The sequence below is a fragment of the Trachinotus anak genome, unplaced genomic scaffold (assembly GCF_046630095.1).
Source record: "Trachinotus anak isolate AG129_WGS33_773 ecotype Australia unplaced genomic scaffold, CSIRO_AGI_Tana_v1 ptg000010l, whole genome shotgun sequence".
Classification (NCBI taxonomy): domain Eukaryota; kingdom Metazoa; phylum Chordata; class Actinopteri; order Carangiformes; family Carangidae; genus Trachinotus; species Trachinotus anak.
The window spans coordinates 10,754,807-10,998,599 of NW_027273861.1; the positions used below are offsets into that span (position 1 = coordinate 10,754,807).

The window sequence follows — 243,793 nt, forward strand, 5'->3', positions numbered from 1 at the left end:
GGAGCTAAGCTACAATGATTAATGGATGACTGGTGCCCTGGGCTGTTGGTATATTGGTACAATGTAGCTTGTACCTTTGTTTGAGTGCGTGTCTTTGTATGTCTCTGTGTATCTGTTTATCTGTGTCTCTGTGTGCTTATGTGTGTGTGTGTGTGTGTGCAAGTCTAATCAGATGATCTGAGTTGGTTTTGTGTGGCCAGATGGTAACTCCTTAGTTACACCCAGGTGGCAACCCACCGTGACGTCACCCATTGGTTTGCGAACTGCCGTTTTGAAGCCTCGAGTTTGCAATTTGGCCGCCGCCATCTTGATTTTTTGAAACCAGAAGAAACCATATTTGGAGAAGAGGGTGGAGCTGAGTAGCAGCGAGGGGTGGAGCTGACCTGAGAGCCGAGGTCACTGTGCCCGCCCACCTAAACTGTCGACCTGACAACAGCATCAATCTTTCGGCTACGCAGCGCTGCTGAATCCGAAGTCATTTTCCATAAGTCGAGGTAAACTTTATTACGAAGTGTTAAAGTACTTTTAATAGTTAATAGTTAGAAGGGACTGCTCTTGATTGACAAGTGACATGTGTCAGTCATACGTTAGCCACGCCCCAATGCATACCCTACTTTATCGTCTATTTTAAATTAAATGGGACTATAATTTTAAACATGAACATCATGTTGTATTGAAGAAGACTTGAAACTAGCGATTGAGACCATAAACTCGTTATGAAAACGTTTCCTGGGGTCATAAACCAGGTGAGAAGTAGGGTCATTTTCTCATAGACTTCCATACAATCGGGCCTCTTTTCGCAACCAGTGGTGTCGCCCCCTGATGGTTAGAATGCAGGTTTAAGGCACTTCCGCATTGGCTTCATTTTCCGGCGCCGGCATCGACGTCCATTTTTATATACAGTCTATGGTTACACCTGGTTAAAAGAGGTATTATGGTGAGACACGCCTCTAAACTCTGGCTTGTCAGTCAAAGAACATTAACTCCTATCACCTAAACTTTATACTGTCTGAGAGAGGAGACTCTGTTGAACGCAGTGATATAAAGTATTTGTTTGTGGTGTCAAAAATGTTGGAGGTGCAGCGATTTTAAAAATGCCCCTCTGTTGATTTTCTGGTCTCTGTTAACATAGGAGCCAATGGAACAGTTGGATGGTACGCCTGTCACTCAGAGGCTCATAGTTTGAATTCTGTACGCCACTGTGCTTTGGAAGTCACATTGTGTGAAAGAAGGTAAATTTGTCTATTTTCTTACAAGAAATTATGAGTGAAGAGTGAAATTTGTGGCCGTGAGGACGAGTGAAACTGCAGTTTTTCAGACCGGTTGAACAGCTTCACCCCACTCTGTGTGTGATGTCACTCTGTGAACGTTCTGCCACATACACACTCATGTAAAAATCTGGAAAGGTCCCGAAATGTTCACGAAACCTCAAATGTCACTGTGCAAAAAGTATTAATGAAATTTAGATGTTAAAAACAACCGAAATGAAGAAAGGTTTCTAAACATTTTGACTTTTGAATTGAGTTTCTACCTGAAAGTATTAATGAGTAGACAGGGTTAGAAAATGCATGAAAAGGTGTGGAACATTCATCTTCATGGAAAAAAAAGTCTCTATGAAATATGTCAATAAACTGAATACACTGAGATGAACATTATAAAGTTTAAATGGAGTTTCTATGTTGAAGTGTCTAGAAGGAGATACAAATAAAAAAAATAGTGGCTTAATAAAGAATTTTTGAACCTAAGAAGAACATTGTGGGATTGTGTTTGCAGCCCCCCACCTAATTTAGTTGAAGATGATGGAAAACTCCATATCTTGGCTTGATTTTAACTGAGAATACTCTGCCAAAACAAATGTGTATTTTATCATAGTCAAAGTCTGATGACAGCAGGGTCATGAAAGTCTTTTTACAAGTCTTCATGAATGCACAAGCATGAGGCATCAAAAGAGGAGATGAACACGTTTATTCCAGCCCACCGGGGAAGAGCAGAGAGATCCGGAGCGGCACACAGACACAGCTTAATGGCAGTCCCTCTTTGTGCCAGGGGAGACCCTCAGTCACGACCGCGTTGCTGTCTTGCTCTGGTTGCAAAGTGAGAGGGGGAAGAGAGGGCTCGAGTGAGTGGAAAAGGTGACATGGGGGCAGAAGGGGAGGGCTGGCAGAGAGGGCGGGGGAAGGGTGAGGAAGGGGGGAGTGCTGTTTGTATGAGCAGCGCGTGCACTAACATTAACCTTCCCCATTAATGAACCGCTGGAGGGACTTCACTTTGGCAACGCTAAACACAGGAAGGAAACAGGGAAAGAGAGGGCGAGCGTGAGGTGGAAGAGGAGGAGGAAAGTTGTGTGCAGAGGGAGTGATTCTATCCGGTCTTGTCACTTTCCCTGCCCTCGTTGCCGGTTCAATCAGTAACACACATTAGGAGTAAATTGAGTGGATAGATGATGCAGCTGCTTTCAGGCAGTCTGGGGCAGACAGAGCAATTACCACTACCGAGCCCTGTTTAGCTGTGTGACGTACAAACCAACACTATGACTTAAGATAGGGCAGTGGGTGGACAGAAATGGGGGGGTTAAAAGTGCTTTCTTTCATGCTTCAAGGGAAATATGGACTCCCTATTCTCAATCAGCCTAGAGTGCAATTTCCCACAATGGATATAGAATAATGTTATTGATGGGGGACATAGCTGAGTATCTTCCAAGAAATGGAGAAAAAACATTTGTGTGACTTGGCAACCAAAAGAAAAAACATGTGGTTTATCCTCAAGGTCTAACTGTCCTGTTGTGACCGGTTCAGCTCTGAATGTTCACTGACGCTGCAATGTCAGCTGTCATTGCTCGGGGCAGACACTGTGGCAGAAATCCCTCATGTATCTAGAGGATGACATATGTGTGTGGAGATAACAAGAACGACTTACATTCGGGGAAGCTTTGATGTCAAAAATGAAAGGCTAATGAATTTTTTATTAACTAAGCACGTCTGGTGACTCAAAGAGGCTGCAGACATCTAATACTGGGTACAGAAAGGAAAAGATGGAGGATTTAAAGATGGGTGAGGGACGCCCTCGTCTGGTATTCTCTGTTAATTGCAGCTACACAGCATGGACTCCCAGACGGTGATTGCAGTGTGGAGTAGGCCAGTTTCAACGGCTGACAGCTGTTGTGAACTACTTATTCAGGAAATGTGTCAGTGCTAAATAGCTTAAGCTAACTTTATAGGGTAGGGGTTTTAAACTAGCTTTTCCACACAGCAAATTTAGTTAATGTTAGTTAATGTTGAAACTGCTTCCGACCGAATGCAGCTAAATAAAAATGACCAAACTGCAGTTAACTAGGGCAGAAAATGTTAACTTAACTACTAACTGTTAGCTTACCTTTGCTGACTATGACTACTGTTAATGCTGTACATTCAATTTAGCTAGTCAACTAAAACTACTCGAATGCTAATGTTTACTGTAAAAGATATAAGGTTATATGACCTAGCCAAGAGCAAGGACAGTGTGTGTAGGTTAATAGGTTACAAATCATTTGCCTTGTTTTCAATTGAATTGATCTTTTTTGACATCATTTGTGTTTTCAGTCTTCTGTCTTTGGTTCCTTGTTGTAGTGCTATTGTTTTTAAATTTAACAGCAAGTAGGCCATGCACATATTTCTCAGGCTCACTTATAACTTAAAGGCCACTTACATTCAGTAGGTTCCATGGTCAGGGGCTTAATCAAACCCATCATCAATTAAAGAATTGTATTATCATTTATTATTATTTAGTTATGGGCCAACTTTCTCCACTAGATGGCAGTGGTGTTTTTGTCTTTTCTCTTCGTTACAGCCACATGTACAGTAAGACAGAGCTTGCCACCTGCCCTGTCAGAGATACACTCACTCTATTTCACATTAGACAGTTCAGCATGGGCTTCCTCAATTTCATGCTACCCCTCAGACCCCAGCCACTTGAAAGAGACCAATATTTCAATAAGATGGGTCAGAGTAAGTTGCACCCTAATAAAAATCATACATTAGAGCGCGCTCCAAAGTCCCCACCATGCTGCATTCATTTGTAAGGCTCGGCAGTGATGATCCAAACCATATGAGGGGCTGAATGGATCTGCAGAGACCCAGTGAAGAGGCAGGCCACCCACAGCCATCGCTCACTGCTCTCCTTTTTGTCTTTCCTCCCCTCCTAGGTCAGGCAGCATTCCTGCGGTGCCCTGGGGACCTCCGCTGAAGAAGGCAACATCATTAATAAAGTTTCAGATACTACAGCATATGATACCTCCAACCCCTCAACCTCTAATGATCAAAAGGGAACATAAAAAAAACTGTGACAGACAGATGGTGAGACTCACATTACTTTGGCATTAGTGCATACCTCTCAGTGTCAGGGGGTGAATGAGTGCAGGGAAGGAGACGAGCAGTGCAGATGTTCTGATCAAACAGGGTGATAATACAGATTAGCTTCTAGTCACCTATTTTTTAAGACTGGATGGTGTTAAGCAAACATGCCTGCCCCTAACAGTCGACAGATACTGTATACATATCCACAGCCATTTCAGTGTTTTCAGTCTCGCTTGTTGTTACTGTCTGTGTTTGAACATAGACTAAAAAATGAGTGGGCAGACATGAATGTTCTTGATAAGCTCTGACACTGTGTTGTTTATTGAACTTGATATATTGCTCAAGGGCGGACAACCTTCACTACTTCTCCTGCCCTCATCTCTCAGTATTATTCTAACCGCAGTGGTAAAACTTTTCATTGATGAGCCCAGACAGTCAACAAACTGAGGTATGACAGTGTTGGAGAGCCAAATGACTTCATTTATTCAAAGCGTTGTATTCCCAGATATTTTTAGGCACTTGATATTAATCTGATTCAGAGTATTATGGCCAGAAAACCTCTGTGGAAAATCTTTAAAAGTTAACCATTTTATTGCAGTTGTTCTTTCCTTCATCTGCATTTCAAAGAAGCACAATTCAGGGTCAGTGCTGGATCACATCACTTCAAAAGATTATTGTTTACAATGACAAGATAAGACATAAGTATATCATTTCTATAGGCCACTTTCCCCCCTAAAAAAACTCAAAACAAACCTCATAGATCAGCCTATAGACAGAAAAGTACCATGATCAAACAGTATATGAATAGTGAGGAGAATAAATACCTTAGAGCTATGCCACATTAAAGAAGAAGATGAGACAATACAGAGCAAAATGTCCAAGAAACACCAGAAAAATAAACAAATGACTTGAACACTGAAAGATTATTATGCAATAAAGTATTTTCCCAAATACCTGAACAGCAAAGCTTAACTTAAACTTAATTTAATTAAATTTGAATTGAGTCAGTCAATTCAATGAGCTGCATGAAGAGACACTTCTGACTGAGAAAAAAAACACCTTCTTTTGGATTTTAATAATAATCATTTTTAAGAAAGCTCATCAAAATCTTCACGTTAACTCTTTTCCAGGACTTAATTAGCCTTTAATTAGCCTAATATGGTGTGAAAATGTTTTACGAGGTCATATAAGTGCCCAGCGTCTGATGCTGGAGGGCATGGATCATTTCCCGACTGAAAATTGAGTCAGAGTCAAACTGTGTCCTGCCCTGGCTTATTACTGGCTGAGAGGATCGCCCATCCCAGCAGCATAATTCCATCTGGGCTAAATATTTATACAGAGGGGGAACGACATCACATTCAACAACACATTCATTCACATAAGGGAGGGCTACTTTCAGAGCAGAGTTAGAGTGATCCACTCTGTTTGCCAGAGGAACATTACTTCTTCTTGCTGATATTTGTGTAGACAAGTTTTCAGAAAAAGGTTTTGTACTAACCAGAGTTCACAATGAGATTTTTGATTTTTGTTTTTGGGGTGATTCTCAGTTTGTATCAGATTGGAAGGAATCCGGCCGGTGGTGAGTGGACCTCTTTTTTGATATTTTGAAAAAGTTTACCCATGATGTGTCTTGCTTTTAAAAATAATGACATGACTCTTCTTCTGGTTGTCATAGTGAGGTACTTTTTTTTCTTCAGAATTCATATTCATGTACTGCCTTAACCTCAGCCTTTTGAACAAAATAATGTATCACTCTGTTTTAAACAGTTATCTACTTTTAAAAGTTATCTACTCTTTGTGTATATACTGTAGCTATTAAAATATGTACACACAATTTTACCACCTGTGAAAACATTATAGCAGTCAAGTGCAACACATTAGCATTCTATCACAGAGAAAAGCGATACCACGAATTTAGCATTTGCTTTTTTTGGTCAGCCTGACTAAGGTTATAATGAGTATTGACTAGAAGTTCTACACTACACAAGTTACAATTTTTTATTTTTCAAAAAATATAATACACTTTTTAAAAATTAGTTTTTATGTGTATTTATTCCACTTTTTCCAGCTGGGATGTGCTGGCTGCAGCAGAGTCAAGATCTAAGGTGCGACATGGTGCTGATGAGAGGGGTGACCAGAGAGGAGTGCTGTGCTGGGGACCGCCTGGACACAGCGTGGTCCAACACCAGCCTGCCCATGAATGAGGTCAGCCTGCTGGGTTTCCTGGGAATCGTCTCCTGTAAACCATGCAAAGGTAAACAAACAAACCTTTAAAAAAAACAAATTAGTTAAATCTGCAAAGTACGTCAAGTTGAACAAATTAGTTACTTGTGTATTGCTGTGAGTCATCTCTGTGGGGCATTAGGTCTTAGTCATTGCATCTGACCCAAAAGATAAATGCCGCATTAAAATGCTTTAAACCTGCATTTAAACAGTCACATTCCAAATAAACTTGATGTTATCTGACTGGACACAGGTTGCTACTGTCAGATGGTATTTCTTTGGGTAAGTACTGGGAGTTTTAAGGACTGCTTAGATACCGTTTGCAGACTTAAAAGCAGAAGATTTCAGGGTCATAACTGATAAATTGGCTATTCCATTACACAAAATAACTCCTGTCGCTCCTGGAGAGTCAGCGAAAGTTAATTTGAACCATGTCATTTGTGAATCAAGATATTTACACAATGAGTTCCTGATGCCGCTTTCGAACAAAATGCAGACGTGGATTGAGGATAAGCCTTCCACATAACTCCACCCAGCTGCCCTGAGACACTTCCTCCCCTGGAATCCCTGCAAGGTTCATTCAGGTTCACTTGTAGATAAATTCTGCTTTCATAAGGAGCACTTGCACTATGTAATCATAAGCCAAAAATGTGAATTTTTCCATGCTGATAAGTTCCAGTAAAAACCAAACTACTGGCATTTTTAGGAAACACACCCAACCACAACCCTGGGTTTTTCTGGCCTTGTCACGTGGGTAAGAGATGCTGAGATGTGGATTATATTTAGATAAACTCAAAATAAGATGAGAGACCACAGTCAAAGGTAGTCTACAGGTTTATAAAGCTGACTCTCACATAGAAGTAAACAGATATATCACATGGAAAATGGTTTAAGTTGGTAGAATCAGAACCTCCATCCTTGTTCCATTGCCTTCACTTCTTTCATTATGTGTTAACTTTTTCCAAAGCTAGTTAAAAAGGAGCCCTGTTTGCTTCCATTAACGAAATAAGAAAATACATTCCTGCAGGCTGAAATAAATGCCTGCCACATGCCCAGATGTCTGGGACTCGTAATGTGCAACACTATCTTGATCATTTGGAATTCTGTGGTTAGGAAAATGTCGGTATCATGAATATCACGTAAATAAAGGCTTGTCAATTCAAAGGAAAGACACCAGCATCATCATAAGGCTGCGATTTGTCTTCAGATGTCCCCTTATTGCCAGAGATAAAGAAAGAACATGTGTACACACAAGGACAGAGCCTCTGATGGAAAGCAGCAGATAGATCGGGAGAGTCCAAGAAAAAAACACAGCAATGCAATAAAACAGGATATTGAAGTGCTGGTAGAGGCAGGAAATAAGTCTCTGATTGTTTACAGAATCCTCTGGACTCAGAGCTGATCAGGCATCATCTCTGAAGACTCATAAAGGTCCTGGCTAGAGAGGTATATGCATTGTCTAATGCTGACCCTACACTGTGTAGGATTACAGTTCCTCCTGAGCTCTGACATTAGGGGGTGTTAGAAGTGCCTGGGGCTTCCTCTTTTCTCAGGCTGTAAACTTCTCTGACAGCTATTTGATCTCTGTCTACCTCAGAGCTCTTCTATCCCTCTGCAGGAGCTTAGCCCATTCTGTGTGCAGCCATACACATAGATCTGTTATGAAAACATGCTGGCCTCGCATTCCACCAGGCGAGGCACCCCTGTGTGGAATGGTCAATAAACAGATGTGATTATTGTAAATATTGTGCAAGGTGAAAATTGTGTTATGGTCTGGGAAAACCCCAGATTTCAAACTTGTTTTGTATGAAAATGCCTGTGGATCACCTGATGTCTGCTGACTTGTTAATACAGTAACATTACACTGATACTGTGCAGTGCTCACACACATATGAAACCACTCTCTGTGCTTTTGTAGAGACTTGTGAGGGAGTCAAATGCAGCCCCGGGAAGGTTTGCAAGATGAAGATGGGAAGGCCTCAGTGTGTGTGCTCTCCAGACTGCTCTCACATTTCCCGGAAGCATGCTGTGTGCGGCAGCGATGGAAAGACATATAAGGATGAGTGTGCTATGCTGATGGCCCGCTGCATGGGACACCCAGACCTGGAGGTCATGTACCAGGGAGAGTGCAAAAGTAAGCACTTTATCTAGATTTTCCACGCTACGCTGTTCTGCACAGAAGCAAAATAATGACAAATCTTTTTCACTATTGATCTTATTTTTCTTCACGCCTTGCACAGAGTCATGCTCCAATGTGGTGTGTCCAGGAACTCACACCTGCGTGACTGACCAGACCAACAGTGCTCACTGTGTCATGTGCCGCACAACACCTTGCCCAATACACACGCCGTCTGAGCAGCCAATCTGTGGCAATGACAACATCACCTACCCCAGCGCCTGCCACCTCCGCCGGGCCACCTGCTTCCTCGGCCGCTCCATAGGAGTCCGCCACTATGGCCACTGCAACAGTAAGACTAAAAAACACCTCCTTTTTTTCACCTGATTTATCTGTAATAATGCAAATGACAATGATGATTTTTGAAGCAGGTACATTTTGGCTCTCCATCTGTCTTTCATGCAGATCCCCCTCGGAAAGCTCAGGATTTGGACGGCAGTGAGGAAAACGCAGTCTAGATGGACCACTCCTTAAACACAACCCTTATCGAGAGATGAGTTGGTTTCCAAGTGCCACACCACTAGCTTCCCGTGATGACCTCTTTTTTTAGACAATCACTCCCCCTTCCCCTTGTACACAGAAAGACGATACATTTGATATGGAAGACCTCTGTTGGAAGACACACAGCAAAAACCTGTGAGCAATTTGAATTGATCTTGTGTTAGTTTGGAAGGTAGAGGCAGAGGAAAGCATGTGCCTTGAGATAGAAATATCTCATGAGCTCTTTGGGAGATGTGTGCATATTGTAAATAGAATACCACTACTATTTATTGGAGAAGGTATCAAGCTCTATTTATGTTTTTATCTCAGTAACAACTCCATATATCCTTGGGAAAGCTGATGCAAAAAAAAAAAAAAAAAGTATTTATTGTGTTTTGTTTTTTGTGTATGTATAATAGCGGTCACTGGCATCAGCATTTTACAACTTTTTACAGTCTCCATTCTCCACAAACAAACAGTTTTCCCTCTTAAGCTGATGGAAAGCAATGCTAATTTGTTTGGAAAGTTGATACCACTTCATAGCCTGCCAGTGTGGTTTCAATCCACCACAAACAAGAACAGGACAACTACAGCTGTACTGTATCTACTTCAGCTTTTGTCTTAGAGATGAGGAAGGGGTTCAGCCTAAACAAACCTGTATAGTCTCTCTCCCTTTCTCCCCCCCACACATGTTTACTCTGGATCCTGATCCAAACTCTCGGCCACCCGCTGATCACTAAAATTAACAGTTTGGTTGTGTTTGTAGTAGTTTCAGAAGACTGTTGGTACAACCCCAAGCCCTCTACAATACCTCCTCTGTTGAACGCTTGGCTTTGTTTTGTAAATGCATCTTTGTAGGTCATGCTAGTTCATTCTGATGCTGTTTTGCTGCTTTGACTTGATTGGACTTTTTTTTTAAAGAACTTACTGGACAGACAAATGTAATTAGCATCGTCTGATTGAAAGGAAAATTGAATTTGTCTAGGAATGGACTGTGATTTAGGCCAACTGAATACACCTGGTTATACTGCCATCACAGATGAGTCAATCTGTCCAGTGTTGACACTGGTAGACTTGGTAGATATCAATACAAATGGTCAAGTGATCCATTTTAATCTTTAAACTCAAAGCAGATGTCTGGATACTTTGAATAATCTTTACAGTGTATTATGGAACATTTTAATGATTCTCCTGTACATAACAATCTTGTGTGTACCTACCTGTGTACCTACTGTGAAATCTGAATGATAAATGCATCAACATATTTTTGTATTTTTGTACTGCCACTTCAAAACAACATAAAGTTTAATATTTGTCACAATGTGTCCTCCTTTCTTTTACAGCTTTCAGAGGAGTAACACTCTTGGCCACAGAGTATTATTTGCAATCTGCTTTTCCTATTATGGGCCTATCCCAGTTCACCGCATGTTGGTTGTTTCAGTTGAAATATAATACAGTACATTTAATGACAAGACGCACAATAAGCAATGGTGAAACTGTGTCTGACGTGCATGTTTTAATATTTGGATTTTTCTAAACTGTGTCACCGTCTTAATCATAGCCACTTCCAGCCAAATGAGATCATATTTGCACCCTTAAGGGAACTGGACAGTGTTCCTTTCATGCTGGGGTTTAGGATGGTGGGTCAGGCTCCAGCAGACAGCCAGGAACTCAGTTTATGTGGGCAGTGGTTAGAGCCCCTCTCCTGTGCGTTCAGTGGCTGAGTCTCTTATCCAGCAGGCCTCTTAAGAGCCCGTGTCAGAGGAGGCAAAGACTCAAATCCAGGCTGGGGCAGCTTTTCTCCCCTGTCTCCTCAGGGATGTCCACCTACTCTGGATAAGGCAGGAGGGGTCATGGGGATGGAGGGTGAAGGAGCTGAGGAATGATTGTTTCAAAGTGCTCAGGCCTGGGTACTGACTCACTTTCCTGTGTAAAGTACCTCCCTTGTTTTTCTGTCTTTCTCTCTCCCGTCTCTGAAATCTACGCTAGGCCATACAGCAGCATCTGGTTCAACTTTAGGGAGATGTTTATATTCCTGTCCAAGTACCCTTTTATTACACTGGGAATGGAATTAGATGTTTTGTTAGTTCGAACAAGGCAAATAACAATGCCACTGAAGGGCTGTTTCTATGCTCATACACAAAACAGAAATGTATTTTTTAATGTTTCCCGTATATTGTGTATAAAATACAATGGCCCAACGACATTTGTTAATAAACTTTGAAGCCAGCACTGCCACACAAATGTATTGGTCAGATTTTGTCATCAGACATGCAGACATGAGCTCAGTGTGGTCTACTGGACCTGTCTGGGCAATGGAAGCCTCCCTTCCAATGAGGCCTTCGCAGCAGTTTAGCTTAGTTTTCATATTTGGGATTTACAACGAGAAAATGTCAAAACCTTAATATACACCTCATTACATAAGAGGTATGTTAAGCCAATTATTCCCATACCTTTACGAGTACGAACCATCTGTAAATTCTTCTGTGACCCACACAGTAAACCCAGCAAACCTCTCGCCCTCGCTGAAAAAGTGGCAACCCCACAGGAATTTGCACCGAACACCCACTAAAATAAAGCATTTGCCACACTTTTGAGTACATATGTTTAAATGGCTGTGGTCTTCCAGGAAAAAACACAAGTGAAAAGTAAGATGAGACAGCAGTTTTGGTACATGTATCCTGGACAAACCGTCCCAATAGATACATGTTGTTCAAGAAAAATAAAATCCCATTTGCTCTTGTCATTATGACTGTGTAATACCTTAACCAGAAACAACCTGTATATCATTACCACACAGCCCTCTGACTGATGTCGGACATGATGTGCCTCTGTCACACCAGCGGTGGTCATGACATGACCACAGAGTAAACCTATGAGGCATTTCAGAGCTATTCTAATTACACTCAACATAAGACCTCTGGAATCCTCTGCCCACTTTACTCCATGTTTCATCCTTTCTCCTATATGCTATGGTTTGTGGTGTGACCAGTGAGCCTCACTTCCACCGGAACATGACTTTATATGTGTGTTTGTCTGTATGTTTGAGTGTGTGGGTGTGAGCGTGGGTGCATCTCTCCTGCTATAGAGCTCACCTGTAATAAGCATGGGATCAGTCATACACATTACATCACAACCTCTGGCTGAGTTGTTTATATCCTTACAAACACATGGGGCTATGATGTGACGCCCACACTGACATTTCAGGGATGCGTAATCATCGGGCTCTAATATGTCAGGCTTCTCCCTCAACGACATCCACATGGTATCATTTCCACCAGCTAGCCGTACTACTTCCAGTAAGTTAACAGCCAGCATTTACATCTGAAATGATGCTGTGATGAAACCAGGCGCTGTGGAGTGTTTTCAGAGACCACCCACTCTCTGGATCGCGCCACTGAATTGTAAACAGCGTCGTCCCACAGCTGAAAGTAATAGATATCAGATCCATCACTCCATCACAATATGTCTGCCTCAGACATTATATCCCAGACTTGCTTTGTTACATGGCAAGTCTTTTAATTTTCCACATGTGCGTGATATTTAACTCCTGACAATTGATCATTATACTGACACAAGAGCCCACACTCCAGTCTTGTTTTTACTGCTACAGATGACGTTTTATGGATTTCTCGGAAATGCTTTTTTACATTTTATGATGAGGGGATGTTTTGCATGCTTTATTGAGGCATAACAAACAAACACTGTTACCACTGTTATCATAGATAAATGGTCTTTTCATCAATTTTTAGACCTGATGAAGATGAAGATGTCTTATTGAGGAAAGGAAAACTCTTCTAATGTTTGAGAGTTTAATTTTTCACCATAGATCTGTTATTACTGTGCTAATTTGAAACAAAAACCATTAGTTCGTGCTTTCAAAGCCACAGGGTGGATGTCAGGCGAAGGAAAGTGATTTTTAAAAAGAACCATCAGCTGTACCTGGTAACAAAACAAACAATTCATTGGCTCAAAGACACTTTGCAGTAGGAATTCGAGCTCATAATAAGTAAACTTGCGCCATCGTTGCTTTAAGCAACAACTGAAAATCCAAGCAGGTTTACTGTACAAGAGCAGTGTTTGTCAATGTTCTGGTTAGGATCAGATCATCACCAGAAAATTAGTTAGGAAGTTGTGCAAATGCTAATTGTCCCAAATTATTCTTGGTGAATTGTTTCACTTCCTCATCGTGACCTCTGGGACAGCTTCTCTGCAAGCTCTGTGTGTGGTCTAGGCCACATGTTCTAAGTCCAACAAGAGTAAAATGCACTGGGAATACAACTATATTGTAAGGCTTTGTAAAATACTATTTTTTTTTTTTTAAATATAAGAAATATTGTTTGCATTCTGTGAAGATTTCATTTTGTTATGGTATTCAGTAAACATTTAGGCACAATCTGAGACTCCTTGAGGATTTTCAAGTGTTTGGGAACATGTGTGCCTGAGAATAATAAATGAGATCATTGCCTTCTGGACTTGGCACTGACAGTGTCATTGAATTAACTTTGGTTTGAGCTCATGTTGAAATATCAAGCCGCATAACTGAAAAAGTCAATGAAGTGTGATAATTGTGCTGCACTTGGTCCCTAAACTTGACTCAAATTAAGACCAATTGTGTAGTTTGAGGCTTGGAACACTACCAGGCCATGACTATAATTTCACATCAACTCTTCAGGTGGTTCTCGCACAGAAATGGGAGAGAAATACCTGTTGTTGTTTTTTTTTATAAGCCTTGGCCCAAATACCTGCTTGTTTATTATGGAAAGTTGGTTGGTTATCATGGAAAGTTGGTTGAGCATTTAATTTGCTGTCATGCGTGAAGGTATGCCTTGCAAATTCAGCATAGATGAGAGTGGGGAAAGTTTCCTTGGTTCAGATTTCATTCGGTTTTGCCTACAGCTACAATAGCCACAAGGACACACTTAATTAAATCATCTGTTAGGAGATCCTCTGCTTGTTGAAGTAGGACAGCGTACCACAAATAAACTCAAGAGGTCCATATGGTATCTATTCCCCAGACTACAGAGCTGCACATCTTGTAAACACGCTGATGGTCAGTTTTAGATTAGAGGAGTAACTGCACCCATGCACAATGGTAGAAGCTCCAGTGCTGTTTGATGTGGACTGTGGATGCTATGAGACACACTGTACAACTGCATGAGAAAATACAAAGACATGTAAACACTCACTCATACTGTACTATATATGCACAAAATCCTCTAACAACACAGCCGGGACATCCGCATGGAGGGATTACAGACATGTCTAAGCCCACACTCTTGTACACACAAGCAGACACCCATTAACACATTAACACAAATATATAATGTATACCAAAAACAATACTCCAGATACTCCAGTAGGGAATTTTATACACAGTCTTCTTCTCACACTCACAAACACTCACTTTATAGTTGTCTCTTTGTCCTTATTTCACACTCAGCCACCTGCTAGGGAATTTCTTGTTGAAATGCTATAGGCTTTGTTCTTTTTATTAGGAGTTCTTCCTGTCCCCTGTGTAGGTTTGTGGGTGTTGTTTCTATGTGCGATCTGCTGAGTACAGCAGATAACACTGTGTCTTTCCAACACGCTGTATTATGTGTCTTGTGCTTTGTATACTTGTTTTTTCTTAATACTGTATTGTATCATTCGGTTTCGTGACTGTTTGATGATAAATTGTACTCTATTGATATCATATTCATATGCAAATCTCAGGCTATTCAAAAATGACGTTTAAATAATCAGTGAGTGTTTGTCACTTAACAAAACTAAAAGTCAACAGCCATGCTAGGGCCCCTGTGAGGCCAGGTGCACCATGCTTTGCTAATGTTAGCATGATAGCAGTCTGACAATGACGATGCTAACCATGTTCATCGTCTTAGTTAATGATGTTAGCATGAGGTGATTATGATTAGTTTTGAAGGTATTTGATCATAAACCAAAGTACTAGAGAAATTGAAAAGCTGAAAAATGAAGGGGTCACAAGTCCAGTTCAGTAATGGTCAAGATATTTCTGTCTAGACCAAAGCAGTGGAATTTGCAATTCCTAAAGCAACACCATTAGCATGGTTAAAAAGCATTTAGGATGAAAATCACCATGTAACTGAAGTAAACACAAAGAGGCACTTGTTGAGTGAAAAGTACAAAAAACGGCACTGCGTTTAATGCAGACTTATTACCGCAATGGACTGAAACAATGGGTCAATAAAAACAGATAAAGGCAATTGGATCTGCTGAAACATCTGCAGTGAGAGACCACAAACTCTCCACTACAACAGACAGTTTAAACTAGGCGGCTAATTGTGGACATATGTTCCTCTAGCAACATCTATATTTTGTTAGCTGCTTAGTGATGTAATCCCAAACACTTATGTACCAATGTAGTGCCGAGGGATTTTGATCTGGAACACAAGCAGAGCAGAAAAACACTGCACAGAACACAGCGGATACCTGCTGTGATTCAGATATTAGTATATACATGTTCACGGATGTGTTGGGTTTATTTTTTTAAAGACAGCTTTGTCCATCACTGATGTTGATTCTCACAGCCTTCTTGCTGTTTCTTTGGAAACCTTATAGTGTGTGTGCATATGTGTGTCCGATACACAGGTCTTGTGACACATGGCGTTAGACAGAGTGTGTCTGGAGGAGACAGAGTCTTCGATGGGTGGGACTGAAAACAAGTGACGCATGACTAAGAGGCCCAGGAAGTTCCAGCAGGCCGCTGTTATTGCTGAGTGTGTGTCTATGTGTGTGTTTATGTGTGTATGTGAGTGTGATTCTGGGGCCCAGAGGGACTGTGTGGGGCAATCCCGGCTGGAGTGTCTGGAAAAACTCTATGGTGTGACAAAAGACACAGTGTCCCTTGCAGAATATCTGTCTGCTGCCTTGGCTGCAACACTTTATTGCCTCTTAGAGCATAATAGAAATTAAGCTGTAAAAAGCAGGCAGAGAAAACAACAATTATTCTACTGTATAAGTCGGTGTACATGGATGTATACGTGCATGTGCACAAAAATCCATGTGCAGTTTAAAAGCTGCTTAATTACAGTGGCTGTAAGAAATGCATTTAGTGACTTCCACCACTTGCAGTGTTTGACACATCACAGCAAGAAAATGTCTAATTTATTCACATGCCCTTACAGGTAGTGCAGTTCACTAACAGAATATGTTTTTTTTGGTCAACATAGCCCAAATCCAGATTAGTAGTGACCTAAAACTACATGATGTGGAAGGTCACTCAGTCTGGGCAGAATTGTTTTCTGCTGCTCACATGACCTGTCTCTGACCCATAGTCACTCACTCCCCAGATTGCATTGCTACAATGAGCATTCGACTGCTATGGTGGTGACGCACTGGGCGCGGAGAGACAATAGCTTACCTCAGCCAGGCAGACATAGCAAACCTCAGTGCTATCAGACCCTCTCTAATCTCAGCCCATGGGACAACTGTGTCTTTCCTGCTCCCACATGGCTACATCAGACACAACACTGGCCTAGACAGGACATTAGGACCTAACTAGGTTACATTGTGTGCTTTGCTGCACGGAAACATCCAGTCTTATTGTAACTAATCATGTCATGCATTGCAGGTTGAGCAATTACACCATTGTTTCTCTGAGATTTTGCAGTTGTTTTACCACTTATCTAACAGAAAAGATTGTTGTGCATAACACTGATACAGAGCAGTGTGTTGGTCGTATAGCTACTATTGAATGCAGTGTGGATGTATGGCTATAACCATATGTTTTTCATTCAAAACAGTGCACCAATAAAACACCACAGGAGCTAGTTGCATTCAGGGCCACTCTCCTCAAGAGCATGAAACTGGACATTCGTGCATAAAAATCAGGCCAGATGGCTTGAGAGATGTGATTGGCTGGCGGGCAGTCGGCTGGGAACTCCTACTTACTCTCCACATGTTGTGCCAAGCACTAGAGGTACTCCAGTCTTGTGTGACATGTTTATAGCTGTCAATCTGCAGTTATGGTAATCACATTAAGAGTACCTGTTGAGGAAATTGTAATTTATAACTTCGAAAATAAAAACAGACCTGAAAACAAAATAAAATCAATCATTATTCCCACCAGATCTTATGTAACTAAGTGATCTCTGAGACCTTTGCTGCTATCTCAGGGCCGCCAGATAGCTGCCAACAGCAACTTGGTTGTGTTCGCATAAAACAAGACAATGTCTTTCCCATGTGAGAGGCTACTTATTTACTGTTTTATGTCTCAGATTTGACACTTGATTAAATTGTTCCGATAACTGCTGTCAAATAATCAAGGACAAAATACAAATCCACCTTTGACGAGATGTGGTGCTCAAAAACAGATGGTATACGACCCCGAAACACTTAAAGTATGTCTGTTGGGCTCAAGAGGTGGTTGACAGGAATCCAATGGAAAAGTAACGTGTCAAAATAAATCTAGTGCGATGCCAGATTGCAAAAACACATCTCTGGTTTTCATGTGAGCAGAGAGAACGAGGGGTGTGTGGGGGGAGGCTAAACCTGCAGGGATAAGACATGTGGACACAATGGAGACACAGTGTGGTGATACAAGATACAGATTTGTTGGGGGTATTAACTTTATTCAGGTCTTGAGTTCTTCATTTCCCCAAGGCTTATGCATTGGCCTGATAGTATGACTTAGGGACACCTTAACCCGGTTTTCCCAACATATGATAACCTGACTAAAGAGCTAATAAATTCCATGGGAAACTTACCAAGGGTATATTGTATCTTCAGCCACTGGCTACAATGTAAAATACAGTGACATTCTTTAACACTTGATACACAAAAGCACCACCATGTGGCAATATTTTAGAAGACACATCATTGTTAGTGGCTGACAAATGAAGGGAAGTTAATATTCAATTCTTTACACTGAAATAAGCTGTTTTTTGTTTGTTTTGTATCTATACTATTTGTAAATTACTTAATTAAATACAAATTATTTAATTACATTTAATTAAGTATTTTCACATTAATCTTCAGTCAGTAATTGTATAGCCTAAGTATCACTCATTCGGTAATGTTAATTTTTTTTAAATTTTTTTAAGTAAGGCAGACATTACTTCTACCCATATACTACATGTAAATGTATCCATGATACAACGCAGCCATTTAAATCACATGGTCGTCGTATTTTCTAGGAGGTTAACATTGTCCTTTTCGGTGCGCCGTAGTTCTTCCCCCTCTCTACCTGTTTAGTGGCTAAAGATGGCTGAAGCTCCTCCATGGCCCAGTCGGTTCTTCTGTCACAGATGCTCCGCAGAGATTAGTCCTCGGCTTCCCGTAAGTACCACAGACAGAGAGTAAATGTAGAGATATTTGGACAAATTAAGAGCAAGGCAGTGTTGTTGTTACTTTCGTAGAAATCATTCTAGCAGCATCGTCAACTGTTAGTAAGCTAACAGCATTAGCTGGCTATTGCGACCTCCCGTTTATCTCGCTAACGCTACTCAGTGTTAGTTAGCCTGTTATCTAAGTAGTAGATCAGTCTGTATGTAAACACAACTGCAAAGTCATTACACGCACATACCGATACGTTTCTTGCCTAATTTGTAACAAGCCTTAGCGGTTTTTTTCTTTATTTCTGCGGGTTTACGGAGCTTATGAGAATAACCGTTTGCTACATTCACTAGCAGTAGCGTTAACTGTAACACTGTGGTCTCATTTAACGCTAAATGTCCAGCTATTTGTTTTGTTAATGACACACTGTTAACACTAGACTCCCTTAAGATTTTGTGTGCCAGACATTGTGTACTAGACTTCACTTATGTGAACGATACAGCGGCAACAATGCCACTGCGTCCTTTTATTTTTTGCCATTCAGTAAGGTACACAAGTGGCCTGCCTGTCACAGGCTAGAACGATCTGTCATATTAGTTTACAATGTGAAAGATCAGCCATAGGTTTCTGTAGGGTGCTGGTAATGACCTGTGGTCGTGTTAACACCTCACACAGCACTGCAACCACAGTTGCTATTGAGAAGAGTAACCATTGTGTTACAGTAGTTTAACTTCATTTTGTCATATGAACTCCAAAAATACAGCTGAATGACAAAGTTTCCTTCAGGATTGGGGTATTACAAAAATATATTTTATAACCTCGTATAAGGTGGAAAAATCATGTGAGGTCTTAAGATTAATGTCTTGTGTGTTTTCCAATTAACTAAGGAGTGAGATGAATCCTCTCAGCTGACCTCAGTGTTTGCTTAAGGGCCTTAGAGGCATACAGACTACAGTTATCCTACCAGGTAGCGACACAGCTGGTCAGGACACTTTCAGCAGTTCCAATAACTGGTCGTTAGGTTGGGAAGACAGTCTTTTCTGGCAGTACATCCTCTCCTAAGCCCTCTTGTGCTTATTGGCTATGTTTAAGGACCATGAGAGGTCATCAGTGATGTGCACACACTTACCACCATAAGTAGGACATTTGAGCATTGCCTCTTTTCTCAGAGCTTCCTAACTTTGCCATCTGTCAGTAAGCCATATGGACTTCTGTCAGACCTAAGGACTGAAAATAACATGCAGTTAGTCAAACTGGTTCCATATGTAACAGTTTTAATTACCAAAATTCAATGCCAAATTCTCATTGCTTTCGCTGTGCTTTTTTCCTACGTGATAGCAAGGTGTACTTGTATAGAAAAAGCATATCCCACTGTCCAGCTAACCTGCTGCTTGTTTTTGTGTTTGTTTGTTTACAGGAGTATACATGTCCAAGATGTGAGTCAGGTTTCATCGAGGAGCTGCTGGAGGAGAGAAGGTGTGTATATTGGCCACAGTTTACCTCATTTGTTTATTTATTTCTTTGTTTTTAACAATTTATGAATGTTACACTTCATGTTTTAGAGAATTATTAAAAAAGACTGCCATCATTTATTAAGGCTGAAGAAATTCCACATATAGTTCTTTATTTTGTTAACCTGGGTCTTATCTTTATACATTTTGCCATCATTCCTAACAGTTTTATCACTCACTAGCCACATTTAGGATATATTCACTCTATACCAGCACTGATAAGGGCTGCCATCAATACGTGCAATACATGTAATTGAATTGATGCTTTCTTGGCTTCCATTCATCATCATTCATAACATGAAAGTGACAACTTAAAACTATTGATTTCAGTGTCAAATAAGTGGTTTAGATTATGTGTGTTTTTTTGGTTAAATTATGTCGCTTGTACAAATAAATGCCCTTTGTAAAGCTGCGTATAGCGGAATCCCTGTCTTTCATTTGGAGTGGCCCTCGAAAAGGAAAATTAAGTTACAACTTGCACTACTCAACAAAGATGTCATCAAGGGCTATCTTTTTTTTTGTTTTTTTAGATTAACATTGCATTACTGTCCATTATCCCTTTTTTATACTGTTGTCACAGGAAATTGGGAACACAACTGCTACATCTTGCATGTGAAATCAAAAGTTTAACATAAATAAATCTACACATAACATGTCAACAATCTATTCTCTGTTTAGTGCTGACAATGGCTCCATGTCTACCATCTCCAGTGGGCCCCAGAACCAGCAACCATTTGAGGTTTTTAACACATTCTTTACACAGACTCTCTATCACATATCCTTTCTGCTCTCCCACACTGTTGCATAATCGAGTCAGCATTACTTAAAATTGTCACCATTGACATTTTTGCTAATCTGGTACTGGATATTATGGAAGTCATCTTAGGCTTTCCACTTCTGCTTGTCAACCACAGTCTAGTTCTTTTACAGTAATAATCTATTAGGTGATTTGCCTGTTTTCAACTTTGCCCATTCAAAGATGCCATTCTTGGCTTAATGTGTTGTTTATATAAGTGAAGAGACATTTTACTGCAAAACACAATATAATTTCCTTATTTAATAATATCTCATTAAATAGGGAAGTACTGAGTGTCAGCAGGCATTGTATGATCTTTCCATTGGGCTGAAATTTGACCAACAAAACTCTTAAGGTGTGTTGTATTGACCATAAATTGCTGCTGTTAGCTTGATGATGTACTGTGGGAAAAATCACTGAGCTCTACTGATTTCTACCATCAAGATTACAATACCAAGGTTAGTCAATGTGTCTTTTTTCCATTTTAATCTGTGTGTCTCCTAGAATACGGACCAGCACTTGTTTACGTTCCCTTCGGGCTATGGTCAGTTTGCCCTGGGTGTCTTTGATGACAGTTTTGACTTTGGAGCTGGACTGGGAACAGAGGACAACCGCGATGCTGAAAACAGGAGGGAAAGGGAAACAGCATCACGGCAACGATATGGTGCCAGGCAACCGAGGAGTCGTCATGGTTCAAGGCGACAAGCAGGGAGGCATGAGGGAGTTCCCACTTTAGAAGGGTAAGAAATATACACTGACTTGTGCTTGTGCTTCACTGTTTTTCTGAGCTTCATTTGTGACTTCCTTGATAACTAAACATCTTAATATGGAGAAACTAGTATAATTCCTCCTTCACAATATCAGTATTATACCTGTGTGTTCTGTTTTGTAGAATCATTCAGCAGCTAGTGAATGGAATAATTGCACCTACCGCAATGCCAAATATCGGTGTTGGACCCTGGTGAGTCTCTGGAACAGAGCTATATAAGCTATATATTTAAAAAAAAAAAAAAAATAAAGAAAAACATAAAATTTGTTTTCTTCTAGTTGGTTTAAGGTTTCATGTTTTTGTTTTTTTTAAAGGGGTGTTCTTCATTCAAATCCCATGGATTATGCCTGGGGTGCTAATGGACTAGATGCAATTATAACACAGGTACTTTGACTTAAACTTGAATGTTTTTGTTTTTGTTTTTTTTGTTTTTTTTTTAATTGAAAAGAAAATATATTTTAGATATTACGAATAAGTGGTACATGTAATGCGAAATATATATCAGTTTCTTTTCTAATTTTTTATTCTTCTTCTTTTTAGTTATTAAACCAGTTTGAGAACACGGGACCTCCGCCTGCTGATAGAGATAGAATAAAAAGTCTTCCTACAGTACAAATTACAGATGAACATGTTGGTAAGTTAGAATAAATAATACGGCTATATGCCCATGCTGTTATGTCCCGATGTGGCCAGGGGATGTGGGGAGTAACACACAACAATTTAAACCCAGGGAATAAGAGAGGAAGAAAGTGGAGGTATACAAAAAAAATAGATAATTTATTTACAATCATTAACACAAAACCAACGGAAAACAGACTTCTTCGGAAGGAATAGGCCGATCTGCCTGCAACAGAGATAAAACAAAGTGTTAAATTAGAACCAAGACCAATGTTAAGCTCAGGTCACAATCTCTACCGAATCTGGTACACAATAGCTGCTGACTGAACACACAGCACTCAAGGCTGCCGAATGGCCCACTGGCACCAACTGGGTTCCTCCTCCAGCTTTTAATTCCAAGCCACCCAATTACTAGATGGAACTCTGGTGTGTTCACAGCCGTACCGCCCCCTCCCATAAGAGTAAACGTTCCGTTTGCTTCACAAACGACAGATGAATCATTATCAAATTGGCACCCCACAAATACATAGTTAAAACATATCATGTTGCTACCCACCACCAGATTTCACGAAGGGCAAAGTAACGCGGTCCCCTTACCCCCGGGACAGCCCATCAGCCACCAGTATAATTTAATGCAAGTACCATTCACCATTTTGCATTCATCAACAGCACACATATTTAATAATCAAGCACAGGATACTGTCAATCTTGAGTCTTAAAATCATTACCTGGCAACTTTTTCATATTCAGACATGTTTTGCATCTTAATTGTTCCATTTGTATGTGCTTTTAATAGTATAGCAGCAAGCACCTTTGTGAAAAAATAAAACTACAAAATCTTGCATGTTTGCTGCAGTAAGTGTGCAGAAAACAACAAACCAAAGTCAGCTACAATGCTAAGGCAAATGCAGTTAAATCAAGTAAGAGACAAACGGTTTTCCTTAGATTGAAATATATTAATTTCAGTAACTTGATCTTGGTAATTTAGTTTGATGTCCAGTACAAAGATGGCAGCAGCTAAATCCAGCCATGGAGAATAAGTAGTATAGTATAGTATTTGGTCTAGCTTTGACTAACAGTAACTACCATACTACTCAGCTTCATTCACAATTTGATGTGGTTAAGCTAATTTTAAATCACTTATTTAAACAGATCTAGGTGTAAGTTAATTACTTAATAGATACTTAATTTCAAAGTGATTATTGAAAAGGTGCCAATGGAAAGCTGATAAAGCGCATGTTTTGCTTGTTGATACTGTTTTCCTATCATACTCCCTGAAGTTTTTCCAAAGGTCTGATGATTGTCCAAGGTAGTCTAAATAGAAGTCATTTTTCTCAACCTCAGCATCCCTGCAGTTACTGTTCTCTTCCTCTGTATGGTAGCACAGGGCTATGTTACCCACGTTAACCATGTAGACACACTGCTTCTGCTGTGGAAAAAGACCTGCTACATTGATTCTGAATTATACATTGATTTGTAGTTCTAACAATCATGATTCCCTAATTCATTTGGAATTTTGTAGACCAGGATGTAGGCCATTGAAGAAATTATCAGATGATCAGACTATGCTTTGCTAAATGCTATTGATAGTCCATAATGTAATGTCACTATTTTAAATATTCACTTGTCGGATCATATTGAAAATGGTACATTTATATGATTTTCTATCGTTTCAGCTTCAGGGCTGGAATGTCCAGTGTGTAAAGAAGATTACAGTGTTGGAGAAAATGTGAGGCAGCTCCCATGCAATCACATGTTTCACAATGATTGCATAGTCCCCTGGCTGGAACAGGTATTAGTCATTTCCTATTTCATGCTGTTTCCACTTAAATATTGAGCAGTGTTTATCTGAAACTATGGGGCAATGGGGAAAAATCAGCAAAAAGACTAAAACAGCCTCATAATTCTGCCCATCTTTTTTTTCCAGCATGACACTTGTCCAGTGTGCAGGAAAAGCTTAAGTGGACAGAACACAGCAACAAACCCTCCAGAACTATCAGGGATGAACTTTACTTCCTCCTCTTCCTCCTCTTCATCCTCCTCTACCCCTCAATCCTCAACTTCGACCAGCAATGAGAACTCCACTGACAACTCTTAGAGAAACATTGGTCCTTATTGCCCTACGAGCTGTTTATAGCTCCTAGGCTGCTTTACTTCAGAGCAGTGACCTCCAGTCTCTCCCTGTCCTAGGGTAGAGACCTGAGTGCATCTCGCCAGGAGCACTCAAGCCTGACTCAGGGGTAAGTGATACTTGAGGTCCATCCTGTTGCTCCCACCCTCATCAGGAATCTGAACACAGGAAGGACAGAGACCCTGGAGTGCAGCTCCTGTCAGGCAGGATGTGGAGAAGCATGGAAACTTCAAGAGGCTTGATCTGCCTGAATCACCTCATATAGGGAAGAGAAAACAAAGGAATCCAATGGTCAAAGACTTGGGATGACAAGACAGTTGCTGTTCTTTTTTTTTTTTTTTTTTTTTTTTTAATCACCAGACTTGTATGAGTATGACCCACTTTTGCCAATGAAGCAAAAATAAATGTACAGTTATTCTTTTTATAATTAGTATTCATATCTCACAGATAAAATGACCCAAAGTGCACTGTTGTGCACTGTTTTAGTGTGCTCTTAAGCTTCTTCATGGTTTGGAAAGATATTACATTTGATTCCTTTAGTTCTTAAAAAAAGACAATAATTTATAGAATTATTTTATAGTCAAGATCCTCCTTCAGTTTTAAGATCTGACATCACACAGATATCGTTGTGTGCACTTGGGACAATGTGTCAAATTGCAGTAATTGTGTGCTGTTTGGATAATGAAGTGGATAATCATTACTAAATTACACATGCAGGGATTTTTCTTTTTTTTTTTTTCTTTTTTTTTTTTTTTCTGCAAGCCCGAAATGTGGATCAGATTTTCACATTTCACACCCAGAGACATTTCAGTGCATTTTAACTTAAATGTAAATTTAATATTTTCTAAAATTGCCAGTTGAAAAACAATTGATTTGCAGTATGATCGTGTAAAAAATTACAAAAAAAACTGATATGGAAATAAAGATGTTTGAGTACGACCACTCAAAATTCATGTAGAGCATCCTTAGTGTGTGTATATATGATATTCTTTAAAGGTCTAATCTTGAGCAACTGCAGCCTTAAAATTGACTTTTAGAGAGACACTTTGGTAAAAATTAAGCTCTTGTTTCAAAGACTGACTTAACTACAAACAAATTTGTTTTAATTTTGTGTAAACAGCCACTGAGGCAAAGTCTGTTTTCTTTGCTGCACTGATTGTGTGGTGTTGTGGTTAGGCACTAGATGGTAGCGCAGTAATCAAATCGAGCTTTAAATTTTCCACATGTTCATTGGTACAGCAGATGTGGTAAAACTGAACAAAAAACAGTGACATGTTTGTCCTAATACTAAATAAACCAAATGGTAAACAGTATTTTGCATACAGGTGAGTTATGAGCTGTGCTGATCTGTGTTTCCCAGTATAAGTCATTTGTTCCTATAATGGCGTCTTGTAGGCTCTTAGAACAAACAAGCAGGGAACAATAACATCATTAGCCAACACTGCTGGAAGTCATTTCAATGCATAATAAAGCTTTGAGATTTTTTTTCTTTCAAAGTAAGGCCTTGTCCAAAGGCATGCAGTAAACATAGTAAACTGAGTCTCTGTTAAATCCTTTAATGGGGCACTTGGCTGCTGAATGTTATCAATAAGCCAATAAATTCAGCTTCCTTTTATTGTTCAGCCATATGGGTGTATTTCCTCCACATTGTGTATCTACTCCTCTGGGGTTTAAGTTCAAAGGCCTTTAATCTGGGGGGAATTGTTGTCATGGACATTCTGTCCAATGGTTTAGCTGAAAGACGAATGGATACACTGGAAATTTGCCCATGAATTTGACTTTACAATGTGAAATTGCAGCCTCATATTCATAGTTTATTATTAACTTTGTGCACTTTTACCCCTTTAGCTATGATCATTGAAAAATGATGAGCTGTTTTATTATTTAGTTATAACATATCAGTATCTAGAGTTGCTATTTTATCTCTTAAAAATTGTGGACATGCATGGGTTGATTTTTGAATGTTGCAACTTGAATTTAAAATGGATTCAGGCTTTTTTAACCTACACCTACTAAATTGTGACAACAACAACATGGAATATACAAGAGCAAATTTTTAACAGGTTAGCAACACTTCAACTTTTCATAAACCTCTTGTATCTGTATTTGGGGATTTTCTAACATACTTTCAAACATACAAATTTACTCAGCCTTATTCGAGTTGATAGTGAATATCTGGATTGTAACCTTGATTTAACTCTACAGAACAGGACTTTCATGCTGTTCTTGGGGTTAAATAGGTTGCCAGGAATTTGTCTTGCATGTTTTATTTTTCACCGTTCCTTCACCAAGTCTCCATATCTTAATATAACTTTTTATTTTTTATTTTATTTTATTTTTTTTTATAAATTTCAGTTTAGATCCACCTGGTTATTTATCACTCTGCAACACAGCAGTTTATGATATGGTGTGTTGAGTTAGTGTAGTGAAACCTATACACTTGTGAGCACTCACCACTTTTAAAGTTACTTATAGACACTTGAAAGTAAGTCCAAACTTTTGACTGGTACGGTATTAGTTGGGATTTTCTTACACCATACTGCTCTTTGCACTCTGACATTTGGATGATCTTACTCGAGACACGATGTTGAGATGGCTGACAGGCATGTTAGGCTTGTGGATGTGCCATATAAATGTATTTCTTTTTCGATAATCTCAATGGTGACGATTTATTTATTTATTTCTTCTAATTTGATTAAAAAAACAACAACAACAAAATCATTCAAAACATTGCAATCTAAGGTGCGCGTTTGACTTGACTTAAATGACAATGCCATGAATTATATGAAACAGAGTCTTACGTTTTGCCACATTACCCCACTCATGGATGTATTATAAGAACTTATACTACAAAATACAATACATTATAATATCTTATAATACATCCACTCAATAAGTTTAAATTGATTTAAATGAAGACGTAATTCCTTTGACGTGACCACGCCCCCAAAGAGTGCGTCATGCGTACGTGCTGATCAGGGCGTGTACGTGAGGAGCAGGGAGCAAGTAGAGGACGACGTCGGCTCCTGTGGTCGGACATACAACCCAGTACATCCGTGCTGGAAGTTCTCAAGGAGACCCGCAGGAAGGAGCTTCAGCACATTGTGACAGACATTAGGTTTATTCGACGAGTTAGTAAATTCTAAGTCATCAGCCATGAAGTTGCTGTGGGCTGTCAGTGCCCTGTTGTTGAGCTGTTGGCGAGCCGATGCGTCCACAGGTAAGAATTTTGTGTCAGCCATGTTGTTTGAAGATGTAGACTTTGCCCTTAGTGCGAATATTATTCATGTCTTTATTCGTACCCCTGCTTTGTTAAGGTTGTGAAAGTTATGTTTTTCGATGTCGAATATCTTTTAACAGCTGCTTCCAATATAAAACAAACAAAAAAACAACAGTGTATCCAGCGTTAACGAGAAACTGCCGTATGCAAGCCGTCGCTGTGTAGCTTAAATGCTAGCGACACATTTTGCTCATTTGCAGTCGTAAAAGCTTTTCGGGCCGTTTCATGATTGTAGTTTAACATCATCAACGCTGAACGTGTTGTTTTGCGATGTCTTTCGTGTGTCCATGTTTTACAGTTTTCGATGTTTGTCAGTTGTTCGCGGGTGTGATCGATCATGTGAGCCCTAATCGAGAATGTGTGGTGGTTCAGTAACGATTGTTTGTTGTAACATTAGGACTAATAGAAGTCGCAGTTACGTAACATTTCAAAGGGTTTCACTCCCTTATTAAATGCAAATTGTCGTGTTCACTGACCCTGGGCCATGTTTCCGAAACCATTTTATGAGTAACACGATCTTTTCGGCTCGTATCGTGAGATTTACCGGCTCCGCCTGCCCGCCGGTAGTTGGTGGCTGGTGCTGATGAAGCGGCCATCGGCTGCCTCTGATTCAGCGAGCAGCAGGCCCCGTCAGCGTCATGTGTGCTAGCTGTCACAACACAGTATTATGATCTTTCTGCATTATTCTTACGTAAGTACCTTATTAATGACCTGCCACTGGCCTCTCTGCTTCTTATTGGTTTGTCGACCTGGGTCGCCACTGACTAACGTTATTCGATACAGTATTTTATTATTATTATTATTATTATTCCATATATAGCCCTTTGCCTGGTTACAGTCATCATAATCAGTTATCTGTTGGCTGTGTCCCCGGACATCAGCAGAGACAGCTGTTATGGCTAATAACTGATTTACGGACACGCACAAGCACTACGTGGGAGCTGCCTTTGGAAGCACACTTTAATTACTTATTTTGTTAGCAGTACAAGTGGCGGCAGTTTTTAGGTTTTAACTGTAGAGCTGCCTATAGAGCTGTTATGTCTTGACTGTCTGAGATTGAGGGCTTGGGTAAATCCGGGTTGTTCACCCATACGAAATTTACATGTGGGTTGCTGTATTCAGTCATATCAAGATTTTAATGTCTTGTGTGTGTCTATTTGACGTGGGATACTGCTGAAACTACTGAAGTTACTCGGATTCTTAAGTACACTTAGAAATACCCCAGCTGCATCATTTCCCTGAAGTATTTCATAACCCCAAAGGATTGGTCAAGTAGGTTAAATTTAAGTTCACAGAGGGTTGGTACCAGCAACCAGACTGTTTATGAATGTTGCATGCATGTCCTCATTAGTCAAATACCTACAAGGAGCCTTCATGCCACTAGACCTTTCCTGCTTTGGTAAAGGCAGTTCTGGAGTAGATCAGGACTAAAATTAGATTGCCCCAGAGTTTCAGCTTCTTCTTTAGCTTAACTTTGGTAAAAGAAGTAGGTTATGAGGCAGACAGGTAGGTAAGGCTACTCTGTGTGAGAAAAGCAGGAAAAGCCAGCTTTTTCACATATGTTAAATACTTTTTTTTTTTTCTTGCAATTTAGTAAATGGTGTTGAATACAGACTCATTTTGTTATTGACCATGAGCTGCTTAACCCGCTCTCACTGAAATTATCCTTTTACGATAAAAGCATGCAGTCAAAGCAGAAGCGCAGGGATAGTGAAGTTCTTGTTTTTTGAGAGTGGATGTTGACATAATTCTAATAGCATTGGCAAATCTGTGGTGGCCCATTACGGCTGAATAATTGCATTGGAAGAAGTGGGCCTCTTGATTAGTTCACTCCACATAATACATGCCAAAAGACGAGCTAGGTATATGCCCCCTCATCAGAAGTTATTTATTTCCAACCATTGACCTTGACTGAATAATGCAGGGCTGAATTGAAAGCTTGAAACAATACTTTAAACAATATGTCTCTTTTCCATTGTCTCACTTCTTTGATCATGTTGGAACCACTGACATCCATCTTCCATTAGAAAGAATATTATTGTACTAGCTTTTCCTGTTCAGCATGAAAATGTCTATGTGCTTTGTTACATGCGTGTTGAAATTGGTTTTAGAATTATATGTATTATTCTTTGCATATCCTTTCTCCTTTCAAAAGGCTGAGTAAATGCCTATTGGAGTTGTTAATTTTCAACCAGCCAGTTGAATGAAAAATGCAAACAAACCCTCTATGAAGAAGATAAAGCATGTATACCCACAGTTTGGGTTTATTTGCACCTCTCTACTTTTTGTGCTTAATAAAGATCATGCTATCTCTGAATTGCACAAAAATATTTAATTTTATTTCAGTGTATGGTAAAATTACTGATTTCCTGGCCTTTGTGTGCATTGTTCTGGCTATTTAGCCCGTTGTTTACCATGAGTGCAGAATACTGACAATGATGTTTGTCTTAAAGGGCTCTGGACACATGGAGGTGATTCTCATGTTAAAGAGCAGATGGTTTGTTGGCAGTAAATTGCACCTTCAAGATACATGTTGCTTACATCTGATTACAGTAGGGACTCAGGTTTAGACTATATTTAATTTTGAACTTTCATGCAGCATGTGCTATGAAAGTGACCTTTGGTAATAGTGGCGAAACGGTATTTGACATACATGTGGAAACTGAGGCTCTTGTTGACAAGTTCACAATGCTGCCTGTTTTGTTTCGTCCGTAATTTATATGTGCTGACAGTTTTGATTGGAAGTGTTTTGAAAATTTTTCATCCTCAGCACAAAATGAAGTGTATCTTCATGAAGGGAATTTGGAAAAAGGGTGTTCATGTTTTTTTTGAGATTTAAGAAAATGTTTCTGAGACGACGGGAACATGATCGCTGTGCTTTGGCATGTGGTGTGAGAATGTTGTTCTTCCCTGGACCCACCCAAGTGAATAACACCCCCAACCACCACTGAGTGGCCAGTCAGATCCACCCTGCTTGCTATGCAATGCTGGGAAGACAACAAATATCTAAAGAAGTAAATTGTGAGTAGATTTTTGAGCATCAAATTGTTGCAAGAAAATAAGTTTCCTGCTACAGCCACCCGTACACACTCAAGCCAGTTTTGGCAGCCTAATCAGCCTAATCCATAAGTTTTAAAAATGTTTTAAGGTAATCATATTTCATTTAAAAAACATGTGTAGCTTTTGTGCGACTGACTATAACATATAATTAATTTCATGTGCATGGCCTCCATTAAATCAGTATAACACACTAACCACTGTTGGGTGGCACTAGGCACAGAGATTTGGTACAAACATTCATGCGAACTGATTTTGGTGGTCAAAGTTCAAGGTCACGGTGATCTCAAGTTCTTGGTTTTGCAATATATCGAGAATGCCGTAAGGGAATTTCATTAAATCTGGCCCAAACATTCAGTTGGGCTCAAGGATGAACTAATTACAATTTGGTGGTCAAAGGTCAAGGTCACAGTGACTGTGACATTTTTGGCCATAACTCACAAATTCATACACTAATAATGACACAGTTTAACTTGAATGTCTATAAGTGTAAAATAAAGTTATGACATTTTATATTAAAATGGTCAAAGATCAACTGTGATAGAATAATATTCTGCAAAAACACCTGGCTATTATTTGATGCTGTAACTCGGGAAGGGGAGATTGTGACCACATTTCCTGCTTGGAGGCTGTCATTCTAGTTATTTTTATTTTCATTATGTGAAATATTTTTCATTTCAACCACATCTGCTTTTCGTGATCTGCTTCATTCATTGCATATTATTTTTATTTCATGGGAATGCAGTTGGATGCTTTTGTGTTTTGATATTGTTGTTTTTATTCATTTTGTTTTTTGCTATAGCTGCCTTTTTAGGGATTTCTCAAGAACAGGCCAAAACCCTAAGCCTTTAGACAGAGCAATACACATATAAACGCACTATATAAATGGGGTGGACAGAATATTAGACACCCCTCCAAGTGTAATACATGCAATTCAACAGCAAAACAAACAACAGTCTCCAAGATGATCATAACATTGAATCAATACCTTTCTTCAAGAAAAACTAAATATTATAACACCCATGAAGGAAGGACATATTCAGAGGCTGTTGTATTAGAGTAAAATTGTTTTGGCTTGATGCTCATAGTAAATTGGAAACTGAGTGTATGACTTGATGGTGCACTCTGAAATGCACTTGGGTCATCCCTAATAACCTTTCATGTTGCTTTTCTTATTTTTGTCTTAATGGGTCAGAGTACCAGAAATGGTCAGAACATTTCCCAAACAGGGTAAAAATGTTGCTCTGATCTGTACCTTTTTCTATGTGCTTGCTTTCATATTTTCATTTCATTTGTGTTTTATTAACTTTGTTTCTTTTTCTTTCTTTTTTCCTGTTTGCTTGTCTTTCTTCCATCACTGCCTTTTATCACCAATCCATGAAATCACCTGGCTTGCTTTATATCCACCAAATTCAAAATTTCTTAAAACCTCTACCTGCTGGGCTGCCTGTAAATGGGGCTCAGCTGGGTTTATCAAGTCTCCCCTGTCTCAGATGAAGCTGATCAATGACAGTGCAGAGCTACATTGCGAGGTGATAGGGAACCCCATCCCCGAGGTTCAGTGGTGGTTTGTACAGGGTGAAGAGCCCAATGAGACCTTCACCCAACTCTTTGATGGGGCACGGAGTGACCGTGTGCAAATAAATGCCACATATATAGCACATGCCACGAGCACCATTCACCTCACTAGCCTCACCTTCGACGACTCAGGCACATACGAGTGCCGCGCTTCCAACGACCCTGACCGCAATGAACTGAAGAAGACGCCAAAAATCAAGTGGATCCGCTCGCAGGCAAACATTATTGTGATTGAACGTGAGTGGCAGAGGAAGCATGAGGAGATGCTGGTCAAAGTAGCGTGGCTGTTATCTCCTCATTAGTGAAGTCCTGGACGTTCAGCTCCTGTTACACTCAGCTCTCATGCTTCCCAGCCCAGTACCCTCTCCATCCTGCTTCATCCAGTATACACCCTCCCTCTCCTCTCCTCAGAAGCGCCAGAGTTGTCCTGTAGTAGAGTTTGAACCCAGTCACAAAGCGTGACTGGGCCACCCCCTATTCCTGTGTTCCCTGACACGGAGCATGTATTCAATCTGATGCCTTTTTTCCCCTCATATCATGGCATAGGTACCCTTATGATAAGTTAAGGTGCATATAATACTGGTCATAAGGTTGGAAATTTGCAGATGGCCCCTGCAGGAAAAGTATTTAATCATTTAAAGAAACACAAAAAGGGGGTGTCAGATTATGTGATTAGTATTGCTTCTTGGTAGATGCTCATTTTGCTTGCATTTCCCTTAATTGATACTAACACTGGCAATACCCCTTTTGTTTATGCTTGTAGACCATTCCTGTGGCTTATAACCTACTGAACTGTAGGCACAGAAGATGGCAACATAATATTGAATATAGATTCTCGGCCATGGGGCATCTTTCTGCCTTGTGGTCCAGTATTATTTTTCAAACTTGGGAAGAATTGGTCAGTTTATTTCCCTTTCTTTACAAAAATACTTAATTATTACATTTTATGATTTTGATTAGCAGTGAAACTGCCAGCAATTTTTCATCCCCCTCTTGTTGCTTCTTCTGCATGTATTTTATAAAAAGATCTTTTCCCTATGACCTTTTGTAGATTACTGTATCTATTAGCTTTCAGTACAACTCCTATACCTCCCCCCATTCTACTGTTGGTGGGACAGATCTCTCCATTTTGGGGAGCTCTTTCCACCTTTTCTGGAAAGTTTTGTGCAATAGTACAGAACTTGCACTTGTGCTACGGTGTTTCCTTTATTTGATTTGTAAAAAAAAAAAACAGATTTGTTTTCCTCCTCAACCTTTGAAGGAAAACATTTGGGTGATGATAATTATTTCCTCTTGACCATTCAACACTCAACAATTGCCTCGACAAAAAAGTATTTGTTGTATCTCATATTTACTACCTGGTGAGAGTAAGAATAACTGAAACAATTTAGCACATGATTTCATAGTTGACCTTTTCCACCTTCCCTACATTTCATTTCTTTGCTCACCAATGAGTGTGAGCATAGGGCTATCATGTATATGGTATGTCCTTGAACATTAAATTAAATTATTTAATTGAAGACAACTGTTGAGTGTGGTGAAAATGGAAATTAACCTATAGCTAAAAAAAATTATTCCCCCAGTGATACCTCGTGATCAGTAATTAAGTATAAGGCTGGTAAAACAGGTGTTGATGTCTAAACCTTCAAAATATTGCTTAATGGCAATAAGGTGAAAATTTTTGTTTAAAAACAGGATGATAAATAATTAATTTTTCCCTTTTTTTTATCTAAAGCTGCAAACATCGTTGCCAACCCTCCTGAGGTCAGCAACCAGACCTATGCAGTCCTCACCTGCAACTTGACAGACAACCTTGCCATCAAAGGATCCTACTGGGTGCACAATGGCAAAATCATTGAGGACTCCAAGTCCACTGATACCTCTCCATATATAACCCACACGTAAGTAACTGCGTCTACCCAAGTGTGCCATATGGGCGTGTCTGCTTTGCAGTTACTTGGGTACAACAAAGGCACTCATCTGCTGATAGTAAGATAAATGTCCTTTGTCTTGAATCTGGCAGTTTTTTTATGTGCAGTTTCCCACTGGCTGGTAAAGCAGAAGAACTCCCTGTTATGTTTTGGATGTTGCAATTCAGTGATTAGTTTTAATGCTTTAAGATGATGGAAATATGGACTGAGCATCATTGATATAGGAGACATTTAACTATTCCTCAGCCTAGAAGAGAGCTATTCCGGATTTACATGTCTTGCTCTAACCTTTATTATGAATTCTTATGCTGTCTCTGTTACTAAAGTGTATTGCCATCTTTATTCTCTGATGTCTCTCCCTCGCACTTTCTCTCTTGCTTGTCTCTCCTACCTCCCCCTCTCACTGTCCTCCCCTCCTCCCTGGCTGCCTCCATTAGCAGCAGAGCTAGGGGCACCATTCATGCATTCACCGCTCTTGATTAGCAGAGAGATGGACCGTGCAGACGTGCAGCTTTGCCAGTAGTCTTTGCAGCAGGGATAAGCGCCCCTAGCAGTGTGCTCACTTGCCCTGACCTTAATTCCCCATTAGAGAGAGCAAGCAGGGCTGTACAGGACAGCAGCAGCAAACAAAAGTGTGATTGTGATTACAAGGGGAAATTTGAAATATTTGTTGCATGGACAAGCAGCTTTATCTTTACCCCTAACTCTTGAGGATAAACAGGGTTCCACTGTGGATTTTATACTTAGTTAAGTGGAAAACTAATCACTGTGATTAGTGTCTTCAGAAGAATAGGTTAACATTCAGTACCTAGGTTGCTAGGTCTGCTAGAAAAATGTACCTGATGTCTCTTTATGAGTGTTGGATAGGATTCTCAAATCCAAATCTCAAATCAGTTCTTTCCTTTGCATAGTTTGGAGAAGATCACCCACACTTCTGGTGGGAAGTATGAATGTGTGTTCCTGACCGAACCACAGGTGAACCAGACAATTGAAGTCAAAAGTAAGTAAGATTTTTACAACATGGTAGCAAAGTTAAAGTTAAAGATTAGGCCACCTAGATGTGAAGTACTTACTTTAGATTGTATCTCAATGCAAGAAGTGTCAGTTTAGGCAGCCATGTGATGTTCTATGTTTTTATTCACAGCAGGTCCTGATTATATTTAAGATGATGCTTTGGCTCTACTAATGGGCTGGTACGTGATATGGGTGTGGCCATTTGTTCTCATCAAGGATTATGTATCCATAAACTATTGATAGTGCCCTCCTGATTGACTTGGAATACATCTTGTTTGTGTATTTGGTGCTAGATGAAGCAACCTGTAGAGAGCTACCAGTATGCATAAAAACTTTTTTTTAATTAGTGAAGAGACATACCAGAATTTCTGTAAGTTGCTTAATGGATATGAGCTCTTACCTAATGTTCTTTTATTTCTCACCCTGAATCTGATTCTTTGCCAAAAGCAGCTGAAAACTGGATATCACTAGCTCAAGTAATAGATAAATGAATCATCAAGGGTGTAACAGTTTGATAATGATTTTAAATTAAAATTTAGTATATATAAGTTTAAGTATAAGTTTAAGTATAAGTTTAAACAGTAAAATACTGGGAATTGATCAAGGAAATTATTTTAATTAACAACAACAATTACACATGTCTTTCTGGAAACATTGCAATTAGTCCCTAGTTTTGAATTCGTATGTGAAGGTGCCTCTTGCTCCAGCATAAAAGAGCATGGGCAGTTTATTTAATTCTCAAGCTCTCATACTTAAATTAGAATATGTGTTTCTCTCCTTGCTCTAGCGCTGCCCCATGTTTATGCCTACAAGCACTCTGAGCATGGCAATGAGAAGGACAAAGGTGTGCTGGTCTGTATGAGCCATGGCTATCCACTGCCCACTAACTGGAATTGGTACAAAGGAGATGATGAAGACCAAGAGGTAAGTGTCTCTCAAGCTTGCCATTTTGACCATTTTAGAATTATTCATGTTTTGTCTAAGCCAGAGAACACAAATCTAAACATTTCAATTCTTTATAATATTTTAATGGCTTGTCAGTTGCAAATTATGCAAGTCCAGTACTCCAATTGTAAAATTAAATACTGCAAAAAATCTGTCTTTTCATTTGTCTAACTAATTTGTTGCTTAAACGCAATCCTCAGCCTATCATCAACGGCACTAGTGACAAATATGAGATCAGGAGCACTCCAAACAAGACCACTCTGACCATTAACGACCTGAGCATCGAAAACGACATTGGAGATTACATCTGCTCTGGAACCAATGAGCTTGGCACCAACAAAGACAAGATCCACCTGCGTGTCCGCAGTCGCTTGGCTGCTCTTTGGCCCTTCCTTGGCATTGTGGCCGAGGTCATCATCCTGGTGACCATCATCTTCATTTATGAGAAGAGGAGAAAGCCTGATGAGGTCAACGACGGTATGTACACCATGTTTCTCACACCACCACATATTAGATAAACTCTCAGGATGTGTTCAGACAGATATCAGCACTGCGTGATAAAATGCCTTCTCATTCATTTCAATAAGGTCACTGCATTAGTACAGTGAGGTTAGCAGACGTTTCAGGCAAAAAACAATAATAGTAATATATAACGGTAATACTACAAACTCCTGGGTCATTGGCACATATGTTAATGTCATCTGACATAGCACTGCATCTGCCAGTCAAGCACATGCAAAGTCATATTCCTTTTACATTGCTTTGTACCCTGAATAGGTTAGTTCCTCTGTTTTTACCTTGGAATCATCAAGACATAATTTGAAGGTATTACTAATGTGATAACTTCTAAACTTCTAAAGTCTTGTTTCATAGTACAATGAAGTGCTGTTGATTATATTAATTTTTTTTTATCACAGTGTTGTTTTTTGGGCTCAACTCCTGCCTAGAGCTGAAAACTATATTCACCAACTGGCTACAATTGTTGGTAAATTCCAAAACTTAGTTGCCATTTTGCATTTTTACTAATTAAACAGGTTTTAGTAGGTAAAAATACCCTCACACCATGAATAGCTAATTACCAAAGTGGCTTAGAAAATACCCACCAGAAAGTAGATACGTATACATTTTTAAAGGTCCTATATCGTATAAAGTGAGATTTCCTCTTTTTGGACTATAAAGCAGGTTTAGGTGCTTTATTAATACAGTGAAAATATCAAACCGCTCAGTCCACATGCGTGTATTCAGAAACTGTGCCTTAAAACGAGCTGTCAGGACTTCCATAAATTTGTGAAGTCAAAGCGGGCACTTTTCAGCCCCAAGCCTCATGCCCCAAGCCCACCCCACGTGGACCCACCATCCAACCTTGCAGGATTTAGTTTCTCTGAGTATTAACCTGAAATCTGCTATATATGTATTTTGGTTTCTGATTGGTTCACTGACCTGCTGTTGCTAGAGCTCCAGGTGAAAAACTACCTTGAGATTGTTTTTGGTACTTAAAGCCACAAATGTATCTTTTTATGGATATTAAAACTTAAAATAAAACACCAGAAAGTATAAAAATATGGGACCTTTAAAGTGGAAAGGCCTTTTCCCAACCTACAGTCAAATTTTTTGTGAACAAACCTTGTCCTCTGGTGTAATGTGTGGCTAAAAGAATGTAAAGAAGCCTATTTTAAGTCATTTCATTTCTAATAGGATAAACGCACATCCAACTGTAGACCTAATTTACTGAACTGTGAGTTTAGGGCCCTAGAGTAGGCAACTCGAGACTATTAAGGCCAAGCATTGCTCTTTAGGTGGAGATGTATGGAATGTAGTTGCATGCATCCAATATGAACCGTTATTGTCTTTGGTTTTGTCATTATTTACATTTTTAAAATAAAAATCAGGAAACAATCTGTTTTAGAAATTATTATTTTTATTATTTACATTTTTACTTCTCTGTTCGCTGCTGATTTTGCATTTTGGTAAGTGAACAAAACTGCATGTCAGACTGAAGTGGTTGGGCTGAGATGACCGCGTGGAAAAAGCTATGGGAGCCGGAATGAACTGCTTTCATAGTCACCACTTCTAAGAGGAATGTGCTCAAAAGATTTGGTCACTCTTTCACTGGCCTTGCAATCTGAATACAGAGCAAGCTTCAACTATTTTCTTCCCCCTTCATTTTTTGGTCCTTTTTTTTTTTTTTTTTAAAAACCATGTTTGAGCCAATGAAAGAGTCAAGTGAGACACTCAAACTAGTGTAATGGTTTGATATGATAGGACGAAAAGTGAGAGGTTTCAGCGTTCTGTGTGCATGCCTTCTGCATCTTGTACTTATGCATGATAAATGATAGGTAACCTTCTCCTCGAGACCAGTATACCATATATCATTTGTCTCATTCACCATTTGGCCACAGAGAGAGGCCTCACCTTATAAATGCGTCCTCTTGCTCTGGTATTAATACTGCCACTATACATGCCAGGATGTGTGTTAGCTCTGCCGGTTTTAAGATGTTTTCTGTTTGGATCTTAATATGGCCACTGCAGTGTTACTTTGGTGTCCTTTGCTTGTTTGCATGAGCCTCTGTGATGCCAAGGGGTGACTCTGGACAATGTACAAAAATGTTGGAATGGCAATTTTCAAATGTTATTGCAGATTTACTAAAGAAGCATACATACAGTAATGTGTCAAATGACACTGAGTAATGTGTCATTTATAAAACACAAACAATGATTGTGTGCTTGACCAATGATCTGCCAAGGATTTTGTTGTATCATTCATTGTCAGAAACATAACAGGTGGGCATGCTTCAGTTCATGTTTAGTTGGATTTGATCATAACCTCATTGGACTCACGTTGACGAGGATGTTATGTTATAACATTTGCTTCCATCATCTGTGGGGAGGGGGCATGCATTACTCACCGTAATCAGACATGTAACTTGCTATCAACTGACTCTTGTTTTTGTTTGTCTTCTTTCACTGATCATTTCTAGATGACGATTCAGGATCAGCTCCTCTGTAAGTACTGTCAGCAACTTAGTGCCTTCTTTTTCACTTTGAAAATTGTCTCTTGTTACAGAACTCATGTTTGGTCTATAATGTTTTTTTTTTTTTTTAAATATTTTTCAGGAAGAGCAATTCTACTGCAAATCACAAAGACAAGAATGTGAGGCAAAGGAATTCTAACTAGAAGCTGAAAGAGGTGCGTATGTAAGAGGGAGCAAGCATCCATTTGTGAGTGTTTTTTTTATGTTAATTAAAAAGACAAAACTGCTCCTGAACAATAGAAAAAACATTTTTTTAAAAAAAGGTAAAATTCCATATTTTTGAATCCTATGTGTGTGAAAATAAGACTTTATTAAGATTTTTTTTTTTTTTTTTTTTTTTTTCTAAGGTTAAAAACATTGTACTTCACTCATGCTCCTTTTTTCCTTCCTAGATGGATGGGCAGATGGCAGTCCAGGATTCAGCTGTTGTGTGGCACATTATACTGTGCGCCCTGCAATTTTAAGTACCATTTTGTGCTTGGGTGTTGATGTTTTAAGAAACTGAATGATTTCCTCTTGTTTTTTTTTTTTGTTTTTTTTCTTCTATATTCTTCACATTGTGCAGCCAGAGAAAATAGTGTGAAATAAATAATGTCTGCTTGAGGCCCTGGGGCAAATATTGCATGAGTTTAAATACTGTTCTAGCAAATCGTGTGTTCGTTGTAAAATCATTAGAATGCTCACGTGAGGAATGCTTAGTTTGTGGTTAATTTCTGTTCATGCTGATGCTTCTCACACTGACCTCAAAGTCGTCAGTCTTTCCTTTCACATTCTCCATTTTGGAATGGTGACTTGTCAAGCAGCGCAAGTTCTATCACTGCCATTCTTACAGCAACGACTGGAGTGTGTTTGAATTCATGTGTTTGATCTGTCCCTACACCACAAACCCCCCTTAGCAGAGTTTTAAACTTTGCCTTAACGAGCACGATTTCTCTTGTCTTTTCGCATTTTGTTACCCGTTACAAGGTTTAGATGTGACAGTTAAAATTAAATGCAGAAATGACTAAGACTCGATGTTTGCTAGGTTTTGTTGCCATAAGAAATTACTGTTTTAAGTTGGTAATGCTTTTGTCCTTAAATTCATGCTTTATTTTATTTTAATATTCACATTTTTTAAATTGAAGTTCTAGTCACAAATTCTTTGTTGTAGATGTCACATCCACAGTAAAAATCTATTGAGGACCAAGTGCAAGAGATGTAACTATTGTTGAACACAGCGAAATTACCACACACTGATGTTTAAAACTCCAGATTAACATTTATTAAGATATTTTTCCTTTTTCACTTAATGTGAGGGGGAGAAAAAAAATTCTGTGTGATTGTTGGACTGTTGTCTCGGTTCCCTTCACTGTGTAGACAATTCAGAAGCCATACGGCCCATTTAACCTGAGTAGTGTTGTGATTGGATGTTACCATTTCAGAGTTACACAAATAAAAAGATCTAGCCAGATTTGTGTAAATTGTTGTACCTTCCAAGTGCTTGGGACACCATCTGTTGTACAACTTGCACAAACTGAATAAAGGTATTGGATTTTACACGTCTGTTTATTTGCTCAACTTTTACTCAAATGAAAGGGTAACTTATCAAGGAATAAACTGGTCAAAAACGTAGGCACTGCAAGGAAGACCGAAGAAACCCTTTGTAAAAATGATTTGAGAGGAAATTTAAAGAATCATTGACTGACTGGTGTCAAAGTGCAAAAGTTACTGTAAGTGTGTAGTTGATAGTGACTGAGGATCTAAGGCCTGGAAAATTAACAATGGTTCTATTTCTATAGACTACTGCATGCCTAAAACAAAGTCATTTACAAAAGAAAGTAGTTAAGGGTGTGTTCACCATTTCCCGTTTTTCAAGTCTGTCTGAAAACAGGTGACCATATAAAGACTGAAACAGGTTTTCCTCACTGTAATCATTGCTTCTGTTCTGCCCATGCTTACATTAAACGTTTCCTTTACTAGTGTGAAGATAATATGGGGATCAGCTGTCTGTGTCAGATGAAATCAAGTGGTTATCCCTCTATGGGTTTTTTTTCCCATACAGTGTTTCCTTGTTGCTCTCTGGTGGAGGAACAGTAACACAAAGTGGGAATTTCATACAGAAAGACAAACTTTGGAAGATATCCACTTGATTTAGTTAACTGGAACAGCTGAAGCCTCATATTAGCCTCAGATAAACTTGGGAATTGGAGGAAGAGCTGTGGACTTTGTGCCCATCATTTCCATTGGACGGGCATTAGGGAGGGACCTCTCACTGGACAGATTTAACTGAAGCCATGTTTACAGCAAGTAAAAACTTATTACTGTTTCAATACAGACTTGGAAAAAATGTGAATTTATCCTTTAAACGTGCAAAACCAATCTCTCACCAGAAACTAGGAACTCCTCTGCAGCTACCATCTGGGCTTAAACACACACCAGCCCTACACAGAAAACCATGCTCTATCTCCTTTTAGTAAAATTCATAGTTAAGTCAGACAAGACTTATAATGCTTTACCACAACTGTCCTAAGCCATGCTTTCCATCAGGATTTATTTATTGAGCAGAAAGCACAGTCTGTGTCTCCCTTTTTATCAGTATAACAGTGAATGTATCTGATCTTAGTGTGGTTTTTATCCAGGTTTTTAGAAGCCTAAATGATTGCCCCATTTGAAAGTTATGTTTAAAGGTTCTGTACCGTCCTGTGTCTTTCTGATCATAAAGCAGGGCTAGGTGCTACATTAACACTGTGAAAGTATCAAAGCACTCACAATCCAACCTTGCAGGATTTAGTTTCCCGAGTGTTTACCTGAAATCTGCCATATTTTTATATGATCACTCAAAAAAAAAAAAAACAGTTTTGCCTGTTGTCGGAGTAAAACCAATAAAAAATCACAACCATATCCTCAAAACTTAAAGAAAAACCACTGGAAAAGTGTAAAATATGGGACCATGAGCCAAATGAGAAGCTGCCACAGAATGATGAGAAACAAATGTTGGGCAATGCATGATTATAAACCATGGTAAACATTTGGTCAGGTGTGTAGAAAAAAAAAAAAAAAAAAAAAAGACTGAATGCATCCTCCAGAATTGTTGGTGCCACAGCAGCAACAGGCTGTGTGCTGCGTTGGTGCAGCCTCGGCCCTGAGCCCGTGTGGTCACAGAGAAGGCCTGAGAGTGCAATGGGAGGGTTTTTTCACTAGATGGAGCCGTTTAACCAAGAGAGGGACCCCCGACCGTTTCAGCAAACTACACCCAGCGCAAAGCAACAGGCAGACGCTGTTGACACAGGCTCCCAGTCTAGTTAAGAAAGCCCTGTTGAGTAGTTCACCTATGATCAATCACGCCTCCATGACAGCACGGGCCGCCGGCTGTTTGAGCCCTTTTGATCTGGTTGCTTGAGAGCAGCCTTGTGGATAGTAAAGGATGGGGAACTTGGTGGTTTCTTGTGACCTTCATTTTTTCGCCTTTGTCCTGATGTTCCCCGCTCCTATCAGGTGAGTTTGTTGCAGCTATTTAATAATATATGTATGTGTTTATGTGTGAGCTAATTCCAATTTTCTTTCTAATTACACTGTAAATGTGTGAGAAGATATCTCCCTTTTGTTTATATATCGTCTTCAGTACAGGCTACCTGTATATGGTTGTAGCCTAAGGGTAATGCTGTCGTCTCTCTCTCTCTCTCTCTCTCTCTCTCACACACACACACACACACACACACACAATAACAGAGGCCAGATTGCAGCCATAGCAACGCCGCCGGTGCGCTGTCATCCCTGAGTGTTGTGAATGGAAAGCAGACTGCCATAGCTGTGGCTGCTTTGAACTCCTCAGTCCTTCCACAGGCCGCCGCCCAGTCTCGCCGGGTTCAAGGTGCAGGAGTGTCTGTCTGTCTCTGTCTGTCTGTCGGTGATGGACGAGGCAGAGGACGGCGAGGAGGAGCCCAAATTCCAGCAGTCTCGACCACCTCAAGTAGCCAACTTGACCGGATGCAAGGATCACGGGAGCAGTATGAAAAAATGTACGCCAGGAGGCGGAGCCGCGTCCATTGCGCTTAAAAACTCCAGCAACAATGAGCTCTGGCTCTTCCAAGAGGAGGACCCCGCGCGTCTGAGTGCCAGCGGCAGCACAGCCTGCGCTCTGTTACGCCAGAGGGATGCTGCTGGCGGTCGAGGCGGCTCAGAGTCAGACCACAGGAGTGGAGGGGACACAGTGTCAGACGTAGGCGTGAGAGGAGAGGGGGCCATCGGTATGATATGCAACAAAAACGGAGACTGTAGAAGGGACCCGACCAGTTCAGGGAGCCTTTCCTCTCTCATTTCAAGGCAGGCAGATGGAGTAGTGGCAGGGGCGGAAGACGACAAGGGGCAGGCTGCGAGCATGGACGGCTCTATAACTTCACCGGGGTCCCTGACACAGGGGCCGGGGGCCGAGGTCAAGACAGCGGCGGGGATGGACAAAAAGGACTCGAGAGTTTCTTTCTCCAATGCGCCAACTAGTAAAGGACAGACCCCGAGTCAACAATCGAGAAATTCAGTCACATTCAGTAAAGCTGAGGATGGCTCTCAGATAGTGCCGGACGATGGAGAGTCCAGGGGAAACCAGACTTACATGCAGCGGCAGTTTAGTTCCATGCTTCAGCCCGGAGTGAACAAGTTCTCCCTGCGCATGTTTGGCAGCCAGAAGGCAGTGGAAAAAGAGCAAGAGCGCGTTAAGTCAGCGGGTAATTGGATTATCCACCCATACAGCGACTTCAGGTATGGGTCCAATTGAGTTAGGTTCATAAACAGTGTATCCTCTTAGACTGGGTAGCTCTGCATGGACGATAAAGAGCTTATGGTGTCTGATTGATGTTGATATGGTAGCCTAGTAACATATTGATAGCCCGTCTCCACATCAAACAACTTTATATGAGGAAATATAAAAAGAATAGAATGAGAGATTCAACGTTTTCCATTGAATGCACCTTAGAAATAGACAGCCGGACTATAACTTAAAAAAAGGTAAAGAAATAAAAAAATAAAAAAAAGCGCTTTTATTGTGCTTAAATAGTTGATGCAAAATAAGTTAAACGTGTCCAAATTTGAGCAGATACTCTTGATCTCAACAAGATCAGCAAAATAGAGTGTAATACTCCACATGTTTAAGGTGCTGATAAAAAACACGTTTTTTTCTCACAGAAATACTGTTTCAGCATCGAGGCTGCGTTGCGCATAATCTAATTAAATAGGTCCACTTGGACCAAATCTTATCCACAGTGGCAAAAAGCGGCGGTAACTGCAGTGTGACTTAAATGTTTGTGACCCAAAGTCACAAAGAGGCCATGTTTAACGACTTGCGTCTGTCAAGATGAACCTGGCGTGAAGTTGGAAAAGTTGCGTTTCCCGAGCCGGAATGCGTCTGAATGTCAGTTTCAGCACCGAGGACAGCTCCTCCTGTGTCACACAGGTCTGGTCTGACGATGAACCCAAACGACTAAAGCGCTGGGCTCCAATTAAATAGTATAAAATATAATATTGATTAGTGATTTTTTTAAATTCACCGTTACTGTTAAAGTTTGACAATAGGACATTCGTGACTCAGCAACGCATATCATCAGTTCCTCCCTTTGCTTTGCAGTCTCCACCTCACTTCCAGCTGATCAGACAGCAGTGTAAGATTGGCCTCCTGAACAAGAAGGACAGAAACATACAAGGTTGCAACTACTGATTGTTGACATAACAATAGGAGGAGGTCTGTAAAAAGTCAGTAAATAGCAAAACATCCACAGTTTCCTAAAGTCAAATGTGATGTGTTTACGTGCCCTGTTTTGTCTGGCCAACAGTTTAAAACTTAAAGATATTCAGTTTACCTTCACGTAAGATAAAGATCAGCGAATCCAAACATCAGTGTGTTTGGCATTTTTACTTGACAAACTGATTAACAACGGCTCAGTTATCAAACTAGTTGCTGGTTAACTTTGTTGAATCGACTAGTCTGTCAGTCTGATAAATCACTGCTTAAAATTCTGAATCACAGGTCAGTTGTGTGGCATGATTGGCTGTTGAGCAATGCCTGTTTGAGACAAATAAATCTCACAGTAATCACCCACTGGTTATGGGTGAATACTGCTCAAAAGTGCTCGGGTATCTGTTGTTCTTTGATTTGAAATGAAGTTGACACCCAGCTTGACCTTCCTGTAATGTACTTTTCTCTCTGCTTGTCCTTGCTTTGACCTTGTCCTTAGTCAGATGATACAGGTCATCTCACCAGGAGTAGATACAGTGCAGTTGGTAAAAGAAAAGCAGGCATTTTATAAGAGATAAGCCATTTCTCACTGTTGTTATGGGTGGTGCTGTTTTCTAAGTGTGTGTGTGTGTGTGTGTGTGTGTGTGTGTGTGTGTGGCCCTGGACACTGCATTGCTTCATGATACAGAGGGAGCTTGAAATATCATTTGTCATAAATCAAGCACAGTCTGCATTTTTGCCGGCTTTTGATATGCACAGCAAATAGCAACACTGTAAGTTGTCTACACATCAGTATTTCAGTTTTAGACTTGGTTCACACACAGTGAAACTGTAGATTGTGCACTCTACTGTGTAACTATCATGTGTTATTTCCTCCTGTATTTCAGAGTGTGGCTGGCATCTGACGTCTTATAGTTGTCCTTTGTCTCTAACCACCTTCTTCCCACTGCTCCACCCTGTCAGGTTCTATTGGGACGTCACCATGCTGATGTTCATGGTAGGCAACCTGATCATCATCCCCGTGGGCATCACCTTTTTTAAGGACGAGACCACCACGCCCTGGATCATCTTCAACGTGGTCTCCGACACCTTCTTCCTCATGGACCTGGTGCTCAACTTCAGGACGGGTATCGTGTTTGAGGACAACACCGAGATCATCCTCGACCCCAAGAAGATTAAGAAGAAGTACCTGAAGAGCTGGTTTGTGGTGGACTTTGTCTCTTCCATACCTGTGGATTATATCTTCCTCATCGTGGAGAAAGGGATTGACTCGGAGGTGTACAAGACGGCTCGGGCACTCCGCATTGTCCGGTTCACTAAGATCCTCAGTCTGCTGCGCCTGCTGAGGTTGTCCAGACTCATCCGTTACATCCACCAGTGGGAGGAGGTAGGATGAGTTTAAACATTTATTATACAATCACATGGCAAAAAGGAGGGTTTGGGGTTTACTGTGTTTTGACTACTAAAGGAAGCATTATGTTAATGACAGCAGGTAAATTAGGTATAATTCGGGCCTAGAACACATATAAATGAATCTGTGAAAATCCTAGTAGTGATATATCATACTGCATCAAATTTAATTTGATTTAAAGGTTATATATGTTTCACTGTTCAATGATAATTTCCTAAATATAAAAGTCAATATATTGTGAAACCATAACCATAATAACCACCAATTAAAACAGAAATATACAGAAACTATTACAATTTTGAAAATGAGGGCCAATTGTACAAAAAATATAACTTTTTATTGTGATATTTATATCTATCTGAAAAGCCAGAAGCAATGTCAGCCTGCCTTTATATTGATCCGTTTTCATAATTTCTACCTCCAATCACATCTTTCTCCATTCTGTTAGTCAAAGTGCAGTTAAATGGATTTTAGTCTCTCAACTGGAATCTCACAAAATAACTCATCAGCATCACCTCTGCCATCAGAGCTGTACTGATAATCACAGGTGTTTTAGTGTAGAAGTAAGGTGCGGTTTGGATATTATGACAAATATTGCCCCACCACTTTGAATTGGGTTTGCTTATATTAAAAAAAATAGTCTCACTGTGCTCTCATTAATAATACAATATTGGATATAAATTGTGGTTTATATCAGAATACAAGTAATCCTGTTTGTGTAACTAAACTCCTCCTCTGTATAATTACTTCCTGACACACAAAAATAAGTTTTCGCCATGTTGTAAAGCAATAAGCATGATGGCTGGATAATAGCTCATCATAAGCCAGTGTACTGGTGCAGTTAACAATTCAAGAAAATTAATTTGTGCTTATCAGTGGGCAACTGAAAAGGGATTTCCCGAGGAACGAACACAACCATCAGGAAAGCTAATTGTCTTTTTTTTTCTCACAATGAGAGCTACTGTCTCCACATTTTAATAATTGATTTAATGTGGCATTTCAACCAATCAAGGCATCAAACAGTTTTGAATGGATACTGATATAGTGGCCAATGCAAGAGCACAAGCCTTAATGATTACATTATATATCAGCAAATAAGATTTATCTTCAGTTAGATACCTTATCTTCTACCATGTACCACATATGCTGCTACATAAACACAATTAACTCTGGTCTCTTCTGTTTGTGTTTGCTTTTTTTGCTGTTATAAACTAAGGATCCCTATCTGGCCTAACCAAACATCTATGAATCAAATGTGTGTGTTCCTTCACTCTGAAAATAACCACTGCTCTTCTGATTAGAGAGCGGTAATTTGAGCTCGATGAGAGTCTTAATTACTGACTCAAAGACACACAACCGAATGCTCCTTTGCTTCGACTGAGCCCTGGCCCTGATCAGCTTAGATGAGCTGAGCTCTGCTCTGCTCAGCTCGATCCAAACGTGGCTGGTTGTGTTTCCCCGCTGCCCAGCTCAGCTCGGCTCAGCTTAGCTCAGCTCACTGCAGCCTAAAAGATTGTCTTAGAGTTGTGATGATTTCATTTTCTAACCTGGCTATAGAGCAACCGAAAGGAGAACACTGGACAACAACCTGGTTCAAAGTGCTGCTGGTTAACATTATGTATTTTTGACATGATTTTAGAATAGACTGGTGTGTGTGTTTGGTGTGCGGCAGAGATAAGCATTGTCACGAATAACCAGAGCAATTTCCTGAGGCAGGAAACATGGATCAAGCCTCTCCACTTCCTGGCATGCCTTTCTCAGGAGGTGAATGGATTGGGCGTGTATGTATGAGTGTGGGGGTAAAATTTCATCAAGTTTGCTTGTTTTCTCTAGATGTTGTCATCTGAATCATCAGGTGTGTCAATCTCATGTGCAGCAGACAGGAGTATTTTATCTGTGTTTTTCAGGCTGCAAGTTGTGGTCACAGTAATGTGCCTTGACCCAGATTGTGGTCTGACAGTGACACATGGCCAGGTGCTGTTCTGGTGTCGGGGGGAACATTAGTCCTGGAGCCTCATTAATCATGATGGGAATGCTTCTTAATCACAGGGCAGGGCTTCACAGTGTGTTTCCCCTTCTCCTTCTCCAAATTAGCAAAGGCCATAAGCCATTACAGGAGGTACAGCACTCAAAAAAAGTAAAGAAAGTCATTTCTTTGGAGTTTGATCTATAGCTAAATTACATTTTTTAACCCTAAACTAGAAATAGGGAAAAGTAGGGATGGAACTCAAGGTATATTTGACAGACAATCAAAAAGGTTGTCAGTCTAATAGATTGCTAATCAAGATTGTTGCTCATGTATGAGTATTGGCCAGGTGCGATGGGGTAAGATCTTAATACGGGTTGGCCTTCTTGTGTTGGCACTGTAACTAACAAGGGATATTTGCACCCTGGGGATTAGTAGGAGAGCAGGTTTTGACATTCAAGTGAGCTGCAACTTGAGCACAAGGCCTCTGAGGTGACGGCATGAGTCACCGAATGTCCTAGCCTGGCTGCTCCCAAACTGTAAAATCACAACAGAGGCAGCCCTTGCATGTCTCCAGACACACACACACACACACAATCTGGCCTACTTCACATGTAGGACGATTCAATTGTATCAAGTGAGAAATAAATGAGCTGTTGTTTTCTATATAGGAAACCATTAAATTGGCCCATAAAGCAGGGCCTTTCAATATGCATAAATATACAGTAGGCTATATACTATATACAGACATACAGACAGTGTTTGCTCTACTTCCCTTGTAGGACAATTCTCTTGTTCCTACTGGGAATGTATGGTTTTTGCTTATGATTTAGTGAAGCATCCACTGGATCAGGTAAGCAAGGATTTCACACCAGCACACACACGCATGTAAACCTACCCACACACACACAAACACACACACACGCACGCACGGTGGTTACAAGCCTGGCCAATAGCCAGCAAAGCCACAGTGAGTGGTGTTTACAAGGCTGTGACCACAATACCAGGTCCACACAAATGAGCCTTCTTACCTGAGGCGAGTAATGCTAAGAAACAGCAGAGAGAGGCCAGCATGATCAAAGCTTCGTCAGTGCCTGATGAGGTTTTATCGTGACTGAGAACAGACCACAGACTCTGTGCTTGTTCATATTCCCCACCTGGTTACAATTTAGAATCTCAGCCTGGCACATTATTCGACTTCTCACTGAGGGGGAACGACATGCATCACATCTCAGAAAAAGCTTGGGAGACACAACTAGTTTTTCACCACTCCTGAAAAACTGTTTGATTGGGTTTTTAAAGATATCCATCCCTGCAGCTCGATCATCCTCCCAGGCTGCTGATTTACCATAACAATGAGCTTTCATTCATTTTTTCTGGCTAACAAATTTAGCGAGTAGCTAACGACAAATACTAAGCTAAAAGTGGGTCAATATTGGACTTATACTGGCCAGGTGGCCAAAAATGCAGCTCCAAATGAATGTTGCTCTGTATCTGCCAGATTACTCATCTGGCATTTTTCCTTATCAACTTTATAAGGAGATAATATGTCAATATTGTGTTTACAGCTTTCTCCACTGATCCCAAGTGGCAAAAAAATCTGTTAATATTGATTTAAAAGTTAGATGCTAGCTGTTTGAGGTAACAGTGAATAATAATAAGAATAAAATATCATCACCCTTTAAGTGGATTTTTGCTAATTTACACTTCTAGCAGTTATAGAGCAACATTAACATTAATTTAGAGTCAGGTTTTTGGTTCCCTGATGAATGTAAGTCCAATATTCACTCACTTTTACCTGTTTACTTGTTTTTGGTCTCCACCAACTACTGAGGAAAATCTCTGGCAGGTGAAGAGTTTTTATTCCTTGGTTACTAGCTAACAAATACAAGAACATTTCATAATTATTCTTCACCTGGCTAGTATAAGTCCAATATTGACTCTCTTTGAGCTCAGTTTTTGTTGCTATCTAGTCGCTAAATTTGTTAGGTAGTAGTTTTTCTGATTTTGTCTGAAAACAACACTATGAGCAGTTAAACCAGAAAAACACAGTTGTGGACCCTGAAACCATAACAGCTTTAGCTGCTAAATGCTTCATTATGCTCATTAGCTATCTACAAACAGGTAGCATAAAATGGGTTTGTAGTGCTTTTTGCCATCAGCTTCCAGCTATAGTTGTAAGTTGTGCAATGGGAGTAGTGAACCTGACAGGTAAACAATGTCCTGAAACTCAGAATAAAGCTCCATAAAGTGTCTATCACTGCGACACCTTTCACTTTGTCATTTGATGCATTATTTTTGTGAAAATATTGGATATAGTGACTTAAAAAGCTATATGAACTGAAAATACCCTTAAAGACATACAGGAAAAGACAAGACGTTTAAAATTCTGCCCTGAGTATAACAATATGCTGGATGTACTATTTGTGAAAACAGATTCAGTACTTATTGTCAGATTCAGTCTGAATCCACTGATTTGTCATTCTGCTCACACATCTGTCCCTGCTTTTCCCTCCTCTCCATGTCTGTAACCCTCTGTCTGCCCATCTCTTCTCCTCCTGACAGATCTTCCACATGACCTATGACCTGGCCAGCGCTGTGATGCGAATATTCAACCTGATTGGTATGATGCTCCTGTTGTGTCACTGGGACGGCTGTCTCCAGTTCCTCGTTCCCATGCTGCAGGAGTTTCCATCTGACTGCTGGGTCTCCCTCAACAAGATGGTGGTAAGCAAAATGCTCATTGCGTTTTTTTGATTCTCAAAAATGTGTGTTTGTTGACGTTAAAGGTTTCTGGTAAGTCACACAATCACATGAACATATGTATGCAAAGGTGTTCGACAGAAACAAACAGAGCAAAACCAGAGCATAAAACATATCCCCCATGGAGCCCAAAGGTGTGTTGCATGTAGGCAGAGAGTGAAATTAGATTTTTTTTTTTTAAAGTTGAGTCTGCACACATGTAGCACAGACACACACATACACACAAGACCAGCCTCAATTAAACCCTCTCTAGTTAAACCCAGGAGACATGCCAGTGTATACAAAGCAGAGGGATGAAAAAAGAGCCTGTTTTCTCTCGGTTCATACAGCACGTCATGTGGTTTGTTCTGTCTCTTCTTTATCTCTCTCTCTTGTTTACTTCTCTGCTCAGATGGCCTTCCTTCCTTCTAGCTGGCAGGTAGCTTCTGGCCATCTGCTGATAGACGGACCATTAGGAGAGGTTTTCTCCCAAATTATTGCTGGCATGAAAAGAAAACTCTTTGGAGAGCAAGTGGTATAATTAATGAAATAATGAATAATCAGTATTAAAAGCATGTCCCCTTTGGACTTGCGACCTTTGTCAACCAACAAAGATTTTGCAAAATAAGAACATTGCTTGCTCAGTTAAGCTCTTGAACCCTTGAACCCTCACATTATACAATAATATCACATTTACACTAAGTTTCCAGTTTGTTAGGTACACCTAGCTTATTAATAATCGAAGACCAAAAGTTGACTGAATACCTCTCACACATAATAACCTTCATGAAGGGCTGTGGTATTAGACGGAATAAGTTTTAGCCTGTTGTACCTAATAAACCAACAACTGGGTGCCCATTCTTTATCGGCTTGTTCCAACACTATGTTGAAGCTACTTGATGCTCATATTAAAGGAAAAATTCAAACTGAAGATACATGTTATAGATGCCCCGTCAGATGGGAAATACGTAGATGCTTTGCATTTTAGACGATTTTCCACAAAACTGCGTAGAATATAAATTTAAGTTCTGTGGGACTAACTCCCGCTGTGATGCAGAGGGCTGTACCTCTTCAACTCTGCTGTGTTCTGCATTTGAATTATGACCTTTCCCTTAAATGTTACAAGGACCAGCACCGGCAGTATGCTAACACCATTTCATATAAATGGAATAATCTGAAATTGCTGGCTGTTTTGTAAACCATTGACTATCTCAGGGACATTAATCACAAATAAGGAACACTTGTGAAATATTGAGGCAGAACACAAAAATACAAAGGAACATCAGGTAACATTGTTCCCTGTTTGGGTATTTATTGTTTTGGACTTAAACCCATCCTGTCTGACTCATCACTCCGTATTGGAGATACCAGATTGGGAGTTGGTGACTGACACAGAGAAGTCGGGGGACGTGAGCAGTGTAACACATATGCTTGCTTAACCTGTAATTCAAATGTGCCTTTTTTTTAACTTGTATATTGTATTTTACTCATATATTTATACACATGCAGAATGTTTTTACATGCAGAGAAAAAACTCTCTGACGCTGACAGTGTGGTAGGCCTCTTATTCAACCAAGAGAGACCAACATTGCAAACTATTTATGATGGTTCTATACAGATACAGAACAATTAGGCTTAAACTCCAGAACCTGCTGCAACATTTTATATCTTATGATTGAGTGATAGTGCTGGTGAGGTCATGTAAGTGAGAAGAGCTCCTGAGAACTGTGACCCATACAGGATGTATAAGGTTTTAACATTATACATTAGAAAGAGGGGTTATGATTAGTTTGGGCGTAGCTTTGGGAAGAGAGCGGAACAAACACGATGATGAAATGATCTGGGTATTAATAGAATAAATGGTTTGGGACTTGGAGAGCACGGGTTGTGTTGACAGGAGAGGGAATAACTGCATGAAGAATTGGGAAAACTGATTGTTTAAAGCTTTGGAGAAATAGATCATCTGCCCTATAAACCAGCGCACTACTGTGACAGAGCCAAAAGATATTATTGGTTGACTGGTCCTTACTGCTGTAGGATCAGAGGGTGCAAATAATTTTAACTGGCATTTTTGTTGCGTCTCTGGAAGTTCAGCAGACTGGATAATTCCTTCTTCATGCTTTTGTGGGGTGCGAGCTGTTTCCTGAGCTGTCTAACACTGCTGTCGCTAAGAAATGTTTCATATGCTGTGAATGAACTTTCTCATTCTGGCACACAGATTGGTGACAGTCAGGCCTTGAAAATAGTCCTGTGATAACACTGTGTACCATGACACACTGTTGATGAATGTGTGTGTGTGTGTGTGTATGTGTGTGTGTGCGTGTGTATGTGTGTGTGTGTGTTTGGGTATGTGTGATCTCTAGGAACAGATGGATCTCACACCCTTTGACCCTAGGGGATATCACTGTCGCTTCTCTGTTGTTCTATTTCTTGTTTCTCGTTTCATCTCTGGCCATCAGTGTCTTTTCTCACCCCTCCCGTTCTCCGCGTAGGCTTTGTCTTCCCTATGTCTGTTGAGGACAGCAAGAAGCCCACTGCTATGCCAAACTCAATATGTCACTTCTGACTTAGATTCAGGAAACATCAGATATTTCATGAATTGAGAAATTTAACAGATTAAATGTTTTTGACCTCCACATTCCTCTGCTCAAACATGCCGACTTTCTTGGCATCTGGAGTTGTTTTCTTCACAGTTACAAATATAAATGTGTTGATAGTCTCTTATTAGCATTAAACTCCAATTCAAAGACACATTTTGTGTTGATGTTTTTAATCTCAGACAACAAGCTTTTCTGTACAGCACAGTGACATTATTTTCTGTAATGTTAATTATCGCCAAAGGTTACGGATGCAGAGAAAAAATATGTTTCTCTATGATATGCTCAGCCATGAATCCCTCCTGTCTCCCCACCTCCCTTTTTACTTTCTCCTCGCTGTGTTTACATTCACTCTTCTCTTTCATGCCTCAGACTAATGCGTGTTGTTTATGCCTGTGTATCATTTTCTGACCTCGATGCCACATTTGCCAGTGAGCACCCGTGTGGGCATCGCTGCTTGGCGTGTTGTGCTGCTGCCATCTTGGGGATAATCAAGGTCAGGGGTCCTTTTTTAGAGTGGCTTTGAGTAAGAGATGCAGCGTTAAGTGATCCTCATCCTCATGCTGACTGGCTGTCTGCCTGCACTGGACATTAACTGGGCCCCACCCTACTTTCCTTTTTCATCATCCATGCACTACAGCCAGATTGCCTTTGTATAGAAACAACACATGATCCATTCACTTCCTCAGAGGCACTGCCACATGCACTTTTATACCTGCTTTCATATGTGTACTTGTGTCTGTTTTTGTTTGCCTGAGCCTTGTGGGTATGTAAAAATATGTGACGGCTAAATAAGAGATAACCAAAGCCCTTATAACAATGTATTCATCTCTGCATCTACACACTCAAAAACAATATCTCTGACTTGGAAAAGATGTGCATGCTGCACAGTTATTATAAGCCTGATAATCAGGCTCCTGCAGCATAGTGATCACAAAAAACCAGATCATCATGGCCTGTTATATAAGTGACTCTCGGTTACGTGAATGACAGGTGGTTTTGTCCCATCTACCTCAGCCTGATTGGCTGTTAGATCAATAGCATTAGAATAAAGCCTCTTTCTTCCTCTCAACTACTCTCTGCCTCAGTCTGAACTCTTGCTGAGTTTAATATTTAGGCTGCTAGGAGAGAGGGTAGAAGAGTTGCTGTAACTGCAATAGTACACAAATTTATGTGGCTTTATTATCTATGTATGTGCACTGTATACACACACACACACACACACACACACACACATGCGCTTCAAGAAACCCTCCTGCTTTGAAAGTTAATAAGAGTATCCTCCATTCGTTCAATTACTGAAGTGATCTAACTGGCAGGCAGGCCTGTCTGCTCACATAAGAATAATGGACAGTTACCGTGTGTGGAGGTGTCGGTGTGTTTGTGTGTGAGTGACAGCTGCCTCTTATGATCCAACAGCTTCTTCCAATACTAATCTTGTTCACATAGTACAAAGTGATCTTGGTAACATGTTTCATATTCCAATTTCTTAAATACATTTTTCAGAGAAGAAATATTAAAGTGGGTGGTAGAGTACTGTGTGTGATTTGGAGCTGGCATGTGGAAAATGATTGAATCCTTGATTTATTCTGGTAGTCTCAGTATATTTGTGCCTCTTTTATGAGAGACTGCTCATGTGCATTTAGGCTGGTTGAGTACAGGGAACGAATGTTTCACGCTGCCTCACATGGTCTGTTTATTTCAGACGTGAAACTTTGAGGTAGATAATTTTATGTGGTCATCATGATTGAAAATGCATTTTAGTAATTGATGAACTAAGTTAGGGGATTATTAATATGTTATAATATGTATTTTTGTTAAAGAGGATTATTAGCTCAAATCTGAACTTATGTTTGATTTGCCGGGTCAAACCATGTCGTAGCTAGTTAAAGAAAATAGCTTTACAGCCTGGTTGGAGCTGCCGTCTTTGTGGGTCAAGTTGCCCCTTTGAAACCAGCCCCATTTTAAAAAGTTGTCTTGTCACATTTAGCTATACAGTGATATGCAGTGAATGCAGTTCTCTGTAAACACATTTTGCTTTATGGAAACATTAGTAGAATTAAAAGCAATTCAAACTCTGTTAAACATAAGAGAGATAATACTGTTTCCAGGCAGACGTAGAAAGCCTCAGGCAAACAATATTTGTAAATTCTAAACCACTGATATATTTCCTTCACGATGGAAAAATGTATGGAAACTTATTTCGCTTTTTAACAAGACTAATAGTCCACAGCCATGCTAGTGATGCTTTGAGCTAAATGCTAACTTTGACATAATCAATGTTACCATGCTAACAGGCTGATGTTTCGCAGGTATGATGTTTTCTCTGTTCATCATCTTAGTTTAGGATGTGTTTGCATGCTAACATTTGTAGTCCTACTGCTAACATAAATAGCACTAAATACAAAATGGGAATTTTAGTTTTGCAGATATTTGGTCTTGACCAGATGATGTTGTGAGAAGAAGAGTCACAGGATTATCAAAGTTATTACAAGTCATCTATGTAAGATATCATGGCAATCCAGTAGATAGAGCAACCGACTGATTCACATTACCATCCATTGTTTCAAGATTTTGTTCACAAAGGTACAAGAAATATCAATTAGCAGGGTATAGTTTGTGTAAAATTTTAAATGCACTTCCTTAGCCTAGTTTGAAATACAGTAGGTCTGCTTTAAGGTAAAAGCCAAGCCCTTCATTTTTCTTTGAAAAATTCGAGGAATATGCTTATTATTACACTTTGTATCTGTTATATCAGTTCTGTCCAACGTCAGTAATGCCTGTGTTATGTTATTTTCACCATGACTTCAGTGACTTTTCCACAAGTTTAATTAATCAATCTGGATTAGCACAAGTTAAACAATTTAATTCTCTGAAAAGAATTAGATTAACTGTGTGTACACAACCATTCATATGGCACCATATTACCATATTCATCAGAAAGACTGAAAATATGATTTATATCTCTTTGGAACCAATTAGGAAAGAATAAGGATTTGTTTCCAATAAGGAGGTTGCAGTTGTTCCAGAGAAGAGTGTTGTGGGGTGAGAAAAGATGGCTTCCAAGCCAGAAGGACTTCTGATAGAATTTGGTTATTTGATTGTCTGAACAGATGCTTTGGACTACAGTCATATGGCCGCAGCTTGCATCATCTATGTAAGGCATTTTCCAGATGCACATGTTTTGCACATCAACAACACTCTGAAAACTACAGCTGTGTCTCAGTTCAGAGGCTGGGTCCTCTGAAGGACATAGCCCTTACTGGTGTAGCCCTCAGAGATCCTGAACCTGCTCCTCCTCTGCAAAGGAGTCACTCCTCATAAACTGAAACAACTCCCAGTTACAGTGGTGCACCTGTAATTTTTAGGAAGGATGTGACAGCGATTTACAAGGCATTCATTGGAATTCATGTTGGCAGGAGGGAAAAGTTAAGTTCCCCTCCAGACATGTTTTTTCAAACGTAAAAAGCAAAGAAAAGGGGAAGCACATCAACTCTTACTTCCTCATTGAGAAAATCTGGATCAGGTCTCATGCCCCACCCACCAACGCTGCTTTTGTTAGGTTGACCGGTGAGGGAGCAGAGGTGCAGAGGCAGGGTTAGCAGAGGAGACATCACTGACTCAACCACACGTTTCAGTCTCGGTCAGACCCAGACTCAAATGATAAGTTTGTTGTGAACCAAAATCGCTGACTGGTTCCTTAGATTTGAGACATGTGAAACCTTGGCTCTCTGAATCTGTTTTTTGTCCATCGGTTCATGACAGCAAGGTGGAAATGCTCAGTCATGGTGTTGAGTATGTGATTTGTTCTCATTAATGTATGAATAATGTGATTGTTGGGGTTCCACTTCTAACTAATAGGAGGAATGAAAAGTTGTCAGTAAAGCCTCTCGTGAACAGAGAGGTTCCAGTTCAATTTAAACTTCTGATACGCAGTTATTTTTGCAAACAGAGCCACCATGATGCCCAGATAATTTGCTCTTTACTCCATTATTCTTCTTTAACACACACTCTCTGAGCGAAACGTTTTTTGCTGTCAGAGTCTGAATTCTTCATTAACATTGTTAAGTAATTCCAGCGGACACCAAACCATCTTGCAACTTTCTGTGCTCATTTGGTTTTAAATAATGCATACAAACACGAACACACTGGCTCTAAATAATGAATCTTAACATTGCTAACAAGCTCTTTTATGGTAGTTTTATATTAAAATTCTAGATGTCAGTGTCATCTAATTGTCAGTTCTTTCAAATGAAGCAAACTCCCGATGTCAGTTTTAGACTGTCAGAGAGGGACTGCACCCTGTCACAGAGATCCTGAGAAGCGTGACTGGCACAAATCAAAGACACACACACTAAAAAAACAAGCTGAGAGTCAAACAGCATGTATCCCCAGACGGGTGTGCCAGCATGCATGTACATTCACTATTCTATAATTATGCCATCATGCATCATAGATGTCCCATACTCCCTTTGTGTTCCTCCCTAAATGTATTATGTACAATTAGCTATCATCCACGCTGCTCAGTGAAGACCGATAGCAGATAAAATGAAGACAAGACCTAATTCCATTTGTTTCATCTTTCTCTCCCCCTCACTCAGGGTGGTATCTCTGTAGAATTAGTTTATTGTGTTACTATGAAGGTTGTAATTTCCAATAGTAAGAGACAGCTGTACACTGTGTCAGTTTTAATCAGCTGTTATCTCAAACAGACTGGTTACAGCTGGTCAGTGTGGGTTTTTCTGTTCATACAGAGACGTGCAAAAGAATAATTCAACATTTTGGAGGATGCACTTATTTTGATAAGAAGATCAATACCTCTTGCATATCTGCCCGGTAAATGTAAGGCCAGTTAGCATAGCTTAGCATAAAGACTGGGAACAATTATAGTTAACAGTTATATAAATGTACATATACACACTCACAAACACACACACATACATTCAGAGAAATACATATAAACACACACACACACACACACACACAGTGTATGAAACAAATGCATCCACCTGTAACGAAGGACCTGATGAAGACAGACTTCAGACTCTGGGAGTACAGGGGTGATTTTTACCTATGGTCTTTTTCACTAACACTCACACAGTCATACAGACAGACCAAGAATAATAAATCTTTGACCCATAGATGAGTTACACTCCTCTCATCCTGTATTTGTCCCAAGATAGTCACTCGTGGGTCACCACAGATTGACAGTAATGATGTCTTCTAAATGCCACAATAGCATGTGACAGTAGTAGATTCCCTGTTTTATCATCAGGATCACAGTCAGACACGCTAAGAGTTTATCAAGGGTGTGGTCATGACCTGATCAAGTGCAGGAGTAAGAATCGATCAGTGTTTTAGTACTCAGTTTTTAAGGCATGAGTATTTTCTGTTCTGTTTTTCTTTGTTTAATGTGTTGTATAGTGTATAAAAGATAGTCATTGCTGTTCTTCTATCTACTGACTGAATGTATGTACTGTATATTTATCTGGGTGTGGTGTATGTGAGAGTAAGCCACAGTCAGAGTCAACAGGTGTTTATTTCTGTTCTTTGGCTCTGGGTTAGAGCTGCTTACTCCTGCTGTTTATCCATCAGCAATGTAGCCAGCATGCTGATGGCTGACTGGAGGGATTCAGCTCCAGGTCTGTTCACCACCTGGGGCGGTGAGGATGAGGCTCAGACTGAGGCTGGAGTGTTTAAATGTTCTGCCGGGTTTTGCAGCAAACATTTCTTATTATATTGGGCTTAAGGGCCGTGGATGACAGTGAGACAAGGACTGCAAGTGTACATCATATAGAAATAACAACAAAGCCAAAAATATGGGGAGGTTGCTTAAAATCTTAAAGGCTTCAAACTGTTGTTGTTGGTTTCTCTGTCTTTTATCTAAGATTAGAAGGCTCAGTTTATCTCCTCCAACAAATGCAAACAACTGATCCAGATGAGAGCTCAAACAGACACGAAACTTTGAGCAAATTTGAATCTCAAATGACATGTAAATGACTTGGGAAATATACAAATCAGCTAAGAATCCAACCAGTCAATCAGTGACTGAGGACACCACTCGTCCCAGATGAAACACTCAGACACACATACTGGGGTAAACTCTGGACGGTGTGTGAGGAACAGCTGTCTGAGGAGAGGATGTGCGGTTCAGCAGCGCCCATGGAGGGCTTTCTAATGACTCTAATATGTGAGAATTAGAGTTGACTGAGTGCGTGAGCACCAATCAAAGGCAGACTGGAGCAGGCAGATGTACGGGCTCCTCATTAACACTCGCTTTTTTTCTTCATCTCCCTCTGCTTGTCCAAGACAGGGTGAGGCTGCTCAGTAATCACGATTAGCCTCTCCACCAAACATGCAGCAGTCACCACACAGAGCCATATACTTTTCAGGAATCACTCTTTAGCTCTATCATTATTTAAGTCACTCTGTCACCACTTTTGTCACACTAACTTTTTACTGCAGTGTGCCTCAACAGTATATCTCAGGCTCAGGTCATCAGGTCAAAACTACTGTGGCATGAGAGTAACCACACGATATAAAAGTAAGGAGCTATTCTAGGAAAACAGAATAACCCAGGTTTTTCTCCTTTCTCTCCCATCTCTTCCTCCTTCTGTATAATTCGTTTTCCCAAACTTTTGCCTTCCCTCCATCTCTCTTCCTACAGAATGACTCATGGAGCGAGCTCTACTCCTTCGCCCTCTTTAAAGCCATGAGCCACATGCTGTGCATTGGATATGGAAGACAAGCTCCAGAGAGTATGTCGGACATCTGGCTGACGATGCTCAGTATGATCGTAGGAGCCACCTGCTACGCCATGTTCATCGGCCACGCAACTGCCCTCATCCAGTCTCTGGACTCATCTAGACGGCAATACCAGGAAAAGGTCAAGATTTGTCTTGTTTTTGGTGTATTGCCTTCTTTCACTGGGTGTTTACCACCTGAAATAACGCTGTTATGTTTGAGACAAAGTTAGCAAATCACTAGAAGATTAATGTTAGGTTCAACTAAATTACAAAGGGAAAAAAAAGAACATTTCTCACTTATCCTTGCAGTGTCTAGACAAGCAGACAGCTGGACCTTTTGTGGAATATGCTTATTTGCTTTCATGCCGAGAGTTAGATGTGAAGATCAATACCACTCTTGTATGTGAGTATGTGATAAGTACGAAGCTAGAGCCAGGAGACAGTTAGCTTGTCTTAGCATCAGGACTGGAAACAGGTTAACAGCTAGCCTGGCACTTTACCAAGTTTAGAAAAACATGCCAGCACCTCTAAAGCTCACTCATTAACATGTTATACCTTGTTTGTTTAGTCTGTATTCAGGCAAAAATGTAGCAATGACACATTGTATTTTTACAGGGAGTTACTTGCTCTAACATTTTCTTCCAGTCTGGATAGTTTCCCCCTGCTTCCAGTGTTTGCACTAAACTAAACCAATCTGCTCCTGGCTCCAGCTTCATACTTGATGGAGAGATATGAAAGTGCTACCAATCTTCTTATCTTATTCTTGGCAATTGTGCAACTAAGGGTATTTTTCAATATCAAACCATTCTTTTGATAAATCCAACACCAACATATCTTTTGAGAAGTAATGTCCTGGTTACTCTGAATATACCTACAGACCGTGCTGTAAACAGTTTTCATTGGAACTACTTTCTTCTGAAGAAAAAAAACCCTATAAAAACTGAGTCACAGGGACACTATTTTCTGAAAAGAGATGTTGCCTTTTGATATTTCTTAATTAGACTTTTGAATGGTGTCAGCACCACAAATAAAACTTAATTCACCTGCATTTTGTTAGGGTGGCAGCAAAAATCTCAGAGGCAGATATCTCAAAAATAAATAAACATATGAATCTTAACTTATCTGCATGACTAGATTCTTCTAAAGGTAAGTTTTCTGACATCTGGGGGACCCAACCCTTTAAATACAAATTGTCTGAGTAAATAGCACAGCTTATTAGCTAGTATCTCTTTGTGGAGAAAGAAAAACAGGAAAACAGGAGGGATGGTTTATTACTGTCTGTCTTTGGATCATTGGTGATATAAATCAGGGTGTTAGCCCCAGGATTACCTTAACTGTACCCAGATGACCCCACTGCCGGGAGCATAGCAAGCCGCCACAAGGAGACTCCATAGGATATTTTATCTACAGCTAAATCCTTTACAACAATGTGTATAAGGTTATCACATTTGATATGAACACAAGGGGTTTTTCTCATTAGATTCCAACACACTTTGATAGGAACAGCATCTGTTCTATTCCTGTAGTTCGATATTCATGGCTGCAGCTCGCTGGGCCTCGGCCCATCTGTCATCTTCGTAGAACAGCAGATCAAAGCTTTGGGCGTCAGCAAGCCTGGGAGGGGAGCACACTCCGGCTTTATAAGGCCACGGTGTCACTGGTGCTCTGTGTCTTGTTAACTTCCTTAGAACCTGGATGATGTGGGGATGTCTTAAGCTATCTATCACTCATACACATGCATGCAGACACACTTACACATCAGAGTGATTGGTCAGGCTCTGTTGTCTAGCTGAAGCCTCTGGCTAATGTTTAGAACAAAGGATGATCAGGTTTCCCTCTCTCTTTCTGAGTCATGATCAACATGGTAGTTTTCCTCTGTTTATTTTCTGACTCCTGTGGCTTGGTTGTGCATCATGTTGGAGAGATAATCATCTTGCCTTATTTTCTAGGTCATGATACCAGTGAGCATCCATGATGGTGTTGAGTTTATGGCAGACTGGATCTCCTGGGGGAAGGGTTGTGATTTTATTTAAACTCTAATGAAGCTCCTGTATTAATTAGATTGGATTAATTATCAGTGGATCTGGGGTAACCCATTCACAACCAGTGAGCATACTGAATTCCACTTATGACTGTGTTTGGTGGATACGCACAGAAGGGTTGTTGTTGTGTGACTGCTGTTTCAGATCAGGGATATCGGTCAATGACAATGGATAATTTAAAGGAGCTATTTGTAAGTTTTGCTGTTGCTACATAGCCAGCGTTAGAATCAACAGCTGTTGAACAAACGTTATGACTTAAGTATTAAACATCATTCCTTTACTCACCAAGAGCTGTCTCCAGTGGTGGAAAGCAACCCTCTTGTTTTACCACCACTTCTCTTCTTTTCTTCTTTTCTTCCTCTGAAGTTAGCACACTGGACCGTCTCATCACTTTATGACTTCATCACAATACAAAGCAGCATTAGGTGCTCACATCAATAATAGATTACATTTTAAAGATTCAACAGAAATATCTCTGTCCAGAGACAATGACCCTGCTACTCTGGATGATCCATAGACTGGAGCGACTTTCTGCTGAAGCAATAGTCCCTTTTAAAGCTGCTGACAGTTTGCTCTGTCATATTCATGTTGACTTTTAAATGTCATGTTTCACTCCTTGGAGCACCACAAACAAACTTTATTTGTAATTTGGATGAAGAAAAAAACCTATCAATGAAAAGGTATTTTTTTGTCAGGAACGAATGAATGATTTGTTAAATGTTTTTTTTAACTGACATCCACATGAGTGTCCTCCTGTCCTTCAGTCCAGGTACAGGGGTTTTTCGTTCTGCGACCTCAGATCTGTAGACTGCCCCGCCCAAAGAACTCAGACGCATTAATTCAGTACTATCTTTTAAATCCAAGTCTCAAAACACAGTCTTCTAGACTTCCTTTTTATGTAATTGCTTTTTGAGCCTGCCAACTTTTAACCGTGTGTTGTTTTCACTTGCATTTTTTCAAAATGAATGTCATTTTCTGAAGTTACTCTTTCTTTTTATCATATTTTCTATTTTTGTGTCTTAATTATCTTTTGGTCTTTATTAATTTGTCTTTTATTATTTCATTTTCAATTTCTTAAACCTGCCTATAATGAACTTTGTTTTGATTGTGAGTGCTATTTTCAATCTTTGTCATTATTATGGTCATGGCTCATTATTTACCTCTGCTAAAAAGGTTATATAGCCAGGTTATATTAGTTTGTTTGTCAGTCAGCAGATGTATCATAGAGACTTAGTAGATTAAAGTAGAATTTAGTGGAAAGTAAAATCAAGGTCCAAGAAGATGTGGTTAGTGTTGATAAAGTCAGTTACTAAAATCAATCAGGGCCCCGCCCATTTCTGCCTCGACAAATGTTCCACCATTTTGAATTTCTTTTTAACCACTCCTCTCACAAATGTCATCCAGTCCTCACCAAATTTGGTTCGTGGCATTGATGCCAGAAGTCTAAAAGACAGAGCCCTGAGCTCTGCTTCAAACAGGCTTAAGAGAAAAAATTAAGAGAAAGGGCAAATTAGCTGCAGACTCAATGCTGGAGTCTCTGTTTTGTGTCAGTTACATGTAGCTGTACTTTGTCAGTGATGTGACGTCTGGAGAAATCAGTTCCTGCTGCTGCTTTCATTCTCCTCCTCTTCCATGATGCACAGCAGTGAAATAACCAACAGAGTGGCAACAGCCTGCTAGTCTTGACTACGGCAACAGATCCAACATCCCGTCCCTCTCCAGTACACCATGACTGTTTGTTCAGCATTAACCAGTGAACTGAACAGTGCACTGCAGTCTGCAATAGGTCCATCAGATAACAGACTGGAGACAGAGTTATGGGTTGGAACTTCACCTCACTGACAAAACAGATTCTTTGTATGAGATAGAATAAATGCAAGCGACAGCATGAACTTATATTGACATAGCACAGAGTAAACAGTTAGCATCACACTCAGTGTTGAGACAGAAATGTCATAATAGCTCTGGAGCTAAGCTTCTTCCACAGGGAGTGTAAGCAAAGACCCCACTGACCAAAGAGAGATCTGGATTCAAACTGTTTACCGGAGGTTCAAAAGTTAGACAAAGCACACTGGTGTTTTTCCTGCTTTATCAGAGCTGACACATGTTGTTTGGTTTGCGGTGTGTTGAGTAGGTCTATGGACAAGAATATAAATAGAGACACACACAGTAAATGTGAGATAAGAGAGGGACACTGCATGTTAATGAGAAACAGTGTAGACCAGTGATGTACCCCAACATCCCAGTCAGATTAACTCAGGTGCCCCTTCATCGACATCACCTGTTCCAGATGTGTTCATTTCAACTGAATTGTAAGTGGATGTTAAGAAACACTTGAAAAAGTGGATATTGTTGCAATTTTTTTTTTCTATCAATTGAATTGTCAGAGTTTAGGTTGAGTTCACATTCCTACCACTAGAGGGGTCAGGTGTTTTAACCATTGTTTTTTTGGCCATTCTATGGCTTTATTATCTGACAATGTAGAGAGACAGGACATGGGACAGAGAATAGGGAAATGACATGCAGGGAAGAGTCCGCCCCATGGTATGCGCCCTAACCACTTGGCTATCAGGTCGCCCCTTTTCAACCATTAATTGATTAGCTTTAGCTAAAAGGCCTATTTCACCCGTTTATCCATTACTTTTAGCTTTTTCAATCATTTATTTACTTTAAGCCATTTAACTGTTTCAACAATCACAATAATTACAATTACTTCTAACTCTTTCATCTGCTACATATGATTATTTCACCTGTTTGTGCAATTTGTCTAATTCAACCATTTATCCATTAGTATGTTTAGCTAATTATTTCAACTGTGTAGCCATTCATTTTAATTATTTTGTATGGTTATCCATATTTTCAAAAATAAAATCATGATCATTTCTAGGTTATTCTTTAAAATTACTGAATCCACTCCACAATCTTTCCACATACCCTCAAGCAATATACAGTATATACCCCCTGGGATGGGGAATCACCCATGGATTGGTCTTATGAAACATAGCCATGTGGGAATTTCACACGGCCACAGTGTGAGACGGGCCTCAGCGGTTGACATGTGAAGCTGCAGATGGTGTTATATTACTGTTTGTGTGTCTGTGGGCGTTCACACAATCTCCACAAACAGTGCTACAATAAAAGTGATGAGGCAGTGGCAGCACCTTACTATTCCTTTATTATATCACCCTTCATGTAGAGATGACTGCATGGTGCCCTCGTCCTGTGTTTCTCCACAACACTCTTCCCATCTCCATCCCTGCCCCCCACCCCCACCCCTCATCCGTCCATTCTCCATTGACTGTTGGGCAATACACCATCTGCCAGCGGACACATGGACAGAGGGCATTAGCTATTATGTAACTGCACTTCAGTCTTCTCATTCCCCCATCACTTCCTCCCCCTCAAGAGCAATAGAGCTGCATGCCCGAATAGAGAGGAGGGAGATGTGACCCCTGGGTCCTTCAGTGATGAGAACTGATCCACTGGGCCTTGACACATTAAACAGCGACATGAGGAACCGCTCGCTTCATAACCTGGACAATACCTAAGGCCTGACCTGCACTACCTGACTCTCCGAAGCATTTGATAGATTAAATTCATCACCTAGAATTTGACAAAAAATGGAATTTAACTCATGGTCTGTAGCTTTCAACCACAATTCATAGTTGGGTGAGAAACAGCTCAATTTGTTGTTTTTTTAGTCAGCCATTATTTCCAGGGTCATGAGTGTAGTTTGACGCTCAAATTCACCTGAGTCATTATTATTATTTGAATTGCTGGTTCTCTTATCTTTTAAAGAGCGAGAGTTCAATACATATGCAACACATTTTCAACCTTACAGCCACTTTATATAGATTTCTTATTAGATTAGATTGCTATTATGAGCAGCTCAGTCATTCTGTGTTGCTGTCTTTTTCCATACTACCACTGCTATATTACCCACCTGTTTTCACAGGTTGAGTGGCACCTTCTGCCAGGAGTGAACTGAACTTGAAGTGTAAAATCAATGGGGTGCCACTTAAACTGCAGTGACAGTAAAGATATTATGGACATCCTCCTGATGTTTCCTTCTAGTAGCCTTCTTCATAATCCACACTCAACACTTCTCTCTCTCCAACCATATTTTCCCCTTTAGGTTTATATGTAAATGAGAAATCACTATGTGATTATGATGATATTTTTTAATTTCCCCAAAGGATCAATAAAGTATCTATCTATCTATCTATCTATCTATCTATCTATCTATCTATCTATCTATCTATCTATCTATCGATCTATCTATCTATCTATCTATCTATCTATCTATCTATCTATCTATCTATCTATCTATCTATCTATCTATCAGGGCTTTTACCTGGATTCATGTCATTAGTGCACTTTATGAAAAGCAGAGTTTTTCTAATATTAGAAATATATTGGTGAATCATAATGACGTCAGGATCCAGGTTTAAAAAATGAATTTACTTTGCGCACATGGACAATGTGAACATTCTTCGTCTCTGCTGTTGTAGTCATTTATTATTTAATATAGGATATAAATGACTGTGTTTGCTGGTCTAAACCATTCTGGCTTTCCTCCATTCACCAATGAACACATCGTGCAGTATGTCATAAGTGTATTAGTGTGTGTTTGTTTGTGTGTTTATTTCTCTACATCTGTCTCCGCTCTTCAGTCCATGAGCTGAAGGATACTATCGAAGTCAACTCGGGAGAGAGAGAGAGAGAGAGAGAGAGAGAGAGAGATAGAGAGAGATACAGTATAAGACTTGTCACATCCTGACATGGCCCATTAATAGGAGGGCCAATTCAATTTCTCCCTTCCCTGTGTGGCAGCTTACAGTGACAGCCATGCATCATGCGCACAAGCCACCAACTAGGGGCTTTATGTCCCATGAAAAAACCTCTGTGCTGTTTTGCCCCCTGTTAACTAAGTCCACTGGCTGACAGGAACAGATTGGATTTCATAAATGTAATGCGTTTATTAGTTTTACAAATACAGCAGGAGGATTTATGTCCAGTCTTATCTGCAAGTTTATAAGATGGACACACATTATTAATACAATTTAGCTGTATGTCTGTACCAGACTTTAAAACCATATAAGTGGAGTTAGGAAGTTAAGTATCTGAATATTTATGGCCTTGGATGGTAAATATGAACATCATAGAAACATATAAGTATGTATGTGGGTTATACACATTAATTTGTTCATATACAATTACATTTACTCATTTGGCAGACACTTTTATCCAAAGTGACTTACAAGTGAGGGACACCACTAAAGCATCAGTCCAGTTCCGTGTCTTTAAGTGTGTTTGTGTGTGTTTAGGGTGGCAGGCACCCGTCATCTGCCCCCTGTGTTTTCTTCCTAAGGAGCAACAAACATGACCATGTGGTAAAACAGAGTGCATTATAGTTTCCAAAACACAGTGGCAACAGTGTATAACTCCAAATTTTGTAGCCCAGAAGTGAACAGATTTTGGCAATTTTGGGTCTCACTCCCATTCCACTGACTTTGAGTGACATGGCCACTAATCTAAGTCTAATGCAGAGAAAATCAGAAAGTCAATAAAACTCTGCTCCTTCAACAACCGCTTTTAAAGGAGTGCGAGAACAAGGGAGAGAGGGAGAGAGAGAGAGAGAGATGTCATTTCAGTTTAATTGAGACTGTCACACACTGAATCCTGAGGCAGGAAACACTTAATCGGAGTCTCCCAGTTTATCCCCATGCTTGATTGAATGAGCTGGATACGCTGGAAGTCATATGCATCACACATAGCAAATGTGTGTGTGTGAGAGAGAGAGAGAGAGAGAGCGAGAGCGAGAGCGAGAGCCATCCTTTTATCGTTTTTATTTGTTTTTTTAGGTGTTGCATTTTTGGGATATAACTCCATATGCCCTAAACAAATATATCTTTATAATTTGAAAAGAAAATTCTGATTGTTGTCTGGATTGTGTGTTTACTCTCAAGATGAGTTAGACACCTGAAAATGTGGCTGAGGAAGATGAGGAAGACATCCTGTGGGCTTTTCATTTAGTGCTACGATGGCTTTTCACACTGAATGAACCATGACCAGTCTGTATGAGATTGTGATTAAAACTGGTTCACGTAAGAAAGAAAAGGATGCAGTGAATTGTTTTTGCAGATGTAATTTAATTATGTGGTTCATTAAAGTAAGTGATCCAGTCTGATTGTCATTTTGTCATGCATACGGCCATGCTGTACTGTATGTATGTGTACGTAGGATCTATTTTTGCAGGATGTAGGTCAACTGGAGGACAACTGCTACCAGGAAATAATTGGGGAAAAGTGTCTGAAAGAGACAGGGAAGGGGAAAAAAAGAGTGTGAGGAAAGAGGAGGAGGTTATAGGAGAATGAAAAGTGGATTTATTAAAAAATAACATTGCTTTTATTTAGTGTTCCTGAAAACAGAGATAAATGCAACTCTCCCTGTCCAGTGTTACATAAACCCAAGTTTTTCCCTTTCATAAGAACCACTCACCACTTTATATAAGGAGAGAACATCCTCCTGTAGAGAAACAAAATGAATGATGTCCTACCATGGCAGCCAGTATGTCCTGTATTAAGGATATTGTGATGTTCTGTCACCCAGGCCATAAGGGTCAAGCCTCCATTTTTTTCTCTAACCCATATGTCGCCTTACAGTGTGACAAAATGTAATTTCCTGTACAGTGTGATCCCATCCCATGCGTGTCATCGACTGCTACGAGCAAGGTCATTGTCAGCACCCTCACTCTTCCTCCATACATGGCCTGTCCTCATAAATTGTGATGCTCACCAGCAGGAAGATATCGGCACTCTAGATGATTAAAGCCTTGTATTCCCTTGGATATACTGTATTTACACACACAACCAGCTGGAGATCATCCTCTATCTACTACACTGTTTCCACATATCAGTCGATAATTTTCCAGTATTTCTCTTTGCCATCCAGTTTCTTAATAAGTGAATTTATATATATATATATATATATATATATATATATAATATCTTAGTAGGGATTAAGTTACCACAGAGCTACCTCCAGAACAGCTTCAAATTCTCCAAAGTTTAGGAACTTCACTGGAGAGATGACCATTATTCTTGTAACATATATTCTCTTATTGGTATTTTGATGGTGGCAGAGAGCACTTTCTAATCTGTCCTGCAAAATCTCCTCTATTTGTTCCAGTGGTGTTGAGATCTAGTGACTGTTATCCATCCTGAGCTGATTAAACCAGCCCAACTTTCTCCACAGGCCTGATCACTCTATTGTGATTGAACCAAAATCATCATGTGACACACACAGTTGGAACACAATAAAATAAGGGTTATGTGTAATATTTGTAAAACATACAGCTGGACCTAACAGTAAATCTTCCAGTATCGAGACACGGGATCATGGCCGTTTGGACTGCGGTTTCAGAATTGTTACATCCCTATTATTTTGTTATGCACAGCCTTGATTTGTCAGGTATTTAATTTACTGGATTAGTCAGAAACAGACTCTTAGCCTGACTGAGTAACCAAATAACTGTCTTAATTAGACCTAAGTGACTGGAGAGGACGGAGCTTTGTGTTGGCGTCTCTAAGACTCAGCTTCCCAGAGAACACCCAGGACAGCCACAGTTAGCATCCTCAACATATACAAATATTACTTTCTGTATATATATATATATATATATATTAATATTGCCCTAACCCTAACCCGCTGATTACAGTAATATAGATGTTGCAAAACCCACAGGTAGGCTGTAAACAATGATGGCTTTGCTTGGCAGGGGGTAATCAATTTCTTTTGCACTGCCGCTAACTGGTGCAATAAACTTTTTATTACCCAAGGCTCTTCAACAATTAGCAATATTTACCTAACCACCATATTTGAAATCTATATGGAAGATTTGAGAAGCGTCATGTTGTATTTTTCAAGTGTGGTTTTGGACAGGGGGGGTTCTCCCTTGACCTTCAGCTTGAAATCTACTACTCATCCAATTGACAGTTTATTCCACAGAGGGATGACTCACACTGCTTAACACACACACACAAACACACACACTTGGGAGAAAGAGAGGCCTTATGTAACATTTTAAAGCAGCTCCAACATGGATTTGTTACGCGTCTTGCACAGTATTGATCACTCTGTTTCTGTCTGTGTACAAGAAAAGCTGATTCATTTATATGAATGATTTTTTTTAACATATCGAGATCTATTTTATTACAACAAGGGATTTTTTTTGTGTGTGTGTGTACATGTCGCTTGTTTCTACATCTTTCTGGTGTGAACAGTTCTCCTAAACTAGTTCAGGGGTTATCTAGTTGGCCCATTGAACTAAAACACGTTGCCGCTCTCTCGCCCTCAGGGTGTTGTGTGCAGTGTAAGAGCATCTTTTGTTGTTTACAGGAAGGTGGTGACACGTGAAACCACACAGAATGCCCCATCTTCCTAGTATAAATAAAGCAAACCAACTGCCATTTGTGTACAGCGAATAGGAAATAGCAAGATTTATTTTGTATTCCCCAGCTGACAGAGTGCCGTGCTATTCCATCTTGTGGGAGATGCTATACAGCAGAGCCAGCGACTTGTATTTCCACAGGGAGTCCAGGCATGAAATGTGTTATGGAGCATCATAATGAGTTGAGAGAAGTGGACATTCAGGCTGCATTTGATGTAGAGAAACATAACAGAGGTGAATACGTGATGGTGCGACTCACTTGAGTTACGTTTGACCCTCCAGTGATCAAATGTGATGCTGCAGCCAACCTGTACTTTCAGCTCTTTTTTACTAGCCACATAGTTATATATTCATCAATTCAAACATAAATAACAAACGTCCTTCTTTCTCAGAATAGTAAGTCAAGTACACAAATGTCCACAAATGCCCATTTAATTATTTACATGTGTCTTTTTTTTCTTTTTTTTTTTCTGTATGACGGTCTTCACAGATTTTCTCTCATAAAAAATAATAATAGACATGTTTTCCCTGTGGAAAGCCTGGCAATATTTTCTGTGTAGACAGAGACTGTGGTTAAGATGTACAACAGCAGCAGCTTTCTTCTCTGAAGACAGCAGAGCATGATGAATCCTCACGGGCTTTACAGAGCTCTCATGTTTCCTTAACAGCTTCATCACAGTTTTCCTCCCATGGCTACAAGGTAGAAATGGGTCAGAGGATCTTCATGTTTGCAGAGCTGTACATCTTAATAACTGCACACATGGACACTCTCTGTAGCTGACTAAAAGCTAGTGACAGGACAATCTGAGAAAAAGTCAGCTTGAGTGGGAAATGAGAACTGCGTGGTGTCTCCACAGTTGCAGTAGCCTAGTAAAATCACTGTTCAGTGAGACCATGATGCTGTGAAACTGTTGCCACTGATACATCAATATCATAAAGCTGGACACACTTCTCAATTGTGATAAGAGGAGGCTCTTATAACAGTTCAGCTTCTGAATCCTGTTTCCATTGAACCTCTGTTCCTCCTCACCACTATCTCTCACTCTTTTCTCCATCTTTAGTACAAACAAGTGGAGCAGTACATGTCCTTCCACAAACTACCAGCTGACTTCCGACAGAAAATCCACGACTACTACGAGCACAGATACCAGGGCAAGATGTTTGATGAAGAGAGCATCCTGGAGGAGCTTAATGAGCCTCTTCGCGAGGTATGGAAACACCCGAATGTCCACTATGATGTGTTCAGATACTCACAAGTGCAGCCACTTCTCAACTCACTGCTGAGTAAGTGCACTGGAATAAATGAATTATAAAGCTCAGCTTTCGATTTACATATGAACTGTTTCTAGGTATTCCGTAAAATCGCTTGAAGTATTTTGCCAGGCTTTACTGGAAAATAATTGTATTTTAAAAGAAAGCAACAGATGGTTTTAAAGTCATTTTTACATGGACTTTACACTCCCACTCATCCAAAAGTTGTTTTTCCTGCTGCCTACTTGAGTTCAAAGTAAACAATGTCTTTTTGCTTCAAGGACAGCTCAAAGTATGTTTCAGGTAGCACAAAGTAAAGAGAAAACTAGGGAGAACACCCAAATGAGCTGTGCCAGGGTCCCTCAAGGTAATTAAAAAAAAAAAAAAAAAAAAAAAAGAAGTCTAACCTGCAGAGTGCTTGCTCTGAAAATGGTGCTTTTATTACTGCATCTCCCTCACCCCTATCATCAATGGTTGTATCATTGGCCGTCCATCCTCAAATGCAAAGCAAAACAAACAAAAAAAAATCTAATCAAATCCTGTCTGCTGTTACCGTTTAGGAAATCATCAACTTCAACTGTCGCAAGTTGGTGGCATCCATGCCGCTGTTTGCCAATGCTGATCCCAACTTTGTGACCGCCATGCTGACAAAACTGAGATTTGAAGTCTTTCAGCCCGGAGACTACATCGTCAGAGAAGGCACCGTTGGCAAGAAGATGTACTTCATCCAGCATGGGGTGGTCAGCGTCCTGACCAAAGGAAGCATTGGCATGAAGCTAATGGACGGCTCCTACTTTGGAGGTTTGTCAGTATCTCTGTCATTGTGGGATCATCAGTTACTTTACTCTCTTCTTCTACTCTCTATTCTGCTTTGTTTATTTTAATTCCAACATTAGTTTTTTCTCTATTCTGCTCTTTTCTATTCTGTTTTGCTCTATCCTATTACTCTATTCTATTACATTCTATTCTATGCTTCCAGGCAAGTGTTATTTACTCTATAAATCCCAACTGAATCCACTGCAGTAATATAGCAGATTGTGTTTACTCATTAAATAAGAATAGTCTCAACAAACACGTAAAGGAAAAAAAAAACAGCATCCTGACATTTTACTTGGACTTCTTGTACAGTCATGCCTTGCAGCCACTTCTGTCCCACTTTCCCAGGCTGTTGCTCCTCTGTGACTGTTTAGAAACATGCGGTGCCTCTGCCGCCATGGCCACCCATGAACCCACACGGGCGTGCACAAACATGCATCCTCACACCTCACACACTTATTTAAGTCTCATGGGTTGATGGTTTGGGCTGCATTTTTAACATGCGGTGCCCTCTGCAGCAGAACAGAGTTCACTGACATTAACGCTGATGTGCCAGCAGCCCAGGGCGCTGTTGAAGTAGCACGGCTGCACGACACACACCCATGCTCACACTTGCACACACACACACATCACATGTACACACATCCAATTAATAACAGCTAATTAGCACAGCAGAATGGTGATGACAGGGCCATTCGTAACGTCAAGCATAGACTGTTCAAAGCCATCCCTGCCACCAGGGAGGAAATCACAGGTCTCTCTACAAACACAGACCTGGCAGTAGGCTTGGATTGGAGGGACAGCGTGGTTTAACCACTGCAGGAGCATCTATTTGTGGTAAAATCTTTGAATTAGTAAGTAGCAGTAAGTACATTCTGATGTCAGGCCAAACACTTTATTTTTACAGGATTTTGCTGGTTTTAGATTAGTGTTTAGAGACATAGGGTCACAGGTTTGATACATGCTACACGTTGGCTTCAGTATTTCCCATCAGACAGACTGAGTTCATTTACTATTCAAAAAGCATTGTCTCCTGTCATTTACATTTCTTGGCCCACACTATTGTCTAGTCATTCCACATTTTTGTACACACTTCTCGTTGGCAAACCTTGACTGGATTGGCTCCATTACTGTGTTTATTCATTTAGAAAAAGACAGAGCTTTGTCTTTTTTTTTCTATTGCTATAAATGCAGCTGAGTCTGCAGCTTAGCCTTTGGCCATTTTTTCAAAATCTCTGTCTGGCAGAACAATACACCCCTTTTCGTGCTATAGCCATCACATACCGTAGCATTTCTCATAGAATGACTGTGTAATCCTAACTTGCCTGAAGTGCCAAAGCTTTCACAGTATGTTGCCTCAAAGTCATTTTATTTCCTCGTTATTTAAGCTATTTATGGTAGATGCAAGTACAGATGGAAGGCTTTAGGAAGTGAAAGGAGCACTCCAACAATTTACTATTATATAAAGTTGAGGGGCTTGTAAGAGACAGTTTAAGAAAAGAGTGATCCATTATACAGCTGTTTTAACAGTCTGAGTTGTACTCCCCATGATGAGAAAACTCCTCCCATTGTCTAAAATTAGTAGAGTTCCCCATTAACTGATAATCTGTCGATTGGTATAATTCTTCAGAATCTAGAGGACAAGGATAAAGGAAAGATTGTGTCTATATGGGAACTAAAACACAAGTAGTTTCCCCCATACAGAAATGTTGTACATGACATATACTGTATGTCACTATATCAATAGTAATGTTGCCATATGTGTCACCTATATTATTATCACACATATACATCCCCTTGATATATGAAGATATAAGTTTATAACATATACAAAAAAAGTAAAATTTAGTAAAAGTAAAATTTGTCTATGTATTTATATTAGAAATATTATATAATTACTTTTTACATGGTAAAACATGCTCCAACCATATATGTGAACAATTTAATTTATATATGCAAGTTCACTAAAACAACATACATTTTTCTATAAGTTTTACTTATTAATTCATTAATTTTAAACAGGTCTATCTTCCCATTCTGGGTCAGTGGTCTCAGACTTTTGGAACCTACTGTATATAATATTAACATATATTGGCATGCTTTAGGGTGGATATATATTTATTTAACATAACATATGTCAATAACATATGTCTACAAGCATTTATACATAAACATGCATATTTGTATTGGCTAGACATACAGTATATGTCAATATATGAAATTATTCCAATTTGTAATAGGTTGTATATATAATTTTTACATATGTGCTTTCATTTTATAGGTTCATCTATGTCATATATGGAAATTCAATATATGTACATATGTTACATTTGCATATGGGCCCAATGTGCATATTAGGCAATAAACCTGTAGAAGAGAATTTTGGACATTATATATTTAACTGATGGGAACAGGAAACAGTGCAGCCCAGGCTAAAGATTAAAGCAGTCATGATCCCAAGCAGTACCAAATAACTGCTAAAAGTCACTTAACCCATCTAGGATCTTTCTGTTTTTCATTATATTTGAGGATGATAATTGCCCTATCCAGTACAACTGGTTACCCAGTGGTTTTGAATATCTTTTTAATGCAGCCACAGTGGCTTCATTAGGATAATTATCCTCTCCGAGCACTTACCACTGTACTGCAGTGATGCCAGAAATATGCAAATGCTTGTGTTATGTATAACCAGGAAAACCCCAAGACATTTAATGAAAGGATGTCTGGGGCATTTTATAAAGATTTTTTTCACAAACCTTGAGCATCTAAAATGTTAACCTTAATTTTTCATGCATGACTGGGCAAAACTCAACTTCAGGAAAGATGTTTTTAGTAAAGATGTCTCTCCACCCACATTTTAGCTATTGTGACCAGATTATATGTAATAAATAACCAAATCGTTCATGAGTACACAGACTTTTATTTCCATTACAGCGACTGACCGTGAGGAGCCTAACCACTAACCTAGAGTAAGCAGAGTGATGTCTATATGTGTCGGCTATTAATTATTAAGCTACTGGGAAAAAATAAATCCTTTATCAGCTAGGTGGAAAACAAAGTCACACTCAAGGTCACACTTAAATAACCTCTGAATAAAACACTAGTGTCCTGACTCACAGTCAGTGACTGCATGTGGGTTTATGTGTGTGCATGTATGCATCTATTCTCTAGAGACAGTACATGTGTTTATATGCATGGGAAGACACTGACAATTTCTAGCAGCTATGGCCTGGGTCAGTATGGCTAATTGTACTATTTTTTAAAATAAAAAGAACAATTTGATATTTTGGGAAAGACAGTTACTCACTTTCTTGCTGAGAGTTAGACGAGAAGTTTGATTTTATTCATGTGTGTGCAATAAATGCGAGGCTACAGCTAGCAGCCAGTTAGCCTAGCTTAGCATAAAGACCGGAAAAGGCTAACCTGGCTCTTTCCAAATGTAACAAAATTTGCCCATAGTACCTCCAAAGCTCATTAGATAACATGCTGTTTTCTTGCATGTGTAATTTGTTCAAAAACTAAAGTGCAAAAAATCTTATGTTGAGTCTTGTCATCACTGTGAGTTGGAGAGGCGACCAGCAGAGTGCCCCTGAAGAGACTGCACCTGGCAAAGTAATAATCTGGCACACTTCCACCCTTTACAAACCTTGCTTTTTTTGTTTCACATTTTGGTTTTTGTGAGCTTTAGAGATACTGGTGGGCTTTCCTTTTTTTTTTTTTTTTTTATTTGGGCACGGCCAGGCTAGCTATTCCCTTCTGTTTCCAGTCTGTCTGCCAAGCTAAGCCAAGCTAACCATCATTGGAGTGGTATCAATCTCCCCTCACCTAACTCTCGACAAAAAAGTGTTAAACTTTTCCTCTAATGCTTGTAATTTTGGAGCTTTTTTGTTTTTACATTTAAGTTCTAGTATTTGTCATTTTACATGAACAAACAGATTCCAGTGTAGTGCCCCTACACATGCTCTTAATGGAGTCTCCTCACATTTTGTTATTTTTCTCCACACACAGAGAGTCAGAGGAGGTCAATCTTTCAGGCAGGGGGAAAGGAGGGCATATGGTTGTCAAGACAACAGTCAGCCCCAGCCCTTAGAAGAAGAAAGCTAGAGAGAAGATACTAAGGGAAGGGAAAGAGAGCAACTGAATGTAATGAAGCTTAGCTGCACATCTCCAAATATAGAGTGTGTTTCCTTCACATAGCTGTCATTGCTGTGCCAGTGCTGGAGGAAATACTCAGTGTTCGTGTCAGTGGGTCATCCCGACTGCACATAGCAACTGAATGCATGAACCACTTTTGCTCTGATCACACATTTGCTCAAGGCGTTTTTGTAGAACCCAGACACATTTCAACATTTAAGTTTTATTTTGTAATGGTGTTGTGGCTGGGCATTAATTTAAAGGGGCTCAACAAATCTCTAAATTATTCACAGGAACTGTTCTTTTCTGTCACTGTCTGACAACCTGAAGTGTGTCCCTCTGCCATGTTTTTGATCTGACCATTGGTGGCTTGTCTGGGTTCTCTTTCGCCCCACCAGAGATCTGTCTGCTGACCCGCGGCAGACGGACGGCCAGTGTGCGAGCAGACACCTACTGTCGCCTGTACTCTCTCTCTGTGGACAATTTCAACGAGGTGCTGGAGGAGTATCCCATGATGAGGAGGGCCTTTGAGACGGTTGCCATTGATAGGTTGGACAGGATAGGTAAGACAACCAGGAGAAGGGAAGAATCATCACAGAGTAATGATGATCCCAAATATTTCCTTTATTTTTATTTATTTTTCATTTGGGCAGATGGCTTTCAAACTGAGGTGCACACCAAGTATCATTTTCCCCAGGTTGTGTATGCCAAGCAATTATCTAATTTCATCATTTTTTTGCCCTTAATGTCAGATATATATATAGACAGATAAACAGGTTCACAGAAGTCATGATATCTTTGTCCAGTCAACAAGCTCATGGGAGTCCATAAGGATTTTATTTTTAGGTTCTTTATAGTATATTTACAAAAAAATATGAAAATGTTACAAATTAATCTTTCCAACCAGACCTAATTTATGAAATGTATCTTGGATAATCATCATTATGCCTGATAAAAGCCACAGGTATGGTGTCTTCTTAAGCATATGAGTCATTCATAAGATGAGGTGAAGCATTAGGAAAATGTATTAATTCGTTAACAATATGTCTCTGTCAAAAGGCGGCGCCAAGTGACAGCTGAGATGTACTGTATGAATGATGCTAACATGGACAATGTGGGGGTTGGAGCATCACTTGGGTTATTGTAGCTTTGTACTTCTCTCTTGATTCATTTACTGGTTTGATTAAAACGATTTCTCAGCAGTGACTCTGTCTAAACATCCTCGGTTTGAATGCAGAAACACACACACACAGACTGCTTTGTCTTCCTAGAGCCTAGGGAGCTCATTCTTAGTGTGTAAATGAAAACATGTTATTTTTCTTCACAATGCAAACAACTTTCCCCTGCCATCATGCCCCCCTGCTGATATCACATCCCCCTGTCACGTGACCATACCTCACATGTTTACAAAAGCCCTACATCTGCCACCTGCCAGCTGTTGTCATAGCAGCCAGATTTCACACATGAACAACCTTCAGTCAGTCAGTTCACGTATTTGGCGGGAGACTGACCTGTCTGCTCCAAGACCCAACCACCAACCAAATATTCCCTCTGGAGTCCATGCGCACTTGATACATATTTATCACTAATAATGTGTTCTTGTGTTGAGCTTTATCAACAGTCTTTGTCAGAGAAAGCGTCTGAATCAAAGAAGCCGTGTGAAGAATATGAAATGTAAACACAAACTCTGAAAAAATGACAAAAGCTTTGTTCATTTTAGTTCTAAAGAGTGATAGCTGGACGCATCTTGATTAGATCTTCATTTCAAAATTCAGTGCAATTCAGTGCAATCCAGTGCGTCAAACATCAGCTTCCTTTAAAAATGTCTTTTTTTTGAAACCGTCAAATCTTGAAGTCCTCGTTTGATCGGTTCAGCCTGAAACACCATGATTACTCACATTATTGACGGAACCAGGCTTGCCACATCAACAATACATACATTTTCTTAAAAACAGTCTCACAATCTATAAGCCATTACTACACCATCAAGAGCTAATACCATGTCCATTATCTTCATCAATCAAAATATATTCTTACCTGTTAAAAGATAAGGCTGGGGGGGGGGTAAATGTACATTTTGTCATTATACAATATTTTTATGATGCTTGTAAACACAGCATCACCTAAGATCAGCACAGGAAGCAGTATAGCAGAGACTTAAGAGGTGATGGAGGTGTTACTTGGTAATCACAGCAGATGTGTTGTATTTGTGGAGCTTGTATTAGTTCTGCTGCAGAGGCGGCTTCAGCTTAGCAGCTGGTTCAATTTCTTTTGGGCTCTGACCTTGAAAGGGCTTCGTAAAATCTAGTGAAGCTCCACATTAGTGCCAATTGGTGCCAGATGGGGGGGTATGACCACTTTGGCTCTGTGAAGCGCCACACCAATGTGGTCATACCTCCCTATCTGGTTGTTGCTTGACCTGTGCCGCCACTGTGATATTGTCACTGTCAGATGTAGCCTGTACTATCTTTTTGCCTTAGATGATTCCCCAGGAAGCATAACTAAAGAATGGCCCCACCGTATCTGTGAGGAAGACTTAATGGTACTCCTCAAGGAAGAACTCTCTCAGCATTACACCTGGGCTTTTCTAGGCTTCAACAGCGGACGGGGATTCCTCTGCCTCCTCCCTACAAACTGTAAAAGAGGATCTCGTCATCATATCTAGACTGCCAAAAGGTCTCTGTTTTTTTGGTCAACAGAAGGAGTGGAGGACACAAGAATTACTACAGTCAGCATCTGTGTCCTCCCATCCCTTGCCTTCTGGCGAGGTGGCTGACTGTCTTTTAGAGGAATGAGCTTATGACTCGCCTTTTTGATCTCTTTGCTACGTGGGTATCACACACGCTGTTGTGCTGACTAAGAACCTAGTTTTCTTTCCAGCTCTTTAGACTGCCTGCTGCATCAGAGAACCAAGTTGACTGCCAGTGACAGTAGTGCAGAAGAACAATATGCACTACTTCAGTTGCCTACATGCACCCTTATCTACACATCCATCTCCATCTCCTCTTTGTCCCCAAGGTACAGTAGATGTCGGATCATCTGGAAGTAGTGGATTTCTCGTCTTTAGTCCAACTCTCCTTCCCAGAAGCATTTGTTGAGCAGAGGGTGTGACTGGCATTTTGCATCATTATTATCATCAATGGCTGGCTGGCTGCTCATCAATGGCAGCCCTCCATGACCCCATCCGTCCTGAAGATAGTCCATGAAAAGTGGTGTTGCCCAACAAATTACAGCATCCTAAAAGGAGAAAATGTTTCTTCTCTTGCTTTATCATCTGAACCTCATCCTGATGCAGTTGTGGGAATGTTATATGTATCTAGAACAGAGAGGAACCCCACCTGCTTTGGATGTTCTACTTTTCTCTAACTGAATAAGAGAAACAGCTACACAATTAGGCTATGTTTGCCATGATTTAGAATTATTTGTTTTTCTACACATATCAAAGCAAGTAATTCACTGGTTAGAAGGAAATGGTTCCCAAACAGGCTTTCTGTGTCTTTCTTCATCAAGAAGAAAAATGTCTTTGTTTACCTCCTCCATCACTGTTCTTGCTTATTACATCATCAACTCTCGGCAGTTTTCAGACACAACAGTCTCTAGCAAACGCTTGTTACCTGAGAGCAGAGAGAATTTGAATCACACAGCACTTTCTTCTACTGGCACAGACTCAGTCAGTGATAGATGTGAGCAGATGTGAGAATTTGCTGTTTTAGCCTTAAATATGGCCTTCCAAGAGGCTTTATCAGTTTTACTTGCTGGTGAGAAGTCACAGTCATTTAAATCTCTGTGAGTCATTCACAGCCTGATGCCACATGAGAGGTGTTGAGGTCACATGTGAGTTGTCATGTGAGTCATCAGAGTCACCTGATTTAAGTGTGAACTAGTGTGAAAATGCTTTGTAGGGGATATCAGGATGGCATAGACTGCTGAGTCCAGATTGGAAGAGGTTTTTCTAATTTGGGTGTTGCTCCTGTCCAGGGGCTCTTGCATCTTCTTGATGTATCCTGCAGGTTTGTGCATTCCTTGTTGCATCCAAGTACATACTGTATATTGCATTTATCTTCTTACTTTTGAGTGTCTCCCCTGTTCTTTGTCATTTTCCACATGGAGACAAAGGGTTAGGGGCTCTGATGGGCAGCTGGTTGATCCTGGCCCACATGATGGGGTACATCACATGCCTGGGTTTTGCCATCAACTACCCTTACCGTATCAACTTCAGACACAGCAACTGCTCAAGCTTGTGGTTGACCATGATCAAGGAGGAGATGGTGATGTCTCTGTTTAGCCTCATGTCAGCTGCTCATATACTTCTTAAGTCAGAGCCACTGTTAAGAGGGGTTAAGCAACTGGGAGGCCTGTTAGATATTACTGTTATATTCTCCTGGAGGGCCAGTGCAAGCTGAGTACCAGGCATGTGCAAGCACACACACACACACACACATACAGACACACATGCATCACCTAGTCACATAAAGCTTTTCCATCCTAAGATGTAGAGGCACAAATAAGTAAATGTTTTGACAATAGACATGCTCTCTGTCACACTGTTACAGCTGAGGTGACTCTGCAAAAACACTGGCTACCTATACCCATGACAGAGAATCAGTGCAAGAGATAACACACTCTCTGTATCTGGCTCTATGTGTGTTTGTTTGTTTGTGATGGATTTTGTATGTGCAGAAAAATATTGTTTTCATATTGTGCACTGTGTCCAGCAAGTTTAGTAAAGATTGACTAAAAATAAGGTAGGAAATTGCAAGTAAACCCAACTTGTTAAACTAAAACTTAGTGCCATCAGCATCTACATCACCAACAATGCTCCTCTCTGTCTCCATGTCATTGCAGGCAAGAAGAACTCAGTCCTGATGCACAAAGTTCAGCATGATCTGAACTCGGGTGTTTTCAACAACCGGGAGAATGAGATGATCCAGGAGATAGTTAAATATGATCGAGAGATGGTTCAACAGGTGGATGTACCACGACCACGAGCAATGTCCATGACATCTCCTCTACACAGTGGGATCTTTACTCCTCCAGGTTCCTTCACCCAGCCTCAGAATTCAGCAATTGCCACTCTGCAGCAGGCTGTAGCCATGAACTTTTGTCCTCCCGTGCAAGGGAGCTCAGCGGGAGCGGGAAGCCTGCAGTCCCCGAGGATGGTGAGGAGATTCCAGGTGATGCAAAATGTATCCAGTCCTGTCTCAGCCTCTCCCCTGCAGTCTCAGCTCCTTGCTTCTGGTGCCTTTGCTCCGGTCCTATCCAGCCCCCCTGTCCAGAGCCCACTGGCAGTTGGAGGGCGATCATTCCAGTATGGTTTCAGTACCCTCGCTGGTCCCACCTCAGGCTCCCAGCTTTCTCTAGCCCAGCAGCACATAGCCAGCCCTGCACACCGGCCCAGCACACATAAGAGCACCCATTCCTTGCAAATGGGTAGTCTAAGCCAAGATGCCAGGGCACTGTCAGCCTCTCAGCCCTCACTGCCTCATGAGGGGGCGCAACCAGGTGCCCGCAGTCCACCCCAGTCTACACGAGTCTCCTCCACTTCCATTGGACCTTCTCAGACCCCATCAGGTCACACAGGTGTTCGGAGCGCTATACCACATAGGATGGTACTGCCCCACCAAATGTCTGTGGGGGCCTTCCCTGTAGCATCCCTTCCTGGTTCTATGCAGGGTTCTGGGGCTGGTGCAGGACTGGCAGTAGGGGGTGTGGGAACAAGTCTGGGGGACTCAGGGCTACCCAAGAAGGATTCTATAGTGAGCCTTCCTGAGACAGACCACATCAAAGTCAGAGCCAGGCTATCCTCAAACTTGTGATCTTAAATAAACTCTTTGGGGGAGTTACTCAGTGAGGGACTTGACTGCAGCAACAAGGGAGGACTTCTGTTCTCCCTCCTACAGTTCCTCTGCTCTCTACTCACTCCAGTTTGACTACCCAAATGTATGAATGTTGAGTGAGTGGCAGCAAGAAGAAGAGAGGAGACGGTTCTAACATAATAAAGTCTATATGGAGACTATTCAATCTGCAGCATTGAGATGTTTCTACTCACAGGCATAGTAGATGCACAGAACAGTAGTGGTCAAGTAGCATCTGCCCATCTCTCTCTCCTTTATTTATTGTATTTCACAACATAGTCAACAACATATTGGCATATCTGCTTCACTTCCCCTTTCATTCAACTCATTTAATGCAAACTTGGGGTCGGATGGGACTAAAAGAAAATCAGGGACCTGCTTCAGATATCAGAAGTTGGCTTTAATGGGTTTTAACTACTGGTTCGACCACATTTTGTCATTTGGCTGGCTGTAAAAGACAATCTTCTTACAAGGCATGATGAGGTTTTCCAAGGTTTTTTAAGTATCTATTTAAATATATCAATAGACAAAATTTTTAAGCACAAAATTGGACAATATAAAAAAGCATTCTCCTTTGACTACCTTTATTCCAGTATTTTAAGCCATATTTCCCCACAGACTACTGATATGAATAATGAAGTATTTACTGTATATAAATCCACCTGGCATTGTCAGAATCTAGTTGGCCTCTTTTGTAAGTCTTCCCTGCCTCTGATTGTCCCCACAGGCAAACATATGAGGTCCATTCAGATTAAATATGATGAATATCCTTCAAACTGAAATTACAGCTGTCGGACAAATTGTCTTGTTCCAGCCAAGCCATCGATTTCTACAGAAAATATCTGCATGTTTGTTTAATTTCAAAGCTGCATTAATCAAAATTTTTTTTAATATTAAGGGTGAATCAAATGGCTAACTGCAATGCAAAGGGAATGATGAATCCATAGAGAATGATCACTCAACCCTTCCTCCATATTGAGATTTTTAGCCTCTTGTACCTCACTGTTGTCAGTTTTAAGAATCACAAATTTATGGTACAGTTCTGCTCTCATCAGCAGTGTTTTCAGCAAATGAATTACCTGTGATGTGCACAGCAGAAAGGCAAAGTTAGCAACAAGTATATATTGAAAGCCAAACATTTAGCAAACTGAAGCTCAAGCCAGATATTTTTCTCAGGAGATGATAGAGATCAAACAAGAGCTACGCAGCCTGTCAGGTGGAGGGAAGATTTACTCTAGTGGGATGATAATGTTGCTCATGTCTGCTGGATGTGGAAGTTAGCAGTTTTTTGCTAGCACTTTTGCTATAATGACTTTCACAGTGAAAATTTGTGATGGTTGTGTGTCTGTTAGCTTGTTTCGGAGTTCTGTCCCCAAGTGGGCAAAAATTGATTAATGCAGCTTTAAAAATTAACGAATAAGTAAAGGTGTATTAAAAAATTTAATAAATTTGACAAAAAAACAGCAGATGTGATTTCTGAAGTAGTGGGTTTATAGTGTGTTGTCATGTGAATAGTTATATCCCACACTTTGTGAAAGTATTCTATTGTATCTTAGAAATTATACTTCACTGCCAATTAATTACAAGGAATTTTATACCAGTCAAAATGTAAAATCATTCAAACTCACATAATCAAAATTTAAATCCATTCTTTTCTAACCCTGAATCTTGCATTTCTTGCTGCAGCAAGTCGGGCAATGCATCACTATGCCAAAGTCAATTCATAGAGATAATGAAACTCCTGTGAAGCTCAACCCTGCTATAAACGATACAGTTTTGATCAACAGCCAAGGACAGTGCAGATACTTTGCAGGATGTATATTGCAGTGTGCCTCTGTCATTAATGCCTCAATAACAGTTCATCGAATGCCGCTGATTTGTGTCCAAAAGCATTAGAAAGAGGACCTTCTCTCCCGGACCTGACATTCTATTCACCTCATCTCACTAATGCCTGAACCATTACTGGGTAATGAGAGTGGAAATTGGAATCCCTCGGGTCTGTTTGGGACTGTTACTATTCTCCTTCGATTGGATTCCATCATGCAGTGCCAATAATGAGTTCCTCTCTCTTATGATCATTTTGCATTTTCATTTTGCTTATTTTCAGGTTGTTATCCTCAACCTTGAGAGGTCCAAATGGGACAAAGTTGAAGGTTTATAAGTATTTTTATACAGTGTTTTTGAGGTCTGCTGTATTTTTGTTCTATGCCCAAATTATGCCCTGTGGAACCTATTTTGGATGCTCAAAAATAATTAATATAGGCTTGTTATGATAATAGTGTTTTACTGTACTTCACATTGAGTCCTGGAGGCATTGTGTCAGGACAGCAAATGCATTTAGTGACAAAATTAGTTTACAGTCTTTATTTAGTTTTGGAAAGCACACAGGAGAGGACAACAGAAAGAGGACGGAAGAGAACTTAAATCAAAATCAGATATTTAATAACTCAATGACACAAAATCAAGCCCTCAGTGTTAATAAAAGCTGAGGAAGCACCAGAGTGAAACCAAAGTTTCTAGATTTTTTTTTTTGTATTTAAATGTTTCAGATGTTAATGTATGATGAATGACATGTCATGAACTGAATCATTCACTCTAAGTGAACGTAGAGAACCGAGAATAATACACTAAATTCATTCAGTAATGACTTCATATTGTCTGAAAGTGAAGTTTAGCATACAAAGCAATAACTGAAAACGAGCGTGTGGTTACTATATGCAAATGATGTTCTGTTGTATCCTTAAGGTGTTAATGGAGATGCAATATTTCACATCTTAGACTGATTTTCCCAACTTCAATGAGGATTTGTTTAAAGTCTGTTTTGGAAGATTCTGAGCAGATAAAACACACTTAAAAGTGACGATGATTTGATTGACAAAGTTGTTATTTAAATATGTAAACACAGTGTGCATCTTGTAAACCAGACTACTTATTTATTTAGCCTAGTTTACTGTAACTGTAGACATAGAAAAAAAAAAGTTTGAAAAAGGAACATCTTTTTAATCTTTGACAAAATGCATATTATCATCTGGTATGATCCGATATTACTTGAGCATAATAATTAAAGCAGAACAAACCTATTTGCATTTCAGAAGATGTATCACTTCTTTTCCTACAGTCGCTCACAGTACCACCCACAGTTTGTATATAATCCTGTGCCAGTTGCTGTGAGGTCTGCATGGTTTCTTCTCTTGTGTATATTTTATTTGTTTAATTTTTTTTCGGTCTCACACTGCAGTCCATTTACAGGTCCTGTCCCTCTGACAAATGCTGCTTCCTTATTTATTTTTCTTCCTGTGCTGTTTCCTCTGCTACCTAAACAGCATGTTGCCCAGAAACCATGTAAATGCACTTTCCCCTCTTTTTGCAACTTAACAAACATGTTTAGTGTTCTGTAAATGTTACAACTCAGCTGTTCAACTCTTTCAGTATACCCTCCAGGCTTTGGTAAAGATGGCACCATGCACACACATCGAGGTGGCAGCAGCATCAGCACAAGCACCAAGCAGCATTTGAAATGCTGTTTTCAAAACACACTCTTCTTTATTTTCCTGTCTTGAATGTTTCTCCAGAGTCGACACTTTTTTCCATTCCAATTTTTATTCAGAAGTGTCTTTGAGTTCATCAATGTAAGTAAACCATCGAGATTCAGAGTGTTTAAATATGTTACTTACAAGGGCTGCTCATTTGAATGGAGCGATGTGATTCTATGTCTCCAACTTCACAAATGTATATTTATGCTAATGAGTTCAGATTTTTTATCTCGTATTGGCAAATAACAACTAAATCAACACTAAAACACTAAAGCACTTTTTTTTTTTTAGCTGTTTCTGTATTTTACAGGATATAATACGATCCAATACCAACCAGCAGTCAGTCAGAATTTATTTGTTTTCTTTACATCCCTGCTTTTTTTTGGTTTAACTCTTTCTTACTTTCTGTCTCATATTACAGACCTGTGAGTGAGAGCAATAGCATTCGATAATATGGAGACTGAGTACAAAGCCAATACCAACGCCAATCAATACCTTAACACTACAGACAAGTGTAGGCCAGCTAGCGTACACTAAGATCTTCACCAGTTAATTTCCTTAAAGCCAACAGACAATCTCAGATGTTCACTCTCAGTCAAATCAGATACTTAGAGTGCAGGGCAAGAGTTTCTGTGTCAGAGTCCTGATTTTCTTTTATTGAGCCACTTCACAATTGTCACATCCCATCATCATGTACTGTGCATACCTAGTGCCTAGCATATATTGTAGTCTCCACATACATGTACTATATTCACTGTGTGTGGCTGTAAAAATAAATGCAAGCTCCTCACAATGCAAACATCGCTGTCAGCTTTATCCCACTGCAATACGTGTAAAAAAAAAAAAAAAAAAAAAAGGAAAACCAATAAACTGTATTTGAATACAGTATGATGTTTAGGTCTTTCACTTTGGGTTAGCATGTTGGAAAAGCACAAAAAGATTATTAATTATTAGTTAATGAATATGAATATTCTTTATAGAAGCAGAACTTCTTGATGCAATAAAGGCATGTGGTGGTGAATGCCTCTCCCTTCTGTTAGTCATGATGTTGTACATGTGTCAAGCTTACGTGGCCCCTGGAAATATGGCATTTTTAAAGCCCGCTTATGTGCAGAATGCAACTGTTATTGCTTATATACGGTAACCTGATGTCTAGCCATCATTAGTTCATTTATCCAGGTTTAATCATGAAAGTGAAGTCTGGATGTAGCACACTACCTGCTAACTCACTGGTTGGCTCAATCTAGCTAGTTCAACGTTCCCCACTTGAGTGGGTCCCCATACAACAGCTGCAGTGTACCTAGTGACTTTTAGGAGGATTAATGATGATCACCCAAACTATACTAAGGAACTGTCACCTCTGCATTTGACACAGTCCCTGTGTATGCCCCTCATGTGGTAACCGTCAGTTTATCCAAAAGGTAATTAACCCACACGATTGCTGAAAAATACTTAGTTTTTCTGAAGGTATTGTTAGAATCCCCAAAGCCTCTTCTAACCATCCAGATGAAAACAATGTTCCTTCCAATAAAGGATTTTTAGTTCATTTCCCTGGTTGGGCCTCTGTTTCTGAATCAAAACAAAGATGGAGCCTGTTGGGAAATAGTTTAAAACCTTTTTTATTGTGCAGCAGACAAAATGTTTTTTCATCCAGTTGGTTAGAAGTCTTAGTCTTTTGGGGTTCTGAAAATATAATCAGAACAGAGGTAAGTGCTTTCGAATGACCTCCTGGGTTTTTCAAACATTGCTGGTTAATTATCTTTTTGATAAACTGATGGACCGAATACATGAGGGGCATAACCTGGGGCTACATTTAATCATTCTTCCCTGCTAACAAACATAGACTTATACACGAAAGTTAAAAGTCACAACCAACAGTGACTAATCCAAGAGGAAGCTGTAGCTGCTTTAGAGGCTTTAATTGTAGAGTAGAGACATAAAATGTTACATCTGATTGAAGCTTTACTGCAAAAACTTCAATACCCAGAGTACACAGGGTATGAAAAGAAGTTGGCTATGATGATTAATTGGCTCTTGGTGCAACAGGAAACACTTAAAAATAAAAACAAAATTTCATTCATGGCAATTTTTGAGTTCATCTTAAATCTGCTGAAAATATGGTGGTTTTTACTTTCAGCATGTCCCAATATCTCTTTTGCTCAAATAATATACCAGGTGAATTGATTAGAATGTGACTCAAGCACACCATTAATCATTTCCCCAACAATAACTAAAATTGGAATCATAATCAAAATTGATAGAATAGGCAAAGAATGAAATCAGTGGATTAGCCATAAAATCCTTTTTTCTTCTCCTGCATTTAATATGTAAATCCAGAGTAAGCTAGAGCTTTCAACCTTTGATTGAAAACATGAGAATGAATTTGAAAACAGAACTTTACTAATGACTCTTGATTTGACTCTGATTTAAGGGAATACACACTTTGTTTTTATGTGGCTGTTATTGCAGGATTTTTCCTTCACAGCTGGGACAGATGGCCTCCAAAGAGGAAACTCAAAAGACTTCAGACACAACTGTGTGGGTTTGAATGCAGAGGATTAAAGAAGCCTCTTTAGGTTTAGTACTTTTTGCCAATAATGCCACAGTAGGAGTCCATACCCACGCAAAGTTATCTCCTAAAATAATATGTTTTCCTTAAAAAGCCATTTGATTTAAACATGTAAAGGAGGACGCTCTTGATAAAATGACACCAACACCTTTTAAGCAGCTCCAGTGACTGAAGCACGACTGCATCAGGCACCACGTGTGTGTACTGTATGTGTTTGATGGTTGTTAATCAACCCCTCTGCCTGTCAGTCAGAATAAAGGTCAGACCAAGGAAACTCACACTGACATACCTGACACCTGCCAACACTGTACCACCTGTCTCCCAAACACCAGGACTTTCTCCTCACTGGGCTGCCTCCTGCCCCCTCTCCCCTGCTGTCAGAGAGCTCTGGCCCCATTTGCTCCCCACCAGGACTGTCTGTACACTCCGCTCCCCTGCCAGCGCTGCTGAGTGCTGGCCACTCATGACGCCACAGGGCAGGAGATAGGCCGGGAGAGCCCGGGAGCCTGGCAAAGAAATCAAAGTGTTCTCAGTGAGAGTGAGTGGTCCAGCTATCAAAGAGTGGCTTCCAGCTCTGGCATGCCTGGCAGATAGCGACCAACACCTCTATAGTATCCACTTTCTGATGATCCTGTGGCTGGAATAAAGAGCTCACTAAAAGCCCCACACTACTGTTTGTGCTAAATGTGATACACTTACTTCTGTAGATGTGGCATCATTCAGTGACATACAGTACATTCACATATTCTCATATCAGCAAACATGTCATTCAAAGGCTTGTATGGTGTGTTAAATAGAGAACAAGTCATTTCATATGCCTGCCATGCTACATATTCATCACCTTTTTGATTTTGAAAGGAATCATTTTTATCTACTCGTTCATTCATTGTTATCCACTGTATTTACCAGCTTATTTCTATTTCTATTTCTGGTTAGAGTGGGCTGGAGCCTATCCCAGCATGCTTTGGGTGTGAGGCAGGGAATAGTTCTGACTGGCCCTCATTATATGGCATGTAGACAGTCACATTCACACTTATGAGCAATTTAGAGCCTCCACTTGACGCGTGTCTATAGCTGGACTGTCAAAGGCCAGCTGGAAGGACAACAAAACACTCCACAAACAATAACACTGCAGACATCACACTGCTGCTTCGTTTCCTACTTTCAAGACAGTAAAATTATCAATTCAAATCAAATAAATTCTTGAAAATGCAGCATAGCACAGCAAAATAGTGAGATGTTGCTCAGTCTCCTCCAGAGCAGAGGAGCACGACAGAAAAATATGAATATTAATCAAGTGAATTCAGCACCGGGGTGCTGAAAGTCATCCTGTGTCTAGGCCACACTCTCTGATGCTGGTGTCAAGATGTTTACTGAAGCTGAGTAATCTGGACGGGCCTGACACTGCTGATTTATTTAATGTTCAGATCACAACCCAAAAGTCAGAGAAAGTTTAATAATAACCCTAGACCACACTAAGCAGTAGTCACATGAAAAATAAATATCCTGTCTAAAATTGACTGCCTTAAATATTATGATAGACTGGACTTAATACTTGGGTATTATGCACATCCAGAAACTTTAAATTGCACTGCAAAGGACTTAAAAACTTAAGAGTTTTATTTTGGTAAGTATTTCAAACATGCTCACTTAAAAATGACCATAAAACAAGAGCACTTAAAAATCTTGCTGTTTTAGTGACATCAACGTACATAGAGGTAGATCTATCTGCCAGGCATAAAAAATGGATATGAGGTCAACGTGGACAAGACAACTTTAAAAAGGAAGGAGATGCACAGGAGTGATGGCATTATCCAAACACCATCCCTTCCTCCATCACCTTTGCGCTATATATTTCTCTTCTACAAAATCATCATCAACAAGATGTGTTAATCTCTGGAGAGGTCCTGTAATGGAAGCTGTCTGTTTCCTGCTACAAGCTGTGCTCCATTACTGCAGGTTGGAGCTCTGAGGTCTAACAGCAGACATCCTTGGAATCACCCCAGTGAAAGTGAGACAGACCCATCAAGGCACACAGCAACTGCAATCTGCTGTAAGGACATCTTCAATATCCTGTTTACTCCCTCAGCCAAAGTCAACGGTAGTTTACCTACAAGAACACACACATCATCCCAACAAAAAACGACTTTAAGTGTGTGTGTGTGTGCTCCTCAATCCGCCTCTCTAGCCCGGCTACACGTAGTGCAATTTTAAGTGTTGTAGCGGCAGCATTTTAAAGCTAATTCATAGCCAACCTACCCTCCCTCTGGTAGAAGCTATTGATTGAACCACTTATACCCTCAACATCCACCAATCCATCCAGTCATCCACCCATGACCACTCCTGGGTGTTGTGCTCAGGTCATGTAGTGCAGAACATTTTTTTTGCAGGCAGCCATGTGTCAGAAGTTAAGAAATGCGATATGTGTTAAGTACGTGAGATCCGGAGGGCACTTTATAGGAGGGAGCTCGTCCTTGATGACTGGCCTCAAAGAGATGAGGGGAGAGACGCTGGGCCAGTGCCCACCAGATGTTAGGAGCTTCAGTGTTAAGGACGCTGACTGAGTCGGTAACACACAAACTCTAACATAAAAATAGCAGCCTCCACAGAAAAACCCATAGGAGACTGACTGGCAGTTAAAGGCCTGGACACACCGGGATTTAAAACGGCAAAAGTTTGAACTGAATCAATGAATTCCAATGGGATCGACTTTAAAGTTCAACTTTAGTGAACTTTAAAGAAATAGGAAACCAGGGTAAAACAGCAAGCCTCGCTCCGTCCCAAGAAAACGAAATCCACCCATGGCTTACCATACTGCACCCAGTCAAGACATTCTGCACAACCAATCATTAAACCAGTTTTTATGCAGGTTATACAACAAAATATAACATGTTAATTTGCGAGCTTTAAAGATGCTGGTAGACAGATTTTATGACCTTTGGATAGAGCCAGGCTAGGTGTTGAATTGTCACTTCAAAAGCATCACACATATCCCAACAACAGGACAGAGGAGAGAAACTTAAACATGTCTGACAGTAGCCGACCACTTTCAGGGAATATACAGTTGGAACATGAGTGAAATACCACTAGAGATTGGCATTAGCCACTCCACCACTCATGGCATCCCATCAGCATATTTAGCGTACAGATATGACAGTGGTATCTTTTTATCCAACTCTTGGCAAGAAAGCAAAAAAGTGCATTTCTCAAAATGTCAAACTTTTCTGTTGTAAATAGAAAACAACTGCATCCAAGTTATTGTTCTCTTCACGTGCCATTAATGGTCTGGTTTCATTTGAAATGCCTGTAAACACAAAAGGATATCTAGTTGTGTTTCCAATCATAATCAGGTGAGAAAACACACAAACCCTTCAAACTTCTCATTTAATATTCAGTGTGTGTGAATACACCTTTAATTTGGCAATATTAATGGCTGGTTCTCACGGGGAGCACACCGAGCATGAAAGACACAGTTCAAAGTACATTTCACTTTAATCATGTCATTAAGGGGATGGCTCCGTTTTACAAAAAATAACAACTTATCAAATTTGCAAGTCATATCTCATGCATGTCATAAAATATGAAGAGCATCTACATGTGCATGTTGCCATGCAAGTCACCTGAAAACCTACGGTCTCATCAGCACACTATTTATGCCCCCTTGAAGATTATCTCCATTTCATTACATTGTCACTCAGCCAGCTTTGTTTGGCTGAGCCTACATTTGCCTTTGAACATCAACGGCACCTTTTGTCTGAAACTGCTGTAACGTTTCCAGCAATGATCAGATAGCACTTCAGCTATTTTTACCTCTAGATGCAGCACTGGCCCAGAAAAATAAGATCTCAGTTGATTAGTGAAGCCTGCAAACCCTTTGTGGTGCATCTAAAAGGAAACCTTCATCTCATGATACAAAATAGGATTGAAATATGCAGATATAACTAAATAACGTGCTGTCTCATTCATCCTGTTTAAGCACACTTAAAATACGAGCTATTTCTTTGGACCATCAAATGAATAAGGAGACATTTTAAGAAACATATTTATTTCAGAGCAAATTCCAAGTGCTTAGTCACTCCAAGAAGGTAGGAATCAAGAGTACACAGAGACATTAAAAGTCTATCTAAAAGTCCCATGACTCATCCCTCCACATTTCTCTTTTTCTCAAAGTCCCATATCCCACATTTCTGTAAAGTACATCTTTCATTTCCCCTCAAATGTCTCTTCTTCAAACTTATACAGAAAAAGTTGAAATGTTTAAACATTGTGTCAGAGAACATCCTGCAATCCTGTAAGTGCTGGAATCAATGATGAGGTTGGATAGTAGCAGAGGTGGGTACGCGCTCTGTGGACGTCTTCACAGCATGAACATGGACAGACAGACACACACGCACGCACGCACGCACGCACACACATGCATTCGCACTCACACTCACTCACACACACACACCACCAATCACCAGCAATTACAGTTTCTAAGTCGAAAGTTTTTCCTTATTCCTACTGAGCAGCAGAAGTATTGCTGAGTGATGGAGAAGTCGACACAGTTCACATGTTATTCAGTCAGTATGGCTCGCTTGCTCGCTCACACACACACACACACACACACACACACACACACACACACACACACACACACACACACACACACACACACACACACACACACACACACACAATACACCTGAATATGGCCTAAGCGTCCATTACAAGAGGTACTTTTCACTGATTGAAGTCTTAACATCCCCATCCGGTGCTGATTCCCTAATCTTCTGCCTGGACGAGTATCCCACCCTCCCTTCCATCAGCCCAACAGTCAGTTAATCAGGCAGGTTCAATGTGTGTGAACACCTCCAGCAGCTCCTGCAGCTCCAACCAGCCTGTGGACCAGGAGGCAGGCGGGGCTCGGCTGGATCAATGTGCTGATGTCTGAGGGAGACAAAACCGGTTGAGACCCTGGGGGCCTGCAGCCTCCCCACTGCACTCTGTCAATTCCATTCATCTCCCTCCGCTGGCTTTCCCTCACGAGCCTCTCAACTGAAGAAATAAGTGGATTCTTTCACCTGCTGGAGGTCGAAATCACCTGGAGAGTTAAGAGGCACAGTGTCAGGGCAAGTTTAAGTCTGTGGTTAGTTGTTACACAAAGTCAACCACATGTACAGCTGCTTTTAACATAAACACACACACAGGACTTAAAATGACCAGATATGTACGCTAACACAACCACTATCTAAATTTGGGATTCGTTAATGAAAATAATGAGCTACCAACTGAAAATGCCATCTCCAGATGGTATCCCATTGCAAATGATCTGTTATTGAGGAAGAAGATGCATTCTGCAAACTTATACCTTATCAAACCCCTTGAGAATAGGATGGTACATCTCAAATGGTTTATTTATCTTAATAAATAATACATTTGAACAATTTGCACAGTGATTAATCTATTATTTCTCCTTAGTGTGGTTAATGATCAATAAAGGAATTTGCTTAGAATTTTCATCCCAGTTAGGATGAGGTTTGTTCTGAGGTATCCTGAGTCCGGTTCATGGACAGAGTTACAATCTTCACAAAAGAGAGAGGTCGTTTTGTAAGTGGGTCAAACTAAGGAACTTTAATTTTTAAATTAGATACATCTTTTAAGTTTTACTGGTCACCGGTAAATTTTCTATGAGCTTTAATACACCACTTGAACACTAATTTTAGCTCTGGATGAGGCCCTGTCCTGCACTCTGTGCTTTGCCTCGTGTGCCTCTCTGACGGCTGCGTACAGCAGCAGGAGCTGCAGCGTGAATTATTGAGCAAAGACCATAAAAAGTTAAGAATGCAAAAACTTAGTGTAGCCAGAAAACGCTGACATCAACGCTCAAGCTAATGCACTGACCAATACATACATACAGTATATGTCCTGGTACTTGTAAAAACATAACACGTGAGTGGTATTGATATAAAATCTGTCTTTTTGCTTATTAATATGTTAATCCTCACTTTAAGAAGCTCCAAACCCGGGCAACCCCATAGCCAAGTGGTTACTGCATGAGCACAAATGCTCTTAGCAGGGGAATCGCTGGTTCGACTCCCGACCAGCCCGACTCTTTCCTGCGTATCATTCCCCCCTCACTCTGCCCCTGTCCTCTCACTCTCAAAGTGATGGCACATACTGGACAAATGAAAAGACATGTTTCTTGACTGCCTTGAGAACTGCCTTTGTAAAACATCAGTGTTTAAACTTGAACAGAGGAGAAGGATATGAACACACTGAACAACTTCTAGGAATTTCCTATCCCTCACAAACAGCCACTGTATCCTCATCAAAGTCAGACAATAAGCTGTCCAGCCTTTTTTCCTTCAGGTCTATGGTCAAAATGCACCTGATTCATCTGATCTCCTGCTGGATTACACACTGAGACCTGATTCACCTTAATAATAAGTTCAGGATCCTTCATAGAGGAGATTATCATGGATTTTAAGCCAAGATCCAGTGGGTGTCATATTGAACACTGAATACAGTTTGCATGAATTGCATTCAGGGACACACACTGAAACACACACTGAAACACACACCCCTCAGGAGCACACCTGACTGGTCTCAGCCACATAAGCTGATTATGCAGAGGAGGGACACAATTAACGGTAATCAATTTATACAACCCAGCTGTCAGTGCCAAGCTGACAGTAAGTGTACAGATGGAGATGGACTGAGGGGTTGCATAACAGCAAAGCCTCCATCCACCTGACTGACGGAGAGTAAAGCTGCCTCTATACAGTACCTCCACTGTGGACAACAATAGACACACACTTGCAGTGGTGTAAGAGGAAAATGGGGGAATCTGGACCTGTTAGTGGCCACGCAGGCAGACACGAATACACAACTCATAATGTAAACTGAAAGTTGAATTTTAGCTTAAATTCAATGGCTTTTCCTGTTTGAACAGCAGTCTGGGGAACACAGGCAGCTACACAAACAACCACAGACAGTGGAATAAATGTACAGACAACAACTATCTGTGTGTGTTGTTTTGCTGCTTGTTCCAGTGCCAAAAACCACAAAAACCAATGACAGTGACTAATTATAAAACAGGATAAAGTACAGCATTGTGCAAAAACCCAGTTCAATAACTACAGAGAGGCCTGTTGCTGACCTAAAACAGAGCTCCAGGACACATAAGTCCTCTACAACCCAATTAGGAACAACACAGCACCTTGTATGTTGGCACTCCCAAACAAAACCTCGGCTTAAGTGAGGCTACACGTTTGGGAGGCTGACGGCTGCACACACACTGACCTGTCTGGGGCACTTTAGCCAGCAGCAGCATCAGCCTCCTGTACTCCTGATACTTCTTGTTCTTGGCTTCAGTCCTGCCACAGAGGGAGAGAATGAAAGGTTAAGACATCTCAGAGGAAAATGTCTGTGTGTCTATAAAAGCACAAAGTCAAAGAGGATTGGACTTTCAGATAACTTTCAGTGCTCATTCACATGGCTTTGCTCATGCCTGGATGTCACAATAAGAGTTGTTAAGGTTACATACGAGTTGTTTCTCAGATCAAACTGTCAGTCCCACAAGTGTAGTTGCCTTTGAACTAGCACTTCTAAATAAATAATTAGTACTTGTAATGTGTTGTGCTGGAGCTGACATCTGTTCATGTGTGAGGATGTAAATGGTTCACTTAAAATATGACATTTTTTAGCTACTACACTTCTTCCCATGCTACAAATGCACTATGAACTACTTTTAAAAAAGGTGACTACTATGTACAAAAGTAGTAATCCATGTATCAATATGCAATATATTTTATTAAAAGATTGATTTAATTGATAGATGATGAGCAAGGATGAAATGGTGAACAGTCCACCTCTGTAGCCTGGCTGTTTCTCCACCGGTCAAAAAGTGATTCTGCTCCTCTGCCCTTTTTTAATCCCATGTAAAGCTGATCTTTATAATGACCTCTTGAATTTATAATGTAGAGCTTTTTATGTGCTCCTGGATAAGCGGTGCAGCACCTTTTCTGCAACAGTGTAGTTGAAAGGACCATTGCCTTGTGTGATGATGCCGGGAGGGGCTTCTCTACTGCCTGTGTGTGTGTGTGTGTGTGTGTGTGTGTGTGTGTGTGTGTGTGTGTGCGTGCATGCATGCGTGCATGTCTGCTAGTCTGTCTTGCTCTCTGTTTAGACACTCATATTCGTTTATTTACAATATTAATTGAAGTTTATTCTGGATCACTCCGGCTCACTTTAACCCCTGCTAGCAGCTCTCTTATATGGAAAGTAGCAAAGGATTGTCCAAAAAGTTGCTAGATTTGTTACTAGGGATGGGACGATATACGATTTTATCGCACATTGCGATAAAAAACACTCAAAGTAAGTTGGTCGTGATGAATTTCCATCATTGGGATAATCATTCATATCCTCACATGAGTGACTTGAAAATTGCCAACATACAGTCCTATGTTGATTTATTTAAAATTCTTGAAAAAAAAAATATGGCACATAATATGGTACGGTAAATATCTTTTCAGTTTCATATTATGACAAGGTAAGCATCCCAAAATGTCTTTGTAGTCCCACATGTCCTTCTGTCTGGTGTCTACTAGACTGAATAATATCTTTGCCAGGTTTAGGGAACCGTAATGTGTCGATGTGTGGAAGAGAGAGAGGGAGAAAGACAAAGAGGATGAGGGCTGCTGTGGAGTAAAGGCTGTAGAGAAGGTGTCCAATTATCCCAAAGAGAGAGAAACACAGTCAGATGATGAGCTTAACCCAGCCTGAGGCCAGTAAGACAGATACATGGAGAGAAGGAGAGAAAATCCTTTTATATCAAATGTTGCAGACAAGTAGAGTAAAAACTCTGGCACACTAATATAACTTTTACAATCTTGTAACCTCTTATGTGTGTGTACTTTCTGTTTGGACTGATTTATAATGTTTGTACAAGGGGGAGTCGCATACTCAGTGTGTGATAGCGTTTGTCTATACCATAAAAGTCCAGAAAGATCACACAGTGCAGCATAAACAAACAGACAGAGACTGATAGCAATGATGGTTTGCTGTGTAAGAACAATTCAAACAGAAAAGCAGGGATAGACTGCAGGGGGTAACAAAGATTAAAAAATATGAACATGTAATTATTACATAATAGTATTTTATATATTTTGCAAGAATATAGACACAAGATGACAATAATTATTTGTCCCTGAATAGGAGACTGTGAAGTGAAGACAGATAAGGCTATTTCTTTCATCAAAAAAACGACTAGCCGAACGACCATGGTGTTGATCCTGAGACTTGTGTGTGTGCACAATCAAAAGTGTTCCTGCATGCAGGTGTGTAAACTCACAGGACGCTAGCACAGTATTTCTGTAGCAGGAAGTTGGACAGTTCTTGAAGGATTGGCTGGCTGTGCAGGGAGACAAACTGTTCCCGACAGACCTGACAGGAGGAGGAAGAAGCAGAGAAGAGTGCACTCTGAGTTACTCTGGTCTGATCACTTGACTGGCAAGCTCCTCAGACTATCCTAACCTGGTGACCTGCTAAAAGATGGATGGAGGTGTGAGGGAGATGATTGAAAAGGGCAGAACTAGACTCAGACAGACACGAGACAGTTTAACTGTCCTCAGAAAGAAAAGTGTTATTACTCTCTGTACTGGCTTTAATTTATCAGGATCATTCCTATGACATGATATGACAGGTTTCGACATGCAAAAAATAAAAAATAAAAATAAAAAAATCATATTGTGATTATTATTGACAGATATTGTGATTGCGATATGAGTCACAATTTTAGTAGGAATGGTAATTTTTGCATTTTATTTTCAATGAAAAAAGTGTAAAATATATAAAAAATAAAAAATAAAAAAATAAATAAAAAAATAAAAATATGATTTTTGCACCAAACAATCATGTTCCCTTATTTCTGGAGAATATGTATGTAGACCGGGGCCTCTCTGTAGCACCAGATCGCTTCATTTATAATGCTGTGACATATTTTACCTTTATCAAAAAATAGCTGCTCCTGCATTTTAGCCTACTGCACTTGGCCATATTACAATTTCAATAATATTTCGATTAAGAGGCCCATTTTTTGAAGTTTTGATATCCACAAGAGGATATGTTTGTGGTTTTAAGTAGCAAAAACCATCTCTAGTTTTACACTCAGGCTTCTCTCTGGAAGTTAAAGTTATAGAAGTCTTGATGGCTCGTTTAAAGGCACAGTTTCTAAATACAGGCTTTCACAATATTAATATATATCACCTCGATCTGCTTCTGTGCAAAACTATCCACCACCTTATTAAAATCCAGGAAACTGACCTTACCAATAAAACTAACAGGGAGTCTAAACATTTTCCACCCAGTGCTTTTGTGGTTTTTGTAGTTTAAGGAACAAAAACTCCTCACGCTGAACAGGAACTGGGCAGTTCAGAAAATGGATGGATGATGGATGATGGATGACGGATGGAGCAGTTGCCATTAGAATAAGACCCTGCTTCATATGCTTAGGTGTTGACTAAGATATGTAATACCCCCTCCCCTGCCGCTGTGTTCAATTACCTGTGTAATGAGGAAGGCGTATACTATTCTAACACATCAAGAGAATATGAGAATAAATGTACTGAGAGGGAGCTGCTTCATTGGTTGTAACTCCTCTGAGATTGAGTGAAGACATAAAACTGAAGCTACAGCCACAGAAAATTGGGGTTTTATGGTAATATGGTCAATTTTATTCTATGCTGTATCTCAGTCTGGGCCTGCTGACAAGCTACTTTCAGCAGACAGGGGCAGACACTCATTTATCCAGCACAACAGGCTCTGTCTGATGGTGCTACCTGCAGTCAGCAGTCTGTAAATCTATGCAGCAGTGAAGGTATAAAGTTTGTTTTACTGGCATCGCAAAGCTGATGCTTCTTACCTTAACAAAAGCACTTGTGATGCCACACATATTATTTTTATCACCAGCATCCACTGGAAAAGTGCTAAATCAAACTCAGAACACAAACAGATACACTCATTCTCCTGGTCCAAAAATAGACTGAAGAGAGGCATGGATCAGGTGAACAGACTCATGTGTGCAAAGCCACCTTTAGCTTCAATTAATCAGCAAAAAGAGGAGAATACAAAACCCCAGTGATATATGATCGGACAGGATGGAAACAGCTGTGGAAGGATGATAAGGACCAGGAATGGTGAAAGAATCTGGATGGGCAGGAGTAAAAAAAGGTTGTTCTGTCATTTGATACCTTGTTCATGGTGTCCACAGTGAGGGCGTGGGTCCAGAAACAGTCGTGTACTGAGACGAATGTCAGACCAGCGCTGGAATTAAAATCAGAGGGACGAGATTCAAGAAAGAGTAGACAATGATATTGAAATAAGGTAGACTTTGAAAAAAAAAAAAAAAAAAAGTTGCACAGAATTGCATTACACAGACAATAATTGCTAAAACCGTAGAGGACATTCATTCAAAGCCAATGTGAGTTGCATCATGAATTATCACACCTGTCTGGAGGCTGATTCTGTGAAATGAGGTTATATAACGAAGCATATCATACAACACCTATCTGAGGTCATGCACACTGAGTCAATCTCAGAGGCATATTACAAACCGCCTTTAGAAAAATGACTCTAGATGGCCAACAGGAGATACCAGGAGTGTGTTTATGTTTTATTTGAAGTGTTCAAAATACTCATATAATAAACACAGTATGTTAAATTATACCTATAGCAGTGGAGAGCAGTCAGCATCATGTGTGTGGAGTCCAGAGAGTGGATGAAGTTTGGCGGGAAGGCGTTCTTCTGTTTAACTGTGTCTGGCCTCCTGAAAACCAAGTGAAGACATTTAAAAACAGTTCTGGACTCTCTGTAATGGTTCCTCATAAGTCAGACAAGCAGAAAACTAGGGCTGCATATATGCAAAAAAACAAAACAAACAAACAAAAAACAAACACTGTGATATGAGTCACAATTTCAGTTGGAATGATCATTTTTGCTTTTCATTTTCACTGAAAAAAAAAATGATGATGATGTGATGATATGATTTGTAGGCTGGGCCATCTCAGTAGCACCACAATGCTTATGGTGCCACCAATGCACAACAATGTTGTGACACATTTGAACATTTGAAATTGCAGCTCCTGTGATTTGGACATTGCACTTATGATTTCAATTATATTTCGATTAATTGTGCAGCCCTATTGTGCACCTTTTAATACAACCACAGATGAAATGTAATTACACTAGCAGGAAAAGCACTGGTGTAATAACTATATTATTAAAGGCTGCATCATGAATATTATTAGTCACACCTGTGTTTTCCTTGTGATAAGCCAGAATGTCTACTGTGCTGGCCTTTCTGTGTGCATGGATTTCAACATCAATATTTACTTTCTACTATGTGACCCCTGGGGGACTCACCATCTTCTAAACAATAGTCAATATCTGAGTATGCAAATGTAGACGTGATATAAGAAATATTACAAAGTAATATAAATGCAGTGTTGCTGCTACTGAAGATAGAGATAGAAAAAAAACATTCTGCCAATCTGCATCCCCATGTTCTCATTACTCTGAGCCTGTGCCATTCAAATCCTCTGGGCTTCCACAGACCAGAACGCTCTTCTAATGGAAATGCAGACAGAGCGGAGAGAGCTTGGGCCAAACCCAAAGTTAAAGCACACACAGACACACACACAAACACATCACGCCTGTCTGTCAGTCTCGTTTTCCTTCTGTCCGTTTTGCTCTTGGCTTGGGAAAGTCAGATTTTTATCACGGTGATTTTAGTACTGCTGTTGTGGGCTTGAGCTGAACAAAAACAAGATTCCTGGAAATCATCTAGCGACACTTAGAACAATACTGCCTTTCTCTTTTTCCTTTTTTCTTTGCCTCACACCTCCACTCATACACAAATCAAACATGTCACCTTGAAATCCCATAGGCCTGACAGACTGGAAAGGTGCATAGTCAGTACTCAGTCAGTCAGTAAGGGTTAGCAACCACAGCTCTCTGAAGTCTAACTGTTTTCCCTACAGAGCACACAAGCAGCATGAGGGCTCACTTCATATCACAAGAGATACTAAAAGTTGGCATAGAGCTTAGCATTTAATGTTTTTTCTCACTGCACTTTCACTGCATAGGCCTGATATTCAGCATGAGAGGGACAGAGGACAAAGCAAGAAGACGAGGGCTTGAAGGCTGTCACCACTTCATCTTTACCTGTATTTACATTTAATTTAATTCAATGTTGGACAAGCTTTTTTTAGGCTATTTAATTACAGTAAGTGTAATTGTGGGTGCTCTCATTTGCATGTGTGCGTGTGTGTGTCTCTCTGTGGAAGGAAAAGCTGAAGAAAATCAGCCATGCCGACTGTGTCAAGTTTAGCTCAGAATGTCAGGCTGCATGATACTTTCTCTCTGACAGCAAATTTCAAGTTTCAGACAAGGCAGCCTTTCTAAGCATCACTCTGCGTGCCCCCCCCCCCCCCGACTCCTTCCGCGTTGGTTAGTGTTTCAGTATTCACACTGCTGCATCTGTGGTATATACTGTAGATGTCAGACTGAGGAGGACAGCTGTCAGTCTCTGTCATATCTGTCTCCAGTGCTCTTACTCTGTCTTCCCTCAGCTGTCTGTTGCTGACTCTCATTGTGTCTTTTTTTTAGCCTCTACTCACCTCAATCACCCTTTCTCTGTCTTCTCTTTTAAAAGTGTCTAAATATTTTTCTCTTGTGCCTCATTCACGGATGACACAAACGCTCTAATTGAGCTGGAAATCATGGTCTTCCTTCTCCTAAAAGATTAATGATACTCAAGGAAGGTGGAAAATGAGTCAAATACACTGGTGATCATGTGTGAAACAATTGCATAATTAGCTATATAAGCTATTCAGGGGCTGAAATTTTACTTACGCTACACAAGGACATAATTAATATGAATATTTGATCATGTTTGGGAGTGTTTTCAAATTAAATCTAGATTAAGTTGAACTACGACTATGTAACTGAAACTTAACCCGTTAATATAATTTTTCATTGCATTTTTGTCAAGTTGTGTCATACATTTCTAATGCAGCAAGTAATTCTAGTCATTATAGAAAATTTTAATTTATTTCTCACATGCTCATAAATGACTAAACTAAACTACTTATCTGAACTAATTTCCATGAGCAAAGTCCAAGTTCCACTTCTTACGGCTGAAACTGGAAGTGTAAAACTATGCTTTCAAGGTTTCCACACACTTAGGATATCATCTCCTAATGTATAACAAATGCAAAGTTACACGCAAGCTTGAGAAGGCAATTAGTGAAAAAATCCACTGCAGACAGCACTTTTGTGCAGCTGAAGTTCCTGCGAATGAAAGCTAACTGCCTCAAAAGTGAGCTCTACTTTCTACTTTCATTCACCCCTAAAAACTGAACAGAAAGTTGTCAAATGGTCTGAAGCTACATTATGAAAACATAACTAAATGTCAGTGTCAAAATGAAAGACCTGCTGTGAACACCTTTTCTCTCACCAGCTATATCCTCTGTCCTGGTTCCAGGTCACTAAAAACAGACTGACTGGAGACATTTCAGCACAAAATGTCGAGAGAGAGAGAGAGAGAATAAAGTGGTAACATTATATCCGCTCTGGGTCAGTGTTAGTAGCTGTTAACTACAGGAGGACTTACTCTTTGGTGTCATGGTTGATCTGGAGGTTGATGTGTTGCATGGTACTCTTCAGCTGGAGAGGCAAAACAAAGACAAAGACAAAGATTTAACTTAAATAAATTCACTTCCAACAGGCTGATGATGGCAGTAACCTAAGATCCAGACATAACTACTACATATGTCTGTTAAAATACAAAGATAAGAAGAGCTCCTCATTGTAACTCCCTAGATTAGAAAGGTTTCTTAGATGACAAATATGTCATGTGAAAGGACAAGGCACGTGAAATGATGTACATAAAGTGCAGCCATGAAAGAAAGGTATGCCGAGTTTAACATGTCACTCCTTAGAAGTATATTACAGCCTGAGTAAAGTCTTGAAACAAAAAAATATCAGGGCTGCAACTTATTAAATGTCATTATTGATTATCCTGATAATTGTTTCCTTGATAAGGTGATAATCTGTTTGGTCTTTAAAATATCAGAAAATAGAGGAAAATGTCCATTACAAATTCCTAAAGCCCACACTTACATCTTTTAATGCCCATTTTAGTCCAAAACCCTAAAATTTTCAGTTTACTATCACATATGACAAAGAGGTGGAAAATTCTCACATGGGAGAAGCTGTAACTCAGGACTGTTTGACTTACATGATCAATCAAGTATCCACATAAATGCTGATTAATTTTCTGTTGATTGATGAATGGACTACAAAACCACAGCTGACATGAGTCACTTTGCCTGATGCACATCAGCAAGCACCAAAACAGTGACCAAACAAAAGTTTAAAACATCATTATTTCAAGCCTCAGTTTTGACTTACATTTGTTCATGGTGGATTCTCAGTGTACCTGACCAGAATCCACAGTGAAAGGAAACTAATTTAAAATCAAAACATGGTTGATAACACACAGAATTATATCCATCCATCCATGTTAGGTTTTCCAGCTGTTTATTTAGGTCAGTGGCCACAGGGAGCCAGAGGGCACTGAAACTCATCTCAGGCTACTTGAACCCTAAAAGCTTTGACTGTGGTTCAAAGGTTCATCGCTGCTTGACTATATTAAATAGTTGTAGTTGTCTCTGTAGTGGCCATTTTGAGTGGATTAAAATAGATACATTATTTTAAATTGGCATTTATGGTTATTCTACCAAATGTCATTAAAGCATTTCTTGGAAAAGTCCAGGGTTGAGCAGTTTTAGCCATAGTCATTTTACAGCAGCCCATTAGGACATATTTTTAGCATTGCTAGTCCCAGTGGGCCTTGGCTCAAAAGAGATTATAGTGAGCTCTCTTGCACTGCTTTTGAGAGTCAGTTATAGCACTGTGAATTGTTCTAGGGTAAGCAGTCTGCTGTGTAAGGGAAACTTTTGGGTCAGTGAGAAGCATGTGACCTTGTCACGCCTGTGACAACATGATCACTTCACTGGTTTCTGTAAAGATTCCACAAAATGGGGATTTTATTTCCTTGTCACTTGTCACTGTCACCTGGAAACCGGTGAATCTTTGATGCAGACTGCATCCTGCACAAGGAAGTGTAAACAAAACCCCAACCAATGAGGCCACCACGGCTTTTTTTTTTTTTTTTTTAAACAAACTCCACTTCTCCTTTTGTTTCTGCTTAACTGATGCCCCTTTTTTGCAGAACAACCGTTATGTTCCACCCTGACATCTTGTTTTAAAAGGAATTACATCACATTAAGGAAATAAAGATACTTTTTCATGGGGCCACCTGTTCTCACCTTAGAAGCACATGCTCAAGACACATCTACATAGACATCTATGTACATCCACACACATATGTATTCACACGTGGACAGGGCTGAAGGTAGAGTGAGTTTGTGGTGATGCACTTTCACCATGGACAGGAAAGAGCTGTAACGGAGAGGCAGAGAGGGGAAAGTTGCTGCTCAAGTTCCCGGAGTATGCCACAAAATTACAGCTTATTAAAAGTAAGTGGTAATCAATCACAGCGATTGATGGTTCTATTAGAATTAATTAATGGAAGAAAAAGGCAAAAAAGGAGGTGAGCAAAGAGCACACTTGAACACAAAATAGTACCTCATCAATTACACAGTCTCAGCTATTTCTTAAGATAACAACTTCTAGAGTAACTTCTATAGACCCATTAATCCCAGTGATCAGCCAGCAGTGGGATCTATTTGCCAGTACATGCACGCTGCCAGGGCACTGGGCGAATACCGCTGTTTGATCTCTGCTGTTTTCTGCTGTTTTTTACACTCTCTCAGACCAACACCCAAGCTGTTACTGACAGTTGTTCTTAATGGAGAGAAGACTTAGCACCCTAATCTTCCAAGCCTTGAGGGGCCCATCCACTCAGCCGCGCCAAGGCATCTGCGGCAGGGCATCCTTTCCCTGACCCTTGGAACTGTGCCTGGGTGGGAACGACGCGCTACTATCAGGAAAGAGATATGACTGGCAGCAGGCAGCCAACTCCTTATAAAGTGAGCACATTGCATTAGTGTGTTTACTGTACCTTGCATGCAGCTTACACTAATGTATCTAAGTGTCTCTAAGTCTGCTCTGCCTGAACACATTTTCTGTTTTCACTCTGCAGCTTTGGCTCAGAAATGTTTTGCTAATTTAATTATATTCATAGTGCTACAAACACTTAGATCTATCTGTCCTCTGAATAATGAAAACTGCTTTTATTGTAAAAGGCCATTAGACACCATTACTGTTAGTTACTATTCAGAACAAGATTTACCCATGATTGTATGAATGAATAGAAAATGTTTGGGTTTTTTTTAAAGTTATTAATGGGCTCACATGTGAACAAATTTGCATTCTGCTGCTTGTTTTTAGGTCAAATATATGAAATTGCATCACAAATAGGCAAAATAATGGAACAAATTGATTCATATTAACCATCATGGCAGGTCAGTGGTAAAAGTTGAGCCTTTAAGTGTGGGTTTTACATGCCATTTGTGTGGTGTAGGACAGGTGGAAAGATAACAGGTGGATCAACTCATATCAGTTATTAGTTGGCTTTACACCACTTACTGACACATTTTTCAAATTTGTTGCTGGGTGGGGTCTTTGAATTCAATTTGTTTATTGCCCATAATATGAATACCACTCTTTAATAACCATGTCTGTTAATCATTCTTGCTTCTCTGTCTGTTGGATGAACAGTGAGGACGCTGAGACCCTTTGAAATCCTTCTGCAATTCTGAATATTCCCTTTTCAGATTTGTTCTGAGTCTGACCTCCTGAAAAGCTGGAAAACAAACATTTCACGTGGGATGTTCTCTTGACAGATTTAAGGAAGTGATTCTGGCTATGGATTTTATTAAAGTCAACATCGACAAAAGACGCTGGAGCTCAAAATTAGGGCATCAAAACTTTCATTTATAAAATCAGGTGACACTTTTAGAAATAAGTGCACTGACATATTGACAGTGTCTGTGTGCTCCGTGAACCTTTGTTTGCGATATTACATCCAGGTAAGTTTTAACTGAATCGAAGGTAGCATGTCACGAGAAGCGATACTTCAGTACAAAGTCAATGCCAAAATTCTGAAAATGTTAGGATATTTGTTTTTCTAATTACCATAAGTAACAAAGATGTCATAGGTACGAGAGAGGTGATTATTCCAGGACTGATGAGGGCAGTATAATAACACTATAAGTGTTCTAGTCTGACGGCAGGCACAGTAAACAGTAACAACAACGTGTAATGACAGCAGCAAGTGCAGGTGTAGCAAAGTACCACACACAATATTCACAAAGACCAACATTAGCTTTTTTTAGGCTAACGTAGCAGCAGCTCATAATATGAACTGGGTGCTCACAACATTAGCAGGCTACTATTGTCACCGTTCAGTCTGTTAAAATATCATGCTTACTTTTTAAACAGTCTGTCACCTTGTTAGTCAGTTTAAACTACTGCTTGCATGCTGACGTATATGGACGTGTGTGCTCATGCATATGTGGATATGTGTTAGCACACTGTGAGTGCAGCAGCTGTCCATCCAACATTTGTTAAGATATTTCACACAAAACTGCAAATGTAAACATTTTACTGGAGTGAGATGGAAAGTTTAGGGATCACCAAAAGTTGATCAAATCCATGTTGAGGGGAACATGGATATCTGTACCAAAAATTATAGTTATCTATCTAATAGTTGCTGAGTTATTTCAGACAAAACCAAAATGTCAGGCTCATGGTGGCACAACAGCAAAAGTCAGGGGATCACCAAATTCATTAAGATACATCGTCTGGGAGCCATGAAAGTTTTGTGCCAACCAGAGCCAACCCAGCCAGGAGATACCAAGATATTTCTGTCCAACCAACCAACCAACCAACCAACCAACCAACCAACCAAGCTGCTAGCATGGCTAAAACTATAATGTAATTTTTTTTTAAATTAATATTAACATCTACTTTTCTCTTTTGCATTAAGGTAATGTTACAGATTACACTTTTGCCACATTTACCTTCTACTTTAAAGTGATTGTAGAAAAAGAAACATGCTCTATTGCATATTTGTACATGATACTTAACTGAGATTTCGGTATGACAGACCTGTTAAATTAATTAAACCTCTGATATTATTAGCCGCATGTTTAAAAGATTGCATGGATATAAAGAGATTAAAGTGACAGGTGTTCACATGGATGGCCGTACATTAAAGCTAGCTGCGGGGGCCAGCAAGCTACTTTGTTTGGTGGTTCCAGTTGATTGCTTGAAGGTCGCAGTGTGACGAATGACAGAATTACACAATTATCAAGAAATGGTTTTAAAATAGAAGCATAGTGTGGTGAAACCCCATTAGTTTCTGCCATGGCTGATATCTCATCAATCATTGCTCTATCAGGACTTGTGAGGGGATCTGTCCATCATTCTGCTCTTAGCATCCCATCTTTGTGTCCTCATGGATCGGTACAATGGAGGGAACGGAAAGAATGTGACTTAAAAAGGGGTGAGGGTGAAAGAAATGGAAGTTACCTTTGATGTGAGTAATGGACTGTCACGCCGTAAATGAGGTCACAACCATGCTGCAGTCCTGTTCATTTTAATGAATACATGCATGATCTGTGTACAAGTTCTGACTCAGACCCTGGGGCTGTGATGAATGAGACCTTGGCTAACCCTAGTGTGTGTCTGTAGGGAATAGGCTACTGTCGTCTAAATCACCCGAGAGCTGCAGTGCAGATGGTCATGGATACATCAGCCATCAGGAACCACATAAAAGCTATGCTGCCAAGAGAGGGAATCCCCATTCATCACACAGTGTTTAATATCACCTCTCATCTACTCAAGAGGAAGCAGTTTTGTGCTTCACCTCATACACCTCCTTTCTCTGCTGTTACAGGTCACCTGGTCCTGTACCTCGCCTTTTCCCCCTGAAGATAGATGAAGACAGCTACAGACTCACAGTCGCACACACCCCTGAGCCTTGCCACACTTCCACTGACCTTTCCCAGACCTTCTTTCTACCAAACTTTCTTAGTCTACCTCTTGGGGATGTCCTTGAAACTCAAACTGCATTCATAATTTCACCCCAAAATGCCACAAGATTCTGCAAGTTCAACGAAACATCATGCTACCCCTGGGAACGGCTCACTTCTTTTCCAAGGCAAAAGGAAGCATGCAGGGCATCAAGCCGACATTTAGAAATACGTAGTTCCCCAGAATTTGAATGAAAAGCATATTCATTGTATAGACTTATTGTATAGACCCTGTGACTTTCTCTAAATCTGCTGTAATCCTGCTTCTATACAAATGAAAAGAGAGCAGACAGACAGAGCATGTCATTTGTTAAGAATGGCAGTAGTATAGAAAGTAGACTACTAGAAACTAGAAATCAAGTTGTTAAAATTCAGCATGGGTTTGTTATTAGTAACATAAATGGATTACTGATCTGGCGTTGTAGAGCACAGGCCCAAGGCTCCATGGGGTCAAAATGACAAGAAAAAGACATGAAATGCTAAAAGGGACATCAAAGAAATTACATTGAGATGCTAAAGGATCACAAAGAGATGAAAAAAAACTACGAAGACACACACAAAATGATCACTAAGAAATGCAAAGCATCCAAAGAGACTAAATGACCACTAAAGGACCACAAAAAGACACAAAATGACTGCAAATAAAGACCAAGTGAACATGTATTGTTTCATTCAGTCTGGAGGTCTTGTACCCATGCGTCCCATATTTGTGCCAAGAAGCCTGTTTTTTAATAATCCTTCCATGATTAGTAGGATTTAGGGATAAAAAAACTTTTATTTAAAATGTATTAACTCTTGGGGCTTGTAATGCAGTTGATTTAACTGTTTATCAATGATAACAGTGCCCAATTTTTGACATGCTGTAGGCGACAAACGATTGCTGTTTTGTACTTAACTAATAAGAAATTAATCATGTTATCATGATAATCAGTCCAGGAAAATTACCACCAACACCCAAAATAACCTAAACTGAGTCCTTCCAGAGAGAGGACATTAGATCACAAGCTTTTACTGACAGTATAAACTCACAAATCCAGTCAAATCCAGCCAATCCAGCTGACGACTCCCTGGTGTCGCCATCCGCTGAGAGTGAGATTTCACTGTAACCTTGCCTGGGAGGGTTATGAATGAAAATTAACAAGAAATCTGAGCCAGAGTGACCTCTGATCCGATTAGTATCTCCAAATCCTGTTAGGCATCCTCCCTGATGCATGTTCATGCTCCACTCAGATACTCCATCCAACTCTAACTTTCTCACCTCCCATCACGTGTGGCAAATACTACATCACCCAGGGTGTCATGCATACTCTCTGTATGTTCACTGAAAACAACCAGAAATCAAAAACCCAAAGATGTACTCATGCAGAAGCACTGCTGTGTGATTATGTGAAGCTACTGTAACTACTTTCTCTCCCCTTCTTGGTTTTCTTACTGTACATCATGCTTCATCTTCCCACTCTATCTAGAGTCTAATTACTGATGACCCTCAGAAACACTGTGGCCTTGGATTCAAGAGGCAGAGAGGGGACTGGGAGATTGAATTTAATCCAGCTACGCGGGGAAAAGGTGACCTTTCTGCAAGTTAGTTTCATTATTGTTGGTTAGTGATGCAACTGGATTATTGCAGGGGATGAAGAATGTTATATATGAAGTGGAAGCTAAAACCACATTCAGGCAGCAAAGTCATCACTTCATTTATTCATTCATTCATTAATTTCTTCAATTTTGGGCCTTGAAAAATGCACAGGTTAATCAGCTACCCTGTCCCTGCAGGACATTAAAAGAAGCAGATCAAATCAAGGAAATGTACCACACTATATCCAGAGAGAGACAAACCCACAGGGGACCCACCATCTGTCACCCACGCTCTCTTGCACCTGCTTAGGAGGTGTCACACCCCCTCTAAGCTAACCTTCTGCTTCATGTCATACTAAAAGAGCAGGCAGCACGCTGGGCCAGCCTATGAGCTAGCTGTCTGTGCTTGGCATACGCTATATGTCTGTCTCTTCCTTTAACTTAGTTAATGAGCTTAAGGATATTAGAAGCTTGCATGGGTTTGATATAACACACAACCACATATACAGGCTACCTCTTTCCATGTACACACACACACACACACACACACACACACACACACACAAGGCATGTTATCTTCAGACGTGCTGGCAACAGACATGTTATCTATAAGACATGCTACTGTCAGGATCTCCATAGTGACGAACAACTCCAGTGATGTTGTTCAACTCCATTTAAGTCGGGCCACTCACAGCAATCACAATGCACCATCAGTGCTGCACTCCTAGATCAAACCTATCGAGACTTGGAAAGTCCAGCTCGGACATTCTACCCGTAAAGCATCCAGTACTTAAGGATTTGTGATAATTTGTGTCCCCTGTCTATGAGAAGACTGACACAATAATTATTTTAGGGAGCAAAATTTTCTGTGGAAAAAAATAAGACGAGAGAAAAACAAATTAGAAGTGAATAAGTGAAATTGCCTAAAAATAGTTTGTGGCAAAAACAAGGGGGATGGGTTGTGGACACCCTAAATGCAAAGTCAGACGACATTATATCCCACAAGCTCACTTTTTACTTTTAGATAGTAGCCTTGACAGATTGCCAGTCTATCAAAGTACTTTAACTATGCTTTTAGAGATCCTGGTGTGTTTTTGAAGACCTGGAGAGCCCGATGAGAGGCAAGTGCATCAAGTCATCTCCATCAGCTGAAAAAAAAAATCTGATTAAATCACATGCAAAGTAATTTTGTCTCAGCACATTGGCAGTGCTGCCTATTGAGCTTTGTGGTCTGGCTCTGTGAGGACAACAGCTTGTTCTCACTGGATAAAAACACTGAAATTTAACTAGTTTTATAGCTTGTAAAAAGCTGACAGCTATTAGGAAAGCAGCTGTTTTTAGTGCTCTTGTGTTTGTGTGTAAATACTCATTCGGCTCATACAGCATGTGTGCAATAGCTTACTGTATGCCCGCAGCATCAGCCAACCTGATTTATTATCAGCTTCATCAGAAATTCCATCAGAGTCCAATGAAATATAATGAGTGGAAATTACACTGTGAAATGATGATTATAGTGAAAGTGAAATCACCTCACAACCTCATGGAAATGAGGGGTCAAATCTAACAGACATTATATAACAGCACAAGGCTAGTACACACAGGGGGTTTTATTAATGGTCATTATGTCAAGAGAGAGATTAATGAGTCCTGTTTGTCTTGTATTTATGTGAGTTGAGAAGTGGACATACTGTGTGTTATGAAAAGGTCAGTTGTTGGGAGTATTGAGAATGTTGTGCAAGTTGAGACAAAGAGAAGAAGATGAGAACAAACAGGTGGAGGTTCAAGAGGAGAAGAACATCAGAAAGGTCAACTAGATAATTTCTGAAAATAGAGAAATGTAGACAGGACTGTAATTATCCATCATACAGTGTGGGGAAACTATGTTGAACATACAAAGAGAGGGTGTGGTGCATCAGGATCACAGGTAGGTTCTGCCACTACTGACATTTAGCCCTTTTCTACTGCATGGTACTGACTCAGCTGACTCTACTCGCCTTTTTTTATTTTCCATTTGGCAAACGTTGTAGATAGTACCTGGTACCTGGAACGTTTTTGTGTCCCTGAGGTGATACCAAAAGGTCACATGAAAACACTACAGACAACTGATTGGTCAGAGAGGATTTGCACTACTGCGTCAACATTACTCAAGATGGGACGTTCTGAGCAAACCTGCCATTTTTAAGCAGCCAAGCACAGCTCACTGTAACCTGTCGCATTTCTGTTAGTTACTGTACAAAACCTTCAGTGGCAACTTGTAAAAGCACGCCACAGTCAATTAAAGAGGTCCAGACATTTTTCTGATAGGTATCTATGTCCCCCATTGTTCATTACTGCGTCATCACTATAGTAATAATCCTATTTAGGAGGTACTATCTGTAGTTACTTGCTACCCAAAGCAAGTAGAGTGGATTCGAGTTGAAATGATACCATGATGGTGCCAAAGAACGCTAATTTATTCTAACAACTGTACTAGTTAAAATACAGAAATAGACACAGACAGTATGCGTGTACATTTTATTATAACTTCACTTTAGGGAGACAAGTAAAAAAACTTGACAAATGCCGACAAATGATCAAACTTACCACTTGGTGGCGTGTGCGATGGTATGGCTGAACAATGGGTAAACCCAGGGGTGTCACCCACTCCACAGTGTGGCCAGCCTTGGAGATGAGCCTGGCGCTCTCTGTCAGCCAATCCTGCAACAGATGGACATCAGCAAAGGTAAAGTGAGGGCACACACAGGATCAAGGAGCTTACTCAGAAAATATACAAAACACGTCACCACTAAGGGGTGTGAATACCTGTCTATTTGTTGTGTTTGTAAGAGTGTGTATATGTGGACGTCAGAGCAATTAAGTTCCGCCAGTGAGTTAAAATCAGCTGGCTGATGAAGCTTCATGGTCGGCTGGCTCAAGAATTTAATCAATCAGGCTATAAATGTGGAGCATTTGGAACAACAAACTTCTCCCACCAGCATCAACAAATGATCAATGCACTTCGGTCTGCTGCTTTTCTTAGAGAAGCTGCAAACAATTGTTGCAAACTTGCTGAGGAACAGGTGAGGGGTTTTTGCTCATTCTAAAAACTGAGAGCAACAGTGCTGTTTGCATGAGTGTCTGGCACAGTTTGTCTCCAAGAATGGAAGCCCTATTAATGTCCCACAAGCACCTCCTCTCTCTCTCACTCACACACACACACACACACACACACACACACACACACACACACACACACACAGAGCTGTGGGAAAGACAAATATGCCCTAGCAACTCCAGGTAGCAGTCTGGCCCAAAGCTGCTCCATTCATCATCACCTGTCTCCGTATATTCCCTGGCACAATGAAAAGAAGATATCACGAAAGCAAAGAAACGGGCGTGAGAGATTAACCGGAGAGATTGCTGGAGAGATTGACTGATCAGTCAATCGATTGATAAAGGGCAGACAGGGAGAGAGAGTAAAGAGTGGACAGAGACAGATTTCAAGGGAATGAATAGCAGTGTTGACAGATTAAATGGGAAATGTGCAGAGAATGTAGGCGAGCAGGTCAGCGATGATCAGCTACCTCTCTCGAACTCATACTTCAACTCACCCCTGTGAAATGCAAGAGGATGTGACCTATTTAAAAGAAGCAGGTGCATACACACAAACACACACCCGCACAAGAACATTAGGTCGCCACTGAGGTATGATGGGAAAGGGATTTTTCATCTCCGACGGGGTTGTCCCCACACACTCCCCAAAGGACACACACGCCAGCAGTGGGTGGTGTTTCTATTAGCTCGTCAGACTCCTCTCTGCCTGTGGAGGTAATGCAGAGTCTCCTACCAGGTGCAGGCTCTACATCTATAAATTGAGTCTATGTGATGAATGGGTGCCAGTGCTAGGGTAATAGTGAAGTAAAGCAGTCATTAATAACAATAACATCCTATATTCAGTAGTAGGTCAGTAGTCAGAAATGTGAGTAACACTTTATTCTAGGGATCTGTAATTTCATATAAATATTATTAACAATAATAATAACAATTTCCTTGAAGGTTTCCTCAAAAGAAAAATGAAAAATGTATTAATCAAAGTATACATTTCTGTTATTTCAGTTATCTTAGTTTAGTTAGTTGCTTTGAGTTTGATTTCTAGAAAATTTTCTTTGAATAATCAGATCAGTGTAAACCCAAGTAAGTATGTGTTTATTATTGGAAACCTTATTCTTTGTATATGTTTGCCTGGAGTTGTTAATTAATTAATTAAAGCGTAATAATTCACACAGTCTCTTCACACATTTAGAAACAAATTACAAATAGATATTCTGTGCCATCATGGATGTGGAGAAAAAGTCTGAATACCTGGGTAATTGTGCATTGTGTTCCATGATAGATAATTGTATGTTTGCTTAACACCTGAATGGAAATACTACTTACTGCATACATGATTATATTCTAGAGAAAACAAGAACATTAACTGAACTTTTACATAATATTTTTACTGAATGGCAGATCTGTAATGTAATTAGCAACACTCAAGTAGGTGACAATGGGTTGGATGAGATAATTGCATGCATCTACCTGACTTTATACAGTTGTAATGAACTCACCTGGATCTCTCTGGTCCCTGTAAACATCTCTTTTAAGCCACTGAACACCAGTCGTACCAGGTAATGGGATGCATCCCATACATGTTCCTGGAAAAACAACACATAATGATTGTGGTGTATTCACATCCTTAAATACATTTTACTTTTTTGCTCCTCTGCATTTCTAAATGAAAACAATTCAATACAAGTAATATTTAATAATTTTTTTTAATGTTTTTATTAAATGGATTCAATGTATGAATGAAATGTAAGTGATAAAAGTTGCGGCACACAATGAAAAAAACGTACATTTCTCATATCATTACAGAGATATGGCCTCCTCCTCAGTAGGAGCTGCCTCACCCCCCATCCATCCCCCTGTAATCAGTCATAATTACACTTCCCCCTAATTCCCTGTTTAAACAATTAGGGACATTATGCAGAAGTCATTTAGCACAATCCTCTGGCTGTGAGATGGTAGATACACTGACAACAGTCTCATGCTGATCCCATCTATACAGACAATGAGATTATTCTAAGGAACTATATAGCTATTTGACAGATAATAAGCACTACAGTGAAGATTAAATACTTCCATTTTCCTGCCATGGTGTCATCTGACAGAATGGGTGTGCCCATCAACGGACCATTTATGTGCAATGCAGTGTGATGGTTTTGAACTAAAAATAGATCCAGATTGGCTGTGCAGAGGATATCAAATATTATACCTATTGTTGTATTACACTCATGGCCTCCCTGATTCAACCATACAATATTTCATTTCACTGCAATAAGATAATATGTAAATAAACCTGACTAAAATTAGATTGAAAAACCTCTGTGCTTGGTCCCATGCAGCTCACTTAGAGGTCAAACTTACTAAAAATCCCTTCAAGTGCATCGTTAAAATGCCTTCATGCAGATGCAGAGGACAATGGAAAGGAGGACAGATCCCAGTAGAGAAGACCTTGTACTTGATTACCAGTCCATCTGGGCTTGATGTGTGTGGAAGTATGCTGTACGTATACCCAGAGAGGAAACTGTAACAAGGGCCCCATATAGAGGAGATCCTGTGCTAAGAGGCCAGTCTGTCATGCCACACTGATTCAATGCTAAAAATAAAACAGTACACTGTTTGAGGGGAATCCCCCCAGCCATCACCCTCACCCTCTACCACCACTGTACCTTGGGGAACTCATCAATCTCCTTCAGCCTTTTCTCTATCTGGAGGCGTCCTCCATAGCGCGTGACCCCATACACCACAGTCATCACCGTCTGTTTGACCACCTTCCTGGTGATGAAGCCCTCCAGGACCTGGGCGATCTTCAGGCCATTCTCTGCATCCCGTGCTCGGAACTCCTCCACCTGAAACAACCACATGGATGTGTTGCAGGTACACAAACATTCATAATTTATATAAAACATACAACCAAATGAGGAGCAGCTTCTGTTCAAAATGTTTCTTTTGGAGCACATTTTGATGCTTATCCAAAAACCCACATTAATATAATCTTGGTAGAAGTATTTTCACTAAGGCTGCAACTAATATTTATTTTCATTGTTGATTAATCTGTCCATTAGACACTGAATGTCAGTCAGGAAAATGTCTATCACAGTTTCCTAAAATCCAAAGTGACACCAACAAATAGTTTTGTATGAAATGAATTTACCAAAGCAGTTGTTCATTATTTGCTGCTGATTGGCAAATTGATCAAGCAACTAATCATTTCATCTCTAGCTTTTACACATCCTCCAAAAAGATGACAATTGCCAGTGTTGCTTGTTGTACAGCTTATCTTTGTGAGTAAACAAGATTTACTTTCCCAGATAGCTTGTTATTTCACAAGCCTGATACAGTATCATCTAACAATAACTGCAATGCCCAGAGGTAAAAATACAAGACGGTGTCCTGCAGCAAACTGCTACAAACCCAGCTCACTGACAACTTCACACCGCCTTCGAAAGGTTTCAACTCTTTCTGTCAGCACACTCGGATTCATCCTCTAGTGAGATGTCAGTACACCACAATTAACTTCAAACTGTTTCTCCCTAAAAAGAAACATGTTCACAGTTAGCTGGGTCTGCTGATGGCTTTATATGCACACTTGCCCTTTGAGCCTTCAGATGCAGGAGGCTGTCTATTCTCACTGCATGCTGATGCAAGGCATGAGAAACTAAACAAGACCTAAAGTGAGAAACTTAAAATTTATTCTCAGTGCTCAGTCTGTCACTCACTATGGGATCCCATAGTGAGTCATCTGAATGTTAACAGCTGAGCAACTGCAACACGCCTTGCAAGTGAAATCTACCACTCTTCAGTTACCTTGTGCACCTTTCAAGTAAATGCATTTCAAAGAAGAGGAACAAAACAATGCAAACTAAAAACAGCGGTGCTGACCTGCTGTGCTACTCCGCTGTACACGTCCTGGGGCACATCACAAGGCATGAGGTTGACTGATGTGGCACCAATAACATCTCTGCCTAGAGCGGCGTAGTGCTGGAGACCATTACAGGAGCCGTCCTGTAAGAGAGGTGGAGAGAAGGAGAGGAAAGATTAAAGCAGCGATGTGGAGGAGGAGAGAACACAGACAGAGAAAAAATTACAGAGATCAGCACAGATTGGGAGAGGGCAGCGCAGGGTGAAGGGTTAAGGGTGAACAAAAACAAAGAACAGATGGGAGAAGAAGAGAGTAGAAGTGAAAGAATAGCAAAGACGAGGAGAAAGAGAAAACAGAAACAAGGGAGAAAGGGTGAGATGAAATGCATGAGCATCAGCTCAATAGATGAGAAAAATTTGGTTGAAGCTGTTAGTGGCAGTTCATTGCGACATATCTCTGTGTCCCACAGCCCAAAGCAACAGGGTGAATTTCACACTTATTGCTAGACCATCAAACCATCTGTGAGCATCATTCAAAGCAACATCTAGATTGGTTTTGGCATAAGACAAAGTAAATACACTACAGGTGTGTAGGCAATTAGCTGATGAATTGGTCAATCAAGTAATTTAATGGTAATTCGTAATGAATTAAAAATAATTGGTTAATTTTTTGTAGGATTGAACATTGTCCCAACTGAAAGAATATTGCTTTATGCTGCCCACCACACTGAGCAGCTTAAATGAGATAAGATGTCCTGCAGATACCAGTGACGGAGCCATTATAATAATTTGCAAGGCAGAATGAAAGTCTAATATATATGAGGATGAATGCATCTGCATGTTGTTTGTGTTTTTCAGGCATTCACTGAGCATAAGCCTGACACAAACTCACTACTTTTGGCTATTTAGATTCTGCCTGTTCCTTATGTGTTTATCTATCAGGGGCAGCACACATTCATTAACATCAATTTGATATAAATGTGTCAGATTTAGCTAAAGGCTACTTTTCATCTTCAGTCCCAGAGCAGGTTGAAGTTCAAACAGCTGGTGAGGAGGAGGAGGTGCTAAATTCTTTGAGCCTAACTGATAACACTAATTTCTATCTAAAGCCAACAACTGTTCTGTGCTTTCACATCGTGCTATAGCCCAGAAGCCCAGAGTCAAGAAAGTTATTGCCTCTTGCATTATTTGCATTTTTTTCTTTGTGTAATTGGTCCAGTATTTGCCATGACAATTTTCAACAATTTGTTTGGTCTAATTAGAATAAAAGTCACTATATGTGGATTATTAAAAGCATCAGGAAATAAATTTTCTCAAGTGCCAAATAAAAGCTACATTATAACAAGAGCCTGAGGTGCAGACCATGTTGCATTAGTCTAAAAAATATTAAAAGCCACAGCTTGTGTTTAAAGGTGTAAATCACAGAATTCCTGGCATACAGCTGCACAGTTAGTCAGATGCATAGTGTAGAAAATCAACCAACACTGACACTATTCTAGAGGATTTGTTGCTTTGGTCTGTGTAAGAAAAGACTTGGACTTAAATGCCTGATCCCAGCAGAGGATAGTTTAAGCTGTGGTCTGATCTGTAAGGTTAGGACTACAGGTTTATGACTGATGACATAAATTGGCCCCACATGCCTTAGGAGGTCTTGGCTTGTTAACTTTGATGTGCCCTCTAAACCAGCATTATAATACATGACTAAATGACACACCTTATTTTTTAGGAGGCTATAAACTGGAACTATAATTGGCCTATGGGATTGTCAGTTGAGAATATCCCTGAGGATAATCTGTGCTAATCATTTTATATATTGCATTTATTGTTTTACCTGAATGAAGAATAATGAAATAATGAATCTTCACAATCTTGGTCTTCAATTCAATGTCTTATTAAAGAACACATTGATCAGAGATGGAACGTGCGATTCACATCGTTATGCATCTCTGTAAACAGATAAAAAATTCTTTCAAGTGTTGAATGGTACCTGATGAACAGGAAAATGAGAGATGAACTGTGTTGGATCGGGAGATCTCACAGCGTTGGCTATCTCCATGCAGCAGGCTAGTGCCTGCCAAGGCTCATCTGCATTCATCCACCACTTCTTACCCTGAGAAAGACAAACACACAAACATGGCACATTATTCTGAATACATACACATGGCCAGACTTTGGGTTTTGACAGATATTAATATCTTTTTTAGATTTTGTCATTTGACCATCGGCCCATCGGCTGCAATCTGCATATTTCAGAAATTGAAAGAACTGCTATGTGGTCCTATGAATGTATGTTTGGACTATGCTATTAGTGACCAGCAAAAATGAAGAAGGATCAACTGACATTTAGAGGGTTGTCAGCAGAGTCCAGTATATCCTCCATGATAGTGTTGGCGTACTCCAACCGTCCCTGCAGTGAGCTCCTCTTCTTCAACCCTGTCAGATTGACTAAGTGGATCTTTAGCCAGTCCAGACCCTTGGGACCGAGGGGCTTCCCCTCTGCAAACACTAGGACGGCCCGAGTCACGTCGCTTCCCAGGTGATTAAAGTATGGGGGGCAGGGGTAGGTACGTCCCCTGAAGTCCATGTTGTGAGGGAACCAGAAAATCTCATCCCGCACGTGGTTGGCGATGGAGAGTTTATAGAGAGCGTCCATACGCAGGCTGTGCATTTCACTGCATTTCTTTTTGGCATTAATCACCTCCCTTTTCATGTGAGCCTTCTCAGAAGTGGTGTAAGTGTTATCTTGGGGGTTGAAGTGGGGTATTTTGGGGGCCTCTGACAGGGGAGGAGGGATATCTAGCTTATCACTACCCCGATCATTGAAGATGGAAATAATAATATCCAACAGGGGTTTGTTGATCCTCCAGGCACAGTTGCCCAGCTGGTTGAGAGAGTCAAGGACTGCATGGAGGTTCTGGCATTTCTCCAGCAGCACCTCATGTTGGGTGGCCCCCTCCACTGTGCGCATCAGCTTGGTCGGTGTCAGCAGATAGGCTCCAAACTTGACAGAAGTCCAGGGCACAGGAGGGCACAGCATCGGCATCACGTAGGAGTCAAAGGTCAGCTTGGTCTCCATGGCTTCCTGCTGCATCTGAGTCAGGATGGGGTGGGGCTTGATGAATCCGATCTGGTGGGTAAAACATCAGGAGAAATTCAATTAGAAACCTCGAATGAGCAGACACAGAAAAACAAAAACAATTGCTCTTATAAACAGAGACAAATGTGTCAATTACAACAAATAAAAGATGCTAGCTCAGTTTATTTTAAAATCAGGTTATGGTTAATCATGACAGAGTGTAGCTGATTTAATTTGAGCATAATTCTGATAAATATATACAAGAAGATGAGCAATAAATTTGGACATCTGTTTCATAGCAGTTTAAGTTTTAATTGACAAGAAGAACAATGCACAACCTCTGCACTGAGAACAGATGCAAACAACAAGGCTAAACACAAGTTTCCAGGGATTTCTTTCAAGGACAACAGTAAATAACGCTGCCATCCACAACAGCTGTAGCTCCATAACTTGCACAAAAATGCAGCTTACACACTGGAGCTTTAACATTGCAGATGATGTCGTGAAACTTTTTTCATTTTCTTTGTTTAGTTATGTAAAATCCTGGTTAGTAGCAGGATAGCAGATGGATATCAACATGTTGACCATCTTATACCAGTATAAACTCGTTGCTGGGCATTGGTAATTTAACACTGTTTTTTGCTTTGATGTGAAAGAATTATTATTATGTCCTAGTTCTAATGCAACAAGCATGTAGTTCTGGACATAAAAACCATCATAAGGAAAAAATACAGCAACCTGACAGAAAAATAAAACACCTCAGCATTGCTTGCATGAGTCAGACTGTCATGCTGTGTTGTAAAATCATTAGAATGCTCCCCTGATGGGCCAACCTCCAAAGAGAGAAAGAACGAGAGGGGGGAAAGAGAGAGATATGAAAAACACACATGAATAAAATTTTGGTACAGTACTGGTGCCATTGTCAAAGTGGATCAAGTCCAAAAAGTCCACAATTCTCTCTCTCCCTTTCTGCCTCTCCCCCTGACACCTCCCACCTCACCCTCCTGCAGGGTCCCATGGCACTAAATCAGCAAGCCAATTAAGGGGACACTAAAAAAGGGATTAGCCTGGAACCTATTCATCTTACTCAACTGTTCCCCCTGCCAATTCACACAGGGGGGAAAGGGTTTTATAATTCACACTCTTTGGAGCTTCACAGTGGATAGGAAGGTGCTCAAGTGTTCAAGGTAGCAGGCTTCAGAATGACACTCATCCTGTCCAAAGTGAAGGTCAAGTGTTTTCAGGTAATTTTTCATTGTTTTTACCCCACTATGCTTCTTTCCTTATAAATGAAAATGTGAACTTTACAGTGACTTAAACTTATAAAACTAAATAAATTGTAACTTTCAGTCACAATAAATATAATTGGATTTCACTGATGGAGGCTCCTCATTATGAACTGTTTTGTTCATTTTTTAAATTTTTTTTATTTTGAATCAGTTCAAGTACTTATATACTCAATGTTAATTTCCTCATAACTCTAACCCTTAACCATTTTTTTCCACATAACTCTCAGCTGAAAGGATCTTTTTTGGTCTGAGTGAATGCTCAGGAATCCTGTTGGCAGGTTATCAAAGGTATTCAAAATCTCTCAGATCTGGATCTGAATGGTTTTATCACAGAGGCCAAAGAAGCCTAAGAACCCAGAAGACCTGTGTTCATGCTTCTGTGTAAGAAGAATCTGCCCTGCATTTTTGGCAAGGCTACTTTAATAGAACTGCTACCAACTCTGGGGTTGCTAACCATGTGCTCCTTTGATATCTCTGCAGAGCAGACCAAGTTGCACTTGGAAAGATTTGCACATCCACTGTACCTGTCGGGTGTTACGGAAGGCGTACATGTGGTAGAGGATGGGGATGAGCTTCCTGTCGTTGGCTGGGTTCAGGATGTCACTATTAATTTTGAGGTTCCTGATCATCAAATCCACCAAGTAAGTCCCCAGCTCCAGAGTTACTTTGTATGGCCAGTTTGTCTCTCCCCCTTGCAGCGTTGGTCCTGAACTCTGCTCCGTCTCCAGCTCACACCACTGCTCCCTGGGAAGGACGTCATACTCCTAGAGGGAGAAGATCAGAAGTGGGTTATTTTAATTTCGTTGGAAGTGGCATGTTAATATCTTAAGAATTTGTCAAACAGTAACTGAAAATTGAAAAAATATCTTTCATGTCTTAAGAATCATTATGGATCATTATTTTCATTATTGATTAATCTTAGCATTATTTTCTCAAATAATCAATCAACTGTTTAGTCTATAAAATGTAAAAAAAATTGTAAAAAATATCCATCCCAGTTTTTCTTAGTCAAAAGTGCCAGCTTAGCATGAACAAGTTCAAAGTAAAAGTTGGATGAGAATAAACTATAAAAGTGAACAACACAGCATCTTGCACCCACAGTACAACAGGTACAACAAGTATTAGGCAACAACAGAACAAATTCTTTAGAGTATTTAGGTATTTGGTAATGATGTACATAAGTAAGACTGACCTGAGGTGAGAGACAGTTTAGTCAAACATTTATGGTGTTTAACTTTCAAAATGGATGCATGAAAATGTAAATGAATAAAGTGAGAAAGCTGACTAATGTTTGGTATCATAACAACAATGAAAAACACCATAACAGGCAGAAATTTAACTACAAAGATGGCATCAAAAATAATTTGCACAAAACAAACACCTTGACTAACATCATGTTTAACTAGCTACTGAACTATAACGAGCTCTTGCTCATTATAGTCTTGATGCTATTAGCGTTTTCCCCAGTGTACCAGAACCATCAAAACACTGGTGGAACACTGAGTCAGTGATACTGGCTGTAAACTTCCACTGAGGATACACAGTCCTTTGTTTTAGATAAAACATAATGAGCAGCATGTCAATGAGCTGGTGAGCAACATCTATACTAACATCCATCAGATTTCATCACTTGTCAATTGTTAATCATTTAGTTAATTCATTTATTTTTAGATTTTACTGCGGATGTTGAGGGCCTACCATTATTTCTCCAGAACTATTCAATGACCTGTGATGTCCTTTAGCGGGCATCTATGCAGGCTACACAGTGTCTGCTGTGCAGTACAAAATATACTGTATGTCTTCAGCTTTTATAGTTACAATGCTGCATATCATGTTATTTTATTCTCTTATTAAAGCATCAAGATAAAAAAGTCAAAAAGTCAGAAAAAAAACAATTTATTTGCATGTAGTTTGTATGTAGAAATTAGCAATTTCTCAGGTCAATTCTTTTTTTTTGTTTGTTTGTTTTACACATCTAAACTATGATTTTTTTATTTTGTCAGGGCATACATCAAAATGAAGAAACAAGTCTTTCTTTGGACCACAATGCATGCAAAATTAAAGTGGAGACAAAAATAATACATACAAGAAGTGCACATAAAGACAGACATCTGGAGCATCATTAAACGAGTAAGATGTCCTTTGCTTACCTTGGTATCTTTGGCCAGCAGGTCTGTGTAAGTGTTGTAAATTTTGCCCAACTTTTCCACTGTCTGATTCTGTCGTTTCTGTTGCACAGAGTATTTGGTGTAGACCCTGTTGCCAAGATCTCCAGCTAAAATCTTCAGCGATTCTCCACTGAAAGGCAGGTTAGCAACACTCTGGACAAGAACAGGACACAGTTCAGATGGTCAAACAGGTGAAAACAGAAGCAAAAGGTTGTTTGAAGCGTTCATCAGATCTGGTTTAGTTTAAAAAAGGCCTGTCACTGAAAACATGGCCAAAATGGTAAACAGACCCAGGTGTTGCCTCTCTTTGTCTTCACATTACTTTCACTGTTAAAAAAAAAAACACCGCTGGTGGTTTCAGAAATCACATCACACCCATTTAATCTGTCCATGCAGAAAGCAAAGGTATCTGATCAAAAGCATGCTCCTCTTTGCTGCCAAAGATAAAAACTAATGCTTTTCCACATGTTGTCACTGTCAGCTCTTGATTTGCGTTTTGTCGTTTCCCAGACTGCTTAGACCATATTACACAACTGCAATGTTGAGAAAACAAAGGACTGATAACAGTGACATAACTACACATCTTCTTTTTATGTTGTAGTAAAATAAAGCTGTCATCAATCAAATGTCTTTGACTCAAACACAGACAAGTCTTTGCTAAATCCTCGATTTCTGGTGTTTCATTGAGCGGCAGACTGGGTTAGATGGGTTGTGTTACCTGTATCATGATGTCAACATACTCCCTATCCTCCAGCAGACAGAGGTAGGGATAAAGGTTAAGCCTGTAGTCCTTGGTGTTGGTGTTTGCCAGGATCATCTTGCTCTCCCTCAGGGCCTGAAGGAGGATCTTCTGCCACTGAGCCCGCTGCTCCGCCAGCAGCTCCCTCTGAAAGGACAACACGTATGTAAGTCTTCCATCTCATGACTGGGACTGACAGCAGGGAACCCTTAAAGAATGGGTCAAATTAAATGACCGATCCTGCAGAAATCCTTGTTTATGACATACTGCATGGCCCAAATGGAAAGTCATTATAAATTGTGAAGCAGTAGACAGGGCCGACTCTCACTGGACACAAACTATTGGGCAACATGAGCATGAATCCCATCTGATGGTTAGGCGTGTTTGGCTCAGGTACCTCTGGAAGAAAACAGACTTAAAACAACAGAGCCACACTATGAATAAAACAGGAAGTGAGACCTATTCATGTTTTCCCAGAGGTTTCCTTTAAGAGCGCAGTTTTAATGCGCACAATTCACCAATTAATAATCATTTGTCATTTTTATTCCCATCAACTGAAGTTAAATGTGTAGTTGGACAACAAAATAATACATTCTGTTTTGGGTCTTTTAACACTGCTTTACTGAAAGTGTCACCATTTTAATTAATCCACCAACTGATGCAACTTAAGACAAGATTTTCTACTGCTATTTTGATCTTATGTGTTTTAAATGAAGTAGAAAATTGTTCAAGGCTGCAGTAGTGCTGAACAATTAATCAAAAATATTATCAAAATTGCGATATGACCAAGTGCAAATGGCAAGAGTTGCAATTCTTTTGGTAAAAGTAAAATGTGTCACAACATACCATAAACAAAGAATTGCAGTGTGGCCCTACAAATCACATTCTCCAGACGTAAAGGCACGTGCTTGTCTGGTACAGACCTGATCAGAAAACACACCCTCATCATTTGAAATTCTTTTTTCAGTGAAAATGACCATTCCAACTGAAAACATGACTCATTTTGCAATCGCAATATGACTGTGTGTATGTGTTAATGTTCACTCTTCAGCTGAATAGTTTTACTCTTCTTCTCACTGAAGCAGAGACACAGTCTGGATTGTGAATGGTGAGGTGACTCTGCGTCATCTCCAGAGGCCTCCATTACAATACATTATTATTCTGCCCTGCCTGTCTGTAAATGCTTCCTGACCACCAGGGATTCTCGGCTTGCTCGCTTCCCACGAAGCCAATCTGCAGAGGCAGACAAGCCAGGCTGGACTGTAAATGCCAGAGTTGGAAAGAAGGCACACCGCAGGAATATGATGTTTCTTGCTCTAATCTGTCAGACCTAAATGCATATTATTTCAAAGTTTAGATCAGAGACTCATAGGAGACAATGTATAAACATAGATGTGAAAAGTATGAAAAGTGTGTTAAATGTGAATAAATCAATATTTTGTGTATGGTCATACATTAGTATAATTACTCCAAACAAAGTTGACTACTGCCAAGATGATATGCACCCACTACAGTCTGTATTTTACATTGTGTGCCAGCACTTTGGGCTTTGCAGGCTTTTTTTTGCAGTTGAAAGGGACAAACTTACACCACAAAACAGGAAGATAACTGATGTTCACAAATAAAGCAATGTTTTCTTTTTAACAAGAAGCAACAGCATTTTTGGGAAATGTGGTCTTTAAATAAAACAAAAAAAAAACAAAACAAAAAAACACTATTGTAGGTACTGGGTACCATTTATCTGAACCAGCATATCAAAATTAAATTGACAATAATATACTCATGTTTAAAAATATTATTTGTTGTCCATGTATATTCATCCAGGGGAAAAAAGTCTTTAAATAGTGTATAGATTTTAAGACTTAGCCCCAAACCATCTATTATTAACTTAAAACGTCACGTCACCCCCATTGTTTTTACATTTTTAAATAGTTTCAGTGACCCATAAATCTGAAGTCTGTACTGAAAGTAATGTGAAGACAAAGAGAGGCAACACCTGGGTCTGTTTACCATTTTGGCCATGTTTTCAGTGACAGGCCTGGCAGCCTCCACAGAGTCGATGGTGACAGTGCAAGCCTGCTCCACGTCGAGCTGACGTTTGAAACGTTCAAAGAGGTCCTCCTGAGTGAAGTCCAGTTTGGGGTAGTGATGGTCTGCCCTCTAAAACACATGAACAAGAACATGTCAGACACACAGAGAGCAATAAAGACTGATTACTACTGTAGAATAGTAAGGTACCCGGATCTTAACCTATTAAGACAGCAAGACTGGCAGACCCTGTGTAACCACTAGATTGCTGGCACATGACCTGAGGATTAGTTTTGCCTGAGACATTCATACAGGGCAAGAAAAAGAGGCTTTTCCTGCCAGCCAGCAAAGGCCAAGTCATAAAACCATCTCAGCCTGCTGCCATGAAAGTGTTAATCTGAGCCACAAGCTCAGTTAAGTTAAGTTAAATTAAGTCAAGTAAGCCATGCAGTCTTCACATCTCTCCTCTCTCACAAAAAGCAAAGCCCACTCCCACTCACTAACTCAGTTCTCCCGCAACCACAATTTTTCATTTACATGTCGATATATTGTGCAACAGGATAGTCCTGTTGTTGTTTTTTGTTCTGTTTACATTTTTATTGTTATTGCTGCAGCTGTGTATTTTGTTAAGCAGGAAAACCTGTAATTTTTTACTATTGTATTCAGTCTGTTATTGTTGTTGAAAACAACTGAAGGAACATTTTCAGACATAGGCCTGTTTCTATGTGATACTGCCTATTTATTTTATATAATGTTTCAAAACATTTACATGTTTTGCAGCTCCATATTTGCATTTTGGTTTGATCACAATCTGTTTTAATGAAAGTGGCTTTGACTTTGACTTAGCTCACTTCAAAGAAAATACCAAGATACCCCCTATCACCACAGACTGAAAATAGTGAGAAATGATTTTTGGTCCATATCACCCAGCCCTACTATCAAACCCTATAACAACCATAGATATTGTATACTGGGAAGGATGAAGGGAAGTAAATCCAGCCAACATTGTATAGAAGTCAATACTGGTCAAAATCACCTAAAATACACAAATATATGTGGACTGCTCAGTCAAGTCTTGTTAAAGAAATCGTGACCTTGCTAAGACATTAAGACCTTTGGATATTATCTGTGCACATCATAGGAAGGCTGTACGCATGAGTAGATTCGGTACAGCAGTGCAGACATTTATTATCTCATAGATGGCAGACAAGATACAGTAGACTATAAATTAGGCCTCAGAGAGATTGAGCATGGACAGCAGCCAGGGCAAAGCTTAAGGCAGCGTGGCACATAAATTGCTCACCAGACAGCTCTTGAACAATATTACAACTACGATAAAGTACAACAGAACAACTTTAGAACAATAAATGAGCAAAAAGTCTAGCGCCTCATTATCAGTAGACTGGGATGAAGTCAAAAGATAGCTGCTGAGAAATGTGCTGGCATGATGATTTTGAAAAGTACAAACTTGCAGCTTCTGGTGTACAAAGAAAAGTAAAAAGCTCCATAGAAAGAATTATGTTGCAATACTGTTCGATTTTATCTCAATATTTCTCAATGAAACAGAATGAATTCAAATTTCTTAAGCTATAAAAAAAGTTTTTCTTCATACTCTGCCCAGGCTCATAGTCCTTTTACTGGGTAGACACAGAGAGTGAGCAGCATGTGGTACACAGTAATGTGGGGAAAGCAATGTCAAAAGTGTATTAATAAAATGGGCAAACACACAGGCCAGTTTCCTGATGAACAAATACTCAAATGAGAGAATACCAGACGATCTCTGATGACAAGTTTAAATTAGATCAAACTGCATTTTGTATGATCTACAGCTTCATCAAAATTCCTTCTCAAACCAGCAAACAATATTCTAATTAGATTTTGCTTCTGCTCCTAACACTGATTCAAAATGCTCCAGAGACCATCCAGTCTGCTACTCTGTTATCTGGTGGACCAGTTATGTCGACAGCCTTTCTGTCATTAAACTGACCTGGCAAAAAGTCACAGTCATAGTCAGATAACCGACTAGTTAGTCAGCCTTGCAAATACAATCAGAGGCAGTAGTAATGGAGCAGTCAAATTTGACCTGTTTCACAAGTCAGTGAGTGGCATAGTTTCACATACAGTCTAAAGATAAAAATACATGACCTGCTGATTGCTACCATCACACAATATCATCAAAAATATGTCACTCAGATAAAGATCAAAGTAACGACTGAGCCTAAAAATACTGCAATTCAATACAGAAAGCTGTTAATGAATCATGTGAGAATCAGGAGGGGAAGGGAGGTGGGAAAAAGTGAGGAGAGGTGAGAGGAGGAGGAGGAGAGGCAAGGAAAGCGGAGGACCCATTAGAAAGCAGAGTTGGCTCACTATAAATAGGCCAGTGCCTGTCTGGCTGTGAAGGGGTGACAATCAAATCTTTCGTAGTCACGCTGGAGCCTTCTGACAGCTTTCCCAGCATTCTGGTGCTTGGACTGGCAAAACATACACAAGACTCAGCCTTAAAAATACCTTATCTGTATTTATGGTTGGAAATTAGCACTTTTTTTATCATAAAGCCCAAAAGATATAAAGCCATAAAGATATTTAACACTTCCCAACACTTATATTAAAAATCCATTCTGGAAGAACGCCTTATAATCCATCACACAAGAAAAACACCTAAATGTAGTCTCTGCTGTCTCAACATAAGCAAGTAATGGTCACCATTAAATCCAATGACATTGGTTTAAGATAATTTTAAGCACAAAGACCAATGTCAGTTAACTCTATTATATCAGCTCTGATGACGTCAGTGGAACAGGAGGTCATCTTATTTTCTGTGGCCTCAACAGAGACCAGTCTGTCAGCTATTAAGTATCCTGATGATGAGGCATAATCTGGGATAATGCTCCAGAATAATGACTTCAAGTTTCTCTGTTCAATCCAGCACTAATAAAAGGCACAAAGCCCATTCAAGCTCATCCATCTTTGAATGCCCCAAAACTGCCAGCTCTGTTTCCTGAGGAGCAATGTTTTCTATCAGCCTGTTGTTGTGAGCACCATATTCAATACTGTGGTGTGCTGGGGAGGAGGCATTGCAGCCAACAGACTGAGGAAACTCATAAAGAAGGCTGGGCAACGCCTCCCACCCCTTTAACAGCATGTAAGCCAAGCTTAAGAGCACCTTTAGCAACAGACTTATTCCACCCTGATGTGTAATGGAGTGATACAGGAGGTCATTCCTGCCAGGTGCTATCAGACTCCACAATTCATCTGCCTCTAATGCATCTATTTCGCTCTTTACACATTATAATATTGACTGTATCTGGACATTATCAATCTTCAGCACTTTATGCCCTTATCTGTAACCAGACAAGCAGTCAATATCCCCACTTATCCATTCATTAATGTTTCTGCTTATTCATCTCAGCCACTGCGTTCGTATACCTGTTGACATTTGTATTTCAATGTATCTGGCTGCTGTGACTATTTAACTTCTATCCATGGATTAATAAAGTCACCTATTCATCTATCTCTGTATCCATCTATACACCCATCTCTCCATCTGATCCAGTGGTATTTGTGTTTTAAATATCAATTCATCATATTTATCATGAGCAAACATTTGTTAAGATTTAAATAAAGACATTGTCTTGTTTACTATGTCTTGACATCTTAACTGGCTCGAGTCAACCCAGCAGGCACAAAACCAGCCACCGATGTCATTAGATGTACTAATGGCAGCTGACGTTGACATTTTGTTAGTTTTAAGATGTGTTGTTAAGTAATCAAAATCCAACGTCAATCTTGACACAAAAATATCGACAAGTCGTGAGCAAAACCCAACATCTATTAAACATCAGCTAAACATCACAATGTCAATGTGAATGTTTTGGCATCAACCTGATTTTCATTTCCAACCAAAATTTTACATCGGTCCAATGTTAGAGTGGTTAGAGTGGTTAGAGTCAAACATCTTTCTGACATTATATTGACAGCCAGTACTAGGAGGGAAAGCTAGCCTGTGGTACCTGAGAGTAGAAGTCCTGAACCAGCGATGAAGAACACTGGCTTGTGGTCAGGTTGAGGCGGGGCTGGTAGTCGGGTTGGATGACATGTATGGCCTTCAGCACCATGTCTCTCTCATCTTGTCGGAACACACACTGGTTGAACAGATCATCCACAGATAGACCATCCTCCTCCATCTGACTCAGGCACCTGGAGATACAGGGACATACAGTCAGTGCATCAGGCTGTAATAGATTACTGTGTAATATACCACATGTTCAGACTAGGCACTTACTGTATTAAGCTATATGATACCTTCAGAGGGCAAAACAAAGCAGAAAAGGCTTTTATGTTATTATTTGTTCTTTGCTATTCTGTTATTTCTAACAAGAACAAAGCTTGAGCTAGCTTTGTTGCTAACTTACTGCAACTGACCTTGTAGAGGTGAGAGATTAAAAAAACAGCTGTGTTTCCATAAAATCAACAATCAAGTAGCAATACATGTCAATATTGGCATAAATAAGTAAACTCTGTGCTCTCCATATTATAATTTTTTTTATTTTATTTTACTTTTTATTATAAAAACACTGCAGCATGGGAGTGCTTCTCACCAGCTACCTATTACTATATCATTGTCTAATACTTATGGGGTATCCGTCCACCAGATTAGATTCTCTTTTAGACAGTCATTACAATACCTCTCCTTTCCATCAGGTTCACTAGATTCTTGTTCAAGTTTAATGTTAGAATAACATCAGATGACACCAGAGGCAGATTTTCATTCATGTTGGAGATTATAGTTATTATGATGGGACAGACATTGGAGTCAGCTGATCACAAGATCAGAGTTCACAACCTTATGACCTGACTGATGATGTGGGAATGACACTAAGTTAATCGTGGAACTTTCTGAGTCTCTGATTAATTCAGCTTTCAATAATAAAAAATAAAACTCCTGTGTACTTGGGATCATTGTATACGTCTCCCCAACCCTGATTGACAGCTTCAGAATATCAATTTAAGTATTTGCATTGATAGGCTTATCTTTCAGAATGAGTTTGATCCAGAGGCAGATGGGCACTGATGACATCAGAGAAATGTTTATTTAAACAGAATCTCTTAGAGATCTCCTAGGGAGAGCAGTCTCCATGACTGGACTGCTGAATGCAGATAATGCCAATGTGCAACCAGTCCCAGGAATACAAATGAGAGGTGTAATAACATGATTATTCCATAACTCATTTTGATGTATGATACCTAAGGATGGCAGTGGATTTATATTTTAAGCCTTTTGTGTACATTATTTAATTAATATTGATATTTAATGTCGTCAAGCTGTACATTGATGTATTCTTCTATTCCATAAATTGGGCCATTTAACTATTTTTTGCAAAGTCTGACATTAAGTGGGAGCACAAACAAAAAGGTTGTCTACAAATTACACAAATGCATCTCTGGCAACACAAAGTAAGAACATATATACTTAGCAGAGTATTTCACAGACACTGCTTAATTGCATGATGGCAAGTACTGTATGTTATTTGTATGGCCAACAGTGTACACTATGAAGTATTTGTTACATGTGGAATTACAGGTATTGTATGTCTACAGGGCAAAAAGTTTGTAGAAAAGTCTGTGGTCTGAAGATCCCGCCTTAGAGACTGAAAGACCCTGTTTGGTTGCACTGCTCCCTAGAGGTTAACAAGAGAACAACGTGGGCTAAGCCAAGAGACAGAAGTGAGGAGAACCCATTTATCATCGACCAGAGAGGATGAGAGAGCTTCACCCCGCACACCTTTTCCTCAGGACAATTATAAATAACAGCACGCTAATTACCATGAGGAGGAAAACACTGGCTCAGCAACCTCCACTGACTTAATCAAATCACAAGTGAGCAGGGCTCAGCAAATGAATGAATGAATAAAACAAAAGTGGCACTGTGATAAAAGACACAAGTCATATGCCTACTGTTTAAAGTTATGTAGTGTATGTTTGGAAATATTTTTAAAGCAAGCCAAAGAGGTCAAATGTATTTCCACTCATGCCTTGGAGTCTCTTGTGATGCATTGTGCAATTTTTGGTCTGAGTAAATGAGAGAGCCTTGAACAAAGAGAGGATTAGTCTGGGTGCTAGCAGTGAGGTCCAAAGGAACAAAGAGGGCAGAGAGGTTGAACGATGGAGCATAATCAGCCTGGTGACTGCCCTGCTGCACCCTAGAGAGCAAAGAGCTCTGGAGGACACAGCACTTACAAAGGGAAAACTTAGAGGGATATGAGTGCATGAGTCAGTGTGTGCATGTGTGTGTGTGTGTGTGTGAGAGAGAGAAGGAGAGACAGAGAAGAGGGGAACTGATTAGTACATTGAGGGCAAGGCTGCTGCAGGAGAGACTTCAGAGGCCAGAGCGATATCAGGAAAGTGCAGCAGTGAGGCCGTAATAAAGGGGGAGACAACACAGTGAAGAAACAAACTGGCAGACAACAAACTGAGTGACAGAGAAAACGATGATAGTGAGGAGGGTAAGAGAAAAGAGACACTGTTTGGCCAGAGACTGAGCAGGAGTGCACCCCTGCAGAACAACAATGTCACATGAGCATCAGCTTACAGAGATCGATGGACCAACCAGACACCTACCACCAACCCTACTGCCCTGCCACCTGTCCCGCTATTGGACCACACTGCATAGGGTGATGTCACTGAGGTCCGAGAACGTGTGTGTGTGTGGTTTGTGTAACAGCACTTAATGTGACTGAGGCTGATGAAGCTCTGAAACAACTAATCAAGATGATGAAGTTATGATATATAATAGTGAGGCTATTTTGTGTGTATTTAGTGTGATTAGGAACTAGCAGGTTGCCTTCATCAGAGTAATATCTTATAAAGGTCAAACATAGAGGACTGAAGGTTGTGGCCTGAACCTGTGCCCCCTTTTCAAATGAGAGGGTATAAAGTCAAAGAGACCAAAACTAATGGTGAATTCAGGCAGTTCTTGTCAAGTCATAAATTGTCATAAAATCCTCGAAAGTCTACCACGAGGAAGTTCTTTCCAATGGTCAAGTGCAAACTATGTGTGATAAAAACATAGTTAAGTTTTGCTATAAGTTCTGATGATTTTCACTACTGGCAGAAAATCTAGCAAATTAATAGTAAATAATAGAGCCTTACGAATATTGAATTTTTGAAGGTGATATGGAGATTTTAGAGTTAAAAACACATATCAGAAACTTATCTATTAACATTCTTTTTTTTAAACATAAATACACGATATATTCAAACATTTTGATACGGAGATATGGACTTGAGCAAGACTAATAAATCGGCCCATTGATATTAGCTTACTGCAGATACTGTACATCTGTATTTGTCAGCCAATAGGTAACAAAAAACAAAAATGGCAAACTAGGTTAGAGGTCATTTAGAAACAGTGTCACCATGACAGTTTTTCCACCAGAGAGACAATTTGATTTTTCACCAGTAAAATGTTCAGTGTAGTATGTATCTTGGTCACAATTCTATACACAAGATTATCACGTTTATGTAAAAAAGAACATCAGTATCATCCGCAAAATTCAATTCATTTCAGGCTTTATTAAGGACACAGCTTATGGCAGGTCCATACAGTATTGGTTGGCCTAGAATTTGTACTGGATGTTTTAGATTTGAAAAATATACTTGTCAGTGATCTCTGATGGACAAACTACGTAATAAACACCTCACCTCAGTGTTCAAGTGCTTTCATTGAGTATTGTCCTCTTTTGAAATTTAATCTCGTGTATTTTTGTGTATCTCCACATCATTGCAAATGAGGGAAACCTCAGTGATTTTCTAGGCTTAAATAAATAAATAAAATTAAATCAAATCTGACCATCAAGGGATTTTGGGATACTACTAATGTACTCCAAAGTCAGGCGGAAAAATATCGTATCTACTATCAAAGAAACTTTTGAAGTGTGACACCCCTGTGAAGGAAGCGACTCGTGACCTCAGAAACAGACCATACAGCTTATTTCAAAGAGGACATGCATGTAAGTGCATGTTTAGCAGTGTCTCTATATGAAGCAAACAACCACTGAGCCTTGTCATTTTTCCTAATATAATAAGTCCAGATGAATGTCAGGCCCCACAGAAGAAGAAAAGAAAATTCAATATGAGCTCTGCCACTGCCTGGGCAGCAGACCAACTGATTGTATTGGCTGCTGTCAAACAGGCACACAGACTGTGACACATGCAGTCTTGTGCTGAGGCTGTGAGCTGTGCCCAGCGGGGTAACGTGTGCAGAATGTCATGTAATAAATCTAAGTGTGGGGCTGACAGTGTGTCAGTGACATAACAACGCAATTAATAATACTTAACAGTGATTTGTCAGGATGACCTAGTTACTGTGGAGACAAAACTGGGCTACTAGTTGTCAAGGATGTCCTTGATAAAAAAAAAGTTGCCAAAACTTGCTTAGTTGTCTTGGCCAAAAAGAAATCAAATACACCACAATGCACTGTCAGAAGTTTTCTGCTGTCTTGTAACAATTTAATGAGTCTAACACAACCCCCCAACACGGAGTCAGCACACTGCCACAAACAAAATGATTTTAAGAGGCCTTGTGAAAGGACAAATAATTAATCAGAGGTTTCCACAATTAACAAAAATTTTAAGACATAAGGTCATGCTGGGTTGCCATGGAAACAATATCAGTGGTTAAGGTAAAGGACAGGAAATAAGGTGCAAAGTGCAGGCAACACTGGTAACTGTCATCTTAAGGAGAGACACTGAACACCGATACTGTCTAGCACTCATAAGGCCAGAGACACACTGGATGCATCGCGGATACATCTTGGTTTTCATTTCGGCACCAATGTTAACGGATTAGAGCGGACACACTGTCTGCACATCTCTCACGTCACAGCTGCATCTCGCCTATTTTTCACGCATGACGCACAAGTCAGCAAAAATAGACATAGAAACGACCTGTTGACTGTCATTTTGACATCATACCAGCAATATGACACAAAACAGACAACTTCCACAGCAGTTTCTATGTTTAGGCTGAATGCAAACATCTTTATCTTTATCTTTAACATATTTTCATAGACATGAAAAAATATAAATTCTTTTTTCAAACCATTTTAGCAGCAGCATGTGGAGACAGTGGCGTTTTAGAGGCATTTTCTGTCAAAAATAACTCAATCAATTAAAAATGAATGAAAACCCAACATTCAAGTATCCTACAAACTCCATGTAGTCAGAAAGAGCTGGCAGTAGCAGCAACAGAGCAGACATGCAGCCAATGAACACACAACTTTTCATCATTTCAGACAGTTATAGCTTGAGTCATAAATAAAAAGTCTATGCCAGAGATAAAATGAAGTGAAAGTTGTTGCAAAAAAAAAAAGAAAAGAAAACCATGAGGATAGCATGACACCTACTGGTAAGTCTGTTCATCACTGCCCTGTCCCTCTCTTTAGAAGTTGTCTTGTTAAACAGGTGGTGTGTATTTGTGCACATACCTAGTGATGACTTTTGGGGAGCAGCTGGGATTGCGGCCCATACACTCCAGAGCAGCACAGTAGGAGCCCACGTTTGGCTTCAGACCAGCCTCTTCTAACAGAATAAATATGCGGCCGATCTGATTTAATGTGCCCTTCAAAGAGAGAGACAAGCAAGGGCTGTTAAACTTTGCCGGCAAGTACATTTTATACCAATGTTTATTCCAGCGATTTTTCACAACACAAAGGACACTGCTGACAATTAAACTTAGCTAAAAAAATATGAACAAAAACCTGCCACCTGGATGTAACCCTACCTACACATCCTCCCACAGATGTAGTCATTCGTTAGACTGTCCGAAAGAATAATGTAAATTAGGGATTTCAATTGACTTGTCATCTTGCACTAAATGTTTGTTAGTTAATTTAACTAAGATAATTTACCAGTGTGACCATAAAAAAAAAAAAAATTGACATGCCACAGTAGGACAACTACAGGTATAAATAATAAAATCAGTGCAGGCTGAATTCCATGTAGCTGCTTCAGTTTCAGGGCTGTGGTATTGGCTTACTGGGATATTTAAAGAAAGCAGAGCCATTGTTAGTGTTCCTCATAAAACCTGATCTTTTCCTGCTATCACAAGTCAAAATGTCTCCTGTGAAATAGGGCAAATTTATCCCATTATTATCGTGTTTTGACTGGTTAACCACCACACAAACATTTGTGACCTCAGTGAATAACTGCTGCAGTGAATTGGCTACATACAGGTTATTTTCAAAAATCAGTCAAGTCTGAAAATTTTACTGTCTCACATAATTGAACTCTCTTCTTCTTTCAGAACGTGTAACAAGCCAAATTCAATTCCACAAAGAGCTCAGTTTTCACACACTTTTGAACTCACCTTCTTGGCCCACACCCTCATCATGATGTTGTAGACACTTGTGGTCAGATGCTTACGCCGACTCAATACTCTGTGCTGACTGAGCAGGAAACACTGAGCCCTGTTAATTTCTCCTGCAAACACGCATGCCTCCAGGTAGGAGCGGATGCTCAGCAGGATGTCCCCACATGTAGTTCCTTCGCCGTCCACCTCTGGGTGCTCTGGGTTACTAGAAGAGGTCCACTGGCTCACCTGCTGACTGAGCCTCCTCTCTAGTTCTTCCATCTCAGCCAGCTCCTTAGCCCGGTCCTGGGCACCGCTAACAGTCTGTTTTTGGCCTCCTTCACTGGAAGGCTGATTTTTAGATTCTGTCCTCTTTCCTTTAGAGACTTTATGTGGCACAGCTGCTGCGGCAGCAGCAGCAGCAGCAGCAGTGGAGGTAGCAGTTGAAGAAACTGCGGCGCGAATTTCATCAGATAATTTCATGCCTCGTCTGTTCGTCTTAATCACAGGCACAGCCTTTTTAGCTTTGGTTGATATAGTTTTCTGTGCTGTGCCTGGGAGCATCTGGGAGCTGCTTTTGCTACCTTTAGATTTGGCTACTGGTTTCTCCTTGACATTTTTGAGAATTTTCTGCTGTTTCTTAAGTTTGTTTTTACTCTCCTCAGTTAATTTTTCCATCCAGCGACTGGTCTGAGATTTAGAGGTTCTTTTGGCAACAGTCTGTCCCAATTTAGGAATGTCACTTTTCTCCTGAGACGTGCTTTTGGGACCCCTTGCAGATGACACCCCTCTTCCAGCTGAAGGGGCTTTAACAAATTGCACTTTAGCATGTTGGACGTCTAGAACATCAGTTTGGAGCTGCTGAATCCTGGCATCAAGCACTGAGAGGGAGAAATAATAAAGGCATCTAATGTGAGTAAAGAAAATTACTGACCAGCCTTTTTCTGAGTAATACACTGAAAAGGCTGGTAGCACAAAACTGTAGGACATCTAGAAAGCCAAAAAGGAACACCAAAGCCTACATAAGTCAATGCTCCACAGTTCTCAAGCAATTATTGCCAACATCTCTAACACAAGTCTAAACAAAACCAGCTCAGGCTGGCTGCATTTAGAAAAGTAGATCTATAACAGAACTCTTAATATACCAGGGTTTGGTATGACATTGCAATCATTATGACATGTGGCAGTATGACCTCTACTGCCCTCTACAACAACGTACCGTCTAAGAGCTGCGACTGTTTCAGTACACGTTTCTTTGCATCTTCTGTCTTAGGGATAACAGATGAAACATTTCTTCTTTGAAGCTGGAGAGGAGTCTCTGAAAAAACACAAACATCTGTATACCATTCACAACCTCCATTCACTATCCAATACGATGGCATTCAGGAGCTTAGGCTGGCTTTTGATTTCACCTCATGCTGTATCTTGAATAGACTGTGCTGTTGTTAATAGTAAAGGTGCAATAACTAATTATATACTAGTTAAGCAACAATTGCCTGTTACATTTCATTATTTTTGCTGCATTTCCCATCCACATACACATACAGACTTTCTCAAGGACGAGGAGGAGCTGGGGATCGAACCGCCAACCTTTTGGTTTACCAGCGCTACAACCTGAGCTTCGTCCACCAGTGTGAGCGAGAGTGACGCTGCCACAGTCAAATAATGTTACAGCCCTTTGACATTAGTTGCCTGAAGGAGTGGGCCTGGGGTTCAACGGCAGTGCAGCAGTTTTCTCATGAGGTCGTCAGCAATATTTAGAGTCTAAAGTTATTAACGGGAACAAATGCACCTGAAAAGACAGGTCTGAGAAGTTGAAAAAAAAAAAGTAAGACACATGCCAACCAAACATCCTCAGGCTAGACTCAATAACACATCATTTTTTTTTCACCTTACTTTTATATGAGCTAATCTTGCTCGTCTATCATAACATGAACGGGGTTGAACTAGCCCGTCAGTACATTGACATTTAACACAAGAGTCACCGACGGAATCGGGCAAACTTGTCCGTCGTGCCTCAGCCGCACAGGCTGTGCTCCATCAGAGACCGAGGACCCTCCGGCTCACCTGAAACTCGTCTGACCGCGCCGTCTCTTGCCGACACACACAGCTGACAGCAGTCCGCAAGAGAAACGCGAACAGCACACCTCTCAAATAAACTGCGACGACGCAGACACTTAGCGAAGGCACAAACTCGAAGAAATGACATGTTGACATGTAATAACCGCGTTACTTCTCAGCACTGGGCAGCCATCTTAAATGAGACCAAGCTAGTGGCGGGGAGAGGTAATCGCTGCTTGTAAGGCATCGCCAGAAGATCGCAGATAAATCGAGTGAGTTTTTTTGGGTTTTTTTTTTTTTTTGCGCATTTATCTCTCCCGTACATGTTGCAAATGTTACTTTGACTGGATTCAGGACATAGTTAGAGATATTTAAAAAGTTATCAGTACTTAGACAACAAGTTTTTAGTTGTTACCCACATTATATTATATGTATTAATGAATCTTCTTTTTTTCAATATCTTATATCAAAACTGCATATATATATATTGCTCAATATTTCTAAATAAACATTGCTCTTTTCCTTTGTATCTTTCCAGTGAGTACAGTGAAATATTCATACACATCACAGCAGTTTGAAATGGATAGTGAATTATATTTGGCCTACAGGTGGCAGTCTCACCACAGTCAACCAAGTAGGACTAGAGGTCAAACAGGAGGCCAAGGTGAAAATTGGTGTCTTTTATACTACATTTTGAAATTAGAGTTCATTTTACACATCATATAAAGATATAGTTCTCTTAAAGGTCAGATGTTAGTTCTTTCAACTTTAAAATCAATATATTTTAGTTTAGAAAGGAAATGAGGACTAAGCAGGCAAAGTTGTAATCATTTTGCATAATGACCTTCCAAAGTTTATGCATGATCTGGTAAATATAAAGTGAAATTCACGCTTTATATTTGTCTTGTTGAAATTTGTCTTTGGAAGCATAGAAACTGTCACCTACAAATACCACAACAGTCTTGACAGGAATGTGTATGCTGTCTCAGGATTTATACAGCATTCTTGCAGTAGTTGTAACAATTATTTGTCTATTTAAATTTCTCATTAATTGGGGGGAGTGTGCACGTGAGATGACCCTTGTAATGTAACCTGAAGCTGGTTGTATACACATGCAATCTGCACTCCTGCTGACTTTACCAAAGCGCTTTTTACAGCCTGGGGAAAAAAATTATTGTCTTCTTTTTCTGGTCGACTGGTTCAAACATCATACAGTTTAAATCAAGTGTGACTCAGCTCCAAATTGTCAGTAAAACTGAACTGATCTCATTCACATCCTGGTTACTTTCTGACCCCCAGAAGTGTCAGCCTCCCCTTGTCATGCATCCATAAAGCATTCTTAAACACTTTAGCAGTCCTTTGTGTGTCGGCATGCTGGAGGTTAACACAAGCACTACTTGACAGAGACAGAGAGAGAGAGAGAGTGAAAGAGAGAGAGAGAAGACAGAGAGAGAAGGGGGGCAGAGAGGGAAATGAGGTCCAGGCAGTACATCTTTTCTCAGTGGAGGCAGTGGCTGAGAGCACAGCGGTGGGTGTCTGCTGCTGAGCTGTAGGTGAGGATCAGGAGGTGTTTGTTGCCACGGTTCACGAGCAGGGCCCCTTGACAGGCTCGTTTGATGTGGTTGGCCCCTGTCGGCGGCTGGCTCTTTGCGCTGGTGTGACAGTCATTGCCGGGTGAGTGACTGTCAATGCCCCGACCGACAAAAGAGGAGAAGACAGGCATTCATGGGGCCTGATAATGGCCAGGCCAGGACAAGGCTGCCATTCTCATACACTTTGATCATGAGGATTCTTTTGCACACCTTTGTAGGGGCTCCCTATTTGTTTAACAGATGGAGAGAGGGCTGTTTTTGAAACCGCTTCACCTGGCCAGGGAAACTTGATGGAGATACTTCTCTGTGAGATGCTTGCGCTGGTAAATGCCTTTGGCAAGCGTGTGTGTGTGTGTGTGTGTGTGTGTGTGTGTGTGTGTGTGTGTGTGTCTGCAGCACTTACATGGAATTAGTGACCTGTCTCATGTGGAAAAAACAGCTTCTTAAGGAACTTCCTCATGAGCCTCCATATATGTGACAACTGAGACAACAAAGAAGTCATATTTGGACCTGAATTTGGAAACCTCGTTAAATACATTTTTACATCACATTTTTGAACTCAAGCTGAGACATGCAGCGCATTAGGACTTTGTACAGTCTACTGTAAACTTCCAGAGCACTGATACAAATATTAATGATTAAAGAATGATGAATGAAAAATATTACCCATTAGTCACTTTATGATCCTTCATGCCTTCACTGGACTGCTGTGAGTCACATAGCTCTGACTGGGTTTCCCCATACATGCATTTTAAGGTGGACTCAATTACTCAGTTAAAATGTCAAAAGACGTGTCATACAACTATTTACAAGTACATCTTAATAGAATAATTTAAGAGAATCATGTATACTTCAGACTTTAATGATGTTGGGTCAACCTCGACATTCAGACACAGCTACCGTCGCGAAGGCAGCAACAGCACTCCTCGTTTTCATTTGGCGTGAGAAGAAATGCAAAGTCAGCAAAGATTTTAAAAGTGTTTTTTTTCCATCCTCGCCACCACCATCCTGTTATATGCGTGTTCTCTGTTATGTGCATCTCATAGATCAGATTAGCAGGGTACAGATGTTTAATCACTCCTGACAAGTCACATTTTTTCCATCAAACACTATCAGTCAGTTGAATCTCCGCTCGTTATCCTGTGAAGAACTGGGAGGCTGCATCTCTCAGAACTCTTTACAGCATCAGATAGACGACCCACTTATCATATTGCCACTGACAATAGACAATGGTCACAAAGCAGGATATGCAAAGGGCCATGTCCTCAGTGGGGCTTAGTTGTGGTGGTCTGGTCAGTTCCTTTAACCACGTCCGGATGTTTGTCAGCCAACCACAGCCAACAGCTAAAAGGTATCAGGCACACCTGTGTTGGGTCTGAACCAACAACACAGGCAGGTACAGGAGCACTGAATTTATAAATTGCTCAACTACCAAAATTATAAGAATGTCCTCCCTTTGAATAATATGTATCTATTCCCTAAGTGAGTGTTGTAACTCTTTGCACCTCAGCAGCGACAGTCAAGAGAAAGTAGATTGTTGTATCTGGAAACAGTTTAATCCAAAACAAGAAAAACAAATACCATTCCAGCACTGAATTGCAAATTGGCAGAATGTCAGAACACTTAAAAGCACTAGGCCAAGGGTGAGTCGCTAAAATACAACTACAAGACCAAGAGAGAAAAAGAGAGACATGGTCTTAGCAGGCAGGCAAAACAATTAATAATAGGGAGCTATTACTGAGGGATTGTCAGTGCTAGGAGGGAGGTCGGGTTTCAGACCCTTTTGAAGACTTTGATGGTACAAAACAGGCCTCATTATAGAGATATTATCTCTATTCATACACTTACAGAGCCGCTTGGATCCCTGCTGGGAAAGATTAGGTTCCTCCACTTGAGAACATCCTCTTTGGGTGCCTGGCTCACAGAGTGGTGTTCTCAGCTCAGGGCACACCCACACAGCTCAACTCAACTCAACTCAACTCAACTCAACTCAACTCAACTCAACTCAACTCAGCTCAACTCAACACTCAGGACATGACAACCCCGGCCAAACCATGCTCAACTAAACCTACGGAGGTAGATAAAGACACAAAATAGTTCATCTGTGGCAAACAAACATCAGGCATGTTGTGGTGGACGTCAGGCACTAAACTGAAGCAAGTCCGATCTATCAGATCTGTCTAGAAGCTGCATTTTGGAGGAAACAAAAACATGGATGAGTTTTTTCTAGATCTGGAAAGGGTAGTATAGATTTAATTTCAGCGATGTTTCTCAACTGAAGGAAACAAGACTGGACCAATTTATTAATGTGACATTAAAAATTCATATGTTGGTCAAGGTAAACACCTTTTTTTTAAGTTTGTTTCACATTTACTGCTAGAGGACTAATATTCTGTTGTACTTCCGAAGTGCTCTCAGGGTCGTTTGAATTGAAAGAAAAATATATCCGTGTATCTCTGCATAGCAGTGATAGAAAATGCACATAAAATGTCTAATTAAGTGGCCAAGAGGGAGCATGTACAGGGAGAAAAGAATAGGACCAAGGATTGAGCCTTGGGGTACACCGCAGGTCAGCCAAGCAGGGGAAGAGACAAAATGATCAATGGCCACAGAAAAACTCCTGTCTGACAAATAGGAGGCAAACCAATCAAGGGCAGTCCCTGTTACACCTACCCACTGCTGAAATCTAGTGAGGAGAATAGAGTGGTCAATAATATCGAAGTCTGCACTTAGGTCAAGAAGCAACAGAGCACAGCATTCTCCACCATCAGCGTGTATTAAAATATCATTAGAAACCATGAGCAGAGCAGTTTTAGTCCTATGCCACACACATGTTTACATACCATGTTTTCCAAAACTTTGGAGATAAACTGAAGTTTTGATATGGGTTGGTAATTATTGGGAAGCAACTGGCCAAAGCATGGCTTCTTCAAAAGTGACAGAATAATTGCATGCTTAAAATAGTCAGGCACATAAACAGTACTAAGAGAACAATTTACAATGGAAACTAAATGTGGTCTTAATGAAAAAAAAACAGCTTTAGACAGAGACGTTGGAACAATGTTAAGAGGACTGGATGAAGGGCACATATGGGAGAGGATGGATGTGAGTTATTCCAGTGAGATTGCACTAAACTGGCTTACATAGCTACTAAACTAAACTGTGTTAGGATTTAGCTGAAAACACAACTGTTCCTAAAGGCTCCCTGAACCTGTTTCAGATCTATGAAAGAGTGGATTTCACACTGACTTACAAATTGTACATGAGCAAACAATTGTAAACAGAGTTCGCTTAATTGGACATTTAGTAAATCCTTGAAATCATCTAAATTACTGTAGTTTTCAACATCAAAGATGCACACTATAAAAAACAGTGAAACATTGCACATTAAGACTTTTAACAATGAAATACATTATGCTTGAGTCTGCTCCGGCACTGAGCTCAGAGCCCAAACATTTGCTTCCAAGACACCACAAAGCAATCTGCTGCCACATCTGACGTTCACATGAGGCACAAGCTTTGCTGTTGACCCCAGGGGCCACTCTGATTTTTGAGGAGCTCTACAGCTCATAGAATGATTGTATGATTTTAATTATGAGGCATTCCAGCAAAGAAAAGACAACTGAAACTTCTTTCTTTTACTTTTTTCTCTCTCACTTTCCCTTTCTTTGACTTTGTTTTGTTTGTTTGCACGTGTCTTTAATTTTAATTTTATTTTGCAGAAGAAAAATAAAATCATGTATTCTTTGAGTAGACAAGGGCAGTATTTTCATTAAATCTATAATATTCAAATATTATAATACATAACATGTAAATGTACTGTAAGATATATTGGAGTTTAAAAAATGTACAGTATTATAAATAAATTGCTGTAGGATGATGATCTGTTGGATGGTTTCTCTGTATGACTATTAAATGAACAAAAAGTAGAACAAACTTTATTAAAACTTTTTCTACTGTATAGAGTTCTAATGCTCTGAGCATTATCAACATCATACTGGAAAAATAAATTGTTAAGGGGTTTGGGGAGTTTATAATTGACATATGGAATCTGTTGGGACTATTAGCTGTGATTAGCAAGCATGTACAACAAAACAATCTGCCTCAATCGGCAAAGAGAATGGAAGGGAGCAGCTCCTTGTAATGAAGGTATTTTTTGTAGAGTGAACTACTTCAAATTAATTTTTTTGTCAGACCAAAAACTATGTCTCAGTAACAAATTGATAAGTTTGCCAAGAGCTCCAAAGTTCATGATAATGCAACTCCATTGATGTAATTTTTGTGTGCAAATGGCATATTTTCATGAAAACCAATTTACAGCAGGTAGCTGTTATCCAAACTTCTTATACAACTTAGTTAAGAAATCTTATTTACTATTACAGAACAATAAATGCTGACAGAGCAATAAATCAAACACTGAGCCAAGCCTGCAAACACTCAGATGTCCTGAAAAGTTTTCTTTTTTTAACTTCATACAACAATAACAAAAAACTTATTAATAATACTCAGTCTCCCTGACAGAGATATTCTGTCTATTTCTTTTCTTTGTTTCCCAGTTTGACTTTGAAGGACAAAGACAAGAGGAGAGAAAATGTGAGTTAAGAGGTTTGGAAGAAGTGGATGAAGCCGGAGGAAGTGAACAGACACAACAGTGTGGTTTAATTCAGGGTAAAAGACTGTGATTTTTATGAAGGACCAATATGCATCTATGTTGAAAGTTTCTTTGATGACTGACAGGTAGACAGGAATGGCTTAGGGGGGGTCTGGGTTGGGGGATGGAGCCAGGAGTTTGGAGAAAAACTAGATCCTTTCGCACAGATTTTTTTGCGAGTATGAGGTTTAAAAAGGGGCTACGGCAAATCTCTGGGGGCAGTTAACAAGCAAAAGAGTGTAAAGTGACTGTCACCCTCTCTGAACACATACTCCTCAAACACACTTCCAGCCCTGGACAAGTGTGGCCTCAAGGTGGCAACCATAATTGAAACGGGGACTCTTTTAAAAAGGAGGTAATTGCCAACAGTAAGTGGACAGGCTTACTTAAGAACCCTTATGTCTTCTCTGGCTTTCTATCACCTCTTTAATCTCCTTCTTTTTTCATCTCTCCTTTTATCTTTCCATGAGCATCAGCATTGAGACACATAAGGTAACTGCTAGACTTCACCTCACATTTAAAATGAAAAACTAGAAGAAATAGTTATGTCATTATTTGAACCTGATTCTTTTTGCATTTCTTTTAGATAGTTATAAGGACAGTGCATTGTTTCATGCACTGTATGTATTTACTGCAATCCCCATCCTTGCACATATTCTTGATAAGATTTTTTTTTCATTGTTCAGCCAAATGTAATAAAAAAAAAAAAAATAAATAAATGAAGGAACTCTTCTTTTTGCTGTTGTGAGGTTATCTAGTGCACGTGTGGAACATGTCCGCGTATGAAGACCCCTTATTGTTGAGTATATAGAAGCGCATGCACATCCGTCCTCTGTGTCTATGAAATGTGAGCAAAGAGTTAGATTCAAATATCGATATCATGTCTGCATGATAAATGCACAGCTGGACACAGGGGAAACAGCTAGCTTAGCTACACACACACACACACACACACATATATATATATATATATTGTTTTTCTGTTTTTGTTTAAATAACTTTCTCAGAGCCAGGTTGGCTGTTTTTGCATGTTTAGTCCTAATGCTAAACTTGCTACAGGTATGAGTGTGGTATCAATCTTCTCATTTCACTCGTGGAAAAAATGTCAGTCAGACCGTTTAAAATGTTTTTGTTCGTCCTCTCCTTTACATTGTTGTTGAGAATAATATAAAACCATGGAATAAACCATCATCACTGTTAACTGGGCTGCTTGGACTGAGCTTTACTGCCTTGCCCTAAACAGGTTCATTACACAGCTTGTAAAAAACAGACAAGAGTGTGGGAAGTCACAAAAAAAGGTGTTCTTCATTTCCGTCCTGTTCTCCCAAATTAAACGGCAAAGATCAGAGAGGGTGTTTCATTGAAATATTAACACAGGTGATCAGAAAGTCTCTCAAGCTTCATCTGGACTAACTCCACCGACACTCCTGCAACCTGCTTGATGATTCAAACCAGCAGCCGTGAAAAGCAAAAGAAAAGCAAAAGGAAAGGCTCCCTTAATTTGCCCCATGTGGCCAGAGAGAAGAAAAGAGAGCGAAGGTGTCAAAAAACGGTCTCCTAGCTGGGTCACTGGACAGTAATGGAGCTGATTTGACTGAGTTACAAAATGCTTCACCGTTCACATCAAGGGGGAGACAGCAGAGGTTATGGGATAGGAAGGGGATATAAGTCTTTCCAGGTGTCTGTGGCTTTGAAAAGAGGATAATAAAACCCTCAGGTGAAGAGCAAATTACTTGTTTCTCACAAAATTAACTTTTCTGAGAAAGAATAGAGGAGGATGGCGTTTTTTGCAGGCTTTCTCATTTGTTTGAAATGGTTATGAATGAGTGCGGTGGCCCCCCCCCCCCCCCCCCCCCCCCCCCCCCCCCCCCCCACCCCCCCACTCCTTTCAACCCCCTAGATGCTGGCCCTGCCCAGGATAAAATGCAGGACAACTCAGCCGGTGCCTCCACAGAAGAGAGGACTGACTGACTGACTGCACACAGCAGAGCGTGAGGGCATTAGCTTACTGCTTCACTGCCCCATGCTAGCTGACACACACTCGCTGACTGCCACTCACTCTGACACATAGAGACACACTCTGACTGCCTCTCTCTCTCTTTCTGTCGCAAACACACACCGGCTCTCTCCCTCCCATACTCACTCACTCACTTACTCACTCCCTCTTTTTCTCTCTCCCTCACTCAGTATCTCACACACTCACGCACACACACACACACACACTCATAGAGTCAGTCACCAACCCTCATTCAACTCCCTCTCAGGTGCGGGCCAGCAGCTCAGACAGGCACCTTGTTCCTATCCAGCTGGAAAGAGCAGAGCATTGCGAGGTGCACACACACACACACATACTTAAACATACACTCGCAGAAACACGCACACTGATACACACACACACACACACACACACAAACAGACAAACAAATACTCTCACACAGAGACACACATACACATCCTCACACACCCCAGGACTTAATCTGTGGACCGGGAAAGAAGAAGGAGGACAACCTGAGAGACCAGGAGAGAGATCAAAGAGGAACTTTTAAAGGTGGATTCATAAAAATACAACACTTATGACAGGACCGGACAAACAAAATCAAAACCAGGACTGAAGATGACGACTGGAGAAACACGCTTGTTGCTGTAGGGAGGCCTGCTGTCAGCCCAAAGTGGAGATTGGTCATTGGTGACATCCAGAGGATCTGCTGTGAGTGCCATTTCCCTCCCTTCTCTTTTTAGGACTCCCACCCTCTTGTCATCCCTCCACTTGGACATCTCCTGATCATCAGCATGCCTACAGCTTGCACAAGGTGCACCTTGGGAGTCTGACCCACCATGTGCAGATGGACGCCGTCCGTAGCTCATCTCTGTCCTGAAACTGCCCTTGGCACCACCACTACTGCAGCCTCCACTGGGCGACCTCTTACTCTGCCTAGTGCAGCCTCCCTTTGCCTGGCATGCTTCACCCTGCTACTGGTCACCGCTGGCACTGCCACAGGGGCCTGTCCTCCTGGGGTAGGGCATGAAGCCCTTCAGGTGCTTGCAAGTGGCATCAATTGTTCATGGACATTGGAAAGGCACACTCGCAGTTACAATCACCTAGAGGGCGATGTCCGACTACGGCGGCTTTACTCTGCCAACAAGTTCTTCCTGTGCATTGACAAAACAGGCAAAGTGGATGGCACTCGGCGAAAAAACTACGCAGACAGTAAGTAGCTGGCACAGCCAGAATGTGTCTAACTTCATATATTTGTTGGTGTCAGAGAGCAGACAGGGTGCCCTGTGACGTTCTCACTTTTATTGTTATGGCTGAACTTTCTTATCTGTTCGCTTTTATAGCAGTTCATAGGGATATCCTAAGGTTATATCACTGCTGAGCTATTTGTGTTGTTGATGTTTAGAGCATGAGAGATACGTTGCTAGGTAAGAAGGGAATACACCAGTGTGGATTTAGGTTCCTCATGGGACAGCCGGCACTGAGCGTACAAGAAAGCTGACTTGAGGAAAGACATTGAGCATCAGTTGGCGATGCAAACTGGGCTTGGAAAAAAAGAAAAAGCTTGAGTTTCAGTGGGGATTAACTTGTCAAAACTGTGATGAAAGTGCATCAGTTGTAAGTAGCAGGTGAAATGGAAAGACATTCTTCCAACAAATGCAAGCATGGAACTGCATGTACAGTTCACAGTTTGATTCACTGTAAGTAATGAGACTGCAGTTTGAAATCAAATTTAAACTGAGAAAGGAGCTTTTTCTGTGGATGTGGTGAAATAGTGTATGTCTATGCATGTGTACATAGGTAGTAACTTCAATGGAAAGCAGTGAGTTGGCCTCTTAAAGGCAACCTGCGTTAACATTTGAACTTTCTTCACTTACAGCTGTTTGCCATCACATTCTTCAGGCAATAACGCACAAAGCTGTAAGTCCCTCTTTGAAACTGCTGCCAGTGTGGCTCTCTCTTACCTCTTAGCACCTGCTCAGACAGGACAACACTTCCCAACACGCCAGCTACCGTGTTAAGTATGCAACAGAGCAGACTCAGATAGGTCCACTTTATTCTATTGGTAAGCCTGTAGACTATACACCATCTGAGGTCCAGGGACACCTGAGAAGAGGTTGCTCATAGAGCAGCAGTGCCTCTTCGGTGCATCCATCAATGGGTGTCTTTTATGCTTGACCAGGTCAGATGAGTTGACTCTGGTCATGAGCTGACCTCCCTCCCCATTAGTCACTGGCTGACTGACTGACTGGATAGCCTTTAGAGACATTTATGCCTTTGACAGTAATATTTATGTATTTGGTCGTTAATGCTTTTTTATGCAAGTGGGTGAGTCAGATTTTTCCATACAGCTACTGGGGGCAGGAGCAGCTGCTGCGTCCAGCTAACAGGCCAGTCAGTCTGATGCCACTGTTTCAGCGAGCTCCAAGCTGCAGACTGGGTGACATTTGTTAACCTGTCGGGATTAGTCACCTGGCAGAATCTTTTAAAACCACACACACTGGTTGGAATTAAAACCGAGATGAATTATTACTGCGTTAAAACTGGTCCAGTGGGCTTATCCAAGTTGGGACATTATTCTCTCATATAAGTGGTAATATATGTCAGCTACCATAATAAAATATTGCTCTCAAACTTTGCTTGAATTCATCACTTGAGAAGTCACGCTGGAAGACTGGTAGCAATTTGGCAACATGAGGGAGTTTAAACTGAAACAAGTGTTCAAAGTCTCTGGAAAGCAGCAAAATTGATTTCTGGGCATAGTGAAACTTATGCCTTTTCTTGCCATATTCATGTCATTTGTGCTTAGGTGGTTGCAGTAGCTCTCTATGAAAAAGTGCAGTCCCCTTAAATGTAATGTCCTCATACACTTTAGCCATCATCCGCTCATTTCCTTTGGTGGAAAGAACGATTCTTTCTGTGCTCACACAGAGCGAGGGTGTGTACCTGCACCCAGAGCCGAGCGCAGTGCCAAACGAGGGGTCATGTAGGCTTTGCCTTAAATTTAATAAAATGGACCTTGTGGCGAGTCTGTGGTTGCGCCTCACAATAGAACAGATCTGGTTTAAGGCCATTTTGAGGTCTCGTTCTATTTCTGTGTGAGGCTACCGTTTCTTCCATCACATAAGGAGAATTTCAATCAGACTTAAAGCCTCCTGATGCAGACAATTTCTTGATACTGATATGATTTATAAATTGGAGTGGCAGGACAAGCAGGAAGTTGTACATATTTAATGACGAGAGCAGTGACACAGATACTAGACTTACTAGATCTTACACAGGAAAGAGGATGTAAGATTCTATCAATACTTTTGAAATATCTTTTTATATCTGATGTAAAATAGTAAAGTAGTATAATGTAAACATGCAGACTGTTTGAATGCTTGGAGCGCTCTCAAAAACACATACATACCCAGAGGAACAGACACAGACACAAAATGTTAGAGACAAAGTACTGTTTTGAATAGCGCTGCCCAGCACAGTTTAACAAGCTGTAGATCAGCTGAGGACTGTCCTCAGCCTGAATGCAGCTTCCACAAACGCTGCCCAGCAGTCTGGCCGACCCCTCCTCTGTCCTCTGTGTTGCCCTTACACTCTTGTCGACACAGCTATATTGCCCCGACAGTTTTGCCTGCTACACCCAGGCCCCAGGCCTCACCTCCACCCCGCTCAGTTTTTCCAGCCCCAACTCCCAACTCCCTCTCAGGTGCAAAAACAGTTCGAATTAGTCAACAGGCTCTCTGCTAATTGAGGTTGGAAAATATTGTATCAATCCCAGTGGAGCAGGGGCATGGAACAGCTGAGGGAAGAGGCAAGCGCGAGAAAGACTGACTTAGAGGGATGGAGGGTTTGAAGGATGAGAGAGCTGGACAGAGTTGGAGGGAGATAGAGAGAATATAAAACATACATGCCAAATAAGTACATTTTTGTCCACCAGCCTTGAATTTCAATTCATGAGTCATTAAGGTGCCCTACCAGATGTTATTAAAGGTCAAATAAGAGATTAAATGCTTTTCTTTGCAGAGTAACGTAATTCAAACCTATCAGTTGCAACAGAGAGGACAGATTTAATGTGTATCAGTTACATCTCCAAAGTGCTCTGAAAAAAATGTCCTGCCTTATCCAAGCAGGCACGCAGACATACACGCAGATCTTTCAGGTATCTGTTGCTGAGGTTTGTTATCAGAAATCAAACATGTTGTAAGCTCACTGGACTTTTACAGTAAAGCATTTGCTAATCAAACTAGAGAGATAGAAATCAGATATAAAGAGATAAAAGACCCAACTACTATCTGACTACAGCCTATGAAAGCACACTTTCTAAATATAGATTCACCTGTAATTACAGATCACTTGATCAGCAAAGTTACTAAAAATAACTTGTTAACCAAGCACAAGAAGAGACAAAGTACAGTCGTTTGAGGGACCAAGGGGGAGGGCCACGACATGTTTTTCTTTTGACCTATGGCAAAGCAGAAAATGATCGAGAGGAAAAACACAACCAAGTGTTTACAAAAGCTCCAGAGGCAGGTATGCATCATATCCTGTCCTGGGTCATCGGTCATAGCCTGCTAATTAGACCTCGCTACAGCACAACAGCTGCAGTGGGCACACCCAGAAAGCTTTTCATGATCAATTGTAACAGCAAATCATTCAACTGAGCAGAGTAGTGTGGAATAGAGTAGAACACAAGAAAAAAAAGCTTTATGTGCAGTCACTAAAGTCAAATTCAATTAATATATGTAGGGTAATTGTAATCTTATGGCTTTAAATGTTTTCTATATATTCCACTTTTCCTATTTTGTTTTGTAAATTCTTTGGCTTTTTTGGGATACCACACAGCATATATTTTCTTTTTTATATATCATTTTAAAGGGTGGAGAGTTAAATTCTGGGTGTGTGTGGCTGAAGGCATCAAACGCTTGTGCAGTCTCCAGGTAGTGACAGCCCATTCACCCTTAGGAAATAAGGTCACCTCACCACCCTGCTTTAATCGCAGAAGTCACCGCGGCCAGAGCAGCTCCATTCTGCCTCTGCAGCCATGCAACCCTCACAGCCAGGGCGTGTTGTGTTTACCAAATTTCCCTTGGTGTGCAATATCTTGCTGTTTGATGTGAGAATTTTCCGAGTTCATGGTGTATTTGACTTGGACAGGACCCATGGGAAGAAAATCTTCCACCCCACTGAAATATGTTGTGGAAATTATTCAAACTTGTTGTAGACAGGGGAAACTCACTCACCAAGGAGAGACTGAGTTGCATTTGAAAATGGGAAAGGACAGGACAAGTGCTGCAGACAGATGACTGCATCCACATGAAAGGTTTGACCAGTCTGACAGCATAGTCAGACTGGCTTGGATGAGAATGAACATTTGCACATACATTAGTAAAATGAAGACGATATGGACAATTTGTAACTTTTTAAAATCATTATATTTAATTTATGGGTATCAATTATTTTTTTACTTTTAATCAGAGATGTGAGATGGAACAGATTTACATTTCCTTGTAGATTCCTGGGCTGGGTTGTACCAGCTGATCGTAATTTTTTTGTGAGTCAAGTCTTAGTTCTTAGTAAGTTCTTAGTAACTGCTAACTAGTTTTCAATTAATGATTTACTGAATTAAGTGGCACCCTTAAGAATTAATGAATGTCTTAGCTTGTAAAGAATTTGTAGGGCAGTTCAATCAGAGGTAATAAACAGTGCTGACAGGAAGTGACCTGAGCATCACAAACTTTATCATAACTTCCAAAAATAACAGTTTTAAGTATTCACATGATATGTAACACTTCACCGGCAATCTTTAATAAATGCATATAATATTACTTTTATTATACATGCATGGGAAAATATGTAGTAGTATTCATTCAAGTTTAGGGGGGGTTATGCTAACCTAACCTACACTATTTGGTCATTTAGCTTAATGTTAATTAACAGTCTGTAATTTGAGGTACATTGTATAATTTTTGTGATTTGTGAAATTAACCGGCTTTTTGATCAAGCGTCAGTTTAGATATGTTGTCCACCATTCAGTTTTACCTTTGACTCAAAGCAGCTCATTTACTAGCAAGCTAATGTAAGAACTTTTTATGTAAAAACTAGTTTAAGTGATGGAACCCATTTAATAGATTAAATCTGCACTTAGTTAACTTTATGTTAACTTTATGCAGCTATAGGCTATGTTCCTATTTATGAAGAGCTGATGTAGTAGGGGGATCAGTGCAGCCACTTTTCAAGAATCTAAATGAAAACTTGCTCAACTAATGTACAAGTAGCTAAAGTAGGGTACTCACTTTTACAATGCTAAAACAGAGAAGTTATTTTCACAAGAGTCCTAGTGCATGCAAAGCACTATGGAGGGCAGAGTTAACACATGGACGCTTAACAAAATGTCAGAGCCCGTATTCTTAATCATCGGCTAATGTGTTATCTTGGTTGTAATTTAGTCACAATGGCTTTTACATGGCAAAGCAACAGACATTACAAAATGTCTGTGCTGCTCTGTCTGCCATTTTGAAGGTGTAAGAACGTTTATTCTGTCCTGGCCTTTCTACATCCAGATCATGACTCACCATCAATTTTGTTAGAGCTCAGACGGGTATGTAAGACTGGATCAACAGCACCAGGGCTGGAGCAGCTAAACAGGGAAGCACCTGGCCGAAGGAAGTGCTTTGGTGTTTTGAATCAGGAGAATACACATGTTAATGAGGCTAGGAGAGAGGCTGGGGCGTGCTCTGCTCAGTATTGAGGTGGAAATTAAAGGCTAGAGGAGTGCTGGAGCGTTTCCCGTTGCTCATTAGGCATTATGTAAGGTTTCCTCTGGGTCGTCTCAACCAAGAGGGGATTCGTGGACATTTTGGATGCCAACAAGAGGGTAAAATCCCACGAATCATGCATTAATCCCCCCCGCCCCCTCAAACACACACACACACTAAGGACAGTACATGGCCTCAGTCTGTGGGACACAAATGAAAATCGCCCCTTTGTCAGCTGCTCATGGTACTAAGGGACTGAAAGCTACATAAAAATCACTGGCACACGCATGCATGGTGAACATGCATGTTAAATCCCTCACATAAACGCACACACTATCACTGTCCTGGGAACATTGCAGGACAAGAGTGTCAGTGTCACCCTAATTAGCTGGGCATCGCTGGTTTCTGCCACCAGGGTTTGATATCATGAATGGGCTCTAGAAATGTAGCAATTAGTAGCTAACAACCTTTAGCAGTCTGGCTGTGGCTCCTCTCTGGGATTTACTGGGTTCATCAGCAGGTTTATAGAGTCTGACTTTGGCTCCAGCAGCCAATTCCTTTATAACATCCCACAGTTCTGGACATCCTGTGGGTGTGAAGGGAACACAAAGGAGAAGACTTCACGGTGCCAGTAACCAACTACTTGGATCTTAGAGCCATTGATAAAAGATGTTTGCACTGCGATTCTGAAAGACTTATAAAAAGTGGAGAATGAAAATGAACACAAGATTAAAATATATTGATTTTGAAATTCTTGGAAGAAATAGTGTTAACATAAAAAATGATTACAGAGTGTAATACAGCAAGATTGAGGTTTGACTTTTTAAATATTGTTTGGGCCAGAAAAAATAAACATTATACTTGCCTCTATTTTCCATCTGTTGCCATCCAAAAGCTACTCCCTCAATGATTTAGTTGCTTTATACGCCATTGTAATGAGCCACAATTAATTCCAGTAGGGTAAAGCAATATTGAACAGGGTCACAGCCAAACTGTAAGTTTTTAAAGTGGGGGTGAGGAGTTTGCCCTTTTGCTCATTGAGAACACATTAGTGCTGTTATTGCTGTGAGTGTTTTTTTTTTTGTTTTGTTTTTTTTTTTGTAAAAGGTGTAAAATGAGTATTAATTAGATCAGTTGGGAACAGTCGGCCAGCTAGTCTTACTCATGCAGCACCACATGTTTGAAATCATTCGCCAAAGGAAATACTCACCAAGGAGCCGCCGCCACTCACATCTCGGACCCTACAAATGCGTATACACACACACACACACACACATACACACATACACTGACATAATCAGACCATTGAGTCAGGGGAGACAGGTCTTGCCTCAACCTTCGATAGACCAAGACAGATTAATGGTTTTGTTTTGACCCCTCCAATAAAGCCTCTCACCTCCCTGCTCAAACTGAGCCAGACATCATGTCTTGGAAGGCGTTTAACCACTGGCCCAGGAATAAAGAAGCTGAAAGAGAACCCCTGCTGTAGACGGGGAAAAAAGAAACAACTTGGCATCCCTAAATACAGCTACGGCTCAGTGACTACAGCTACAGGAGTTAAAAGGTGTTCAAATTTAACCTAAAATCACAAAGAGCCTGGGACTAGGAAGCAATAATAGCAGGAATGTAATACACCTGTTGCCCAAAAGACGGATATCCCTCCCTGTAGGATCTGATCCAGATCATAAAGTAAGCAATAAAATGCAGTAAAATCAAGTGTCTCAATCTCTCTCGTTGGTGACATTCAGATAAATCTGGGGTTCTCCGCCCTTTTTTTCCCTGTGAAGTTATAATCAACAGGAGCTCATGGGAGCTCCCTGGACTTTCAATAGACTTTAATCTCTCTCTCACTCAGCCACAAACACCTCACACACACAAATAGAGTCAGAACCACAGCCTGCCCGTCACTCTGCATGACTAAACATTGACTTGCTGTCAGGCAATCAAGTCATAAAAATCCAGCCACTCCGGACTATGTGTAACACACTGGAGGTCTGTTAAATCATGACATCTCTGTGGAGAAAAGGTGCAGCATCATCTGTGGGAAAAAAAACATATCAAAAATAACTAAGTGGTAACACTGATCGGTGCAGCAAATAAGCTACGACACAGCGGAAAGCCTGAGATGACCCAACATCCCTCCTCATGTAAGCATGATGTCATGTGCAGTTTGTCTGTGCTTCTATTTCTGTGTGAGTTAAGATTAAGTTGAGCAATTTTATGCAAGACAGTCAGTAGCCAAGCTAGCAGCTCTGTGAAGATGTACCGCTCTTTCTAACAAAAGCAAACAGGCAGATAAATATTGGACACATTTTAAATTTGACTTGATGATGGCACTAGAAAGGTCAGAGTCTCATCAAAGACCATAAATTTCTGCCCCATATTGCATACTTCCATTCAACAATTCTCAACATTTCATAGTAAAACCAAAAATGTCACCCTCTTGGTGGAATAGAAGAAAAGTCAGAGGTTCACCAAAGTCATAAGGGTTTCTGTGCACCATGAAAAAAAAAAAAAAAAAAAAAAAAATTTGACCTTGAATATTTGTACAAACTTTCGTTGCAATCCATCCTATAACTGTTGAGATATTTCACTTTGGACCAAAGTGGTGACCTGGTTGACCAACATCCCTGGAGCAATGAAAAAGTTTACCAGACAGCATGAGAACGTGATAGGGGTCAGATGATTAAAAGTGACACTAATCCAGACACAATATAGCATGCAAACTGAAGAGGTGGTGAGTTCAAGTGATGAGTGACTCTGATTTTTTCATACAGCTGAAAGCAGAATATAAGCACCAAGAATCCACAAAGTTCACAATGTTAATCATCATCATCATCACACAATTCATTGTTACCAGCTATGACTCTGAGATATGGCAAATTCTTGAGTGTCCACAGTGCACCAGTCATTCTTACATCCCCAATCTGAACTGAAGTACACACATGGTTTGCATTACAGTTGTAAATCATAGAGCTGAGTTCAGATTTGAATATGGACCATGCACATCCTAGTGCACAGGTAAAAACATAGAAATGCAGACCATATGGACAACTGTGGGGAAACAGAGTAAACCTATCTAAGACTGGAGCTTAAACTGAAAAATTTTGATTTAAAAAAGTCACATGAAAATTATATATTTTGGATTATGTCTTGGATTTAGATTATATTTGACAGAAACAAACCTCTGTGCTGAAGCTCTTGGCCTGTTCCTGGGACTGAAGCAGACAAGTCACTATCTGGACTGAATAACTGTTGCAAATGCGTTTCCTGAGTGTACGAGCAGGATAATTAATGCAAATGTAGAAGGCTAAAAACAGCGACTTCAGTGCAGGTCCATGCATACCAACAGGTTGAGACTGTATACAGCGTCTTCTCTGAGCTGCATTACACACATCACATCCAGCCGTACCTGCTTTTTATCTCTGAGGCATTTTCGCTAAACGACCACGAGCAGGATGTGAATGTCGTGTCAGGGCTCTTTGAATGTGTGTGTGCATTTAGAATGCATGTGCCTGTGTTTATACTTGTGCCACTGCGGGAGCATGAAGTGGACCCTAAACTGAAAAAGATGTGCGTTTCCGTTCCCTAATGGCTAATATGAACCAGACCTTACCTTGCACTCAATTCAGGCACATTCGTGCGTGTGTGTTTACACGCACGCTGACTTGTGCACACGGGTGTTTTTCCCGTCTGGAAGGCCATGCTCCTCATTAGAACACAGGGGGTGGCAGAGAACATTGTAGTGATATAGTTGAGACAACACAGTCCACACCATACATCATGCCACTCCTGTATGGACACCATGATCTTTGTCCAGAATGCAGCTTCTTTTTTTGCAGACCAACTTTTACACATTTCATGTGAGCTACTTTTGTTACTCAGACAGTGAGAAAGGGGAAGTAACATCTGAGAATTCATCTATGATATTCCCCGTGGGTATGCGAAAACTTTGCATCTCCTTTTTTTTTAATGACTCAGAAAGAAAAAGTTGCAGTTGTCATACTAGAAGTTTTTCAGCTGCTTGCAGCCTCCAGACATCCATAACCAAGCAGGCAGAGAAAATATTCAAATGCATGTGAAGCACCAGGTTTTTGCCACATTTTTGCCCAGGTGGAAGCTGCTTTGATGTGATACATTTGGCACTCTTTCTGTACCCATCTCTCGTCATATGTATATTTATATACATATCTTTCACCATTATCTTTGTCCACCCTTCTCTACCTATCACCATCTATCTCCCTTCTGCTGTCTCCATTTCCCCCTCTCCTCCCCTGCAGTGGATAGGATTGGGGTCAGGGCCCTTTGACCAGTGGAGCAAGTGACAGCTCTGACATGGCCCTGATTTCACTCTTGTGCCTTCTGTCACCTCCCTGTATGCCCATCTCATTTTAATAATGTAAATATGGTGCACGCTCAGGCCACAGAGAATATTCTGTGTCCTGGTGCTCACTCACTGGAACTTTGCTGCACACCTGAGCCACACATGCACACACTTACACTTGGCAGTACTCTCCAAAATAAAGTACAGTGGTTTTCTGAGTCCTTTTTAATAGGAAACTACAAGCAATGACAGTAAATTCTAATAGCATCCACACAAGGAGCTGACATGATTAACAAAGTGCTGAGAACAATATGAAATCATACAGTTACTGGCAATTTATACACAACAGCCAATCACACTAGGAGGCTCATGTCATATTAAATCAATGATGGAGATGGGAAAGAATGGGATGGGGAAAAAACATTCCCATGTTCATTCCAGCAATTCAGTATTGCACTTAAAAATAAAATAGAATTGTGCAGACTCAGTGTGTTTTACACTGACAGAGACTGCTGCCTCGGTTCAAATGTGGTCACTGTTCACTAACTGAAAGTAGGAAACTGTAAACACGGCCTTTGTTTTCTCCTGACAATATTTCCACTCTGAGTGGCTGAATCTGGTCTGGACAGCCATCCAAACCAGCCACAGATGCAACACACCAGCAATTTAGTGGCACAGGAGAATGACCTCAGTCTAATGTGGATCCCCCTCCCAGGGTAGCAAAGTGCAGGAAACTGCAGAAGCCGTGAGTCACAAAGCTCTCAGCGGGCAGATCTGCTCATAACTATCTGTGAAGCCTTTGATAGCTTGCCGTTCGCTTGTTACGGATGTGATGCATGATTTGGAGGCAGTTTGCCCTCCCCGTTCTCCCTCCTTGATTAAAGAAAAGGCCTCTTGGTCGGTAGGATTGCGGCCCCTCAGTACCACACAGGCACAGACGAGCAGGCAGGGTGCACGCTGCCTTCGTTAACCTTTTTCACCTCTGCCATCCCTCACCCCGCCACTCACTCACTCCCTCAGATTGTCCTCTAGTGTTACCTTTGCCCCCACCGTGCTTGTAAATTTAGGGGTTTGATCAGCGGAGGGTCTTTGCCCTCTTATTCAGTATCCTGGAGGTCCTTAATGAACTGATTGATGTTCCATTACATACAATCACAGCTTAGCATGTCAAAGGAAGTTTGTGTTCAGTGTTAAAACTACCATGGAGTGCATGCTGACAGGACATGCAGGTATACTAATCACTGTTTGACTGGGAGTGTGTGTGTGTGTGTGTGTGTGTGTGTGTGTGTTTGTGTGTGTGTGTCAAGATTTCAGAACTGCTCCACTCTTTGACCTGTTACTAATGTGAGTCAAACAAATTTTCTCTGAGCTTTGTCATTGTCATTGACAAAACATTTCTCTTTCCACTCACATTTAGTGGCCATTGGTATATTTATTGCAGTTTCATTGACGGTATAAGCAGTGTGTTTGAACAGTGAAATTGCTCACACACACACACACAACTGCGTCCCCACACAGATGTGTCCAGATGTGGATGATGGTTCTGGAGTATTGGGTCTGTCTGTCTGGGGATAAATCAGACAGACTAATCTGTCCTGTGAGGGGATGGAGGGTAATTGGTCACATTTGACCCCCGGCCTTTGCGGACTGTGGGAACACGGGCTTTATCTACCAACGGTAATTGGCTAATGAAACACTTCCGCATCTCCTCCACTAGATTATCATCCAGCGGTTTGTATAGGGTGAGGCATATGTGTGTGGGCAAGAGTGTGTGTGTGTGTTGTCCAGAGAAAATGGCAGGATGCGGAACTCCCTGTGGCCATCTCTATGACTTTATCAACAGAATCTGTCTCATGATGCCTGCAGCATACTGATTCATTGACAGGACACACATTAATAGTTGTGTGGTTACCATTACAATTTAAATTTAGGTTTGAAGTAGAAATGGTTAATGTAATTCAAATTAAATCTTTGACCCCAGGCAGGGCTTCTTGTGCGGTGCATGCTGATCGTGTAGCCAGGACATGAGTGAGTGTTTGCAGCATTTTTGTCATACAATATGGAGGTCTGGTGGTGATGCATTACAGTCAAACCTTACATTTTTTCATTTTGTGTGATTATTTATCTGGTCAAAGTCATGCCCACATCAATTGAAATACAAGAAAAAACAGGGTGGGGAGAGTGAGGTCTGGGGGTGGGGTGGGGTGGGGTGGGGGGGTGGGGGGGGGCACTAAGAAAAAAAGGCTAAAGTTACGGTGGTGAGACAATGTCTCTGAGGTCCCATCAAGTGAGCCATTCATAGATGCAGGTCTACCAGTTTGTGAAGCCAGGGAGACACTCCGATAGAGTGGGGCCCAGGGTGGCCTTGTCTTTTTGTCCCAAGCTGACCCCTGCTCTGCCGCCTGGCCTCTGCGCCCCTCACCTGGCCTGTCCCAGCGCACTGGTAACAGGATACCTGTAATTTGCTCTAATGGCCTTTGAAAGACCTGGCTGGGCTAATCCCTGGAGTACTTCTCCCACTAGCACCGTATGAAAGGGTGGGGGTAACTGGGCCGAGTGCGAGGCCTGAAAGAGGACCAGCCTCTGGATTGTGTGTGAGAGAATGTCACCCCTTGCGGCCGGGGCTGGGGCCGAGGGAGTGTGGGAGTCAGCTTTCAGCAGATCACCACCATGTGGCTTGTTCACAGGCTCAAAAAAACTTGGCCCGAGATTGTAGAGGAGTAGATTGTCTCTGCTTTACACCTCCCTCAGTGGCTCGGTCTAGCAGGCAGGGAGAACGGCCTGAAAACCAGCTTGTGCACAACTCTGCGAGACTGCATTTCAAATTGTTTCCAGGTTCCTTCTGTAGTCTGTGCTAAGGTAGTTCTTCATGGGTGACATTTGGCCATTCATTAATAGAAGAGACTGATATCCCTGATACTGGGGAGCTGCGAGGAGTGCAGAAATAAAGAGAGAATGGTTTGACATGAAAAAATACATGCTCGCTAAAACAAGGCAGTCCATGATTTTGGCCAAAAGGATGAAAGAGCGAGTGATGTTAAACTTTCGGGTGTTATAATGCTGGATGTTAGTGAATGCCACAAATGTTCTCAAATCACCTTAAGAACAAAATAATAATAATAATAATAATAATAATAATGGCAAAATAATTGCTTAATTTAAGGACCTGGCCATTGACTATAGAGTGAGATTAAAAAGACAGGAGAAAAACAATGTTATCAGTCTCATCTTCACTCTCATCCCTCCAGAGATTTTAATGGAATGTAGGAACAGCAAGTGATATGTGGGCAGGGACGAGGAGTCCTCTGCCTGTCCTTTCTCTCCTTTCTTCCTGTCCTTTCTATCCATCGTCCTTGTTTTTTTTGACAGGGTGGGCCGCCTACAAGGGAAAGGACCTGCAAAAACACACCTCACATGCAGACCAGTCTCTCTGTGTCCTACCTCCTTCAGATATACTGGAGACTGTATACAGTCAGATTTAAATGACAGCACACAGAGCGATTTATAAAGTGACAGCATGTTTAGATCTGGGAAAGTTCAAGTGCACAAGAAAGGAAAAAGGAAAAACGGGTGCAAAAATAATCCTGTTTCTTATTTCCTTGGCTGTTGGTTAAATTATGTCCTTTTTTTTTGTTTGATCAAAGCCAGCATGAGTTGAGTTGAGTTGAGCTGCAGGATTCCTTACTGTCCAGGAATTCAGAGCTAAATTAGGCAAGAGAGAGACACTGTTCAGACTTCCAGGCGGTCTGAGCTCATTTGAGGAACAGAATCAGATCTCAGGGCCAAGTTACTTGGCATGTTGGCTTGGATGTGCCGCACTGACTAGCATGTGGTGGACAATCAGAGATTGAGGTTGGTCAGTTCATTACTAAGTACCTTGGAGATTTTTTATTTTTTTTTTTTTTTATTTCCTAGTTTATTTTTTTTATCTATTGCTTCTATGGCAAAAAGTGACAAAATCTGATTTTTTAACAGCAAGCTTTGCATTTTGTGTGTGTTTTTTAAGATTTCATCTTTTTGTGTGCGCGTGTGTGTGTGTGTGTGTGTGTGTGTGTGATCAGTCCAGCTCGGCTCAGCTTGGCTGGGCTCAGCCGCAGACATATCTCACAGCTTCTGGTAAGGGATGAATAAATCATCCCAGTCCTGTGAAAGTTAATAGGTGCATGATGCATGTCCGGAGACCCGGTGCAGACAGGCTGGTAGGGAGGGAGTGGAGGGGTGACCCAGGCAGCGAAAGAGCCAGACTGAGACAGAGAGGTATGGCAGAGGAGAAAAAGAGAGGGATTGACACGCAGTGACAGCAGGATAGCAGATGGGAGACAGGAGGAGAGAAGGACAGGTACATTTAGTAGGTAGTCACTAGACTGACAGCTGCTCCGCAACACAAAGCCACACACACACACACATGTATATACCAACATACAAATCCTCTTCTGGAACAGTAGTGCAGTCAGAGAGGCAGCCACAGCAACTGTTAAAGAGACTGTAAATTTTTGTTGCTGTCCAGAACTGGTTGGTCCATTAAAGCAATGAGGGCATTGCTTCATATGTATTTTGAGCCTGGTCACACTTGTTCAAACAAAAATAAATGTCATCATTTCATCAGTATGTGTATGAAACATTGTGAACAGTGACTTAACCAGGGTGTTTCATATGAATAAAGGGGAAACCCAGGGTGAAACCTCCCTTAATAAAGCCTAACCTTTGTGGAAGTAAACCTAAGAATGTAGAGCATAAAACAGCTTCCCCTTACATTTAACAAAATGTTTAAGATCAGCCTTAAACACTTAAAAGCTGAAAAAAAACTAAAATGGTTGTAGTAGAGTTTTCTTTTAACTTCAAACTTTGAAGTTTTATAGAATAACAGCTGTAGAAACTACATTTGTGAAAAGACTACATTAAAAATAGACAGTAAACTTGTTATGTGAGAAGCATATAAAAAATATGCAACTGCTTATAAAGTGACTTATGACAATGCCCCAAAAAGTCCAAGCACGAAAAGTAGTTCAATCAAAGAAAACCTAAATTCTAATGTCACCTAAGACATAGGGCAGAAAATCGTTGTGGCGCTCTAATCAGTCATGTCAAAACAGGTAGTTTTGCCTCTAAAAGCAGATGTAAAACACCTGCTCTGACTTCGCTCATTGGGGCGTGGCCAGCAGTGCTCCACGTTCTCAAGTTCCTGCCTGAGCGCTACAATGAGACTTTCTGCAGTGTTTGACCCAGTGTTGATTCATTTGTGTTCTTTGCTGTTGGTCTTCGCAACGTCACCGCTGTGCTTAAACTAATCCATGAACTACTCAGGATTACTCTTGGATTATCTGTTGATAAATTTTAGGTTTAGTTTTCACATATGATAAAAAAGATGTGTCAATAAGCACTTGTCTTGCTTATTTTGAGCCTCGTCATCCCTCTTGAACTAATCTGAGTGGGCATTGTTCAAATTCATATTGTCATATCATATCATTTGGTAGCAAGGGCAATGCAAAACACATTCAGTAGTTACGAACCCACTTTAGCATTCACTGGGAGTTGTATTTCTGCTCACTTGTAAGTCCAGTGTTCACTCTGCCTTTTTTTGGTCTTTGCCAACTACTTAGGGGAATAGCTGGCTCTTCAGCTGCTAAATGTTCCACTATGTTCACCAGCTAGCTGCTAACTATGTCTGTTTGCCATATGGAGCTGATCAGATGGTGTACAGTGGGCTTTTAGAGATTTTCCACTGAGAGCAGCTGCCTGCTGGGACCAAGAATGATGCTCTGAGAGCCCCAAAGAGTGAACCAAGAAGGTTGCAGACTGGACAGCTTCACAATGAGCTGAAACTTACTAAAGAGCTCCATGAAGCAGAGGGGAGCTGTAGATTCAGGTGATAATTATCTGTAGGTTCATCACTACAAGTCCCCCCTATGTGATAGTAGATATTTCTGTCTCATTTGCATTACATGTGCATATCACACTGATTCAGAGATGTCTGTGACATTGCTGAATCCTCATCCTGGCGAGGACTCAGCTTGAGTAAAAGTCATAGGCTGGTGGCTGTGTGTGACTGCAGGAGAAGTAATGCAATCTAGTACACCCAATGCGTGCGGATGAGGTGCATACACAGGTGTCAGAACGAGAATGATGTCATGCAAAAACATTTGGAAAATATAGTAAAGTGAAGGGCTCAGTGCGTGTAGTGGATTTGTCCTAGGTGTCAGATGTTTGGTTCATAAAGTGTACTTTATCAGAAGAAAGTTAGATAGTCAGCCACAGACGTCATGGTTCATCAGGGGGCCATGCATTGTGTTTGTGTGGTGCATTTGTGTGCTGTGATTCCACTCTACATCTTCTGGTTTCAGCCAACCCAGAGTCTGCGCTGTTCCTGCCTGTGTCTCTCTGACCTGGCCTATACTCTGTTCAGGTCATTAGAAAGACTTGTAGCCAAAGACTGAAGATTTGCATTAATTAATTATAAAATGAAACTTCACCCAGTCTCTGGTAAGTACAAATTTGTGTTCATATTTGTTGGCATGTATGGTTTGACCATACAGCCAGAAGTGTCAATTTTTGGGCCGCATGTCAACACAGACATGGGCAGGTGACAAAATTTATGTCACATGGAAATTCATGGCATGTACATGTGGAAAATATTAATTTGGGCCATAGTCCCTGTCACTTTAATAAACCTTTGTAAACATATTGAGCTGCCTAAATGTATGGGAAGGTTGCTATAGCTCAACTTTATAATTTACCTTCTGCCATTTAAACGTGCAAACAATTTAAGTCCAGCACACCATGTTCTCTGGAAATGATCTGTTTCCTTCTCAGCAGCACTGTCATTTTTCCACAGCAAATTGAAGATCAGCTTTCATGTTAGCCACTCATTGCAATGAGATCATCACTGACCAAGTATCATGTACTGCAAAGTAGAAATATCAGACTTCTGGTAATGATCCTCCTGACAAAACATTCATTCATGTGTCAGCTATGAATCGATAAGAAGTTTTTAGAGGACTAGGAATGTAACGTAGGCACGCAGTTTGGTCAAAGTGGAGTCATTGGATGAAGTGAGTTATGAGTTATCTTGATAGTTCACCAAATCAGTCCCAGTTTAAACTCATGTGGAATATACTGTATTATATATTATATTATATTATATTATATTGTACTATATATATAACTGCATATTTCAGGGAGAACACTTTTGAAAAAGAAGGTAGGGAATCATATGCTCCCTGTGTGCCCTCAGAGCCACTGAAACAGAAGCAGGGATTCTTGTTGACACACCTTTTGCCTTGGAGATTTGATCAGTCACCACATGCTGAGGGCCATAATCAAAGTCCTGTTGTCAGGGCATAAACAATGGCCTCTGCCCCAAATCAATATCATGATTACGTTTTATGAGCTATTAACTGAAAGGGCAGTGTGCAATCATTGCTTAAAATTCTTTGGCTGCCTTTCAGACTGCAGGTAAAACTGGCCTCTGTTTTTAAAAACAGCATATTTAGAATAATCACACAAAAATTGGTATGGCACAAGATGTCATTTATCTATGTCTATGTTTAAAGGCAAATGAGTTGAAGAGAGAAGTTCAAACCTTGCCTATTCTCACACCTCTGCACACCTGGCCATTTGCCAACATGTCCGCCAGCCCGTTGTTTTTCCCTGCACTCTGATACAGCCCATAGGAGCGTCTCCTGAAGTAGCGCCACTTGGGCGGTGGCATATACGACATTCATCATCATGGTAACAATAACAAACACGTGGTTAAGCTTAGGGAATGGTCAGGGTTTGGTTAGGCTTAAACACGAAAACTACTTGGTTAGGTTAGGAAAAGATCATGGTTTGGGTTAAAATAATTACTTCCTTGAGGTTAGAGGACCTTTGTTGTCATGGTTACAATAATAAACACATGGGTTAAGGTTGTGGAACAGCCATGATTAAAAGAAACAATGATGACTAGGCTATCAATTTCAAACAGGAAAAACTTTCCTCTGTGAGAAAGTCCTGTGTTTTGTCAATGCATCCATCCGCCTCGACATCCTCCTAATGTGTACTTTGTCACTCTCTGTACCACGTCACCTGGTGTCCCCCCCCCCATAATTACTACGACCACTAGAGGTCCCCTAGCAAGAAAATCTGATTAGGCATTGTAATATTCTGCTTGCACTGACTATCTCTGGGCTCTTTTTTTTTTTTTTTTTTTTTTACAGGAGGACAGTCTCCCAGTTGTGATTGTCAGATTGTCTGTTTTGACAAATTCATTAGTTGTTGGACGCACACCCACAGTTTGGCGATCGGAGCAGATGTTGGCTGCTGTTAGATGACTCCGCAAAGACTTTGTTTGATGCCTACTCAGGCCTTTTGCAAGACCAGGAGATTGAGGACATGTGTGATGAAGGATTTTAGTGAACAGACCTCAAAAACCCCAGTGCAAATGTTGCCTGAGCTTATTTATATGTAAGCTGTATTTGAAAGCATTTCAAATCAATGACAGGTTAGCTTGCTTCCACTGCATAACAATGGCCAAACAATACCACCTGGACAGCATTAGTGAGAGTAGCCTTCATTTCATTTATTTATTTGTAGAGTTACATTATTTACTTGCAAAAAAAGGGAAAATGAGGCAATATTGCTTAAATATTCCTTATAAATATTGTAATTTGGTGAAAATGTAAATTGTGTGCTGGTTACTGAGCCCCCTCTGGAATTAACCGAACAAAACCACTCTTCACAAAAAGTCCTTACCAATCATTGGTTGGTATTTTACTGTACATTCAGGGGTTAACATGCAAGTTTCCATATCACACCACCTGTGAAGGCCTCCACTAGAGCTCCTGTTCTCATGGAAATCTCTCAAGGTGTTTAAAGCAATAGTGAGTGATGCAGCCTTTGTCTGTCCTGATGCACACAGGCGGCTGCTTCGCCCAGTACCAGACCCTTCGAGGGGGTCATGGCAGATCAAAGGTGCTGGTCACAGCCATTAGGCCCGGCAGCCCAGACCCGACATGAAAAGCTTGTGTTTTGAAAAGGAGGGCAGAAGGAAAAAAACAACAGGGCCCTCTTCATTTAAAAAGCAAGCAAACTGTGAAATAATTGAAAAGGTATGTCAATCAAGAGCAGGAGCACAGCGGGAACTCTGAGATTCCCAGGCTCTGCTCTGGTCGAGCACTGAGCCATGGAGGGCTGCTCAAGGGGGCAACCCAAGAAATTAAAGACCTGGGAAAAGGAACAAAAAGAAGACAGGAGGAAAGGAGCAGAAAAATCTCTTTTTCTCACTCTCTTTGCTCAGTCTTTCACTCTTTTCTGCTTTAAATTTGTGATGGAAGGAACCATTTTGCCACACTTTGTAGAGCCCCATTGAAAATGCCTGGTCATTAATAAGATCTTGGCTAGCTCTTCACCTCTCAGGTGAGTAACAAAGACTTATTGGAAAGGGGGAAGCAGCCATTGGAAGTGCCTGCCCCCGCCACCCAAACCCCCCATCTTATAACCAGCACCTTCACCCTGTACTCGCTCCCTCCTCCTCCCCCATACCATGAGTCTGACAAAAGGGAACCCCGTGAGAGTGTCTCTCTCTTTCCTTTCTGCCTTTTTTTTCAAGGTCAGAAAAGGCTTGAATGATCTGACGATGGGCTAACGTCCAAAAAATGGGGGACAGAAAGAAAAGAAAGAGTAAAAAAAAAAAAGACTGGGTAAAAGACTTTTTCTATGCTTTTAAAAATCCCATAGAGGAGAAATAAATGGCAAGTCCACAGTTGACTAGACATGTATAATGCAGGATTTGCTTGTAATGGCAGCTTGAGCTTATTGACAGTCCCAGCCAAAACATGTCAAAGGTTAAGAGATCTTGCCAATTGCAAGTGGGAAGCCAAAAGTAGCCTACCTTTTTCATGAGCTCAATAGGGCCATCAGTTGATACTTGATCAGCAGAACACGGTGAAGAAGTGACCTTCAGTTTCCAGTGCAAATCAGGAACAAAGAGTTAATTTGTCTCCATTGTTTCTCACCGCTTCCGTCAAATCGTGATTTTATTGAAAAGATTTGAAACATTTCTTGAATTAAAATGATTCAAAATTGTTTAGTCCTCACTTTCATTTTCTCTAAATATAATCAGCTGTTACTCTAAAATAAGAATGATTTTATTACATAGACCATATGTCATGAAACAAGAGTTAATAAAGGAAGGATTACCCCCAGATTGTGAGTTTAAAATATTTTAAATGATTAAGAGACATGAAGCTATTTGTCCATGTAACCCAAAATTAAGTTGGATTTACAGGGGCTAAAGGGACATGATTTATTAATTTTAACACAATAAACTCTGTGATTTTCTCAAAAACGGTTACACCAAGCAAAACCCTTGGCATCTTCTAAAAGACTTTTATAATAAATGTTGTGACAAATTTAACTGAAAATGTGTACTTCAATTTGACAATATCAATATGAACGCATAATACTTCAAGTCTGGGGGCTAAACTCAGCATTAAGCCTTCCTTCCAGTAAAGTGACCTTTGGATTTCGGCAGTTAGGAAAACCCTCTAATAGCTTGAAATACCTCACCCTGATTTCTCAGGCTTTGAACACAATGGAGTGACTTTTCAAAGGGGGGACTGTGAGTTATATGGATCTAACTGGTCTTTATAGATGTGTGGTCAAGCGTCGAGGGCCCAAGTGATTCCTCCAGACAATGTGAAATCCCCATTTTATGTCCTCAGATCTTTTGTGTCTGCTGGCTGCTACACCGCCACGTATGAATGAAGTGACACGAAAGATACCTTAGTCTTACGAGTCTTGAAGAGAGAAAGAACAATATTTAATGTCCCAAGAGGAAGATATGGGGAGTTCTGTTGACATGCTTCACAAAAATGATTGCTAACAAAAGCTTGAAAAAAAATATAACCACAGATATTAGCCAGTAGAAGCCTCTACTTCTTCTACCAAAATGTAAAATATAGTGCATTAAAAACTCTAACAGTTTTGATTAATGTCAATTAGGACTTTGAAAATGTTTTACCTTTCAAACCTGTGATGTTAGTTCACCGCCAGCTCGCAATGTCTCTGATGTGACAAACATGCTTCCAACACACCTACTGTGCCTGGAACTCAAACCAGCAAATAATGGCAATTGCTGCTGGCACCACTTTCAGGCACCAGCGGTTTTCATTGGCCTGGACTAATCCCCCATAAATCCTTGCAGTGCTCCAATCACCAGCTGGGCCTCAGCTAATTGCTTATGAGTCCCTTGCACGCTCCAGGTGCCACCATGGCACACCCGGTGTTTGTAAACACAGCTCGTAAAGAGGAGGCTGCCATCAAAGTGTTAATGTTTCCTCGGAGGATCAGAGGTAACGTGGAAATGATGGGGGTGCAGCTGGGCTGATACCTAGACAGACTCAACTGAGGCATTCCCTCCTTCCCTGCAGCTGCGGCGAGTGGAGAGCGGGCTTAATTTACACGTTCCAGTCAGAGAAGAAAGACACTCAACAGGAGTTTGTGTTTGTTTACCTTACCCATCTTTTCTTTCCTCCTTTTTGCTCTTTGTACTTCTGTGTGTCCGTGCCTAAAGGAGATGACCTCACTTGCTAAGCACGACTGGTGATGTTCAGAGCTGAGAAAAAAAAAGCTGTGTGTTTAGAGTGATGGGAGCAGCAGATGTGTGTTTGAGACCAGCGACAGTAGACTGATGGCATTTGCAGCCGTCCTGCCGAGAAGAGCAGGTAGTAGCGTCTTTATGCACCGCATGAGATTATGTATTATGTTGGTTTCATCTGTATGATAATAGACACAGATGATAAAGTTGTCTTAATGTGACTAAGTGACGGGGGCTAAAGCCACAGCACTTGTTCAGTATAAAAGTACATAGCTGAAACAATGATCTTTCCCTAAACCTTACCAAGTTGTTTTTGTGCCAAACAAAATCTCAATCAGCAACCAATCAACAGTTAGTGGTTAGTTTGTAATGGTTTTGGGAGGCACTGACAAAATTTGTCATCCTGCCGACAGTGGCGGCAGATCAGAAGATGCTCTTGTGTGTCGTTCAAGAGGCCTTGGATGAACAGAATATTTAGGTAATGTGAAAGATTTGTTGATGATTAAGATAGACCTGAAAAAATATGAACCTATCCTGGCAAAACAAAAATATAATTAGTTATTTCACCGTCTTTCCAAGCAAAATTTGGATTTGCACAAATAAATAGGTATAAAAACTGCGGTGAAGGGGGAGTAGCACCTGCAAAACCCCTGGTGTGAGTGTTTATTTTTCATTGCTGGATGGGTTTAATAAGCGAGACTATTCAGGAACTCAGTCACTGCCCCGTACAAGATCTGTGGTTGTACAGAAGCAGCAGGGTGTTAGTCAGCTGGGTACCGCTTTTATGACTCCTACATTTCCTACCAGCTTTGGGTCAATCTGTCCATCAGCACCTTGATCTGTTGCTATGTTTACAGCCTCTGCCCAAATGCAACAATCCCTTTTCACAAAAATCCAGCAGAGCACAGACATTGAGCAACAGGATTACGTGTTGTCTCCGCACAGACTTGGTTTTCAGGGGTGTAAAAAGAAGATTTCGTGCTCTGATGAGATAGCAGGTCACATCAGGGTGCTTTTGAAGGTGTAAGTGGGCAAATCAAGCAAGAAAAAGAAACAGCATAAAGAGAGCTTCATCTCCAGCAATTAGTTTCTATTCAGGACCCTGCGGTAAGCCTTCAGGTCATCTTCAAAACATCTCCATGTTGTAGCCATGACAGTGGGTGTGTGCCTTTATTTTTGCATGCAGACAAAAACCAGAACAAGAGAGAGCCACATGGGACTTGTTTGCAATCAGTGCCCAGAGGAAACAATTAGCCCACCAGCTTGCCAGCTTTTTCACGGGGTGAAGTGAGTTAGAGAGGCTGCTTAAGTGGCCAGCAGACATGGGTTTTGTGTCCCTCAGTAAACAACATTGGGCATCATCACGATAGAGTGTCACATCTGGAGTCAGGAGGCTTTTATGGAAGCATGTGGCAAGGCAGACTGACACTGTATGTGTCTGCTATAGAAGTGTGTACATTTTTTTTGTAGTTCAGGATGTAGTCTGAGATTGGGGTGCATTTGCAAAGCTGTTCAGCAAAATGACAGTATGGGAAATAATTATAACTTGGTGCCTTCTCTGATGTGGACAAATTTTTACCTGTCAATCTAAATGTTCTGAGCTTCTTTGGAGTCCTCGAAAGAGAGCTCTCTCAGGCCATTGTCCATGTCCTTTGTGTATGGGTGTTTTTTTTCTCTTGTCCTGGGTTCTCTTTCCCCAGAGCATATTGCTGTCTGGTATTCTAATCACTAATGATAGAGCAGCTTTTGATGGGGAAACTCCCAAAGCTTGATGTTTGTAACCCAGAGAAACCCTCTTCTAACCCTTGTTCCCTCTTTTATTTTCCAGGCCTGATGGAAATCCGATCTGTCAGTGTGGGAGTTGTTGCCATCAAATCTGTCAGCACCGGGCTGTACTTAGCCATGTCCAAGAAAGGCACGCTCTTTGGATCGGTGCGTATATACAACCTGGCAACATTGTTTCTGGAGGTCAAGATGGGATGGCTGGGAAGGGGAGGAGGGTGATGGAGGTATATATGTATAGGGGTCCCAAATGACTGCCTACCCAAACATGTTTGATTTTGCTGAAGTGAAGAGAAATCTCAAGAATCTTCTGCTGGAAAGTCCAGAGAAAAAGGTCAGAGTTACTATCAATCACTGCTGTACACCTGGGCCATGGTTGATGATACCTGCAGCTTGAGCTGGCTTGTTCTACTGTCAAAATAGATATAGCAGAGAAAAGAAACCCAACCAACAATGACAAAGAGCCAGCTGGTCTCTTTTAGCAGTCTTTGCGTGCCATCCACCAACTGTTGCTTTGCACAGCAAGCTTTCAAAAGCAATCACCCCTCTTTTGTTAAAATCACACACCACACATCAGACCTTAGGTGTGTGGTGTCTAGCTCATGTATTTACATCGTTGAAAAAGGAGAAATCGTGGACAAGCAATCAGTCAGCCAGCAGTGATAAGACAAGTGCCTCCAACAAGCTAACGCAGAAAGCAGGACATAAATAGATCTGAAGACACAGGGCGTTCACTAAACTCTGAATCCTCCCATAATAACAAAGAGGCAGGTGAATCACGCCAGGCTCATACTATCCTGATGCTATCACAGGGAGGGCCTCATTATGGCAGTATGATAACCATCTGGACAAGGGAATGCAGCAGAACTGCTTGTGGTTATATTTTGGTTAATTTGAAAACCTTAAAGGGTCAGTTCATCAAATCACACACACACATACCCAAAAAATATATTTTCTCACTTACATTTATTTGCCAAGGTTTTAGCATATCACCTCTAGGATTTCTTCTGCAGACCTCATACAATGTAGGTGGACAGAAATTAAAATATCTTTCCAATAACAATGTCCCAGTTACTCAGGATATTTCACAGACCTCACTGTCATCAGTTTCAGTCAGTGATCGGCTTTCATAGATTGCTCCCAATAAAAACTGAACTGTGAGGTCTGTGGATTATCCTGAGTAACCAAAACATTTTTGCTGGAAAGGCACATCGCTATTGGGGTCAATTGTAGTTTTCCAATGCTTTGAACAGCATTGACAAATTTAATTTACCTACACTGTATCAGGAAGATGAGGAAGGAGTTTCAGAGACAGATGTCACATCTAAAATATCACATCTATCTGCATGGTTAAATACCACTAGGGTGAGGGATAAATAAAAAAGTGTTGTGTTGTTTCTTTGTGATTTGGGGGAACCAACCCTTCAATTCTAGACTAAACACTACCATTGTTGCCTTAGAAAGACAAACCTAAGCTAAATTCTTTGTACTGGAAAATCTCACCCTATCAGCTACAACCGCCCTTAAAGTCGTTAGCTGCAACAACAGACATTAACCTTTGTGCACTTCTTGGAAGTCGGCCGAGTATAGCACAGCAGCCCATAACTACACACTCATCGGTTATAACCTCCTTAACCTCTCATGTCCTCCTCCCTCCGATCACAGGTGAAGTACAACCCAAGCTGCAAGTTCAAGGAGCGCATTGAGGAGAACGGCTACAACACATATGCCTCCCTCCGCTGGAAGCATGGCGGAAGGCAGATGTTTGTTTCGCTGAATGGGCGGGGGAAGCCACGGCGAGGTCACAAGGCTCGACGAAGACACCCGTCTACTCATTTCCTGCCTATGCTCCCATCTTAACTGCCTGAGTCTGAACTCTGACTGGCCACTGGCTGGCTCACCTGCCCCCTCACAGTAATGTTGATTTAGTCGTGACAGCTATCTTTATTTTTATTATTCCATCCTCCTGTCACAAAAATGTACATTTGTTGAGGTCTGTAACATTTGTAGAGTTAGTATAATATGTACTTTTAAGTTATTTTCTCAATTTTCTAATGGTGTTCAGTAATACAGTCCAATACGGTGGAATTATACTGTCTTCAGGCATCTGTCTGGCTAGAGTATACATCTGTGTGTCTGAAGTGCTTGAAAATGGTGTTTGGGTGACTTTAAAAGACTGTAAAAGGACTGAAAAGGGACAGCAAGGCTGGGAAACAAAATGTAGCTGACTGGTTTTACCTTATTTCAGATGTTCAGCTAAATAAGAAGGGAAACATCTGGTACAGCAAGAATCATAATTCTCAATCTGGAATGGTGAAAGAATCATTAAAACAAAAAAGAGGCAACTTTGACAACTACAAATCAGGACCATACCTACCAGTGAGGACAGTGAGATCATGTCCTTGATATTTTTTCTTTTTATTGGGGGGCGGGGGGTTAAAAACCAACATATAGTAGCTAGTTCATGAGCTGATTCCAGTATTTTTACAGTTAATATTGTATATCTTACAAGAAAACCACATGTGAAATTAAAATACCATGTTTAACACATTTCTCCCACTATGCACATGTAAAGCAACATTTTGAATATAAAAAATTCCCATATTAATTGATGTTTACGTATGTGAAACATTAACATGTGTAACATATAAATGAACATACAAATGATAAATTCACACACTGGCATGTGGTTTATAACATATAAAAAAGCATTTCACTGAATTCACATGTAGGCATAATGAGATTTTAGATTTTACATGTGAAACATAGTATGTGAAATGTGGATTTCACATTTGATATTTTTGTAAGACAAAATCTGTTTAGACTTATGACCTCAGTATTTCTAAAATCCTGGCTATGGTCCTGCTAAAAATCTAACATGGTCAACGTTGCATGGGATATACTGGATACAATGAGACGAAAATCTCTACTGACTTATTCAGTATGTTTACATGCACAATAATTCTACTAAGCTGTTTACATGGAGCCATGCACACTTTGATTAACTCCCATTAATATTGCAATATTCATGCATATCAAAAATCCTGTTGATATGCAGATCTTTCCGAATGTTAAAAAAAATAGTTGTGTTTCTCCTTCCGTCCAGAAATGCATGCTTTTGTGCAGGGCATGCATCTCTACCCCTGCCTTGCAAATTGTTGTGTTGTTGGTTTGTACACTACACACAGAGCTGACTCCAAACAGGCAAGAGGCCAAGTGTTGTAAACTGCCATAAAAACCCCAACTGAGATGCATATTCCAAATGCACCCTATACATGTCCAAACAATACTAAAGCCCATATACTATTGAAATATCCCAAATGTCTTAACCGATAAGGCCAAATTTGGAAAAGCCATAAGGAATATGCTGTTTACATGACCTGTATCAAATTCGGAATATTTTCATATCTGGAATAATAGTCGAAAATTACTGTGTCTATAAACGTACCGATCGATACATTGATAAATTTACTGTTCTGTCTGTATATGTCTATACATACATATATGACAAGAACACAACAGAAACTAAGCTAACTACTGGGATAACATGCTGGATTTCCTGAGATAACCTTTGTATGTTTGTGTGTGTGTTTCTATCAGACTGACTCTCCCATCCAAAAACCCACAGCTAATAGGTTAGAAATCTTTACCTCTGATTCTTGAGCCTTAGTTCAGTCGTGAAATAATTAATATAAGTTTTGAGTCATTTAATGCATTATCATGGCTGTAGGTACACCAGACATCACTTATCAGCAGCTTGGTTAATTTTGTACACAGTAGTAAAAGGTTATTACACACATGCCTCTCTGTCAATTCTTGCTAACATTTTCTCAACAACAAAGCTGTTGCTAATAGAACATTTAATATATTTAAAACATTTTGTACTCTTTAACTGTTTGAGGTTGATGTTTATTGTTATTGTCGACTTTTTGTGTTGGATTGTAGTCCTACTGTTGAAAAAATAAGGGAAAAAGTAATTGTATTCAAGTCCATATTCAACTCATTTTGTATGGTATTACTACTGGATATTGGTACATTTGTGATCCATATATCATAAACTGTTTTCCAGTTATAGGCCAGTAATAGTAGGTTGTAAATAAGGCCAGATTCTCAGAACAAAAACAGTCCTTAGATTCATTTCAGCAAAGTAAAATAATTTGAGTGCCTTGGTCCATGCTGAGTTGGGTAAACTTCAATAAAAAATGTGGATAAATCATGAATCATGGCTCATTCACTTATGCTACCAAGCCTTTTCGTCATTCCAAAATTTTGAAGTGAAAAATAATAAGGCATTTTAGTCTTGTCTTGTGCATGACACTGATTGTTAGGTGTTGGTAACATCTTCATCAGAGCTCTCCAACATAATCCCCCTCCTCATCATAATCATGACAAAACTCACAGCGGGAGAGGCATTGATGTGGAGGACCTCCCCGTGTCTGATGAAAGGTCTGCGGTTATGAACTATGCAACCGAGCATCAAGGTCATTTACACACAGACAGGCCACTCTGTCTTTTCAGTGAACAGAAAGGAGAGTTGGGGATGAATAGTGGCTGTTTGGGGTGAATAAAGGCCAACCTTTCAGTCTGTCATAATGTGATTTCACTGTGACGGGGTACATGTCTGGTCAGAGTGGCGTGAAGTCACACTGTAGTTCAGCTCCAAAGGTCTGGGTGCAGCACAGAAATATCAGTATGGGGGGGTCTGACAATACTGTTGCCATGCAAATGTCTTTGTCCTCAACTCTGCAGCCTTGAAGGGCTGTAGCTGGTAAAGTAGAGACCACTTGTAATAGTTATACTTTTACTAAAAACTACCAGTTGCGAGGAAGAAATAGTCAAGCACAGCCCCAATAAAACCGAGAATTGTAAACATTTTCATTTTCATTTACATTTTAGTCATTTAGCAGACGCTTTTATCCAAAGCGACTTACAGAAAGGGGAACAATCAAGGTTAAGTGCGATAAGAAGTGTTAGTGCAGCAATAAGTGCTAGTGACGATTCTTAAACTGTAGATTTGTCATGTAGTGCTAGGAGAGAAGGTGCTCTCTGAAGAGCTGGGTCTAAACTCTACAATTCAGTTTTTGTATGACTTAAACAAACAAGATACGAACATGTTTATCAGTAAGATTTAGAGGTGCTGGAAGATGTATTCCGTGACCTTTGGACAGAACCAGGTTAGTTGCCCCCCTCCATTCCCCATCTTTTGCTAAGCTAAACTAACTATCTTGTGGCTCTAGCTTTAAACTTACCGTACACACGTATGAATGCTATCACTCTTATCAACTAACTCAAAGTAAGAAAACAAATCAGCGTATTTCCCACAATGCTAAACCTTTCCTTGTTGGAAGAAAGTGCTGTATAGCAGTGCGAAGTACAGTGCATTTCAGGTTTACAGGTGTCTCTGAACATACAGTATGATCGTTATCCAACCTCAGCTATCACAGACACTCTAAAACATGCACGCCACAAAGTAATCCTATTTTCTGCCTGTTCTCTCGATTGACTCGCCTCTTTGTCAGCATGTCCTCCATCTCCTCTCCTCTACCTCTTCTCTCTCCTCTTTTAACCATCCAAGAATCTCTCCTTTCTTCTTGGCCTGAGGGTGCAACTGGCTGCTGGTGCCAGTTCCAGGGACACCAAATGGGAGCTGTAATTATCATTGCTCCACCACTGTCCTGTCAGTGCGCTCGCCAGCAAAACAAGAGGGATCCTTTGGAAGTCCTGATCAAAAGCTCTGGCCTTTGATCATGAGGCAAAAGGAAAAACCCAAACACTGTGCAAAATCAACGAGGAATGTCCCAAAGAGAGCCCAGGAGAATGGAAATGACAGCCATCCAGAAGACATCCTCAGCTCCTCCTCGGCTATGACCTGTTGTCAGGAGCACAGGTGTTTGGGCTGTGTTTGATCTGATCCGTGTAAGCAGAGGATTGACTGAGTGAGTCATGCAATGATGATGTTGCTAAAGTGTCTGTCAGATAGCACCTGGTAGGTTTCCCAGCAGGCCGTGTCTTTATGTATCCGCAAAGGCCTCATCAGTAGATTTACAATCTACATTTTGAGGGAATTTTGATGTCTGCACACTTAAAGCACTGCATATCCATGAAAACGTTATTTGGATGGAGGAATTCTGTGTGACCCACTAAAAATAGTGTTTAGATAGAAGGTTACTTTGAATGCTCCAAAATTAATTTGCAGCTGAGTGACAGAAAAAAGTAATAATAGAAGCCCATTTTGAGGGCCTTAGCCAAAATCTACAGGGGCACAAGTCATGCTGCTTCAGCGACAACAAACCGCAGCCTCTGGAACCTTTGAAACCCTGTGTGGTCATTTTCTCTCACAGTGACTGAAAAGAACTGTGGTGGGTGGGAAAGAAAAAAAGAACCCCTCGCCACTCATAATACCAATCTTATGTATGTAGACGAAAATGGGAGGGATGGGAGGGGTTGGGGGGTGGCAGTCGGACTAAGGCACAATTTTAAAGCGCTTATTGAATTGCCATTACAGCTCCTGAGACTAATTGTGGCTGTTGTGTGTCTCTCGGTGGCCTAGGGGGCTCTGGAGTGGCCCTGTATGCTCTTACTCAGTAGGGTTTTCAAACCGAGTGGCCCTGAAAGAGAACAGGACCACCGTAGATCAATGGCAAACCTTTCACTCTTTCACAGGCCCTCGCTAATCCCTCTCATTTGTCTGACATTTGTTGAGGCACATTCACAGTTCCCTGAATTTAGGATTAGGCCTTGTTTTGTTACAAAAACAGCCCAAGTTATAATGCTGAATAGATGGACTAAAGGGTGGACGACGGATGAGTGTGCATGTGAGTTTGGGAGCATGTGTGCATGTGTGTGTGTGTATGTGTGTGTATGGTTATTGGGTATACACTATGTTTATGACCAAATTAATGGGAATACAGAACCTATTCAGTGTTTCATTCCAATTGTCATTTCACTGCTCAGTGATGCAGAAATGATAGTCTGTCTTCTTCTGCAGAGGATTTGTTGCACAAACCTCGTATTAACATGTTGTGTCTTCTCATAAGTCCTTTATTTAATGTGTGTGTGTATGAACCACCGCGCGATTACACAAAGAGAGAGGAAAGGCAGAGTTCACTGTCCAGAGCCCCCTTTTGAAAATAAACATTTCATAAAGCAGAGGAAAACATGAACAGATTGATTCATCACAGTCACATACTTGCAAAGGAAATACAATTTCATTAAAGTTACTACAATTCCCTTTGAAGCCTAGAGTTTGTCTCTACTGTGCTCTGTCTGAACCTGAGACCGTGTTCGCACAGTCTTGGCAGCCTGCAGCAGAGCCATCACACTGAGGCCTTCTCATCACTGAGTGGATTAGTGTTCATGTCTGAAGCCACTTATTGGACATTAGACAGGGCTGCTGAGTGGCACATGCGCCACATTTCCCCTAAACCCCTGCCATGCCACTCCACAGGTATGTGGTGCCAACCAGCCAAACCCCATGTCAGGCATTCTCAGGATGCCTGCAGCTGTGCCAGACACTGGGGGACGAGGTGAAGAGATGGACAGAAAGATGACTCTGTGAATCACAATGGATAAGAGGAAAAGTAAGGATAGTAGATGAGTAGATGGATAGATAAACAAGAAAAAGTATTCCAATGGCAAGATGTGCTGATGTCACAGTGATAGTATGTGGATGTGTGGTGACATCAGACTGAATTGTTATACTGGTTACAGGTGGTAAAAACCTTTTTAGTATTAAAAGCAACACTAATCATAACTTCAGTGATATAGTTGAATTAACCCATCTTTTACCAAAAACAGGCCATTATAAGCTTCATAAAGAAAGAAAATGTGGAAGAGCTCTTGCACTGGATTGTTTTATATTGTATAATAAAATGACCATTGTGTGTATTGTTGCAGTTGCTGCTGTGTGTGGAATAAATATCTATATTCACTATATTTCATTTTGGATGTAGCGTTACAGCATCCATGGGGGAGAGAGACACATGTGGGCTCTCAATGCAACCCTTTCTTTTGTAGCTTCATACTCTATGTGTCAGTAAGACATCACAGGAGAGAGAGAGCAGGCGAGCTTGCACATGCCCTGGAAAGACATAAATAAAATACTAAGAATATAAGATCACAGAAAAGGTGGTGGCATCCTAAAGAGGCACAGACCATCTCCTTATATATAGTTTGGCCAGCTAAGGCAGGCTAGCCACATGTTGGCCAACGTCCCAGTCAACATCATGAGGTTGTCTTTGGCTGTTAGTGACTGGAAAAGACCAAAGTCAGTGCTGCTTCATGCAAAGTTTGAGCTGTGCCAAAGCCTATCCACCCTGCCCCTCAAGCCCCGCTGAGTGTGAAGTAATTCTTCATGCCAGTGAAACCAGACAGACTCTGTGTTTTGTCTCTGCATGCATGACTGCAGGGTTTTTTTTTCAATTCAAAGATTAACAGGTGGATGTTCTTCCTTTGCATTCATGGAGGATATGTCTGAATCTACCCTTTTTTCAAGTTAGAAGGTTTGATATAAAGCAGGTGAGAAAGTTTTTCATTGAATTAAAACCTGTGGGTTGTATCAGACAATAAGCATGATGTGCAAATGTTGCTCTGTCAAGGTTTGTCATCATGTGGTTGGATACACTGGCTGAAAAACTTAAGGATGTTACACCCACAGTTACAATGTCTATAAATAAACAATCTTCCATTCAAATCCTGGCTAAAATCATGGATTAAAAAACATTTGTATACAGCCTGTGGAACATATAGTAAAATGTAGACTGAAAGCTAACTAGATAAGCAGTGTAGCCTAAAGTCAGCTACCTACAGGATCAATGGCAAATGCAGTTGACACACGTGTACATTATATGCAGGTGATCGCAGCTTATCGCACTTAACCTTGATTGTTCCCCTTTCTGTAAGTCGCTTTGGATAAAAGCGTCTGCTAAATGACTGAATGTAAATGTAAATGATCCATGCATCTCAACACAACCATATCCCAATGTGTGAAAATGCAAAGAAATCAGGAAACTTTCTCTTTTGTTTGTTTTGAAAACTAACTGTGGTGACACAGGCTTTCTTGAGTGTTTCTGCCTCCTCAGCACATAATTTCACCAACAGTAACAAATTCAGATATAATATTCATATTTCATCCAGCAACCCTTAAATGTTTCCTCCTCAAACACAGAATCTGTCATATCAAACGTATCTAATATTTTCTGGTAATCTAAGAATCATAGCATAAATAAATCATAACATTCAGGTCAAATTTGTATTTCTGAATTGTAGTCCACAGCAGGATGGCTCGTTTTCACACCTCTGTCCCATTTTCTAAATAACCATATGGTCACAAACCCCTTGTATTTGCAATGGGATGAATTCTTACTGAAATGGGGTGGGGGTAGTTTGAATGTACTACACAGGGCAGGCAGATGCTGTTAGGATGATTCATTAGACAGCTCAATTTGTAACTTTACATTAGAGCTGTATTGATGGAGAATAGGCGCCCTCTGATGGTCAAAAAGTGGACCAACTTTAAAGGTCTTTTAGCAACCTCTGGCTCCCTCTGCTGGATATCATGAAGAACTGCCCACACTAATGGAATCAAATGTAAATATGCAAGGGGACAGTGCTTATGGTTGTATGAAACAATTCAAGCTGTGAACAAAACTTTACAAAACATGACAGAAAAGGACATTATACATTGTTTAAGGTACAGTATGAGGTGAGAGTTTTCTGTATGTGTGCCTATATGCCTGCGAGTAGTGCAGCTGTTTGTGCTTATGCATGCAGCTCAGCCCAGTGACAAAGTAGGAAAAGCACGACGCAATCAAACACAGGCCACAACATGTTGGGTTTTTGTACATAAATATCTTTTTTAAGCACTTCAAAACACTCAAATCTGGTTGAGTAAAACATTCAAATATTAGTAATATAATAATGACGCTACTTCAAACTGTTACCTAGAGGTGTATCTAACAGACTACATGACTAAAGTGTGATGTTTCACAATGTCTAAGGATTGACACCTGTGTTTTACAATCCTATCAATCACATGGTTTGACTCCTTGCTATATTTTAGAGTTTAGAGTACATTAAAACTCTTCTATGCTCACAATGCCAACACCACAATATATTGTCAGAAGCTAAAATCTTTATACACAGTATATGAAATTACGGTGACACATTGGACACCATGTATCAAGATGGGCTAAAAACCTACATCAGTTACTTTTTCTGCCAAGGGTTTGTGTCTGAGTGTGCTTGCATGTTAAGCCATGATTGAAGTTATTTCACTAGAACATGAGGTAGTGAAGTAGTAACTGTGAACTGTGGTTTAAGTGGCCTACCTAGTTTTCACAGGTTTTAGTGCAGCAGCATCAAGGTGAGATTTTTCACCAGAACCCACTACTGCTAAAAAAAAAATAAATAAAATAAAAAAAAAGAAGCATTTATATTCTTCACTGATTCATCCAAAAGCTCACACACAAACATTCCCTTCATGTGACTAAGTAGTATCTCAACAGTGAGAGAAGATGGTCAAAAAGGGTCTCAATGGAACACAAAATAAGGAGATAAAGGTGTCATATCATCAAAGTGTGAAATGAAGATGAATGTGAGAGGGGAAGCCACAGTGCCCACAGAGAACACTGTGTACAAAAGATGCTACTTCACTCCACAGAGGCAACAGTTTGGGGGTCCTGCAAGCAAGATGCATGTTCTGCACAAACTTCTGCTCTTTCATGTCGTGACAGGTTTCAGACAAAATGGTAAGATTGAACAATCTCATTCTCAAAGCATACACACAAGACGTTATTAATTTTTTCCTCTTTTCTTTCAGCACTTGGGAGTGAAATCATAAATGGGGCAAAGAGTAAGAGGAAGTCGATGTTGTATATGGCATCAGTGCAAAACAACAGAAATCATATATGTGGAGGCTTCCTTGTCAGTGAGGACTTTGTAATGACTGCAGCACACTGTGATGACTAGTGAGTGATCTTTCCTCTTCGAACAATGTTTGAGTAAATATAATAACTTCAATAATTCTGTCAATTTCCCAATTATTATTCGTGCAGCAATCCTACAAGTGTTGTTCTTGGTACACACAATCTCAAGATGGTTAATGATGACATGAGATATGATGTAAAGAGATGCAAACACTCATCTTATGTCAATGTCTCAGAGGGGAACGACATCATGCTACTCAAAGTAAGTAAATATCCATTCAAGCTCAGATTCCCAAGTGACATCATGCATCCTGTCAGTCAAATGTTACATTTAATAAGTTTCAAAAAATAAAATGTATGATTTCCGGGGAGGGTAAAAAACTGGCAAAAATCACTGCCTATAACAGTGTGAACAATAACAATAATGATTCACAGAGAAAAAAAAATGAAGGAATCATTTGTACCAATTCACAATATAAGTTCTAAATGCCAGTGAAAGAAAATGAAGGCGTAACTGCCATAAAGCACACTTGAATCCTGTGTGATAAAGATTTAAGCTGTGCAGGTGATAAATGTGCTGACACCCTGACTGTTACAAACCTATAACAGATGCTGATTCCAGCTCTCAGGATGTATTATATGAGCTACTGGACTCAAAGATGGCACCCAGTTACTTAAAAAACTATGAACTATGAAAATTACCCTGCATTCTTGTGGCCTGAAAGGTCAACATCCAATACTGGAACACTTGAAATACTCAACTTCTGGAACTGTCACCATCTCCACCGGCAACATGTTAGCTTGAAGTCTGCTGGAGAAAAAGGAAATGTCACCAGTTTTTAACTGTTACTTCCTTATTTTATATCTCCAGCTGTCTAGGAGAGTACACCTGAGCAAAAAAAACCTAATCAAGCCAATTCAGCTTCCAACTCAGCAAATAAAACTTAAAAAAAATGAAAAGTGCCAAGTTGCTGGATGGGGTTACATAAGAACCAATGGTAGCATTGTTGCTGAACTGCGTGTGGTGGATGTGCCAATCATTAACCTGAAAGAGTGTAATAAGGAGTGGCATAATATCCTTCCTGAGGGAGTTATCTGTGCAGGTGGATTTGGCACAAACAAAGGATTCTGTCAGGTATGTCTTCTGTCCATTCATAGAAATCGTCATCTCATGAAAAAGATATAAATATCTTAAGTAACTTCCTCTTCACAGGGTGATTCTGGTGGGCCACTGGTGTGCAACAGGAAGTTGGCTGTTGGAGTTGTTTCCTTTAACAACAACGAGAACTGTAACTACCCAGATCTACCGAACGTCTTTACAGACATATCAAAATTACTGCCCTGGATCAAAGACATTCTCAAGAAAAAGCAGTGTGAAGTATAACAGTCTTACTAATTGTTTATGAATGGTACTGTGGATGTATTGCTTTGTCAAAGTCATTTTGTCAGCCAAATGAAAAATGTGCTTCTGTGACACCTGTCATCTGTCAACTCAAATGTAAAAGTTCTTTGTCCAAGATATATTCACAAACTATCGCAGGATTAGTTTAAAGTCCATGTTCTTTCTTTTTGCTCTTATTGCTGCTTGAGGTACAGACAATTATCTGGTTAATAATAACAATAAAAAAATCATTACTTAGTTAGAGCTCATAACTGTGACTGTGGGAACATCAGTTTTCAAATCTGCAGCTGGAAACTGTGGTTGCCCTGGTTCATCAAGATTGTCTGAGAGTTTAAAGACATGCTTGGGTTGTGTCACGTACAGCCAGACCAGAGATCATTTGTTGTGTCTGCCTGTGTTTCTGCAAAATTCGATGTGACCGCATAGTAGCATGCATAAAAAGTGATATAAAGAAAACCAAATAATTCAATTAAAGAGAATGAAAATGTCATTGATGCAAAATAGAAATGAATGAAAATAAATAGAGGCATGGGAAAAATGGATTCATGTAACATAAGTGTACACTATTTTTTATTTATAAGGAAATTTATTTTTAGATTTATATTTGAGAAAGTCTGTGGAACTGTTTTACAAATGTCTCATCAAAATTAGACACATCACATGACATCACACCACACTATAAGCAGGTCATTTTCAAGGAAGCAAGTTGTTTCATGTGTAGTTTTTGACATGATTCTATTGCACTGCAATAAACTGCCTAATAGCAAGTAATTCAGCCTACTTAGTTATAGAAATCTACATTGATCTTCATCAGTGTCACAACTTTGCGCTTTGTGCTTTAGTTAACAACACACAAACATTTATAATCTTTCTTTATGGAACACACCCATTAAACTTTCACAGTACTGGTGGAGGCACTCTTGCATTCATGATTTTTGTAAAGACATAGCTACAAACCTAAAAACCTGTTACTGAGTTTCATTAAGTTTCACAGTGACAGAGTTACAGAGCGTTGGTGTAACCATAGTAACTCACACACCTATTTGAGTGCGCACGACTTGAAAGCAGCATCATGGAAATAAATGACAATAACAGATTTGTGGATATTTCTCACTTTGCTCTGATGGTCTGAAGAACTCTCTGCTGCTCTGTCTTGTCTGCCCGTGCGCTGTCGGTGTCTTATCAGCGACCTTAAACTTACTACGACTTACTTACTCCTGCTATTCATGCCGTTAGGGACTGCATAAGCTGCTCATATACTATTAGATTTTCTTGGAGATAAAAAAAGAAAAAAAATACAAGTGTGATATAATGATGTGATATTCAAGGAGACAGAGCTCAACTCCGACTCCCCTGTGAGCCACTGATGGAGTGAGGCAGGTAGACGAGACGTTCAACTAATGTCAAGGTTAAGAAATGGTATGGTCCACTTTAGAGGTGTCTGAAATCGTATTGCAAGATTCTTCCAGGCATGACAAGGGAAATATACTGTATTATTTACAAATACAGGTATAAAGAGGATATATAAATGTTTCAACCCACCCGACCTGTTGTTTTTCCTCTTTTGGGGGGGTCCAAACCCCTTAATCAAGGGCACCATTCCCCTTGGATTTTCTGTCATTCTGTAGATAAATTTGGGAATTCATTTTGCCTTTGCATGATGTCCCTCTGGGCCTGGACAGCTCATTTTTATGGGAGACTAGCATCTGTGGTAAATGATGAGGGTAATAGGGTGTATTAAAATAAGTTGATAAATGATTGCTTTAAGGAATATTACACAAATCTATATTCCTCAGAACAGACCAATGATGCACTCCGATTAATGGATGACTTTTTTACCCAGATCAACCCCCCAACAATATCAGAGGATCAAAAACGTTTTCTCAACGGCCCAACTACAAGAGATGAAGTAATTAATGCTATTAATAACCTCCAGAAAGGGAAGTTGCCAGGGTCTGATGGTTTTTGTTGTGAATTTTATAAGGGGTTTAAGAACCTGCTTGTAGAACCATTACTCCAAATGTTTAATCATTCATTTTCAGCCACACAATTACCACAGACTCTTAAGGAGGCTAATATATCACTTATATTAAAATAAGCAAAGTGTCCTGAATCTTGCTCCTCCTATAGACCGAGAGCACTTTTAAATGTAGACCGAAAATTGCTTGCTAAAATCGTAGCTACTCGCTTCGAGGATCTTTTGGCCATCTTGATTAAAGAGGCTCAGACTGGTTTTATAAAAGGCACAATGTTACACAGGCCTTTGAACAAAAATCTATAGATGATCTTGTGCTTTCTCTGGACACTGAGAAAGCATTTGACTGAATCGAGTGGCCATCTTTGTTTTACATATTGGAAAAATTTGGTTATGGTGACAACTTTGGAAAATGGGTTAGAGTTATACATAAGGACTCTCAAGCTGCAGTGATGACGAATGGGTTAAGATCGGAATGCTTCCCTATACATAGAGGTACAAGGCAGGGCTGCCCCTTGTCCCCACTCCTATTCCTGTTGGCCATCAAGCCATCGGCTGAGGCCATCAACATGGCGCCCTCTATTTATGGCTTGCAGGTTGAAGAAAGATGTCATAAGATAAGTTTGTATACTGATGACGTACTTATATTTCTAAGTAACTCTGAGATATCAGTTCCAGCTCTTATTAGAATGATTAACACATTCAATGAATTTTCTGGGTATAAGATTAATTTAAGCAAATTGGAAGCTATGCCCTTGGGCAGTCTTACTACAATACCTGACACTGTACCACCATTTCCTTTCAAGTGGTCGCCTTCGGATTTTAGTTATTTAGGTATTTTTATCACCCCCTTATTAAGTCAGTTATATAAAGCCAATTTTGTTCCATTATTTGGAAAAATAAGACAAGAACGTTGAAGTTCACTCCATCTCCTGGTTTGGATGAATAGCCCTGATAAAAATGAACCGGTTCATTCAGAGGTTTAGATTTGCCCAATATGAAAATATATATTATATTACTAGGAGTACAACCCATACTGAACACCCTGAAGTTTCTGCTGTGGAGAAAATACTGTTTCAACATTCAGTGAAGGTGTCTCTTAGTTTGCTTTCTGATGTAATATGTTACATGTCTTCACTGATATACGGAGGATTAAAGGTGTATGGGAGAAGGAATTGTCTGTGACTATTGATTAGAAGATGTGGGACAACATCTGGAGTTATGCTAAAAAAATATATCCATCTGTAAAGCAATACAGTACAAAATAATACATAGGTTACATATATCCCCTAGTCACAGGCATTCCTTTAACCCATCGCTTTCTCTGTGTCTTAAGTGCAAAACTTTAACCCATTGTCTGTGGTCTTTGTCATAAATTACAAAAATATTGGTCTGACATATTATGTGAAATGGAAAAAATATAGAGATTTAAGAAATGGATCCAATGTGTTTGATTTTGGGCCTTCCAAGCAGACACCTGACTACTATAGCTTGCAAAAGGTTGTATAATATCCTTACCTTTGCTGCTAGGAAAAATATACTGTTACAGTGGACTAGTGATAAGGGCCCTTCTGTTAAGGATTGGTGTAAGGTTTTTTGGTATTTGTATAGTTTCTGTTGGCATTGTTCGTATGTTTGTAGAAAATAAGAAAAATCAATAAACATATTGAAAATACATAAATACTTCTCTTCTAAGTGTTACAGTATTTTACCAGATGTAGCTTACCTTCTTTGGTGAAATGCCATGGTGTATTTTTTCTCCTCTCCTCCATTCCTCCTGCCTGCTATTGCCGCTCTCTTATATGGCCCAGTTTTTAAATTAATCATGATACAGCGTGCGTAATGAAATAACTCTCTTGTCCAGTGAAATTTTGTAAAGCCTAAAATTGAACCTTTCTTGCTCTCTCTTGCTTCTTGCTCTGAAATAAACTCTGTTTTATGCATGGATGAATTAGTATTCCATGAACCAATACCAGCAAGTGCAACATAGAATTTGAGATGTAGAATAGCAAAAGTAAAGCACAAGTACCTCACAGTTATTGACTGTGCTGTGTAGGCGGGGGTCACTAAGACAGACAGACTGAGACATGTTTGAGAAGAATCGTGGGATAAGTCTAATGTTCAGGAGACTTAAATTACACTTATAAACATCATTTAGAGATCTCGTCTTATGATCAGAGTAAGACAGTGAGGCATAAATGAGATAAGATGTGATTGTTTCTCCTGAGCTGAATTTGAGAAGTAGGAGGAAAAGCCTTTGGTCTCACCTCCCATCCCATCTCATTTGTGTCTAGGGGAAATGAAAGAGATGTCTATGAGATCTTCTCTTGTACTCTGCTTTACTCTGGGACAAGTTGCAAGTCATGTAATCATGGTGTAGTTTGTGTATAGCATATAACATTAGCTTTTTACTTGATTGTATTTATAGGCTTGAAAAATGTGGTGTTCATTTGTGAAGATTATCCCATTGAACAAAACGTGTAAGTATCATAAACTTTTGTTTGTCACAGATCTTATATTCAGCAGTGATAGGAGAGAAATACATCATCCCTGCAGCACTTACTCGTCACTCACACACTTGTCACTCTTCATAATACACATCACTTACTGACATGTTCCAGTGTGGTTAAGAGAAACAGACAGAGTGAGTCATGATGGTAGTTGTCAGTGGTTAAATGACTATAACTACAGCATCAGTATGATAACGGTGACAACACTTAAAACTGTGATTTCTGTTAATCATGTAGTTTCAAAGAATTTTGGTGCAACCTCACAGTGGCAAAAGCCAAAAAAAAGTAGATCCATAATAAAGGAATAGATACTAAGGTTGACAGAAATAGATGCATGCCATAGATGCAAAATGCAAAATGAAAATAATATAATAAATGGATTTGTATGGTATGATTCATATGATATGACTTATGATTCATATGTCTGTTACACCCATCACATGCTGATCTCATAATGTCTGTATGTGCTTCAGACTGTTGAGGCAGTGGAACCACAAGCTTTATATTTACTGTAACAATGGCAATACGGCATGAAAGTTCATTTCTTTACTGACCACACGCACTCATCACTATACGCCAATTAAAGGTTGCGCTGATGCAGAGAGGATGTGTGTAAAGCCGTAAAGATGAAAACCACAGTGTTGCTTACTCTGCAAACACCTGCATAAAAGTGTTGACTTGACACCCGACGTAGGACAGGTTGGGTTTGCTGCCAGCATGATGCATGGTCTGCACAAATTTCTGCTTTGTCATTTTTTGACATGTCTCGGAGGAAATGGTAAGAATACCAGATCTAATTATTATTCTCTGTTATACACATGGAACATTAACCCCTTCTTTTATTCTGTTTAATTTTTAAGCACTTGGGAGCGAAATCATACATGGTAAAATAGTCCCGGACAACTTAATGCTGTATATGGCCTCCGTTCAGAACAATGAAGGTCACATATGTGGAGGATTCCTCATCAGTGAAGACTTCGTGGTCACTGCTGCGCACTGTGACAAAAAGTGAGTAAACTTTCCTCTTCAAGCAACATTTGATTCAGTTCATATGACTGAAACAAAAAGAACCAACTCTTTTGCAAAAATACGTATCATTATTATACTTTATTTATTTGTTGGCACAACTTAAGAAAAGCTACTGACAACTCAATGATCTCTCATTAAGCAAACCTACAAGTGTTGTTCTTGGCACCCACAATCTCAAGAAGGTTGATAATGACACAATGAGATTTGGTGTGAAGAGATGCAAGCACCCAAATTATGAGACTCATACAAATGAAAATGACATCATGCTCCTCAAAGTAAGTAAATGAGCTTAACAATCTAAAAGCATGCATTTTTGCAGTAAAATACCTGTACTTCAATTCCCAAACCATCAATAGCAACACAATTCATGTGAGCTCCATCTTCAAGAAAATTATTTATTTGGTAACATCACGTGTGTATGAAAGATAACTATTAGGTTTGTTTTCATTTTTCACCCAGTGATTTTGTGTGTCTCCAGCTCTCTAGGAAAGTTCAACTGAACAATAGAGTAAAACCAATTCAACTTCCAAGGACTGACAGTAAAATAAAGGATAAAGCAAAGTGCCATGTAGCTGGATGGGGTCTCACAAAAACTGGTGGTAAGATTGTTGATGTGCTGCAAATGGTGGAGGTACCTGTCGTTAATCCGGAGGTCTGTAAGCGAGAATGGAAAAAAATTCGTGTCAATCTTCCCGACAATGTCATCTGTGCAGGTGGATATGATACAAACAAAGGATTCTGTCAGGTGTGTCTTCTGGTCAGTGCTCTAAATGGTTTCTAGTCTTAAAAAATGATTCAACAAATTAAGCTTCTTCTTCCTCCTCACAGGGTGACTCTGGTGGCCCTCTGATGAACGGTAGGACAGCAGTTGGTGTTGTGTCTTTCAACATGAGAAAAAACTGCGACTACCCAAATGTACCTAACATCTATACTGATATATCAAAATACCTTCCCTGGATCAAAGGAATTCTCGAAAGAAAGAATTGTTAAGTGTAATGTAGCATGGCATACTTGTCTTGTCTTGTTTTGTTTTTTTTGTTTGTTTTTTTTTTATCTCTGCATTAAAATCTTTGTTTGCTCTTTGTCTTAAATGCAAAATAAAACTTAAATTTCAAATGTTGCATGTCATTTCCTGTTGTTTAGTTCTTCTGAAGAATAGTCACAGAAGATTTTAGAGTAAGTTTGAAGTAGAATATATAATTTGTGGTTGCATTGGGAGTATTCTGCAGAGCCCAGAAATCCATCTCACTATCAACAGCACAAATCCAACAGCTGATGTACAGAATAATAAAGTCAAATTTAAAATGTCCAATTTCATAAACAACACAGATATGATTTACACATTTTTTTGATTGCTTTAACAAACATGCAAAATGTATTTCCAGAAAGTCTGTGTATGTGCATGTTTGCCTGCATGTGTTATAGTTGTTGTGCAGATGGTTACCTTTGCATAAAGCGAGTATTTTCATGATAACTGAGGCATTAGTTTCATGACTGTGACTGTGAGAAAACTCAAAGCTGAAATTGTGGTTAATGTGGTTCATGTAACCTGTCACAGAGTTCAAATGGCTGTGTCACGTAGCTCCACACCAGAGAAGCTGCTGCATCTTTGTTCTCCACGTATAAAACCTATCCAACTGAGGTTCACGGTTTGATGTGGCTTAGTACTATCTATAAACAGTTGAACAAGTTCTTCTATCACAAAGATAGAGGAAAAACTACTATCGCTGCTCTGGCTGCACTTGGCCTCTGTGCTTGCCAGTTTTGAACTTTATGATTTTGTGTGTCGCCAGCTGTCTCAGCTTGACTGGGCAAGAGAATACAAGCAACCCCTCTTTTATAATGATAAATGAGATTGTGAAGGGTAAAAGGATTCTTGCGAAAAAAATTTGCAATCAGTCACATGTTGATCATAATGCTTCACACTGCTGCACCATAACATCTACGAGCAGTCGTTACATTCTTGGTAAAAATGACAAGATGTAAGAAAGGATATGAACCTAATAACTAGTCATCAGATTTATAGACACATACAAAAGATTCTAAATATTTCATACATCAGTTATGATGTAAAACACAAACTTCCAAAAAACATTTGTGATGCCTTATCATAAAGAAATAGGAGATTGTGTTCAACTCTCTGTGGATTAGGCTTTGTGTATCTGCGTATGGGATCTAGAAATTAGATGTTATGTCTTTATGTAAAATCTCCCTCTCTCATATGTTATAAGGAAGCGTACAACAGGATAATCACTGTAATAAAGTTACAGTATTCTTCTATTTATTTCTAGCATTTCTGTTTTCTCAATATAATTAACCTGTTATTTAAAATAAAGAGATTTGACGTATGATCTTGAGATAACCAGACAGAAAACATGTAATGCTCTCATTTTCTGCAAGTTTCAAGCTTTAACTTTATGGTTTTGCTTTTCTCCAGCTGTCTAGAAAAGTTTGACTAGAGAGCAGAATACAAACAATTCAACTTCCAAGTCATCAAATAAGCCTCAAAGACAAGGGAAAGGGCTGTGTAGCCAGATGGGGTTTCACAAGAGGTCTTGCAGTTGTTTATTATCTGCAAGAGGTGCAAGAGATGGATGTGCCAATCATTACAATGGAAATGTACCAGTGTTATCTGTGCAGGTGGATATGACACAAACAAAGCATTCTGTCACATATGTCTTCTGTCCTTTCAAAAAAAAAAGTCAGCTGGTTTCTTGTACAGAAGTGGTATAAACATCTTAGATGAAATCATGAATAAACAAATGAAGATATTTCCCCCTAACAGGGTGAGTCTGGTGGCCCTCTGGTGGCCCTCTGGTGCACAGTGGCATTGCAATTGGTGTCGTGTCTTTCAACAGGAACTTAAACTGTGACGACCCAAATGCACCCAACATGTATCTGAATGTATGAAAATACCTGCCCTGGATCAAAATGATTCTCAAGGAAAAGAAGTGTTACATTATACACACAGTTTTGCTACAGTATTGGAGAGGTACTGTCATGTCTAACATACTGTATTGTGATGAATGAAAGAATACAAACCTCCAAAGTTCACTAAACCAAAAAAAGAAGAAAGAGTTTGCAGGTTGAGCATGGCCACATCTGAGGAAGACAGGAATAATATGACAAAAAATCACAAAAACTCAAGGTCCTGACAGTCCAAATGGCACATGCTGTATTTATTGTATCAAACTTTTCCACTGCCATCACACCAGTACTGTGGCAATGAGAAGGAAACAAATCGGACCGAATTCCAACCAATTCAGGGAGGACAGAATAGGCATTACTGCTCAGTGAGCAGCAGCCGTACATGTGAAAGAAGAGACTCATTACTCAACACAGCCATTGCACTCACCACTGACTCATGTCAACATCATCATTTTAGCGATTAGTTGTTTCCCACAGTACACTAGACACAAATCTCTTCAAACTGACTTCACTTGATGTGGTTAATTATCCACAAACTATGAAGAGGAGATGATCCACAAAGGCCCAAACTGAACAAAATAGAAAAAAAGATGTGTAATTTATATCAAATTTAAAATAAAATGTTGGATTTAATGAAAGACAATGAATAGGTCAGAGTGACAGACAGTGTTAAACTCATCATATACTAAACATACCCAACGCTATGTTTCTCCCACTCTCTGTAAATATTGTGTATGTGTAAATGTAAAATAAAACACACGTTTCTGCCATTTCAGCACAATATATGCAGGAGCTAAACTGCTATTACTGCTGAGCAGGTAGTGTACACTGACCTTTCAGAGCTTTTTGCTGGAAACAGCTGCCTCCTCCTGAACAGCTAAAGAACAAGCTGTAACTCACCATAAAGCTCCATAAAGCCAGGCTGCAGATTCAGATGATAAATCTCTGCAGGTTCATCACTGTGAGTGATCCCTGTATGTCATATTGTTTTCACATTGTCATTTCATACACAATGATGATCAAAATTTTACATTTTACATAAACTAAATTACTTTTTCTAATCATTTGATTCCACATATTAATAAGCCATGAAGTCTGCTGTTACAAACATAGCAAGTATTTTTGACAAAGTAATTTTCCAAATGCGGGCAGCATGGTGGTGCAGCGGGGGGCTTTTCGGTGTGGAGTTTGCATGTTCTCCCTGTGTCTGCATGGCTTCCCCCCACAGTCCAAAGACATGCACATTAGGTTAATTGGTGACTCTTAATTCCTCATAGGTGTGAATGTCAGCGTGATTGGTTGTTTGTCTCTATATGTCACCCTGCTGTGATAGACTGGCTGGGTGTATCCTGCCCTCACCCACTGTCAGCTGGGACTTCTCTGAAGCAGAAAACTGGCGTCTTGGGTTAATCTGATTTGTCATGGATTCAAAGAAATGACCAAAACCCAAAGTGGTCAAATCATGACAGTCAGAAACCATTAGTATCTAGTATCTTAGTGTCTTAGTGAGAAGTAGGCCTGGCATGAAATAAAGAAATCAAGCAGAAAATAAATCATGAATGAAGAAAAGCAATTAGGATCAACACTACACAACAATAATGGAGGAAAGGAGGTTCATAAGGGCCCAGAGTGAACAAATGAAGTGTCCCAAATACAAAAAGTAAAACAAAATGAAATGGCCGATAACAAAATGAGAGGCGGAAGAATAGATTACTGTCAGAAACTGTGTTAAACTCATCTAATACTGATCGATAGTATGTGCTTCAGATTGGTGAATAACATAAACCAAGATATTACAAAGATAATTTCTGTTGCATACTTGCAAACTTTACTCAAAGGATGTGGTTACATGTCGAGATAAGAGATGATGATTATACCTTAAACAAAGCAAACAGCTCTATAAAAGGGCCAACTTGACACCCCCAAAAAGACAAGTTCATTGTCTTGCTGCCATCATGCGTGGTCTGCACAAATTTCTGCTTTTTCAGGTTCTGGCATGTCTCGGGCAAAGCGGTAAGATTACAGAATCTGAATATTATCCTCTGACCATTTCATGGCGCAAACTTAATTTTAATCTTTACTCATCTTTGCAGCTCATGGAAGTAAAATCATACATGGGCATAAAGTCCCTGAGAACTCCATGCAGTTCATGGTCTCAGTACAGAACTTTGATGGTCATGTATGTGGAGGCTTCCTTGTCAGTGAAGACTTTGTAATGACTGCGGCACACTGTGAAGACTCGTGAGTTACCAATTTAATTCATGTGATTAAAAATACATTTAAAAATATTTTATTTTATAAATTGACTTTTGTTTTTATAAAGAATATATCATTCATGGTTTTCTATTGTTGCTGGCACATTTTTAGAAAATCTACTGACAACATCTCAATTATCATTCATTTAGGAATCCTTTTTTGGTTGTTTTCGGCACCCACAATCTCAATGACCCTGATAGAGAAATAAGATTTATTGAGCGCCATTACAAACCCGAAACGTATCACTCTGTAGCAAATGGTGGAGACATCATGCTCCTCAAAGTAAGTACATATTCTTAGGTGACATCACAGGTTATTGTGGTACCGTGTCTTCAAAATACCAAAATAAAGTGTGCTACAATACACACTACATCATGGTTTTATTGAAAAAAAATAGCAAAAACATAATATACCAGTATCAATGTTGTCTGTTTTTTGTCTCCAGTTGTCTGAAAAAGCTGAAATGGGCAACGGAGTCCAACTGATTGAACTTCCCACTTCTGAAATACAATTACCTGACAATGCGCTGTGCCAGGTAGCTGGATGGGGACTCACTGAAACAAGTGGTTTTTTTGGTGTTGACGATCTGAGAGTTGTGGATGTGTCTGTCATTAACCCAAACACCTGTAAGGAGCTATGGTATCATCTTCCTGATGGAGTTATCTGTGCAGGTGGATATGGAACAAACAAAGGATTCTGTCAGGTATGTTTTCATAGAAAAAAAAGGTCAGTTGGCTTCTTGTATAGAAGTGTGTAAACATCTTAAATGATATCATGAATAAACAAGTTAAAATATTTCCCTCTTACAGGGTGATTCTGGTGGCCCTCTGGTATGCAACGGTATGGCCGTTGGTGTCGTGTCTTACAACTGGAACCGGAACTGCAACTACCCAAATGCACCCAACGTCTATACAGATGTATCAAAATACCTTCCCTGGATCAAGAACATCCTCAATCACACGAAAATTTAAGAGTAAAAATGTTGTTCACTGTTTTGCTTTAGCATGCAAAATAATATCTCAGATTGCTCTTTTTGTGCAACTGAAATTGAAAATAAAAATGCATTTCAAATACCAAGCTTAAGTTCCTTCTTAAATACAGAACTCGATTATCCACTTAAATCATCACTTATATCATCATCATCATTTTAGCAATTAGCTATGTTCCCACAAAGTTCATGACATCTTTGGTGCTAGTGAACCAGAGGCAGAGTCATGGTGGTGGCCCGGGTGGCCAGTGTCACCAGCACAGGTGTACCTACATCCACATTTTTGTCTTATTTATATTTAGGTAAAAATTTTTAAAAAAAAATTTAAAACTACAGCAAAGAGTCACTGAGACAGTTGTCACAGGCAAATATTACACTTATGATTTTAATCCAGCCCATATGGGATATATATATAAAACATTACTTACTTAGAGTTTCATAACTGTGACTGTGGGAACATCAGTTTTCAAATCTGCAACTGGAAACTGTGGATGCACTGGTTCATCAAGATTGTCTGAGAGTTTAAAGACATGCTTGGGTTGTGTCACGTACAGCCAGACCAGAGATCATTTGTTGTGTCTGCTTGTGTTTAGTGGAGTTTGCATGTTCTCCCTGTGTCTGCGTGGCTTCCTCCCACAGTCCAAAGACATGTACATTAGATTAATTGGTGACTCTTAATTCCTGCTGTGACTGTGTTTGTGTATAGTAGCATGCATAAAAAGTGATATAAAGAAAATCAAATAATTCAGTTAAAGAAAATGAAAATGTCATTGATGCAGAATGTAAATGAATGAAAATAAATGGAAGTATGGGAAAAATGGGTTCATGTAACATAAGTGTACACTATTTTTTATTTATAAGGAAATTTATGTTTAGATTTATATTTGAGAAAGTCTGTGGAACTGTTTTACAAATGTCTCATCAAAATTAGACACATCACATGACATCACACCACACTACAAGCAGGTCATTTTCAAGGAAGCAAGATGTTTCATGTGTAGTTTTTGACATGATTCTATTGCACTGCAATAAACTGCCTAATAGCAAGTAATTCAGCCTACTTAGTTATAGAAATCTACATTGATCTTCATCAGTGTCACAACTTTGCGCTTTGTGCTTTAGTTAACAACACACAAACATTTATAATCTTTCTTTATGGAACACACCCATTAAACTTTCACAGTACTGGTGGAGGCACTCTTGCATTCATGATTTTTGTAAAGACACAGCTACAAACCTAAAAACCTGTTACTGAGTTTCATTAAGTTTCACAGTGACAGAGTTACAGAGCATTGGTGTAACCATAGTAACTCATACACCTATTTGAGTGCGCACGACTTGAAAGCAGCATCATGGAAATAAATGACAATAACAGATTTGTGGATATTTCTCACTTTGCTCTGATGGTCTGAAGAACTCTCTGCTGCTCTGTCTTGTCTGCCCGTGCGCTGTCGGTGTCTTATCAGCGACCTTAAACTTACTACGACTTACTTACTCCTGCTATTCATGCCGTTAGGGACTGCATAAGCTGCTCATATACTATTAGATTTTCTTGGAGATAAAAAAAGAAAAAAAATACAAGTGTGATATAATGATGTGATATTCAAGGAGACAGAGCTCAACTCCGACTCCCCTGTGAGCCACTGATGGAGTGAGGCAGGTAGACGAGACGTTCAACTCATGTCAAGGTTAAGAAATGGTATGGTCCACTTTAGAGGTGTCTGAAATCGTATTGCAAGATTCTTCCAGGCATGACAAGGGAAATATACTGTATTATTTACAAATACAGGTATAAAGAGGATAGGATTGTTTACAATTCCACAACACACAACTGGAAAATCACTGCACACCTTAGGGGTTTTATTCAAGAATAAAATCTTGCAATCATTAGGAAAACACTTCTTTTTCAAACTGCAAAATGCATTTGAATTTCACACCACCCTCTCACATACACACCTGAAAACACTGCAGAAATTGGACACCAGTCAGTCTTAGCCTTACATATATGTATAGACCTCAACTAAGCTTTTGAGAACTTTGCATAGATGGAAGCAGTGAGAGTGAGAGGAAGAGGAAGAGGTTGAAGGTAAAGGTAGAAGAAGACAGAGAGGGGAGGAGAGGACCTGGGGGATCAGCTTTTGCATAAAATCGAAATGATTATTCCTTCCAGTCTTTGCATTATAATAATCGTAATTCCAATGATAAAATCCTAAAGACTACTACTTCCTAACTTTGAATTAAATTTACTAATCCTTCCAAACATAGCATTCAAAGAAATACATTCCAAATATTTAATGGAAATAAGGACTGTTTCCAATTTTGGCTCCCAAAAACATATTCATCCTAAAAATTGAATATAAATCCTTATTGATTCCAACATATTTATCTTTTGCCTGATCACATTCGTGATTTTTTATTTTTTTTTTCAAGGCTGCACATTTTCCACTGAGGTAATGGACTGCATCGGAGCAACACGCTCCAAAAGGACAATGCATATCAACAGACATTAAGAGGGTGAGTAGAAAGAAATGTTGTGGTTCGTCATAGTAAAATGCATTTTGTACTTAAGTGTGTGCAACTTAAAGTGTGTTGTTGGTACCTGCTTTGTTTTAGTTGCAATGTGTAGATTACAACACTGACTGTAAAATGCACAATGTATTTCCAGGTGCCCTCATGGACAGAAAAGTGAAAAGAAGCTTAGCAAATCAGTGAGTACACATGATAAAATGCAGCTACACAGACATACACTCACAGACACACAAATACATACAGAGCTTAAAAAACTTAAAATTAAAATTGTAAAATTTTCTGGTGTAGGCTCTTGATGATATTGACCCTTCTCCTCGCCCTGGGGAAGAAGATGGAGTTGAGAAAATGAAAGCAGATGCTGTTGTTGTAGATACTGGGATAAGTGTTATATTTCATAATGTTCATGACTACAGTATGTAATGATGGCCATGATGGCTGACTGATGTTCTCAATTTTTTAGTGCTACAGAGGATCAAGTAACATGGACACTTCTGTTATTGTTGCTTTCATATTAGTGTTAATCTTAACGGCTGCCCTTATGTCACACCTGTTCTTCATGTTGTTGAAAAAGAAGTGAAGCAGAAACTCTTCCAAACGAGCCGTCTTTCTTACTACATTAATTCCAAAAAGAACATATGGTAATCACACTCCTGATTGGTTGTCTATGATCCAATGAAAATGATTTTTCTGTAGAGTATAAATACAGATTCCAGGAAGTAACTTTACTCTGAGAAGCACCTGGTGGAGATCACACAACAGTAAGATCAAAGTAGGCAGGTAAAATCCAAAAGACTAATCCTTCCAGTCTTTGCATGATAATTCTTAATCATAATTACAATGATAAAATCCTAATGACTATTACTTCTTATCTTTGAATAATAATTACTAATCCTTCCAACTACAGCATTCAAAGAAATAATTGTGATTTATATCCAAAACGTGTATATATTATTATTATTATAGTATTTTATTACAAACATTCAATTGAAATAACTATTGCTTCAGGTTTAGCATCCAATAAATATGCATTCCAAGAATTAAATCACCATGCTTTTGTATGGATTTGTAGTTTAATACCTGTTTAAATTTGTGCATTTTCAATGTATCTATATTGAATCTACATTGTGTAACAGCAGGTACTGAAAGTAAAGGAATACAATCCAAACCATATTCCAAAGACTGAATCCAAATTCCAGGAATGCAATTCTAACCAAACTGTGTAACCATAATCAAAAGAATGAATAACAAGAACATGATCCAAACTTTTTTTTTCCAAAGAATGCATTTAAATTGCAAGAGCACTACACTAAATTCCAATTCCTTACCCATAATGCATCCAAATTCCAAGAGCATGATCCTAACCATAATGCAAAGAAAGGATCCAAATTCCAAGAACACAGTCCTAAATTCCAAGAATACAATCCTAACTATATTCCAAAATGGATCCAAATTTCAAGAACACAATCTAAAATTCTAAGAATATAATTATAAAATCCAAGCACACAATTCTGATAATATTCAAAAACATTGATCAGAATTCCAGGAACAAATTCCAAAAATACAATCCTACCCTTATTTAAAGGATTGGATCCAAATTCAAAGAACAAAAGTCAGAGAACATGATCCTATCCATATTCCATTTTTGAATAACATTATCCCAAATATTTCAAGAACATGATCCTAACCATATTCCAAAAGGTGGATCCAAATTCCAAGAATACAATTCAAAATTCCAAGAACACAGTTCCCAAAAATTGATCCAAATTCCAAGAACACGATTCCCAAAAATTGATCCAAAGTCCAAGAACACAATAATATATTACAAGAACACGATTCCCAAAAGTGCATTCTAAAAAGTGGATCCAAATTCCAAGAACAGGATCCTCAATTCCGAGAACACAATTCTAAAATCCGAGCACACAATCCATAATAGATCCAAATTCCAAGAACACAATTCTAACTTTGCTCCAAAGAATGGATCCAAGTTCCAAGGACATGACCCTAACTTTATTCCAGTGAATATATCCAAATTCCAAGAACACAATTGCTAAATTCCAAGAATATGACCCTAACTTTATCGCAAAAATCTATCCAAATTCCAAGAATATGATCTTAAATTCCAAGTACACAGTTCTAAATTCCAAAGACTCAAACATCACAAGCAATCAGTGCAGAAATTGTGTTTCAACTGTGCTACTTGGCTACAGTGAAAATGCAGTTGATTCACCAAACAATAAACATGCTCTGTAAACCCCATATCACAGGGCAATTCATACAATTTCCTTTAGATGTTCACCACCTGCAGAGAAATTTCTTACTTTCAAATGGCCTGTGTAAATGTGTACCTTTTCAAGGTAGCAATCCATCCTAGGAAGGAGAACCATACTCCAAACATAAGGAAGAGAGGAGTGTAACAACAGGTACTGTAAATCAAGGAATACAATCCTAATCATATTCCAAACACTCAATCCAAAGAATGGATTCAAATTTCAAGAATGCACTCCAAAAGGCCAAGAACACAACCCTATCTATATTCCAAAAGTGGATTCATCTTTCCTACTACATTAATTCCAAAATGGGCATATGTCAATCACAGTCCTGATTGGTTGTCTATAATACAATTAAAATTATCTGGTGTACTAATACAGATTCCAGGAAGTATTGTTATTCTGAGAATCGCCGAGTGGAGAACACACTGAGGTAAAGTCAATTCACAGAACTAGTCCTTCCAGTCTTTCCAATATAATCCCTAATCATAAGTACAACGATAAAATCCTAATGATTAGTCCTTCCTATTTTTGAACTGCAATTACTAATCCTTCCAACTATAGTATCCAAAGAAATATATATTCAAAATATTCAACAGAAATAACTAATGCTTCTACATTTAATATCCCGAACACATATATTTCTCGAATTGTGTATAAATCACTATTTTTTTCCATCGCTTACACATGTATTAAATTCAACAATTCAACAACATATTCTGATTAAATAGAAATTACTAATACATGCAAGACATGTGACTATTTCCTATTTTAATGCATTGCAAGGTTCGAGTGGATGACGTGTAACAATTTAACTTCTAATATTTTTTGATAATGTCTAACTTACCCCAGCTTTAATGAAAGTCACCTGTAAGAATAACTTTTGGAATGTGGAAAATGTACATTTTGAAAGATGTCTTAAAAGATGTCTTAAATGTAAGGGTTGGTTTGACATTGCCAGTTCTATTATGAATGCTGTTTCTTTGCTTTTCAGACATCAAAACTGAAAGATGGAATTGTTGAGAATGGGCCAACTCCTCATCCACATACCACTAGGGAGAAATCTTGGTTTGTAAGAAAAACATCCTAATTTTTTATGTTTCATGCTTAATTGTGCAGTCAGACTCATAATATATCTCAACCATAGGCTAATGATGACCTGGCCTGAGCTCCTTATCCTGAGGGAAGAAGATAGGGTTGAGCAAATGAAAACAGCTGTTGTTGTAGATACTAGTGGGGAAAGCTTATATTTCACAATGTTCATGACTGCAGTGTGCGACTATGGCCATAATGACTGATTGATGTTTTCTTCTTTTAGTGCTGCAGTGGACGGGGTGAAGTGGACATGTACTGTCCTTGCTTTAACATCAGTCTTCCTCATGATGCTTGCCATTGCCCTTTAGACATGGTGTTAATGTAATAAAGGTTAATTAAAGTTATTGTTCAGGTCCCCTTGTTGTCAGTATCTATCCTCACTTTACCTCATCAAAATTACATTCACATTAGTCATATCTGTAAATTAAAGGTAGATATTAATTATATTGTATTATAAGATATTTTGCATTGCAGTTAATACAAGAACAATATGCAAACACTTATTACTGAATGTACTGGCTAATAACAAATTCTAACACAGTGATATTTTACAATACAAAATTCCAAGAAAACAATATGAAAATGAGTATCAATTGTTATATAAAAAATTCCAAATCAGTTATATTTTGTACAACCAAATTCAACATTATACTAATGTACATGAGTATGAATTGTTAATAGCTGATGACATCAATTAATAACTTTTACCAAGTGAGTTGTATTTTTCACTACTCCTAATCTAAGATTACATTACTCAAATGACTATGAAATGTTAACAGCAATTAATGAGAAACTCCAAATTAGTCATATTTTGCACTAAGTGGCTATGCAAATGAGGAAAAAAGGTTGTAAGACTACGACTACAAGAGTAAGATCTCATTCTGCAAAATGAAGGAAAAGCGCCCCCTCCACACCACCCAGTTACTTCAAGGAAATGTAAGAAATTTTCGAAGTTCAACAATTTCTAACATAGAACCCACAAGTGCGATGAAAATGGAGGAAAAATATTTTTGAACAGTAACATTTATTTTATAGGAGAACCATTTACTTTGTAATTTTAGAATATTAGTGTAGGCCATATGAATTTTTAAAAGAATGATATTTGAATTCCAAGAAGAACAGCACCAATTGAAAATCACCAAATCCCTAATGAAGGACAGAAATATCTGCTTTCAGATCAGTTATAAATTGTCACCTTACTAAAGAGGCAGAGATGAGAATTAGATACTCCAAACAGAGATTTTCTGAATATGGTGACAAGCCAGACAAATATCTTGCATATCTTGCTCAAAAAAAGAACAGAGTCCCAGTCTATAGTATCTGTGGTAAATGATGAGGGTAATAGGGTGTAAGTTGATAAAGGAATAATACATATGAATAGGAATATTACATAAATCCATGTTCCTCAGAACAGACAAATGATGCACTCCAATTAATGGATGACTTTTTTACCCAGATCAACCTCCCAACAATATCAGAAGATCAAAAACGTTTTCTCAACAGCTCAACTACAAGAGATGAAGTAATTAATGCTATTAATAACCTCCAGAAAGAGAAGTCGCCAGGGTCTGATGGGTTTTGTTGTGATTTGTTGTTTTATAAGGAGTTTAAGGACCTGCTTGTAGAACCATTACTCCAAATGTTTAATATATAGTTTAATTTAGTATATTCATTTTCAGCCGCAGAATTACCACAGACTCTTAAGAAGGCTAATATATCACTTATATTAAAAAAAGAGAAGTGTCCTGAATCTTGCTCCTCCTATAGACCGATAAAGCTTTTAAATGTATAAATAAATAAGTACAACACAGAATTTGAAATGTAGAATAGAAAAAGTAAAGCACAAGTATCTCACAGTTATTGACTATGCTGCGTAGGTGAGGGTCACTAAGACAGAACTGAGACATGTTTGAGAAGAATCGTGGGATAAGTCTAATGTTCAGGAGACTTATATTGCACTTATTTAAGATTATTGAGAGATTTCGTCTTTTGATCAGAGTGAGACACAGATGAGTTATATGCAGGTGTTCCTCTTGAGGTCACTATGAGAAAACGGAGACATATTTCAGGAGAAGCATGAGATCCTAGGAGTCATAGATGAGTTTTCCTTAAGCTCATTCACCGATCTCATGGTCCAATGTTCCGGAGACTTAAACTACACTTATTCAAGATCATTTAGAGATCTCTTGTTTTGATAAGAGTGAGGCATACATGAGATAAGATTTGGTTGTTTCTCCTGAGCTGAATCTGAGAAGTAAGAGGAAAAGCCTTTGGTCCCACCTCAGTGTTAAAAATAACTCATTTGTGTCTAGGAGAAATGAAAGAGATGTGTATGACATCTTTTCTTGTATTTTGCTTTCCTCTGGGACAAGTTGCAAGTTTAGTGGCGGTGAAGTTGAAGTCATGTAATCATGGTGTAGTTTGTGTATAGCCTAACATTAGCATTTTACTTGATTGTATTTATAGCTCGAAAAATCATAAAAGTTTTCATTTGTGAAGATTATCCTATTGAACAAAATGTGTAAGTATCATAAACTTTTGTTTGTCACAGATCTTATATTCAGCAGTGATAGGAGAGAAATACATCATCCCTGCAGCACTTACTCGTCACTCACACACTTGTTACTCTTCATAATACACATCACTTACTGACATGTTCCAGTGTGGTCAAGAGAAACAGACAGAGTGAGTCATGATGGTAGTTGTCAGTGGTTAAATGACTATAACTACAGCATCAGTATGATAACGGTGACAACACTTGAAACTATGGTTTCTGTTAATCATGTAGTTTCAAAGAATTTTGGTGCAACCTCACAGTGGCAAAAGCCAAAAAAAAGTAGATCCATAATAAAGGAGTACGAGCAGTCGTTCCATTTTTGGTAACAATGGTGTAGGAAAGGATATGAACCTAATAACTAGTCATCAGATTTATAGACACATACAAAAGATTTTAAATATTTCATACATCAGTTATGAAGTAAAACACAAACTTCCAAAAATCATTTGTGATTCCTTATCATAAAGAAATAGGAGATTGTGTTCAACTCTCTGTGGATTAGGCTTTGTGTATCTGCGTATGGGATCTAAAAATTAGATGTTATGTCTTGAAGTAAAATCTGCATCTCTCATATGTTATAAGGAAGCGTACAACAGGATAGTCACTGTAATAAAGCTACAGTATTCTTCTACAATAATACAGTCCTGTTATATCAGATAATAATATTTATTTCTAGCAGACATTTTGTTTTCTCAAAATAATGTACCTGTTATTTAAAATAAAGATATTTGATGTATGATCTTGAAATAACCAGACAGAAGGCATATAATCTCTACCAATATGCTCTCATTTTCTGTATTTGCAAGTTTCAAGTTTTAACTTCCTGATTTTGCTTTTCTCCAGCTGTCTAGAAAAGTTTGACTAGAGAGCAGAATACAAACAATTCAACTTCCAAGTCATCAAATAAGCCTCAAAGACAAGGGAAAGGGCTGTGTAGCCAGATGGGGTTTCACAAGAGGTCTTGCAGTTGTTTATTATCTGCAAGAGGTGCAAGAGATGGATGTGCCAATCATTACAATGGAAATGTACCAGTGTTATCTGTGCAGGTGGATATGACACAAACAAAGCATTCTGTCACATATGTCTTCTGTCCTTTCAAAAAAAAAAAGTCAGCTGGTTTCTTGTACAGAAGTGGTATAAACATCTTAGATGAAATCATGAATAAACAAATGAAGATATTTCCCCCTAACAGGGTGAGTCTGGTGGCCCTCTGGTGGCCCTCTGGTGCACAGTGGCATTGCAATTGGTGTCGTGTCTTTCAACAGGAACTTAAACTGTGACGACCCAAATGCCAAATAAGAAGTAAAAAAACAAAAAAACAAAACATGTTTTGTTACTTGTAGGAGCATCTTCAGGACAATACACAACAGGACACCCTTTTCATGATGAATGTACTGTAGGGATTCCTATAAGGAAGGAGAGGAGACATGAAGTTCTGCTAGGACTAAACCTTAGGCTACAATCACCCAGAGAATAACTCTCTCTTAAGGTAACAGGCTCACTCTTTAACACTCACCTTATACAGAGAAATTCAGCAGAGGTAGGAGAATTATTTGACCACAAGGTGACAGGTATGGGCAACAAGGATTTGTGTACATTCAGACAGTTCAATGAATCATTTGATGAGGGACGGCAGAACCATTGGTCGAATTGGACTCAGTCAAAAAAGAGAGAAACTGTAAACTCCTACTCGGGCCTTCTCTGCTGAGGACACAGTAATGAGGTGCTAAAGCTTCCATCTAGCAAAGTCAGGTTGTCAAAAACAGCATATTATATATAGTTATATGCAAAGCAAGAAGACTGGTGCTCAGATCTGACTGTGGAAAATGTGGTTTGTGTGGCTCATCTAGTTTACTGCAGAATTCAAAGAAATGCTTTGGTGGGCTGTGTCAAGCATTTCCCCATCATATAATCTTGGTTTTGCATCTGTGTTCTTCACTTTGCTTGATGTGACTAACTTATAAAAGTGAGATAAACAGGCAGGTAGAATGAACAAAATAAAACTGTCAAAATTAAAAAAAAAACAATAGACATTATTCAACTACTGCACACACACAAAACCTTCTTTAATGGTGCATACAACATATAATAAATCTACAACATAGTATATGTATGTAATAGAATACAAACCTCCAAAGTTCACTAAACCAACTATGTTAAGAAAGAATTTGCAGGGTGAGCATGGCCACATCTGAGGAAGACAGGAATAATATGACAAAAAATCACAAAAACTCAAGGTCCTGAGAGTCCAAATGGCACATGCTGTATTTATTATTATATAATATCTTGGTCTGATGCCCATACAGGGCATCAGACCAAGATATTACAAAGATAATTTCTGTTGCAATTCTTGCAAACTCAAAGGATGTGGTTACATGTTGAGATAATTGATGATGATTATACCAGTAAACAAAGCAAACAGCTCTATAAAAGGGCCGACTTGACACCCCCAAAAAGACAAGTTCATTGTCTTGCTGCCATCATGCGTAGTCTGCACAAATTTCTGCTTTTTCAGGTTCTGGCATGTCTCGGGCAAAGCGGTAAGATTACAGAATCTGAATATTATCCTCTGACCATTTCATGGTGCAAACTTAATTTTAATCTTTACTCATCTTTGCAGCTCATGGAAGTAAAATCATACATGGGGATAAAGCCCCTGAGAACTCCATGCAGTTCATGGTCTCAGTACAGAACGATAAAGGTCATATATGTGGAGGCTTCCTTGTCAGTGAAGACTTTGTAATGACTGCGGCACACTGTGACTCGTGAGTTACCAATTTAATTCATGTGATTAAAAATACATTTAAAAGGGTTTTATTACAGAAATTCACTTTTGTTTTTATTAGGAATACATCATTCATTGTTTTCTATTGTTAGAAAATCTACTGACAACATCTCAATTATCACTCATTTAGGAATCATGTTTCGGTTGTTTTCGGCACCCACAATCTCAAGGACGCTGGTGGAAAAAAACGAAAAATTGAGCGCCGTTACAAACCCGAAACGTATCACTCTGTGGGAACTGGTGGAGACATCATGCTCCTCAAAGTAAGTACATATTCTTAGGTGACATCACAGGTTATTGTGGTACCGTATCTTAAAAATAACAAATTAAAGTGTGCTACAATACACACTACATCATGGTTTTATTGATGAAAAAATAGCAAAAACACAACTATACCAGTATCAATATAACAGTAATTGTCTGGTCTGGTGAATGAAAATAGACTTTTCTAGAGTTTTTGATTTTTGCTTTCTGATTTTTTGTCTCCAGTTGTCTGAAAAAGCTGAAATGGACAACGGAGTCCAACTGATTAAACTTCCCACTTCTGAAATACAATTACCTGACAATGCGCTGTGCCAGGTAGCTGGATGGGGACTCACTCGTACAGGTGGTGAAGTTGTTGATGATCTGAGAGTGGTGGATGTGTCTGTCATTAACCCAAACATCTGTAAGAATCAATGGCCTGGTCTTCCTGACGGAGTTATCTGTGCAGGTGGATATGGAACAAACAAAGGATTCTGTCAGGTATGTTTTCATAGAAAAAAAAGGTCAGTTGGCTTCTCGTATAGAAGTGTATAAACATCTTAAATGATATCATGAATAAACAAGTTAAAATATTTCCCTCTTACAGGGTGATTCTGGTGGCCCTCTGGTATGCAACGGTATGGCCGTTGGTGTCGTGTCTTTCAACAGGAACCGGAACTGCAACTACCCAAATGCACCCAACGTCTATACAGATGTATCAAAATACCTTCCCTGGATCAAGAACATCCTCAATCACACGAAAATTTAAGAGTAAAAATGTTGTTCACTGTTTTGCTTTAGCATGCAAAATAATATCTCAGATTGCTCTTTCTGTGCAACTGAAATTGAAAATAAAAATGCATTTCAAATACCAAGCTTAAGTTCCTTCTTAAATATAGAACTCGATTATCCACTTAAATCATCACTTATATCATCATCATCATTTTAGCAATTAGCTATGTTCCCACAAAGTTCAAATGACATCTTTGGTGCTAGTGAACCAGAGGCAGAGTCATGGTGGTGGCCAGGGTGGCCAGTGTCACCAGCACAGGTGTACCTACATCCACATTTTTGTCTTATTTATATTTAGGTAAAAATTTTAAAAAATTAAAACGACAGCAAAGAGTCACTGAGACAGTTGTCACAGGCAAATACTACACTTATGATTTTAATCCAGCCCATATGAGATATATAGGCATGCATCTGAGGGAAGCCTGAATTTGCCTTGTTTAAGTTATAAACATGATTATTCAGTTACAACTTCCTCGAATGAAGTGTCACTAAGCTATTTCTTCATAATAACCACAGTAGTGTCTCTTTTCAGCACTTCATGACCATTCTAACACTAATAAAAACAGCCATAGGCATAAATGCATTGGGCAATACACCTTTAACAGGCCACAGATGCTCCAGAGGAGTCTCTGGCAACAATAACTTTTTGGAACAAAAAGCTTTGATCATTATCTGAAGTTCCAGCTGCTGATGTTAGTGGCAGCTCCAGTGGCAACACCTCATTCTGACTGGCTGACATACATGTACCAAAACATGTACAAAATAAAATATGCATAAAGAGCTGAAGTCATGACATCACATCCAATATGGCATCTGTCCCACTAGTTCCATGAACTCAGTGCAATCTCTCAAGAACTGATGTCTGCTGAAGATGAGATCTTGTTCAGACAGAGAGACTGTTTGTAGTAATTACTGTCTGGTTTCGTGTTTCCAGTTGTCAGGTGAAGTTCAGCTGAGCAAAAAGGTACAACTTATTAAATGTCCCAGTTCTGCAATGAACCTAAAGGACAAAGAAAAGTGTAGCTGAATGGGGTTACAAAAGAAGTGGTGCTAAAGTTGTTGATGAGCTGAGAATGATGGATGTGTCTATCATGAACCCACAAGTTTGCACAGAGAAATGGCCTGGTCCTTCTGCCAATGACATCTGTGCAGGTGGATATGAAACAATTAAAGGATTCTGTCAGGTAGTCTGTTTTTTTTTCTGTTTGCTGATAGAATATGTGAGCTGGTTTCTAGTCTTAAAAATTTATACACGTTAAATCTTCCTCAGTGAAAATGAATGAATTAATCACAGGGTGATTCTGGAGCTATCTCAAGCTACTTTAGCCACTGTGTGTGCAGGACATGGGTATCTCCAACACATAAGATTAACTGTCATGACACTTCACTTGAAGATATGTTGAGGTTGGAAACTGTGGTTTCTTAAGTTAATCTAGTTTGTTGCACAGTTCAAAGAAATGCGTGTGTGGGCTTTGTCTTAGATTCTTGCCAAAGAGCCTTTGCAAAACTCCCCATGCACAGTCAATATTAGCGATCGATTGCAGGAACAACTACAATGAAAATCGAATTTGACTACCACACACTGAGATGACTTCACAGTGATTTTTATTGGGAGCAAACGTGTCTTGTAATTCTACTGAGCAATTCACACATCAGTGTGCCGTGGTCAAGTTTGATTTTAATCCAAAGTTCTTAGTTGAGTTCATATGACTAGGAGGTATCCACAAATCGTAAGACTAAATACATCATAGTCATAGCTGATAAAGATGACAGTATGCAAAGGACTGATGATTTTGTTAATATTTTATAGATGCATAAGTATTATAAGTATCATACTAAAGTCCAGTTAAACTGTATTGTAGAATGCAAAAATCTACAAAAATAATTAATAGATTAATAAACAAAAATGATCTAAATAAATCCAACCTGAGTTCAACCAAAAAGGAACAAAAATACAAATATCTTATCTAAACTCCTAACTGAAGAAAAAAGAAACTAGACTAAGAGTCTGCAGCCATGCCCGTGGCTCTTTCAGGCTACACCTAGACTCAGCTGTGCTTTGAGCTCAATGCTAATATCAGCATGCTAATATGTTCACAGTGACAATGCAAACATGCTGATGTTTATAGCAGGTACGTTTACCATGATGACCATCTTAGACACTTTTGACCTGATAATACCCATGAAGGGATAACCAAAGTTAAATTACATGGAAATCTTTCTAATAGTTGTTAAGACACTTTCCTAAAAACCACAAATGTCACCTCTTGATGGTGCTATAGGAAAAGAGGAGAACCAGAGGATCACTAAAATCAGCAGGATTTGTCCCCTGGGAACAAAGGATATCTACTAAAATTTCACGGCAATTTATTCAATACTTAATGAAATAGTTCTGATCAATCATATGTCTTGCAAAACAATTACTGGATCTAATCATCTTAATCATCTCAATCAAAAGTTTGGCTTCAGCATGCTTTCATTGTGTATGGAGACAATAATTATTGCATTTAAGTAGTCCTTTCAATATTTGATGTTTATCAAAAATAAAAAAATAAAACTTAATTTAAAATACTGTATTATTTTGTTTCATAATAACATTCTTCACAAGGGGATATAAATTATATTTAAGTTAATGAAGCCAATGCAATGGGGGTTTTTACAGTGTTAAGTTGACCTCAACACAAAGTAAACAGTGTTTCCTGCTGAGTGTTTTCAGTTCACATACTTTATATCATGTCCATCTAAAAGTGGCAACAAATACATTGAGTACAATGTAATACAGTTGAGAAGCATAAAGACAGCTGAGTTGCATACTGCAGTATGTTGCATGACACCAAAACAATCTCTTTCAAAAGAACATTTTTTTCTTTTGAACAAACATGATGTAACCTTATAGAAAAGAGGAAAATGACTTTGCAGACTTTAACTCAAAGCAATAATACTGTGAAGTAAACCACAATCTTTCAAGTATGTAACACAAACACACACATAAAAACACATCACGTTTTGTCCTCTAGTCAACTCGTAAATCACTTGGACACATTTGTTTTTCTGACAATGCAGACATTAACTCCCATTTATATAAAATACTTACGTTTGCTGAACAAATGTTTGACCTTCACTTCATCATTAGAACTTTCTGAGAATTTCAATTCAGCTCCAACCATCCCTTGCACCAATCTTTATGAAACCCTGTTTTGAAAATTAAACCATGCCTTTTGTAATCCCACCAACAACCAACAGCATGTTAGCAAATTCACTGAAGCAATAAAGGCCACAAAATAAGCAAGACGTTTTCCTCTTTGAAAATTATAAAACCACAAGTGGAGTTTACAGCTCTGACCAGACACCATGGTGGCTGGCTTCGTACTCGTGCTGTTCTTTGTCCTAAACGGTAAACACCATCTCTATGATAACAATGCCAAAGCAGCCAAACAAACAGCCTCATTTTTTTTTTTTTTCAAATTTCTTGTTTGGATCCATGGAAAAGATTTTAAAAAACTACATTTGCCACAAACCTAAATGAAGTTAGATTAACATAAGTAAACAATGATGTATTTTGTGTTTCAGGAGCTGATGGTACTCATATTGTCGGAGGCAGGGATGCTGCATCCCACTCGCGCCCCTACATGGCCTCATTGCAGATCCGTGGTCGCCATAACTGCGGGGGACTCCTGGTGAGAGAAGACTTTGTGCTCACAGCAGCACATTGTCAGATACCTAGGTAAGAGTTCAAATCTTTTGTTTTGTTGGCAGCAGTAACATAACTACTTCAACAACCATAACAGATACCTTGGATTTGTAATCAATTTAAAGCTGATAAAAACTTCTCTTGACCCAGATTTTCTTTCCCCCAACATCATAAACAAACATGCGCATATACAATATTTCCTGTTTTCCTTGCAGCTACTTGTCTCATTCCATATCAATGTGGAATGAAAATCATGTGTTCTATTTTTTGTCAAACTGAAGCTAAGCTAAAAGCAGAATTTTTTTTTGGTACTTTCAGAGATGCTCTCTTTGACAAAAAAAAGTGATGCTGGTATTTTTGAAGAAATTGTTTGAAATGTGAACTAAAAACTTAATACGCATTATGTTTTGAAAATGGTCAGTATGGTTTCTCTCAGCATCTCAGAGTTTATTAGCAGCCTTAACATCATATCTAACATCCAGTTTCCATTCAATTGTGATTTCTAGAGCATACAAAGTTGTGCTTGGAGGTGATACCCTGACACGTAATGAGCCTACGAAGCAGGAGTTAACTGTTGCCAGATCTATTCCACATCCCAACTATGATGGACATGAAAATGATATCATGCTCCTAAAGGTGAGGGGAGTTGAAACTGCTGTCGTCTATATTATATAGAAGACAGGATAAGATAAGAATCCCATCTTCATTGTTGTTTACATATTGCACAAAAACCTTATAACATGAGGTTTAGATTACACAGATTCTAACACAGTTGACATTTCCTGCATTCTTCTACCACTACTCTCCTCATCTCAGCTCAACCGCAGGGCCCTGCTGACTGAGGCAGTGCAGCTGATCTCTCTGAAAGATGGCAGAGTGAGGGCACGGAGTCAGTGCGTTACAACTGGCTGGGGGGATATAGGGGATAATAACACCTTACCAAACACGCTGCAGGAAGTCAACGTAACCACCCTGTCAGACCAGACATGTCGTAGGAGATGGGGACGGGTTCCCATCACCAGATCAATGGTTTGTGGTGTTGGGAGGAGGGCCTTTCAAGGTTTCTGCTCGGTGAGTACACTGCCTGGACAATGATCAAGCAATGCAGAGCACAGGAAAAAATGAAGTAGGGTATTTTGAATAAAGTACACCCACTGTATCTTGCATATTTTCTCTTCAAGGGGGATTCAGGCGGTCCTTTGGTGTGTGACGGAGCTGCAGCAGGCGTTGTCTCCTTCTCTGGCCGACGATGTGGAGACCCCAGAACCCCTGATGTCTACACACGCATATCATCCTTCAGGGAATGGATTAGGAGCGTGTTAAACAACAATTAGGCAAATTATATGGATCAATAATGTGTCAGTATGCTTTACTGGATTGTACTCTTCAAGGCAAGGCTCTTAAAAATATACAAATGTGTGGCATTATGTTGTTTAAAATCCAATTAAAAACCCAGTGCTGTGGTTGTTGAGATGAGGTGATAAATTATCATTATTATCATTATGCGTTATACAGTATGCAGTTGAAGTGGGTCGGGAAAAATTCTTTTCATCCTAAAGTTTCTGAGTTGAATGTAGAAATAAACTAAAAACGAAAATGTCAGGTAAATCCCAGTGCACAAATTTCTTTGTTGTTGAACGTATATTATAAGTATTAACACAATCTTAACACGATTAATTAAACCTTGAATTCTGTAGCTTTTTTGTTCATGTTTGCATATTTGGTTGGTAGATAGCTTAATTGTTGAGGTGTGATTGGAGCCCCACTGTAGCTGTTTCATTTAAGTTTAAGGTACACAGAGTAGATGCAGTGTATATTGCTGGCTGGTTGATATCATGTGCATTTACACTTTGCAGCTGCAGCTGTATTGTGCAATTTTATGATGTAAGGAGTAACTTAAAATAATGATAATAAAGAATCAGGTCATAGTCATGCATTGCTGCTTCTGTAAAAGTACCACTGAGGACACTGAAGTAGACTCTTTAAGTTTCAGCTGGGACAAAGTATGACTGCTCACCATAAAACATCAGTGAACGCAGGTGTCCACATTTACAAACCCTGAATTCTAGGTAAGGGGTGAATGTAACTATAGCTGCCCTATAAGGTAGATTCAGCTAATATTTCAAGATGAAAATATGGTCATCACCTGGGGCTATACTATTCTGCCTTCGAGTGCTTACATCGGTAAGTGCATGTTTGAATCATGCAAACAGGTTGCGCTGTGTAATGGTTTTGGATGAAATTATAATTATGAAAAAGAATTAAATACTAACCAAAAATGAATGGGTGTTTGCTTCATTTTACTTTAGAGATCAGATCTCAATTAATCTGCAGTAGTAATTCATTGATTTCTGCAATTTCTAAAATGTATCAATGAGAGAGAGAGAGAGAGAGAGAGAGAGTAGAAACATGATAACATCAGAGGGAATTTGATGATAATATTATTTTACAACTCCATCAGCTAGCCGCCCTTACACTAAACTTTAGACAACAATTAAGCCACGAAAATTGCTCACCTTACATCAGTGACTTCGCTCCACCCACAGACTGTATATAAATACATAATAATAATAATATAATAAGGCTCTACCTTATATTACCTTAGCTTTCCTTCGCATGTCGCTCATCCGCGCTTATACAGTAAACAGGCTGTTTCCGAGAATGTGCGGTTAATGACTGTTAACACTCCTGTCGTGGTTAGAAGTGCAGACAACTAAAACTTCATTTCCCACCATTCATTGCCCCCCTGCGCGCCAGTCTTCTCTTAGGTCACGTTGACCGAAATGCTCGCTGGGAACTGGAGTCTTTTCGACCCATCTCCCATTTTCCACAGGTTTCGCGAGATTTACGTAGACTGGTTGGTGTGTGGGAGCATTTCTCCGCCAGACGAACTGAACAATACTGATATGAAATCTGCGTAAAGGTTAAAGGTAATAAAATGTGCTCTGAAGAGAGGAGAAGGCCGGTCAGACCCAGTTGTTGTTGGCGTTAGTTAGCTGCCACTGGGGACAATGACGAGCGGATGTAGCTAGCCGCCTCCACTCACCTACAGTCACATCTGCATTGAGGTAGAGCGGGGACAGACGAGTGTTATTGATAACCCACAGGGTGAGGTGTAGGTGTGCTGGATTTAGTCCAAGACAGGTGACTTACCGCTTTGATTTTTTTGGGGGGGGTTCGCCTCATCATATTTTATGTGCATGTTGCTAATGTGTAAGTTAGTGGGAGTAAAATGTGACCGGCTACCGTTTACACACTGTAACTTGTGAGATACAGTGTAATGGCTGACGTGTTCTCTTTAAATTGGATGATTTTGTAAAGCCTCGGCTGAGGCATATGACAAACTACACGGTCTTGGCGTAGTGTGTTGTGTACAACAGACACTGACCTCCATGTCTGTGTAGTTAAAGTAAATACCCAGGAAGTTGTTCCATCATGTTTATCCATTGGCTGCTGGAGTTGTCAGTCTGTGGTGAGCTGGCCGCAGCCTGTCACGGCTCTGCTCTGACAGGCGAGCCTTTCAGTGAAAGGAGAGGCCATCCTTATGGTGTGGCATACTTTACATGTGAAGTTTGGCAGCTGTCATACTCACTCACATAATAACTGAACATTGCCCTGTCTTTCTCTTAATCAGTAGCCTTTGAATTTCTGGAGGCATGTCCAAGAAAAGGGGCAGGTATGTAGAAACAAAGCTACTGCATATGCCATCATATGATTGTCATTATTGGTGGTTTTTAGAATATATTGTAAAAGTAAAACTGTATTGTCACAAACAGCTACATGAAAAAAAGGAATTAATTCAGGCACTTAAATCAGTGGAATTAACAAATAGCTTATGTTGGACCAGAGGCTGGGATAAATGACAAAAAATCAAATTGCATTCTGATTTAAATAATCATTGTGGTGTTGCAAATACACCTGCATAAATAATGTAGGCTATCTGAAGTGGCGTCAGTTAACCTCACTTTCCACAATCAAATGCAAATATTTATAAGTGATCAAATAACTGGAAAAAAGTTACTTATCCTGATATCGCAAAACTTTTTGTATTTGTGTAAGTTGCATAAAGTTGCATAATGTTTTAAACCTGAACCGCAGACACACACACACACACAGACCTGCATATTCCTCCTGTTTCACCAGAAAGCGGAGCAGCGGGGAACTGAGTGACACAGTAAGCCCAGACCCCAACAGCATTCTGGGAGTCCGCATTCAACATAACTGGCGTGAGAAGGGGAACCAGAGTAAATGGAAGGGAACGGTGCTGGACAGGCTTAGTGTAAATCCTTCTCTGTTCATGGTGAAGTATGACGGCTTTGACTGCGTTTATGGCATTGAGCTGTTCAAGGATGAGAGAGTGTCCAACCTACAAGTCCTGTCAGAAAAAGTTGGTGAGTTAAGAGAAGTCCTTATTCATGTTTTGGATTCTGAAGTGAACTAAGGTTGATATGTGCTTTTTTGAGAACAGTTGAGTTATACAATATATCGTACATCTTTTTGTGCTTGCGTTGTCCACAGTAAACAACAAAATCAAGATACCTCCAGGAGCTGAGGAGCTGGTAGGCAAAGCTGTGGAGCATCTGTTTGAAAAGGAGGATGGAGAGAAGAATGAGTGGAGAGGCATGGTCCTCTCCAGAGCTCCAATCATGACCAACTGGTATTATATCACTTATGAAAAGGACCCCGTTCTTTATATGTACCAGCTGTGGGACGACTATGCTGATGGAGACCTCAGGATTCTGCCTGAAGCAGGTACTCACCAAAGACAGATTGATACTTGACAAAGCTTTATTAAGTCTTTGATAATCTTGTCCTAAGGCTTGATGGATAAGATCAAGAGCGACCACTACATGACGTAAATCAGTTTTCCACTTCGGAAGTTTGCATAATTTTTGGGGGCATGGACACCATGTGATTTCATCAGCAGTTACAGTGGTCATGGAAGTCTATTCATAGTCTTCTTCAAGGGCTTCATCAAGGGCTTTAACTCCCAGCAGCAAAAAGGCAAATTATGTGTTTTAACATAAGCACTTATTGCAGCAATGTGACTCTTGACATATGCTGTCAAGAGTGAAAGTGTTTCTCAAAAGTGAAGTAATTATTCAGAGTTCAATTAGGCAGTGTCTTCTATGGAAGATTAGGTATTCACGGTCGTGAAAATATTTCTGCCACAGTCGAATAAGGAGAGCCAAGACTCTAATCAGTGGTTTCATCAAACAACTGTTCCTGGAGCTGTTCCTGAGGTAATGGGTATGTTTTCAACTTGCACAAATTGCTGCTTCCAATTTGAGAATATTCAAATGATTTGGCACACAAACATTCACAGTAACTCCTAATCACGTCAAATTCAGATAATGAGAAATCTTGATTTATAAAAATCTTAAATACAGAGGTATTATACAAAATACTGAGACTTAGAAGAACTCCTGTTTTTTATTTTTATTTTTATTTTTTGTCTGTTAAAGTTTATATTTCATGATATTTTTCACTTTACAGACTAATTAAACAAAGTTGTGATTATAAAAATATTATATATATATATATATATATATATATATATATATATATATATATATAAAATATAAAGGATTCTTACACTTTAGAGATATTTGGAGAATATATTTCCTTCATTTCTAGTTAAAGTTATACAGGTAAATTTATAGAGGTAATGAGGGAACTTGGGGGAAAAGAGGAATGGAGATAAGTAAGCCTTACTAATTAATCCTAATTACAGTGAATACTATTAGTGAGCAAGAGGGAACACAACTCCTAATTTTTATAATAAGGAATAATACAGAACCGTTGTTTTTAATACTTCCCACGTTTTGCCTAGAAATCAAATCAGACATTATATTATACCCACTTTGAGATACTTCAGTCATGTGGTTTTTGGTAAGTTGGACCTAACTCAGATGTAAATGTAATGTTGTGTTGTTTCATTCCTCTCCTCAGAAAACAAGCACCTGCTGCCTGCAGATAGGAAGCCAGGGGAAGAGACAGAGAGTCTGGTGGGGAAACAAGTGGAGTATGTTACTGACAAGGGTGTGAAGAGAACAGGCCTGGTCATCTACCAGGTCCCAGCCAAGCCCTCTGTCTACTATATCAAATATGATGATGACTTTCATATCCATGTCTATGACCTGGTCAAAACCACCTAAAGATAGTGGACACTTTTATGTCACTCTCCAGCCTCCCTTCATCTGCTTCTGTTCCACTCATTGTTACAGTCTGTTATTCAAAGCCATGGCAGGGTCGAATAGTTAATATGCTTTATTGTTCAGAAGAAAGTGCAATCTTTTCTTGTATACACAGCAGAACTGTAGCACCGCTATGCTTTGCTATTTCAAGGAGAGGGAGTCAACTTGTTTTATTTTTGCTGCTCTACTTTATACATTAATGTTTGGACAGTCCAAGATTGCACTTCCCAACAGCTGCAAAGTGCAGTTGATATTGCATTTGCATTGTTGTCCCTGAGATACTCACTGATCTTTCCTTTAAGTAATTATCTGAAATCCTAGTGTGATTAAAAAAGCTGTTAAAATTTTTATTTTAAAGACACTTTTCTTTGGATTTACTCAGAAGATAATAAGCTTGGTAGACATTTTTTTGTTCTGCATAAATGCCTTCTACAGACACATTTATTAAATGTAATGGGCAGATAATTATGTGTGCTGTATTTATATAATAGTGATGTTGGATCAGTCAGTATTAGTACTGGAAAGGATGGAAAAAAAGCAGCAGTGTAAAATCACCAATCAAGAGAAATTCAGATGAGTGATACTCATGTGGAAATATACTCCTGCACCTTTGCACCATATTTAGTATTGTATCATGGCATCATCATGGCTGTATGAATTGGCCGCATTTTCATGCTGGGCATTTCTCCTTTTACCCTTGAAGGAAGGTTTCTGCACAGGCTCAAAATCATAGTTTAACAGCACAAGGAACATTAGATTCTTTGTACTGGTAATTAAGATGCTAAATTCCCACCTGAATTTGATCTCACACAAATCATCAAGTGCCTTCCGGCTTGTCATTTTGCAATATTGTACATACTGTATCTCTGACTATCTACGCTCTTAATGAATCTTCATGTATGAAGGCTGCTATTAGGTATTCATTCAGAAGTGGCGATACTGACGGCTTGAAGAAAGTTTGGCAACCATCAGTTTATATTAGTGCAGTGATTTGCTCTCAATGCAGTATGAAAATGTTCTTTACATATATAACACAGCATTATTGGTTGTATAATCTCACTGTTGATATTGTGGGGAGCACTTTAATTGTATAAAGTTTACATGTTTAGGTTATGGTATGCTATATACTTTTCCCCAAATGCTTCTTCCTTAAGAGCAAATGTGGCAGAATAATGCTTTATATCACATGGATAAAGAAAAAAAGAAAAGAAAAATAGTTGCAATACATTCAGATGACAGTATTTAATCTGTACAATTTGTGTAAAATACCTTGTAACGTTGCCTGTTGTGATTACTCACAATATGAATATCTCATTAAAACACCACCAGCTTTTGGTGAAAGGTTCATTAATATACATAAATTATAAACTGAATATTTAACAGGTATAATCAACTGACAAACCACTTTGTCTACAGTAACTAACTCTGGTTCTAGTCTGTTATAACTGACTCTTAGGCTTGCAAACACGACATGTATGCTTGCAGTATGCATTTCATCCTAACTTTGTCACCACGTCCTAGCTGCTGAATTGGTCTTGCCCCTCTCAGCCTTCTCCAAGTCATTCAGTGTATCCCTCAGTAAACTGGTCAATAAGTAGATGTATCGTTAGTTAATTTTAGCTGTCAAAACTCTGCATGCATCATTTGAACAGAGTGCCTGGAGATTTACAAACCTAATTCTGACAGTGGAGAATTGACAATGTGGCAGAATCAATACTGTTTGTTTAACCCACATTAAAAATAAAACAATCAAAAAATATGGTTTACACTGTGCATCACCACTAGTGGTGCTGTGGAGTGCTCCTGTGTTGTGTAGAGTGGAATTGCAATGGATGTGTGCACTCTTTCATGCTTTCGATCACCCCCTCCTGTTCTGAAGTTGTAGCACCATCAACAGGCAGTTTGTGTCATTATTATTCTGTCATGAGTAATAAAGATTTTTGCACATTTGTTTGGTCTTATTCTTTGAACACACTGCCGTGATCAACATGCAGTATACATTTTCACTCAATAAATCAACTAAAGACTGGATGTGTTGTAAGATTGATGTATTACTTAGTCACAAACGGTGAAACTGCATATACACAACAGACACTCTCTTTGGATGGAAGGGGAAAAACGTGGGCAAAATCAGGTTGTACACACAAATTTGTGATATACACAAAATGACAGAACAACTTTTTTAAAACACTTTACTTTTTGCATTATGTACAACTCCCAACCTATGCCACTATCATTTAGAAAAACCACTGTGCCATTCAGAAAACTACTCTGCTTGCAGCTGAATTTCATCTAGCAGTTTTCTTTCATGTTGGGTGTTTCTTCTTTCTTGTGAGGGGCTACAACTTTTGAAAAAGTAATGTCGTCTCTCAAGTGCAAAAGTCAAAATGACAGATAAGTATCAGGTTGCCCAGAGAGCTCCTGTTCACTTGGTGAGGTCTTTCAGGTACTGCAAACCCTGATTTGAGTATTCAGTTGCTTTTGTTGGAGCCTCTGAAAGGGCTGAAATTGTCCATCGCACTCCTGCCATAAAATAAAAATCAGTGGTCAAAATCATCATCAAAAATACATGACCAAAAGAGTTACGCTAATCTCAGAAGTAAAATGTTGGAATTGATTACTACACCAATGACACGCTAACAATGACTGCATCCATAAGTGAAGTACACAACTAGGATTTCAAATCTGTGCACACTAAAAAACCAAAACTCGTGACATGACTAAATTTATACCCTTTAAGAAGAAATGGAACAAGCTTTTCATTCTGATCTTACCAGAGTTCCACGATTCAACAGGGGAGAATTCAACCTTAGGCATGGTTGGAAGCTGAGCCTGTGGAGAGGAAGGATGCATTAGTTTGAAACAGTGCAGTGCTGTGTACATTATACTGCATTCACAATTAACACAGCAAAGCTAAACGAGATAATGAGTGAAAGATGAAAGACATAATCACTCTTCGGTCAAGATGCAGTGAAATAGTGCACACTGTCTACCTACTGGAAATGATGATGGATGGTTGACACTATGAAATATCTCTGGGATCAAACATACTGTCACTTGATTGTTGACTACTTAGGTTACACAGATCTACTGTTGTCATTTCTCAAAAGACATGACTAGTAGACTAAACTAAGATGCATATTTATTTTCAATTCAAAATATATTATTCAACTGAAAACTATGCTGCTTATATACTCAGTGGTCACTTGGTTAAGTACACCTGTGACAACTGATATAATCCAATATAACAGCTTTCCATGAATTCTGCCTTCACAAAAATAATAATAATCAACACCACCAACTATGACTTCAGTAATAAACATAGTTAAGTTCACACTTATTTGAAAGCTTTAACAAAAACTGGCCATTAGAAGCTAAGTAGAAGTAAAATATGTAGCGGAGCTATTGTATTGGATTGCATTAGGTTGCATAAATACACGTAATAGAGTGGCCATGGATCACAACCAATCACAGAATCAAAGGTCTATTTGTGCTCAGATTACTACTGGTTTACCGTTTAATGTTGAAAAGTGTTGACATGCTATATAAATCACAGTTGCCTTTTTGTTTTTGTTCTGAAAATGATGAATTTTTTCTGGTTAATGACATAAAGAATACAAGTGAGATGCTGGATATGACTGACCCATGTTGCTGTAAAAGAGATCTTCAATTTGGCAATCTATTTAGTGAATCCACAGGAGTTCATGAAGAACAACTAATATCAGTAGGGGGTGGATGATAACTATTATTGCAGATTTTTTTACTGCTGAAAGCTGTTCACTGTTAAACTGTAGATTTATGTCTGTAAATCATCCCATTATCATCCCATGGGGGATGGGCCATGAGAAGACAAAAAAATTATATTCATTAATTTATTGTATGAATCACCTGAATCATCTGTCTACAGCACTGGCCTGTTTGCCTACTGTAGGCAAATGGGACACAAAATGTGTCTGCCTCACATATTTTCCTTCCCGAGTTGCACTGTAATGCCCACTAGTCGTGATCAGGGACAGTCCTGGATCAGAGCAATATGTTAAAGCGCTGCATATTGTCTGTACCTCAAGGCCAAAGTACTTCATCCATTCTTCTATGGCTGGGGGTACTGCAACCTTGGCCTTCTCCAGGGCCTTTGAGCCCTGCTCACTGCTTCCCAACAGACCAGAGTCATAGGCAACGTACAGAGCTCCTCCTGCAATGGTCACCTTGGTGGCCAGTCTGGAAACGAAAGAACAGAGGGAGTCAGGCTGTTGGCCAGAAATACTTACCCCAGTAACCAGTCAAAAATATGTCAAACTGCTAGAAAAGATTACTAATACACTGCACCACTTGACGTGTCATCTGATAATAGAATTTTTTTGCAGTTATCTACTTAAAAAACATTAGCTAACGTTAGCCAACAAAATAGGAGTGAATTAGCCCAACGTGCATAATAAATAGATATGTCAAGAATGCAGTAAGTAAATTATTGAGCCAACTAACTACCTAACTAACCGATCAGTAAGTAAAGTGTCTAAAGACGACAGCAGGAGAACTCTTGGACAGACTGGCAGCTAGCTTAGCGTCATTTAGCTAACTGGCTAATTGAGCAGCTAGCACATCGGTACAGTAGCAATAATTTCAGGGGAATTATGGGCGAAATGAGGAATACTAACTTTACTACGGGCAAAATCCTTGCCGCCATGGTCCACAGCGGTGTCGTCTCCTTTTGAGCACAGTTATTCCAGGTACGCTAAGGACGAGCTGGAGTGAGTGCTATCTGTTTAGCTGCACTGAAGGACAACCCTCCTTGATCCCTGCGCACCGAGATTGTGTCAATAAAGTTTCGCGTTGAAACGCTAACGTTATTTAAGAGCGGCAGATTCGTTCAATTCCGTCATTTATAACCATTCAAAGTTGTACACAAGGTTTGACGCATTCGTTATAAAGAAGTAATTTTAAATGCTGTGTTTTTTTTAAAGATACCAAACAAGCATGATGTTGCTATTTCTAGTAAAGAGATACAGTTCTCACTTCTTTCAAGTTCAATAAACCTCTTATCTGAACAGCACGCCCATTTTACACATGACAGGAGAAATAGAGGGTGGAGAGTTTCATAAGTAGTACTTCACTTTATATATTTGCTGTTCAGGGCACTCCTGGAAACTGGTTTGTGGAGGCCTGGGCTTGCTTTTGCTTAAAATCTACCACGAGCAAGTAAGATGGGTGCTTTCACAAAAATCCTGTTAGCAAGTATATGTGTTGCCTTCATAGCTTTCAAGTGGAATGCACCCAGTTTCAATGCAGGTAAGATAAATGGCTAAGTATTTCATGCTTTTGTGTACTGTATGCACTTCTATCTATACAGCTGTATCATATATTTGTGTTTGGTCACTTTAACAGCAACAGACATGCAGATGTAGCCTGCTGGCAATAATGTGTTTCAGCTACAGGTGAAATACTACTCAGTGTTAGGGAAGCTATTTTGAAAGGATAATTTTAAAAGCTACCAATTACTTTACACTGGACAAAGGCGAATTACAGCAAAGCTACCTTAGGGAGATATCCAGTTTGGTTAACGAAAGCTACTCAGAAATAGTAGTTCAAATTACTTTGCAAAAAATGACCAAATTGACAAGGTACATGTATGATAGAAAGTAATGCAAAAAGAAAGACATGTCAGCAAAAAATGCCAGAGATTATTGATAATTGCAAAAAAAAAAAGTGCCTGACTTTTTCAAAAACATAAACCAAAAAATTCAAATAACTCACTACTCATGGTGCTGGAACGTCAGCTTTGGATTTGTATACAAGAATTGTCTAAGTATGGCCACAGTGATTCTTCCTCAGGCTGAGATTCAGGAGGTTTATCTATGATAACGTTGTAGCTGTGTGGACATTGAGCAAGACCTGTTCTTGGCTTCGGCCATGCACTACACAAAGGTCAAGTGTATGGTGTGGACTGGGTGACAAATGCATTGCCTGGACATGCTGTCACTGGTGGTCAGACTGAAGAAATAGGGGGCATGGCTTCTTTTGATTTTATTACCCAAAGCAAAACATTAACTGACACTCAGGAAATATTTTTTTTCTGCATGCAACCTTCTGGATATTATAAAAAAAATATTTCTGAAGTTGTTCAGTGTTGTTTGATTAACACAGGTTAATTAATATAACTCCATTGGGAGTAGCTCATGTGAGACAGGAAGCCAAGAGTAGTTTGGATACGATGACAAAACAATCAGAGGTGTTGATCTCACATTTTGCCGAGCTAGATTATTCAAACTGTTTTGGAGAACTTTATCTCTTCACTTGAAAGCCAGTCATTAAGACCATAAAATATGATCTCAGGCCTGCTTATGACGCAGTGAAGACCAAAATCCCACATCAAATCTTATCACATATCACAAGATCAATATTGAAGTAATATATTGTTAGGATTGTGCTGAAAACTTTACTAAACCTTCAAAAATGCATTACAAAATTTACTTTAAATTCTAATAACGTAATTCATCTTTCATCAGACATCTGTATATTCTGTCCCATCAACACACGCTTTATATAACGACCACATTGCAGTGCGGCCTGTAAAACTGAGACTACAGTCCAGAAACTACATGGTCCACACAGCAGTATGTACCATGTAAACTTTTCATGCAGCTGTTTGGGTGTTGGGATGCTGTATGCGGCTACTGGTCTGCACTGAGCAAAATATCTGTGTATTAATAAAGAGCTTTATGAAGGTTGAATGTCTACCCTGGGGAAATTTAGGAAAGGAAGCACAAACTGAGCGAGTAATTGGTGATAATCTGACACGCTTTCAGCTCGTGACTTAGGCAAAGACTTACCAGAGAGAGAGAGAGCAGCTTTTGTCCACACTGAGAATGCAGTGTACATTCGAGTTTCCACAAGTAATGAAATGATATGGATTGAGTCAGTGGGGTGGGGTCTGCACAAAGTCATCAAGAACTGCAACATTATATCAACCAGTGAAAAAAATCTACTACCAAACTTGATATTGCAGCTTAATGAAGATAATAATTTGACATTTGATTTGAGTACATTTTACAAACAGATTCTAGATGAAATGGGGATTATGGTTTTGTAGATTTGAATTTAGATACAAGTCCAGTTTTCTCAAGTTCAGTTCTAAAACTTTAAATTCACGCTTCATTTTTATGTAAAATTAACATATGCACCTCACTCATGTTCTTTATCTACTGGCACAAATACCTAACACTTGTGTTGTTATACATTTGTCGATATACCACTTATGAATATGTCTTTACTTTTTGTGTGTTTCGTGTATTTGTGTATCAAATTAAAACTGTGTGAATTTGTTTCAGAATCCCTCAGAGGTGCAAGGGTATTGGTGACCGGAGCCAGTACAGGCATTGGCGAACAAATGGCATATCATTATGCCCGCTTTGGAGCTCAGATAGTTATTACAGCAAGGAGGGAGAAAGTGTTACAGCAGGTCAGTGAACTTGGCAGCATGTGCTGTGAATGGTATCAAAGCAAAAACTAATACATTTATGCACCAATGATTGCAGCATTTGTCACTTAGTTGAGGAGTGCTGTGTTGATCATGTCATATTACTAGAAATCTAGAGAAAAGAAATCTGGTTAATATAGAATTTTTTACTTGGTTGAAGTATTAAGTCAAAGGTGTTTGCTGTACTCTTATCTGCAGCTTCATTGGACAGTAACCCATTCCTTCTGACCTCTGCTTGTAGGTGGTAGAGAAGTGCTTGAGTTTGGGAGCCCAGAAAGCACTTTACATAGCAGCAGACATGGGCAGTGAATCAGACCCTGAGAAAGTGGTAGAATTTGCTCTGGAAAAGCTTGGAGGGTTGGATTACCTGGTTCTCAACCACATTGGCCCGAGCCCCTTCAGCATGTGGGAGGGAGATGTAGAACACGTCAGGTGGCTGATGAAGGTAATGCAGCATTTTGATGGTCTGTCAGCATATAAAATGAGGGAAATGCTCTGATCTCTCTCTTTCTCTCTCCCTCTATACATATATATATATATGTGTGTGTGTGTGTGTGTGTGTGTACTTTTCAAAAGGTAAATTTCTTCAGCTATGTTCAGATGGCTTGGAAAGCTTTGGACTCCCTCGAGCAAAGTAAAGGATCACTGGTGGTTGTTTCATCACTTTTAGGTGGGTTTGTCACAGCATCTTTATACACATGTTGATGACAGCAAACTACTATGTAAATGTGCGTATTGATTTCATCATCATCATATATAATATATTATACATATATAATAACTTTTATAGCACTTTTGTTTAATAACAAACTTACAAAGTGCTTTCCAAGGACAATAAAAATGAAAATAAAGTTGGCTACACCAAACTGTGTTGACAACACGATGAAAAATGTTAAGTTTCAAAGTTCATTTTTGACCTTGGAAACAGCAGTTGGTAAAACAATGTTAAGTTTCTGAGCACTTTTTTTACTCGTTCTTAAAGCACTCAGAAGAAAATTGGCTGAATACTTTAAGGTCTGATATAAAACTCCATTTGAAGAAGCTCATGTGATATGATTGAACCCTCAAGAACACATGCTAAATGGACATAGAGCTGAGGTTTAAATTTTGTTCTTACCTTTGAACATTTTGGAAAAATTAATATATGGATGAACCCCACAAAAGTTCTTAACTTATATGTACATATGCACTAGTTGACATCAGATCTGTGAGTACAGACATTTTTAAATGAGGCCTAAAGGCCCACAATAGAGTCTTTAAATCACAACTGACAAAACTGCCTCGGAAAAGCTGGCTCTAATAGTAACTTATGCTTCACAGGTAAAATGCCCAGTCCCTTCGTGGCACCGTATACCTCAACAAAATTTGCCTTGAATGGTTTTTTTGGGGCCCTTTACCATGAGCTAGCTATGAGGAAGAGTAATGTGTCCATCTCTATATGTACACTGGGGCTCATTGATACGGACTCTGCCATGGAGAAAGTCAGGTTAGTAAAATCTATATACAAAAAAATGCAAAAATATTTGGCATCATTAAGATTATTTGTGTAGATTTTACTCCATGTTATCCACAGTAGTTAAATGTAGTATTTTTCTGTATTCTAGGGGAGTCACCGATGTACCAGCGTACCCCGCCACAGATGCAGCCTTGAACATCATCATTACAGGAGCTACGAGACAGCCGGAGCTCTTCTACCCTTGGTTCACCCAAATTGTGACTCTAAGCAAAGACTGGTTCCCTCCTGTCACAAACTATATCATCCAGAACTCCTACAAGTACAATCCATGAAAAAAAATAATAATAGGATTAGAGATTTGGCATCATATTTATAATGTAATGATATACGCAGTATAGTCCACTTCCCAAATTTAGCCTTAATATTGTGGTTTACCCTGATTTTTTGCCCTAATCGTTAACTTTCCATTTGGGAAATAATTTTCCTCACGGGCAAATGGATCAGGTTACTAAATATAACAAACTGGACCTTGTCCTCCTTTCCTCATCTTGCTTTTGGGAGAAGTCCAGTTCTACAAATTCCACAGGGGAGCAAAGCTCATGGTTTGGGTTTGTTTCCTTTTGGCCTACCTCAAAGAGATTGAAAACAGGTTAGTTCATGTCTGCAGCTTACAGCCAGTGCGTTCCACCACCAGCTACTGCACCGACAGATATCAGGTGCAAATTCAATAAAAACCAGCTAGTTTACCACTCAGAAGACAACACATTGGGCAGCGAACAGTGGGGGAATGTTCTGCTTATGAGTCACACAAAGAAGAGGAAGATGCTGAAGAGCAGAAGAGAACTCTTCTTCCTCAGCTGAGATTCAGTGGTTGTTGGAACAACAGACTTTCCACATTACAGAAACTCTGTGGTAAGAGTGACAGGCACGGTACACTCAAAAAGTCATTCAGGGGCCCTTTTACCATTGCTTCATTAGATTAAAATTCAGTGATTTAGTAAAACTTTTTTAATTGCAAATATCATTCCACTGAGTTCCGGTGACACAATAACTTTGGTCATTTCTGCATCTCACAATTGTAACTAATTTCATCTCCAATTTCACTGCTAAAAAAAAAAATAGGGCTGCACAATTAATCAAAATATATCAACATTGCAGTATGGCCAAGCACAATATCCGAAGTGCAGGAGCTGCTATTTTTTTGATAAAGGTAAAATGTGTAACAACATACCATAATTGAAGCATTGTGGTGCTACAGAGATGTCCCGGCCTACAAATCATATTCTCCAGATATAAGAGAACATGTTTGTTTGGCACATGGCCAAAGAAAAAATCACATCTTCATTATTTCTATATTTTTTTAAGTGAAAATCAATCGCGATCACAATATCTGCCAAAAATAATCACAATATGATCTTTCTTTGCATATTGTTCATGACTATTCAGTTCAAGCTGGGTTAACTTAAGTACATTTGTTTGATGAATTTTTGGAGTATCTTTTTGTCTTTATTTGAAAGTGGATAGGTGACATGTGACAGGAAACAAGAGGAAAGGGTGGGAATGACATGTAGGAAAGGTTACCTGGCTCAACTCAAATCTGAGATGTTGTGATCATAGTATAACTTGTGGTTCTTAAACACTAGGCCACAAGGATGCTCCATAACCAGTCTCACTGAGGTCCAAAAGAAAATTTACTGCACAAAGAACAATTATAAACTCTGCAACAACTGATTACTAAAGCATTATCAGTTAAATGTGTCCTAAAAGTAATTGGAACAACCCCTGAACATCAAAAGTTAGATTTAATTTATTGAATTCAATTAAAACATTCAATCATCAGTACATTACCTGCTGAGAAGGAGGTAATTATCTGAATGGAACATTACTTTGAACGTCCACATGAGGGCAGTAGTACTAAAGTAGTGAAGTAAGATTTCTTCTTCCCATCTACTGCGACGGGTGAAGAAAAAAAAAACATTGCAGAGCATCATACATTTGCAGCAAATTGGTTTGAATTTTTTGTCTCAAACACTAAAGTCTGAAAGAAAAATGACTGGGTCCCCTGTGCTCACAGATTTACCTATTATTTATTTACTTGTTTAAAGCATTTTAAACCCCCATCACCATATCAATCCTCATCCTCCCTATTGCTTTTCCTGTCTTCACTGTTCTCCACCCCAGGATTCCTCCCCATCTCCATTCTTCTCATTTAGTTTCACCTCTCCAAAGCTGGCCACAGTAGGCGTTGCAGACTTCCTACAGAGCAGGACTTTCTCAGTGGGTTCCTTTGTGTCTTTGCTCAGCATCTCCAAAGGCACCACAGGCTTCCCATGAAACCGTTGGCTCAATCAATCCTGGTGGTCTTTTCTTTATTGTAATACACCCTATAGGTTGTAGCCTGCTGCAGTTTTCTACTGTATACCCGCAGTGAGTTGTCATTGTCAAAAAGATAGAAAGAAAGAAAGAAAAAAGAAAGAAAGCCTCACTAAATCTTATCGTGTGTTTTGAAAAGTTCATAAACTAAAAGAAAAGCAATTTCTGCTGGATACATATAAGTGATTCTCAAAGAGAGAGGAGGCCTTGAATCTGTAATAAAAGTTTGAACTCGACTGTTTTCTTGTAGTCCTTGGATTGATAAAACTGATGGGGAGAAGTCACTGGAATACATCTTCTCTCTTGACACTCTTGATGATTTGAGAGGATTTTGAAGATGGCATAATCTCCCTGTGGAGAGAAAAAAAAATCTCTCCCTTCCTCTCGCTCCTTCTGTCTCTTTCTCTGTGACACACACACACAAATGGTGGGGCCTCCTGGGGAGCAGAGCCGGCATGGCCTGGGAGAACAGCCAGAAACACCTGCAACAGATTAGTGCTCCTAATGCAAGGTAATAAATCCTCTCACCCTTCTCTAGCATCTCCATCTCCACCAAGCATGGATCTTATAGGCTGAGGAGCATCCACCCACAACACTGACTATAACACACACACACACACACACACACACACACAATACAGACAATAAACCCTGAAACCTTGATGCATCCATGGATGTATTTATGTTATCCTTCTCACTTGTTATCAAGCCACGCATGCTGCCATTTAAACCACCATACTTACATTATAGCTATCCTATTGCTTCAGTGTCATGGTGGTTTTCCCTGAGGTTTAGACTGGGCTCTATATCAAGATCAAACATTTTCATTCTGACTGCAAACAGTCAAGGCCAAGACCAAAGCCGAGGCTAGCTGCTTTACTGACTACACATAAAACTTGAAAGGTGCCAGACTGATTGGCCAATAGGGCCCTTGCTCACAGAAGTTTGTAATGGAAGTTGAATTCTGCTTTAATATCCGTGATACAGCATATTATTTCTCCAAGTAGACAGGTAGATAAATACAGTGTGTGTGTGTGTACTTGTGCTTGCTACATAGTAAGGATCAAAAAAAGTATTTTACTAACAGAGTGAGGACATTTTGGGAAAGTGAGGACATTTTGGCGGGTTTTGAGACACCTTCAAATCACATTTTGTGGGTTAAGACTTGGTTTTAGAGTTATGGTTAGAATTAGGTTTAGATTAGGTTTAGGGTCAGGGTTAGGGTTAGGCACTAAGTCGTGATGGTTAAGGTTAAGGTAAGGGGCTAGGGAATGCATTATGTCAATGAGTGTCCTCACAAAGATAGACGTATGAGTGTGTGTGTGTGTGTCTGTGTGTGTGTGTGTGTGTGTGTGTGTGTGTGTGCATGCTACAATCGTCAAATCAAATGAGATGTAAAATATGTTTATAAACTTTTCCTCCACATAGTATTCAGTATGTTGTTTTACATTTGTCTACAGAGTTTGCTGATGCAGCAGAAATGTCATGTTTCAGACCATAAATAGTTACCTATCCATGGAAATGGCACCTCGACCATCATGCACTAGTCCCATTTTATCATTCTTCCTTGTCCAACTTTATTAAAGGACACTGCTCCACAAATCCCTATCCAGCTTCATCCATGTAGCCCACTATACTTTTGTCTTATAAAGATATTTGGTCATTAAAGGAATAGTGCAACATTTTAGTAAATACATGTATTTGCTTTCTTGCTGAGTGTTAGATGAGAGGATTGATACCATGTCTGTACAGTAAAAGTTAGCTTAGCTTAGCATAAGACCAGTAACTTCCTGTAGTTTCTGCTGGTTGCCTAGCAACTGGTCGCAGATAAGAAATAGTCCAGCACCTAAAATGGCAAATAATCCTGTTTATACCTCTGTTTTTTGTACAAATTAACAAAAAAAGATATAAAGAAAAAATATATAAAATACTACTTATTGAGCTTTAGAGGTGCTATTTGATCAATTTTGTTAGCTTTGTAAGCGCCAGGGTAGCTGTTTCCCTCTATTTCCACTCTTTATGCTAAGCCTACTGGCTAGGGGCCCCAGCCACATATTTAAATGAAGGAAATGAGAGTGGTAGAAAAATTGTTCTATCTAACTTTTGCTAAGAAAGCAAATATGCATATTTCCCAAAATGCCAAATTAATTAAAATAACTAACTAATAACTAACTAATTTATAACTAACTTTATAAATAACTTTTATTTATTGTTTTGCTCCAGTACTTGCTGAGTTGCAGCATTAATGAAACAAATATGTGAACATACTTTATAATGCAGGTACTGATATGTAAACTACTGGTAAAAAAAAAAAAAAAAAAAAAAAAAAAATGTTATAAATATTTTTCAAATTGTCTGTAGTGTAAATGTTACCTAAAATCAAATTTCATCCATTTATTGGCTCTTCCAGTTAAAACCAGCCATTGATCTGCGTAGTTGTGTGAGGCGATTAATTTTGAAAAGAATGTTAATCTTCCTGAATACCAAGCTTGTTCATGACCTTTGAAAAGTTTTCACAAAACATTGAGCTATGATAACAAAAGGAGAGAGTGAGCGAGAGAGACAGAGAAGGGGGGGATGAAAACCTATGAAAGGGAGCGTCAGTGTGAATAAAAACTGTGGGTGTGAGAGGTGGCTGAGGTGGCCCTGTGACCCTTGACCTCCTTCCCCCAGGTCCATTCAGAGCAGCACAATGGTTGACACCTGTGTCCTTTCAATACTGGCACTATTATTGTTTACATCAGCCAGTGGGAGAGAGAGGGAAAGACAGAAAGAGGCCAGAGGTGCTGTGAAGCAGGGTGCACCAGCCTCATGCCAGTGGCCCCCTCCACCCTTCCCCTCTCTCTTTCAAAGACAGGTGCCTTCCTATCTTTCTCTCTCCCTCCCTCTCTCCCTCTCCACCTCCCTGGTTCTCTCTGTGTCTGCCAATCTTTTCTCTCTAATTATTTTAGATAACTCCAAACACATCAACGGAAGGAGAGGATCCACAAAGAGGACAGACAGGGTGTTTTTACATCCTGTACCTAATGGTCTGACATTGCCCTATTGCTGCTCTCCTGAATCAGCATTAACACAGAGGGCATCAGATAAAGTTAAGGGGGCAGAGCAGAGGATCTTCATGTGCACATTTATTAGCAGCAAAAATATTTTCAACTCCAAAAAAAAAGTTGGCAAGGACTTCTCCTTTGATATTTTGGCACCTGCAGAAACAAGACAGGTAATTGCCAGCTGTAATTTTCTGAAAACAACATCAAAAAAACGAAACGATTCTAGCTTATGCGCATGCTTTTCACAGCCGTAACACTTTCAGTTTCATCTCATATGATAAAACATATGCAGAGATTTGTATGGGTGTAAGCCTTTAATGACGATCACAGGGCAATCCATTCGTTATGTTCTTGCCATTTATCCCTCCCTTGCTGATCAGGCTGGTGGGGAGAGTCACAGGGAGCATGGGTGGCAGGCTGGGGGTTACATGAATTCTTCTTTTTTTTTTTTTTCACTGGGGGAGAGGACGCCCAATTAACAAAGGATAAGAAGTGAACCGTAAACACCCTCAACAAGGTCCAACAAACCTACAAGAACAAGAGCTGTCTCTCTCTTTTTCTGGCTCTCTCTCTCTCTCTCTCTCTCTATTGCTCTCTCTCTCTGTCTCTCTCTCTCTCTCTTTCTCTTTCTCCCTCACCCCCCTCTGCTGACCACCTCCTCCTCCCTCCTCTTGCTCACTCACTCTCTCTTCCACTTCCCTCACAAAAGGAAGGCTCAGAGCTTACAAAGTGCCAATTAACACTGAATGTTTGCCCCTCGCACCTCCCTCTCTGAACTGCTGACAGCTCTGGTGTTTGGGTTAATACCAAAGGCCTGCAAAGAATTATAATTCTCCTCCTTGCCCCATCCCCCCTTCTCTCCCTCTCCTATCCTTTTATTTTGTTTCCAATGGGGTGGTTTTACAGTTCAATGCACAGTCAAAGGGTGATATAAAATGACTTTCCAAAGAATTTCATTTAGGGAGAAGAGGGGCTGTGTTGCATTGGGGCAGCCAGGGGCAGGACCGGGGATAGGGGGGGACCCTGGTGAGACAGAGAAAGAGAAAGAGCGGCTACTATAAATTGATAGTGAAGGATAGTGAAAGGATTTGTATCAAAATATTTGCATCATGTGACGATGCTTTATTACAAGCACAAAAGATTATTCACTCTAATTTCTGTCACTGAAGCAGATATTTATTAGTTATCCCTTTAGGCTCTGGTTGCTATTTCTTCCTCTATCATTAGCACTATGTATGCAAAAATTGCAAACATGACTCCAATTTACACACAAGTCAACACATACACACACACACACACACACACACACACACACATATATATATATATATATATATATATATATATAGACACACATATACACACACACACACGCCCTTTCTCACCCGTTGGAACTGTAGGTCCCACTTGAGATGAAGATAGCAGCGTGGGTCATTTATCACAGGCAAGGCTGATGGCTGTGCTATGCCTGTTTTTCTCCCTTGTGAACTCCAATAAATCAGCCTAGTGAATAAAAGAGTGGCCAATGAGAAGAGGTGAGAGGGTTAAACTTTTGGAGAAACAGAGACCACTAGACTCTTTAAGGGAGCTTCTGCCTGCGCTCAATTCCCTGCCCAAACTGGGTCTGCCTTGACAATTTATGACCTCTTGGGACCCAGTCTATACTCTCCACTTTCTTTACTTTGGGATGAGGTCCCCAGTTAAAATGGGTTATTCTTGGGGATAAAGCCAAGATTGATTTGGATTTGGATGCTTTTGTTGAGAAAAGGCCTCATGGATCCTGCTAGATCACAATATAGTTTGGAAACAATATGTATCTTGCATTTTAAGGAGCTGTTCAGCATTTATAGAGGAGATGATTGCTACAACTCTTATGTGTGTCTGTTAAATATCAGGCCACAGCCAGTACCTGGTAAGCTTCGCTTACACGAAGACCATAAGCAGAAATAAGTGTCATTTTACACTTGGGTTTTTGTTTAAGCTTTAACATAATTAGAGAGCTTTAGTGGTGGTGGTAGGCTGATTGTTTTCACTTTTGAACAGAGCAAAGGTGAATTGTTTTTGCTAAGCTAAGCAAGCTAGCTGTTGGATCCAACTACACTATACAGACAAGGGTGTAGAAGGAGAGTAGTACTGGTGGTGTGGAACCAAGCCAAACTGGCTTTATTTACATTCAAGTAAGGGGAGCTGAGCAGAGAGCTGACATGACCTGACACGGTTCATGGTTCCACTAGCATGGCTGGCTGGGCCTCCACTTCAAACCTGGGACCCTGGGGTCAAAATGCTCTGCAGCCTCTCTGGGATGAAGGCGGCTGGAGAAACATGTGACTGTGGCCTCTGCTTTAAATCCTGAATTCTAGGATTTACTTTAGATAAGGGGAGCGCAAAATGGGAACTTATAACTTGAGGCGATAGATGAAAAATTAATGTGGGAGTTAAAAAAAAAAACGTATGTATGCACAAGGAATCAGATTTCCACATTTCCAGACATATGATCGAGCTGCAGTATATCATTTTTATCTGAAGATTTATTTGGAAACAGGTGCTCCTCCTCTGACCGAGCTGCCAGGCACTGAAGGAGCACTCAGTCTCCTCTCTGTAACATCTGATTCACATGAACTATAATTTCTGCTCACCAAATGACAGATCCAAAGGTCAGTGATGTGGCTGTGTCAAATGAGGGTCGTGAGAAAAGCAGAAAAGAGCACGTGCCTAAAATTAGATGAATGTCAAAATTTGCTCTGCCTCTTTCTCAAGAACAGACACATGTGAGAGGAGTCACTTTGGCCTAAGTGCAATTGCAGGTCTCTCTCAGTAAAAAGAGAATTTCCTCTTTCCTTCATTTCAACATTCTTCTCTTTTTTCCCCCCCAATCTCTCTTCCTTTATTCCTCCTGAACCCATAGGAATTTCATTCGATGAGACTGTGATGTGAGTGGTGTGTGCATGTCTGGAGTCTGTGTGACCCCATCAGCACTGAGCAGAGCGGGGAAGAACAGAGTCGACTGGCCAGGGGAGACGAAAGCCCTGTGGGACCCAGATTCTGGCCCAGGATCCAGGACCATTCTGCACCACATTGGATCTTGGGCTGTAACTCACCCTACGTCTGTGGTTTGGGATGGTGTGGAGGTAGGGGTGAATAGCAGGTCAGCCATGGAAAAGCTTGCTTTATTGTCTGTCTCAGAGAATGAAGGATAGAGGGAAGAGAGGGAGAAAAAGAGAGAAAGAGGGATGATAGGAGGTGACGATGGATAGAAGAGGAGGGAGGTTGGTGGTTGGGCAAGAGAGGAGCAAAGCAGGGAGGAAAAGGAGTCAATGAAAAAATTAGGATAGAAGAAGATGGTTTGACATGAAGGGAGATGGAGAAAAGAATGTATAGTCTGAAGGTAGAGAGGTGGACACCTGTAATTCCATATGTCAGTCTCCTTCATCTGTGATTTTCAGCTTTTCCATATGGCAGACTGAAAGAAAGCTTCCACTCAACAGAATGGCTGTAAGCACATAGCTGTGTTTCAAGCTGAGCCAATATGCTTGACACAGTATTTGTATCAAAAAGTAGATCAAACACAGCTCTTCCAGTATATATGCATTCTGCACTATAAGTGAAGGACTCACGAAAGTTACAGTGAATGCACTTGACAGTTTTGAAGTGCCCGCACAAAATAGCGCTGATATGGACACTCACACAATGAAGAGAATATGAACCGATCATGAGCAGACATAAGCAGATTTGTAGAGTTCTCTAGGTTATCAAATGAGATGATTTCTACCAGATTTTGGGTGTCAGAGTTCTCCACTGAAAGTGATTGATGAGTGCTCAGTAATTGTCCATTGTGAGGAGATGTCAGAGGGAGACGGCATGTCACCTCGCAGTGAGAGTAAAAGAGCCGGCAAATGGAAGTGATTACATCTAATATTCTCCATCTGGGAGTGATTGCCTCAGAAGACGAGTTTCAAAGAGGAGTACGGCGGGGAGAAAAGAACGAGGCAACAGTAATTTGCACAGGATTTACAAATCTCCTGAATCGAATTTGGGAATCTTTGTGCACATCTTGTTCTATTCCCTCAAGACAATCACTCATGAAATGCACGCACACATGCATAAACAGCTCTATGCAAATAACTCACACTGTTCTATTTCACAGACGCATTCACAGATTGGAGATAGCATGTTGCAAAAACTCTCACAATCACAGGGAATAAAGTTATAATATTCCCTGCAGCATGTTGGATTTTGAGGCTCACACATCAATACTCAATATATTTCACTGTCTGTCTGCGAGCAATCACAAACCACCCAAGAAATGGTTGCCAGTGTGTCAGAGCTGAGCTGGAGCCAGGTCAGAAGTGATCAAAGACTCCTGAGGAGGGGGGGGGGGTTATCTGGTCCCAATTACATTCAATCATGGGAAATTGGCAAAGTGCAATGCAAGAGAGGAGATCTTCATGATGAGAGCAGGAGGCCAGATGAGCCGAGGTGGTCCGCCGACATTTCTGACTTCACAGAGAAGATGGGAAAATGAAGATTGGGACTCTAGTCAAGATTTTTTCCCCCATGTTTTATTTGGAGTATTTTCTCTACCTTCCTGTGTTGTGTGTCACAGTGACACTGACATTACTACTATTTTGTTTTCATTCTGAATTTTTCATAGTTGGTCCGCAGGGATAACTGACAAGAACATCACAAAAGGATTGTCTCGCAAATGTCAAACATGATGTAATTTGGAGAAGAAAACTGAAAAACATTACAGAGATAAAAGCGAGTGACAAATCTGACAAATCAGAACTACATGTATGTATTAGAATATATTATAAAATGCGCTTTAGAGTTGTTGTTCGGACCCATGTTGTTACAGATGTAAACACCACATTACAAACAATAAGTTGCTATTTTTCATCATCAGTTACACAATGACAAAAGACCAGTAATACTGAGACAATTTTTTGGATCTATAGTGGTAGTTTGATGGACAATTAATATCAGTTTGGTGTCCTTGCATTCAGTTAACACACTGAAGTGGTTACATGCCTGCTACGTCCAGATGCTGGAGTTGTCGGGACATTGTTTGGCACCACCAAAATAGGAGGAATGCACCTCCCATTAATGCCAAACATGTCATATTTTTTACATATCGTATCTTGGGGTGATCCTACATTCAACATTGGCCATGGTTAGGGTTAGATTTGGGACAGGATTTAATGTAGGTTAAGCTCACTGCTGATGGTCAGTCAGTGCATGCAAACAAACCACAAAGTCCTGTTTTCTTTTTCTACACGTGTAGAAAAATACATATACACTTGTTAATATGGAGCTGGGCTGAGCAACAAAAGCAAAGTAACAAATAGTAAAACTAATTTATTTTGCTGATTAATAATTAGTAATGTCATTTTCTCAAATGAGAAATGTGTAAATGACTCAACCAACTCAACCAACACTGCCATTAAAATGTTCTGCTAACACACTGTAAACATGACCCCATCTTTGGGTTCAGAATAAGTGAGATCAGGACTTTAAAACAATTAAGAATCAAGAACTTAAATAATTAACTATTGATAAGTGTGACAATGTCTGATAAGTTAAGGAAACTTTAAAAGATGATTAAGCTCAAACAAAGGCTCCTCTTTGTATACAAAGGACTTGAACAGACTGCATTTCCCCACCTAATGAATGCTGATAAAGTGAGAGCAGATAACAAAACAGGCATAACAAAAGGGATTTCTCTCACTGAGGGTTTCACTGATTTGTCAAGTGGTTCCTTCTCCCCTCTGATTGGTCAGGAGCACTCACCAAAGAATGCCAACAAAAAAGTGGCCCTCCAGTGAGCACCTCCTCCCTCAAAGCCCTCCATCCCCCACCTCACCCTCCCTGCTCTGTGTCCCTGACCCATCCCCCCTTCCTTCTACCCCGCCCCACCCCGCCACCCCCTCCTCACCTCTCCTCTACCACCTCTCTCCCTCTCCCTCGTTCTCTCCCAGTTGCCTCACGGCTTGCTGTGACCCATCTTGCACCTCCCGAAGCCCACAACAGACGCTTGGTGTGTGAAGAAGGTCAGGAGTTCAGGCTTGGCTGAGGCTCCATCCCTCCCTCTGCACAGAGGAGGCCTGCCCTGCGGGTTTATAATTATCTGCCGTTGGCATTCAGCACAGGTTCAAGCACAGTGCAAGCGCTGGCACCAGCGTGGGGGGATGCGCTTGGCTACACACTTGGTGATTAGTTGTCCCTAATTGTCAGTTCCTAGTTCTTTTTTACCTTTCTCTCCCTCTCCCTGTCTCCCCCCCTACCAGTTAGAACATCTTTACACAAAACTCTGCACTTGGTTTATAGTCCCAAAAAAAAGTCCACTCGGCTATGCTTCTTTCTGCCTCATCGGTCTTTGGATCAGTCTTGCAACATTTATAATTCCTCTCACAAAAACAAAACGTCTTCTTTCTGGCATCTGACTCCTTCTCACAGATTCATACATCCTGTTACTCTGATCACAGTGTTCTACATTTCAAGTGACAAGAACATGCAGTGCCTGTCTATCAATGCACTGCCAAATTTTTCCCCACACTGGCAGACAGGTAATATTTAAATAGTTTGAAATCCTTCATTCTAGACCCAGTGTGGATGAGTAATGGATGCTGTTTTATGTCCCATTGCTTTTTATGATAAATTTAAATGTGTAAGTGGCTAATTCAAGGTTGTCTTCATAGTAGGATGACTCCTTGAACCTCACTGATGGCAGATGCAAGAAGCATGCTATAAAATCCTTCCAAGGGAAGAGATGAGGAGAACTAAAGTTATACAGCCTCCACAGATGGTCTGTATGAGCCACAGTCACTGACGTGGGAAAACCAGGTGGCCTTGAAGCTGTTGTATTCTTGCCTACATGTGTTTATGTCTTTGACCAAAATAAGTATTTTTCATACTCACCTTAAACTTGCAGTGTTTTTTTTTTTTTGTTCTTTTTTGTCCAGGATTTAGCAGGAGTATATGGTTTGCATGTTTTAGTCAGTTTCTGCTATCTGAATTTGTTTTCAATATTAAAATGAGCACATTCTTTCTTTCTCTAATGTTGTGTGTATACTTTATCTCATGATTCACTGCAGGTTTTAACCCCAGCTTTGTGGAGTACCTGAGTCAGTTCCACTCAGAGGTGAATGGGTGCTTTCCATCAGGCATTTATATTGGCACTGACAGGCAGTGTGATAAATGACAATGGATAAATCCATTCCTCAATGCCTTCAGAGATGTCTCTGCGCCATTAGTCACTCACACTTGAGATCACTGCAAGAGTCCATCATTGCTGCTCTGAGAAACACATCTGCAGACCTTGAGACAGACCCTGAAATGGGCTGACAACTGAACCAATACTGTTGGGGGCTGCTGGGGGAAAAGAAAGAGAGGAACAGCAGTCAGGCAGATGTGGGGCCTGGATGGCTGCCAAGCAGCGCCCTGTCATCCTACAACAGACCCTTCATCTCAATATGAGTGAGGGAGAGAGAGAGAGAAAGAAAGGGAGAGAGAGAGAGATGTGGAAAACAGCAGGGAGTAGGAGGAGGAAGGGGGGACATGGATAGATTTTGTACAAAGGCTCCATGACTATTCCTCCATCTGAGAACATCCTCTAAAGCTCCTGGCATCATTACACCGTGACTGCACACCCACAGTTCAATCAGCAGTGCCAGCTGATGTTAAGAAGAAAAAAAACAAATTGAATTTGAAATAATTTATTGTGCAAACACCTCGCTGAATGTAGCACCTTGAATGGCCTATTATTCTTTGACATTTTAGTGGAAAGTAGAACTAGTCCTTTGAGCCTTCCATAAAAATCTATATTTAACACACACACAGATGGTTGGAATAAAAACCCACATTTGCCCCTCTTCCCCTCCGTTTTTGGTGCAAGGAGAAGTTGAAATTTTTGCCAATTTCCAAGAGCTATGTGAGATGAGACATGGACTTTTGACAGGTGTTTGTTTGAATATCAAACAGAGCCATGGAGGCCTGCAGATGGCAGGCAGATTGCATTCCAGACAGAGGCTTCAGTCTGGAGTAGTGGGGGGGCCCATCTTTGCTCTTCTATGGTTCTCCAGGGGAATGGATGTACGAACCTCTTGTCTGCATGACTATCATCATCATCATCATCATCATGGCCTTCATCACTGGAACAGACATCTGTTGACAGTGTGTCCTCTCTGGATCAGCACAGCACTTTGTTTTTCCATGACTGTGTGCAAAGATGGGCTCAGTGTTTGGTCACAACCAGGTGCAACAAGATGTATCTTTGTCTTTAAATCTATGTACAGTATTTAAAGTTTCTCTCTAGACATGTTTTCAACCATGTAAAACTACTCAGCTATAATTCATATTTTGTATAACATAATTTTCTTATCTAAAAAATGAAAAAAAAAGCAAAATTGGGGCTGGGAGCACCTCTATGCTTGCTTTCGCATCAAGAAATCTGGATCAGAGGATGTGCCCCACCTAAAATGGCTGTTTGTGCTGGGTTGACAGGTGAAACAGCAGTGCATATCAAGATGTTTAGCAGAGGAAACATTAGAGAGAATCAGTCACATGTTTGAGCCTCAGTCAGACCCAGACTCAAGAGTTTGTTGAGGAGTGAGGAGTTTCTTGTGCACCGAAATCAGCGACTAGAAGAAGTATCAGAGCAGCAAGCGTAGTTATTTCTTTATGTTGTTTCTTAGCTTGTAACTGGCAGTGGCTGACACAGTGTTATAGGCTGTGCTAATGCGACTCTTGTTCTCTGTACTGACAAGGTTTGGTGACCGGCGAAAGAGCAGAGTGTATCACAATGGTTAGCCTTAGAGGAAACATTGGAGAGACTCAGTCAGACCCAGAATCAGATGAGGAGGCTGTTGTGCCCCAAAATCAGTGACTAGCAGTCATATCAGAATGGTAAACGTAAGTAGCATCTTTTATTTGTTTATGTTGTTTGTTAGCTCACAACTGGCAATGGTAGCCCACCCCCACCCCCCTTCCCCCAGTGTCTAGTATCATATAAAGAAACACCATATGAACATGTGAATAAGGTTTAAAACTTGAATTTCATCAGAGGGGATCTTTCAAGAGAAAGTAAAGGTCAACAGTAAAACTATTACTCAACCTATCGGCTGTAAACATTCATGATAGTTTAGAGACTGACTTCCTGGTTCATTGACCCACCATACTTAAGTTGTGTCCGAACACCATTTTCCCGTGCTATGGGAAGTTATCACTGATGTTTCAGGTGTGATCGATTTCAACTTTATCCCCAAATAAAGCAGTTGAGATCATCTAGATTGTTAACGTGTCTGATAGAAAATATAATAGGATGATTAGTATAATGGTAATGAACTCAATAAGTAAAATAAAACAGCTCCAATGAAATTTACAAGATGTAGCTGACGTTAACATTTATCTGAAGTCTTCCCAACATACTTACCCAGTCTTAGATAGATAGATAGATAGATAGATAGATAGATAGATAGATAGATAGATAGATAGATAGATAGATAGATAGATGACAAAGAGATTATCTTTAGTTTTGGGGGGCTGACGTCAAAGCTGTTGTTTTAGTCTTGATTTTCCCATCTGGGGTTCTGGCTGTCTGGCCGATGGCCTGGATAGCTGGCTAACTGACTGATTTGCTGGAGAAATAAAATGAGAGTGGGAGGAAGGTATGAATAGCTGGCAAGGTGCACCCTGGTGAGTCAACAGACACTGGGCACTGCCAGAAAAGCTCCATGTGCTGTGGGCTAAGTAAGTCAGGTTGTTTGTTCAAGCCTGCATGCTCTGCTTCTTGTCATTCAGTTTCTTTCACAAAGCTTAATTGTGTAGTCTTATTAGTTTATAATATGTTTTCATTGTTGTTTATTTCAAGCCTGTCATATTAAGAGAACAATGCAGCGCTCAGTTCAGGAGTGGCTAAAAAGGCTAGAGGCCTGAAAACAGTGAGGAGGAGGTGAGAGGCCTTAGCACAGGCTTATGTCGTTCCTGTAGACAGGCCCCAAAGAACATAGCCAATGTCAACAGGAGCCAGGCCACAGCTTGGTGCTCCTGCCCAAGCATACATCACCTGTTTGGGGTTCATTACATAACCTCTTTAGAGAACAACTGGTTGAATGTGGTTCTGTTGCTTCTACAGGCTTTTATTCTACAGATGTCTTTATTTCTGCAGCTGTATCTTTGTTCATTTTTATACAGGTTCTCTGTGTCCAGGAACAGCTTAGGAACTGAACCAGCAAGAATGAAACCCCAAAGGTAAGGTCAAAATTCCCCAAGGTTCTATTTTTTAGTGTTATTTTTTTGTAGAATGGGAAGGTTTTTTTTAAAGCAATTCAAGACCATCTGCACTTTTAAGACAAAAAAAAAAGCAGTCTACACAACGTGTACCAGATGTGCTTTTAGGCTCCACAGCCAAGTCTCCATCAGCAGCCTGCACTCTCCTTCCCTTGAGGGTAGCAGGCCAGCAGCATGCATAATGCCTGAGCTGTTTCATGCAACAGGTAGCCTCAATTTCCACATTCACCCCCACAGCTTTCTGCAGATCTCTCACTGTGAACAAACCCAGAGAGGAGAAGAGAGTCACCCTACAGCTCCATTGTGATCGCCCCCATGCTACTTTCTACTGTAACAATGACCTGTGGATGAATGCATGGCCTGCAGCCCCAGCCCCCACCCACCACTGACCCTGATCCATGCTAAGGTAGAGACATATTTTCTTAACCTTGATATAAGACAGATAGAAGTTCTAGAGAAAGGATCTTGGGCCAAATTTGACTTTGAATTCTAAAAATATTGCCAAGGAAGGGGATACATTGGCTGGAATGTTTGACTCCCATCTTTCCGGGGGGGGGGGGGGGGGGGGGGGGGGGGTTGCTAGACCTAGTGGCTTTTTACCAGGAGGCTTCTCTCTTTAAGTCAGACATCTTCAATCAAGTTTCCTGAGAATTCCTCCCCCTGTAAACACAGAAACTTTTCATTGTACATTTGCTCTGACAGAAACCACATGACATGGGTAATTGTGAAAAGCCAATAAAATAGCCCACATGCTAATTCTGGCCAGACATTATGACAGCAGAATGTGACCACATATGGTAAACAAATTGACACAAGTTCAGTCCTGCTACCCATCTGAAACTGAGGAATAGTAAGACTTTCTCTGATATCATTCAAATCTCAGGTGTTAAATTTTGTGCTAGAGATCTGTCAGTCATTGAGTCCCACCCTGTATGAGGTTGGTTAAGTCTACTGATCTACAAAAAAAGAGTTCAAGGTGAGGAAAGCCCCTCAA

At 39.9% G+C, this 243,793-nt stretch overlaps 13 protein-coding genes and 2 long non-coding RNA genes across 20 annotated transcripts; 12 read left to right on the top strand and 3 right to left on the bottom strand.

Moving 5' to 3' along the window:
- Positions 1-5,684: 5,684 nt before the first annotated feature.
- On the top strand, positions 5,685-10,531 carry fstl3 (follistatin-like 3 (secreted glycoprotein)). The gene is made up of 5 exons (XM_071487479.1): positions 5,685-5,910; positions 6,400-6,585; positions 8,473-8,688; positions 8,795-9,022; positions 9,136-10,531. Exons 1-5 carry the CDS (start codon positions 5,841-5,843, stop codon positions 9,186-9,188), a joined length of 753 nt encoding a protein of 250 aa, XP_071343580.1. The 5' UTR covers positions 5,685-5,840; the 3' UTR covers positions 9,189-10,531.
- Positions 10,532-18,357: 7,826 nt separating this feature from the next.
- LOC139626923 (E3 ubiquitin-protein ligase RNF126-like) lies at positions 18,358-25,642 on the top strand. The gene is made up of 9 exons (XM_071487480.1): positions 18,358-18,507; positions 19,922-19,980; positions 20,694-20,754; positions 21,316-21,551; positions 21,704-21,772; positions 21,895-21,964; positions 22,121-22,214; positions 23,875-23,990; positions 24,126-25,642. The coding sequence occupies exons 1-9, from the start codon at positions 18,433-18,435 to the stop codon at positions 24,294-24,296; spliced, it is 951 nt and encodes a 316-aa protein (XP_071343581.1). The 5' UTR covers positions 18,358-18,432; the 3' UTR covers positions 24,297-25,642.
- A 1,672-nt stretch (positions 25,643-27,314) lies between these two features.
- On the top strand, positions 27,315-40,702 carry bsg (basigin). 2 transcript variants are annotated; one of them, XM_071487481.1, is made up of 8 exons: positions 27,315-27,549; positions 33,980-34,145; positions 35,087-35,175; positions 35,977-36,113; positions 36,335-36,611; positions 39,113-39,137; positions 39,249-39,321; positions 39,559-40,702. In XM_071487481.1, the coding sequence occupies exons 1-7, from the start codon at positions 27,486-27,488 to the stop codon at positions 39,307-39,309; spliced, it is 819 nt and encodes a 272-aa protein (XP_071343582.1). In that variant the 5' UTR covers positions 27,315-27,485; the 3' UTR covers positions 39,310-39,321; positions 39,559-40,702. The 2 variants fall into 2 exon arrangements, with proteins under 2 accessions (XP_071343582.1, XP_071343583.1); XM_071487482.1 differs by lacking the exon at positions 39,113-39,137 and having other exon boundaries at positions 36,335-36,624.
- Positions 40,703-42,905: 2,203 nt separating this feature from the next.
- On the top strand, positions 42,906-85,962 carry hcn2b (hyperpolarization activated cyclic nucleotide-gated potassium channel 2b). The gene is made up of 8 exons (XM_071487484.1): positions 42,906-43,900; positions 45,834-46,257; positions 50,813-50,974; positions 60,254-60,472; positions 71,888-72,034; positions 72,638-72,878; positions 77,426-77,590; positions 81,873-85,962. Exons 1-8 carry the CDS (start codon positions 43,056-43,058, stop codon positions 82,841-82,843), a joined length of 3,174 nt encoding a protein of 1,057 aa, XP_071343585.1. The 5' UTR covers positions 42,906-43,055; the 3' UTR covers positions 82,844-85,962.
- Positions 85,963-93,537: 7,575 nt separating this feature from the next.
- On the bottom strand, positions 93,538-139,532 carry polrmt (polymerase (RNA) mitochondrial (DNA directed)). Its single transcript, XM_071487485.1, has 21 exons — positions 139,328-139,532; positions 138,480-138,578; positions 137,279-138,141; positions 136,398-136,531; positions 130,923-131,109; positions 126,892-127,041; positions 124,861-125,028; positions 124,125-124,295; positions 122,499-122,738; positions 119,951-120,736; positions 119,597-119,719; positions 117,631-117,753; positions 116,418-116,597; positions 115,254-115,340; positions 113,248-113,361; positions 103,638-103,690; positions 100,692-100,790; positions 100,216-100,288; positions 98,319-98,410; positions 96,269-96,342; positions 93,538-94,067 (listed from the first exon to the last, which is right to left on the bottom strand). The coding sequence occupies exons 1-21, from the start codon at positions 139,467-139,469 to the stop codon at positions 94,018-94,020; spliced, it is 4,008 nt and encodes a 1,335-aa protein (XP_071343586.1). The 5' UTR covers positions 139,470-139,532; the 3' UTR covers positions 93,538-94,017.
- A 7,981-nt stretch (positions 139,533-147,513) lies between these two features.
- fgf22 (fibroblast growth factor 22) lies at positions 147,514-176,216 on the top strand. The gene is made up of 3 exons (XM_071487486.1): positions 147,514-148,772; positions 172,043-172,146; positions 173,662-176,216. The coding sequence occupies exons 1-3, from the start codon at positions 148,400-148,402 to the stop codon at positions 173,854-173,856; spliced, it is 672 nt and encodes a 223-aa protein (XP_071343587.1). The 5' UTR covers positions 147,514-148,399; the 3' UTR covers positions 173,857-176,216.
- A 6,406-nt stretch (positions 176,217-182,622) lies between these two features.
- On the top strand, positions 182,623-196,098 carry LOC139626386 (transmembrane protease serine 9-like). Its single transcript, XM_071486702.1, has 10 exons — positions 182,623-182,744; positions 182,816-182,963; positions 183,051-183,183; positions 183,793-184,056; positions 184,135-184,304; positions 194,654-194,778; positions 194,859-195,006; positions 195,171-195,303; positions 195,467-195,724; positions 195,831-196,098. The coding sequence occupies exons 1-10, from the start codon at positions 182,687-182,689 to the stop codon at positions 195,990-195,992; spliced, it is 1,599 nt and encodes a 532-aa protein (XP_071342803.1). The 5' UTR covers positions 182,623-182,686; the 3' UTR covers positions 195,993-196,098.
- On the top strand, positions 189,367-190,953 carry LOC139626932 (granzyme B(G,H)-like). Its single transcript, XM_071487488.1, has 5 exons — positions 189,367-189,586; positions 189,669-189,816; positions 189,977-190,112; positions 190,316-190,582; positions 190,666-190,953. The coding sequence occupies exons 1-5, from the start codon at positions 189,526-189,528 to the stop codon at positions 190,825-190,827; spliced, it is 774 nt and encodes a 257-aa protein (XP_071343589.1). The 5' UTR covers positions 189,367-189,525; the 3' UTR covers positions 190,828-190,953.
- A 3,604-nt stretch (positions 196,099-199,702) lies between the features above and the next one.
- On the top strand, positions 199,703-202,252 carry LOC139626940 (uncharacterized). Its single transcript, XR_011692466.1, has 4 exons — positions 199,703-200,958; positions 201,187-201,238; positions 201,800-201,877; positions 202,124-202,252. It is a non-coding gene; the product is annotated as an uncharacterized lncRNA (long non-coding RNA).
- A 4,650-nt stretch (positions 202,253-206,902) lies between these two features.
- LOC139626933 (duodenase-1-like) lies at positions 206,903-208,356 on the top strand. The gene is made up of 5 exons (XM_071487490.1): positions 206,903-206,997; positions 207,078-207,222; positions 207,373-207,505; positions 207,732-207,986; positions 208,093-208,356. Exons 1-5 carry the CDS (start codon positions 206,940-206,942, stop codon positions 208,252-208,254), a joined length of 753 nt encoding a protein of 250 aa, XP_071343591.1. The 5' UTR covers positions 206,903-206,939; the 3' UTR covers positions 208,255-208,356.
- LOC139626938 (uncharacterized) lies at positions 207,221-214,720 on the bottom strand. Its single transcript, XR_011692465.1, has 4 exons — positions 214,569-214,720; positions 213,124-213,262; positions 207,802-207,946; positions 207,221-207,416 (listed from the first exon to the last, which is right to left on the bottom strand). It is a non-coding gene; the product is annotated as an uncharacterized lncRNA (long non-coding RNA).
- Positions 211,590-214,251, top strand: LOC139626935 (serine protease 57-like). The gene is made up of 5 exons (XM_071487491.1): positions 211,590-211,671; positions 211,848-212,001; positions 212,475-212,604; positions 212,785-213,039; positions 213,150-214,251. Exons 1-5 carry the CDS (start codon positions 211,629-211,631, stop codon positions 213,300-213,302), a joined length of 735 nt encoding a protein of 244 aa, XP_071343592.1. The 5' UTR covers positions 211,590-211,628; the 3' UTR covers positions 213,303-214,251.
- A 42-nt stretch (positions 214,721-214,762) lies between the features above and the next one.
- LOC139626936 (spindlin-W-like) lies at positions 214,763-220,115 on the top strand. 5 transcript variants are annotated; one of them, XM_071487492.1, is made up of 5 exons: positions 214,763-214,898; positions 215,603-215,644; positions 216,112-216,359; positions 216,487-216,720; positions 217,921-220,115. In XM_071487492.1, the coding sequence occupies exons 2-5, from the start codon at positions 215,625-215,627 to the stop codon at positions 218,124-218,126; spliced, it is 708 nt and encodes a 235-aa protein (XP_071343593.1). In that variant the 5' UTR covers positions 214,763-214,898; positions 215,603-215,624; the 3' UTR covers positions 218,127-220,115. The 5 variants fall into 5 exon arrangements, with proteins under 5 accessions (XP_071343593.1, XP_071343595.1, XP_071343597.1 ...); XM_071487494.1 differs by having other exon boundaries at positions 214,783-214,898; positions 215,606-215,644; XM_071487493.1 differs by lacking the exon at positions 214,763-214,898 and adding an exon at positions 214,905-215,112.
- Positions 219,389-222,984, bottom strand: micos13 (mitochondrial contact site and cristae organizing system subunit 13). The gene is made up of 4 exons (XM_071487497.1): positions 222,821-222,984; positions 222,227-222,383; positions 220,940-220,997; positions 219,389-220,688 (listed from the first exon to the last, which is right to left on the bottom strand). Exons 1-4 carry the CDS (start codon positions 222,847-222,849, stop codon positions 220,591-220,593), a joined length of 342 nt encoding a protein of 113 aa, XP_071343598.1. The 5' UTR covers positions 222,850-222,984; the 3' UTR covers positions 219,389-220,590.
- A 239-nt stretch (positions 222,985-223,223) lies between these two features.
- hsd11b1la (hydroxysteroid (11-beta) dehydrogenase 1-like a) lies at positions 223,224-229,704 on the top strand. The gene is made up of 6 exons (XM_071487487.1): positions 223,224-223,451; positions 225,491-225,621; positions 225,881-226,084; positions 226,216-226,309; positions 226,960-227,125; positions 227,244-229,704. The coding sequence occupies exons 1-6, from the start codon at positions 223,367-223,369 to the stop codon at positions 227,425-227,427; spliced, it is 864 nt and encodes a 287-aa protein (XP_071343588.1). The 5' UTR covers positions 223,224-223,366; the 3' UTR covers positions 227,428-229,704.
- Positions 229,705-243,793: the final 14,089 nt, after the last annotated feature.

Excerpts from the sequence above, each read along its gene's own strand:
- polrmt (XM_071487485.1), bottom strand. The coding sequence starts at position 139,469 with ATGTCATTTCTTCGAGTTTGTGCCTTCGCTAAGTGTCTGCGTCGTCGC. Across the intron at positions 122,739-124,124 it reads TGCTGGCCAAAGATACCAAG|GAGTATGACGTCCTTCCCAG; the intron begins GTAAGCAAAGGA and ends TTCTCCCTCTAG. Across the intron at positions 117,754-119,596 it reads CTCATTTTCCTGTTCATCAG|GACGGCTCCTGTAATGGTCT; the intron begins GTACCATTCAAC and ends CCTCTCTTACAG.
- hcn2b (XM_071487484.1), top strand. The coding sequence starts at position 43,056 with ATGGACGAGGCAGAGGACGGCGAGGAGGAGCCCAAATTCCAGCAGTCT. Across the intron at positions 46,258-50,812 it reads ACATCCACCAGTGGGAGGAG|ATCTTCCACATGACCTATGA; the intron begins GTAGGATGAGTT and ends TCCTCCTGACAG. Across the intron at positions 72,035-72,637 it reads TTAATGAGCCTCTTCGCGAG|GAAATCATCAACTTCAACTG; the intron begins GTATGGAAACAC and ends GTTACCGTTTAG.
- LOC139626923 (XM_071487480.1), top strand. The coding sequence starts at position 18,433 with ATGGCTGAAGCTCCTCCATGGCCCAGTCGGTTCTTCTGTCACAGATGC. Across the intron at positions 21,552-21,703 it reads GGAGTTCCCACTTTAGAAGG|AATCATTCAGCAGCTAGTGA; the intron begins GTAAGAAATATA and ends TCTGTTTTGTAG. Across the intron at positions 22,215-23,874 it reads AATTACAGATGAACATGTTG|CTTCAGGGCTGGAATGTCCA; the intron begins GTAAGTTAGAAT and ends CTATCGTTTCAG.
- micos13 (XM_071487497.1), bottom strand. The coding sequence starts at position 222,849 with ATGGCGGCAAGGATTTTGCCCGTAGTAAA. Across the intron at positions 222,384-222,820 it reads AGGATTTTGCCCGTAGTAAA|ACTGGCCACCAAGGTGACCA; the intron begins GTTAGTATTCCT and ends TTTCGTTTCCAG. Across the intron at positions 220,689-220,939 it reads TGTTGAATCGTGGAACTCTG|GAGTGCGATGGACAATTTCA; the intron begins GTAAGATCAGAA and ends ATTTTATGGCAG.
- fgf22 (XM_071487486.1), top strand. The coding sequence starts at position 148,400 with ATGTGCAGATGGACGCCGTCCGTAGCTCATCTCTGTCCTGAAACTGCC. Across the intron at positions 148,773-172,042 it reads GCGAAAAAACTACGCAGACA|GCCTGATGGAAATCCGATCT; the intron begins GTAAGTAGCTGG and ends TTTATTTTCCAG. Across the intron at positions 172,147-173,661 it reads AAGGCACGCTCTTTGGATCG|GTGAAGTACAACCCAAGCTG; the intron begins GTGCGTATATAC and ends CTCCGATCACAG.
- LOC139626935 (XM_071487491.1), top strand. The coding sequence starts at position 211,629 with ATGGTGGCTGGCTTCGTACTCGTGCTGTTCTTTGTCCTAAACG. Across the intron at positions 211,672-211,847 it reads GCTGTTCTTTGTCCTAAACG|GAGCTGATGGTACTCATATT; the intron begins GTAAACACCATC and ends TTTGTGTTTCAG. Across the intron at positions 212,002-212,474 it reads GCACATTGTCAGATACCTAG|AGCATACAAAGTTGTGCTTG; the intron begins GTAAGAGTTCAA and ends TGTGATTTCTAG.
- bsg (XM_071487481.1), top strand. The coding sequence starts at position 27,486 with ATGAAGTTGCTGTGGGCTGTCAGTGCCCTGTTGTTGAGCTGTTGGCGA. Across the intron at positions 35,176-35,976 it reads CCAGACAATTGAAGTCAAAA|CGCTGCCCCATGTTTATGCC; the intron begins GTAAGTAAGATT and ends TCCTTGCTCTAG. Across the intron at positions 36,114-36,334 it reads GAGATGATGAAGACCAAGAG|CCTATCATCAACGGCACTAG; the intron begins GTAAGTGTCTCT and ends CGCAATCCTCAG.
- fstl3 (XM_071487479.1), top strand. The coding sequence starts at position 5,841 with ATGAGATTTTTGATTTTTGTTTTTGGGGTGATTCTCAGTTTGTATCAG. Across the intron at positions 6,586-8,472 it reads CTCCTGTAAACCATGCAAAG|AGACTTGTGAGGGAGTCAAA; the intron begins GTAAACAAACAA and ends GTGCTTTTGTAG. Across the intron at positions 8,689-8,794 it reads GTACCAGGGAGAGTGCAAAA|AGTCATGCTCCAATGTGGTG; the intron begins GTAAGCACTTTA and ends CGCCTTGCACAG.
- LOC139626933 (XM_071487490.1), top strand. The coding sequence starts at position 206,940 with ATGCGTAGTCTGCACAAATTTCTGCTTTTTCAGGTTCTGGCATGTCTC. Across the intron at positions 207,223-207,372 it reads ACTGCGGCACACTGTGACTC|GAATCATGTTTCGGTTGTTT; the intron begins GTGAGTTACCAA and ends TCACTCATTTAG. Across the intron at positions 207,987-208,092 it reads CAAACAAAGGATTCTGTCAG|GGTGATTCTGGTGGCCCTCT; the intron begins GTATGTTTTCAT and ends TCCCTCTTACAG.
- hsd11b1la (XM_071487487.1), top strand. The coding sequence starts at position 223,367 with ATGGGTGCTTTCACAAAAATCCTGTTAGCAAGTATATGTGTTGCCTTC. Across the intron at positions 226,310-226,959 it reads GGTTGTTTCATCACTTTTAG|GTAAAATGCCCAGTCCCTTC; the intron begins GTGGGTTTGTCA and ends TATGCTTCACAG. Across the intron at positions 227,126-227,243 it reads TCTGCCATGGAGAAAGTCAG|GGGAGTCACCGATGTACCAG; the intron begins GTTAGTAAAATC and ends TCTGTATTCTAG.
- LOC139626932 (XM_071487488.1), top strand. The coding sequence starts at position 189,526 with ATGATGCATGGTCTGCACAAATTTCTGCTTTGTCATTTTTTGACATGT. Across the intron at positions 189,817-189,976 it reads GCTGCGCACTGTGACAAAAA|CAAACCTACAAGTGTTGTTC; the intron begins GTGAGTAAACTT and ends TCTCTCATTAAG. Across the intron at positions 190,113-190,315 it reads ATGACATCATGCTCCTCAAA|CTCTCTAGGAAAGTTCAACT; the intron begins GTAAGTAAATGA and ends GTGTGTCTCCAG.
- LOC139626936 (XM_071487492.1), top strand. The coding sequence starts at position 215,625 with ATGTCCAAGAAAAGGGGCAG. Across the intron at positions 216,360-216,486 it reads AGTCCTGTCAGAAAAAGTTG|TAAACAACAAAATCAAGATA; the intron begins GTGAGTTAAGAG and ends CGTTGTCCACAG. Across the intron at positions 216,721-217,920 it reads CAGGATTCTGCCTGAAGCAG|AAAACAAGCACCTGCTGCCT; the intron begins GTACTCACCAAA and ends TCCTCTCCTCAG.
- LOC139626386 (XM_071486702.1), top strand. The coding sequence starts at position 182,687 with ATGCATGTTCTGCACAAACTTCTGCTCTTTCATGTCGTGACAGGTTTC. Across the intron at positions 183,184-183,792 it reads ACGACATCATGCTACTCAAA|CTGTCTAGGAGAGTACACCT; the intron begins GTAAGTAAATAT and ends TTATATCTCCAG. Across the intron at positions 195,304-195,466 it reads GAGACATCATGCTCCTCAAA|TTGTCTGAAAAAGCTGAAAT; the intron begins GTAAGTACATAT and ends TTTTGTCTCCAG.